This window comes from Globicephala melas, chromosome 10, assembly GCF_963455315.2.
Source record: "Globicephala melas chromosome 10, mGloMel1.2, whole genome shotgun sequence".
In the NCBI taxonomy this organism is placed as follows: domain Eukaryota; kingdom Metazoa; phylum Chordata; class Mammalia; order Artiodactyla; family Delphinidae; genus Globicephala; species Globicephala melas.
In genome coordinates this window covers 60,142,656-60,418,332 of record NC_083323.1, presented here as the reverse complement: position 1 = coordinate 60,418,332, position 275,677 = coordinate 60,142,656, and the positions used below count along the sequence as shown (strand labels likewise).

The following is a 275,677-nucleotide window of genomic DNA, read 5'->3' as shown; positions in this document are numbered from 1 at the left end:
CTATTTCTTAAACCTCATCTTGTACGACGCTCCCCCCTCCCTCACCAAACTCCAGCTACCAGCTTTTAAATTCCTCCACCTGCCAACATGTTCCTGCCCTGGAGCATTTGATCTGGTAGTGCACCCTCTACCTTCTGCTAAAGCTCTTCACAGGTCTGGCTCTTTGTAATTCAGATCTCAGTTTACATGTCACTTCCTCAGAGGACTTCCCTGACCATGCAATCTAAAGTTGCACAAAATCACTTTTATTAAGTCACCTTAATTACCTGCAGAGTGCTTATCATTTCTAATATTTTATTTATTCACTGCTTATTGTCTCACTGAACTGTAACATCCTTTGGAGCAGTTTTATTCTCCGTTGTACCCAAAACGCCAACAACAGTGCCTGACACATGGTAAGCGCTCAATGAAATTTTTCATTGAATTAACTACTATCTATGATAAAAATATAGCATTAGCTAGAGGAAGCGTGGATGGCACTCGGCTGTGAAATCCTAAGGGCCTGAGTTTGACTTAATTTAGTCAGTAAAATGAAGGCTTAAAAGAGGTAAAAGCCCGTGGCAAGTAAGCGTTCAATATTTGTTACTTATTCCTTCTAAACATGCCCAATTAAAACCATCCTTAAGCAGAATACTGGGTTTGTTTTGCTTTAACAAAAAGCAATTTACAAAGAAACTCAAAATCTTCCCTTTCAGGAAACCAATTGTGGCACGCCCATTCTGAGTTCCAGCCAGCTGCCATTCGGTGCCAGAGAGGTGGAACCTGCAAGCGCGGCCTCGCCCCTTCCGCACCGGCCGGAAGTCTGCGGATCAGGAGACCCCGCCCCGGGCTCAGACCCTGCCCCTCGTCCGCGCGTAGCCCTACGTAAAGCGGGGTTTCGCGACAGCCCAGGCCCCACCCCTTTGGCCACATGTCGCGCAGGTCTTCCCGTCGGACGCCGCGCCACCTCCTCGCGCTGCTTTACGAACCCAGAGCAGCGCCGCCCCGCCTCCTGTGTCCCTCCTCGCCTCCCCGCCCCCTCCCAGTTTTGCGTCTCCTAGCCCGACGCGCTCGCTATAATCACGTGACTGCCCCATCCGGGTCTTTTGCGTTCTCTCTCCCTCTCCCAACATGGCGGCCTCAGGTGAGTGAGCGGCCGAGCGCGGCCAAGGACCGGCGTCCAAAGCGACTCACCGACCCTGATCCATTGGTTCTCTGGAGTCGGGGGATGGGCGGCACCGCTTCCCTTCGGATTTTGGGGCTGCGGCAGGCTGGCGGCTAGGCCATGTGAGGTTATCGCCTCGGGATGTTTGGGGGGAGGGGAAGGACACCTTCCCCTCCCCCTCACACCCTTTTCACCCCGTATGCGCGAGGTTGGACTTGGGAGCAATGGTGGACTCTGGCTTGACTTGGAGTGAGGAGGAGGCGCAGAAAGAGCCGCGGGAGACGTGAGGCCTTCGCATAGACGTGAAGCACTGTGTCCGCGTGAAGGCGTGGTGGAGGGAAAGAGGCGGTTGGCGCGCGGACGGGTGCACACTAGACCAGGTCTCAGAGGCGCGAGGCCTTTGCGGACGGGAGTGGGGGCAGGGAATAAAGGGGGGGCAGTTAGAACGCGAGCGCGAGTCGGTGGAGGGGCGGGGGAAGGCGGCGGTGCGCGTGCGCGGTAGAAGAGACGAGGGTAGTGGAGACGGGCGCTCCTTAAAAGCACGCGCGAGAGCCCAGATGGGAAGGTTTACGCACCTGTGTTGCTTTCTTTTTAGGTCCTTCCACTTTCTGACCTTCCCCTGTTAGAGTGTGACCCGGCCCTTATATTTTTACAAGGGTAAATGTGTTAGGTTTGGAGGTTGAAGTTACTGGAGTTAGATGGGGATGGGGAACCCGGTGTGGGGCGCCCACGTGTTGGAGGAGAGAAACAGGGTGGAGACCTACATTTCTTCTAGGCTGTTTTATTCAGTCAACATTTTTACTGAGTGTGAGCTATATACGTGCCAGGCACGATTCTAGGTATTGGAGATATAATGGTGAGCAAGATCTGATCCCTTGACAACTTCCATTTTGATTTTGGTCGAGTTTTGATAGCCCCAGTGGTCGAGTTGGGCTTTTTTTTTTTTGGAAGATATTTGCACAACTGCTTGGGGGTGCTTTTAGAATATTAGTGGTTAGAGTTGATTTCTTTGACTTTGGGAGAGGGAATATCACTGACATGCAAGTCTACTTGCATTTCTGATGGACTTAGTGAGCTGTGCCAACATTTCGTAGCAGTAATTTTAGTTTGGCAGATATGGTCTCTTTTCCCTGGCATGACCCTGCATTCTACAGAACATTTATTGAACAACTGTTATCTCCGGACACTCATTTCTCACCACGGATTTCTCTCCACTGTTACATAGAGATGTATGTCTTTGAGGAAATTGAGGTGCATTTGAACATAATACCTTTTATTAGTGTAGCGCTTGACGTGGACCTAGCAATTTTGTATGTTGTATAATTTGATGTTCTGTGAGATAACATAGGCAGATATTGGTGTCTCCCATCTGAGGAAGATGAAATGATTCGTTCAGGTCACACTGCGTGCTGATGGCAGAGTAAGGTCGATATCTTTGAAACTTCTCACTCTTCTCTATTATCAACTTGCAACTAACAAGGTTGGCGTCCATGTCATCCTAAGTTTGGGATGCTGCCCAAGAGCTTCATCTGAACTACTTATTTGGCCTGAATCTGCCATCCTGATGGCTTAGTGTCATAATCTAGAGAAAAGCCTGTATTCCCTTTCTCAAAACTTGTGTGGAATTTTTAGAGGTGGAAGACACCATTAACAATCTGTCCTTCATTTTACAGAATTGAGTGAAATCCAGACTGATTAAACTGGATGTACTTAGTGAGGTCTCTTCCTGTTCTTCCACTTTACCTGCCTGGAAGCCCTCATCTCATTTCATTGGGTTCCATGAATCTTTAGCTTGTGTAGTATGTGTAAGTTACACTTATGCTAGTATCGAGGTGCAAGGTTGCATCTGACAGTCTGCCCTTGAGAAACTATCAAATTTCTTTCCCCACTTTGAATCCTTTCCCATTGCATTGACTTGGTTGAGTGACCAGTATTCCCACATGACTGTATTAATGAGTCCGTAAAATTAGTGTATTTTCAGTATACTTCTTGAGGGTGCCTGGTGTCTTGTTGAAAAAACAGATCTTACATTTTCTTAGTGAAAATACATGATAAAACTTCATAGGCCTCTTTTACTGTTAAGTGAGACCCAAAAATTCTTTGCAGTAATACCAGTATCTAGTGTGACCCATTATTGAACTTCAAGAACAGGAGGTGTCCCAGAGCTGACTATTGAATCTACTCTCCTTACCTATGGGGGATCAAATGTATTTGATATGGGTTAACAGTTTTTGAGACTAGACTGCTTTGAGATTGTAAATAGCGTATCTATGCCCACACAAGGCCTTTCATTTGCATAACACTTTCCAGAATTATATGTATCATCTTGATTATTTTTTATGGGGTGAGGATAGTGTCCAATGGTTGTTTTCATACAATTCTGACCCTTATGGTGAAAAATAGTTTCAGTGGTTGCTATTATATGCTGTTCACATATTACCTATTTTCATATCCCTTCCTGTATCATGTTTGTTATTCTGGGAGTAAGATACCCAGATTCAGAAGGCCAAGGTTAAAACTCCTTATGAAAATTCAAGTACAAATACAGAGAGAAGTACCAAGGTAAAACATATTTCTAAGTAATGTCACTTTTTTAAAAATGTATATATTTTTATACAGCTTTGAGGTATGTCACATACCATGTATAGCTTGAGATAGGATACCCTACTACATTGTATTTGTCTCAAAACATCCTAGAATTTGTTTTCCTGATCATGGGGGAAAGAGTTAACTTAAGGATTTGGGTTTGTTTGTTTGTTTTTTAACTGCTTGTTTGTAATTAAGTATATGTATGTACATTTGTAAGTGCACACACCAAAGTCAGTTTCTTAGGTTTGTAATGGATATTGCTGTGGTCCTAATGGTAGGAAAATGCCCAAAGCAAGAAGTTATTCTTGAATTTTTATAGCTCCTCTCTTACAGAAAAGCTGCAAGTACTTTGTGTAGTGATCTATCTGCATGATGTTGTATTGGACACTTATTTTATATATTTTATGTGAGTGATCAAATTGAGTAGTGTGGAGAGGTAAGGAAAAGACAGTGTGGCATTTTCCTCAGATTGTGTCAAGATGAAGAAGTTGGACAGAGAAGAGAGGTCCCATAACAACTGAACATAGGAGTCAAGGTGGTGGAGCTTATTGGTCCTGACTTAGACTTTATTCTCTACTCTGCTAAACAGTAGCATAGTAAAGGTTGAAGCCTCTCAACATCATGATACTGTACTGCATTGTATGAAATATCTTTTTGTGCTGGGCTCTAATCAGATTAGTTCAGTTCTAGGCACTCTGGTATTTGAGTAGATTGCATTTGTACAGTATTGTTTCTTTAAGGAAATATTTGTTGATCGTTAACTAGCTTTTAATTCTGGAGACTGGCAGGATTCACTTCCCAGAAAGAAACGCCTTTCCCATTAGCAGTCATTTCTCTTCTCCCCTCACCAGCCATTAATCTTACTGGGTTTTTGTATTTACTTATCCTGAACGTTTCATATAAATGGAATCATATAGTGGGTGGACTTTTGTTCCTAGCTTCTTTCTCTTAGCATGTTTCAGGGTTCATCCATCCATATTGTAGGATGTATGGATACTCGTTCCTTTTTATTGACAATTCCGTTGTGTGGACATCTACAATTTATTTATCTATTCATCAGTTGGTGGGCATTTGGATTGTTTCCAGTTTTTTGCCTATTATGAATAATGCTGTGATTTTGTACGGGCTTTTATGACACTTTCTGACTTACTTAGTCTTTTTTTTTTTTTAGTAAGTTTACTTATTTATTTGTTTTTGTCTGCATTGGGTCTTCGTTGCTGCACGTGGGCTTTCTCTAGTTGCGGTGAGCGGGGTCTGCTCTTCTTTGTGGTGCACGGGCTTCTCAATGCAGTGGCTTCTCTTGTTGCGGAGCACAGGCTCTAGGTGCGCAGGCTTCAGTAGTTTTGGCTCGTGAGCTCTAAAGTGCAGGCTCAGTAGTTGTGGCGCACGGGCTTAGCTGCCCCGCGGCAGCTAAGGATCTTCCGGGACCAGGGATCGAACCCATGTCCCCTGCGTTGATTGGCAGGCGGATTCTTAACCACTGTGCCACCAGGGAAGCCCTCCTAGTCTGTAGTTGCTAACACATTCAGAAGACTTGATAACCCTGTAAAGTAAGTGGGACTTAGTCTGGCAAGATCTAAAATTAAGAAACTGAATTTTTGACAACTTTTCTGAATGTTAAGAGCTATGTGAATTCTCCTTCCTAAATAAGAGATACTAGTTTAAGAAAGATGGAGAAGTAGGGCTGCATTGTACAACAAATAAGCTTTATTGATTAAAGTACTTTAAGGTGTCTTCTGTTTTGTTTAAGGAAAACAGCACTTCCACAGATTTTATCACTCCAGTGTCTGTCAGTTCGTGCTTTTATTACTAATACAATGGAGTTAACAGGACAACATTCTGAGAAAAATAAAGGAAGCATTTTTACTTGCTACAGCCTGATAGTCCTGAAGACTTGGTTGAATGTGGTCACTTTTCTGCTGATGTGCTTTATATAGGGCTAACGTTTCCTTTTGTTTGTCTACTTATTTATTGATATGAAATTACCACTTAGAGCAGTGGTGCTCAATCATGGGCGGTTTTGTCTCACCCATCCCAGAGGACATTTGGCAATGTCTGGAGACATTTTTGTCACAGTGGGGTGGAGGGGTTGCTACTGACATCTAAGTCGAGACTGGAGATGCTGTTAAATATCATACAATGGACGGGACACCCCATCGCCCCCCAACACAGAATTACCCAACCTCAAATGTCAGTGATACAGAAATTGAGAAACAAAGAGTTAAGTTGATCAGTTGTAGTATTTATTTTTATATGTCATAACAAAGCTTGTTTTTTTAATTAAGAAGACGGTAATTGTAAGATCTTTTCTTTAACCTAGATGAGTATATAAAGACCTTCACAAGAACCTAGTACTTAGTGAATAAATTACAATTGTAATGAGACAAGCAGGCAGTTAGAGGATTTAAGAAAATTTCTGGGACATATGGTTTTTTTTCCTCTTAGTCCATGTGGATTTGGTCCTAAATAATTGGAGTGTGTTTTGTTTACCAGGTGGTTGGTTTAACTTTAACCAATTCACATAAGATTTAAAGAAAACTAAGAGTTGGACCAGTTCAATCATTGTATCAAGGGATTGATACCCCTAGAGCATTAAATGATGCTTTACTTATAAAGAAGAGAACATTGTTGAAATCCTAAACATGGAATGGACCTAGATATTGAAGGAGCAAAGCACAAGGAGGATTTAGATAACATTGTTTCTCGGTTACTGAAATAAAATACAGTGGAACAAACATTTAGGTTTATTCATTTTACTTTTTAAAGACTTGTTCCTTTAAATCTGCTTATATTGTGATTGAGTCAATGCTGCTGCTAGATTTAAAGAAACGGAAGTTAGGGATCTTGTGGAAGAATTTTAGCCTGTCTTTAATTGAAGACTGTCCATCATCCCACAGTGATTCTCAGCCAGAAGTTTTTGGAGGGGCCAGTCACAGAATCAGGGGAGAGGGAGATGTATGATTTGAAAAGACATTCTAAAACAGTGCTTTAATATTTTTCTTTGTCATGATATTTATTATTTTGAAATTTCAAATAACATTAAAGGAGAGTGTGAGACTTGTTTGTCAAGAGTCAAGGGGTAAAAGTTGAGAAACTTTGATTTAGAAAATTGATGTAAGCCAGAATCAGACCAAAGGGCAGGTTAATTCCAGACTGTGCTGTTTTGGTATTAGATTCATATATAAAACAAAGGGAAAAGGGATCCCTCAGTCAAACTCTTACTATTCTTATGTTGGACTTGACCTCATTGTATGACTAACCACCAATTCTATTTTTATTTTCTCAGTGACCAGACAGATCATGATACTACCTTAAGCCCCATGAAGGTAAAGATCTCTAGCTAGCATCATACTAGTCCCAGACACTTATTTTTAAATTGGACAACTAAAATAAGCCTATACATTATAAGCGTTCTACCACAGAGGTATGCTTTATGTCTTATTCAAATTAAAATTTCCCCTAGGCCTTTGCATATGAGCTAGGAGCAATATCAGTGCTATAGGACTTAAACTTTGCATAGCTGCTTTCTTTCAAAGCATATAATAGATCAAAAATATAACCTGGTGATCATAAATTATAGTTTTGGAGCAGGGTTAGTGTTAAGTCACTTGAGAGAGACATGGAAACTTCACGTTCAAGACCATCTTTCCTCTGTATAATTACAGCCAAGTTTGTCTGGTTTGCACATTGAGACCATAATCTCAGTGTGCAAAATGAGGTCAAGTCCAACATAAGAATAATAAGAGTTTGATTGAGGTATACCTTTTCCCTTTGTTTTATATATGAATTTAATTCATATTGTGTCCAGAATGTTCATAACATTCGTAGCAAGCAGGTCTTTAGTTCCTGAAAATGGTATTTTAAAGGAAAGGCAGGTACCAGGTGAGAGAACAATCTTCATTCAGTTAAGCAAATGGTGCATCGAGTTACAGATTCTTCATCCTCTTGGATGGAAAATTTGTTGAAAATTGGAACATGGAGGAGGAACTCATCATTATAAAAGCCATGAAAATGATCTTTGTTAACAGCAGAGCTGCTTGTTTTTTGTCTTAATTATGTCACAGCTGTTCTCAGGGGCCAGTTTTAGAACTTCAGTTAGTCCTTTCAACTCTTCTGCGTTAGCTGCTGGTGGGTGCCATCTCAGAAGTTCTGAGGGCTGGAGAGTTAAAGAGCCAAGGTCAGGCCACTAAGTGGAGCCATTTAGAGATTCCTAAAGATTTCATAACCATGGGAAACATTTAAATTGTTGGTTCTTAGGGATTTCCTATGTTTTCCCTTTAGTATAATATCTTCATATGTGGTATTAAGGTAGGGAAGGAGATTTTTTTTTTTTTTCCCCTAGAGGGCAGAGAAATCAAGCTGTGTATATGAGTCTTACAATTTGAACACTTTCAAATGACAGTGAGTACATTTGCCCTGGTTGTGATAACCTGCCATAGAACTAATAACAAGCTTCTTAGGGGCTGGGGCTCCCATGGGAAGAGCCCTAGACTTGGTATCCAAAACCTTAGGTTTAATTCTAGCTCTGCCATCTAATATCACTGTAACTTTAGGATGGTCATTTAACCTCTCTGAGACTTGGTTTCCTTCTCTGTAAATTGATAGTAATGATTCCTTCCTCATGTGATTATTTTACGAGTATCAAACAATTCTCCAAAGTGTCATACAGAATATATTATTAGGGATAGGGATTTTGTTTTATTTCTTTGTGTCCCAGGAGCAATAAATGTAGTAACCTACAAAAATCTCAAATGCTACACAAGTGAATATAGTAGGAAATAAAAGGTTGCTGCCCCCACCTCAGTTTTACTCCCAGAGTAAGTTTGAAAACCCTTCTAGACCCCTTTGCATCCGTATGCATAATGTATATTTAAACAACAGGGACTTACATAGGGGCTTCCCTGGTGGCGCAGTGGTTAAGAATCCACCTGCCAATGCAGGGGACACGGGTTCGAGCCCTGGTCCAGGAAGATCCCACACGCCACAGAGCAACTAAGTCCATGCACCACAACTACTGAGCCTGTGCTCTAGAGCCTGTGCGCCCCAACTCCTGAACCCTCATGCCACAACTACTGAAGCCTGCACACCTAGGGCCTGTGCTCCACAACAAGAGAAGCCACTGCAATGAGAAGCCCGCGCACTGCAACAAAGAGTAGCCCCTGCTCGCTGCAACTAGAGAAAGCCTGCGCGCAGCAACGAAGACCCAATGCAGCCAAAAATAAATAAATAAAATAAATAAAAAAATTTTTTAAAAGAAAGAGGGAGTTACATAATATGTATTCTGTAACTTTTTATTTTTCACATCTCGGACTTTCTGTGCCAGTACATTGTGCTTTCTCCTTTATATCTGCATGGAATTCTTTCACAGAAATGTACCACAATCTGAACCTTTGATGGGCATTTATTGTTGCTTTCTTTATAAATACATTTAACAATAGTGCATTGTACAACTCTGTAAATACCCAAGTATTGATGAATAATCTTTCTCTGGCCCTTTTAAAATAGCAAAAAAGAAGAATAAGAAGGGGAAGACTATCTCCCTAACAGACTTCCTGGCTGAGGATGGAGGGACTGGTGGAGGAAGCACCTATGTCCCCAAACCAGTCAGCTGGGCTGATGAAACAGATGACCTAGAAGGAGATGGTAACTTTTCTTTTGTTTTCCGTCGTGTTTGGAATTTTCATTACCTTCTAGACAAAATCTGTTCCACAATAATTGTTCTCACATGTAATTTGGAAGGAATTTAACTAATTTTGTAGAACCTATGTTTATGTATTTTGTAGAATCTTAGGTTTAGGCTCTAAGAGTTTGTGATAGGGGCTAAAGTGGTGATTCAAGAGAGCTTAGTGCTAATTCTGGCTATTGTAGTAACAGGGCTTTCTCAGCGTACTATCCTTTTAAGCCTTATTTTCTTCATTTGTAAAGTAAGGACTAGATTATTTTATTTTAGGTCTGAAATTCTGTGATGTCCTCATAAAGTAATATGCAGTATTAACCTATACGGTCTTTATACTCAAGAGTCAAGGAATAATTTGTTCTAAGAGCTATTAGTATGAAGTCAGGGCGTCCCTGGGTAAACAGAACTGGTCTGAGGAAAAGGAATAGGACTAGGAATTATGGTGGGAAAATGCAGAAGAGTCATTGGGGTATCATTTGAATTTGTGCCTTCAAGGAATAGCCAGGAACAAGTAGGAGCTATAAGATCATTGGGTATGACGTAAATCTGATCACCCATCATTTTTCTCTAAAAGCTTTAATTGCAAACAGAAGAATACTTTTTCTTTTGTGACCTGTTTTTGTAACAAGAAATTTCATCTAGATCATGTTTTCCATAAGTGTTGATACCTGAAGTACAAATTCATGGGCAGTGCAGTAGGGACAGTATCTCCTAGCTCCACTAAGATTACCATCCTACTACACTACCATCTGTGTGACCTTGGGCAAGTTACAAAACCTTCCTGAAATCTTAGTTTCCTTTTCTGTAAAATGGGAAACGAACTCACATGATTATTACAAAGGTGAGTTGGGATATAATGAATACGAAGTACCTGGCACACGGTAACATTCCATAAATAGTGATTGATATTCTCTCATTTCTCTGCTGCATAAGGAATAAGTTATGATTCTGTTAACAAAAGCCTGGGCCTTGAAAGGCCTTGAAATACTTAGAAACAAAGAGGCAGTAAATAGTACTGAGTCTTTGCATTGCTATCTGATTCTGACATTTCAGAAGCATTTTGTCTGTAAAGGGTCCTTATTGCTGAACCCCCCTACCCTTTTTATCTGTTTATTTCCTGATATAGCTTATTTAATACTTGGCGCTTAGCATATGTCCTCTTATTCTACAGCGGCAGTAAGGGAAGTTTCTTCTAATTTCTTATGTCTACTTTTCTATCCTAGTTTCAACCACTTGGCATAGTAATGATGATGACGTGTATAGGGCACCTCCAATTGACCGTTCCATCCTGCCCACTGCTCCACGGGCTGCTCGGGAACCCAATATCGACCGGAGCCGTCTTCCCAAATCACCACCCTACACTGCTTTTCTAGGGAACCTGCCCTATGATGTGACAGAAGACTCCATTAAGGAATTCTTTAGAGGATTAAATGTAAGTGTAAAGGTTTTAGGCAATTAACTAGATATGGAGGGTACTGTATGGGTAGTGAATGTCTCTGAATTTCTGTGTTGAGAAAGGATCTGAGGTTATGTCTATACTTGGAAGAAACAGGTATGTAATTTAGTGTTGTTTAGGCCCTTTGGCTGAGAATGTTCTCATCCAAAACCAGTTGGACAGTCTTATCAGCAAATTTAATACCTTATTGATATAGAGAGAATCTCTCAAAAATATATATCCCTTCTCTATGAAATTTAAAGGTGACATACCCAGTTAAACATTGGAAAGTGGAAGAAAGTTTCTCTGAACTCAGCTGTTCTGTTCTTGACATTCAGGCTTATATCAAAATTACATTTTAATTTTTTATATGAATACGTTTAACTGAGCAGATGTGTAGTTTTTATTAACAGAGTCTGTTCACATATAATGGGATTCACAGACTTGCTTAAAAAGCTTAAGGCAGGATGTTTGAAAACACCTAGAAGTTTCCAGAAAGACGAAAAAGTGAGTGTGAGGTGCTAAGAATCCTTTTTCTAAACTTTGATGGAAAAATACTTAGGATTTCAAAAATGGAAGAATGAGTAATAATTTCCAATTCTATTCGGTTTTTCTCCAGAGTCTTTGCTGAAGAGAAGACATTAAAAACTAGGTTTCTTCTAAGAATCTGCTCCCTCTTTCACTTTTTTATTTTGGCTGCGTTGGGTCTTCATTGCGGCATGTGGGCTTCTCTAGTTGTGGGCTCCAGAGTGCTTGGGCTGTCTAGTTTGCGGCTCGCAGGCCTAGTTGCCCCGCGGTACCTGGGATCTTAGTTTCCCAACCAGGAATCAAACCCACGTCCCCTAAATTGGAAGATGGATTCTTAACCACTGGACCACCAGGGAAGTCCCTCCCTCGTTCGCTTTTTTTTTTTATTATTATGAATACAGCACGTTCTTATTAGTTATGTTTTATACATATTAGTGTATATATGTCAACCCTCCTTCGCTTTTGCTATGTTGGTTGACTTCTTTACTAGATCCTGTTCTCTGCAATGGGCCATCAACTTCTGTAGCTGGCTTTTCTTGTGTGATTATTTTTGATAACAACTTACAAATTTTACTCTCTGTTTAATTATGTAGTACATCTAGAAGCATGGCCTGTTTTGGATTCCTCTCTAGTAGCCTCTTTCTTCCGTAGAGTGTTGAATAATCTCTGGCCTGTTCAGGCTTTTCACCTTTATGCTCTAGAATTGGTCTGTAGCTACTTCCTTTTATTTTATTCCCTTTTTATTTTGTTCCTTTTCCTGCTCTCCTCATAAGTTGAGTTAAACTAGAATTTAAAAGCGACTGTGACAAAATCTATATCTCAGGAGCCCAGAATAAAGTATCAAATCAGTGATGCAAAAGATAGCTTGAATATATGCAAAATATTGGAGAAATGAAGAAATAAGTAAAAAGAGTAAGAAAACAGACATAAAAAGTGAAAAGTACAATTCAGTGGTTTACCATCTCAGAATTCGGCAGAAGGGGTAAGTATCGTGAGGGTTTACAATCCAGTGTTTGATTCAGCCAGGCTATTAATAATGAAGACAGTAAGTAATGTTTCTCAGGTAAGTCAGCTTGCCAAAAAATATACTGCCCAGAAAATTTTTTGGCAAAAACTGAGTCAAATTTCTGAGAGACAAAAATTGGAAATAAACTAATTGTGGAACACAGGCAGTTCCTCTTAATTGAAAAACAACTAAAAACTAGAAATGTAGAATGAAGCAGAAGTCAGGGGTACAAGGAATACACTGAACTCCTTAGTTTTTTAAAGGTTATATTCATATTGTTCAAATTGAAAAGGTTTAACAGGGTATACGATGAAGTCTCTCTTGTATCCCTCTGTACCGGTTTTCATCCTGGAGACAGCCAGGTTCTTGGGTATTCTTCCGAGAAATCCACTGCATACACAATGGTAAAAAAAAAAAAAGAAGATGATGATAAATGAACAAGAGCATTGAATTAGGAAATATTTTTTGTTTCTTTCCTCCTTAGATCAGTGCAGTGCGTTTACCACGTGAACCCAGCAATCCTGAGAGGTTGAAAGGTTTTGGTTATGCTGAGTTTGAGGACCTGGATTCCTTGTTCACTGCCCTGAGCCTCAATGAAGAGGTAAATAAACTAAGGGTGGGAGGTGAGGGCTGGGAGCTAACAACTCTTGTGTTTATCAAACTGATAGTTTTTAGGCCAGGTCAATAGCTGTTTCGAAGGGTCCCATAGTACCTACGAAGAAAAGCCTGGATTATTTATCAATATACCGGTTAACATTCAACATCTAGCACGTCACACCTCCCTTCTGCAAGTTCAGCAGGGCCTAGTAATTCAGGAATGTGTTTAGGTGGGAAATTGTGAAGAAATCCACCACGAAGTCCTTAATAAAATCTCACGTTAGTTTACGCACAGCTTTGCCTCAGCTCTGTGGCTTTGCTTCTTCAAAATAATATGACCGGATCAAGGCAAATAGAAAAATCATGTTATTTTAGTATTTAAAGACGTTACCTCATTTTCAGGGAAGTAATTTTTTATTTTTAAGAGGGCTCTCCTGGGAATCTGTTACAGGAGAATGACAGTAAACATTCAGTCCTGCTTTGTAACATTGCCCATAGATATTTTTTAATCCAGACACTAGAGGTTCTGTGGGGAGAGGAGATTTAGCTGTTAATACATGAGGGGGGATGGAGATTAAATCTAATTGAAATACAGTTATTTAAGTGATTGGTGCCAGGTAGGGATTCCTAGGCTAGCCAGAGCAGGATATTGAAACATTTAGTTACTTGTTAGTGATGGAAGTTTCTAATCCAAGAACTGCTTTTTTATCTCTAGTGAGTGACTTTAGAAATCAAACTGATTATATATCGAAAGAAAAAAAGGCTGGTTTTTTTCTCTTTTAATTCCAGAAACATCTCATTGTTCGTTGAGAAGGTAATTTCCAATGCCATTTGTGCCGTAATTCTATGGTCCATGTCTGCCATTGGACGTGATTGAAAGCAACTCCTCTTAAAATATTTTTCCTATCTCATAACTTGAGTACCACCATGATAATCTGAAGCAGATGTCAAATAGGAATAAAATTCATGTATTTAGTTAAATATATGAAAAGAAAAAGTTGTTTGAAAGTTTTTCTTCTCAGGTCATTTTAGGTTTTGGTAACATTACTAACTTTTACCTCTCAGTCTGAATAAGAAAAAGAATACCATACAATTGTTATTATCTGAAGTTTGCTGAATTGACTGTTAAATAGTGTTGTCATGGTCCAGACTTGGGAGTTAGTTTGTATTTAGAGATATCATCATAGTGGTATTCAATATAATTCCAGGTGTTCTTAACTAAATTTCATTGTTATCCTTCTTCAACTGTAGATTCTACTATGAAATGAGAAAAATATCATCAGTAGAAATAATTGGGTTCAAAGTATATAAATAGTGATGTGGGAAAGGGAAATCAGAGGGTATCCTGGAGGAACTGATTTATCGTAAGGTAATACTGAGTGAAAGAACTTGAGATGATAAACAGACCATGCTTTATGCAACTTTGCTGGTGCATAGTAGGGACTCTACAAATGTTTGAATGCATAATTGCCCTGGACCCAAATAATACCTTTTATTTAGCTAGTTGTCTAGAAATGTTTTTAATTTATTACATGTGACAAATTGCCTGTGATAGTTAAAAAGTTAAATCTATTCTGTGAGGTTTGACTTTATAAAAATAGTAAGACAATTGACCTGACATTCATTTAAGCCCAACTTAAATGTTAATTCTAAGGGGTTATTTTATATTCAAGTCTTTATAAAGGATTCTTTAGCCAACAAATTGTAGTGTTGGCTAGATTACAGTGTTCTTCCTTTATCTTCCTTCCCCCAGTGCTTCTGCTATGCCCAGACGTTCAAGGTCACTCATGGGATTTGTGCATAATGGGGCAAAAGGTTGGTTAATATGGTCCTATGCTCTCAGTCTCTAGGTAACAGGAGAATTCGAGTGGACGTTGCTGATCAAGCACAGGATAAAGGTAGGAAAGATGATTGAATGTTTTGTTTTGTCACGGTCCTGGGAAGACAAAGCAGAGGTGCCCTTCCCCAGAAACTTGTAGTAGAGGCAGATAGTGGGGGCCACCTTAACCTTGAGCAGTAGTTCTTGACTGAGGATGGTTTTGCTTCACAGGGCATATTTGTCAATTTTGGGAGACATTTGGGTTGTCACAACTGTGGGGAGGGCTCCTAACGTCTAATAGCATCCAGGGACTATCCTATAATGCGTGTGACAGCCGCCCCAACAAAGAATTGTCCAGCCCAAAATGTTGGTAGTGTTGAGACTGAGAAACCCTGATTGACCTAGATGAACGTTAAATATATACTAAATAGATTACGTACTTAGCAGCACACTGGACACAAGAGGAGCCTGATTCATGTATATTTCAGGGGGTTCCTGGCCTATCTTTAAAAAATTTTAAGATGCCTATCCAGAAGATGAGACAGGTAAGCATTAAACCAGTAGGAATAAATGTGAGGAAGGGAGTCACTTGGTTGAGTTGGAGAGTACACTTACGGGGCCTGGGGCGACTTCGTGATGACGCTGTGGGGTAAGCAGGAAGTGCAGTATGTGGGGGCAGGAGGGGGCCTCTGTGCATATGAGAAAGAGCTGGCAGAAGTTTTTGTGAGCTAACCTGAGCTTTTTCATTTTATATATCTGTAGACAGGGATGATCGTTCTTTTGGCCGCGATAGAAATCGGGATTCTGACAAAACAGATACAGACTGGAGGGCCCGTCCTGCTACAGACAGCTTTGATGACTACCCACCTAGAAGAGGTGATGATAGCTTTGGAGACAGTAAGTTCATTTTTATCTAGTTAGTTTCTTGTGTATTCTGGGGGGTTGTTTTGTAATAGGACAAATGTGTTAATGTAGATGATCACCATAGCAGATAAAGAGGAGGGTAGCAGTAGATGCAGAAAAAAAATTTAAGATGCCTTTTAAAATAGCAGAAAATTCATTACCTTCAAAAATACTAAATGTCTACCACGTGCCAGATACTTTTGTAAGCTCAGGATACAGCAGTGAACAAAACAGACAAAAATACTGTCTTTGTTGGACATTATTTAAACCAAGCGAGAGAAACAATATGCAAATAAAATGTAATTTAGAGAAGGGGAGTAGAGAATGTCATGGGGTAGGAGCTGGGATAAACTTTTACACACACCACCTAAATCCAATAAAAGCTTTTGTAAAACGTTTGTGGAGAAAATGCTACAACTTTATTGAAATACATGAAGAAAGACTCAACACTGTCATTTCTTTTTTTAATGGAAAGGACCTTCTTTTGAGTAAAGAAATGACTAAGTGGGCTTCCCTGGTGGCGCAGTGGTTGAGAGTTTGCCTGCCGATGCAGGGGACGAGGGTTCGTGCCCCGGTCCGGGAAGATCCCACGTACCGCGGAGCGGCTGGGCCCATAAGCCATGGCCGCTGAGCCTGCGCTTCCGGATCCTGTGCTCCGCAACGGGAGAGGCCACAACAGTGAGAGGCCGGCGTAACGCAAAAAAAAAAAAAAAGAAATGACTAAGTAGTGGTTTGTCTATATAATAGAATATTTGATAGCATAACATACATGTGATGACAAGGATAAAATTCAAGACCTGTTTTGTTTGGCCGCGCCAAGCCTCTTGTGGAGTCTTAGTGTCGTCCCCCTGTCCGTCTGCATCCCCCCTGCCCTGGTCCGGGGATCAAACCCTTGCCCCTGCACTGGAAGCGCGGAGTCTTAACCTCTGGACCACCAGGGAAGTCCCTTAATTTTTAAAATTTAAACTACCTGCGGATGAATGTTCACGTAGACAAAGTGATGTCCTTTGCAAAATGAAACCATTGTTTTAAAAGGAAGCTGTCATAAAACTAAGATACTTCTTAGGGCTACTCACAATTAAACTCAAAATGTCTTTTAAGTTTTTTTGTTTTGTTTTTTAATTGGTTCATGTTTAGACATTGAGGGTTTTTTTTTTCCATATAAAAATCTGGGTTTCTGACATGTCACCTGAAGCTAAATAGCATGCAACGATTTTAATATTATAAACAACAATCCAAAGAACCTTCTTATATGTATATCTGTATAAAGTGTCCAGTTACTTGCTCAGGTTAAATTCCTAGAAGTTAAATTGCTGGCCCAGAGGGTATACATGTTTTTTAAATCTTTTAGTATATAGTTCCGAAACAACTTTCAAGGCCTTTGAACTATTTTTAACTCAGCAGAGTAGGAATTGACTTATTGTGCTAAACTTTGCCACTACAAGATGTATCATTTATTTTAACCTTTCCATTTGGGCAGTAGAAAACAATGTCCCGTTTTAGTTTCTGTTACTTAAGCAGTAACAGGTAATTAACCAGTTGTCATATGTTACATATATTTTTCTTATTTTGTTTGCCTCTCAGATTTGTGGTATGTGTATTGTTTTTCTGTGCTAAACTTTTTGTTTGCCGGGCCACGTGGCTTGCGGCATCTTACTTCCCCTATCAGGGATGGAACCCAGGCCCCCTGCAGTGGAAGCACGAAGTCCTAACCACTGGACCACCAGGAAATTCCCTCCATGCTAAACTTTTTAAGTAGTCTTTGGTTCTTTGGTATCAGGCATGAAAGATTCCAACTATATTTTCTTCTGGTGCTTTGTGCTTACATTTTTAGTATTCACATCTTTAATCCTGGAAGTTCATTATGGGATATAAAGTAGTCCCCGCGCCCCCTCATCTGTGGGGATACATTCCAAGAACCCTCCTGGATGCCTGAAACCTCAGATATTACTGAACCCTATGTTTTATGCTATGTTTTTTCCTATACATAACAGTATACTGTAATAAAAGTTACATGAATCTGATCTCTCTCTCTCAAAATATCTTACTGTCCTATACTGTACAGCGTGGGTATGCTGGACAAAGGGATGATTCACATCCCGGGCAGGTTGGAGGGAAACGGCACGAGATTTCATCATGCTACTCAGAACAGCACGCAATTTAAAACTTAACGAATTGTGTATTTCTGGAATTTTTCATTTAAAATTTTTGGACTGGTTGACCACAGGTAACTGAAATGTCAAAAAGTGAAACCACACATAAGGCAGTACTACTGTATAGAGATTTTTCTCTCCCCTAACTCCCTCCTAAATTGTTAGCCCAGCAACATTTATTGAATTAGTGGAGAACTTTTTAAAATAAATACCAAGGAAACTTTAATTCAATACAAATTCTTCTACCTTGGATATAATGCGATTTTTTTTTTTTTAAATAAAAACAGACACAGCAGTGAATATGAAGTCATGAAAACAAACTGACCTAATGGGCTATGTTTGTTCTTATCAGTATGTGTCAAAGAAAAAGGAATGATGATACCTGTCTCTTTGCTCTCTAGAGTATCGAGATCGTTACGATTCAGACCGATATCGTGATGGGTATCGGGACAGTTACCGTGATGGCCCACGCCGGGACATGGATCGATACGGGGGCCGAGATCGCTATGATGACCGAGGCAGCAGAGACTATGATAGAGGTCGTTGTAAAACACAATTAAGTTAAATTGCTTTCTTTTAAGAACTCCTTTCTTGCCTTCTCCCTTCCAGTGTGATGATCACAATTTGGGATATGTTTACAGGCTACGATTCCAGGATAGGCAGTGGCAGAAGAGCATTTGGTAGTGGGTACCGTAGGGATGATGACTACAGAGGAGGCGGGGACCGCTATGAAGACAGATACGAAAGACGAGATGACCGGTCATGGAGCTCCAGAGACGATTACTCTCGGGATGATTATAGGCGAGATGATAGAGGTAATCATTTGCTTTTGCTTACTTAATGGGGCATTACCGCTAGAGGAACTGGTTGGGAATTTTTCAGTTATGTTTCAGATCCCTTAAGTGGGCACAGATAGAACCTACACATAGTAAAGGTTGCATTGGAACATAATGGAAAGAGCATCAGATAAAAATGGACATAATGGAAATAAAGTCTAGTTCTAACCTGTTTTAGCATATAGATTTTTTCAGTTAAAATTTAATTGGGGCTTCCCTGGTGGCTCAGTGGTTGAGAGTCTGCCTGCCGATGCAGGGGACACGGGTTCGTGCCCCGATCTGGGAGGATCCCACATGCCACGGAGCGGCTAGGCCCGTGAGCCATGGCCGTTGAGCCTGTGCGTCCAGAGCCTGTGCTCTGCAACGGGAGAGGCCACAGCAGTGAGAGGCCCGCGTACCAAAAAAAAAAAAAAAAAATTTATATTGTATAAACAAAGGAAAAAACATTTGCCAGACATTCTTATAGTATGATCTCACTTAAAATAGGCTGTTTTAGCCCCATTTTTCAAGTGAAGGAATGAGACTCAAACATGGTCTCATAGCCAGTAATTGGTTGGCACTGTGGGTTAAAAACCAGGTGTTGCTTATTTCAATGCCATTGATACCAAGTAGTTGATACTCATTAATTAATGGTGAGATGTCAGTGTACCTATTCTAAAATTATGCCCCTGATATTGTATCATTTATATAAAACATACAGTGTGTTACAACTCTGACCTCTCAAAAATTATTATAAATGGCCACCATTTGTTGTTCTGACTTGAGTGATGTCATCTTATGTATGTATGTATGTATGTATGTATGTATTTATTGGTTGCAACGGGTGTTCGTTGCTGTGCACGGGCTTTCTCTAGTTGCGTCGAGCGGGGGTTACTCTTCCTTGCGGTGCGTGGGTGTCTCATTGCAGTGGCTTTTTTTTTTTTTTTTTTTTTTTTTGGCTGTGTTGGGTCTTGGTGGCTGCACACGGGATTTCTCCAGTTGTGGCAAGCGGGGGCTATTCTTCATTGCGGTGCGCGGGCATCTCATTGTGGCTTCTCTTGTTGCGGAGCACGGGCTCTAAGAGCACAGGCTTCAGTAGTTGCGGTGCACAGGCTCAGTAGTTGTGGCACACGGGCTTAGTTGCTCTGTGGCATGTGGGATCTTCCTGGACCAGGGCTCAAACCCGTGTCCTCTTCATTGGCAGGTGGATTCTTAACCACTGTGCCACCAGGGAAGTCCCTAAAATTTATTCTTAAAAGCATTGATGATATCTGTTTCCTCTATTTCCATGCAAGAAACCTGGAAATAATAGCTAACATTTATTGAGCGTTTATGCTGCACCAACAATGAGCTGAGTGCTCATACAGGTATTATTTAAGTATTCTATGTGGTAGATGTACAGTTATCGTCTTCCCTTTACTTGTGAGAAAAGTCGAGGCTCAGATGTAGTCTTCATTGACTACTGACCTTTGCCTCTCATGCCATTTCTTGCCTTCCCCAATGTCTGTACACCTGATTTCCAGCCCCCCTTCCCCCCGATGATCAAACCCCCAACTCCTTCTAAGATCTGCCCCCCTTGTCCTCAGGGTCACTGCCACTACCTCTGTTCAGACTTCATTGCTGTGCCCACGTTACTAACATTTCCCTGCCTCACTCCATTTTCACGTTGGCCCAAGTAGTCTTTCTGAAACGATATCTAATTAGGTTATTCTCCTCCTTCTAAAACTGTATCTTGTCTCTTCATGGCCTGAAAGATACCCCTTTGTACCTCTGACGTACAAGGGCCTTCACTGCTGTACCTCTTCAGTGTTGTCTCCATCCCTTCCACAAAAATTGCCCAACCATCATATTCCAGACGTTAGCATGGTATCTGAAATATAGGTGTTCTAGTTATTTGTTGAGTAGGTAAACGAAATTACCAAAGGAAGAAGGAGACATTGTGTACCATAGTGGGAGGAGCAGTGGAATTGCTTCAATAACGTGGATTTCATTCTTTGGTCCACCAGGTGTTAGCTGTGTGACTTCAATGAGTGCCTCTTTCTGACCCCAGTTGTACCCTATTCACATAGGTAATGGGCTCTTCGCAGGGTTATACAGATGAAAAATGTATCTCGGAAGTTATATAAACTACCAACTTAAAACCCTTGTAGAAAATTTAAATCTTGTTAAACAATACCCTCTTTGTTTGCAGTTGCATAGATATGTAGTAAAAGACCAAAGACGCATAAGAATGATAGATACCAAATTCAGCATACTAGTTATGAGAAGACAGCGCAGCACTAAGCATGTTATCGGGAGGCTTCAGTGGTTTTTGTGGTGTCAGGTGGTTGATGTACACAGGCTTTCTTTATATCTTTTATGTATTTTGTGTCTGAAATACTTAGAATAAACACTGATTTTGAGAAATACAATATCCTTGAAGCACTCAGGTTTATCTTGAAATATTCTGACAACTTGGATCCAGGAAGAAGTCAGACTCCCTTACAGTTTATATTCTAATGTTCGGTGTTGCATGCTTTGCCCTATGAATCACCATCAAATTTATATTCTACCCAGAGATAAGAATATAAGAACTAGAGCCTCCGCATCATACTGTTACAAGTTTGTCTTAACCTACTGAAGCAATCCATCTTCCAGACCACATTTTTTAACAAGATACTTTTCATCCAATATCTTATAGTCAAAAAATTTCCCCCAGATAATAGTAATCATGATAAATGCTTAATTTACCGTTGAAATTTTTACTATTTTTAGTCTTTCCCTCAGTCTGGTACTGCATCATGGATGTGGTAGTGGAAAGATTAATTGGACTTGGCTCTTTGGGCCACCCATTTTTAAATGATCTCCCTTTTTACCTTTGCTGGATTGGCTAGGCCACTCACTAATCTGAATCCCAAAAAGCATTTCGTTAAGAGGTATGTCTGGAAATCTGGCTTTCAGCCATCGGCTTCTGATGATTTTCAAAAACTATTACTTAGACTTTCATTTAACTTAGGTCCCCCCCAAAGACCCAAACTGAACCTAAAGCCTCGGAGTACTCCTAAGGAAGATGATTCCTCTGCTAGCACATCCCAGTCCAGTCGAGCAGCCTCTATCTTTGGAGGGGCAAAGCCTGTTGACACAGCTGCTAGAGAACGAGAAGTAGAAGAGCGGCTACAGAAGGAACAGGAGAAACTGCAGCGTCAGCTGGATGAGCCAAAACTAGAACGACGGCCTCGGGAGAGGTGAGGTGGTCTTGTATTACGGATTTCACATCCATGAATCCAGTGATTCTTTTTTTTTTTAATCCTGAGTCTTTATTTTAACATTTATTTATTTTATTTATTTGACTGTGCCGGGTCTTAGTTGCAGCACACAAACTCTTATTCGTGGCATATGGGATCGAATTCCCTGACCAGGGATGGAACCTGGGCCCCCTGCATTGGGAGTGCAGAGTCTTAGCCACTGGACCACCAGGGGAGTCCCCAATCCAGTGATTCTTAATGGGGGGCTTACATCCCCACGGGGCACTTGGAAAATTCATGTGGGTGTTACTGGTTGTCACTTACTAGCATTAGTGTGTGGGGGGTGGGGCTGCTAGGTGGTCTGCAGCGTGTGGGAAAGTTTCTTTACCCGATGAAGAGTTGTTGTTTATCCCTCATGATTTTCGAAAGGCCTCCTGGGCCCTGGTGGTACTTTAATACAAGAGTCTGCAAATTGTGGCCTGTACCTGTTTTTATAAATAAAGTTTATTTGGCCCTTTAAGAAAAAATTTGCCAAACCCTGCTTTATTGTGTAGAGTAAAACTCCACCATAGTGAGGTGAATGGATTTACCTCTTTTCAAGTTATTAGGGATGGAGTAGACAAAATGTTTTCACTGATACTAAGTGTAGGCTGTAAATTATTTTCCAGTTATTTTTATTTGTGTGTATGTTGGTTATATTATCTGTTATTTCAGGATAGTGTAAAGGAGTGTTTATTATTAAAAAGATGGCATGACATCCAATAGGGTAGACACCTCCTATAATACGCTGAAAAGCTAGGCCCGGTTTTGAGCAATTTGCGGAATTGTGTTACCACTAAGGGAGGGCAGAGTCGTAGATTATGTAGGTTATGTAAAAGCAGAAATCCTCTTTGGATTTCTTTCGGTTAGCAGCAGCATATATGGATCTTTCTGTAAAAGTGAAGTGGCGTAAAGGAAACTTTGGAAAAGCAGGGGATACCTGTATTTAGAACCAAAGAATGCTAATGTCTGCTGCTTTCAAACGGTTTGCGCAAAAGAGACAGGTGCATGCACCCACACGTAAATAAAGCCAGCACGATAAAATATTAATAAGCGATAGTTCCTGAGGTGTCGGCATGGGTCCAAGGTGGCCTTCACTGAGCTGGACATGATGTATTTTGTCAAATCTCTTTTATACAGACACCCAAGCTGGCGAAGTGAAGAAACTCAGGAACGATCGAGGACAGGAAGTGAGTCATCACAAACGGGGACCTCATCCACATCTGGCAGAAGTAAGTCAGACCAGGGTGGGTATCTTATTATTGCCCTTTTCCATAACCTATCCATAACCAAATTATGCAGAGATTTTGGAGTATTAGCATAGATTGATCTGACTTTCACATCTGCTTTGAAAAGTCTGAGAAATGTGTACCAGAAGAGACTTTTGTTATGGGTGTATGTGCACTTGTGCATTGAGCCTCTATGTGGAAGTTGATCAGTGGTCCCTCGAGTTTACAATTTCATTGTAGGTCCCCTTCACACACACATGTGTATCCTTCTTCAAGTGCCAACGTTCTAACATGGAGAATACAGAAAGATGATAATCCTAAAATAAAGAATTCTCATTCCTAGGAGAGGTCAGATAGCTATCCTTGGAGTGTCATTATTTTTCCTATTTCTCTTGCATCAGTAAAACATTTTCGCCAGAGGACATTTGGAAACCAGTTTGGGGATAATTGTATCTATTGGGAATCAAATTCAGCAGGTCTGTATTTAAGAATAATGATGGAGGGGCTTCCCTGGCGGCGCAGTGGTTGAGAGTCCGCCTGCCGATGCAGGAGACACGGGTTTGTGCCCCGGTCTGGGAAGATCCCACATGCCGCGGAGCAGCTAGGCCCGTGAGCCATGGCCGCTGAGCCTGCGCATCCAGAGCCTGTGCTCCGCAGCGGGAGAGGCCACAGCGGTGAGAGGCCCGCGTACAGCAAAAAAAAAAAAAAAGAAAATAACGATGAAAAGCAGTAAACTCGGATGTGGACCGTTTGCCACTCTGTTGAGGTCTTAATAGATTGTTGTCCAATAAGCCCTTTTCTCCTGATGCTTTGACCTTCCCATTCTGACTTCACAGATGCACGAAGGAGAGAGAGTGAGAAGTCTCTAGAAAATGAAACACCCAATAAAGAGGAAGACTGTCAGTCTCCAACTTCTAAGCCTCCCAAACCTGAACAGCCTCTAAAGGTAATGCCAGCCCCTCCACCAAAGGAGAATGCTTGGGTGAAGCGAAGTTCTAACCCTCCTGCTCGATCTCAGAGCTCAGACACAGAGCAGCAGTCCCCTACAAGGTGAGTCAGCTTGGAAACATAGCAGTTGGTTGGCTATAGACTCTTCAGTGCTGTGCTATCATGGTGGAAGGTGCCCTGTGGGGTACTGGCCTTATGGCATCTGATAAGTTCTGCCATCTTTGCTGTCATAGTTCAAATTCTGTGGTGTGCCGGTGGTTCAGTTTTCTGGAGTTTTGATAGCTGGTTAACATCACTTTGGTGACTCAATCTGCACTCACTATAAATCGGAACCCGCCAATGCCACGTTCTGGCAGTACAGCCTTGGGGGTCACATCACTTCCCTAAGTTTTAGGATGCTCATTTGTAAAGTAGAGGGATAAGATTAACCTAGCATGACTATAATAATTCTAAAGGACATGACATTTGGTCAAGTTCACATAATTGCTTTCATTGTTGCTTTCCCGTATTTTAATGTTTCACAGCATTAAGTATGTATTTTTGGTTCTCTGTAAAACTTCACTTGAAGTAGAAGTTTCTCATCTGTTCCTTCCCTAAGATAGCTGATGGATGTGATTACATGTTTTCCTTCTAGTGGTGGAGGGAAAGTAGTTCCAGCTCAACCATCTGAGGAAGGACCAGTAAGGAAAGGTAAGGCCAAGAGGGGAATAGGTTATTCGCCCAGATAGAGGCCTAGATAAAAAAGTCCCCATAGAGGAGTCACAAAATACTGAATATCATTGTATTTTGCACCCATTTTTTTGTGTTAAAGGTTCTTTGATTGTCTGCCTTTTCTTTCCAGTAGAGGGCAGGAGCAGCCTCTTTGGAGAAAACATAGAGCCCTGCCCTTTCCCGGTAGAACATTTCTTTGAAAGGGAAAAAAAAAGAATCGGAAGGAAATTGACATGCTCAGTCCAGATTAGAAATGTTGCCATCTGCAAGGCCAAGGTCACTACACAGCATCATAGTCCTTATTTCCACTTTGCTTTTTATGATGGCATAACCCCACGGTGGAATTTTTTAGTGGATCTTGTTTGCGGTGTGTGTGTGTGTCTGTGTCTGATAATAGAAGGGAAGAAGGGCTTAGGAAGGAAATCTGGATTGGGGGTAGTTTTCATTTCCCTCAGTACATATGGGCACACTTCTCTTCAGCTTAAGGGAAACCTGGGAGAGGAAGAGTGTCTATTTTACTGACTTCCATTTATTTTTGTGTCTCCACTCAAGCAGATGAAAATAAAGTAGATGGGGTGAGTGCCCCAAAAGGCCAAAGTGGAAATTCCAGCCGTGGTCCAGGAGATGGAGGGAACAAAGACCTCTGGAAGGAGTCAGATAGGTACGTGTGTTCCCTCCTCATTTGTAATCTTTGATATGATGCTAGATACCTGTGTCTTTGTATGAGAAAGTTCTTGGTTCTCCAAGCCTTGCCAGATCTCCCACTGTGAACCCATTGAAGTCAACCAATATAGTCAGTTACAATTCTGAGAATCTAGATTACAAAATGTCTAGATAGCCAGAACTGTTGATTGGAGGTGCCTATTCAGTACGTCAGAACTGCTTGTGAGTATCGGGAGAGTCCTCTCCTAAAGTTGTTCATGTCTCTGCAGGAAAGATGGCAAAAAGGATCAAGACTCCAGATCTGCACCTGAGCCAAAGAAAGCTGAAGATCCAGCCTCTGTGAGTGTCAAAGACTTGCCCTCAACTTCTTGTAGCTTACTTTTGCCATTGAAATCCTGTACATTTGGGGCTGCAAACAGAGTGGTTGGAAATAGGCATTGCTGCTTGTTCTTATCGATTGTGTCTATTACAGAAGTTCAGTTCTGCAAGCAAGTATGCTGCTCTTGCCGTTGATGGTGAAGATGAAAATGAGGGAGAAGATTACACCGAATAGACCTCTGCATTCTGTGCTTTCTCCTAGTCTCTCACCACCCGGGAACATTCGAGAGCAAATCAAACCTCTATCCAGACAAGATAAAATAAAACTCACCATCTCCTGGATACCTTTCTTAACTTTTTTTTTTTTAAAAAAAGAAAATGAAATTCTTTTGCATGCTGCTGCAGCCTTTAAAATATTGAACTAACTGGAGACTCACCAGTGTAGCCAGAGAGAGGCGTACAGCTTTTAATGCTGTAAGTTTAAAGTTGTGGTGCATTTTTATGACACGTGCAGTTGCCTGTGTGATTAGTGCCTAGGGGCCTCCGTTTAGCAAGATGGCAGTGATAGTGATGCAGTGTCTGGAATCTAGTTGGGCAGTAGGCAGGTATAAGGAAGAGTGTGAGGTTTCTACCTTTAATTCTTATCCCGTTGTGGCATACATGAATTAGCAAACAGTATCTGAATAAACTCTCCATTCTTGGCAAGGTAGGTTTAGTCTCTGATGTTTTAGTCTCCAGGAGGCTGCCAGCCCCACCTCTTATTTAATTCTGAGTTACTGGGGCCAGCCTAAGGGGGAGTTCCTTCATTTGTGCCCCCCAGGGGGGTAGGTGGGAGTGAGTCTACAGGCCACTGAAGAATAGGACTGTTTGGTGACCAAAGTAAATGGGGAAATCGTGATTTGAAAAGAAGCTTGGGGATTTGATGAATTATTTTGCACCAGTAACAGGGAAAATGGTATGACCTCCAGTAAACACATAATCGTTTACCTCCTGGAGCAGGAAGCACTTAGGGGTTGTGGGAATTCCCAGGTCTTTTATGTGTCCTGGTTTCACCCTTTCTTAAACCCTGTCCCTTCTGAAAGTTCAAATATATCCACATTCTGTTGAAATCTTGGAGCTTTAAAAATTTAGACTCTTGTCATCATCTTATGTTCATCTTTCCTGTTAACCTTCCTACAGGCAGCTTCTGCTTAAGTCACATACTTGACCTCCTAAGCATTCTCTAGAGCCCCTGGGAGCTGTCCAATGAGGAATCATCACTGCTTTTTCTCAAGCAAATCTTGCCTCCTTCATGTTTTGACACTCCTTCCCTCCAGCCATTCGTGCTCCTGCTGCTTTGACCCCTTTTACACCTCAGAAAAGAATTACCAGTCTTAGGTGGTGAGCGAGGGTGGTTAAATTGGGAGCCTTTCTTACAACCTTGATTGGGGTTTGAGGGGCTTTTTAAAAAACAAAAGTTTCCTTCTCTCCAAGTGAAATCCCACACCAATGTTTGGATTTATAATGTGGCCTAGACCAATGTGTGTTTTTTTTGGTTCTGTTTTTTTAGCATCCCCTTGAGAGAATAAATGATAATGGAGAAGAACAATTTCACAAGGTCCTGGCTTCTCTTGCAACACACTAGCTTTACTTGCCTGCTTTTATGTGCACCTTGGTACTGTCAGCTCAACAGATGGTGTCCTTACAGGCAATATTGGTACCTGCAGAGGAAAGACACCTTGGTCTCTTCTCGCATCAGTCCTAGGTTAGACCCTTTACAGCCGTGCAGGGGTGCTGGTTTATGAGTGCTGCAGCAGTGAGCATAATGAATCATTTACCCAGTGGACATAAAAGACATACCAAGTGAAGTAACTTTAAATAATTGGCTTGGAGTGGGTAGTAGCTAGGAAGTGGCTTTTAGAGATACCCAAGGTTGAGAGGGTATTTTTTTTTTAACCATTTGCTATAGATGATGAAAAAGTAGGGTTTGCCCTCTTCATGTCTGCTTCCAAATAGATGTGTCCAAAAAAGCTGTTTTTTCCCCCATTCCTCTACCCTGCCACCCTGTTAAAACAGGGATTTATGACCCGCTCCTCAATACATGTAAAATTTGTACAAAAATATCTTCTATGAAAATGATTTGTAATCTGTAGACTTAATACCTGGGAGATGTCTTGAGATGTAAAATCCCATCCTTTAGGTTGTGGGGTTTGTTGTTTTCTCCAAATAAATCTGATCTTTAAAGTTCACTTGAATGCTTAAGTGTCTTGGCGTGCATGCCTCATGCTGTGTTTTTTATTCCATTCCCTATTGATAGTCTGCTCTACACACACACACACACACACACACACACACACTATTCCACTCCCTATTGATACTCTGCTCTACAGACACACACACACACCCCTTTCTGAAGTTCCCTCTCAGTATTGGATACCATTTTATGCAGGTGGAGGGTGGGAGTACAAGAGGAATCTGTTGATTGAGGCCCCAGAACTGGGAATTTGCGGAGCACAGGCTCTGGACGCGCAAGCTTACCGGCCATGGCTCATGGGCTCAGCTGCTCCGCGGCATGTGGGATCTTCCCGGACCAGGGCACAAACCCGTGTCCCCTGCATCGGCAGGCGGACTCTCAACCACTGCGCCACCAGGGAAGCCCTCCCCTCTGTTTTTACCTGGTGTTTACCTTTAATATTTGAGAGTATCTGTGTTCCATTTCCTGTACTGTTTATTTTAGTCATAAGATTAATAGGGAACTCTAGGGATAAATCCTCATGTCCTTGAGGGGGTGTCTCCATAAACCTCCACCCTTCAGTCTGGAGAGGTGATGTGTCTGCTGTCCTAGGCTATACCACACAGGCAGAGTGGAGTTACGGTTGACAGCGTGGTGTGGGTTACAACTGAGGCCACTTTTAATGCACAGGCAGCGGGAATTTTCCAAACAGCTAGGGACAGACTGTTCATTGTTGCAAGGCAGGAAAGAGATTAGAACAGTGGCAGAGAATCCTTAAGGTCACAAGGGGGTGGGAGCACAGAAAGCCATGGAAACCTCAGTCGACAGTTTTGGGGACTTGGAGCCAAGAGGAAGGGTGGGGCGGGAGGTGTAAGGAGATGGAAGCACAGTGACACAGGTGGCTTTCCTGGGCCAACTGCAGCAGCAGCTGCTCTTGTAGTTTATTGCTGGTGCGTTGACTTCTGAAGTCGAGCAATAAGTGGCTTGGTGTGCTGTGATCCCTGTGGGTAGGGAGGAAAAGCTCCGGCCCAGGCTACCTGTACCTACAGCCTACAAGGCAGCGTTTGCATACTGCAGCTCCACCGCAGGCAGCAGCCTCAGTCACATCCTCCAAAGCCTTCATTTCAAGCCACTCCCCTCACTGTGTAATACTGAGGTCTTGGTAAATGATGATGGAAAAAAGGGTGAAGCTAGGAAAGGCTGACCGGAAAGAGGTTCATGTTGGTTGTGCACAGAAAAGGCAGGGAGGAAAACTCCCTGTACTATGGCCCAACAGGGTACTCAAGTTCAAGGGAAAGGTAGGCACCGGTATGGCCCCCATCCTCAGTCATAAGAATGTGTGGACTCTTTCAGAAGCCCAGCCGTGGAAACGGGTCCCAGGATGGGTCAGCCCTGTCAACCTACGTAAATCTTGAGCCATCAGAGGCTGCAGGTTTGGCATCAACTTCAGTCTGGTCAGGTCCCTCGTGTATTCCAATCCACACGGCCTAGTTTCTTCTAAACAGAGTCAAACACTAGGCTCTGGATCCCAAGGCAGGGTCCCAGTTAGTGCTGAGGGCGTCACCTCGAGCGCTAAGTGAGCTCACAGCATCTGGTTTCTCAGGAAGTGGGAGAGCTACATACACATCTGCTCCTGGGAAGCATTATTTCTCAAATAAAACCTTGTTTCTCAGCAACAATTTGTAGCCCCCAGGGCCACAAGTGTGGAGGGAAGACGTGCCTTCCCTCACCCCCCAGCCTCAGCAGAAAGAAAGAGTTTGGAAGAGGCGAGCTGTGCAGCTCCCCGCCCAGCTGCAGCAACCTCCCAGCTGGACAATATATCCTCTGTCCTCAGCTAGGAGATCTTGCCTCTGGAGACAGCTCTTCCCCTTCCCCCACTCTTCCTGGTTCCCAGAGCCCAAACCCTCCCCTGAAGTTCCCCTGACCTCTTCCAGCCAGACCAGCCTACTCCCTCAATGCTCTCCTATAGTCCCCCACCCCCAGGATCTGAGCACACTCAGTCACAGGCATGGGATCACCCCAGACCAGGGAAGGGGGGGTTCAGCCTTCCGTGCCAGGATGGGCTGCCCCCTGCATAGTTAAGGTAAGAAACCCTGCATGAAGGGTCAGAGGGTGTTGCTCAACTTGTTTCACCTTCACTAACATGATCCTGCTTTTCTCCTCCCTTTCCCCTTCCTTTCTAAAGTCCCCTCTGCTCTGAGCTGGTAGTCAGGATGCCTGGCTGGCCCTATGTGCCACGTGCCACCCATTATAATTTCACCCCCTCCAAGCCACCTTCTATATTTTCTCACTCTCAACCTTCCTCATCAGCTTTCCCCCTTCAGCCCCCTTCCGCCGTCCCCACATTGAGAGCAGGAATCAAGTCTGGGCTGGAAGTTCTGCTACCCATCTTACGACCCTCCCCCAATTCCTTGGAACCTCAGAAGTGCCTCTTAGCGAGAATTCCCTGGCGGTCCAGTGGTTAGGAGTCGGGGCTTTCACTGCTGAGGGGCCGGGTTTTGAAAAAAAAAATTTCCTCTTAGGGGCAGCAATACCAGCATGAGTGTGAGGCTCTGGCCCTCCCATCATTCTGGGATCCAGTCAAGTACGTTTTCTCTGGGTCCCAGTCTCTCCTTTGGTACCTCTAAAACCTACCCTTTGGCGTGCATCCCAGGGCCCAGCCAAAGACCCTAATGAACTCTGGAAAGAGCAAGATTTTAAAAGAGGTAGACTTAGGCTCCAAAGAACGGAGTGAATTTTCCTATCTTGGCTATCTCGATTACATAATCAAATCTTACCAAAATACACAGAACGACCTTCAGCCCTGCCCCTTCGCCAGTAGCCTCTGATCCCCGTGGTTCTCCTCTCTCCTCTGGCCTTCTCCAGACTCTGGCCTCTCACCTTCTCCCAGTGCCTCCCTACCTCTTCCCTCCCCCGCTCCGTTGGCCCCCAGCCCTTCCTCCAGATCCCAGTGACTCCTGCCGCTCTAATCTCTGCCTATTGGACACCAACTCAGTCAAGAGCAGTAAGATCAAGGCTCCCCGGTCCCAGCCACACCTACCCCTCCCAAATGCCAGTCTCTGGGGGACCTGCATTGTCACCATCCGCAGCTTCCCAGCCTCTTCCCTGCCGCCAGATTAGCATCAGGTGCCCCACTCCCTCGTAATCAGAACCAGACTTCTCAGCCTTTGCCAAAGGCTAGATGAGCACAGAAAAGACCCAGCTGAGAGAGGAGACAGGGAGGGATAGAAGGCCTTAGCGCGGGCGATACTGGCTGCCTTGAGCAGGTATTGGGCATTGAGGTCTGGGCACCGGCTCCTCAGAATCCGCCTGCCCCCCTCCCCCACCAGTTTTCATCATGGAAAATCCAGTGGGGAGGGTGAGGGAGAAAGTGTCAGGAAGTGCTCACTGCTAAAGAACACTGGGGAACCTGGGAATGGGAATAGATTGATTGAGCTTCTAGAAAGACATCCTTTCCCTCTACCTTCCCCTCCAGGGTGGCACAACTCAAACCAGCCCCACAGCCCATTAACTCAGCTCCAGGAAGTTCCTATCCAGTACCAGATCCAGACACTGCAAAAGAAGTGAATGAGATTAGACCACAGAATAAATTTCCATGTCCACTGGAAAGACTGGAACTTGAGTTAAATGAGAGGAAGACTTTAATAGAATTATCCTAGGGAACAGGAATGACAGTCCAGGTCCAAAGCAGGGCGATGTTTGGGCCGACTGGAGCAGCTTAGGCGTGGGGTTGGGAGGTTGAACTTGACCTGAAGGTCCTCAGCTGTGAGTCCTTTGGGGCAGACTAGGTGGCATTCGAGAAGTCTCCGGTGGCAGAGGACCAGAGGAGTGCGTCCAGCGACTTGGGACATAAGTGATACCAGATGCCTTCGTTTGAAGCCCCGGTGGGTAGGTGGCGCTAGCCCCACTAGGCTAGGCCGCAGGTGGCCCCTGATTTCGGGGTCAGGCCCACTCCCAAACGCATTCCCGTGGAGGGGCCGAACTGAGAGAGGCCGAGGCAGTCCTCTGCACCCTTGTTTCTAGTGCCTTCTGGACCTGTGTCCACCTTTTCTTCTGCGTCTGTTTGGCTCGTAAGTTTTTTTGCCTGTGTCCCTCTGGGTCAGTCTCTTCCGGACTCTTTGAGATTTTCCTGTCCCTGTGTTCTCCGCGTCCACCTCTCCCAAAATCTCTCCCCGCATTTCTGTCTCTTCCGATCTCCAAGGGTCTCTGCCAGTCCCCGCATGCCTCCTTCCCAGCTCCTGGGCGCGTGGGTTCGCCAGAGAAGGTGGGGAGGAGAAAAGGAAGAAGGAGAAGGACGAGGGGCGGGGAGCGGGCGGCACGTGGGGATTGGAGCCCGGGAAGGAGGGAGAGAGGGAGGGAGAGGAGCCCGCGGGAGGGAGGAGAGGGCGGCGCAGGGAGCGGCAGGGGCGAGCGCAGCGCGCCCGCCCCGTCTCCTCCGCCTCCTCCGAGTCCGCTCGGCGCGGGCCCGGACGAGATGGGCTGGCCCGGGGGCTCCCCCTGCTGCTGCCCCGCCCCGCCGCGCCCCCGCCCCGCCGGGCGCCCCCCGCAGGTGAGTGGCCGCGCTGCGCCGGGCGGGAGGGCGGCGGCCTGTGCGTCACGGCCCGGCGGGCAGTGCCGGGGGCGGTCGCCAGGGGGCGCGGGGCCACCGGGTGGGGCGAGGGGGCGCGGGGAGCGGGGCGGGCGCGCTGGGCCGGGGGTCGGGAGCCGCGGGGCCGGGGACGGCACCGGGCGGGGCCCGGAGGCCGGAAAGGTGACCAGGGGGCGGGGCCGGCCCGCGGTCACTCCCCGGCCCGGCCGTCTCGCCTTCGCCCGTCCCGGGCGCACACGCCGCCGCTCCGTCCCGCCACGCACGCGCTCGCGCCGCCCCTGCAGGCCCGGGACCTGGGCGGTAACTGGCCGGGGAGAGTGCGAGTCAGGGTTTTGCTATTTTACTTCACATCTGGGGAAACCGAGGCAGATTCGGCTTCCACCGTCAATTCTCCAGGTCACCCTGGGCACACTCGCACACTCCGCCTTCCCTCCTTGTCTCCTTCCCTGGGCCTCACCCCTCCTCGCGGCTGGGCTCCCAGCCGCTCATCCAACCACAGCTATTTCCAGGAAGGGGGAGTGTTGGGTGGAGGGGGTTCTCCAAACAAACCCAGGGCTTGGGAAGTAAGAGGAGGCCAGGCTGGGGGACAGACTGACGGGCTCTGGAAAGTTCCAGGCAGGAGGAGGGTGAGGGTCCCAGGGGTCTGGCCTGGCCTTCCCAGGCCTGCCCCAGCGAGCTGCTTTTCCTCTCAGCACTGCCTGAAGGCTCAGCGCTCTCCCATCCCATCTCACTTCAGAGGTGCTCCACAGGGTGGGGAGGGACTCAAAGCCATGCTTCCCTGGCCACCCAACATGGGGGCTAGTGAGCCACCCACGAGGACAGGAGTGAGGGTCAGAGAAGGTCTGGGGACCTGTTGCCAGGTGAGGGGACTTTCAGCCTCGGGAGGCAGCAGGAGTAGAGAGAAGCCTGCTGGAGGGGTCCTGGCCAGGGTAACTGTAATAGGAGGGGAGAAGGGCCATCCCACCACTACCACAGCACCTCTCCTGATCCCAGCAGGGCTGGGGACTGCACCAGGCCAGGCCCGGTTGCCCACACTGGCCAGGGGCCTGGAATGTCCTGGGACCCAGCCAGGGCTGGTGGGGTGGGAGTGTGTTGCAGAGCCAGTGCCCCTCTCCAGTTACAGGCTAGGCCTCCCTCTGGCTAAGGTACCCTGGGGGCAGACTTCCTGACCTGGAAGGAGAATTAGAGCTTCAAGGGAGAAGCCTCAGGGTAAACCCAGTCCAGGCAGCCCAAGGAAGTGTCCTGATTGGGCTCATCCCGGCAGCAGCGGCAGGGTTAGACCAACCCAGATGGGCTCGAGGGAGGGAGAGGGAAGGTTAAGGAGGACCTGGTGCGAGAAGCCAGAGCTGGGGGAGCTTCCAGAGCCCTGGGACATTCAGTAATACGCTGCAAATGGGGGCGGGACACGCACGTTTGCACATTCTTTCAAGCCACTGGACTGTTCCACTGGACTGCTCTGGGGAGCTGCTGTCCAAGGCTTGGGGCTGAGGACCCCCAGGCTATTAACCCCTTATACTTTCGGAAGATTACTTCCCCCATCCTTTCCAAGGCCCCAATCCACCTCCTTCCCTTAACTTCCGGGACAGGAAGCTGGCCGCATTCCCAGGAGGGAGGCAGGAGGCCCGCGGAGGGGCGTGGAGTATGTGTTGGGAGGGGGGCCTCCTGTCCGGTTCTCGGGCCCTGGGACAGCTGCTGAGGAAGGAGAGCGGAGCTGGGAGAGCCATGAAGGTAGTGTTCAGGCTCGGGGGGGGGGGGCGGGGGGGGCCCAGACCTAGAGCTTGGGGTGGCAAGGCTCAAAAGAACTAGAGACCTGAGAGAAACAAGCCAGAGAATAGGTGAGTAGGGTACTGTGTCAGGAGCAGAGCAGCTGGGGAGCTCTCAGGAGAAGGGCCCCAAATGCCTCGGGCTGGGGCAGGAGAATGGCTCGCTCCTGTGCGCAGAGCGGACTCTGGCTGGAATTTGACCTTCCAGTGTAGATGGTGGGGGCAGGGGGCCAGTGCACGTTCTCCTTTTCCTATTTCTTCACAACTGGTAAAACTGAGGCAGGAAGCTGGCCCTCAGTCCCATTCTCCCTAACCCTCAGGATGCACTTCAGTCCTGAGCTGGCTGGGGTGGCAATTCCCAGCTCCCACTCCCCCCACCAGAGTCCCCAGAGAGCCTGAGAGTTCAGGCCGGGAGGCTGGCCTGGCTGGGACGCGGTGTTCCCCGCTGGCCCTTGAGCCCTGCCCTGAGACCTAAATTCCCACCCCGCCCCTGCCCCGCCCCACTGGGGGCTGGATCTCAGGATCCCACAGATCCCTGGATAGGGCAGATCCCTGGGCATGGGGCAGCTCCAGAGCAGGGTGGGCTGGGGGCAAAAGATCCTGGGCTGACACTCCCAGCAGGATAGATCCTGGGAATCTGATCTCCTGGCCTCCCCCACTTCCTACCCCCCCACCCGCCCCCACTTCCTGGAGCAGCGACCTGCCCCCTTCCCGCCTGCACTCCCCTCCACTTCCAGGGCTGGGCTTCTCCTCACACCAGCCAGACAGCCTACTCTCCACCCAGGGGAAGTGGCTGCCTCCGCCAGGCCGCTTCCAGGAAGCCCCGGGCCAGGCCCCAGCATTGTTTGGGCCCCACGGCCGGCACCCCAGGCAGCCGGACACCATGAAGTCCAGCGGCCCAGTGGAGAGGCTGCTCAGAGCCCTGGGGAGGAGGGACAGCAGCCGGGCCACCAACAGGGTAGGAGGGCCCATTGGCTGGACAGAGGAGGGGCAGGGGTGGAGGTGTGGGCAGTGGGGGAGGGGGCCAGGACTCAGGCCAGACCCCCTTCCCAGTTTCGGCTTCCTCAGCCTTCTCCCCTTGTCCCGCATCCCCTCGCGTCCCCTCGTTACGCTATCGCTCTGGAGTGGCCAGGTCTGGCTGTGGCGTGAGCAGCAGACGTTAGGGTTAGAGCAAAACCTGGTGTCGCTTTCAGCTCCCCTGACACATTCCCTGCCCTAGCCCAGGCCAGCCCTGCACCCAGGAAGGTATACATCATCGTAGGACCTTCCTGGGTACTATTCTGGAACCCCAGAGAGGACGTCCCTAAGCTGAGAAGTTTGAGGGAGATGGGATGGGGGTGGCGAAGGAAGGAAGGGAGGGAGGGAGGCAGCCAGGTCTCAGGAGTGCTTTAGACAAGCGGGGGCAGTTGATTGGCTTTCCACTGCTATCACCTGTGTGTGCCATTAATGCCAAAATGCACCCAGGTTTCCTAGTGGGTCTGGCAGAGTTGGTCCAGCCCAGAAGAGTTCAAGTTGGGTTTAATCCAGAAGCTTCAGGGACAGCCAAGAGACCAGAGGTGCTGCCTGCATCCCCAGGCTGAGGGGCCTGGAGGCCCCTTCACTGCCTTTCCCCACATTTTCTCAGCCTCACCCCAAAAGAAGCATCTCAGGGCAACATGAGACAATACAATGGGGGAGGGAGGCAGGAACTTGAACACCAGAGAAGGAGAAAAATAGGTAGAAGAGAGAAGAGGCAAGGAAGCAAATGGTCCCCAGAGGATGGGAGGGATGGGACAAGGTAGGCCTGGGCCATAGGGGGCATCCCAGCCTCCCCGCTCACTGCACTCTGGGTGGAGAGGGGCCCAGGAGCATCTGCTCCACCCTCTCCCCCTCCAACGCTGGAATCCCACTTGAACCTCCTCAAGTGACAGGGCACTTACTACATCCCGGGCACTTACTACATCCCGGAGCAGTAAGGCAGCGAAATATTTCCAAGTCATGCCTCCATCTGCCTCTCCCTCTGAGCATTACCGCCCCCTCCTTACACAACTGCTGCCTGCCGCCTGGGTGCACAATGAGTAAACATGTTGTTCTGACACTAGGGGGAGGAGGGCGTGTCAGCCGCCTGGAGGACTGGGACATCGGGACCAGGGGAGCAGGCCTGGCTGAGGCCCTCCTGCCGGGTCAGTCTGGGTGCTGTGTGACTGACACCGTACATTCATGCCTGAGCCCCTCCCTGCTCACTCTACCGAAGCCTCCAGCTGGGGAGGGCAAGATGGGAGGAGAAACAGGTTGTCTTCATAGCAGAGTCAAGGAGCACCATCCCCCCACACCAGGACGGAAGCTCTAGGGCTTGGGTGGCAGTGACCGCAAGGGTATCACACACCAGGGCCACGTGAGGGGCCTAAGTGATCCCTTGGGGAGGAGCTGACCCAGCTAGGGTGACGCAAGGGGCCAGGTTCTATGCACTGTCTAGGACAAGCCCTACAACTGCCCGGAAACAGCTGTGGCCAAGTGCATTCTACGAGTTTGGGGGCTTTATTGGGATGGAAGAGAGAAACTGTGCAGTGCTCGGGCCCCGGCCTGGTCCTGGAGATGGGCCCATGGGAACTGACACCTCTGTCTGTCTGTCCCTCCACCTAGCCTAGGAAAGCTGAGCCACATAGCTTCCGGGAGAAGGTTTTCCGGAAGAAACCACCGGTCTGTGCAGTGTGTAAGGTGACCATCGATGGGACAGGCGTCTCATGCCGAGGTGAGGCGCCCTGCCCTATGCTGTGACTCTGCGAGCATCACCCAGCACCACTGGGTTGCACAACCCCAGCAGGCAGACCGCAGAACAGAACCCGTACTGCGCGTGCTGCCCCTGGGCTGGGCCACGTGGGAGCCAAGAGGAACTGCGTCCCCTCCAAACAGCCCTTGCTCCCCCAGCACCCCAGGAGACCCAGTACTCTAAATCACCTTCCCACGTCACCTGAGACTGGAGGCTTTCCTCCCTTGCTTCCTCTTCACTCGCACCCACCCTAGAACGTTACCCCTGGCTCCCTCCCTCCCTGGCCTGGGCAGTAGGGCACCACTGACATGCGCTTCCCTTGAACTCTGCCCCTGCTCCCCCACTCCAGCCAGCTCAGTACAGCCGGAGTCCTGGAAGTCCCAAGGTCTAGTTCCAGGGCCTGGGGAGATGGGAGAGGGCCACCCCTTCCACTGCCCCAGTGGGCCCCTGCTAACCCCTCTCCTCCCCTCCATCCCCTCTAGTCTGCAAGGTTGCGACACACAGAAAATGTGAAGCAAAGGTGGGTACCTGCTGTGGGGAGGGGGACTGGGGTCCCTTCCTCCTCTGAAACAGGCTTCTCCGACCACACTGGCATCAACCCTCCACCCTTCTCATCATTGGGGAACCCCTGCTGGGTGGGAGAGGGTACTGTACTGGGCCCTTTAAGAACCATCCTACTCCACCCCCTGGAGGGCTGGCCCAGGCAGCGCAGACAGCGACAGCACAGCGTTTGTCTTGGTGCGGTGCCCAGGCTGCAGCTGGCGAGTGGATGGGGGGTGGGGAAGAGGAGGAGAGCGAGGAGGAGGAAGGGTGGGGTGGGTGGGTGTCAGAGCAGGATTTCGAAGACTGGCAGCCGGATGGGCTGTGCCTTCCTTCTGGGGAGGGGTCCTCAGGATGCCTGAGTGGGTCTTGTCCTGGGCCCTGGAAAGGCTGGGCAGAAGGTGCAAGGTTTAGATAGCACCCACTGTCCACTGGGAACCTGAGACAGCTGCATCTCTGGGGAGGTGCCCTGGTCCTCCTCCTGCAGTGTGAGGGGTCCTAGGGCCTTGGAGCTGGCTTTGGGGAGCTGTGTGCCCAGGGGCGGGGTCTCCCAGTGAAAGAGGCCAGTGTCCATCCCTAGCCATGGCCTGCCTGCATGGCTCTATATATAACTCCTGCCCTGCAGCTGGATGAATGGGGGTCTGTGTGGGCAGGGGGCTGGAAGCCAAGAGTAACAAGTGGGGGGCCCAGGGGTGGGGGACCGAGAGGCCAGAGGGGAGGCTCCCTTAAATAGAAGAACCTCAGTTGCAGCCTGCGCCCATCTGCTGACAGCCCCTCCAACTTCTCGCTGAAGCTGAGGGGTGGCCCCATCCTTAAGCCTGGGAAAGCCCATTTCACCAGCAGCTCAGCTCCTCACTCCCGTCTCCTTCCAGGTGACTTCGTCCTGTCAGGCCTTGCCTCCCACGGAGCTGGTAAGTATGCTCTGGGATGGGGTGACCGAGGCAAGGAACCTGGCTGCGGCGGTGTCCAGAGGTCTGGTGGCCACAGAGAGGGCCCCCAGGAGGTTACCTTGAATGGACTAATGTGGATAGTGGTCAATCCTGAGGCAGTGGGAAAAAATTTGAGCCCTCTGCTATCGTCCTCTTGGGCCTGCTGGGGGCTAGGACTCCGCCCCCCCCAGTACATTCCTCACAGGGACGCCGGCTGGTCCTCGCCCCTTCCCTAACCACTCCCTTTTCCTCGCCCATCTCCCTCTAGCGGAGAAACACGGCCCCTGTGAGGCGCATAGAGCACCTGGTAAGGTGATGCTGGAGGAGGGGGGCGGAAGCAGGTAGCTCTGGGACTAAGGACCTAGGTTTCTTCTGAGGCAAAAGTTCATGGAACTCTGGAGTGGGGAGCCTAGAGTGAGGGGCACAAAAGACGTGTGCAAAGTCTCATCTCATCCACCAGGGATCCACCAAGTCTCTGAACTACTCAAAGCAACGCAGCACTCTGCCCAGGTAAGTGAGGGCGCGGGGTGTGGTCCCATAGGAGCCCCTTCCGCTGGCCTCACACCTCAGCCCAGGGCAGGGCCCCCCAACAAAGCTCTCCAGGCCAGCGCCGCCCCCCAGCTGGTCCCACCCACTCTCAGGACCCAGGAGACCTCACCTGTAGTCAGCCAAACACCCTTCCTCCACACCAGCCTCCGGTGCCCGCCCCACCCCCACTCTCCGCCCTGTTCCTAACACAGGCTTCGCCTCCTCCCCAGGAGCTTCAGCCTGGATCCTCTCATGGAGCGCCGCTGGGACTTGGACCTCACCTACGTGACGGAGCGGATCCTGGCCGCCGCCTTCCCCGCGCGGCCCGACGAACAGCGACACCGGGGACACCTGCGCGAGCTGGCTCACGTGCTGCAATCCAAGCACCGCGACAAGTACCTGGTGAGGGGCGGGACCTGCCTCAGTCAGCCAACGAGAGGGCTGGGAGGTCCAGGCCCCTCCCTGACGTCACGCCGCGGAGGCGGAGCCCCGAGTGGGCGGGGCCCGGGCGCAAACCTGGACCGCCGACTGGGCTGTACGAGCTAGGGTGGGCCTTAGCGACCCCCTCATTTTGGAGAAAGACCCTTCCTAGGGTCACAGCGGGTGATACCACCTCCAAGCATGATCGCGCCTCGCTGCCTGGGGTCACTTCGCCTAATGCCCCCACTTTACTTGCAGCTCTTCAACCTTTCAGAGAAAAGACATGACCTGACCCGCCTAAACCCCAAGGTAGGAGAGGATTAAAGCCATCACCCCCTGCCTCCTCGGTATTAATAGTAGCAATTGCTATCTACTTCACTCTGAAGCACTTTCCCATATGACACGTCACTTGGGACACCCCAAAGCATGGTGCATCAGGTATCAACCCATTGTCCAGGTGAGGGAAGTGTTGAAGCTGCCATGGACACAGCCAACAGGCCCCTGACCTTGTCTCCAGGCCCCTACAGCCTGTCCCTCTTCCACCCCCACCCACCTCTTCTTTGGTGGCCACCAGCCCCAGTCCCACTCCTGCACCCCTCAGGTCCAGGACTTTGGCTGGCCTGAGCTGCACGCGCCCCCGCTGGACAAGCTGTGCTCCATCTGCAAAGCCATGGAGACGTGGCTCAGTGCTGACCCGCAGCATGTGGTCGTACTGTACTGCAAGGTGAGCTGGGAGCGCAAGTTCGCAGGGCTGGGGTGCCCTCAGCCAGGAGCCCCAGCAAGCCCTGCATCCCTGTCTCTTTGTCCTTAGGGGAGCAAGGGCAAGCTCGGGGTCATCGTCTCTGCCTACATGCACTACAGCAAGATCTCTGCAGGGTAAGGCTCCCCAGCCCCGAGCGCCCCCTTCCCCAGTGACCCTTCCTCCAGCTGGCCCTTGACGAGCCCATCTCCTCTGAAGCCCACCTCAGTGTTCAGAAGAGCCATTTACTATAAACTTGACCTTTCCACCTCCTTCTTCTCACTTGTACTTCACCACAGTTTTCCTAGGGCTGCTGTAACACAGTGCCACAAACTAAGTGGCTTAAAACAACAGAAACCTGTTGTCTCAGTTCTGGGGGCTACAAGTCTAAAATCTGAGGTGTCAGCAGGGCCACACTCCCACTGAGACTCTGGATAGAGACCTTCCTGGCCTCTTCCGAGCTCCTGGTGCTGCCAACAGTCCTTGGTGTTCCCTGGCTTGCAGATGCACCACTCCGATCTCTGCCTTTGTTGTCACATGGCCTTCTTCCTGTGTGTCTGTGTGTCTGTGTCTCTTCTTCTCTTCTTCTAAGGACACCAATCATATTGGATTAAGGGCTCATCCTACTCCAGTATAACATCATAACTAATTACATCTGCAACGACCCTATTTCCAAATAAGGTCACATTCTGAGGTACATATCTTTTGTGGGGACACGATTCAACCCATAACATGGTCTTATTGTCCCATTTTACAGAGGAAGAAACTAAAACTCAGGGAACAATTGCCCGAGGTCCAACAACTAGTAAAGTGACTGGGGTTTCTAGTTCTCTTCACCACCACTCTGGGCCTCCTCTAGACTTGGGGGAAATCGCACCTCTCTTCCCTCCCCTGGGGCTTAGGGATGGGAGACCAGGTTGGAGACCAGCCCCTAAGACCCCACACTGGTCCCACTCTCCCCAGGGCGGACCAGGCGCTGGCTACCCTTACCATGCGGAAGTTCTGTGAGGACAAGGTGGCCTCGGAGCTGCAGCCCTCCCAGCGCCGGTGAGCAGCCTAGGTGGGGACGGGCCAGAGGAGCAGTTCCCTCCGTGGCTACGAAGGCCGAGGTTCTCTCATTCATGCCGCACACCTTCATGGAGCGCCTCCTGTGTGCTTGGGATTGTGCCAAATGCTGAGAACGCAGAACAAGCACAGGGTCCCTGCTCTCACGGGGCTTATTTACATGCTAGTGGGGTAGACGGCAATAAACCTGTGAATAAGGAGACAAGGTCGTTTTGGATGATGACAGGTGCTATCTATACAAAAAGTAAAGCTGAGTCTCGTGGTGAACCGAGACTCACAGGACAGTCAGGGCCCACCGCTATATAACGTGAGGCAGAGATCTGGGGGAAGAGCATTCTAGACAGAGGGAACAGCAAGAACAAAACCTCGGAGACAGCAAGAAGGATGGAGGTTAGATGCAAGGACGAAATCTCTGTTGAGCTGGAAGATGGGAGGGAAGCGCCGAGGAGAAGGTGGCTGGGGCGGCGTTCGTAGTTGAGATGACACCAGGGGATCTCCAGAGGAAGGGGCTTACGTCCTCCTTGACATCCCCCCACCAGGTATATCAGCTACTTCAGTGGTCTGCTGTCCGGCTCCATCAGAATGAACAGCAGCCCTCTCTTCCTGCACTATGTGCTCGTGCCCATGCTGCCAGCCTTTGAACCTGGCACGGGTGAGTCTGCTTGGAATGTACTCCAGGGAGCGGGCTGTCCCCCACCCCCTCCACTCAGCACCCCTCACGTGCCTTCTCCTTCTTGCCGCTCCAGGTTTCCAGCCCTTCCTCAAGATCTACCAGTCCATGCAGCTTGTCTACACGTCTGGAATCTAGTGAGTGCTCTGTTCCCGGGCCCCTGCTTCCCTGCTCCCTGGGTCCCTGTTTCTCCAGCCTCCCCAGATAGCTGGGCCTCCAGCCACTGCACCCACAAACTAATAGCATCACAGAATCCGTTTTGTAGGTGGGGAGGCTGATGCTTACAGGGCTCTCACTAAGGCAGTGTTCAGTCTCCAGTCTCCCAACTGCCTCCTGACTCTTCACAGCCACCCGTGTACCCGAGTGCCCCTGATTCACCTTTGCCCTCTCTCTTCCCCAGTCATGTCGCAGGCCCTGGTCCCCAGCAGCTTTGCATCAGCCTGGAGCCGGCTCTCCTCCTCAAAGGCGATGTCATGGTGAGGGGGCCTTAGCGACAGGGAGAGTCCTGGGGGTGGGGTGAGGGGCGGTGGTATGAGCCGCCAGCTGCACAGTCTCTGGTGAGCCATCAATTTGAGGCCGATGGGAGGGCAAAGAGGGCATCCTCCTGATGGGGAGGTCACCCTGGGGTTCAGGCAAGGCAGAGCCGTGGCCAGATAGTCCCCAGGGTGGAAGCACTGAGGAGACGTGAGTGGACACGAGGGCCTGAACGCCGGTCTCCCTCCCCTCACCCAGGTGACGTGCTATCACAGGGGTAGCCGGGGGACTGACCGGACCCTCGTGTTCCGAGTCCAGTTCCACACGTGTACCATCCATGGACCACGGCTCACCTTCCCCAAGGACCAGCTGGACGAGGCCTGGGCCGGTGAGTTGGAGACAAGTGGCTTGGGGGCTGGAGCCCAGGTGAGGGCGGGCGGGCGGGCGCCTGGTTCCTCACTGCCCACTGCCCGCAGACGAGAGGTTCCCCTTCCAAGCCTCGGTGGAGTTCGTCTTCTCCTCCAGCCCAGAGAAGATCAAAGGTGAGAGCCAGGCCTGGCCCCGGCTGGGGGCGGAGGGGAGTCGTCCCTCCCTGCACCTCACCCCCGGGTGCCCTTCCGTAGGCAGCACCCCACGGAACGAGCCCTCGGTCTCTGTTGACTACAACACGGCAGAGCCTGCCGTGCGCTGGGACTCTTACGAGAACTTCAACCTGCACCACGAGGACAGTGTGGATGGTGTGTGGGGCGCGGGGCGGCAGGAGGTGGAGTTTTGGGGGGCACACTCTTCCCTCCCCAGGCAGACACCCCTCCCAGGAGACACCCCCTGAGCTGGAGTCTCCTGCGCTGTCCACTGTTAACACTCTCTCTCTCTCTCTCTCTCTCTCTCTCACCCCCTTTTGCCTGCTTGCCCTCCCTCCCGGACCTCTCCCCACCCAGACTCCGTCACCCATACCCGGGGGCCCCTGGATGGCAGTCCTTACGCCCAGGTGCAGCGGGCCCCCCGCCAGACCCCGCCGGCGCCCTCTCCGGAGCCGCCCCCGCCCCCGCTGCTCTCTGTCAGCAGCGATTCTGGCCATTCGTCCACGCTGACCGCCGAGCCCGCCGCCGAGTCCCCTGGCCGGCCACCCCCGACAGCTGCCGAGCGGCGGGAGCTGGAGCGCCTCCTGGGGGGCTGTGGCGTGGCCGCCGGGGGCCGGGGAGCTGGGCGTGAGACGGCCATCCTCGATGATGAAGAGCAGCCCCCGGCGGGCGGAGGCCCCCGCCTTGGAATGTATTCGGGACACAGGCCTGGCCTCAGCCGCCACTGCTCCTGCCGCCAGGGCTACCGGGAACCCTGCGGGGTCCCCAATGGGGGCTACTACCGGCCAGAGGGGACCCTGGAGAGGAGGCGGCTGGCCTACGGGGCCTACGAGGGGCCCCCACAGGGCTATGCTGAGGCCTCCGTGGAGAAGAGGCGCCTCTGCCGATCGCTGTCCGAGGGGCCGTACCCCTACCCGCCTGAGCTGGGGAAACCGGCCAACGGGGACTTTGGCTACCGCGCCCCAGGCTACCGGGAGGTGGTGATCCTGGAGGACCCTGGGCTGCCTGCCCTGTGCTCATGCCCCGCCTGTGAGGAGAAGCTAGCGCTGCCCACGGCAGCCCTCTATGGGCTGCGCCTGGAGAGGGAGGCTGGAGAGGGGTGGGCGGATGAGGCTGGCAAGGCCCTCCTGCACCCGGTGCGGCCTGGGCACCCGCTGCCCCTGCTGGTGCCTTCCTGTGGGCACCACCATGCCCCAGTGCCCGGCTACAGCTGCCTGAAGCCGCCCAAGGCAGGCGAGGAAGGGCATGAGGGCTGCTCCTACGCCATGTGCCCCGAAGGCAGGTATGGGCATCCAGGGTACCCTGCCCTGGTGACATACGGCTATGGAGGAGCGGTTCCCAGTTACTGCCCAGCGTATGGCCGGGCGCCTCACAGCTGCGGGTCTCCAGGCGAGGGCAGAAGGTATCCCAGCTCTGGTGCCCACTCCCCCCGGGCTGGCTCCATTTCCCCCGGTAGCCCACCCTACCCCCAATCCAGGAACCTCAGCTACGAGATCCCTGCAGAGGAGGGAGGGGACAGGTATCCGCCGCCGGGGCACCTGGCCCCAGCAGGACCCTTGGCATCTGCAGGTGAGGGCACTGGGATGGGGAGTGCCCAGGGCAGAGGAGGGCTCTGGAAGATGGTGGGGGAAGGCACAGAGTGAGAAAGAGCTAAGCCAGACAGAAGGGGCTCTTCCTGGCTCACAGCCCCTCCTCTCACCTTCCCTGCAGAGTCGCCGGAGCCGGTGTCCTGGAGGGAGAGCCCCAGCGGGCACAGCACCCTGCCTCGGTCTCCCCGAGATGCCCAGTGCAGTGCCTCTTCTGAGCTGTCCGGTCCCTCCACGCCCCTGCACACCAGCAGCCCAGTCCAGGGCAAGGAGAGGTACCCAGAGGGGCTGGGCAGCTCAGGCGCCTCTTGGTCCGGGCAGACCCTGAAGCCTGGGGTGGGGGCAGCTCTCACGGGGTTCTGGGGCTCTACTAACCACCTGCCCTCCCACCCCGCAGCGCCCGACGGCAGGACACTAGGTCCCCCACCTTGGCGCCCACTCAGAGACTGAGTCCCGGAGAGGCCTTGCCACCTGCTTCCCAGGGAGGGGCTGAAAGAGCTCCAGAGCTGCCAGCAAGAAGTGGGCCTGAGCCTCCGGCCCCCGGTCCCTTCTCCCCAGCCTCCCCGCCCAGCTCACCCAACGACTGGCCTCAGGAGAGGAGCCCGGGGGGCCGTTCGGACAGCACCAGTCCAAGGGGCCCTGTACCCACCACCCTGCCCGGCCTCCGCCACGCCCCCTGGCAGGGCCTTCGAGACTCCCCGGACAGCCCAGACGGGTCCCCCCTCACCCCTGTGCCTACTCAGATGCCCTGGCTTGTGGCGAGCCCAGAGCTGCCACGGAGCTCACCCGTACCTGCCTTCCCTCTGGCTGCATCTTATGACATCAGTGGCCCTACCCAGCCCCCACTTCCCGAGAAGCGCCACCTGCTGGGGCCTGGGCAACAGCCGGGACCCTGGGGCCCAGAGCAGGCATCGCCACCAGCCAGAGGCACGAGTCACCATGTCACCTTTGCACCTCTGCTCCCGGATAATGCCCCCCAACCCCCAGGTATAAAGGCCTTCAGGTGGCTGGGGCCACCTCGGGAGAACGCTTTTTCCCAGGGAGGGGCATGGCATGGGGACTGGGGAGCCCTGAGGCCAAGCGCAGTCCCTCCCTGTCCTAGAGCCCCCTATGCAAGAGAGCCAGAGCAACGTCAAGTTTGTCCAGGATACGTCCAAGTTCTGGTATAAGCCACACCTGTCCCGTGACCAAGGTGAGAAGCCAGCCTGCGCCCACCCCCCGTCCAGGGCTCTGGCTCAGCTTTGGAGCCCATCCTTCCAGTCGGTGCCTCTTCCCCGTCTCAGCGGGCCTCCTCTGGGCCGAGCCTTTCTCTAGCTGGTGATTCTGGGCTTCGGGCTCAAGGAGGTCTAACACTGTCAGCGCTCTGTGCGCTGACTCCCCAGCGGCGTCCCGGGTGCTGCCGCCGCAGCTGTTAGGGCCAGAGGCCTGGGGAACTTGGGCAGCGGAGCGGAGGGGCTCCTTGGGGCTCAGTCGGCCGCTGAGAAGACTTCTCCCAACCTCCTGCAGCCATTGCCCTGCTGAAGGACAAGGACCCTGGGGCCTTCTTGATCAGGGACAGTCATTCATTCCAAGGAGCCTATGGGCTGGCTCTCAAGGTGGCTACGCCCCCACCCAGCGCCCAGCCCTGGAAAGGTACAGAATGGTCAACCGTGAGGGAAACGGGGAGTGGGGTGTGGGGAGGTACCAGAGGCCAGACAAGGCAGGGTGGGCCATGTCGCTTCTTAGTGGGGAGAGGGAGCAGGTGTCCTCTCCTGCTCGGGAAAGAATTCCAGCAGGCGAGAAGCAGAACCTGGAATCTGACGAAGCCTTCCTCTCCCCTCCCCTCCCCTCCGCTCAGGGGACCCCTTGGAACAGCTGGTCCGCCATTTTCTCATTGAGACTGGGCCCAAAGGGGTGAAGATCAAGGGGTGCCCCAGCGAGCCCTACTTTGGTGAGAAGCAGGGGCTGGGAAGGCTGCACTGGGCTGGTCCAGGGAGGCCAAGAGGCGTCAGGAGGGAGGAGGTAGACCGCGGGTATCTCCGGGTGCCTCGAGACCCCACTCGCCTCTCCCCTGCAGGCAGCCTGTCGGCCCTGGTCTCCCAGCACTCCATCTCCCCGCTGTCCCTGCCCTGCTGCCTGCGCATTCCCAGCAAAGGTGGGTGTCCGGTCATCTGTCCTCCCACCTCTCCCCACCCACTGCAGGCAAAGGCAGAATCCCTAGGCCCTGGCTTCCCGCCTGCCTGCCTGCCTTCCCTCGGGGACGGCAGAGGTTGCTCTCCATCTCCCAGCACTGCCACTCCCCACTGGCCCCCGTTTCCCGCAGATCCTCTGGAGGAGGCCCCAGAGGCCCCAGCGCCCGCCAACATGAGCACAGCGGCAGACCTCCTGCGCCAGGGCGCCGGTACGGGCCTCTCCCTCCTTTCCTCCCCCTGGGCACCAAGGGGGCCATTGCTGATACATGGGGCACTGAAAGGCCTTGAGGTGGGTGGGTGGGCCCTGGCGGATGCGTCTAACCCCTGAGGGCAGGGGGAGCCCTGCATCTGTAGGCACAGTGGGAGAGGGAGTCCTTGGTCTAGGCTCTGTGGGGAGGGGGCTTGTTAGGACGCAGATTCTCAGGCCTCTTTCCAGCACCTCTGACTGTGGATCTGGGGGAGGCACAGAATCTGCCTTTTTAACAGGTTACCTGTGTGACATGCATCCCGAGCGCACTGGCTGGGGAAAGTGCGAGAGCCGGTGGGGTGGGGGGATCGAGGGGAGATAGACCTGGGGGCAGGCAGAGCCGCTGCTCCCTCCAACCCCCCGCCCCCCCAGCCTGCAGTGTGCTCTACCTGACCTCAGTGGAGACGGAGTCGCTGACAGGCCCCCAAGCAGTGGCGCGGGCCAGCTCCGCAGCTCTGAGCTGCAGCCCCCGCCCCACGCCAGCCATTGTCCACTTCAAGGTCTCAGCCCAGGGCATCACGCTGACGGACAACCAGAGGAAGTGAGTGTGCGTGCCAAGCCCCCCCGGGGGGTGTGCAGGCCCTGGGGCCCCGATTTCCGGGTGACTTTCCCCACCCTCCTCCTCACAGGCTCTTCTTTCGCCGCCATTATCCAGTGAACAGCATCACCTTCGCCAGCACTGACCCTCAGGACCGGAGGTGACCCTCTCCCTCCCAGCCCTTTCGCCCCACAGTCCCCAGCTCAGCTCTTCCGTTGGTAGCTATTCCCCGGGTGCATCCCTTCACAGTTCTTCTCCTTCTGCAGATGGACCAACCCGGACGGGACCACCTCCAAGTAAGCCTCCCTGGGAGTGCAGTCGCCCCTCCCTGGCATGGCATGGCATGGCACTGGCGTGGCACTGGCGTGGCATCGAGGCACCTCCTTCCCCCCCAACCCTAGCGTGGCAGTCCCTGTGGAAGGGATGCTAAGCCCTCCCCATCCTGCCTTTGTACCCCCAGGATCTTTGGTTTCGTGGCCAAGAAGCCGGGAAGCCCCTGGGAGAATGTGTGTCACCTCTTTGCAGAGCTTGACCCAGATCAGCCTGCAGGCGCCATTGTCACCTTCATCACCAAAGTTCTACTGGGCCAGAGAAAATGAAGGAAGGCCACAAGCTCCGAGCCCACATCGACACTGCGCCCCTCTCAGCACCCCACAGCCCTCACTTCCCCTGGCCTGGACCCAGGAGACCCGGGATCCAGCCCCTCCCCTAGGAATGGGGAGCGGACACCGGCCTGGGACACTGCTCTCCTTCCCCGCCCCCAGCCTGCTAAGCAAAGTGGACGGGCCCATGAGATGACCTTGCATGTGAGCAGATGGCAGAGATGGGTGTGTGAAGGGTGAGAAGGCATCAGCAGTGGAGCCTGGAGGAGATGGGGATGGCCCTGCCTGCGCGAGAACATCAGCGCTGGCGGAGACAGGCCCTGCTAGCTCCACCCAGCTGCAGGTCCCAGCATGGCAGGGAGAGGGGAGAGTGTGGGGAGCAAGGCACTCCCTCCTCTGCCTCCCCTCTGAGCAGAGAGATCAGAGTGGGATCACATGAAAAGGGGGCTAAAAAAGAGTCTATTTTTGTGTAATAATAAAGAGTTTCTATAACGTTTAGTCGGAGTTGGAGTCATGCCTTGTTTCCAGGAAGGTCAAAGCCTCAGGTCTCCCAGGGGCACAACTGTGCTTCTTGGGGCATCCCAGGCCCAAGCCAGGCCTGTGGGACACACACGATCCCCCTCCCTGGCCCCATACTGGTCCACACATGCCTGGTGAGCAAGTGCCCTGGGCCGTCCCCTGTACTGGAAAGGATTCCCCTGTCCCGGCCGTACTGATAAATATGGAAACTCCATCTTTATTGGCTGTATAAACATCTCTGGTCTGTACATACATTTCATACATCATAGTGCAGGGCCTGAAGGGAGGGCCGAAGGGGAGGCCCCAGCAGCACAACACCTCACCCCTTTTCTCAAAGCCCTGCCCACTCTGCCCAAACCAAGGCCTCTCCCTCCCAGAAGTCACTGAGGAGGGGACAGGGGTCAAGCAGCTAGGAGACCGGAGGGCTTGGTGCGGAGGACACGTTAAGCGCTAGAATCAAACACTGAAGCGAAACAGGCAACTGGCACAGGCAGCAAGCAGGGGCGGGGGCAAGGCAGGGCAGGGGAGCGTGGGCCCCGTGCCCTCGGGCTCTCGCTAGGGCTCTGGGGTCCCGCCCCCACCACGTGGGAGAGACAGGCTCTGGAGTCTCCGCCTGCCTCCCCAGGAACGAGAGAGGGGTGCCAGAGGTGAGCCAAGGAGGGCAAGGGGGAGACAGGAGCAAAGGCCCCAGTCCCCCGATTTGACAGCCCCTCTCTCACCCCATCAAACACGTCATGGACACCATCTACGTGTGTACAGCTGGGGGAAGCCAGAGACTCGCATTCTCGGGGGGACTGTGGTGCCTGAGCAGGCAGTGAGGGAGGAAGCTGGCTCGCAGGGGAAAGAACGGAGACCCTCGAGTAGTCTTCTCGGGACACCAGTCAGTGGAAGGAGACAGAGGGCCCAAGAGAGCGCCCCCCCAGCCCAGCCCGGGGGGGGGGGATGACAGCGGCAAGTGCTTCACACGACGACGAGGAAAGGAAACAGGAAAGGAGATGAGAAGAGGAACCCTGTGGTAAACAGAGGACGGGGTGTCCTGCTCCACCCTTGCCAAGCCTCACGCCCAACAGCAGCTGAGACGGGCGCTCACTCCTCTCCCCTCACACGGGCCAGGGTGGGAGGGGCACGCGGGAGCCCACGGCCAAAGCCAGTGGGCCCCACCCATGAAGCAACACCATCCTTTGGGCTGGTTCCTGTCCAGCCAGGAACTCTCGCCCAGGGACTAACAACAGGGGCAGCACCAGGTCAGAAACATGGGCACAGAGGAGCCTGGCAGGGGCCTGATCCGGTAGGGCAGAGGGACAACACACCCCCTGGGGCCTGCTGGGTAAGCAAATCCTCGGGGCGTCAGGAACGGGGTACCTGGCTCTGCAAAGGGCGAGGAGAGGGAGAAGGGGCAGGTCCAGGGGAGAAGGCCTAGCCACTCAAGGGGTGCAGATCCACTTTGACTTTCTCCCCACAGCTCAGCATCCCAATTGTGGGGAAGAAGCCCCCAGAAGGTACGACAGCATCTTTCTTCCCAATAATCTTGCCATTCCGAGTGAAGAAAACCTGGGGGTGGAAGAGAAAAGTGGGATAGGCAGGCTCTAGCCTCTCCTCTGAGGATGCTGGAGCTACGCAGGCCTGAGCCGCGTCACTCCCAGCTCGCACCACCGTTGGCGAGAGACAGAGGGCGATGCAGGAGGTGACCACGAGAGGGCGTCCCGAGGCCGGAAACCGGCCTCCCAGCCAGTCTCCCCACTCAGCAGCCAGCCAGGGCTTCCCCTCTCCCCTCCCTGGGCTCCGCTTTTTGTACTAACACCAGACCTCACGGAGGCCCAAGACCCCTAGTCCAACCCCAGACCCACCCCACTCACCACCACCTTCTTGCCCTCGTGCTCCTGTTCTATCTCTTCCCCATCATCTTCCTCTTCCTCTTCCTCCTCTTCCTCTTCCCCTTCCTGGTGCAGGTACATGACGTTCCGGACATTCCGGACAGCTCGGGCGGTCGGGGACAGGATCACTGTGTCACAGCTGTCATCACTGTCACCTGGGGGCCAGGAAACCTGAGCTCCTGTGGTACTGCCCCCACCCTCTGCCCGACCAGCCTGGTTGGCCATGGTCACCCCACTCACCCTCACTGTCCAAGATGTAGTCCCGGGGGAACATGATTCCACAGCCCATGATGTCCCCTTTGTAACAGCGTGGCCCAAAGGGGTCCCCCACACCACTGCCATGGAAGATCTTCCCGTCATCTGTCGGAGGAGGGGAGAGGACACACACCTGAGGGAGGGGCCGACACCCTACAGCCCCTAGAGCGGCCCCTGCTTAAAGCTGAAGTGTCCCTCCCTCCCTCGCTGGCCCTGAGGAAGGGAGGAGAGAGAATGAGGGCACCAGATTAAAGAGAGACGCACAGTTGTCCCCTCAAGGGGCTAAGGGAGAAACTCCCTTGGGAGCTGGTCAGAGAGCGGGGGCCCTCGGGAGGGGAGGGAGAGGCGGGACCAGGAACTCACAGCCCCTCCTTTCTAAAGGAAGCCCTAAAGGAAATCAAGCCGATCCAAAAAAAAAGAAAATGCAGAATCTGCAGGAAGGGTGCAGAGGGAGCCAACTCAGAGGCCTGGAATGTCCAGTTTGGGCCCAGATCCCCCACCCCTGTTCTGCTCCCCTGGCTTTTTGGGCTGGGAGGAAAAACACAGATGAAGACAAAGCGCTAGCAGCTTGGGAGGGGGAGAGCAGAGAGCGGCAGGGGAAAGTCTCTCGGGCCAGATGCTGAAGGCGAGGCCCCTAGTGTGGGGTCAGGGAAATGGATGTCCCTGTGCCCCTATACCCCACCCCACCCCCAGCTTCCCCAGGGCAGCCCCTCACGCACCTGCATGGTAAGCCACAGACCCTCTGCTCCAGCCAGGGTGCCTGTTCTTGGGATAATCCTACACCAAGACAAGAAAAGAAAGCTGTGGTACCTCGCACAGGAAAGAGGATGCGAGAGTGGCTTACGAACCACTTCTGAAACAAGCTACGACCCAGGTGGCTGCTCCCACCCCGGCAACCTCACCCCTTCAGGCACTGGAGGTCGCAGGGGAAGGTGGGAAGGTGCTTGGCTTTCCCAGCCAGGGCTGCAGGCTGCCCCCCACCCCACATCCAGGCCTTGGTGCGTGTGGTGCGCTCACGACCCTCTCTCAGCTCCGAGGTGACTTGGGGTCTGTGCCCTCACACGGCAGGCACATACGGCCTGTTCTGTCTCGGGTTAGACCTCCCTCTGCAGCCCAGCCCCTTGATCTCCCCAAGAGCTCCGGGCCCCGGTCCAACAGCCCCAGAGCTGAGCAGCTCCACAGGCCAAAAGCCAGCACTGGCGCCCACCTTCCGGGCCAGCCCCAAGGCGATGTAGCATTTCTCTCCAGGGTCCACGATCTCCACTTCGAAGTAGTGGCTACGGGTGCTCAGCGGGTGCCGGGCCTGGGCCAGCCCCACATCCACGATGCTCTTGCCCTTGCCCAAGTACTCCAGTAGCTGTGGGGGAAGAACCAGGGGTGGGGGGCAGGCTAGCACCCCACCCCTGGAAACCTGGTTCCAGGGCCATCTGGGGACCAGTTTTCCTGGGTCTCACAGAAAGCCCTGGCCGAAAGGGAAGGGATCCTGGAGGCACAAAGTGGGCCTCAGGGTTCCAGGCAGGCATGGGAGAACAGGGATGGGGGCAGGGGCGTGGAGGTGGCAGCACGAGCAAGAGGGCTGAGCCCCTGCTAAAGGCTGCGCCCACCTGCCTACCGAGCCAAAAACCCTCTCCTTGCTGTGGGGACCCGGCGAGAGCAGCACAGCGATCCAGATGGCCGAGTGCCAGGACCACACAGGGGTCTGTACACTCTGCCATCACTTCCCTCAATCACCCTTCCAGGAAAGGGCCACCCAGGGGCTCTGAACACAGAGAAGAGGAGAAGCAAAGGCTAGGCTGAGAGGAAGCCTCATGGCTTTCTCAGGGTGCCTCGGGCGGATAGGGAGGATGCAGAGGTTAGGGGCCAACTCCAGACGTCCGGGGGAGGGGAGACGAGCCCAGAAGCCAGTTCTGCCTGGGATGGGACTGATATAATTTCTCAAGGTCTTTGTTTTACTTGGCTTTGAACAGAGCTGTTTGTAGCGGGGTCGAGGGGAGCCAGGGAACCGAGGACAACCAGCTCTTCTCCTTCATTTAATGCGAGGGAGGGGAGCAGGCAGAGAGAAGCTAGAAAGGCAGGCGTTCCTGCCCCCAGCTCCTCACGGCTCTTTCAAGCTGGAGCAGGGGTGTGGAGGGGAGTTGACTGATGGGCTCTTGGGGCTCTTCGGCCCCACAGTGATCCTGCCTGGGCATGATGGGGCGGCAACCCCCGATCTGGGAGGATTTATTTATCAGTTGTCATGGTGATAGTAGGGCTGTGACTCAACCCCATCCCCTCTTTCCCCCACCCTCAGCATCACCTGGGATTCCTTAATCCCTTTTTAATTAACCAAACTGCCCCTCAAGACTTTCTTCTACCCTCCCACCCCTCCGGCCCTGAAGAAAATTCACTCCCTGAGGATCTCCTCCACTTATCCCTGGCAAGCCTCGGGACGCTGGCCTCTCACCCCACAAAGAACTCCTGCCTGAACAGGAAAGGCATCACACTCGCCTGCACCAGTGCCGAAGCCTCCATGTGTCTTCAGCAGAGGCAGGCGCTGCATCCTCAGCAACCCCTTCAGGGAGGCAAGAGAGGGACTCGGCCCCCTTCTCAGCCCTGGATCCCCGAAGCCCTGTCACCTCAAGCCCATTCTCCCCTCCTCCCCAGAGAACTGGAGGCGGGGGACAGGGGGCACCAGGAGAAAGGCCAGAGGTGTACAGGAGGCCACCTAAACTTTCTTCTCTCCTTCCTGCAGCCAGGACCATGCATGTTTCGGGCTACACTGGCTCTGTGATATTCATTCTCCTAGCCCAAGTCTCCATTATCTCACACTGCTTTCTTCCATCAGAAAGGGGTCCCCTGCAGGTGGTCTTCTGATTTACTGGGTATTATGAAGGCCCACACTGTTTACATTCTATTTCTGGTCCTCTGTATGTTCTCGGCGTGGCCTGGGTTCCTCCTCTGCATCTCTCCCCACACGGCCCGGAGGGATGTGGTATGATGCACATTAACTAACATAGACTCCACCCAATCCGAGCAGCCCCCAGCCCAACCTCTCCACCCTGCATTGCAGAACTGGGTGGGGGATCCCACAGCTGCCCTTGACCCACTCCATCCAACTGGCCTCTGCATAGGAAACACAGTGTTCTCCACTTCCAGAGCCAAGAGACAGCAGACCCAGATCCTGATCCTTGGGAAAAACCCGCCCAACCATTCCCTCTGCCTCAGCCCAGAGGAGGGCAGGCTGCCGGTTTGTCTGTGGATAGGGTGGGGATGGTTCCTTAAGCTAAAAGGCCAGGAGGATGAAACACACTAACGTGGGACTCTAAAGCCCACTCCCCAGCCCGCAGAGCAGCTCAGACAGGCTGCTGAATGCCTGGAAGACTAGGGCCATGCACAAGCCACCTCTTCAAGAGAGGAACCACCCACCCCTTAGGGTGTAAGCCCCTGGATTCATCTGTTCCTCTCGCATCCACTCTCCTGCCCCTGGGCAAAGTCCTCCCAAGCCCTGGGAGCCTTCTCAGAGCACTCAGAGGAGCAGGTAGGGGAGAGTCTGGCCTCCCTGATAGATCCTTGCTTGAGTGCACTCCTCCCCTCCTTAGACTAGGGCTGGTAGAAACCTAGAGATGAGAGGTTTAGCACCTAGAGTCTGAGTTGCTAGAATCTTGATGCTGGTCCCTCAATCTGTGCCTCAGGTGCCTCTTAGTTTCTACATTTTTTTGGCCATGGCACAGGGCTTGCGGGATCTGAGTTCCCGACCGGGGATCGAACCCGTGCCCCCTGCAGTGGAAGCATGGAGTCCTAACCACTGGACCACCAGGAAATTCCCAAGATACTTCTTAGTTTGAAAGAGAATCAAACAGACCTGGGTTCAAATCCTAGCTCCTATTACTTACTAGTCACTAAACTCAAGCAAGTGACTCTCACTTCTTTAAGCCTCAGATACTTCATCAGTAAAATAGGGGTACCACTACCCGCATCTCCAAATATGGGTACGATGAAGTGAAGTGAGTGTCAAGGGCTTAGCCTGGAGCCTGACCCCCGGTAGGTGATAAATGCACACGTCAGCCTTTCCCTGACTCAGGAAATGGGGGTGATACTGGAATATCCCAAAGTTCCCATGCTCCCTAAACATTAACAGTCTACAACAGACTGGAACTGCCAGTCACAGAGAAGGAAAGGTTCTCTCACCTCAGCCCTTACCCCCAACTAGAATGCGCCCTTGGGCTCCCAGGACACTCCTCATATGACTCCATCCCAAGGGGCCAACTGTCTTCCTCCCAGTATTTCTCCTCAAACAATACCCCCAATCAACAGGCATGCTCCTTTACATCTTTGGTGGGGGTGGGGAACTCTTTCCTTAAGGCTCCCAAGACCCCCTCCCCACCCCACCTCCCTCCACACACAACGGAAGCCTTGAGAGGCCAAACAGGTCAACTCCACAGAGCGGAGCTGCAGACCAGAGTGCAGAGAGCCTCCTGCACCCCGCCCCCTCCCTCATACCAGTAGCCCTTCTCAGCCTCCTCTCCTGCTGCGACCCGCCCTCCTCCTCTTGCTAGCAGAGACCCTAATCCCTCTTGACAGCAGCAAGGGAGGACTCAGTGCCCGGAGGGCCTAGAAGCAACTGAAACACGAACCAAGAACATGCTCCCCACCGGCCAGCTCAGGCCCCAACACGGTCTCCTCCTGGGTTGGGCCCGGGGGGGACCCCTGAGAGGGTGGGGCCTCATTCACCCCACTTTGTGTACCAAGGCTGTTGCCCCGTCACTAAGGAGTTGTTAGAGGAGCTATGAACAGAAATGAGAAACAAAGACAGAATGAGTCTAATCCCCCAGCCCTACCTACTGCCCCCCCCCTTGACACATTACCTCACTGTGCAAGGCCTGGGGACAGGAATGAGGGGGAGCACCCCACGCCTGAGCAAACGCAACAGCAATTCTTCAGCATCCCGGAGCTCAGGGAAGGGGGCGCTCTTTAAGAGGGGAAAGTGAGGCCACAGGAAGCAGGGAACGACTTCCCTCTGGAAAGAGCCGGTCTGTCTATATATAGATCCTCAGATCAAACAAACACAACTAAATATTAACAACTCTCGAATCTAGATAGTGGGGATACAGTGGGTGTTCACTGTGCTATTTTTTCAACTTTCCTGTATGTTTGAAACTTTTCATAATGAATTGCTGGAGGAACAAAAAGGGTCAGGAGTTGAATTCACTCTTCTGTATGGGAAGAACCAGTGAGAAGGGAGAAAAGAGGATAATTGAGACTACAAAACTGGGAGAAAGGGCTATAGGAGTAAAAGAATTCCAAGGTAGCCAAGTAAACTCACCTGGGAGGCCCCTGGCTAAGCCACTAGACAGGAGAAATCCCCAGGGACATGGGAGTTTAAGCCCAGGAACTCTGAATTCACCTTATGAGAAGCGAGTAGGAGAGATTGGCTACAGAAGAGTGGGCCTGGGCAGAAGGCAGAAGCATATATCAGGCAGTGGAAAAAGCTGGGGTAGGGGTCAAGGAATGAATATCTGGGCTTAGTTCTGCTGCTAATTCGCTGTTTGACATTTGATCAAGTCTCTTCACTTTTCTCTGGGACTGCTTTCTCAGCAGTACAAGAGGATATATGGGAATGTCGGGCAGTCACGACAACTGGGGCGCAGGGGGTGGGGGTGGGGTCGGAGCTACCAGCATCCTGGGTCTGGGAACCAGGGATGCTAAATGGCTTGCACATCAAGGAACTGTCTCACCTAAGATGCCCACAGTCTCTGCACTGAGAAACCTGGACAGGATGGCATCAAAGCCTCCTCCAGACCTTTATGGTTCTATGGCGTGTCCTCCTGGGAACATCACCTGGGGCAGGAGACAGGCTGCAACAACAGCAGAGGTCTGAGGTCTCAGGGAAGGGCTCCCCACAGAGGGGGACATAAAAACAGGAAGGGCAGAGAGGAGAAGCAGCTGTGCTGGACATCTTTAGAAATAGGAGGCACAGGCACAGCCTAATGACCTCTCCCAGGCTCCTCCAGGCTGACACCACTCTGACTGCTGGATCGGAAATACAGTGGATGGTCAGAGGGACAAAAAGGATGAGGCAAGAAGGTCAGGAGGCAAGAGTGGATGGGGGGCCGAGGGGCTGGCAGAAACTGGGTAAGTCACCCTCATTTGAAAGATGAGGTAGTTGGCAAGACTAGAAGAGAAGCCTGCGTCCCTCAGGAGGCTCATGCCCACGGCTGGCCCAGAGAAGCAAGTGCGCAGGGAGCAGTGTGCCTACCCTGGCAGCTGTCCCCAGCTGGGGTGCGGGTTTGACAGAAGAGCTACACTGAACAGCTTAAGTCAAGAAAGAAAAAAATCCTTAAATGTGTGGCCTGAGGGCACTGGGGGAAGGGCAGGGAGGAAGGAAGGCTATTTATAAATGTCTACAGGATTCCGCATCAATTAGAAAAGACTGCCTGGGAGGAGCAGGGAGCAGAGTCGGGACAAGTCCAGGCAGGGAAAGGGTGCCAGGAAAAAACTCTTGAGGAGAGGTCAAGGATGAGCTGGAGCATCGCCCTGGCTCAGCCCCAAGCTCAACTCTGCAGATGCCAAAATGATGGTGGAAGGGGAAAGGAAAGGAGGGATGAAGGTCAGGGAGTGGGCATCTGAGGCCTCCTGGACCCTAGTGCCAGAAGGGGGTGCAGAGTGCCCGAAGCTGCAGGAGGCCACACTTTCTGCCATTTTCCTTGTGTTTGACTCACCTTGAACTCCAGAGTGGAGAGCCTTACTCATAATCCACCCACCCCCCCCACCCCACCCCCACCCCCGCTGCTTCTGTTTTGCTATCAAAGGCTGAGTTGAAAACAGCCTGGGTTGGGGTGAGAATGCCAGAGGGTGGAGGAAAAGGTTGAGCCAGGAAGGAGGGAAGGAGCGAGAGGGCCGCAGAGGGACAATTCGAAGTGGAAGGCCCGAGCAGCCCACTAGAGGTCAGGGCCAGACCCCTAAGTCAGCATCCATTCACTCCCAAACCAGCAAGAGGCACAGAGGGTAGATATGAAGAATTTCCCTCTCTCAAGGTCCATACACTTCCCAAGAAAGTTTAAAATCTAGGCAGGGGACTAAAGCAGGTATGGTGAGGTGTATAAAAAGGCCAGCTTTGGAGGATCAAGGACTCTCACTGAATCATTATCTGCCTCTATTCTCATCCTCTATAAAATGTAGGAAGGCAGAAGAGATTGTCATTGATGCTTACTCGAAAAAGAACTCAAAGAACCTTCCCCAGCATGAGTGGGATTTGTGACCACACCTGCTCCACAATGCAGAGAATGGAAAACTGTGCTAGCTGGGCTGGGATCAAGCCAAAAGGGTGTTCCAGGCATCCGGCCTCCAAGTCAGCCCAGCCTCTCAAAGGCAGGCGTGCAGGGCAGCAGCGTGCATGGGGTGGGGGGTGGGGGGCCTGAAGGAACCAAAGAAGGCAAAGGAAAGCTACTGGCTACTGCTCGTTCCTAGGGTTAAGCAACTAGGCTGAGCTCTCAAACAAAGGGAAGGCAGGAAAGAGGACCACCGCTAAGGAGAACACAGATCTGGACTCAAGAATCATGTCAGGACGCCAGGCTCTCCTGACAAAATTCCCACTTTCCAAAACGCTACAAAAGACCCTGTCTTGGGACTTCCCTGGTGGCGCAGTGGTTGAGAATCCGCCTGCCAATGCAGGGGACATGGGTTCGAGCCCTGGCCCGGGAAGATACCACATGCCACGGAGCAACTAAGCCCGTGCGCTGCAACTACTGAGCCTACACTCTAGAGCTCACGAGCCACAACTACTGAGCCCGTGTGCCGCAACTACTGAAGCCCTCGCACCTAGAGCCCGTGCTCCGCAACAAGAGAGGCCACCGCAATAAGAAGCCTGTGCACCGCAATGAAGAGTAGCCCCCGCTCGCCGCAACTAGAGAAAGCCCGCACGCCACAACGAAGACCCAATACAGGCAAAAATAAATAAATAAATAAAGTAATTTTTAAAAAGACCATGTCTTCACTCCCTATTCTAAGCAATCCTGACATACTTCTGTGGACCCCGGGATTCTGCCCAGCCCTACCCTTCCCCTTACTTACAGTTCCGCAGACTCTGACGTCGTGCAGCCGGCCCCACTCGTCCTCGTAACTGTCCACCATCATGACACTGTCGTCCTCGCGGCCCAGCTCAGCGTTCAGGTGCAACCGCACCTCCTCACCCAGGGAGTGCATGCCCACTGCTGGGAACAGCCCATCGGGGGACATGGGCATGATGGTGGAGCCCACCTGCAGCGGAGGGAGGGGAAGGAAGGGAGGGAGCTGCCGCCTGGCTCACCTTTCCACAGCTCATCTAATTCTCACAAGGGGACTTCTGAGATGATGCAACCAGTCATCATCACACACGCTGACAGGGAGCAAAACAGAGGTACAGAGAAGCATAAAAAGCTGCTGAGTACTCCTAGCTGAGCAAGGTACCCACGGAGCTAAAAGGCAAACACAAGTCTCTTGTCAACCCCCCCCCCGCCCCCCGCAAACACTTTAGGTACGCGTGAGTGTGGACTGGAGCAGGAAAGTGCTGAGCATAGGTGCTTAAGGAAGGAAGACCACTAGGCTGGCCAGCGGAGGCCTGAGAAGGCAATTTCTCAGGGTGGGAGACGGGGCTGGGGAGAAGAAGAAAGAGAGCTGGGGTCTCTCCTATTTGCTCTTACCCCATCCCTTCACCATCACTAGTCTCTCTCTGAAGAGGGAAGGAAAGGAGAAGTGAAATAAGGAACACGAAACACAGAAAGGACATATCCCCAAAAGCATTCAAGTCAAAAATCCCAAGAGGACCTCCAGCTTATGCAGCCAGGTCATAATCTCCCCATCTTTTTTTCTGCTCAAAACCTTCCCCCATATCACCAGTTCTGTCCCCCACAGTTTCTGCCCCTCCTCCGCTGCACAAACCTGCCCCTCTGCGTCCATCACCTGGGGAATGTCCCAGCTTCCCCTGGGTGTGGGGAGCATCTTCTCCTACATGCAGGAGACCCCAGGAGAATCTGAGGCTGAACTGAAGAAAATGGGAAATAAGCCCGTGGGGCCCTGAGCAAGCCCCAACTAGCAGACTCTTCCTTATTACTCACACAAATCCCTGGACAGCTTCAAGCCGTTTAAATCCCACTCAGGATGTCCCACTTACCCGCTTCCCATTTTTGGTGAAGAAGATCTGGGCAGTCTGCACATCAAAGGACACTGGCTCAATGCCACAGCCAATCCGGTCCCCGGAGTTGCACTTTGACCCAAACTGGCGGCCCTTGGCCCGGCCATTGTACAGCCTGTGGACAGAGCAGCACAGACACAGGACCCGAACCCGGCTTCCCAACCTCTCCCCAGTGCTCCTGCTTCCATCACTCCGCAACGGCATCGACCTATGTTCTCGGGGGAGCTCCACCCTCCCCTTTAAGTCTGCAAACCTCCAAGGGTAGCCAGCAGGCCACCTTCCTGTCCCTATCAGAAAGGTCTATGAAAATACCCCAAGACCAGTGAAGGAATAGCCAAAGCCACCCTGAGGTAGTCCATTATATCCAAGATTCCCAAATCCGTAGGAAAGGGGTCGGGTTCCACAAAAGGCAACTCACTTGCCATCATCAGCATGGTAGGCTACAGAGTCAGGCAACCAGCCAGGCTGGTGATCCAAGCTGTAGTACTGAGGGACCAGTCCCACAGCAATGGTACCCCGGACCCCGCTGTCCACAATAGACACCTGGAGGGAGGAGAGCAGGGCACAGTTAGCAAGGAGGGGAGTTAGACATCAAAGGGGGCTGAGGCTCAAAGAGCAAAAGACAGGGGAATCAGAGAAAAAGTCAGGGCACTCAGAGGGAGAACTGGGGAAAGTGGGCGCCCACGTTACCACAATTACTTAGAAAACAATTTCCAAGCTATGGAAAAAGATGGGAGATGGAGTAGATGCTGGGCCTGGGTTAGGGGGTGGGAAAGGACATGGGTCAAAGTCTACCTAGGTGAAGTGCAGGAGAGCAGAAGGGACAGGGTGAAAGGACTTTAGGGTGTCTCTCAGATTAGGCACCATGCTATCCTGGGCCCTTTTCCCAGCCAACAGGATAATCCTGATGGAAAATGTAAAGGACCAGTCAAGAACCCAGTAAAAGAGCGCCTTGGAGCTTAACCATCTCACCCCCTGCTCTGCCCACCCCCTGCCTTGATCACCTCAAAATAATTGCTGTCCTTTGTCAGGGGTCGAGAAGCCACGTAGCAGCCAACTTCACCAGAGTTTCCATGGTAACTGAAGGAGGAATGAAGGGGAAGTTCCATTAGCAGCCTAGTCCAGGGGTTGGGGGGAGGGCCTCAGCATCCCCAACCCCCACCCTGTGAGGGCCAGCACAGAAGAGAATCCATCAGGCCATACTTCAGGACGTCTGCACAAACACCATAACAAGATACTTGAGGTCACCCACCCCACCCGCCACCTCCCGCCAGGGCCCAGCCCACACCAGACCAATGCAAGCCTGGCTTCTTCACTGCCGGTGGGGAAGAGAAGGCGGAGCCTCCCTCAGTTGCCTATTAGGGGTCTCACAACCCTGTCTAACCTCAGTCCCTCATGCTGCAGCTTCGGCCCTTTTCCTCTGGCTCTGTCCTCGGTGGAGCTGGAGAACGGCTGGTCTCTATCCTCGGGACCAAAGCCCTTTGCAGATTGGAAGACAGTTACTCAGTCCCCACTCCTCAGCTTTCTTGTCTCCAGGCTAGATAGCACTACTTCCTCCCCCGTTTCCAGTGACAACTTTGTGACAGAATTAGACTCGGATGGAGTCAGGGGAAGGTTCAAGCCAGAAAATAGAGCGAAAACAAACACAAACACACAAACCAAAGGGTTGGAAGGCAGTAAGCAGGATGCACTACAGGACTGTCCTTCACAAAACAGGAAATCCACTGCCTTTGAAATGGCCATTCTTCACCGATCCCAACTACAGAGATGCAGGCAGGAGAGCCCGGCATCGCACAGACTCACTGGAGTCCTTTCAACAAGGCAGCTGGGCAATTCCGGAGACCCCAGCAGCCTCCATCTCTGACATGACTGCTTCCAATGCAGACCAGGACAGAGGGACCCACAGACACAGGCAGAGGGGGGTGCGGGGTGAAGAAGCATATACCACTCCATTCGGAAAGGCCTCCAGGGTTTACAGCATACCCCTCGCTGTGCAATGCAGACAGTCCTCTGCCTTTGCAAAAGCCCCTTGTCGTCTCTAAGATCTGGCACAGAAAGGAAAATGTGGAAGCACTCCCCGAAACTCACCTCAAAGTGTCTCCATCTACAAGAATGTGCTTGAACCTCTCCTGATATCGGAAAGCCCGGACCTCTCGAATCTCCCGGATCCGCCGGCGCCAATTCAGAAACCGGTAGTGCAGGTTGAGGTCATCCATCTTGTTCATGAGAACAAACCTGCCAGGGGGAGAAGGAGATTGAGGAGGAAGAAGCAAGGCGCTGAGCAAAGTACCTCAGCCTGTTCCACCCAGAATGCGGAGAGGACACTGGACTTGAAGCCAGTTGCCCAGATTGACCTCAACAGTCCCCACCCTCATCCTTTCATTCAGCAAACATTTACTGAGCTCCCACTATGTGCTCCTACTGTCCTAGGTGCTAGGGATACAGCTGTGAACAAGATGGATGGGATGTCTGTTCTCATAGCACTTCCATTCTATTGGGGGAGGCATGACAGCAATAAACAGACACGACAATGTTAGACAGTGGAGGAAAAAGCAGAGTGCTCTGATAAAGAATAATGGGGTGAACTCTATGAGATGAAAAGGTGACAGGCACGTAACAAGCCCAAGAAAGAGCATCCCAGGCAGAAGGGACAGCCAGGACACAGGTCCCGAGGGGCAAGGCAGTTGGCATGGTAGGAAAATAGAAAGGCCAGGTGGCTAGTGTGTAGGGAATGGGAGGGAGGGAGAATGTACCAGAAGAGGATGGAAGGAAGGTAGGGGCCAGATCAACGCCCTACAGACCATGTTAAGGAGTGTGAATTTTATTTCAAGTGTGATGGGAAAGCTCTGGAGGGTTTTATGCAAGAAAATTATATGATTTTAAGGTTTATCAGATCGTAAAGCTCATTCAGGCGGTTGGTTGGGAGACTAAACTAATCCCATAAGAGGCAAGAACAGAAGTGGCAAACAATTAATTAGGAGGCTGCTGCAGCTGTTCCAATGAGAGATGGCATCCTCAAAGATGGTAGCAGTGAAGATGGAGTGGAGTAGGATGACCCAGGTATTTAAACCACTAACAGTGCTAACATATGAATGAATGAATGAATGAATGGACGAATTTTTCCCAAAGCGACAAAAAGGGGAGGTACTTTCTCTTCCCATCCCCCAAACCCTTGGACAAGGGTTCCATCCAGGCCTGACTGTGCCTTGCACACAGCAGGGGCTTAGGAAGCCTCGGCTAGGCTGAATTCAATCCCAATGCGCATATTACACGCGTCTGCAGTAGCTACAAGCCACCGCGTGACCAAAAGGGTAGGCAGCTGTGGGGCAGCCCTAGAATTGGCCTCCTTGGCACTCGGCCAGGGGGCTCGACCCCAGGTCGATGTTGGCGCCCAACCTAGGGCCATCTGCTTGCCTAGAACCCCACAGCCTTGGCGCCGCCGATACGCGGCCGCACCGGGCCCCGCCTCCACCCCGGGCACAGCCCGATCACTCAGACGAGACCCGGGGGAAAGGGGCCCTAGCCCGTCAGTGTGACTACGCCCAGCCTCCCCAGGCCCTGCACTGGGCCAAGGAGGGTCCCCAGGGAGGAAGACCAGTGACCAGAGCGCAAGACCCCGCCCCTGACTCCGAAGCCTCCTCCCAGGACCCCAGCCTCCCGCCTCAGGCTCCGTGGAGACCGACCCGAGGCCTCGGGGACCCCGCCCCCGATCCCCGCCTACCGGGGCCGCCGCGTCCTCCTCATCCATAGGCCTCTGAGCTCCGCTCACTAGCTCTTCGGCCGCCGCCACCACACACATCCGGGTCCCCGCCCTTCCAACGGTCCCCGAGACCCGCCCCTTTCCACCCACCCCGGCCAATCTGCAGCGGCTGAGGACAACAGGCACCTGCAGAAGCCAATCGAAGGACGCAGGCCGGGTCGGGCGCGGCCCGGTGAACCCGGTACCTAGTGCCGGGTAAGGGGCTACTAAATACGGGTGTGGAGAGGGTGGGAGGCGGCGACGTGGCAGCGTGGACGCCACACTGGGCGCCCTGGGCGCTGACTGGCCGGTCAAGGGGCGGCTCCCTCCGGGCGGGGTGGGCGGGGAAGGTCGCTGCGCACCCACAAATACTGCGACTGTTGCCTCAGCGCTCGTTCAGTGTTAGTCGTGAGGCTAAGAGCTTTGAAGGAATGTCCTTTTAATCCGTTCAACAACCTTATGAAATGAGTCTTATTAAATCCTTTTTGTAGATGCAGAGCCTGAGGCTGGCCTCCACAGTTCGTGCGCCTGTTAACATATACTTTGTATTCTCCCGAGCTCCATTTCATGTTACCTTTCCTTCATTCTAGGCAGGGCATTCCCTTCCTGGAGGAGAGAACTTCGGATGCAAAAAGCAGTGGCATGAAACGGCACGCTGTTCAGGAACAGAGGGGTTGGTGTAACTTAAGGAAAGTTAGGCTGGGGCCATAATGTGAAGGGAAGAAAGATACTGACATTTATTGAGCACCTACTAAAGGGTGATTATTGCCGTTCTGGGGAGAACTTCCCCGGTTCCTCCCATCACCGAATTTCTCTATTCCAGATAGGAAGGTTTTCCCTCCTCTGTATTCTTTTTTTTTTTTTAATAAATTTATTTATTTAGTTTTGGCCGCATTGGGTCTTTGTTGCTGTGCGTGGGCTTTCTCTAGTTGTGGCGAGCGGGGGCTACTCTTTTGTTGCGGTGCACTGGCTTCTCACTGCGGTGGCTTTTCTTTGTTGCGGAGCACGGGCTCTAGGCATGCAGGCTTCGGTAGTTGTGGCACGTGGGCTCAGTAGTTGTGGCTTGCAGGCTCTAGAGCGCAGGTTCAGTAGTTGTGGCTCACGGGCTTAGTTGCTCCGCGGCACGTGGGATCTTCCTGGACCAGGGCTCGAACCCGTGTCCCCTAGCATTGACAGGCGGATTCTTAACCACTGCGCCACCAGGGAAGTCCTCCTCTGTATTCTTATACCATGTCGTTTGCACCTCATTTGTAGCACTTATTACAGTCTTACTTTTATTATTAAAGTAACTTCTGTTTGTAGATCTGTCTCTGCTGGACTGTGAGCTCCTTCAGACCCCTGAGAGCTATCCTATTCTTATCATAAATAGGTGCTGTACAAATGTTGAATGAAATGGAAGCCATCCTCTCCTATACTATAAACAGTGGCCACTTGGCATAATGGAGATAAGGTGTCAGAAATAGGTGTAGACCAGACATTAGGAAATCTGGATTAGAACCCCAGATCTGTGACTGACATTTACTTGTCATGTTTCCTTAGGCTCCTTAATCTGGGACAGTTATTCAGTCTTTCCTGAAGAGTAGATGCCAGTTACCTTGTTTAATATCCCTCAGTTTCATTTTAGCTGATATTTACTCATTATTAGATTGAGGTTATGCATTACCAGCTTTATCCAGATCTGTGATTAATTTTGAGTTAATTTTTTTCTTTTTTTTTTTTGCATATGGACGTCCAGTTTCTCCAGCAGCATTTGTTAAAAAGAATATCCTTTCTCTACTGAATTCCTTTGCACCTTTGTCAAACATCTATTGAACAAGTTAAAAAGAAAAACAAAGTGTTTAAAGAAAAGGAAAAAAATTAATTTACTGTATTTTTGTGGGTCTATTTCTAGGCTCTTTACTCTGTTCCACTGATCTGTTTTTCTATCTTTATGTTTTGATTACTATACCTTTATAATGAGCCTTGAAATCAGGTAGTATAAGTCCTTCAATTTTGTACTTTTTAAAAGTTGGTTTGAGTTATTCCAGATCCCTTGCTTTTCTATATGAGACAATCAGCTTGCCAATTTCTACAAAAAAGGCTTCTGGGATTTTAATTGGGATTACGTTGAATCTGTTGATCAATTTTGGGAGAACTGATGTTTTAACAATATGGAGTCTTCCAATCTATGAGGATTGCACTGAAGTCTCTTACTCTAATCCAGTACCACAGGGTTCATTCTAGCCTTCCTCCCTACTTCTCTCTGACAGTGAGAAACCCAATATCCATTACTTATTTGCTCAACCCCAGTACATATTAAGCAGTTGCAAAAATTTTAATCCATGAGAAACAAATTTATCAACTAGAGTACAGTGTTTATGTAGAGTGTAGAGTATGCCATTACATTTATCTTTAGCCTTACAGTTTCCAGTCATAACACTGTTTTCCAAATTACTTAAGTCAGCATGTTTTTTTTTTCTCATCCCCTCAGTGTGTTTTTGTCATACATATATAATACATTTAGATTCACCTGTTACAGTCTGCATTCTATCCTGAAATACCCTCCCATCCCGATTGGTTTTTTAGGTGTTTATTAAGTGTGTGTTGGATGGACAGATATTAATTCTAAGCTCCTTGGGAGCACAATTCCTCCCTATTTATGTCCATATAATGTAGTTACATCCACATAAATAAATGCTCTATCAATCACTGAATATATTTTTATTCATGTAATTACCAAAAAAAGCAAAACTCAGACTCCCAGTTATTATTTCTTCTCCACTAATGATTCCCAACTCCCAACCATCTGGCTGACTCCAGCCCAGTCTAGAAAACTGCTCTGCTCCCTTCCCAGTTCTCCTTTCTCTGATATCATTGGGACACTGGGAATCTAGACAGAACAAATCATGCACACACATTCACACGCATGCCTCTTTCCCCTCATCTCTGTTACACAAAGAGGTGCTTTCCTATCTGAGATGCCCTCCTCCCTCTTCTCCTAAACTCTTTTTTTTTTTTTGGCCTTGCCATGAGGCATGTGGGATCCTAGTTCCCCGACCAGGGATTGAACCCGGGGCCCTCAGCAACGATAGCACCAGGTCCTAACCACAGGACTGCCAGGGAAGTCCCCTAAACTCTACTTTAAAGCCCTATTCTCAGGACTTCCCTGGTGGCCCAGTGGTTAAGAATCTACCTGTCAATGCGGGGACACGGGTTCCATCCCTGGTCTGGGAAGATCCCACGTGCCCTGGTCCTGGAAGGTCCCACATGCTGCAGAGCAACTAAGCCCGTGTGCCACAACTACTGAGCCCATGCGCCACAACTAGTGAAGCCCGCATGCCTAGAGCCCAGGCTCCGCAACAAGAGAAGCCACCGCAGTGAGAAGCCCTTGCACCACAACGAAGAGTAGCCCCCGCGTGCCGCTACTAGAGAAAGCCCGCACTAAGCAACAAAGACCCAACGCAGCCAAAAATATAAATAAATAAATAAATAAATAAAAATAAATTAAAAAAAATAAAGCCCTATTCTCCGGGAAACCCTCTTTGGTTTATCCTGGGGCCAGGTTTCCCTTTCTTATTGAACTCTGACCACACTCCGGCCTCTCAGTCTCTTTGGCCTTTACTTGGAGAACAAGGGGGAGAAATAGGAAAAGAGAGAGGAGGGGTTAAAGGAGTTGGAGAGCCACAAGACCCCCTGGGGTGGGTGGCCTGGGCTAGCTCAGAAGTAGAGGAGCCTCCAGAAGAGTTACAGTGCGCCCGCTTCACCCCTCAAGGCCCTCCCCCAGGACTGCCTTTGCTCCCACCCAAAACAACAACTTTTACCTGTATCAATTCCGAACTCCTTATATGAACTGAGAGCTGGGGGGTCCAGAGGTGAAGAAGATGTGGGGCTCCTGTTCTCAAAACACTCAGAATCTGAGACTTCCCTGGTGGCGCAGTGGTTAAGAATCCGCCTGCCAGTGCAAGGGACATGGGTTCGATCCCTGGTCCGGGAAGATTCCACATGCCGTGGAACAGCTAAGCCTGTGCGCCACAACTACTGAGCCTGAGCTCTAGAGCCCATGCGCCTAGGGCCGGTGCTCCGCAACAAGAGAAGCCACCACAATGAGAAGCCCTTACATCGCAACAAAGAGTAGCCCCCGCTCGCTGCAACTAGAGAGAAAGCCCGTGCACAGCAACGAAGACCCAACGCAGCCATAAATAAATTAATTAATTAATTAAAAAAAACCCCAACACTCATAATCTAACTGGAAAAATAAGACACAAGAAAAGATAAGCAAAAATTTAAGATAGCAACACAACAATGTGGATGAATTAAAAGAAAGGCAGACAGCTGGCTGAGCAGGTGGGGATGAGGTGGGAGAATTTGGTTGTGGTGAGAGGAATGGTGGGGAGAATTTCATCCTTATGAGCTAAAAATTTGGAGTTCAGGGGAAGAAATTACCTCTGGGCACCACACCTTCCCTTCCCCTAATCTCAGTTCAGACTCAGAGATGAGAAACTGCCAGGAGGTTTTGGGGAAGGTGATCCCACCAGATGGCTGAACCACAGTGTGCTTCCCGGGCCAACCGTCCACAGGGTCATGATTGGCATATGAGAGCATGGGTCCTTGCGGGGAGGGGGGCATGGAGTACCGCCAAAGGTCTTTGAGGAGGAGAGAGTCACAGGAGCAAGACCAACTGGGAGGCTGTGTGTGGGACAGATGGCAGAAACCAGAGGCTGGAGACCAGCGGAGGTTATCGCAACAGTTCCCATGAGACCCACACCAGACTTAGGCCATGTCATGATGTGGTCATTAAGCCTCCTCTCTGGTGCTTTCTGTCTGTGGACTGTGCCACTACTTGTCTTTCCTCAGACTCAAAGCTCAAAAGGATCCAGGCAGGCCCCCTCCTTTACCCCTGCTTGTCAAAAGGAAGTCAGCACCTGGGGGTGCTGTGGATTTGGAGGGATGGGCTGGGTGTGAGAGATGCCGAGCATAAGGGAGCAGCACGACAGAGTGTAACCTGCAAGAGGAGAAGGAAGTCCTGTCAAAGTTTATTTATAAAAAGCCTAAAGGGCTTCCCTGGTGGCGCAGTGGTTGAGAGTCCGTCTGCTGATGCAGGGGACGCGGGTTCGTGAAGATCCGAACCGGGGAGATCCCACATGCCGCGGAGCGGCTGGGCCCGTGAGCCATGGCCGCTGAGCCTGCGCGTCCGGAGCCTGTGCTCCGCAACGGGAGAGGCCACAGCAGTGAGAGGCCCGCGTACTGCAAAAAAACAACAACAAAAATAAATAAATAAAAAATAAATAAAAATAAAAAGCCTAAGTAACAGCCCCAGCTGTTTAGCCTTTTCACAGCCCTGACAGAAGCTTTCCTCAAACTCTTCTCTCCACAGAGGCCAGACAGAGTCCCAGAGTGTGTGCACCTCGGCCCACACTCCATCCTGAGCACGCACCATGCGCTTCCTACCTCTGCTCTGGGTGCTGAGGTGAAGGGCATCCCAAAGGGAGGGAAAGCAGAGTTCAAGAGTCTCAGTCTGCGAGAAAGAGCCTGGTTAGACCCCAGCACTGACAGCACAGCTCGCCGCTCTGGACATCCATACTGGAGGCGTGGGGTCGAGGCAAGAGCAGTGCTGGGGTGGCGGGTGGGACTGGGCTGTGCCGTGGCTGTACTTAGACTGCGTGGAGGGACCAAGCTGGGCAGGGGGTAGCAGTAAACAGGGGAAATCTGTAAGGGTGACGGTGGTGATGTGGGAGGGGGAAGGGGGAATTCGGGAAGGCAGCGGTAGATGTGAGAGGCTAGCAGAGTATTGGGCTTCTCTGCAATATAACCTACCAAAGAATACAAACTTCTTTAAAAAGCCACACTGGGATCCTGCAGGGAGTATGGCCAACTCTTCCCCATCTCAACTTTCCACAGACCTTTCCATCTTATTCAGAAGCAGCAAGATGGAGCTGAGGAGAAAAGCCCTAGCTAGAACCATGTGCAGGGCAAAATAAATCGTGATAAGGACGGAGGGACAGGATGGAGCTCGCTACCCTGGGGTCAGAGCTTGGAGGAGGAGGTCCCAGAGCCTCCAGAGAGAGGAGAGCTGCTCCTCCCACTGCCCCAGCAGCCACCCCCCACCCCCCCACCCCCGCCTGCCCAATCTGCGTCAAAGTCTCAGGGCTACTGGAAGACGCTGCTCCCCAAATGCTGGTTCTAGGGTCCCAGGGTAGCCCTAGGGGGCGGGCTGGGAGTAAAGTTCTTTTTATTTTGTATTTACCTAAAAGTTCAGGAAGGCCTTGCTTACATTCTTGCTTGGAGGACCAGAATTTAAACTTAGTCACTGCCCAAAGCCGTTGTTTTAGGAAAGAATGAGATGGCCGGTGTTGCGTAACCCAGAGCTGGGTGGGTGTGGGTTGCAGAAGGAAACGGTCCTTCTTCCTCCCTCTAGGAAGGAAGGCTCAGCTAGGAGTCTCAGATGGGCGGGGCACTGCCTGGAGAAGGGCGGCCAGGGGTGGGGAGGTGGGGTAGACAGACCAGCGTGTGAAACTCGGGGAGCAGGCAGACTGAAACACTCAGACCAGTCACCATTCAATCCCCCTGGGTAGAGCACAGCCTGAATAATCCAGAAAACCCAAAGGGTGGTACTGGGTGGGTGTGGAGTGGAGGACAGATTCTGGGAAAGGAGAGGAATGGAGGGGTGGGCTGACCTGGATGAAGGACAGCGTGGGTTGGGGATCTGCTCTCTGGCCACTGTCCCTAAGAGCACCCAGAGTATGGGTTCCTCTAATCCTCCCCCCCGCCTCTCCCCACCGCCTCTCCCCCCCGCCTCTCCCCCCCCCCCCCCCCCCCCCCCGCCCCGCCACTATAATTTCAGCTGGCCAGTCCCCCGTCCCTACCTCCCAGGTGTTCAGCTAGTTCTGCGGGCACGCTCCGCCCCCTGCAATCCCTCCAGACTCCCATGGCCCCAACACAATGCTAGGATTTCTGACAGTTCATTCAAGGTGTGCTTCCGCCTCCCCCCACCTCACCCCTTGCTTCCCCCAACCCCTTCTATCATCTTACCCAAGTCTGGCCCCCAGTACCCGCCTTCCCCTGTCATATCTCAGGGAGACCTTCTCTTGCTCCTGCCTCAGCTTTGCTCTTCCTCTCCTCGCCCCTGGTTTACTCTCTTCCATCAGCGGTCAGTTCTCCCAAGACCCCACTCTCCGTCGTTTCCGCCTTTTCTCTCTTTTCGCCCGCATTCCTCTCATGACCCCCACACCATCCCTTCTGCGTCCACTTAAGTCCGCCATCTTCTCACTCCCCATCGGAGTCCCTCCGTCTCCTTCATCCGCCACACATGTACCCGAACTGGATTTCAGGTTTCCCCTTCACCCCTACTGCCGCTTCTACCCCTCCTGCTTCCACCCCTTCCCACCCTCCAGGGCCTCCAGCCAGCTGTCCAGCTCCCAAAATCCGGGCGAGATTCCCGGGAACAAAGCAAGAAAAATCAGAGTAATTTGGGAAGTAAACAGAAACCGGGAAGGGAGGAGGTAGAGAAGAGTGGGGAGGACCCAGGTGGAGGGGGGGGGGCCTCTCCAGTCCCACCCAGTTTAGGGAATGCCCCTGCCTTCTCCACCGCACCCCCCCTTCACCTGGCTCTTAAAGGGCCCGGCCCCTGCCGGCGGCTACTTAAGGCAGAGGGGCGGCGACGGGCAGCAGCTGCGCTACGACTGCTCTGGGAGGAGTGGACGGGGCAAAAATCTTGACCATGACCCCCCACAGGCTGTTGCCGCCACTGCTGCTAACTCTGCTGCTCGCTGCCCGCCCAGGAGGCGCCTTGGCAAGGTGCCCAGGCTGCGGGCAGGGGGTGCAGGCGGGTTGTCCAGGGGGCTGCGTGGAGGAGGAGGATGGGGGGCCGCCGGCGGAGGGCTGTGCGGAAGCTGGGGGCTGTCTCAGGAGGGAGGGGCAGCAGTGTGGGGTCTACACTCCAAACTGCGCCCCAGGACTGCAGTGCCAGCCGCCGGAGAAAGACGAGGCGCCTTTGCGGGCGCTGCTGCTGGGCCGGGGCCGCTGCGGCCGGGCGCGCGCGCCCTCGGGTGAGTCCGCGCCCCGCCCCTGCCCCGCCCACGTGAGGCCCGCAACTCTGCCGGCAGGGTCCGGGAGGGATGCGCACGGGCAGCCCTGCTATGAGGGTCCTGAGATTGACGCTTCCTCCTCCCCAAACCTGGTGGGAGGTACATTTTAGGGGCTGAAGGGGCCAGTGCGGGGAGCTTCTAGGAGTCTGGGGTACGGCTGGGGGCCCTAGGGATGAAGCAGGGAGATGTCTGAGCCCGCAACCCTTTTTTGCCTCGTCAAAAAGGGGTTTCCCTTGAGGGGAAAGGGAGGAATGGAAGGGTTTAGGGACGTGCTGTATGCCACAGAGGCCCAGCTCCTTCAGCTCTAGACCCCCAAGCTGGAGAAAGGACCCAGGCATTGTTACCAGCTTCCACTTGGAGAAAGAGGGAAGAGAACTCCAGACTCCCAAATCCTACACACACTGAGAAATATCTCCTCTTAATATCAGGGTGTCCAAAGCACCCGAACATGGGGTGGAGAATAGAAGATGGCTCAGATCCAGAGCAGTTTCACACTAGACTAGGGTCCGATGGTTGGCGCTGGCCCTCCCCACTCCCCACCCGGAGCGGGGGGGGGGGGGGGGGGGGGGGGAGGGATAGAGGTGGGAAAAGAAGGAGTCTGCCAAATCAGGGTTATGATTTAAAGCTTCTCAGAACCCTCCAGCCACCCCACCCCACCCCACCCTAATCCAGAGAGGAGAATAGAAGGCTGAGTCATTGGGTGGGTGGGACAGAAGTGAGTCAGAACCTGAAAGATGGGGGGCAGCAGGGAGATGGGAAGAGGAGGAAATACAAACGGCCCCCACCCCAGGGGCATCTGAGCTCCCAGTTTTTTCCACAGGGAAGGATGGGAAATCAACTTGGAGTTTCTTTCAGTCCTAAATGCCTGAGTCCAGGCTGCTAGGGGTCTTCCTGGAAAGAGGTGGTCTGATTGGGTCAGAGGAGGCAGCTGGCAGCATGGTCGCGGTAGGATGCTGAATAGGGGGAATGAGGGGCAAGGTCTGAGGAGTGTGGAGGAAGAGGGATCGGACTCAGGATTGCAGAGGAAATGGTTCTTGGCTTTTGAGTAGCAGGCAGATGGGAGCAACTTCAGGGCTCATCATATCTCATTTTACAGCTGGGGCAAATTCCAAACAGTGCCCGCTCCCCTCCCTGTCTTTTCTTTGCCCTGACACCCTGACTTTCCCTTCCCATCCTGAGCCTTCCCCAAACCCCCCAGTACAACGTGTGAAACTTTCTCCAGAGCCAGGAGCTGCCTGCAGGTTGGAAGCCGCTCATTCCTGCACCTTTGCAGCCTGCCCGCCTTCTACCTCCTGGTTAAGGGCTGAATCACACATGCTCCTGGGACCACTGGGGTTGAGCTGGGCTGAGTCTCAGGGGACCAGAAGGGAGAGGCCCCCACTGCAGTGCCCCCAAAGTAACCATGTCTCAGCCCTGGGAGGGGTGGGCTGAGTCACAGCAGGGTCACAGCGGGGACACACATTCCACTTGGGTCCCTGCTGACCCCCTCTCACCGCCATTGCTCTTCTGCCCCATCTCCCTGGCTTGGTGCACCCCCTGCTGGCCTCTGGTGGAACAGCCCGGTCTTTTCACCCAAAGCCTCAGGCTCCTCAATCAATGAACGTATTGATTTTTGCTTTCCAAAGTGCTTCTCCTTTATAAGCCTTAAAGCCTTAGTCTGCAGGGGACTTCCCTGGTGGTCCAGTGGGTAAGACTCCATGCTCCCAATGCGGGGGGCCTGGCTTCGATCCCTGGTCTGGGAACTAGATCCCGCATTCATGCCACAACTGAGAGTTCGCACGCTGCAACTGAGAGTCCGCATGCCACAACTAAGAAGCCCACATGATGCAACTAAAGATCCCGCATGAAGAAACTAAGACCTGGTGCAGCCAAAATAAATAAATAAATAATTTAAAAAAATACTAGTCTGGGGATATTATCATGAAAGGTAATATTACCATCTGTCAGAGAAAGAAACTGAGGCCAGGAGAAGGTAACAGTGGAGCCAAACTGTAAACCCCCTCACTACTCTGAAAGCCCCGCTCGTTTCCGCTCGGCTCTGGCCTTTGACATCTGGTTGATTTCCGGCCTCGTCTTCCCCATTCCCCATTGTGGCTGTAGGGGAGAATCCTAAGGAGAGTAAGCCCCAAGCAGGGACAACTCGCCAGCAGGACATGAACCGCAGAGACCAACAGAGGAATCCGGGGACCTCTACCACTCCCGCCCGGCCCAATCCTGGGGGCGTCCAAGACACTGAGATGGTGCGTTTGGGGCTGCAGGGAACGGGAGGGGTGGAGAGTCCTGGAGATTCCCATCTGAGACTGCTCCCTTGGGCTTGGCCGAGTCTTCCATCCCAATCCTGGGAGCCTGGCTGGTGGGGCCAGCAGGCTCTGCAGCAGAGCTATCCCTTCCTCCAGGGCCCCTGCCGCAGACATCTGGACTCAGTGCTGCAGCAACTCCAGACCGAGATCTACCGCGGGGCTCACACCCTCTACGTGCCTAATTGTGACCATCGGGGCTTCTACCGGAAGCGGCAGGTGAGGCCATTCCTCTCCTCCCTTGGTCTATCAGTACAAGGGTCCTACTAGCAATTGGGTAGGGGGGCTTACACAGTTGCATAAATAAGACACTTGCCCTGCCCTTAGGGCTCTCCCAACTTTAGGGCCCACACAAACATAGAGAATAACCAACCACAGCTATGGGAGAGGAGTTAGACTATCTAAACAATGCCTAACTCAGAGGTTAGACTATCTAAGCAATGCCTAACTCAGAGGTTCACAAGCGTGAGGAGCAATCAGAGTCACCCAGGTGTGAACACAGGTGGCTGAGCCCCGCCCACAGAGCCTGAAAATTTGCATTTCCAATGCGACCTCTAGTGATGCTGATGCTGTTGGTTTGGAAACCACACTTTGAGAACCACTGTTCTGGCCTAGAAGAACAGGCACAGTTTGGTGGGTGGAGAAGAGAAGCCATGCAAGGGAACCCAGCGGGCTTCGCTGTCCCGAGAACACTCAGATGTTTCCACAGACTCAGACTCAGGAGTTGACAGCCTGTCCCCCAACCCATGGGGCCCCTCCCATCTCTCCTGGGCCACACCTCTGATTCTTGTGCCTCTCTCCCCAGTGCCGCTCCTCCCAGGGGCAGCGCCGAGGTCCCTGCTGGTGTGTGGATCGCATGGGCCAGCCCCTGCCCGGGTCCCCAGACGGCGATGGAAGCTCCCCCTGCCCCACCGGGAGCAGTGGCTAAGGCTGGGTGGGAGGCTGCATGGCCACTGGCAGGAGCGTGGGGCTATCATCTTGGGTTATTTGTTGAGTGCTGAGTAACTCAGGGGCCCAGAGCCCCGCACTCCACCTGCAGGCCCTGCCCCATTGTCAGCCTCACACATGGAAAGATTGTTGGTGTTGGCTGGGGGTGTTAATAAAGCTGTGTTGGGGGTCTCTGGCCTACGTCTCTGTGTTCACCTCTCACACTGTGGAGTCCCTGGCCCTTCTCTCTACCCCTGTCCAGCCTCTTAGAGCAGCTCTCTTCTCCTGTGGACTACCATCTGTCCTTCCTGCCACACTGGGAATGACAGAGACAGCCACTGGTAGACGTTTCATGGCCTCAAACCTCACCCAACTGCCCACCAGGGAGTGGAAGGCAGCAGGTGGGGGCAGGGAGACACTGAGGCCGTGGCCTTGGTCTGAGGTTGTGACCTTGTTTCTAACACTGATCTTTGGACACAAAGGGAGAGGAAAGATTAATAGTTAATCCCCACCAGGAACCCAACAAAGAGGAACTCTCAAGGCACTTACCCTTCTGTTACTTCTTCAGGAAATTATTATTTATTGCACTCTTGCCATGGGCTACGCCCTGGACCATTTTATGGACTGCCTCGTTTTATGCTTACCTCATTTTATGCTTACGATAACCTTATGAGGTAGGGACTTTTACCCCTGTTTTTCAGAGGAGGAAACTGTAGCTTAAACTATTAGGGTCATCTGCCTGCAATTCCACAGCCAGTACATGACTGAGGGAGGATTTAAATCTGGTTCTTCCATATGTGACAATGCCTGGCATTCCTCAGGTGCTGATTAAGTGATTGTTTTGCCTCCTTTCTGCCTACCTGCTAACCCAAGCAGGTGTAGGGAAGAGGTGGTGTTCAGGGCCCCCAGCCCCTAGCCTTCCCTGGACGGGCCACGGTACCGCAGTCGTCACAGGTACCAACCTCACAGAATACTAATCACATGCACAGAAATCTTTGTTGACAAGGTTCTTTCACGTACCTTATCATGGTCTATGGGAGCTGAGTGCCTCATACCTGAAGATGTTTCTGACTCCTTCCCAACCTTCAGCCTACTGAGAAAGAGATTGGGAAGCAGCCTACCAGGTGATAAGCCTCAGAGGGGCAAAGTCCCCCTCCCCATGACATGTATGGGTGCAGAGCTCCCATTCCTGTGGGAGGGAGCTGGGCATCTGGGTGGTGGTTGGGCTATTTGTTCAGGGGTTGTGTCCATCCCTGTGACAGCCGGTAGAGCAGAGCCTCTAGCTGAGATGGTACTGCCTTCCGGAAGGGGATCATGGATCGGATAACCTATAACCCCTCCTCCTGAAAGGACTTTAGTCTTTGGAGCTGTCAGAGGAGCTGAGTGAGATAAGAGCTCTGCCAGGCAAGCCTGAAGGAAGGAAGGGAACACTTACCAGCTGCCGCTGCCCAGTCAAGACACACATCATGGAGCCAAGGGCGGCCCAACTGCGGAGGAGAGAAGGGCTAGGAGGAGAGAAGGAAGACCGGCCCTCCAGAGAAGGGAAGCCCCACTTTGGGAATGCAGAATGCCCAGGTGGGGTTGCAGGTGGGGTGCACTGTCGAGAGGGGGTTCCTGCTGTCTACCTTCAATCCTTCCTGCTGTCCTGGGAGGCCAGTGAAGGCAGATCCCAGCCTCTGCTCCCTAACTAGCCAGCTGGGGAAGGGAGGAGAAAAGAGCTATTCAGTACCTTGCCTTATCTTTCTGACTCTTTTACCCCCGATGGTGATTAGAGTAGCTTCCCGTTCCCTGGGTACCCTGTTTCCAGGAATGTCATCAGGCTCCCCGCTTGCCAGTGACCTCCTCACCCCCTGCAAAAATAACTTCCCCTTCTGATTGCTCCCCCCGCCACCATGATACTAGGTATTGACTAGTTGGGGGTGGGGAGGCTGCTGAGCGCACAGAAAGCAATTCCTGGTCAGAGGATGCCTCTGGGTCTGCACTAGGCAGCAGAACCCTCACTCCTCCCCTTTGACCCCTTATCCTAGGAAACAATGAGACACATAGCGGCCCAGATTTGCTACAATGGACCCGACATATGCAGGTGAGGGAGGTCACAGGTCAAAACGGACAGGTCCTGGAGTAGAGGGAGGGAGAGGGGAGGACTGGCTTAATGATAAAGACAGTTTGTTCTCGGGTTCAAACCCCTCAGGTCAGAGCTACGAGTTAAGATGGAGGGGTTTGAAACACAGGTCATCGGGACAGGTGCCAAAGGTCAGCCAGTGAACAGTCTTCTGTTAGTGGGGCTAGAGGTCAGGAGAGGGAAGGCTGGGGTCAGGGAGAAGAGAGTAGGATCAGAGATGACAAGGTGGTTGAGGTTCAGACCCAGAGTCTGAAAGTATCTTTCCTGGATCCTCACTGCTGCCCTGGGAAACCAGAAGGAGTTAAACTGGGGGTGGAAACGTCTGGGCAGGAGCCATGCTTGTTCATCTTTCCATCCCTAGCACTTAGCAATGTGCCTGGCATGGAGGGAGGCTCAGTCAATGCTTGGTGAGTGGGAGGATGGCTGACTGGATGGAGGGACCGCGGGCCCTGCCCTGCTTTGTCCTGTAGGCTGTGAAGACGCAGTTGCTGGAGCAAGCACAAGGTCAGCTGACGGAGCTGCTGGATCAGGCCATGTGCGAGGCTATTCAAGCCTACCCGCCACAAGACAGACCAGTGCCCTCCATCCCTCCAGATTCCTTGTGCAAGTAAGAGTCTGAGCAGCCAGGGGACTGGGGAGGGGCTGCACAGCCCCCTCTGTCGTAAGGATTATGAGCCACAGATGCTATCCCATGTGCCCTTTGCCAGCACTGATGTAACTCCAACTTCAGTCTTCCCTCTTCTCCCCTTATCGCCTCTGCCTTCCTGACCTCCACTGCTGGGCTTTGGTCTGCCCTGGCCCTCCCTGACCTTCCACCCGGTCCTGCCCGCTGGCCCTAACACTGACCTTCCCCTACTACTGCCCTCGGCTCCCAAATATTGATGTCCCGCAAGGCCCTACCCTCTGCCTACTGCCTTCTTCCTTTGGGTCCTGGCCCAGAACAACTGTCTCAATTCAGGACCCGGGAGCCATCCCTGGGGAAACGGAAAGTTTTCATCAACCGCAAGTCCCTGCTTGAGTAAGTCGGGGGTGAGGACGGGATGAGAAGAAAAGAAAGAGCTTTGTCTGGGGAACCAGGGCGCCTCATTTGTCATCCTCAGGCTCTAGGTGGTTTGGGGGAGGACTTGGAGATGTTTTCTAAGGTTCTGTTTCTCTATTTGCCTTGGGTGTGATTGTGGAAGAAAGGCCACCAGGATGAGAATTGTCTGGGCTGGAAAGAGCTTTGGACAGAAGTCCTAGCCATATTGCAGCCCATAGCTGCAAGTTCCCAATCGCTAGGTCCCATCCCCACTTGTGTACAGTGCCTGAGCTAGTCTGCATGACCTTGAGGACTCTCCCACTGACATTCGGGCCCCTGTCCTTCCAGCGAGCTGATGGAGGTGAAGCATTTCCGCACCATCTACCACATGTTTGTCGCCGGCCTGTGTGTCTTCATCATCAGCACCCTGGCCATCGACTTCATTGATGAGGGCAGGTAGGCACCCCTCCCACTCGGGATAGGCCCACAGATAAGATCAGACCACCCGGGTTCCCAGTGTTCCACTTGCCACCGGCCTGAGAGAGCACAGGCCCGTTGGATTATTAGACACACATCAGCATTGCTTTCCAACCACCTTCCCACCCAAAAAGTCCTCTTAGCACAGCCTTGGATAGCCTTTGGTCTGTTTTTCCAGAGTTAGCCCTCTGGGAACACTACTCCCCCACTCAAATTCTTCTCAATTGGACCCTTGTCCTGAGGCAGACATGCACGTATGTGCACACACAAGCATGGTTCCCACCCCACCGCTCTCACACAGTCCTTTCCAAGGCAGTGGTGTTCGGTTCAAGTAACCTCCAGTGAGCCCCTCCTAAGTACCAGCCCTGGGGGGGCAGAGAGATGAGGGGCCGACCCCAGCCCTCTCTGTGAGGCGTTCCCAATCTTGTGGGGAAGACAAGATCTTGTGCACACAAGTGCCTTGGTGGGTTGCTTCCCCCCAAAAGCACCTCCCCACTCTGGGGATGAGCCTCAGGGAGCTGTAGACCCCTGGGGGTCTGGACTTGCATGACCCCACCTCACCCTACATATGGCTTAGGAAGCAGTAAAGGGAAGAGGACCAAGCATCTGCAGGTTCAGCAAAAGCACTTCCTTTTGGCAAACTTGTTGTTCATCCTTATAATTAAGGATCAAATCTCAGGAAAGGTTTCAAATATATGTAAGATGGCTCCTTCTCCATCACCCCCCTCCATCCCAGACCGCTCCCCAGGGGTAACATTTTTAATGGTTTTGAGAGCTTCCCTCCAGAGCATTTCAATGCATCCACTTCCAGATGTATATAAGAACCAAGGGAATGTATTTTATGGAGGTTTACATTAACAAGATACTTACTGTACCTATTGTTTCCTTTTCACTCCCTAATGACCCATATTAGAGATCTTTCCATGTTGGTCCATTGATTTTAATGACCAGAGAGTCTGGAAGTGCCAGCTTTTGTTCATTTAGTTCTTTACTAATGGACGTTTGGGTCGCTTCTAATTTTCTAATTTTTCACCATTACAAACCATACACTCTTTTTTGGCTGCACAGCGAGGCTTGCAGATCTTAGTTCCCCGACCCTAGGGATTGAACCCGGGCCACGGCAGTGAAAGCACCGAGTCCTAACCAATGGACCACCAGGGAATTCCCTAAACAGTATACTCTTTTTTAAAAATTAATTAATTTATTTAGCTAATAATAAATTATTAATAAATTTATAATAAATTATAATAATTATTATAATTAATTAATTTTAAAATTTTTAATTAATTAGGCTGCATTTTATCTTAGTTGTGGCACATGGGCTCTCTAGTTGCCCTGCAGCACGTGGGATCTTAGTTCCCTGACCAGGGATCAAACCCACATCCCCTGCATTGGTAGGTGGATTCGTAACCACTGGACCACCAGGGAAGTCCCAAACCGTATACTCTTTTTTTTTTTTTTTTGCGGTACGCGGGCCTCTCACTGTTGTGGCCTCTCCCGTTGCGGAGCACAGGCTCCGGACGCGCAGGCTCAGCGGCCATGGCTCACGGGCCCAGCCGCTCTGCGGCATGTGGGATCTTCCCGGACCGGGGCAAGAACCCGTGTCCCCTGCATCGGCAGGCGGACTCTCAACCACTGCGCCACCAGGGAAGCCCCTTTTTTTTTTTTTAAATAAATTTATTTATTTACTTATTTTTGGCTGCATTGGGTCTTCGTTGCTGTGCACGGGCTTTCTCTCGTTGAGGCAAGGGGAGACTACTCTTCGTTGCGATACGTGTGCTTCTCATTGCGGTGGCTTCTCTTGTTGTGGCTTGCAGGCTCTAGAGCGCAGGCTCAGTCGTTGTGGCGCACGGGCGCACGCGGCATGTGGGATCCTCCCAGACCAGGGATCGAACCCATGTCCTCTGCACTAGCAGGCAGATTCTTAGCACTGTGCCACCAGGGAAGTCCCCAAGCCGTATACTCTTAACCTAAGCAAACAAAACACTCAACAACCTGCTTTCTATTAATTCAAGTCTACAGCTCCAGACACTCCAAAAGTACAAAACTAACAAAAATCAAAGTTAAACTCTAGGCACCTCATACCCTAACACCAGTGGCATGGGATGTACTGAACCCTTCTGCAATGCCACAGAGGGCTCTATAGGTTATTTGGAAGCAAAGCCATCCCATGATTGAGTCTCTTCGGGCAATGCCCTGTTGCTAGAAGTCCTGGGCGACAGAGGTGCCATCTTGAACAATTTCAGAGATGGGGAGCTCACAACCTTGGCAAGATGCCTCAGTTTATCTTCCAAGAGCTCTGACTGCAGAGGAAGCGGACAGGATGGGCCTCACACCTGTCTACTTTGTCTCTCCTTCCCCACTCCCAGGCTGATGCTGGAGTTTGACCTACTGATCTTCAGCTTCGGACAGCTGCCCTTGGCGCTGGTAACGTGGGTCCCCATGTTCCTGTCCACTCTGCTGCTGCCCTACCAGGCTCTGCGGCTGTGGGCGAGGCCCCAGTCCAGAGCGGCCTGGATGCTGGGGGTGGGCCTGGGCTGCATGCTGCTGGCCGGCCACACAGCAGTGCTCAGCATCCTTCCAATCCATGTAGCAGTGGAGTATCAGCTCCCGCCAGCCTCCAGCTGTATCCTAGTCTTTGAGCAGGTAGGTGATGGGCGGGACCAGTGGTGGGCGAGGCCCCTGGGAAGGAGGGCATTGGATACTGTATTGGTGGGGGCGGAGCTAGTTACCAGGGGCGGAGTCCTTTGCGAGGGATCTGAGCCAACCAGGAAATGTAAACGAACGAACGGACACTGCTATGCAAATATAATCGATTGGGTTGGCCAGCTGGAGTCTCTGCCCTTTCCGGTACCCCTTTACCCTCGATTCATCCCAGCAGCCGTCTGTGTTAGGCTATAAGACAGTGCAACAAAAAGATAAAGTATGGGCTTTGACCGTACAAAGTTTACAATCTGCCTGCCCCTCTCCCGTAAAAGAGACACAGAGAGGTTAAGTGATCTGCTCAAAGTCCCACAGCACCTTAACCTCTTTTCCATTCCATCTCAGGTCAGGCTCCTGATGAAAAGCTACTCCTTCCTGAGAGAGACTGTGCCTGGGACACTTCGGGCCAGAGGAGGTGAGGCCTTCAGCAGGTGCTGCTGTGAACTCAGTCCTCTTGGCTGGCTGCATGAAGCCAGCAGCTGCAGGATCCTCATAAAAGCTCCAACCTCCTAAGGCCATCTTGCCCACGGTTCACAGCTCCGGCCCCCAGGTGGGCTCTGTGGGCCTTAGTCATTCTCTTAGGTCCCACCTCTGATACCCCTCCCCTGCTGCCCGGGACTCCCGGCTCATTCTTATTAAGACCCAGGGTGTGAGCGCCTTCCATTAGGTAGTCAGAACAGAAGGAGAGAGAAGTGGGTGGTGCAACTTGTGGGTGCCACAGGAAGCTCTGGCCACAGCAGGTCCTGTGCCAGAAAATGGGGGTGCCTGGAATGGAAGCAAAAGGAGGGCGTTAAAGAGCAGGTTCAGCTCCTGCCCAGTTTCACCTCCCCCACTCCATCTCCAGATCCAATATCCAGCTCCTCACCCCCCCCACCTCTGTCCTGTCCAGCTCTATTCACCAGTCCCACTGCCCTTCCCCAGCATCCCACCCAGCTGTGTCCTCTCTCCCTTCCCTCTTCACTGACGGACCCCTCTTACTCCTCCCCAGGTGAGGGGATCCGGGCCCCCAGTTTCTCCAGCTACCTCTATTTCCTCTTCTGCCCCACACTCATCTACAGGGAGACTTACCCCAGGTAAGACCCTGCACCCCCTCCCCCAAATGCCCAGGCCCGTCAGGGATCTAGCCCTTCTACTCTCCTCTCCCTGAGGTCTTTTGCCTCATCCCAGACACTGGCCACTTTCTCAGGCAGCACCCCATAATAAAAATGGGAAGTAAGGAGCAGGTATATTACTCCTTCTCCTTGCCCCAGCTCATGGTGACACAAGGGTGACTAACTGTCCTGGTTCGCCCAGGACTGCCCCAGTTTTAGCACTGAAATTCTTACATCCTGGGAAACCTCTCAGTCTGGGGCAAACTCCAGATGGTTGGTCACCTTAGTAGACACCCAAGCTAAAAATCCACTTGTCGTCTCTGTTATAGAAGGTCCAAAGTGTTCTAGACCCCCACCTCTCCAGGTAATCCTCCCAGGCCTGAGCAATTGAGGGGGCTGCGGAGAGAGGGCCCAGGTGCTGGGCCCCGGCCCAGGCAGGAACAAGATAAAAGGATGAGAAACATATTATCCCCATTGCTGCTGCAGGACACCCAACGTCAGGTGGAATTATGTGGCCAAGAACTTTGCCCAGGTCAGAAGACGGGGTCAAAGGATGGACTACCTATGACTCATGGTGGCTGAGGGGACATTTCTGGGAGTGAAGTAAGGGAGGCCTGGGGAAGAGGTCAGAGGGTGGCGCTAAGGAAAGAGGATGCAGTTGCTGGGCCACAGTCTGATTTCAGAAGGAGGGGCAGCGACCAGTGATTCCTTTCAAAGTTATGCGTCCTCCACCCCCCTCCCCAGGCCCTGGGCTGCGTGCTCTACGCCTGTTTCATCCTGGGCCGCCTCTGTGTTCCTGTCTTTGCCAACATGAGCAGGGAGCCCTTCAGCACCCGTGCCCTGGTGCTCTCCATCATGCACGCCACCTTGCCAGGTATGCCCACCAGAGGCAGGGCTGCAGAAGGCTGCACCCTGGGGAAGACTTAGCAGGGAGCCCCTCCCTCCGCTCGCTCACTCTTAGTTTCAACACCTCTTCCCTCTGACTCTCCCTTATCTGCCCCCTCCTGTGGTTGCTCATCGTCAGGGTCTCACTTCAGATTCCCACCTACTCCCTACCTTTCAACCACTCTATGAACTCCCAACAGGCAGAGGTTTGGACATTCATCTCTGTATCCCCAACATCTGGCATGGGCTTCATGAGCAAATGGAATGAATGAATGAGTGCATGAATTAGTGAATGATTAACAAATGATTGGTGGGAGTTGGGGCCCTGGTTGCTGGGCGAGGGCTTCCTGGGGGAACCCCTGGAGCTTCGTGGGGGATCGGGGGGCCAGGCTGACTTGCAGCCCCTTGTCTCTACTTACCAGGCATTTTCATGCTGCTGCTCATCTTCTTTGCATTCCTTCACTGCTGGCTCAACGCCTTCGCAGAGATGCTACGATTTGGAGACAGAATGTTCTATCGGGTGGGGCCTGGACCTGGGCTACTTGGGAGCTGGATGCAGGGAGGGCTAGGGAAAGATGTGGGGAGGATGGTGGCTATGTTGGCTGTCACCTAGTTACCGAACCAGGTTCATTTGACCAATTCGCAGTAAGCCAAACACTGAGACGCCAAGATTTACAGCGGACAGAGGGTTTATTCACAAGGCAGCCAAGTGAGGAGAAGGGAGAACAACCTCAGATTCGCCTCCCCAAAGGCCAGGGGCTTGAGATATTTATGGGATAAAGAAGCAAGATGATCTTAGGTGTGGGGAAAAGTGATTGGAGGTAGGGAAAAGGTGAGGTAATCGGTGTTCCGCACAGGTGTATCTGAGTTACATGCTTCTTCATGGGATGCATGTTAAAAAATGGAGGCAGGGCTTCCCTGGTGGCGCAGTGGTTGGGGGTCCGCCTGCCGATGTAGGGGACACGGGTTCATGCCCCGGTCCGGGAAGATCTCACATGCCGTGGAGCGGCTGGGTCTGTGAGCCATGGCCGCTGAGCCTGCGCGTCCGGAGCCTGTGCTCTGCAACGGGAGAGGCCACAGCAGTGAGAGGCCCGTGTACCGCAAAAGAAAAAAAAAAAAGAAGAAAAAAAAAATGGAGGCAATTAGCATGATCTGAGGGTGGAGTTTTTGGCCCTCTGATGTCAAAAGGTCATTCATCCGACACCTGTGCAAGCCCAATTTTAGGGTCAGTGGTCCCAACCAGTCTTAGCCCGCTTGAACTAGACAAGAGCCAACTCCAAGTTCCTGGAAAACTTATGCCCCCTGTTACTATAGTGACCCATACATCAGAGGTGTTATCTATACGGGGCAGTTAAGGGGTCAAAAAAAAAAAATTTAAGGCTTAGTCAGTGAAGGCAGGTTACAAGCAGAAGGGTTTTTTAACAAGCTGTTCCCTTACCTGCTGTTCTGTAAGACGAGCTCAAGAATTTCCATTAGTCACCAGTTTCTCTTAACCCTGTGGGGCACAATTTCAACATCAGCTGTGCTGTCAATCTTCCACAGTGAGAAATGTGCTCCTCTGGGTATGGTTGTATTGTCACCCCTCTACCCTCTGAGCAGCCAGGGCTAACTGCTCTTATGGGGACGCTAATTTGGAATCTTCTTCTCCTGAAAGGGAGAGTAGGAGGCAGGGCAAGGACCCCAGATGCTGAAGAGGGAGTTGGGAGGTTGCTTGCTGTCTCTCTCCTGCTGGGAGCCAGCCCTTGTGGAGAACACTGGGACAGGGGGCAGGAAGCAGGGGAGAGAAGCTGGGGCCTGGGCAGAGACAGGGCCCTGATGCTCACCTCCTCTCCCCCCCTGAACACCCCCCCAGGACTGGTGGAACTCGACCTCCTTCTCCAACTACTACCGCACTTGGAACGTGGTGGTCCATGACTGGCTGTACAGCTATGTATATCAGGATGGGCTGTGGGTATGGTCTCTGCACACCCCGTCAGCTCCCAAAGTTAATGGAACCTCTCTGGGATATCCTCTCCTTCCCTTTCTCTGCACCATTCATCTTTTCCAGACCTAAGGGCCCCTTTGACTTTCACCTGCCCCCATTCTACCCAACCCAATGGGCAGAAATTCCTTCTTATGATCTAACTTCCTTCCTTCCTTGTCCTCAACTACACCTCCTCCACAGGGCATTTCTCCCCTCCTTAGCCTTCTAAGGAACATGCATATAGCAATTTTCAGTTACCAAGAATTTTCACATACTACATAATCTGCCCTGTAACCCTGAGAAGTGTTATTATAGCCCCTTTTGAAAGTTGCATCTAAGGCCCGATGGACTAATAAAATGCTCTTAAATAGGACATGTCAGCCCTTCTGATCGCAAATCCCATATTCTTTCCACTGTACTACACGACCTCTGGCTTCCTTAAGGAGGGGGCTCTTTGTGGAGGGGGCTTAGGGAGACTCACTCCACCCTCCTACCCCCGGCTCCTGCCAGCTCCTTGGTGGCCGGGCCCGAGGGGCAGCCATGCTGGGCGTGTTCCTGGTCTCTGCAGTGGTCCACGAGTACATCTTCTGCTTCGTCCTGGGATTCTTCTACCCTGTCATGCTGTTGCTCTTCCTTTTCATTGGAGGTGAGCTTGGCCTCTTTATGCCCCTGGAGAGGGAGACAGCCAGAGGGAAGGGACCTGGAGTCCCGCTCCTGGAGATTCCAGACTGATGGGAGAGGCCACGTACCCAAGACAGAAGGGGGAAATGTGTGTGCCTTCTGGGGGAAGGCATCAGAGTTGTGTGTGAGAGTTGGTGGAGGGGCGGCAGGACGGACGGACTTGGGAGCAGGGAGGGAGGCAGCAAAGGGATATCCTGGGGGATGTGGGAAAAGACCTCTGGCTGGAGAGGAGCATCTGAGCAGGGCACACATACAGGGAGACAAAGGGGAGAAAACTGGTGGGAGGTTGGGAGGTTTAGTAAGAGATCCAGGATACTGAAGTGTAGACTGAGGAATCCTCGTTTTACATGAGCCACTTGAGACCTCCGTGAGCTTTTGGAGCTGGGTTCAAGATCTTCCTCAATGGTGCCTTCCTGTTCCAACTCTTCCCCGTGCCCTGAGATAGGAAGGCAGCCAGGAAGATTAGATACAGGTATCTGGAGCTGAGGTGACAACATTTCCTCCTGCATCAGGGCCACTGAACTTCATGATGCATGACCGGCACACGGGCCCAGCGTGGAACGTGCTCATGTGGACCATGCTGTTTCTGGGCCAGGGCATCCAGGTCAGCCTGTATTGCCAGGAGTGGTATGCACGGCGCCACTGCCCCCTGCCCCAGGTAAGGGACCATGACCCTCGCTCAGCTCCCCACCCAGGAGGACCTGCCTCCACTTCCCAAGAGCCAGCCCCCTCTTGTTGCCCAGTTCCACAGCCACGGTCAGGGGCCAGGGCCCGGTTTGGGGGTGAAGGATGGGCTCCCATGTTTTAGATGCACAGGTTGGGCACTGGGAGGGACTTTATTCACAACTCACCTTTCTCTGGCACAGACAACCTTCTGGGGGCTGGTGACACCTCGATCTTGGTCCTGCCATACATAGAAGTCAGGGCACACTCACTGCCCAGATGACACCGCCAAGTTCTCTGCCTGCAAAGCCTGGGACCCGGGCTCCTCTCTGAATTCCCGGACCTAGCTCTGAGTCAAGGGGGCCTGCCATGCCTGACCCCACCAGAGAACTCCAAGGACTGAGATCTGTGGACCTGTGGACAGGTGAGCACAGACTCAGAATGGTGGTAGCTCTTGAGCCCCCAGCCCCGTGGGTTGGGCAAAAGGCCCCCTCTCACTCCATGGCTGTTCAGACTGGGGGAGACATGAAGGGCCTTACAGATTTGGTGAAGGTGGGGTGACTTAAAGCAACTCGGGCCGTCAAGGTCTGAGAGGTGTTTGTTTCTTTCTTTGTGCTCTTTACAATACAATAATAAACTCTTTGTATCGCTTTTTATTCATTCGTTTATTCATTCATTCATCATTTGTTGAAGACCCACTTAAAAAAAATTCTTAATTGAAGTATTGTTGATTTACAGTGTTGTGTTAATTTCTGCTGTACAGCAAAGTGATTTCGTTATACATATATATGCATTCTTATTTATATTCTTTTCCATTATGGTTTATCCCAGGACAGTGAATATAGTTCCCTGTGCTATACAGTAGCACCTTGTTGTTTATCCATTCTATATGTAATAGTTTGCATCTACTAAACCCAAACTCCCAGTCCATCCCTCCCCCACCCCCACTCCCCCTTGGCAACCACAAGTCTCTTCTCTATGTGAAGACCCACTTTTGACAGGCAAGACTGAAGACAGGCAAAGTCTGCAGAGGCAAGACTTTGTGATGGGAGGGGCTGAGGCTCTTAGGTGACATTCTCCCTTACCTATTCTATGCCACCCCATCTCCCCAAAACTCAGCCTCATCCCCTCTTCCACCTCTACTCCTTCAGATCACATTTCCCCAACCCTTGAATCCTCTGCTTCTGGCAACCTCCGGCACATCCCGAGAGGGCACATGGCTGGGCCTCCTTTCCTTCAGAGGACCCAGGAGAGGAACCTCCTGTACAGACCTTAGCCAAATCTTTTAACTTCGTGAGCCTCAGCTTCCACAGCTATAAAATGGACATTTAGGCAGTTCCCTGGTGGTCTAGCCGTTAGGGTTCAGCGCTTTCACTGCTGTGCTCCAGGTTCAGTCCCTAGTAGGGGAACTGAGATGACGCAAGCCACGCGTTGCGGCCAAAAAAACACAAAAGGACACTTAGGTGCTTTGTGACCACCTAGAGGGGTGGGATAGGGAGGGTGGGAGGGAGACGCAAGAGGGAGGAGATATGGGAATATATGTATATGTATAACTGATTCACTTTGTTATAAAGCAGAAACTAACACACCATTGTAAAGCAATTATACTCCAATAAAGATGTAAAAAAAAAAAGGACATTTAAGTTAGAAGTGTCTTGACTATATGGGGACATACTGTTCCCTCATGCCCCTTTCCAGTCTACTTCTCAGCCAAAGGCAGCTACTTCCTGATTTCTACCCTCATATATTAGTTCTGCTTCTTTTACAACTTCACATGAATAGAGCTCTACAGTAGGTACTCCTGTAGGGAGGTAGTATTGCTTTGCTGAATATAGCTCTTAAGATTATTCCATGTTTTGAATGTATCAATTATTTGTACTTTCTTCCTGCTCAGCAGTATTCTATTTATGAATATATCACAATTGGTTTATCCATTTACCTCTTGATGGACATTTGAATTGGGGTTGCTATGAATAAGGCTGCTCTGAAGATTCATATAGAAATCATTTTGTGGGTAAATCTTTTCATTTCTTTTGGGTAAATGCCAAGAAGCAGAATAGCTGGATCATAGAGGTGATACACGCTTGACTTTATAAAAAGGTGCAAAACTTTTTCCCAGTGTGGTTATAGCGTTTTACATTGCCACCAGCAGTGTATGAGAACTCTAGCTGGGCACCGGACTTCTCACCAATGTTTGATTTTGCTAGTCCATTTTTATTTTGGCCATTCTAGTGGAGTGTAATTATATAATTTACATTTCTCTGATAATCAATGGCATTGAACACTCTTCCATGTGTTTATTGACCGCTCGTGTAACTTCCTTTATGAACAATCTATTTAAGTCTTTTGCCCATTTAATTCTTTAATTTTTTAAATTTTATTTTATTTATTTATTTTTGGCTGCATTGGGTCTTCATTGCTGTGCGTGGGCTTTCTCTCGTTGTGGCGAGTGGGGGTACTCTTCGTTGCGGTGCACGGGCTTCTCATTGCAGTGGCTTCTCTTGTTGTGGAGCACGGCCTCTAGGCAGGCGGGCTTCAGTAGTTGTGGCTCTCGGGCTCTAGAGCACAGGCTCAGTAATTGTGGCACACGGGCTTAGCTGCTCCAAGGCATGTGGGATATTCCCGGACCAGGGCTCGAACCCATGTCCCTGCATTGGCAGGCGGATTCTTAACCACTGCACCACCAGGGAAGCCCAATTACCATAGACATTTATTTTATTTTTTGGCGGTGTTAGGTCTTCGTTGCTGCGTGTGGGCTTTCTCTAGTTGCGGCGAGTGGAGGCTTCTCTTTGCTGTGGTGCACAGGCTTCTCACTGCGGTGGCTTCTCTTGTTGTGGAGCACAGGCTCTAGGCACGCGGGCTTCAGTAATTGTGGCACGTGGGCTCAGTAGCTGTGGCTCGCGGGCTCTAGAGCTCAGGCTAAGTAGTTGTGGCACACAGGCTTAGTTGCTCCGCAGCATGTGGGATCTTCCCGGACCAGGGCTCGAACCCGTGTCCCCTGCATTGGCAGGTGGATTCTTAACCGCTGCGCCACCAGGGAAGCCCTGCCATAAACATTTAACAGTATAATATTTTGCCAGGTTTGTTGCTCACTGCTTTTTCTTTCTCCTTTTCATCTTCCTCTATCTTGACTTCTCTGTTCTCTAACCAAAATTTTCTTCAGTAGTTTCCTCAGGTGAGATATGGGATTGATATACTCTCTGAATCCTTTATATCTCCATATATCTTTCTTTTGTGCTAACAAGTGAATGCTTCCTCAGCTGGGTATGAGATTCCGGAATAGCCATCCTTTTCTCTCAGTATTCCTACTGTTAACTTCCAGTGTTGCAGATGAAAAGTCCTGTGTCAATCTGATTCTTTTTGCTTTGTAAATAACTTGCTTTTTCTGTCTAGACACTTGAAAATATCTTTCTTTAATCTTGGAATTCAGGAGTTCCACGCTTAGATGTATGTCTTCTCTTTTTGTATCTTCCTATGCCCTTTCAGTCTGCAAGCTCAGAACTTTCTTCAGGTCGGCAAAATATTCTACTTTTAAAGTACTGTCTCTCCTCCATTTATGCCTTTTCTTTCTTTTGGAACTAAAATATTTGAATGTTAGGATTACTGGTCTCTTCTCCAAATCTCATATTTTCCTCATTATTTCCATCTCTTCGTATTATTTGCTCTGTGCTTTGAAATATTTTTCCACTTCTTCTTCCAAGCCACTACTTTGAGTCCCGCCAGTGACCAGACTTCTTTCTTTCAGTAAATAGGCTGATTTTTTTTGTTGTTAAAAATAATGTTTTTTTGGTTCCAGGAAGTATTTTTGGGGTACACTACTAGAATCTCTTTAGCTGCTCCTGATATGTTCTTAAGTTGTCACGTACCTCTTCAGTGGTTCCTGTGCTGTCCCCGAGGCAGGAACACCAGCTATAATGACCTCATTCCTGCAGGGCCAAGGCCCTCTGAGTCATGTTCTTCCAGTATCCCTACAGTCCTGACCTCTGCTCAGGGGCTCTCCAGAGCTGGTCTCCAGGCTCCTGTGTGGTGAAAATGAGGAAGCTCCTCACCTGTCTCCACACCAGGCCTTCCCCATACTAATGCCAAGTCCAAGCCTTCATTTGTATACCCTGTTGCCACTGGTCCCAGCAGCAATATGGCTAAAAAGAAGCACATGTTTGGAGATGGAAGTAAAAAAATCCCCTTAGAACAGTGGTTCTCAAATTTGAGGATGCATTAGAATCATCTCCAGGGCTTGTGAATATGGACGGTTGAACCCCACCCCAGGAGTTTCTGATTCATGAGGTCTGGGGTACGGCCTGAGAATTTGCTTTACTAACCAGTTCCCAGAGAATGCTGTTACTGCTGATCCAAGAACCACGCTTTGGGGCTTCCCTGGTGGCGCAGTGGTTGAGAGTCCATCTGCCGATGCAGGGGACACGGGTTCGTGCCCCGGTCTGGGAAAATCCCACATGCCGCGGAGCGGCTGGGCCCGTGAACCATGGCCGCTGGGCCTGCGTGTCCGGAGCCTGTGCTCCGCAACGGGAGAGGCCACAACAGTGAGAGGCCCGCGTGCAGCAAAAAATAAAAAAAAAAAAAAAAGAACCACGCTTTGAGAACCACTGTGCTAGAATACATCAAACCAAGCCCTCCTCCTTCATCTTCTTCAAAATTTTACCTTTTTTCTCTGGTAAGGAAATTAATCCAATAGCAGGGAGATATCATCTCCTTATTTTATATTGGGTTCTTCAATTTGTCCATGATATGGAGGCTTGTACACATCCAGACCCCCTCCTCCACCAAAGCTCTCACGGGCCCTTCAAGACCCTGACTCCCAGTCTGAGAAGGGTGCCCAGGTAAGGATGCCTTGAAGCTGGGCTGAAGTGGAATAGAAGTGTCAGGGGAAAGGAGTCCTGAGCCTGTGCAAAGGAGGACCCCTTTCCCCTGGCGGCACCCTTGTTTTACCCTTGTACCCAGAGGGCAGCATCGGAGCTGCCCGGCACTCCCTCCACAACCCACTGGGGTCAGTGGGGACTCGGGGTGGAAGCGCCTGGAGTGGGGATGAACGTGGGAGGCAATGAGGGCTCTCTGGCCACCCTCCTGCCCAGTGGGGCTCTGCTCCCGGGCTAGGAACCCCGTCTTCCTGTCTGGGGTCTCCTCACCCTGCCCCACCTGTGTCCCCAAACTCTGTGCCCACTCCCTTGCTTCAATCACACTCTCTTTACCCCTTTGATTCTGTCCTGTGTTTTCTCCAAATTTCCCTGCCTGTCCAGGACCCCCCGTATAACACCCACTCCACTCTTCTGTGGTCCCCTAATTTGTGCTGGCCCAGTGGTCTATGAGCTCCATCACACCTTCACATCAAAGGCCAGTCTCTCTCACCATCTCAAACACTTAGTCCTTTTGATGAGTTCTGGGCACCACCCTGTCCTTTTCCCTATCAAATTTCTCCCATTGGCATCCGGATACACTCCTCTACTACAATCATCTCTTCACCCCACATTCTCATCGAGCTGTCTCACTTCTCAGCTTTCTGTCATAGCCAAACTTCTGGAAAGAGTTGTCTGAGCTCACTCTTGCTGGCCTCTCACACCCATGGGTCTCCATATTTTAGTACGAGTTGCTTACTCCAGTTCCCGTCCCTTACTGCCATTTCCTCTGCACCATACGTATCTGCTCTAATACATGACAAACCTATATGTATTCTTGAAAAATACGGTGTTGTATTGCACCTTTTTAATTTATATAAAGTAATTCCAAAAATGCCATAATTCTTATGTAAAGTAATTTTAATTTATATAAAGTAATTCCCAAAATGCCATAATTCTTATATAAAGTAATTTTAATTTATATAAAGTAATTCCCAAAATGCCATAATTCTTATCCCATTTCATCCATCATTTTAAAAGATGTACAGGGGTGTTACAGGTAAAGTTAATTTCTGGTGATAGTTCATTCCATCATATGCATGCACCACATTTTATATATGTCTTGTTTTTTTTATATAGTCATCTTTCATTTATTTATTTATTTTTATATTTATTTTTGGCTGTGTTGGGTCCTCGTTTCTGTGCGAGGGCTTTCTCTAGTTGCGGCAAGCGGGAGCCACTCTTCATCGCGGTGTGCGGTCCTCTTCACTATCGCGGCCTCTCTTGTTGCGGAGCACAGGCTCCAGACGAGCAGGCTCAGTAGTTGTGGCTCACGAGCCCAGCTGCTCCGCGGCATGTGGGATCTTCCCAGACCAGGGCTCGAACCCGTGTCCCCTGCATTAGCAGGCAGACTCTCAACCACTGCGCCACCAGGGAAGCCCCTATGTATGTCTTTTGGGACATTTAGTAGTGGATATTTAGCATGGGCTTGAGGAAACAGGGGTTCTCTGTGGGATTTCCTAGGAACTTGTTCTTAAGACCTATTTAATTTCACTAAGAACAGCCAGGTGTTCTCCAGAATAGCTAGACTTAGAGCCATTTACATGCTCACCATCAGTACATGAGGTTTCCTCCATTTTAAGAACAGGAGGTATCTAACTTAACTTTGCATATAAATAGCCAGTTGTTCCACCACCATTTGTTGAAAAAACTGTACTTTCTCCACTGAATTGCCTTTGCAACTTGGTTGAAAACCAATTCATCATATATGTATAGATCTATTTATGGACTCTCATTTCTTTTCCATTGATCTATAATTATGCTAATACCACACTGTCTGTTTTTTTTTAAAGGAAGTGGGAAGGAGAAAGGATTATTTATTTATTTATTTATTTATTTTTGGCTGCATTGGGTCTTCGTTGTCGTGTGCGGACTTTCTCTGGTTGCGGTGCGCTGGCTTCTCATTGCGGTGGCTTCTCTTGTTGCGGAGCACAGGCTCTAGATGCGGGGGCTTCAGTAGTTGTGGCACACGCGCTCAGTAGTTGTGGCGCATGGGCTTAGTTGCTCCGAGGCATGTGGGATCTTCCCGGACCAGGGATCGAACCCGTGTCCCTGCATTGGCAGGCGGATTCTTAACCACTGCGCCATAAGGGAAGTCCCACTCTGTCTTGGTTACTGCTTGTTATTAAGTCTTGAAATCAGGTAGTATAAGTCCTATTTTTTCTTTTTCAAAGTTGGTTTTGGCTATTCTAGATCACTTGCGTTTCCACATGAATTTTAGAATCAACTGTTAATTTCTACAAAAATCATACTGGGATTTTGATTGAGATTACATTGACTTTCTAGATCAGTTTGGGGAGAACTGACATCTCAGCAATACTGTGTCTTTCAATCCATAAACACGGTATACCTCTCCATTTAAGTCTCGTTTAATTTCTCTTAGCAATGTTTCTAGTTTTCAGTGTATAGAATTTGCACATCGTTCATCAGAGTTGGCCCTAAACATTTCATTTTTTGATGATATTGTAAATGATATTGTCTTTTAATTTCAACTTCCAATAGTTTGTTGCTAGTATATAGAAATACAATTGTTTTCTGCATTTTATATCTTGTGTCTTATAACCTTGCTAAACTAGTTCTAGTAACATTTTTGTAGCTTCATCAGAATGTTCTAAACAGATGATTGTATCACCTGCAAATAAAGACTATTTTACTTTTTCCTTTGCAATCATTATGTCTTTTATTTATTTTTCTTGCCTTATTGCCTGGGTAGAACCTCTAGTACAACTTTAAATAGAATGGGTGAGTGTGGACATCTTTGCCTTGTTCCTGATTTAGAGGGAAAGATGTGTATAGATACATATATACATATATATGAGCTATTTTATCAGCTTTATTCAAATATAATTCACATACCATTCAATGTATCCACATTAAAAGGGTACAAGTTAATAGTTTTAGTACATTCACAGATCTGTGCTACCATCTCCAGAATCCATTAATTTTAGTACATTTTCACCACTGTCTCAAAAAATCCTGTACCCATTCCCCCAATCCCTCCAGCTTTGGGCAGCTGTTTCTAAAGTGACTGCACCAGGTTACAACCCCACCAGAAGTGTATGAGGTTCCAATTTCTCCATACCCTCACCAACACTTGCTATTTCTCTTTTTAATCATAGCCATCTTATTGGGTATGAAGTGGTATCTTGTTGTGGTTTTTATTTGCATTTCCCTGATAATAATGATGTTGAGCATTTTGTCAGTTGCTTATTGGCCATTTATATATCTTCTCTGGAGAAATGTCTATTCAGATCCCTTGCCCATTTTTTAACTGGGTTATTTGTCTTTTATTGCTGAGTTGTAAGAGTTCTTCATCTACTCTAGATATAAGTCCCTTATCAGAGCTGTGACAAAGCGAGAGAGAGGCATGGACATATATACACTACCAAACGTAAGGTAGATAGCTAGTGGGAAGCAGCCACCTAGCACAGGGAGATCAGCTCGGTGCTTTGTGACCGCCTGGAGGGGTGGGATAGGGAGGGTGGGAGGGAGGGAGATGCAAGAGGGAAGAGATATGGGAACATATGTATATATATATAACTGATTCATTTTGTTGTAAAGCAGAAACTAACACACCATTGTAAAGCAATTATACTCCAATAAAGATATTTTTTTTAAAAAGTCCCTTATCAGATATATGATTTGCAAATATCTTCTTCCATTCTTTGGTTTTCTTTTCACCTTGATGCACAAACTTTGAAGCACAAAAGTTTTAAATTTTGATGAGATTCAATTTAGCTATTCTTTTCTTTGGTTGTGTGTGCTTTGGTGTCATTTGTAAGAAGTATTTGCCTGACCCAACCTCACAAAGATTTACTCCTCTATTTTGTTCCAAGAGTTTTATAGTTTTAGTTCTTACATTTAGTTCCATGATCTATTATGAGTTAATTTTTGTGTATAATGTGACAAAGGGTTTCGACTTTGCATGAGGCTATCCAGTTGTCCCAGCATCGTTTGTTGAAAAGACTATTCTTTCCTCTAATGAATTGTCTTGGCATCCTTGTTGAAAAGCAATTAAGTGGAAATGTGAGCGTTTACTTCTGGATTCTCAGTCTATTCCGTTGACCTGCATGTGTATCCTGTAAACCACATTGTCTTGATTACTATAGCTTTGTAGTAGTCAAAGCTTCCATTGTAATCAAAGTTCCATTCAGGACACGGTACTGTCTCATTGATGTGTGACAGTATGTGGCAGAAGGGAATAGCACCACAACACCTCCAGTTGACAGTAAAAACATTTAAACCTCTGAGCCAACTTTAAAATGTATGCGATTATAAGTAAAAACTAAAAATACCATGCTACAAACTAAGGAAATGTGCAAGCTCATTATACTGGCACCAGATAATTTGCTAAAAATGAACTTCAGGAATTTTTCAAAACTAGGCCATCAGACTACTGGATTCCTCTAACATGTGGAAACTGGATCTCAAGAACCAAAAAAGTATCAGTCTAGAAAAGAAAGAACAGAATTATTGCATTTGGGGTATAAAATTAAAGAGATGCTGGCTTGTACAAACAAAAGATATTCCTCATTAGAATAAAATACATCTTCTGCTTAAGAGACAGACACTTTTGTGGCCTTGTCAAGAACCTGAGCTTTGCCCAGCCTCAGCTGCCTTATTTGTAAAATACGGCTTTAAAAAATCTACCTAAAGGCCAAGGTTGTACAGATGAGTACCTGTTCTAGCCTTTTAATTGCAAGACCAAAAATTCTATGAAACTTGGAATGCTAATGCTAAACCAGGGTCTGCAAGAGCATTGCCATCTTCATACAATACCCAATCTGCAAGCATCCCAACTCTGTACCTCACCCCCCACCTACCATCCTAGTTTATCAACCCATTCTCTCTGCTGCCCCTGTGCTAGCTCTCAGAGGAGCCGCATTTCCCCCTTTAGAACTCTGGCTTTTTGTTTCCCTTAGCACAGTTATGATGGGTTAGGAGATCCAAAAGGATGTTAGTTTAAATTTTTTAATTACATGAATAGGGACTTCCCTGGTGGCACAGTGGTTAAGAATCCACCTGCCAATGCAAGGGACACGGGTTCGAGCCCTGGTCCGGGAAGATCCCACATGCCGCGGAGCAACTACGCCTGTGCACCACAACTACTGAGCCTGCACTCTAGAGCCCGCCAGCCACAACTACTGAGCTGACGTGCCACAACTACTGAAGCCCGCACTCTTAGAGCCTGTGCTCCACAACGAGAGAAGTCACCGCAATGAGAAGCCTGTGCACTGCAACGAAGAGTAGCTCCCCTCGCTGCAACTAGAGAAAAGCCCGCGCGCAGCACCAAAGACCCGACCCAGCCAAAAATAAATAAATAAATAAAGTACATGAATATATCCAGTACCTATGAACATACCTGGTGCCTAGATTGTGGTTTCTAAACACCATTCTCCACTAAAAGGAATCAGGGCTCCTTGCTGATTGCAAGAGTGGGCAAAGAAGGGACAAGATTTTTGCTGTGCCAGGAAAAAAGGTAGTGTTTTAAAAAAAACTCATGTTAAAAGGACATGGGAGCCAGATTAAAGCAGCTCTCTATGGTCAAAACTGGGACAATCTGAGCATTAAAAATAAGTAAGGTTAGAAATGGATTATAAGTTACTTAATAAAACAAGGGTCTGGGACTTCCCCGGTGGTCCAGTGGTTAAGACTCCGCGCTCCCAGTGCAGGGGGTCTGGGTTGGATCCCTGGTTGGGGAACTAAGATCCCACATACCGCAACTAAGCCCGTGCGCCGCAACTAGAGAAGCCCGCGCACTCCAATGAAGACCCCCCGCAGCCAGAAAAGAAGGGTCCATATTGAAAAATATATATGACTAAATGAATAAGGGGAAAGGAGGGCTCTTCTTTATAGTCAAATGCCAAATTATAAAAGTGGAGGGAATGTTGGAGTTAGAAAACCACCATTTGGCAATCGTTATGATAAAAGTTGGTTTGGCAAGCATCGTGAATGGATACTAAGTCTAGATGGGGAAAATATGAAGAGGAACAGGGTATCTGCAAAATCTCAAACTGTCTCCTTACAGATTATTAGCTGCAAAGGGCACAATAATAACCATGCCTTGGAGAAACCAGACACCACCTTGACCACTTTTGACTTTGATCAAAGTTACATCACCAGTAAGGAACAGATGGCCATTGTGGCCGTTGTGATGTGCTTCTCTGAAAAGGATACACGTGACAAGTCATATTGCAGCTTAGAATGCTAACCTGAATCCAGTCGTGAGGAAGCCTCAGGAAAAAACAAACTGATGACCATTCTATAATATAACTGGCTTGTATTCTTTTAAAATGTCAATGTTAATGATAAAGAAAGGCTGAGGAACTATTTTAGAGTAAATAAGACAAGAAGACATGACAACTAAATGCAATACATGATCCTGGACTGGGATCTTGTACTGGAAGGGGAAAATGCCATAAAGAGCATTGTTGGGACAATCAACAACTCTGGAATATAGACTTTATCTATCTACCTATCAATTTATTTATTTATTTAGGCTGCGTCGGGTCTTAGTTGCGGCATGAGGGCTCTTTGTTGTGGCACGGGCTTCTCTCTAGTTGTGGCATGTGGATTTTCTCTCTCTAGTTGTGGCGTGCAGGCTCCAGAGGGTGTGGGCTCTGTAGTTTGCGGCATGCAGGCCCTCTCGTTGAGGCGTGGGAGCTCAGTAGCTGTGACGCACGGGCTGCCCCGCGGATCTTAGTTCCCCGACCAGGGATCGAACCCGCGTTCCCTGCATTGGAAGGCGGATTCATTACCACTGGACCACCAAGGAAGTCCCTGGAATATGGACTTTAGATGAAAGTATGGTGTCACTGTTAAATTTCCTGAATTTGATCATCATATCATGGTTAAAATAATATTCTTGTCCTTGGGAAATATGCACTAGAGTATTAAGAAATAAAGAGGCATATTGTTTATATCTGACTCTCAAATAGTTCTGAAAAAAATAAGTTATAGTACATACATAATGATAAAGAAAATTTGTCAAAATGTGAAAATTGATAAATTCAGGTAAAGAGTATATAGAAGTTCTTGCAACTTTTCTGTAAGTTTCAAATTATTTCAAAATAAAAAGATTTTTAAAAGGTATATAAAGAGGAGAAATAGCCAACTTAGGACCTAGGGCGCATAAGAACAGTTCCAGGTGTCCAAATTCTGACTTTACTGTTGTTTGCACCCTTTCATCCACTCTCCTAAAAAGACTCTTACCCCAACCTTGCCATACCCAAGGTGCCCCACCCGGCTTTTAGCTTCCCAGCTCTTGGCCTACCACCCTGTGAAGTCACCATTTTCCTTCCCCTGTCATGGGGAGGCTAGCCTCTTGAATACTTTGACCCCTTTAAACAAAAGAAAAAACCCACTCAAACATTGTAATTCACCCAGGTGTTCCCAACGAACTTGCTTCCTGTTTGATGGTAATACGATTTCTCCAGGCCAAGGGCAAGATGGGTGACCGAACCTGTGAATGCCTTCATTCTTCCCGCAAGCAACAGATCCACAGCATACGGTTAATAAAATGGCCCTGATACCCACACACTATGAACTATGTACACCTGTCAACAGAAGCAGACTAGACCCATGGTTAAGAGCCAGAGGAAGATGGTCTGAATTTGGCTTTGACTCACCACTTAAAAGTTGTGTGACTGGGCTTCCCTGGTGGCGCAGTGGTTGAGAGTCCGCCTGCCGATACGGGGGACATGGGTTCGTGCCCTGGTCCGGGAAGATCCCACATGCCGCGGAGCGGCTGGGCCCGTGAGCCATGGCCGCTGAGCCTGCGCGTCCGGAGCCTGTGCTCCGCAACGGGAGAGGCCACAACAGTGAGAGGCCCGCGCACCGAGAAAAGAAAAGAAAAAAAAGTTGTGTGACTGAGAGCAAGTCAACTAGTACCTGGAGCTCATTAACCATTCACTTAACATTACCCACCTTGTAAGTACAAGACTCCACTTTGGGAAGCAATGATACAAAATCTCTGCTCCCAGAGCTTACATTCTAGCTGAGTGAGACCGGGGCAAGCAGGTGCAGGGGAAGTAAGTAAGTAAGTAAATAAATAAATTATAGTGTATGCCAGATGCTTATACATGCCATGGAGAAAAACAAGGCAGATGTAACAACAGAGGGTGAAAATGTAATTTTAGATCAACAATTCAAGGAAGGCTTCAATAAGTCAGTGACATCTGAACAAAAATCTAAAGGCAATGAGGGAGCGAATCATGTAGATGGGTGAACACTCAGGCCAAAGGGGCAGCAGGTGCAAAGGGCCTGGAGCAGGGACAGGCCTCAGTTGAGGGATGATTGCTTTAGTCTTAGGTGGGCTCTTGGAAGGCAAGACAAGGAATTACGCACAGCAGGAGCTCAGTATATGTTGATGGGAGAGAAAAAGGAAGAGAGAGACTACCATACTATAACCAGAGATTTTGAGATTGAATTTTGGGAATGGAGGAAAAGAAGAATCCGTTTCATAAAGCTGGAGAAAAATAGGTGATTCACTGATTTTACGTCCTGTCTTTCTAGCCTTCTCTTTTTTTAAAAAAAATTTATTTAGTTTTGGCTGCGTTGGGTTTTCATTGCTGCGTGCAGGCTTTGTCTAGTTGCGGCGAGTGGGGGCTACTCTTCGTTGTGGTGCACGGGCTTCTCATTGTGGTGGTTTCTCTTGTTGTGGAGCACGGGATCTAGGTGTGTGGGATTCAGTAGTTGTGGCGCGTGGGCTCAGTAGTTGTGACGCATGGGCTTAGCTGCTCCATGGCATGTGGGATCTTCCCCAACCAGGGATCAAACCCGTGTTTCCTGCATTGGCAGGCGGATTCTTAACCACTGTGCCACCAGGGAAGTCCTCTAGCCTTCTCTCTTTTTTTTTTTTTTTTCCGTTATGCGGGCCTCTCACTGTTGTGGCCTCTCCCATTGCGGAGCACAGGCTCCGGACGCGCAGGCTCAGCGGCCATGGCTCACGGGCCCAGCCGCTCCGCGGCATGTGGGACCCTCCTGGACCAGGGCACGAACCCATGTCCCCTGCATAGGCAGGCGGACTCTCAACCACTGCGCCACCAGGGAAGCCCCTCTAGCCTTCTCTTAAACATACTTCAGAGATGGAGATGATTCAAGGAATTTGAAGATTTCATTTTTGTTTTGCTTTCTGGCTTTGCTTTGAGCTGAAAAATAAGGACTTTTTTAGTTTGCTTTTACTATGTTTAAGACATTTTTCAGATAAATAGAACTCTTTAAGATTAGGGCTTGGAGCTCAAATTATTAGTACTCTTAAAACAAATTTATTATTTGGAAGAAATTAGATACCATTTATTGCAAGAATAACAAGTTTACAGGGAAATTATTAGTAATTTATGAATAGAAAATCTTTTTTCCCCCAAATGGTCAAGAGAATTGGGTTTGAGATTTGGATGTTCTTTTGCTATGGTTTGTATGGTCTGTATTTGCTTCTTCAAATAACTTTGGATGACTCTTACATGACCACGTTATTGTTTTCATAAATGGTATTTTTAGGAACTGGAAATAACAGAAAGTTCTGGTAGACTTGCCACTTGTCCTAAATAACTTGTGTAGCTAAATGCCTCTTTCCCAAAAAGTGACTGAAAAGCAACATCAGACCAGGATTTTAAGTGTTAAATGGATGTTTTTACGTAAGACACAGTAGCAATAACAGAAGGCATAACAGTGGTTGGTTCCGTTGCTGGGCTTTTTTTTTTCAACTTGGTTTCTGTTGTTTAAATTACAGAAGGAACATTCTTACTTTTTTGGTGTGTGTGAAGATTTTTCAAGAGTGATAAGTGGACAAGGTTCTCGTCTCAAGATACAACAAGTGCCCATTTTGTTTTCAGTGTCATTAAAGTATAATTAACTTTTTAAAATTAATTAATTAATTAATTTGGCTGCATCAGGTCTCAGTTGCGGCAGGCGGGTTCCGTAGTTGCGGCTCACCAGCTCTGTAGTTGTGGCAATGTGGGCTCCTTAGTTGTGGCATGTGAACACTTAGTTGCAGCACATATGTGGGATCTAGTTCCCAGGCCTGGGACCAAACCCGGGCCCCCTGCTTTGGGAGCACGGAGTCTTATCCACTGCACCACCAGGGAAGTCCCAAAGTACAATTAATTTTAGAATAACTCCACTTTTGATCTTTTCTCTCCCACTCAAGATTTTTGGGAAAATTTTTTCCTATTTTTAACCTCTCTTATACCTTTACTTTTTTACAAATTTGCATTCTCCACTATTTTGTTGAAAGATAACAAACTTCACAATATACCAAAATAATACAGCTGAAAATTTAACTTTATTATTTTCCTATTTAAAAGTAATAGAGGAGGGCTTCCCTGGTGGCGCAGTGGTTAAGAGTCCGCCTACCAATGCAGAGGACACGGGTTCGAGCCGTGGTCCGGGAAGATCCCACATGCCGTGGAGCAACTAAGCCCGTGCACCACAATTACTGAGCCTGCGATCTAGAGCCCACAAGCCACAACTACTGAGCCCGTATGCCACAACTAGTGAAGCCCGCACGCCTAGAGCCCGTGCTCCGCAACAAGAGAAGCCACCGCAATGAGAAGCCCACGCACCGTAACAAAGAGGGGCCCCCGCTCCCTGCAACTAGAGAAAGCCCGCGCGCAGCAACAAAGACCCAACGCAGCCAAAAATAAATAAATTTATAAAATAAAAAGCAATAGATACTCCTTATAGCATAAAAGGGGCGCACAAAAGGTATAAAGAAGTTAATTTTCAAATTACCTGTAATCCCATCCCAGAGAAAACTATTAACATTTTGGCATATTACATCTCATCAGTCTTTTCCTATGTATTTTTGAATGCAGCTCAGATATTACCATATATAAAGTCTTATATCCAGCTTTTTCACATAACATTATATTAAAATTATTTTTCTCTTATCTATAAAAATCCTCTTTGTAAACATAATTTTAATGGCAGAGTAATATTCCATCATATGGATATACTATCATTTATTTAAACATTCTCTTAATATCAAATACTTAAAGGAGAGTTAGTGGGTCAAAGCACATAAAAATTAAGACAGCTTTGTTTCCTGGAGAGGTTGTTCTTGAGAACACGGGGAGGGGATACAGGGAGATGGTAAGGGTTGGGGGAGGGGTCCAGGCCAGCAGAGAAGGAGCGGCTCAGAGGTCCTGGCCCAGCCGTTCCAGTTCATTCAGCAGGAAGTCCATATCCGCCCGCGTCAGCGCAGGGTTGGCCACGACCATGCGGAAGAAGTTGCCCCGGGTACCATGGGGCTGGTAGCCAATCATCATGGAGCCCTTCCTCACCATGCGCTCCTTGAGGATTGGGGCCACCTGTGGGAGGAGTGGAGCAACCTTCCAGCTGCAGCCTGGGGTCAGGTGAGGGGCTGGGCTCCCCAACTTGCACCTCCCTCCACCCAGACACCTTCCAGAGACAGCAACTCACGGCTCGGATCCTGACGTGGCCCCAGTTTACCCTTGCCACCACATCCAGCCCACTGGACCTTCTCTACCTCCTGCATTCGTTCACGTCTCACCATTCTCCACGTTACCACGTGGGCCATTTTCTGCTAAATCCTAACTTTTTACTGAATCTCAACACTGCTTTTTCAGTCTAACTTCAAGCCTTCATCATCCTCGACACCTTCTTCTCCCCTCTCTGAATTCCTATAACATTTTTGATGTTTCGTATCATCTGCAGCACCTAGTACCGATCTATCCTTAGCGACCAGGACATACCTCCTGGCCTGACAGGGTTGCTCTGTCCCCAGCATTAGTGAGCAAAACTCCAAGATCTTTCTGCCTCACGTCTCTGTCCTGAGCCTGAGCTCCCAGCAGAATGCCCCACACCATGGATCTATGTACTTCACACTGGTGACTTTTCTTGTAATGCCCCTCTCCGTCTTCTTCTTACTTTCCAGAAGCATACCTTATCCCCCATTCCCAGCCTCACAGAAATGAGGACAAGTGGGTGTCGTTTTCCAGTTCACGGTCCCCACCTCAGGAGCAAGAGACTAGCCAAGGGAACTGCCATGCCACTTACAGCCAGCAGGGGCCGGAAACACACCAGCTGCATCGGTTCCCTAATGGGTTAACCAGAGCTGGGAGGAGACTGCCTACCGTAGCCAGCCTTTCACCGTAATCCGGACTCCCCTTCTTCTCCCGCAGACTGGGGGGCACGAACCAGAAACACACGTTGACAAATTCAGGCTGGGAGGAATGAGGAAGAGGAAGGTGTGAGCTGAGGAAGGGGGACCGTTCCCCTCTCACTGCCCCTCTTCCCCAACCAGGGTTCTGCTGGGGAAGAGGGGCAGTGAGAGGGGAATGGCGGGGGGACGGGGGATGAAAAAGAGCACAAGGTCGGTCGTACCTCCATGACCAACTCAAAAGTTTCCCGCTTCTTCAATTCCTCCACCAGGTACCTGTGAACACAGAGTGAGACATCATGGGTTGAGGAGGAAAGGCAGAGATACAGAAACAAAAGCAACCCAGAGAGTGAGTCAAGAGACACTAAGAGCAGGAAAGGGGTGCAGGGCTGGAGCCGAGAGAGGGGAAACGGGACTGCCCCCACTCCTACCGGGCAAGGGCAAAGGCCTGATCCACACGCCGCTCCAGCCCCTGCCCGCCCTGTGCCTTCCACATGAGCCACAGCTTCAGACAGTCCACGCGGCGGCCACACTGCACCACCTTGTCTCCAGTGTCCAGAGCCACATCGTAGAACTTGTCCTGCTGGAACAGGTAGCTGGCCTGGGACCCGTGGCAGCGCTTGAGCAGGTTCTGTGGAGGGTGAGGAGACAGTCAGACCCACTCTCCCCGCCGAGGTTTCCTCCAGAGCTGCACTGGGCCATTTCTTAGCTCAGTCCACATGCTTCTTTCCCTGGAACCAGGCGGCACTGATGGGACGGCTGCCAGCTGACTGAAACCCTCTCTCTGGGTTTTCTTCCAACACTCAGAGTTCTTCCCAAATGACGCAGGATCCCTCCGATTACGACTTAAGCTGGGAACTTTTTCCTTTGCACGAAGACAGGGGAGTGAGGGAGCCCACTACAGGGGATTAGGGTGGTCACAGATATTCAGCTTCAGATGGCATGGCAAGGAGAACGTGGTAAGGCCAGGAGCTCCTCTCAGGTGGGATAGAAAAGAAGACAGAGGTCCAGGGTGGGAGGTGGCGCCAGGGCGGGGGAGGGGCAGACCCACCGAGGTGTCCCGGAGAAGAAGAGCTGAGCACTGCAGGCCTGCGGAGAGGAGCTTGTGGGGATTCCAGGCCACGGAGTCAGCCCTGGGGTGGGCACAGCAAAGCAGGGTCAGCTGGCTCCCCCTCAAGCTGCCCAACCAGAGCCCCAACCTTTCCAGATCTCCAGTAAGAGGGGCCGGTCTCACCCCGGCCCAGCAGAAGAATTTCCAGGTCTGACGTCTGACCTCCCAGCCCCAATCAACCATCTCTCCAACCTCCCTCCTACCAGCCTCCTTCCCCTACCCCCATCTGAGCTCCCTGGTCCAAGACTACTCTCTGGATCAAGGATTTGAAGGTGAGATTCAGGGCGTAGGGGGCTGTATGCACCTCTGGATCCCATTCAGGAGATGTCTATGTGTCTGTGACAGCAAGACACTCCCTCCCCAGGCGGCCTGTGGAGCAAAAGGAACAATGTGGGCTTTGGCCTTGGCCTCAGTTCAGCCCACCCCATCCTCAGGCCTGAGTACCACTCACATCCACGTGCAGCCACAGTCCATGACGCTGGCACACGTCTGCAACTGCCTCCAGAGGGTCAAAGGCCCCCAGCACGGTAGTGCCAGAGGTGACACTGACCAGGAATGGCACAGCACCCTGTGGCAAAAATGCAGAGGGAGAAAGAGGCTGTGAAGTCATCTCAAGAGCTACCCAGAGCCTGGTGCTGAGATCCAGCTCTGTAAATTCTTCACACGCCTGACCTGGGCCCTTGCAACCTTACAACGTGTTACTGTCCCCTTTAATTGGCAAGTGAGGACACTGAGATTCAGAGGAGTTAAGAAACCTGCCCCCAAGCTGAAACCCAGAGATGGAGTTCAAACCTAGGTCTGTCTGATGGTCTATTTCCAAAGTTCATACTCTTTCAACAAAGTTGAATGTCTTACTGGAAGATCAAAATGCTATTTTAAATATCCTAATAGTACAAACGTTTATGAGGAACTTGAATTAGTATTCAAAAAACTACAACAAAGAAAAGCGCAGGCCCAGATGGCTTCACTGATGAGTTGTACAAAACATTAAAAAAAGAACTGATACCAGCTAGGGCTTCCCTGGTGGCGCAGTGGTTAAGAGTCCGCCTGCCAATGCAGGGGACATGGGTTCGAGCCCTGGTCTGGGAAGATCCCACATGCCGCGGAGCAACTAAGCCCGTGTGCCGCAACTACTGAGCTTGCGCTCTAGAGCCCGCGAGCCACAACTACTGAAACCCGCATGCCTAGAGCCCGTGCTCCGCAAGAAGAGAAGCCACCGCAATGAGAAGCCCGCACTGCAGCGAAGAGCAGACCCCGCTCGCCGCAACTAGAGAAAGCCCGCGTGCAGCAACAAAGACCCAACGCAGCCAAAAATAAACAAATTTAAAATTAATGAATTAAAAAAAAAAAGAATTGATACCAGCTCTTCATCAGCTTCCAAAAAAAAGAAGAGGAGGGAACACTTCTGAATTCATCCTATGAAGTGATTATACCCTGATACCAAAACCAGACAAAATATCACAAGAAACCTACAGAATATATCTCTTCTAAATATAGACATAAAAATCTACAAAACACTAGCAAAATAAAATCAGCAACATATAAAAATAATGATACACCATGACAAAGGGGGATTTGTCCCAAGAGTGCAAGCTTGGTTTAACATCCCAAAATCAATTAATGTAATACATCCTATCAATAGAATAAACGAAAAAAACCCACATCTCAATGTGGTTTATTGATCATCTCAGTAGACACAGAAAAACATTTGACAAAATCCAAAACTCCTTCATGATATAAACACTCAAAAAACTAGGATTTGAAGGGAACTTCCTTAACCTGATAAAGGGCAACTACAAAAACACCCACAGCTAACATCATACTCAATGGCAAAAGACTGAAAGCCTTCCCCCTAAGATCAGGAACAAGACATGGATGTTCACGCTCCTCATTTCTATTCAACATTGTGCTGAGGTTCTAGCAGGGCAATTAGGTAAAAAAAAATAAGAGCCATCCAGATTGGAAAGGAAAAGAGCAAAATTATCTGTATTTACAGATAACATTATATTATACCGAGTAAATCCTAAGGAATCCACTAAAAAAAACTATTAGAATTAATAAATGAGTTCAGCAAGTTCGCAGGGTACAAGATCAATATTCAAAAATCAGTTGTATTTCTACACATTAGCAGTGAACAATCCAAAAATGGAATTAAGAAAACAATTTCATTTATAAGAACATCAAAAAACAATAAAATACTTAGGAATAAATTCAACAAAAGAAGTGCGAAACATATACTCCGAAAACTACAAAGCACTGTTGAAAGAAATCAAAGAAGACCTAAATAAATGGAGGCATTCCATGTTCATGGATCTACAGATTGAACACATCCCTATCAAAATCCCAGTTGGCTTCTCTGCAGAAATTGACAAGCTGATCCTAAAATTCAAATGGAAATTTAAGGGACCCAGAAAGCCGAAACCATCCTGAAAAAGAACAAAAGTTGGAGGACTCACACATCTGATTTCAAAATTTACTACAAAGCTATATAAAGACAATGTGGTCTATAGGACAGACATGCAGATCAATGGAATAGACCGAGAGTCCAGAAATAAATCCTCATGCTTACACTCAATGGATTTTCACAAGGATGCCAAGACAATTCACTGGGGAAAGAACAGTCTTCTCAAAAACCGATGCTGCGACCATTTGCATGTGGAGATATATACATATTTTTTAAATTTATACTTAAATACATAGTTGAGGTATTTTCATGTTAACATATATATTCCCATCTTATTCTTTTAAATGGCTGCATACTACTCCAACAATAACAACAATTGCAGCTAATATTTGTATACTGCTTCACTGTTCTAAGTGCTTTACACATAATTTAAGCCTTACAACAACCCTATAAGTTCTATATTATGCTCATTTTACAAAGGAAGAAACTGACACAGATACATCATAATTTATCTATTGATGGATATTTAAATTTCTTTTTTAATTTTACACTTCGCTCCAGTGCACACAATGCTAAGCACTTGTGATGATGATTTATAAACTAATCCTAGCAGCAGGACACAGAGTCAGTGGATAGATACATTTAAAATGGTATAGGACTTCTCTGGTGGTCCAGTGGCTAAGACTCCGTGCTCCCAATGCAGGGGGCTCGGGTTCGATCTCTGGTCAGGGAACTAGATCCCACATGCCACAACTAAGAGTTCACATGGGACTTCCCTGGTGGCGCAGTGGTTAAGAATCTGCCCGCCAATGCGGGGGACGTGGGTTCGAGCCCTGGTCCGGGAAGATTCCACATGCCATGGAGCAACTAAGCCCATGCGCCACAACTACTGAGCCTGCGCTCTAGAGCCCGCGAGGGGGAACCCCATGCCACAACTAGTGAAGACTGCGCGCCTAGAGCCTGTGCTCCACAACAAGAGAAGCCACCACAATGAGAAGCCCGCACACCTCAAAGAAAAGTAGCCCCCTCTCGAAGCAACTAGAGAAAAGCCCGCACGCAGCAATGAAGACCCAATGCAGCCAAAAATAAATAAATAAATTTATTAAAAAAAAAAAAAAAGAGTTCACATGCCGCAACTAAAAGATCCTGCATGCCACAACTAAGCCCCGCAGCAGCCAAATAAATAAATATTTGTAAATAAATAAATAAGTAAATAAAAATGGTATAGATAGTGCTGAAACGCCCTCCAAGACGGCTGCAGCAGCTCCCATGTCCCCTAGTGCGGAGGGGCGTGCAGGGGCCTCCACATCTCCCATTGCTCCAAGTCTGCATTGCTCACCACTGGCCCGCACATCTTCCTGAACTTCCTGCACAGACCCTGCCAGCTCACAGAAACCTTCTGGGCTACACCTCAGGTCCCCAACATCCTCCCTGCGGTGCCCCTTGGGACTCCACTCAGTGACTCAGTCCTACCCCTGCCCTGTGATCCGATACTGCCCATGGGTCTCAGCAGGACTACAGTGTCCTTGCTCCCCAGGCATCCCTTCAGCCCACCAGGGAAACGGGCACAGAGATCAAGGGGAGGGATGAGGGGAGCCTTGAGTAGGCACAGGCCAAGGAACCCTCCAAGAAGGGAACAGAAGGGTCCTGTTCCACTGCCTCAGCACCCCTCACTCACTCACCTCGGCCTCAGCCAGACCGATCTGCCTCTCCAGATCCTCAGGGATCATTTTCCCTCTGGAAAAGAAAACTTAGTGGGTAGGGGAGTAATAGGTTCTCTAGGCTGGGCAGCAGAACTCGAGAGCAGGGTAATGTGCAGTTAGCCATGCAGAGGCCACAGTGTTGATTTTTCCCTAAGAGGGGTAAACAGATCTCAGGGGACAGGGCGGAGACTCTAGCAGGCACTGGTAGACAGCAGAGGCAATTCGGTGGGAACAGCGCAGGGAGAGAAGTCCGCCGGGGTGTGCGCCAGAGGCCAGAGCCCCTGGCAATGAGAAGGCACACGGCGCCAGGCTGGGTCTGAGACATGCAGACAGAAGGACCTTCACCTCTCATCTGCCTTGACCATTCGGACGCTGTCAGTGCCAAGTCCCAGAAAAGCAGCTCCTTTCTTGACAGAGTAATGACACTGTGGAGGAAGGCAGAGGGCAGGGAGGGTGGGGAGGAGAGAGACTGGTCAAACAGATGAGACCCTGTAGGCCAGGGCTTCTGAAATACTCATGGGCCTACAAATCACCAGTGTGTCTGGTTAAAATGCAGATTCATCTTCAGTAGGTCTGGGCTGGGGCCCGAGATTCTGCATTTCTAACAAGCTCCCAGGTGATACTGATACTGCTGGCCCATGGCCCATACTCTTAGCAGAAAGGGTGTGGATTGTGTACACTGCACTGGATGCCCCTCTGCTACCCCCACACAGAAGGCAAGGTGAACGGGGAGTGTTTACACAGCCCCCTTGGTTGGAAGGAAGCACATCCGCCTGGGGGCAGGCTGGTCTCGGAAGAGATGGGTCTGAGCAGGCAGAGGATCTCACAGGTCTCGGACTCAGCTGGCTGGAGATTAGAATCGGGGAGCCCAGGGTAGGCCTGTGCCTCTTCCCACCTCCTCTGATGTGAAAAGGGCCAGGGGCGGCAGTGCCCAGAGGCCCCTCTGTTTGCAATCCGGGTAGCGCTGATAGCGGGCCAGGTTCACAGCATACATGTTGGAGATGGAGCCACCTGTCACAGGGAAGGGGTGGTGGCAAGAGGGAGGGGCAGTGGGTCAAAACTGGAGCTTGGCTCTCTTGACCTCTCCACCCAGAAGAACTGATCAAAGAAGCACAAGTGATTGGCTACCAGGCCACGAGTTCTGAGGGCTCGACAAATGGCACGCTGGTAACCCAGACAGCGGGATCTGCAGATCCCGACTCCCCCTCCTTATCCGGGGCTGATCCCAGGATCCACCACCCCACCCCACCCCACCCCACCCCACCCCACCCCCCCGCCAGGACAGCAGGCACTGATGCCATGTATTATTTGGCAAACATGAGGATACGGGGGACTGGGCAGCTTCTCTCTGGTTTGGCCGGAGCCCAGCTGGAGAAGAAACAAAGAAGAATCACCCCTCCCTGCCAGCTTACAGCAAGAGAACAGTGGGGAAGGAGGAACCCTTGAAAAGGCCAAAGAAAGGCCCCCCTCCTGTTTACATACCAGGGCAGAAGACGCCGTCCCCAGAGCTCCAGCCCACCAGGGCCCGGAGTTTCTTCAACACCTCTTCTTCCATGAGGACAAACACGGGGGCGATCTCATATGTGTACCTGCCAGGAGAGGGAATGATGAGAATGGGAAAGAGACAGGGAGAGACTCTGCGAGGAGTTGGAGAGAGGAGGTGGACAGAGTGAGTGAGAGAGGGTCCAAAGAGAGGACTGAGTTGGTGAAAAAGAACAAGGGAGGAAAAGATGAGAAAAAACTGGAGGCGGGAGGCATGAGAAAGCTTGAGAAAGGAAGCCCAAAGGGTACGAGGGGAAAGACTCTGCCAGCAGAGATTCCCAGAAAAGACAGGGGGGCAAGCACCATTCTCTTCTCCTACCCACCGAGTATATCTCCCACAAACCCAAATCCTTTTGGGGAGGTGCAAGGGGGCCCGGGGATGGCTCACTGGCTGGTGTTGAGGCTCTCAGTGACAATGCGTCCAGCCAGGGCATGAGGGTCCAACCCTGAGAAGAGCTGGTTGAAGAAACGAGGGTGACCTGGAGAAGGGGGACGAGGGCTCAGTGTGGAGCTGGGTACAAATTCTAGACGCGCCTCCCCGCAGGACCCAGGACCTACAGGTCTTCACACTGTAGCGGATCACAGCCCGGCAGCGCTCCAGGATCTGCTCCTGTGACTCCCCCTCATTCCGCAGCTCCAGATCCAGAAGCTGCTTCAGCTCCTCTGGCTCCCTCCACTCGCAGACCTAGGAGGAGAAGCGGGAGATTCTGGGGGCGCTGAGGCACCCCGTTGACTGGCTGCCCAAACCACATCTCAGCAGACAGAAGACACCACCAAGCTGCACTTACAGCAAATTAGGAATATTTTCCAAGCAACACATGAACAAGGGTAAATAAACACAGTCTGGCCCAGTATGTAATCCCTGAGGCACACGGTGAGAGTGATGAATTCTGGGGAGAAGCCTGCACAGAGGAGGAAAGTTCTCAGCCAGGTTTGATGGGCAGGAGGAGGGGGGAGAAAAGACCCACCTTCTCGGAGGCACTGGTCCCTTTCCGAATGACCTCATCCACCACAATCCCAAACACGTCCCGGAGCAAGGCTTCTGCAGCCACGGCGTCCCCATCAAGGGAGAGGAGTGGTTGAGAGTCAGCCATCAGGAGGAAATCTGTGAGCAGAGCAGGAGTTATTCCCTACTCAGTCTGGGGACCCCACCTGGACCCAACCAGCAAGAACTTCAACTCCGTAATGGGCCTAAGGCCTAGCCCCAGGCTTCACTGTACAGATAAGGCAAGTGAGAGCGCCCAGGGAGAGAGCCAGCAGAAACAGGTGGGAAAGAAGTGCTGAGCAGGTAGAAACCAGTGGCCACTGCTCACCAAAGGCACAGGTGAGAAGCTTACCTTTCTGCTCAGGCCTTCGTCCAGGTGAGCTGGAAGCAGGGGACACAACTGGCTTTTTAGAGTGTTAGGACTAGGGCAGCAGAGGGAGCAAGGTATAGGCAGCAGTCACATGGCCATGACATCATTCTCATGACCCATGCCCTGAAGATTTGGGATAGCGCCAGCAGGTTGAGATAAGTTTCCTGAATAACCATTAGCTGACACGAAGAAGCGGGGAGATGAGATGTAAGGCAAAAACACATGCCACCTTCACTTAGACTGGAGAAGAACAGAGTAATGGTTTAGGCAGGCCTGAGAGGCCGATCTCTTTGCATCCCAACCCCCAGAGTCTTCTCAGAACTGTCCTGATTTCTAAAGCCCTCTTCTCTGAAGAGCAGGAAGAAAAGGAGGCCACACTGAGGAGGCAGACCGTTAAGTATAATCCTGTGCCTTGCAGGTTGAGAGTGCTCAAGAAACAGGGAGTGGCTGTTTGTTTTTGTTTTTGTTTTGTTTTTTTGCAGTACGAGGACCTCTCACTGTTGTGGCCTCTCCCGCTGCAGAGCACAGGCTCCGGACGCGCAGGCTCAGCGGCCATGGCTCACGGGCCCAGCCTCTCCGCGGCATGTGGGATCTTCCCGGACCGGGGCACGAACCCGTGTCCCCTGCATCGGCAGGCGGACTCTCAACCACTGCGCCACCAGGGAAGCCCGGGACTGGCTGTTTGAAGTGAGCACCAACTGTGTTCACACCAGGGTGCTGGGGTTGGTGGGTGGGGAGGGGGGATACTGATGCACGTGCAACAGTTACAGCCCAGGGCGCTGGCGAGATGCTGATCCCAAGCGCTATTCAGGAGAAGAGATGGATGAAGGCTGAAGCCTGAGAAGGATTTGCAGTGGGACTGGGGCTGCAACTTGAAAGCAGGCAGGAGAAACAGGACTGGAGAAAGGGAGGAAGAGAGGCATTCAGGGACAGGGGGGAATGCCATGAGCTTACATCAGGAATGAGTATGGCTGATTCTCAGGTCAGCGAAGGTGCCTGGCCGGCTGGAGAGAAGGTCTGCAAGGACGACACGGGAGCAGAGGCAGGGTGGGCAGAGCTGCACGAGAGATTATGGACAGCCTTGAGTGCCAGCCAGGCCAAGAATCTAGATTTTATCCTGCAGAAAATGGAAAGCCACTGAAAGATTCTGTGGCAAGGATTAATGTGATGAAAACAATGCTCTCAGAAGACCAGTGTATAGCAGATGGATGCAGAAGAATGAACAGGCCATTGCTGTAAATCAGGAAAGAGGTGAGCCACACGTGAATAAGGGTGGTGTCGCTGGGGAAGGACAGGTAGGGGAATATGCAGGCTTAACCACTTGCTGGATTATACTCAATTCAACACTTACGGAATCTACATTGGAGGGGAAGGAAGGGTCAAGGACGACCCTGGGGTTTCAAGCCTGGGTGACTGGAAAAATAATGGTGCCCATAAAAGAAATAGGGATGCAGAAAGTGGAGGCTGGATGGAAAGTAGATTGTTATTTCTTGGAAATACTCATCTAAGTGGAGATGTCCAGGGCTACAAATACGCATATGGGAGGAAGTCAGGTCCAGAGCTCTGCTGAGATGCAGGAATGAGAAGCAGACTCGAGAGGTGGGGCACAGCTGAAGCCTTGTGATGGGCTCCATTCCCCAGGGGAGAGAATGCTCACAGAGATGGCCAGGGAGAGAGGGGCAAACACCAAGGCCTGGGGAACCCGCCAAATGAGGGGGTAAGAGGATCCAGGAAACATGGAACAGAAGGAATCTTCCTCTGGTATAATCCACTGTCAGCAGCCACTGGACCCCAAGCTAGTTGAAAACACAGGTCCAAGGGACCCCAGTGGTCCTATCCTTAAACTTCTCCTCAGTAGATTGGGTTTTGGGAAACTAGGGGAACTGACTCAGCCTTGAGAATAAGACTCAATCCTTCATCAGTGCTCACTCTGGCTCCCCTGACAGGTGGCAGCAGTGGGGCGTTTTAGGTGGAAAGGCTAGAAGGAGAGACGCTAATAAAAATAGGCACCATGGAAGTACTTACCACATGTCTCATTCTGTACTTAACATGCATTATTCTCATCTTCACAACGACTGAAGTTAAGTTTATGACCCACATTTAAAGATGAGGAAACAGATTTCAGAGACACTACGTATGTAACGTGTCCAGGTCATGCAGCCAGCATGTGGTTGAGCTGGGTCTGGACAAGGGTGTGTGGGGCTCTGAAGACCCCGCCCCTAATCGCCAGGCTCCACCGCCTCGTGCGGGGCTCCCTCAGCCACTGAGCTTGCTTTGGCACAAAGGCTTCTGGGCCAGGAGTGAGTACACCTCAGGGCCTCAGTTTCTGTAAAATAAGGGATTTAAAGAGAGAACCTCCAAGGTATCTGTGGGTGTTCATCAGCTCAGGCTGTTGGATACGGCAAGCAGGCCAGGGGAGTGGAAAACAGGCTGCAAGGAGGGAACGACTGGTGAAGAAAGAGAGACCCCAGGCTGGAGGAAGGCTTTTCCCAAAGTTCTGAAAAGAGGTCTGCAGGGAAGACATGGCTCTTTCCACCCGGCCCCTTCTGTATCCATCCCACCAAAGTCACCACCCAGAAACGAAAGGTGGGGACTTCCCTGGTGGCGCAATGGTTATGAATCTGCCTGCCAATGCAGGGAACACGGGTTCGAGCCCTGGTCTGGGGCTCCACATGCCATGGAGCAACTAAGCCCGCGAGCCACAACTACTGAGCCTGCGTGCCACAACTACTGAAGCCCGCGTGCCTAGAGCCCGTGCTCTGCAACAAGAGAAGCCACTGCAATGAGAAGCCCGCGCACCACAACAAAGAGTAGCCCCGCTACCGCAACTAGACAAAGCCTGCGCATAGCAGCGAAGACCCAGTGCAGCCAAAAATAAATAAACTTAATAAATTAAAAAAAAAAAAAGGGCTTCCCTGGTGGCACAGTGGTTGAGAGTCCGCCTGCCGATGCAGGGGACATGGGTTCGTGCCCCGGTCCGGGAAGGTCCCACATGCCACGGCGCGGCTGGGCCCGTGAGCCATGGCCGCTGAGCGTGCGCATCTGGAGCCTGTGCTCCACAACGGGAGAGGCCACAACAGTGAGAGGCCCGCGTACCGCAAAGAAAAAAAAAAGAAAGAAAGGTGGAGGCAAGGGCTCTGAACACCCCCAGTTTCCTCCGGGGTAAACAAGGAGGTGAGGCATCCCTACCCTCACGCCCCACACAGAATCCTGTCCTGGGGACCTGAGAGAGTTTTCCTTTTACAAAGCAAGAAGGACGTTAACCCCCAAGATAGAATAATAAAGCAAAGAAACATAAATAAACTTAGGAATAGCACTTTCGTCCCTGGCTGAGAAGATGCTGGAAGGACCAAGTAGGGTTTGTTTAAAAATTGACAAGTTTTGTATGGACAGCAAGGGGGGAAAGTGGCGGGGGTGGATGGTGGGATGAACTGGGAGATTGGGATTGACATATATACACTAATATGTATAAAATAGATAACTAATAAGAACCTGCTATATAAAAAAATACATAAAATAAAATTCAAAAATTCAAAAAAAAATTGACAAGTTTTTCTTACTTCATGGGATCTTTAGTTCATAAACTCCTCCAGCCATCAACTCCCTTGTATCTTTCTTTCCTTCACTTACACAACCTAGATTGTACGGTCTGTTGTTTCAACCACTCTTTGTCCAAAATCCTCAACTCCCTGGCCCTAATGTCCTTCCACCAAATCCACCTGGCAAAACCCCAATCCAACTGGCCAGTCCTTCTCTTACCAAATCCACCAGGACTGCTGAATTCTGCTAGTGAAAACCACCTAACCATTCAAATTGGTTTTGCTATAAATTCATGGTCTCTGTGCTCATTCCAATAAAACACACCAGATTAAATGCATATGTTTACCAATACTCCTTCCTGAAACTCCACTAAATTATATCAGTGGAATTTTAAATTCAGAAGAATAAAGCAGGGCTTCCCTGGTGCCTCAGTGGTTGAGAGTCCGCCTGCCGATGCAGGGGACACGGGTTCGTGCCCTGGTCCGGGAAGATCCCACATGCCGCGGAGCGGCTGGGCCCGAGAGCCACGGCCACTGAGCCTGCCCATCCGGAGCCTGTGCTCCGCAACGGGAGAGGCCACAACAGTGAGAGGCCCGCGTACCGCAAAAAAAAAAAAAAGAAGAATAAAGCAAATGGGAGACAAGAGGTGAGAGATGTGAATAACTGTAGAAGATAGAAAGCAGATGAGAAGTGGTAACTGGTTCAGCAAATGCAAAAAGTTAAAGCCACTCTGTCTGCAGAGGGTTATGCCAACAGGATATAAGCTGCTTCTTAGGGCAGAAGCCCAGAAAGGCTCAAGAATTTACAACAGTAGCTACCTGGGAAGCCAGGAGGAAGAAGCACAGCTAAAAACGTGGAAATTAGATGAAAATTTATACAAGGAACATTTAGGCCCTCACTCTTCTCCCCCTGCCCATTCAGCGAGGCAACTCCCCTCTCCTCCACCTAATTCCAAAGAAGCAGGAAGTCTGTTTTCTAGAGAAACTGAAATGGAGCAGCTGGGACTTAGGGATGCCAAGCACAGCAGAAGTTGAGGAGGAGGCACTGTACTGAATACAAGAGGATTAGCAGGAGGTATCCAGTCAAGTCCTTTCTCCCGATCAGTGTTCAGAACCAGTGGCCTGGGGTAAACCTTCCAGGGTCAGGAGACTGGAGGATTCCTCTCTGAAGAAACTGACCTCAATAGCCCTAGAGAAAAGACCTGACACTTATTTCAGTCCTCGCCCAATCACCTAGTCAGTGATGCCCACAAGTCAATAAATACATCCTTTCTATGCACTTGGGCCTTCCAGTATGCCTTAGTGCCTCACTCTTAAATGTGAGCAGACAGACAGCCAGGGACTACCCGACACCTGAGGAAAGCCCCTAGTGTGAACCACAGAGGTAAAAACAGACACACTGAAAAAAGGTATTTGGTAAAAGAGGAGAAATGCAAGGAGCAGAAGAAAGCTTCAAAAATTCAGGAAGATACTGCACTCATAACAAAAAAAAAGGGGGGGGGGTTTGCTCTCAAAAAGGAACACTCAGAGAACAATGAGAAGCTCTAGGGTTTTAAAAATACGACAACTGAAATGGCAGTCAAGAAAATCACACAGAAAGATAAAAATATAAAGAGATGGGCAACAAAACATAAAAGAACTATAGAAGATCAATCCAAAAGGCCCAAGAGTCAACTAATAGAAGTTTCAGAAACAGAAGGGGAAAAAGGTGGCAAGAAATTAAAAAAAAAAAAAAGCTTTTTATAGAACAGGATAGATCAAATGGATCCACTGAATGACCAACAGGAAGACAGATGATAATATTGTTTCAGAACAATGGAGGATCCAAAGACTTCCAGAGACAAAACCCAAACCAGGTCACAGACAAAGGACAGAGAATCAGACCACATCATATTTCGCCCAACACAGGAGAGAGGTGAAGGGAATTCCCAGGACTGTGATGAAGGTAGTAACCATCTCCAGAGGCAAAAAGCAGCAATGACTCTCTCAACTGGACACACAACACTGCCTGGCAACATTACTATTCTTCTATTGTCAGCTCTATCTCCAACTCTCTGGAACAATTATTTCAAAAATTTCCCACACCTCTCAAATTATTGACCTATCAACCTTCTCCCTGTTTCCCTCTCATTTCAAATTTCTTATAGAAAATAAAAACCATCCAAACTCACTCAACTTTTTGTCACCTGCACTCTGGATCCCTCTCTGCCTTACTTCAGTATTTATTCATTATCTGGTATATATGTGCCAAGCACTTTGGTGACCACTAGAGGTCACAATGGAGAGCAAAAGACCACAGCCCTGCCCTCCTGAGGTTCACAGTCTAAAGCACAGGTCACAAACTGGAAGACGGAGGGCCAACTGCTACCCATAGACATGGTTTTGTTTGGCTTGCATAGTACATTTTAAAACTTTAAAAAACAATTGTCAATGCCGAAACTTCCAGCTTCTTGTGAAAAAAATCAGAAGATCTAGCAACACTGGGCCTGAATTTTAAGGAGCAACAATGCTGTAGTTGGAGTTCCCCCTTTATTATTATTATAGTTGTGCATTCATTGGGTTTTCTTTTCAATTTTTAGATTTTTGAATAAGCAACATATTCAGGTAGTTCAAAACCAAAATACATGAAAATATTAATAGTGAAAAGTCTAATTTCCACCCCATTCCATATGCCCCATTCCAGGTAACTATTTTTATTAGTGTCTCAGATAATCTTTCAGAGTTTTTAATGCAAATACTAACAAATGTATATATATATTATTTTCTCCTTTTTCACATAAAAGCATATAATCCCTGTTGTGCACCTTGCATTTTTTCAGTTAACAGTATATGAGTGATCATATAGAACGTATAGAACTTTCTCATTCTTATTTTTTAATATAACAGCTTTATTGAGATAATTTACATACTCTAAAGCATATCCTTTTAAATTGTACAATTCAGTCCCACCTGGGGTACCAAAAAAATTTTTAAATAAAAAATAAATAAATTGTACAATTCAGTGGTTGTTCATGTAGTAACAAAATTGTGCCACCATCATCACTAATTCCAGAACATTCTCATCCTCACAGAAAGGAACTCCTCATTCTCCCCTCCCCCCACCACTGACAACCACTCATCTTTTTTCTGCCTCTAAAGATCTGCCTATTCTGGACACTTTCACATAAATGGAAACAAACAGTATGTTATCTTCTGTGACTGGCTTCTTTTACTTAGCATAATGTTTTCAAGGTTCATCCATGTTGTAGCATGTATCAGAACTGCGTTCCCTTTTATGATCAGATAATATTCCATTGTATGGATATACCACATTTCAAGTATCCATCAATTGATGGACATTTAGGTTGCTTCCACAATTAAGCTATTGTGAATAATGCTGCTATGAACATTAATATACAATTTTTTGTGTGGACATGTTTTCAATTCTCTTGGGTACATACCTGGTAGTGGAATTGCTAGCTCATAAAGTAACTTTACGTTTGACTTTTTGTTGTTGTTGCGCCAGGCCTTAGTTGCAGCTCACAGACTCCTTAGTTGCAGCAGGAGGCCTCCTTAGTTGTGGCATGCGAACTCTTAGTTGCGGCATGTATGTGGGATCTAGTTCCCTGACCAGGGATCGAACCCAGGCCCCCTGCATTGGGAGCGAGGAGTCTTAACCACTGCACCACCAGGGAAGTCCCACATTTAACTCTTTGAGGAACTGCCGAACTGCTTTCCAAAGTGACTACACTATTTTACATTCCCATGAGGGTTCCCATTTCTCCACATCCTTGACAGACTTGTTATTGTCTGTCTTTCTGATTACAGCCATCTGCATTTGTAACTTTGATAAGGATTGCCAACATCCATAGAGGTGACACCAATGTATGAAAGCGTCTGTGTTCTCAGCCTCAGTAACAGAGCATGCTGTCAAACTTCTGAATCTTTTTAATTCGAGGAGTAAAAAATATCTTAGTATAGCTTTATTTTGGTTGAACTCCAGTATTAGTCAGTTTTGCTGTGGTAACTAATGACTTCAAAACCCCACCGTCTTGGGACTTCCCTGGTGGTCCAGTGGTTAAGACTCCGTGCTTACACTGCAGGGGGCGAGGGTTCGATCTCTGGTTGGGGAACTAAGATCCTGCAAGCCGTGCACGGTTGCGGGGCAGGGGGGACCACTGCCTTACAACAGAGATTTATTTCTCTTTCAAGGTTTATATTGGTGGTAGGGTTGGCTATAGCTCTGATTCATATGCCTTTATTCCAAGACCCAGGCTGAAGGAACAGCCCCTACTTGGGACACAATGTTCTCACAGAAGAGAAAACCATGCACCAGCTCCTAAAACTTCTGCTCAGACCTAGCATACGGCATATCTGGTCAGATCCAGTTGACCAAAGCAAGCCCTGGGGCAGTGGGGTGAGGATGTATATTCCTCCCACAAGGGGGCACTGTGAAGTGCATGACAATGGATGATGATTGGATGACAATCCTCAGAAGAGGACTGGCCACAGGCCCTTAGAATTTTGCATTCTGTTTCACCTCAGTCCACACTAGTCCACCTCACTCATCTGCTTTACCTGCCTGGCCCTGTAGACATCTGAGTTGGACCCATTGGTCTAAGGGGTTCCTCTCCTTCTCCTTCAGGGATAGCCTCTTGATGACCCCCGCCCCCCATTTCTCCAACTCTTCTTCCCACTACCTCTTTCTCACAGCATTTTATTTTTTATTTTATTATTTTTTTTGCGGTATGCGGGCCTCTCACTGTTGTGGCCTCTCCCGTTGCGGAGCACAGGCTCCGGACGGGCAGGCTCAGCGGCCATGGCTCACGGGCCCAGCCGCTCCGCGGCATGTGGGATCCCCCTGGATTGGTGCACGAACCCGCGTCCCCTGCATCGGCAGGTGGACTCTCAACCACTGCGCCACCAGGGAAGCCCTCTCACAGCATTTTAAATTGTCTAAACCTCTCACAACACATTCCCACTCCAGCCACCTCCTCTTCTCAGCCAACCTTCTTAAAAGAGTTGTCTCCACCCCATCTTCATTTCCTCTCCTCTCACACTTTCCTGAGCCCACCACCATGTAGCTTACACCTTCAATGCCACCAAGAACATCCCTGCCTCCAAATCCAATGGACACATATCATCTTTATCCTACTTGACCCCTCTGGAGCCAACAGACATAGTTTGCCATCCCATCTTGAAACATTTTCTTTCACTGGCTTCCATATGACTACCCCTGACCATTTCTTAGTTCCCTTTGCCTTTTCACCTTCCTCTGACCCTCCCTCAGGGTTCTATCCCATGGCCTCTTTCATCTGTGTTCTGCACCTCTCCCTGGACAATCTACTCTGTTTCCAGGGCTACATGCTGGTGACTCCTCCATCCCAGACATCTCTCCCCAGCCAAGATCCATGATGCCACCTGCCTAATTTGGAAGTCTCACAGGACTTCACACTCAACAGGTCCAAAAGTGGACTCATTATGAGCCTTTTTCTTGAGGCTCTTTTTCTTGAGTTCCCTGGTTAAGTGAATGGTACCATCTTCTGAAACCTAGATTCTAACTGAGCTCCTGCCTCCTCATCCTTGGCTGATTTTTTTCCTTTTTATTTAGTCTTCAAATGTTATATCTTTATTTCTCATTCAAAACATCAGCAGGAAAAAAAAAAAAAAAACCATCAGCAGAGGGGCTTCCCTGGTGGCACAGTGGTTGAGAGTCCACCTGCCGATGCAGGGGACGCGGGTTCGTGCCCCGGTCCGGGAAGATCCCACATGCCGTGGAGAGTCTGGGCCCGTGAGCCATGGCCGCTGAGCCTGCACGTCCGGAGCCTGTGCTCCACAATGGGAGAGGCCACAACAGTGAGAGGCCCGCGTACAGCAAAAAAAAAAAAAAAAAAAAAAAATCATCAGAACATTAAAACCTGGATAAAGCTTTTTCTTCTGTGTTATGCTGTAAAATTCTTTTCCTTAAAAGCACTTTAAAGGGAAGTGGTAACTTTACAGTGGAGAAATCTGGTGGACACCACCTTACCCAAGTGATCAAGGCTAACATCACCAGTAATGGGATGGATGGACATCGTGGGCCTTCTGACGTTAGGTATGGAAAAATGGCAAAAACGCACAACCTGAATTTAAACATGAGGAAACAGATGTTTCTAAATTGAGGATCATTCTACAAAACAATGTAGCCTGTAATCTTCAAAACTGTCAATATCATGAAAATCAAAGAAAGACTGAGGAACTGTTCCAGATTGAAGGAAACTAGAGACATTACAACCAAAAGGAATATGTGATCTTAAATAGGCTCCTGGATAAGGAAGAAAAAAACCTGCTGTGAAGAAAGTTACTGGAAGAACTGGTGGAATCTGACAATGAAAGGCCTCATAACTATTAGAATTCTTCTATCAGTGCTCCATTTCCTGAACTTGATCATTGCATCGTAGTTATGTAAAAGAATGTTCTTAGGAAACGTGCTAAATCATTTAGCAGCAAAGAAGCACTGTATATGCACTTTCAGTTCAGAAAACAATACTGTGTGTATGTACCTACAAGCATTTTAAATTTATTTATTTTATTTATCTTATTTTTGGCTGCATTGGGTCTTTGCTGCTGTGCGCGGGCTTTCTCTACTTGCGGCGAGCGGGGGCTACTCTTCATTGCAGTGTGCGGGCTTCTCATTGCTGTGGCTTCTCTTGTTGCGGAGCATGGGCTCTAGGCACGCATGCTCAGTAGTTGTGGCATGCGGACTCTAGAGCACAGGCTCAGTAGTTGTGGCGCATGGACTTATTGCTCCGCGGCACGTGAGATCTTCCCAGACCAGGGCTCGAACCCGTGTCCCCTGCATTGGCAGGTGGATTCTTAACCCTTACAAGCATTAAAAGAAAGAAACAAAAAACAGCTTTATTGAGATACGATTCACAAACCACAAAACTCACCCTTTTAAAGTGTACAATTCAGTGGTTTTTAGTATATTCACAAAGTTGTGCATCGATCACACTGTCCAGAACATTTTCATCATCCCAAAAAGAAACGCCATAACTGTTAGCAGTCACTCCCCATGCACTTTTTTTAAAAACTGGAAAAGATGGGAAAAGTCTTCAAAATACTAACTGCGGTTATTTCTCAGTATCGGGATTATAGATGATTTTCATTTTCTTATTTACACACTTCTATATTTTTATAATTTTATATGATAATTCCATTGACTTATGTAATTAAAATAAATATTATTTTTAAGCAACGTAAAAGATTAAGGAGGAATGAAGGGGCAACAAGAATTCCAAACTATACAAATTGCCAGGCTCATAAAAAGAAACGAAATTGAGCTACCTGTAATGAGGTGGATAGACCTAGAGTCTGTCATACAGAGCGAAGTAAGTCAGAAAGAGGAAGACAAATACCGTATGCTAACACATATATATGGAATTTTTAAAAAAATGTCATGAAAAACCTAGGGGTAAGGCAGGAATAAAGACACAGACCTACTAGAGAATGGACTTGAGGATATGGGGAGGGGGAAGGGTAAGCTGTGACAAAGAGAGAGAGGCATGGACATATATACACTACCAAACGTAAAATAGATAGCTAGTGGGAAGCAGCCACATAGCACAGGGAGATCAGCTCGGTGCTTTGTGACCGCCTGGAGGGGTGGGATAGGGAGGGTGGGAGAGAGGGAGACGCAAGAGGGAAGAGATATGGGAACACATGTATATGTATAACTGATTCACTTTGTTATAAAGCAGAAACTAACACACCATTGTAAAGCAATTATACTCCAATAAAGATGTAAAAAAAAAAAACAAAAACAAAAACAAATTGCCAGGCTCAAGGAATGACCCCATTACACCACGTGGTTTCCCAACTCTCCTCAATCAACTCTCATCTAAAAGGTCTACCAGGTGACAAAGGTAGCCACATACTGCTCATTTCTACTATGCAGCCTAACTGGCTCTCAGAGAGAGGAACGAGTTCAGGTAGTTCAACAAACACTGACTATCTAATGCCTGGCACTGCCCCAGGTGTTGTGTCTGCCCTGTTTGCTCCAGCTAACAGGCCAGGAGGGAAGCCAGCACATAAAATAAAAGCTTGCTCCTCACTAAAGAAAGGGAGGGCTGGTTAACTCTGCTCAATTGGCCCAGGGCAACCTTCAAAGAGAAAACATTCCGGCTGTCCTTAAGGCAATAGAGATCTGGTACAGGAAAAGACTAATCGGTAATCATTACAATACTACCTGAAAAAGAGATGGGGTGGGCCTGAGGGGACAGTGTACCAGAGAAGGTGGGGAAGGTCGCCCAGGAGGAGGCCTGCCTGAGGGCAAAGGGATTAGGGCAGTTGCTTCTTAAAGCACTTTCAGCCAGGCTTATTGTGAGAAAGTGAAAACACTGACCTAGCTGTCTACCTATTAACAAACCCCACCGACTCAACACCCACGTTAACAGTGGCTCCAATTCTTATGTGTACAGTGTTTTCCCCTCTTCTAGACTGTAAACTCCTGGGAAGAGAGGTCTAAGTCTTATCTTTCCTTAAGTAAAGCACCAAATATGAAATAGGCATTCAGAAAAATGTTAGTTTTCATCTTTCCCACTCTCCTCTCCCTTCCCCCAAAGTCTTCCACAAACTTGAATAAACTATTTCCAGGTACTGAAAAATGATGCTGCACTACACTTACATTGATATGCATAAACCAAAAATCAGTATTAAAGATAACTTAGAAGATTTGCAAAGGGTTTTTTTTTTCTTCGTAAAGCCTTCTCACTTATGATCTCATTTGAGCCTCACAGTAGTGCTAGAAATTTGCCTGAAAAAGTGTTTATTCACCCTCATTTTCGAGTCAAGGGCTCTTGAGACAAAAGAAAAGTGAGATTAATTTGTCCAAAATTACAAAGGTGACATGGGAGGAAGCCTAGATCACTGATTTTCTGGCATCTAGGCTAGTACCTCTCCCATTACATTATTGGTCCCTTTTAAGTCTGGCACTACTCACCACACACACACACAAACAAACTGCAGGGACTTCCCTGGTGGTGCGGTGGTTAAGAATCCGCCTGCCAATGCAGGGAACACGGGTTCGAGCCCTGGTCTGGGAAGATCCCACATGCCGCGGTGCAACTAAGCCCGTGTGCCACAACTACTGAGCCTGCGCTCTACAGCCCACAAGCCACAACTACTGAGCCCACGTGCTGCAACTACTGAAGCCCGCACTCCTAGAGCCCGTGCTCCACAACAAGAGAAGCCATTGCAATGAGAAGCCGGCATACCACAACAAAGAACAGCCCCCACTGACCACAACTAGAGAAAACCCGCGCACAGCAACAAAGACCCAACGCAGCCAAAAATTAATTAATTTAAAAATAAATAAAGAAAATAAAAATTAAAGAAAATAAACTGCAGCTGAGATAAAGACATAAAACTGAAAACATACAACCATAAAAATACCAGAAGGAAGTACAGGGAAATATTTCTATAATCTTGAGGTAGCATATCACAAAAACCCAAAAGCCACAGGCAGATCTGACTACATAAAACTTTTAAAATTCTGTGTAAAGAAAGACACCATTAAAGTGGTTAGGGACTTCCCTGGTGCTCCAGTGGCTAAGACTCTGCACTCCCAATGCAGCGGGCTGGGGTTCAATCCCTGGTCAGGGAACTAGATCTCGCATGCCACAACTAAAGATCCCGCACGTGGCAACGAAGATCCCACGTGCCACAACTATGACCCAATGCAGCTACATAAATAAATATTTTTTAAATAAATAAAGTGGTTAAAGATGATTTATGGCTTTATTTCCCCTCCCCCACCATTATTTTACCTACTCATTGCTTTCCAAAAACGGTTTTTGCTTTCCTCGCAATTTTTCCTTTCCATGCAGATTTAAAAGTCAGCTTAAGTTCCATGCAAAGTCCTGTTTTAATAAGAATTTAACCTAAAGTAAAAACTGTGTCTCTGCAATATTAAGTCTTCCTATTCACGGACATGGTAAAACTCTCCATCTAATCAAGCCTTTTGGGAATTCTCTGGCAGTCCAGTGGTTAGGACTCAGTGCTTTCACTGCCTTGGCCCAGGTTCGATCCCCGGTCGGGGAACTAAGATCCCGCAAGCCGCGTGGTGCAGCCAAAAATAATAATCAGCCCTTTTTTTCTTCCACTAAAATAATCTGATTTTCTTAATGCATAATTTGCAATTTCCTATTAAATTTACGTCTATAATGTAACATTTTTATTGTGAATGAGAACCTTCTATGACATTTTTATGGTTGATTATTGTTCTCATATCTTATTTATATAATTTTTGTTTGTTAATCGTATATCTGGCGATGCTGCTGAACTCACTGGTTTTAGTATCTTGTCAACTGATACTCTTTGTGGATGGATATATCATGTGAAAATAATGAGTATAAAAATATGAAAATAATAATGACTTTTGAGTGGCCAGTAGCTTTAATAGAATATTAGTTTTGATTGTAAACATTCTTGTCTTGCTCCTATTTTCATAGGAATGTTTCAAATATTTTCCCATAAAGCATAACTTTCACTCTAAGAAAAGTTCAAAGATAAATGAAAAACTAAGAGAAAATATTTTAAAAGCATATAACAAATGAAAAGTTAATATAACATAGAGATTACTACCAATCAATACGAAATAGACAAATGATCTTTTTTTCCTTAACAGGCAAAAGATGTGAACAGGCAGTTTACGAAAACAATTAAAATGGTCAAAAAGCAACAAGAGGGGCTTCCCTGGTGGCGCAGTGGTTGAGAGTCCGCCTGCCGATGCAGGGGACACGGGTTCATGCCCTGGTCCGGGAAGATCCCACATGCCGGCGGAGCGGCTGGGCCCGTGAGCCATGGCCGCTGAGCCTGCGGGTCCGGAGCCTGTGCTCCACAACGGGAGAGGCCACAACAGTGAGAGGCCCGCGTATCGCAAAAAAAAAAAAAAAAAGCAACAAGAGATGCTCAACTTCACTATTAACGACATGCAACTTAAAATAATGAAATTATTATTTTTCACCTATCAAGTTGGCAACTGTACAAAAATTCATAGCATCCAGTATTGCCAAGGTTGTAGGAAATGGGGACATTCACACATGGCTCTGAGTGTGTAAATTGTTACAAACTTCTGAAATTCAATTTCACAGAATTTATTAAAATTTAAAATGCACATATCCTACCTACGAATCTATCTAGAAAAACAAAAAGAAACTATACGTATACAAAAAAGCTATAAGTAACCTAAATGTTCATCAGGATGGGTCTAGACAAATTAAAATAGTTGGAATACTATGCAACAATTTTTAAAATGTGAAATGACTTAGAAAATGTCTAAAATACACTTGTGTGGTCCATTGTAGGTGCTCAAAAATATGTTTTGGATGAAATAACAAATTTATGAACATAGAAAAAAGCTTGGATGTATATACACCAAACTTGTAAAAGTGACTACCTTCAGGAGCATGGAATAGTAAATGGCAAAATATTTTTTGCCTTTTAATTCTTTTTTTTGGGGGGGGGGTACGCGGGCCTCTCACTGCTGTGGCCTCTCCCGTTGCGGAGCACAGGCTCTGGCCGCGCAGGCTCAGCGGCCATGGCTTACGGGCCCAGCCGCTCCGCCGGCATGTGGGATCTTCCCGGACCGGGGCACGAACCCGCGTCCCCTGCTCCGCCGGCATGTGGGATCTTCCCGGACCGGGGCACGAACCCGCGTCCCCTGCATCGGCAGGCGGACTCTCAACCACTGCACCACCAGGGAAGCCCATGCCTTTTAATTCTTTTGTGCCATGTGGACTTATTAAAATAAGCATGAGCTAATTTTTTTAAATTAAAGATTTATTTCTGATGATCTCGCTCCATTTTATCTGTTCTATGATGATCCTAAGAGCACAAGGATTTGCTGTCAATTACTCAAAAAATGGAGCGCTCAGGGAAATTAAATCTGTGTACAAAAGGTAGCTGGCAATTCTTCTTTCATAAATATTTTTTTTTCTTTTGGCATCTCTGTTAATTCTCCTAAACTCACAATCTGACACACCTAAATAGAATCGACATTTCCTTCCATCAAGTGCACTAAATGCATAGCCCATCTTTAGCAGAACCCCTCCCTAAAGTTGGGAATAGAATTTAAAGAAAGGCTCAAGTTTTCCTAATGTAGCCGGTCCCACGGGCACCCTGCATCGCTAAGTCTCCAAAGAGATTACATTCTCCTACTGAGGGGAGTCCTATGGCTTTTTCCAGGCGAGGAGACCAATGTTAGATTGTGGACGGTCTGGAATAAAGGCGGAAGCGATATAGGGAAATCAGAGGCTTCGGGGTGCGCAGACCATGCCAGGGCATCCGTTCTCAGAGTGGAGTCGAGTGTACTCGCCAGGAGCGTGCAAAAAAAGTTAACTCCCCTCCCAGCTGACGCGGCGGCCCTCAGAATCTGCAGATCTGGGCCTGATGGAAAGGTCGGGTAAAGATGACCTCGACCGAATTACATGAAAAAGTCTGGTACGAAGTATTCTGGCTTTATTTGGGGCTCCAGGCTCAGAAGCGACAGGGAGAACATCTGGGAGTAAGGGAGAGTGATGGCGGTTCTTCAAGGAGTCCTAACCAGCTCACCTGGCAAAACCGCTCAACTAACACTCAGCGTACCAACATTTCAGGGCCCTCGTTCCTTCCCTGAATCAAGATGGCCGCCGGGGCGCGCCCCTACAACGGCGCAAGCGCCGTACCTCCGATCCTCCCTCTTCCCGTCCTTCCGCGCGCCGGCACCGCCCACTCGCCAGCTGCACTCCCTCGGTGAGCCCTCAGCCTCACCCCCTTTCTGTCTGCCCCCGCCCGTCCAGGGTCGCGAGCCCGGAAGTGGATAATGCTGCTCAGGGGGGAGAGGACGAGGGGGGAAGGAGAAGTGCTTCCGGGGAAACGGGTCCCGGGTTGGTGTTTGTAAACTTGCCTCGGTTCCGGCGGGGGCAGCGGTGGCCACGGGGTTGGCACGGCGTGCTGCGGCCTGGAGGAGGGGCCGCGCGGCCGGGGAGACAGCAGGAGGCCGCGCCTGGCAGGTAGGAGCACGCCCCAGAGAGCGCAGCGTCGTCTGGGCAGACGGCAGCGCTTCAGCAGTTCGCAGGCCGTGGGGCGCCCCGCGGTAAGGGGGAGGGGAGGGGAGGAGGGGCGCGTGGCGAAGGGAGGGCGCTCCCGGGGAGGGGTAGGGGCCGCGCGCACATCACCGTCCGGCCGCGTCACCGGCTGGGTTGAGGGGGCTTGCTCTGAAGGGACGCGGGCGCGAGCACGCACCTTGCGCGCTCCTCGGCTCTCTCCGGGTGCGTGCGGCGGGCGCAGCGGCTGGCTGGCTGGCTGGCTGGCTGGCTGGCTGGCGCGAGGGAGGGAAGATGGGAGGGAATGCACAGAGCTGGGCTTCGCCTCCCTGCCTTCCACCTCCGCAGCGAGTTTACGTACCTTCGGGCTGACTCGGAGAATGCGCACGTGTGGGCCGGCCCGGGCACGTACTGCCGGTTCGATTTCTGCCTGCTGCCCAAGCGCCCAGCGATAGCCCCTGAGCTTTTCTCTACCACACTTCTGGTCGCCTTAATAGAGTGCGAGCTTCGCGGGCTGGCCCACTGTACACAAAAGCCCCAGACGACCTCCGCCCCCTTCTTCCAGTTCTAAGATGGAAAAGCCAAGCCGTTGGCCTGCTGCAGTTCCTCCACCAGAGGCCCCAGTTACTTTTGCTCCTGTTGGCTGCCCGGAGACCAGTTTCAACTCATGACCTAGAAAGAAAACTCTGCTTGACTGATGTCTTCTTTTGGAGTTGCACAGAGAGCGCCTGGCAAAAAAAGAGTTCACCTCACTGCAGGTTGTATGGCCTGAGGATGTTGCACCTAACAGCCCCATCTCCCTTTCTGGTTTCAGGTTTCTGAAACAGATCGTGAACTTCATCTAGAGAATTCAGCTGGAAAACCAAGACTGGAAGACTCTTTTTCTTCAGATAGTAAGCAGGAACCAGGCAGAGACCAGGGATTCTTGGAACATCTATCTTCCTTTTGGAGGACACTAAGTTCTGTTTGAAGACAAAGGCAGTTCAGTATGGCAGCAGGACTGAAGGGACACGAAGGAGCTGTTACAGTGATTTGGTGACAGTTCTTCAAACAACAGTGTCTTAAGAAAAGGTGGATCGAGAAACTCGTGAACTTTTGGGTTGCATTAAGAGAAATCAGCATGGCTCAGGTAAAAAGCTCTCGAGTCCTCCTCCTTCAAGATCACTGGGAGGCGTGTTTGCAGTTTCACTCTTGAATGCTGCCTTAGTCAACATATTGACCAACCCAGTGAGCGAAGCTCTGTATTAAGCACCAGGGGGAGATCTAGAGGAAGGAAAGGAGACAGGCCACAGCCCCTGCCTTCAGGGAGCTTCCAGTCAAATGAAGGAGGTAGGCTATACTGCATCACAGGCCCTGATGGGACATTTGCAAAGCAACATGTACTCAGTTTACACTTGGTACATTAACTGCTGAGGGGCACGAGGGAGTGAACAGTCTGGTGAATGCTTCATTTGTTTTTTTCAACGGGAATTTAGTGAGCTCCTGTTACATGCAAGGCATTGTGCTGAGAATACAAAGATGAATAAAATTGTCCCTGTCCCCAACAAGCTTCCAGGCTAGTTGGGTTGGGGCGGGGGGAGATGAAGAGACACTCTATTGTTTATCTTTATATTCACAACACCTTGCCTAGTGGCAGGCTAGTAGTAGAGACATAGTGAATCTGTTGATTGAAGGAATGTGCAATAATAGAGGTATGTACACTGAAGGAGAGGAATGATCCTTCTGCTTGGATGAAAAAAGTTGAAGCTGGAAGGATGCATAGGATTTTGCTAGATAAACAAGCAGAACAGGGCATTCAGACAAGGAGAACTGCATGGGCAGAGGCTTAGAGACGTGGAAGGATGTGGTGATGTTAGGAGTACAGCAGGTAGTTTGCTAGTTAAGGAGGAAAGGATTTAAGTGGGGCCTGGTTAGAGGAATGTGGTAGATAGTGATAGATGGGAACGTTAGGGAAAGGGAGTTGTTTCCTGGGGAAACAAGCAGAGTGACTGAAGGGCCTTTTATGCCTTGCTGAGGAATTAGTCTTTATTCTGTAAGGAATGGGAACTCTCTGAAGAATGCTAAGCAGCAGAGTGACGTCACATCAGTGTATTTGGAAGGTAATTGTCATTGCGGGGATACAGGATGGATTGGAGAGACAGGATGATTTGATAGGTTATTGTAGTTATCTGGGTAGAAAAGCTATATGCAGGCAACCCCAGAGCTGCTCCCAGCTTCCTTCCAGGGACCCTCCCCTACCAGTCTCACCAGGATGGCAGCCTGATTACAGTATAATTGGCTTTCTTCCAGCTGCATGCATAGCTTCCTCCTTTCCATGCAGAGTAGGAGCCCTTCAGTTTCTTCTTCCTTTGTTTGCAGCCCACTTCACAGCATCGTGTTCACTCTTGCTTAAGTCATTTTTAAACTGTATGTATAGCAGGGAATGTGAAAAAATATGGATATGCACACATATAAATGGTGGGCCGGGGTGGAGGAGAGAAATTGTATATTCAACTCCAAAATCCTTCCAAGTGTTTTAATTTTTATATCTGTTGTAATTGGCAACATGTAGGGAATTTAAAATCTAAAGGGAGAAATTAATCTAACTTTACTGATAAACATGTTTGTAGGACCCGATAGAATGTACATTTGGCACCAGTGAGGTCTGCCAATCGTAAGTGGGCTCTGTGAAGCTGAGTGTCATCAAGGGAGGAAGAAGGAAGTTCCCCTAGAAATCTCCCGTGTCAGTGGGTCAACAGGAGAGACCCTCATGCCCACACACAAGGCTTAGAAATACTTCAGAGTAATACATAGACACATGCTTTACCCAGCACAGTGCTAATGACAGAAGTGTCAATGACATTGATTATTCACTTGGTCTGTGTCTAAATGCTGACAGATGACAAAGTGAGTAGTTCCTGGTGAGGTGAGTTAGGGAGGACTCTTGAAGGAAGCAGGGTTTTGTGGTGAGGAGGGACGCTCCCTAGAGAGAAGCAGCATGTTAGTAGCTGGGTGTGAAAGGTAGTTCTTTAGAAGTTGGCAGTCTGTTTTTGCCCTGCCCTGCCAGGTGACCTGACACCTCATCTCCTTTCAACTTAGGCAAGTCTCCTGGCTTGTGAAGGCCTAGCAGGTGTGAGTTTGGTTCCCACTGCAGCCAGCAAGAAGATGATGCTGAGCCAGATTGCCAGCAAGCAGGCCGAGAATGGAGAGCGGGCAGGTAGCCCTGATATGCTGAGGTGCTCGAGTCAGGTACAGCACTTGAGTCCATTGCGGCACCTGGGGGTCGGGTGGCCCGAGCTCTCTGCCAGAAGATGCCCAGCTTTGATTCCTTAGTGCTTCTATTTAGGGAAGTGGGAAAGGGGATCCAGCTGGGGAATGAATGAATGTGGGTATTTTAGAGGATACAGAAAAGGGTACAGAAAAGGAAGGTCTTTTCTGTACAACAGCTCCTTAAAACCAGGGTACTTGGCGAGGAAATGAATGCATACTTTCTCTAAACCTTCGGGGCAGTGATTTACTCTCATTTGTAAGTTGTCTCAAAGCAGCTTTTGGCCTCCTGTCTTGTGTTCTGAGATGGACTATAAATTTAGATTTGATTTGTATTCAAAGAGCCACCGAAAAGACAGCGATAAGTCCCGGAGCCGCAAAGACGATGACAGCTTGGCTGAGGCCTCCCATTCAAAAAAGACTGTTAAAAAGGCAGGTAATGGGGAGTTCCCAGCGGTCCGGCGGTTAGGACTGGGCGCTCTCACTGCCGAGGGCGGTCCCTGGTTAGAGACTAAGATCCCGCAAGCCATGCAGCACGGCCAAAAAAAAAGAAAAGAAAAAGGCAGGTAATGGGGTAACTCCCAAACTGGTCCAGCTTGGGAATAGGGCAGTCCTCCTGTTTCTTCCCTCTCTGGCTCAACCCGGAGCTCTCCATAGACGTTTTGCTCCCTCATAGCCAGTGAGTGTGTCACCCCGATTCCATCCAGGGACCACTTTGGTAATTGATCTCTGCCCTCTCTGAAACATCCTTGGTAAGGGAAGGAGGGTCAGGGGAGCATGAAATTCTGTGGCAAAGGGGCAGGCCGACTCCCCCTCAGGTCAATTCAGAGTGTTGGGTTTGACGAGGCAGATAGCTTGCACACCCTACCTCCTTCCTTAGAAGGTCTTTTAACTCTAAGGAATATGGGAGATGACAGCATCAGAGAAGTTACTTTGTCCAGCAGTTGGAAATAGACCCAGAGCAGAATGGGGGCAAGAAGAGGGCAGAGGGATAGCCTCATGACATACCTGACTCTTGCCCCCAGGTGGTGGTAGTGGAACAAAATGGTTCTTTTCAAGTAAAGATTCCCAAAAATTTTGTTTGTGAACACTGCTTTGGAGCCTTTAGGAGCAGTTACCACCTCAAGAGGCACATCCTTATTCATACTGGTAAGTCTCTTGCTCACATTCAAAGGGGGAGAATAGTCCATAGTTTGTATTATATTTGCGTGTAGCTCTTGTGGGGTTTATTTTAAGGAGTAAGTATTAGAAATACTAATAGAGAAAGAAAGTAAGTGAATGAGGCAGAGACATTGTATGTATCTAGTGTCACTGAGACCAGCAGCTTTGGGGACCCTTCCCCATTAGGTGTCTGCATATTACTAAAAGTTAAAGATTTCTGGGAAAATACCTGGAATGAGGTCCCTGCCATGTATACCTCCTGATGTTCGCTTCTCTCTCTCCACCTGGGCCAGGTGAGAAGCCATTTGAGTGTGACATATGTGATATGCGCTTCATCCAGAAGTACCACCTGGAGCGTCACAAGCGTGTACACAGTGGGGAAAAGCCTTACCAGTGTGAACGGTGTCATCAGGTAAGCTCACGTGTCATCCATTCACGCCCACACACAGACTTCCTTCCCTAAGAACCAGGGCTTGCCGCCATTCCCTGCCTGACAAGGGGCCACCTAGCATTCCTGGCCATGTTAGAGTTAGTACCTCAGGGTGATGTATATCTCTCTGGCCTTATGTAGCTGATCATGGGTAGGGGCCATTAGAATAATTGTAATAATAATAATAGCATTTCTTGGATACTTACTCTGTGCTAGGCATTGTGAGAGCATATCTGACATTACTTTGTTTAACCTTCACATTAACTCCGTGAGGAAGCTGTGTTGTCCTGATTTCACCCATGGGGAAATTGAGATTTAGAGAGGTTGAGTTTCCCAAGGACACAGCAGATCCGGGACAAGAGACAAACTGAATCGAACTTCAGAGCAGGTGCACTTTGGAGGAAGAGATAAAATCTCTGCCCTGGGAGGTCAATATCTGATCTGTAGAGAATGTAAGAGCCAGGACCAAAATAAGACAAGAACAAGAGATGAGAAACGATAACAACTAACACTTCCTGGATGCTTTGCTGGGTCTCAGGCTTTGCTCCGTGCTCTTAGGTTGAATCTGCAGAACACTAGAATGAAAGCTCCAGGAGGCAGAGACCTTGTCCCTCTGGTTCTCCACTCTGTCCTCAGCCCCAAGAACTGTACCTGCCTTGAGATAGATACACAATAAATATGTGATAAACGAAGCAGCCACTCTGTGAGTAGGCACCTTTAGCCCATTTTACAGATGAGTGTACAGATTCAGGGCTGTTAGATAACTCGCCCACGGCCACACGGCTACTAAGCTCTAGGCCAGAATTGAGACTTCGGAGCTTGCGTTCTTAACCACTGTGCACTCATGCCGTCTGTGTACGTGCCAAGGGGGTGTAGAATGGGATGTGTGCCTCTCCTGTGTGGGGAAGGCAGCTCTAGCCAATAGTAACTGAGTTTCTCCTCTCAGGCACTTAACCCTCCCTTTCTTCTCAGTGTTTTTCTCGGACAGATCGATTACTCAGACACAAACGGATGTGCCAAGGGTGCCAGTCCAAGACTTCCGACGGGCAGTTTTCTCTATAGGCGCAAGGGGCCCCGGGTGGTGGGAGTGATCAGAAGATTCTACCGAAGAGCGCACCCCTCTGGTCTGATGGTCCCACCACCACCCCGTCTGTACCTGTCCCCCTCCTGGAGGAGTGGACCCAGGAGACCAGAAGAGTGCATCGGGGACAGCAGGCCCCAGAGCTTCAGCTCTGTAAATAATCTGAGACTATGAGTATCTCGGGGAAGTTCCTTCAGCATTCCTGGGTAGGGAAGCTAGTCCCTGGACCCTTGTCTGAGGTCTTAGGTGGGGACTAAAGGTACAGGACCAAGACTGAAGTGTGGCTCCCACAACCTTGGACTCCAGCTGGCAGCTGAAGTGGAAAAGATCGGGGAGAGGGATTTGTTTGTTCTGTTCTTGTTTTTGTTTATCCAAAAACGATTTCAGCAGGTGCACTGTGGAAACAGGTAATACGGAGGTATAGAGTCCTGGTCAAAGTAGGGACTGTGGCTGGTCCAGCCCTCCCCCAAAATTGAGTTTTTAGTTGCAGTTGATCCTCAATGTTCCACAGCCCTGTACCTCATCTCCTGTTTGAAGGAGAATAGGATCAGGGATGGCAGCTGAGCTTACTTTGGTCTCCTTATACACTGTAGGGACAAAAGGAAGAACAGTGACAGGAGCAGACAAGGGCTGGATCCAAGAAGAGTGGACAGGTACCTCTCATTTCCTTCGGGGAAGAGCAAGAGTTGTGGCCATGGCTGTTGTAATGGCCCATGCCACACTGGTACCTAATGGGGTCAGCTCAAGTGCCTTCTGGAGGAAACTTGGGTGAGAGTGGCCCCTTTCCTTTCTCTCTTTGGGCAGTTGGTCTTGGAGATAGTTTTTGGCTACCTCGCTGATATTGACTCCTAAGCCAGACAGATGTTGAGCAGGAAGTCATGGATGTCAAAGTGGGATCTCTCTCCTTGTGCCCTCTTAGGAGCAACCCAAGACTAGCCCCAAGTTGGGTAACAGCTGTTGAAGAAACGAAAGGAATTTGGTGTCCCCTGACATGACTGTTGGGCAGTGTGAGCTCTTCTCCCTGCCCAAGTCCTATCACTGTATTCAGGTAGAGGAGATGGGGGTCTGGCCTTCAGTCCCAAAGAACAAGGTCTTGGCTTCCTTCTTGATGGCCGTCCCTACCCAACCAAGAACTGCAGGGCGTGGGGATGCTGCGGAGAAAAAACTGAGGAGGAAACCTAACGTAGGTTTTACTCTTAACTGTACTCTTTGCTCCTCTCTGCTCCGAGCCCACCACCCTGTCCACCCCCCAAAAAGCGATCGGGAGTGCGGGGTGTGGGTGTGTGGGTGTGTGTGTGGTATGTGAGTGTTTTTGTATGCTTGGAGATGGCATATTATTGAGCCAAATCCTCCTCTAGCCCTCAGCTCAGGGGAGGATGAGCGTAAAGCAGCCTCTCCTGACCACCTCCCCACCCCAGCAAATCTGAAGGGTGCTTGAGGTCCCAAGAGAAGAACTCAACTTGGGGGACTGGAGGGCTTTGTTTTGGAGGGGTTTTTTAAGATTGATTCCACAGACTGGTGGTTAGGATGTTTCTAACCCAAATCAGGGCTTGTGAATATGAATTTTCTAAAGTGAAATAAAAACCCTCTTCCTGCTAAGGAAAGGATCCTTATGGGAGGTTCTGGGGTTTGGTTGACTCCCAGGTTGTGGCCTGCCCTGACCTGTGGGGAGGAGGGGTGAGTAATTATGGAAGAATCATGGAGACTTGACTTGGTGAACCTGACCAAGCTGTCAGTGGGGATCTGAGATGGCAATCTCCAGGAAGTGATTTCATTTCCCAGAAAAATGTAGGCAGTAGCAGCAGCAGACTCCTGGCTGTTACCTATTCTGGAGGAAATGGCGGGGCGGGGGTCTCCATACCTCTGAGGTGTGAGGATTTCAGGGAAAAAGAAAGGAGGCGTGACACCCTTTAGATCTTCCCTGACAGCATCTGAGATCCTGTGGGGGAGACGCTGGGGAATGTGTTTGCTACCTGTGCTCTTCTAGTTCTGTGCTGGCACTCCCATTTAATGTGGTCCAGAAACTAGACCGCGAGTCCTTGGACCTGCCCTTGGTCCCTGCAAGTAGGGCATCTTTCTGCATGTGAGCCAGCCCCCTCCCTGTTAGAGGGCTCTGCTGGGGGCTGGGATTTGTCTAGGATACATTTAGAAAATTCTGTCCTTCCAAACGCGCTTTTGAAAGTGGGAGGCTTTGCTTCCTGTCACCTGCGGCTAATCTGTTTATGGTTGGGGTGAGTTGGGGTATGTGTGGAGAGAATCACACGAGTGATCTGTGCCCCTGAGTGTGCGAATGTGTGTTTAGGTCCGGATGTGCCCTGGCCCTTTGCAGACCTTGGCTTCCTGCCTGGGTGAGTGGGAGAGAGGGAACTTCTAAGCGAATGTGCAAAGAGCCATACCAGAACCACCCCTGCCGAGGACTGGGTGAGGGGAAACACAGGAGCAGGTGGTTAGCTCAGTTGTCCAGGTGCTGTTGTTCTGGGGCCATGGATGTGTGAGGAGAGAGGAGCTGAGAGTCCAAAGGAGCGATTTAGCGCCCAGGGAGCCCAGGAGTCCCACTTACACCCCAGGGAAATCACAGACCAAGACCGCTGCAAAGGCTCCTGGGCCCAATGTTCCACCCCACTGCTGGGTGGGGTCTAGCACTGGAAAGCCGCCTCAGGTGTGTCTGGAGTGAAGGGAGAGGGAGGTAGGGCCGGCTCTCAGAGACCAGGACATGGGATTCAGGGACCTGGGAAAGAGTAGCGCCAGTTCCTAGGTGGGCTCCTGTACCAGGTCCCACCAGCCCTGCCCTTCCCAGCACCCCAAGTCTTTTCCGTCCACCCCCCCCCCAATAGCCTCTTGTCATCACTTAGCTACTGATTGTGCCCCCATGGCTTGACATTGGAGGGTTAAATGAGGTGTGGAGTCCGCCACAACTTTTAACCCTCTCCCCAGATGTTCTTTGCCTCTATGTGGCCCTGGGGCTTTTATCTTAATCCCTCCTACCCTACCTTTCCTCTCCATCCTCTTTTTTTTTTTTTTAATATACTTATTTTGCTATTGGGGGAGGGGAATATCAAATGAACAAGATCACTTTTAAATGGTAGTTTTTATAAAATGTTATAAACTTGTATCTTTTTACCATTAAAGTGCAGTGTATGTTCCTTCGTGATATATTTAGGATATTTAAATAAAAAGAAAATGGGGCTTTTGTACATACTATCTCCTCTTTGGGAAGAATATCCTTGGGAGAAGCTTTTTCACTGGGGCCGAAGTAGTTTTCTTTTTTTCCACCAAGTGTAACCAACCACCCCACGACTTCCAGCACCCTGTAAGCTCCCCTTTGCAGAGAGCAACAAGTAGAATAAATAGAGGATATCAGTTCAGAATAAGGAAAAAAAAAACATGCACAGCAGGACAGAATGAGGCCAGACACCAGCAAAGGCAGCGGTTCTCCAAGCATGGTCTCTAGGCCTCCTACGTCAGCATTACTTGAGGATTCAGTAGCCCACCCCAGCCCACTGCTGCTTCTCCCCAGGCAACCCATATCGTGCAGTCTGCTCTGCACTTTAAGTTTGAGAACCTCTCCTTGCCCTCAGGTGGCAGGAGGAGGAATGCACAAGAGCCTTCCTGAGGCCCAGGCTCTACAGCCTGCTCTCGCCTTGGGGTAAAGCAAACTGACACGTGTGCTCTGAGGTAAGACTCTTTATTGTATACGTGGGGGGTAGCCCCCACTTCTGAGGTAGGGAAGCAAGGTTGCCACAGAAGGTAGTCCCCTCTCGGGTGTCACTCTAAGAATGAAGTATGGGTGACCACTCAGCAGTGGATTAGCCCCCTACCAAGCTGCTGACTGAGAGACCCCATGCCCCAATTCCCTCCACGCCAGAGAAGAGCCCTGCAGTGAGTGTCCCTCCCCACTTCAGAGAGGGGCGCCTTCTGCCTCTTGAAAGCGGGGGTTGACAGTAGTCGTGATGGCGCTCTTGTAGAGAGGATTGTTGTCCTGGGGAAAGAAGTCGGAAGTGATGAGGAAAAGTCCCAGGACTCCGATTTTATCTAGTACTAAGAGGCCAGCCTAGAACTTGGGCAGGAGGACCCCAGGAGCTGATGGGAATTAGCAGAGGAACCAGAGTAAGCCCACAGAGGGGGGTAGGCCAGCAGCGGGGCGGCTAAGTAGAACGAGTCAGGGTGGAGGGTGCGACGGTGAGGCAGAAAGCAAAGCCCACCTAACCAGGGGAAGCAAGGAAAACCCCACCCAGTGGGGTAGCGGGCAGCCTCACCTGCTTCCAGTGGAGCTGCTGCTGCTCCTTTTCAAAACGGCTGTATTCTCGGCGGTCGTAGATTTCCACTGAGAGCCGATAAGCCAGGACCAGTCCCAGTCCCACGACCACGATGCCCCCCACACAGCCCAGCACGATGATTTGGGTGTGGTCTGACCCCTCTATGGGAAAGAAACAAGAGAGGGCCTAGGAATTGATCACCAGTTACCCACAGCGTGTCCAGCCTCATCCAGCCTCCCCAGACCTGCCTGTCATTGAAAACAAAGGGAACCTCCACAGGGTCCAAGGTTATCCCAGTGCTCAGGGCCTTAGCCTTGTCCGTTTGGTCCAGCACCTGCACTTCTGCCTGGATTCATTAGCTCCGCTTCAACCCCCAGCCTGACTTCCCATTGTCTTTACCTCCAGAGTTCTGAGGCCCTACCCATTAAACTTCCAGGGCCCCATCTGGCATGTCCACAGCATCCCTGCCCACTTACTTTCTGGGGGTCTCACTCTCAGCATGACCCTGCCTCCGGCTTCATCCTCTGCCAGGAAGAAGAAGAGCTGGTTGTCGTGGGTCCTCTCTTTGCACCAGCCATCATCCAGGATAGGGGCCAAAGCCAGAGTCACGTTGGCATGGGCACACGCCAGGCTGCAATTCACGGCCAGAGGACCAGTCCCAAAGGCGCCACACTCCGCGCAGTCCCTGTCCAGCGGGTGCCAGTAAGTTACCAGCTGGACAGATGTCACCCAAACCACATGCAGAAAGAGCAGGTGGGTGGGAGGGGCTCAAGGAGCCCTGTGCCCCTGTTCCCAAGGTGCAAGGCCTGAGGGCTCACCTGTGTCTCTCGCATGGCGTCTTGCAGCCTGAGCACTGATCACATAGGGCACCGTAATAGCCATCCAAGCACTGGCAGCGGTTGCAGTTGCAGTATCCATGCCCGTTGCACAGCCCTCCCTCGGGACTGACACAGTTGTCTGTGTCCCCGCTGCATTCGCATGCTCTGCCCGTGCGATTGGCGTGACAGTGACACACTCCACATTGGCAGCGGCCAAAGCCTGAGGCAGAGCCACGCGCAGGGTGACAGTCATACTCCCCACAGGCATTGGACATCACGTGCCGCCACAGGCTGCCTAGAGCTGACCTGTTCCTGTGCATCCAGTTCCCTCACAAGCGTGCCGGGTACCCTCCAACCCCTACACCAGAATCTTTGATTCCTCCCCTTAGTGCAGAGAAGTTCCCACAGCCCGAACACCCTTGGGGAAGCCACTCTGACCCCGTCCTTCTCCCCAAAGTCTCCAGGTACCTCCACAGAGGATTCCCTCATGTCGCTCACAGCTGGCATCATCACATTCGCACAGACGTCCAGAGCTCTGTCCACTGCAGGTGCAGCGTCCACACTGGCACCGTCCCCTCCCACTGCACAGGGGCCCTGTGCCATTGGGGGCTCGGCACCCAGATTCCAGATCCAAGGAGGACAGCTCAGCCTCAGAGCACTCACAGAGTCGACCCAGGTGGCCAGGGACACAGCTGGGAGGGGAAGGCAGGGGAGGGAAAGGGGAGTCATAGATTTTGACCATGCCTTGACCTGCCTTTCCCAGAATCCTCTAAACCCAAGATCTCAAGATAGTTGGAGAGCCGCCAGCGGCTGACAGGAGGCCAGAATATAATGGAGCACCAAGGAGTATAGAGGGGGTCGGGGGGGGTGGTTCTGGTGGAGGGGAGGGTTTGGCATTTCTGAGAAGCTTCAGGAGGTGAAAATCAGGGTGGAGTCTTGGGATGTCTAAGAAAAAGATGTCTAGAGACGCCAGTGGGAGGAGGGAAGGCAAGGGAGGAGGAATACAGGGGAGCCATATAGGTGAAGGGAAGCAGGAGGCCCTCACCTGCACACCCCGCATTGTAGGTGCCCCTTGCCGTCACTGCAGTGAGGAGCCTGGAGCTGGGTGTCACTGCAGTTACAGTCACACAGTGTATGCAACTCCACAGTCAGCTCTTCTGAGAAGCCGCGGGCTCGGAACCTCAGCAGATGGGGCTCTGGGAGGCAGTGGGTAGCTTGGAGAGTAACCAAAAAATTCACCTGAGGACAGGGCAGGCGGAAATCAAACTAAGATCACGTGCACTCCTGTATGTGCACGGGCACACACCAAACACACTGGTCATCCAGAGCCCTACTTCCTAGTAAATGAAGGGATAGGGTCGTGCTAACACCCACCTCCTAGAAACACTCCTGAGCAGGCTGCTCGTTAAAGCGCCTCAGAAAGGATGGGTGGAAGGCCACCCCGTGCTTTTTGCTTTGCTTCCTGGGCCTGTCCTCCGTCTCTCCCTGCCTGCTCAATTTCCCACTCCCACCCCCACGCCCTTCCTTCTCACTGTCTGGTTGATTCGGACGTGGTTGCATTGGCCCCTGTCACCAGCCTCATCCTGTCTCTTCTCAGGACTCCCACACTGAGAATCGTAAGAGATGTGGACCCCAGGAGGGAGTAGAGAGCGTTCATGTTCAAGGGTCACAGTGGATGATAGGCTCTGTGGAAAGGGAGAGAGAGTAACCATGTGAAGGCAGGATTCCAACCCCACCTCATGCCCTCTCCAGCTGTTCCAAATCCTGCCAGAAGCCTGCCCTCAGCCCACCTGGGCACTCCTTCCATTCTGCCCAGTCAGGAGGAGTTTCTGCAGGAAGGACCCGTGATAACCTTGAGTGAGAACACAGAATCCAGAGGCTTCTAACGCAGCATTTCAGTGCAGCTGCAGCGAAGGCCTGCTGGGGGCCGGGCTGGCCAGCACTGTAAACATGCAGTGGCTGTGTTTTTCAAACCCCAGATCAGGACACATAACCGGTGTGCATACAAGGTCTAAAGGGCAGATTCTTTCAATTGAGTTTGTCCTGGGAAATTTGATATTGTCTCAGATTTTCTTGCCATGGGTTTGGAACATGGTCCGTCTTATCAAGAAGGCTACAGTCTAGTTGCAGAGATAAGACCTAAACCCAAGAAACCAATTTTTATGGTTCCTTCTACCTGTAAAATTCTATGGTTCCTGTGAAGAGTATCTCCGAATTATTTATAAGCTTAGTGAAGGCAGTCTCCAGATGTCACATTCTTTATGTACAGACTGACTGGGGGACAAGTGCCAGCCGTTCCATCTGTTATCTCTGTGACCTTGGGCAAGTCACTTAGCCTCCCTGTGTCTGTATCCCCATCGATAAAATTGGAACACTAGTTTCCAAGCAGGGGTTTTAGTGGGATAAATAAGACAGCAAACAGTGTGTGTACTCGGGACAGTGCTTGGCATGAAATAAAAGCTCAATCAATGTTAATTCCCTTCCTTGCCCAGAGCAGGGCTCCATGCTCTGCACAAATCAGGCACTTAAGGTTTATGAATGCAAGACTGACTGAGTGAATGAGCTATTAATGACAGCCACATGCAGACTGTAGGTAGGAGCTGTGGAGTGTTACACAAAAAGTGACCATCCCCTTTTAGTTCCGCCACCCCACCTAAGGGTCCCTTTCCATCTTTCCCCAGTGCCCACCCTCCCCCTCCCCCTGCCCCCACGCTGGCCCCTCACATTATAAGCATCCATGATGAGCTGTACCACATTGCTGGAGTCCTCACTCAGCTCCCCCACTGCGGACTTGGGAATCAGCTTACTCAGCTCCTGCAGCGTGAGGAGTTGAGGGAAATGGTGGGTCACAGCTCTAGGGAAATAAGCTTCTGGGGGTCTGGAAGGAGAATGGGCCTGTGAGGGAAGTGAGAAAGGCTGGGAGTGGGAGGGTTTGGCATTCAGACAACTCTCACCTGGTAGACAGGCAGTGTGGCACCGGTGACAGCAAAGATGGGCTGGATGTTTGCCGCAGAGAGGGCCTGGGCTACCTGACCCACGGAGGGGTAGTCCTGGAGCAGGGAGTCAGGACAAGGTGAGCACCCCAAGTCCCCCTCACAACACGCAAGGTACCCTCAACCCAGGAAATCCAGGGTTCCACCAGCTAGAAGAGCCCTGGAGGCTTGGCAAGGAGGAGGGAAGGGCCAGGGAGTGGAGTGACTTGGGTTTGTCTGAGCAGTGGGGGGACGTGGAGAGGAGGAACTTCTGGGGAAGATGGCAGGGTGGTCATCACCCGTAAGGACAGTGAGGCTGGAGGGTGGGTTCCTGGGAGGAGAGGAGGTGTGGCTCTGCTGGAGCGGGGCAGGTGAGGGTGGCAACTCACAAACTCTGGGCTGCGACTGTAGAGGCCATTGCTGTCCAAGTGGCAGTGCCCGTCGCTGGGCATGAAAATGCCACCTAACTTGCCATCCCCAGCTGTGTGGAATGTGTCATCTGAAGTGAACACCAGTAGCCGGGACACATTTCTCCAGCCAATCTGCTCCTGGAGTGGGGTTGGGGGGTAGGCTGTGCACTTGGGCATGGATGGCCCTTGAGCCACCCCTGCCTGCTCTAGGAGCAAGGATTTGGCCAGCCCTGTTCTGGTCAGTTTGTCCAGCCCCCTGTCTCCAGCTCCCTGCTTCTCCCCAGCCCTTCAAACAGGGTTGCTGCTAGTGGAGGCCGTCTTGTGAATTAGAAAAACACGCCTCGGGACTTCCCTGGCGCTCCAGTGGTTAAGACTTTGCCTTCCAGTGCAGGGGGGTGCAGGTTCCATCCCTGGTTGGGGAGCTAAGATCCCACATGCCTCGTGGCCAAAAAAACCAAAACATAAAGCAGAAGCAATATTGTAACAAATTCAAAAAAGACTTTAAAAACAGTCCACATCAAAAAAAAAAAAAGGAAAACATGCCTCTTCCTCAAGACATTTTACTCCAATCCACCAGCAAATTGTCAAAATAGATATGCAAACTACAGAGACTATAATACAAAGACCACCCCCTAGAATTGTGAACTGCATAACCATTGGTGGCCATCTTGGCCCCAAGCAGCCCTTCAGACTCAGGGCCCTTCCCCGCCCCCTCACCTGGCAGAGGGCAGCCTGCAGAATGGCATCAAAGCCACCTTCAGGCGAGTCCAGGTTGCCGGACACGCTCTGGCGTCCCACCTCCCGTTCGAAGGCCTTAGCATCCCGGGTGAGGGGTAGCACATGGTGAAAGCTAAAGGGCGGCTGGCAGCGCTCCAGTCGGGTGGGGCAGGGGTGGCGAAGCTTGGAGGGCACTGTGCTCACGAAGGGCAGCACCATTTTGTCCACGAAGGAACCAAAGCCTGGGAGGAGGAGTCATGAAGACAGTGGCAGAAGTCACTGGACAGCAACAGGATGCAGGACGTGGGGGGGGGGCACTGCTGAGGACTCAGGAGGGGAGTCCCTGGGAAGTGGGGGGCGGGGGGGACAGTCATAGCGGAGGTGATGGGAGAGGGCCGGGACCCAGGACCCAGCAGGGGCAAAGGGGTGAGAGCACATGTTCAGGGAAGTGGAGGATAGAGATGAGGGCACAGCAGTGGGCAGGCAGGGGGTTGGTTAAAGCTGGGGAAGAATGGACGGGTGTGCGGTGTAGCAGCAGCATAAGATGAAGGAGGGGATCTAGAACAGGAGAGGGATGAGTGCAGAATGCAGAATGTACAGCAGGGATAATGGCATTTAGACCTTGTCCAGGAGACACGGGCCTGAGAAGTGGCACCAGGGCAGTGTCCAGGTGGGTGCGTCTAGGGCACTGTCTGACCCTGGGAGCTGTCTGAACACAGTCTCTCCAAACTGAAGGCCTCAGTTACCCTTCCAGTAAAATGAGGGGTCCTATTGGACAGTCTCTCAAACCCCCTCTAGCTCTGACCTAGAAGATAGATGTCTTTGGGGAGAGATGTCAGGAACCCGTGGCCTGGCCAGGTCCATTAAAAACCGGGAGAGGGCACAGTGAATATTCTGCCCCTTCATTTCTATGCCCCACATGACCGGCTGGCAAAAAAAACTCAGGGCAGCTACTCACCTGAGTCTCCCTGCTCTTCCCTTGAGAGCATACTTTCACTTAAGTAAACCCTTGCCTGACTTTCTTGAAAAAAACAAAAAAACGGGAGAGAGCAGGTGGGGCCCTTGTGTGCCCTAGACATTGGCAGAAGCTAGGGTGGCGGTTGGTTAGAGGCAGAGGGCAGGCAGGTGCGGGGCAGGGCTCCGCTGGGCTCACCAATGCGCACGGAGTGGGTGACTTCCTGCAACCTCACCAGCAGCGCGTGCCCAAGCTGGCGCACGCGCTCCAGGTCGTCCTTCATGGAGTAGCTCAGGTCCATAAGGTAGTACAGGTCCACAGGGTATCCCTCGGCTCGAAGGAAGCGGACCCGGAGCTGCTGGGGCTCTCCTGGGGGTGGAGGTAGTGGGGAGGTCGGTGGGGCGCGGTGGAATCCCAGCCCAGCCCCGGGCCCGGCGGCCCACCACCCCCTAACTCACCTGGCCGCAGCGTGACCCGGACCCGCTGTGGTGCCAGCTGGGTGGCCCCCTCGCCGCGGGTGCCCTGGCTGAGCGGCTCGTCCTGCAGCACCTCCTGCCGGCCGCGGGGCTCCTCCAGCTCCTCCGGGGGGCAGCCCCGGGCCAGCAGCTCCTCTCGAAGGGCACAGCGCCGCACCTCCGCCTCCCCGGACGCCGTGAAGTTCTGCGCCGCAAGGGGAAGCGCGTCGGGACCCTAGTCCCCTGGACCCCTCAGCCCTGCTCCCAGAACCACCCTGGCATCCCGGCCACTTCCAAGCCCTCCCCTGTCAGGCAACTCTCTGGGCGCCCCCGATTCCCTCCCCTCCCTTCCACAGCTACCCTTTTTTTTGTTTGTTTGTTTTTTGCGGTACGCGGGCCTCTCACTGTTGTGGCCTCTCCCGTTGCGGAGCAACAGGCTCCGGACGCACAGGCTCAGCGTCCATGGCTCACGGGCCTAGCCGCTCCGCGGCATGTGGGATCTTCACGGACCGAGGCACGAACCCATGTCCCCTGCATCGGCAGGCGGACTCTCAACCACTGCGCCACCAGGGAAGCCCCCACAGCTACCCTTGAACGCCGTCCTTTCTTCCTTGTCAGACCCCACTTCCTACAGCACCGCTCCTTTTCCTACCCTTATCTGGATGCCCCCTTTCCCCAGACACCCTACCTCTCCACTCCCCCAGTGCCACAGACTTCCTGTTGAGATCTCAGGGACCTCACTGCCATTAAAAAAGGAGGAGCCTGACCTCCTAGTCCAACCTCCCCTGAATGCTCAGGCCAAAATGGGAAGGGGGTCAGACTAAGACCCACAGTCCCTGGGAAGGGGAAGGATAGGGACAGGAGAGAACCCCCCGCTCCCCCTCAATGTGTCTGGTACCCCTGGCACTGGCTGGGAAGCCACAGGGGAAGGAAATGGTTAGAGTGGCTTCTCAGCTGAGCCGGGTGCCAGCCTCTGGTCGGGGGATTGGAGGAGACAGACATATACCCAGCTGTCCCAAGAGTCCCTGCCTGGCACCTCTGGCCTCTGCCTCCCACTGACTCTGAGTCTTCCCCTTCCCGGCCTCCCAGATTCACTATGTGCCTTTCCCCTGGACCCACTCAGTTTTGTAGCTCGGCCTCCTAGTGACTGTGCCCTCATTTCTTATCTCATCTAACTCTCCATCTTCCTGTGAGAGAGACAGTTCTTCCCCACTCTCCAGTTCAGGCGCCCCTCGTGCTCTGCTACACCATGAGCCCTGTCTCTTTAAGGCATAAACAAAAGAACAGCCTGGGGCTTCCTTGGTGGCACAGTGGTTGACAGTCCGCCTGGCCTGCCGATGCAGGGGACACGGGTTTGTGCCCCGGTCCGGGAAGATCCCACATGCCGCGGAGCGACTGGGCCCATGAGCCATGGCCGCTGAGCCTGCGCGTCCGGAGCCTGTGCGAGAGGCCACAACAGTGAGAGGCCCGCGTACCGAAAAAAAAAAAAGAACAGCCTGGGACTTCCCTGGTGGTCAAGACTCCCTGCTTCCAATGGAGGGGGGTGGCACTGGTTTGATCCCTGGTCGGGGAGCTAAGATCCCACATGCATTGCATGGCCAAAAATAAATTAATTAATTAAAGTTTCCCAAAAAATTAAAAAAAAAAAAAAAAAAAACAGTCTTGTTTGACCAGCCAGGGAGACACCCTCTCCCCAGCATCCTTCTTGTCACTTAGGTAGCTCAAGCCTTTCCCCCAAAGCCCACAGGCTTCCAGCTCCTTCCTTGCTACCCTCCCAGTCACAGGCTGCTACATACCTAGGAACATGCCCCCCCCCCAACACAGATCCAGAGACCCAGTCACATACTTTCTGCAGTGGACTGACCCCCAACATGATGATATTTGGAGATGGGGCCTTTGAGAAGGAATTAGGGTTAGATGAGGTCATGAGGGTAGAACCCTCATGATGGGATTAGATCCCTATAAGAAGAGACACCAGAGAGCTTGTCCGCAGCCCATCTGCAAGTCAGAAAGAGAGTTATCACCAGGAACTGAATCAGCTACCACCTTGATCTTGGATTTCACATCCTCCAGAACTGTGAGAAATAAATTTCTGTTGCTTAAGCCCCCTAGTCTGTGGTATTTTGCTATGACAGCCCAAGCTGACAAATACACGTTCTCACATGTACACCCACAAAAGATCCCTCTCCCTAGACACAAGCGTGAGTTCCAGCAGGAACATTTGCTTCCTCCAAATTTATGGTCACAAGTCTTCTCCACATATACACAAATACATAGATACAGACATAAACATACATGCGCAGGAACCTCGAGTGCACGTGTATGCACACACACACACACACACACACACACACACGATCACAGACAGGAGTCCTATGTGCACAAACTCAGTCACACACAGAACTACAGAGTGCACCCAGAAAGTCACACACGTACCCACACAATCACACTCGTGTGTCCAGGCTGTACACACACATACACTTGGTTCAAAGGCCACAGGCCCATCTTTACCAGTTGCTTGCACCACGCACAGCTCGGGTGTGAGAGGATGCACTTTTGACAGGAGGGAGCTGGCTGGCAGGACCCTGGTAGGGACAGCCCAGGATCCCCCCATTCGGTGGTCTCCTGTGGGGATGAGATCTTGACGTCCAGTTCACTTTCACCTCTGCTCAGGGCCAGCAGGAAAACAAGGACCATTGACAAAGCCACCATGGTCTGTAATAGGATATAAAGGGGGACATGTGGGTCCTCAGCGAGGGCCCCCAAGCTCTCAGCCCTCTAAACTTAGCCTGTGGTCGTCCCTCTCAAAACTCTACCCCAACTCTTTATCTGTCCCCATAGTTTCACTTCCCCCTGTGGATTCAGCAGTTTCTTCAAAATGGCAGGAAGGGGCAGATCCCAGGGTAGGGTAGGAGCCTTGGAAAAGACCCAACCCTCCTGCATGCAGACTTCATGAGGCTAGAGTGGGCAAAATAGCCTAACTAAGAGTCTGGAGAGTGGACCTGGAGGCACTAAGGTCTGCACGCAGGTCTGTTTACCAAGATTCCAAGCCATAGTGGAAAGAGAACCAAACAGGAAACAGACCAAGTCTGGTCCTGCCTCAGTCACTCACTGGCTGGTGTCAAGTCAGATTTTCTCTCTGAGCCTTAGTTTCCACAACTGTAAAGTAAGGGAGTTGAAAAAATAATCTGACAGCCCTTCTAGCTTTCATAACCTTGGATTCTAAAGGAAGAGGGTCAGGGGCTCTAAATAAGGGGGAAAAGTCAGGGATTAGGAATGAGAGGAAATGAAGCTGGAGCAGATGAGGGAGTACGTGCAAGAGGCAGGAAAAGTCAGCTGTAATTAACTGACATGGTAGCAAGAGGAATAAAGATTAGACCATAAGAAGAACTGTCTAAAGGTCTGGGATAATGGAGGAAGGAAGGCCAGGTTTGATAAAAATTTCTCTTTCCTGTACATTGCACAAAGGGGATCTAGGTTAAAAATTTGAATAGGCAATTTATTACCATGCTTCAAAAGTCAAAAAGTTAAATCCCAATGGCCGTTTTTATAGAAATGGAAAATCCTAAAATTCTAAAATTCACATGGAATTGCATGAATAGCCAAAACAATCTTGAAAAAGAACAAAGTCGGAGGACTCACACTTCTCACTTTGAAAACATACTACAAAGCCCCAATAATCAAGACAGTGTGGTGTTGGCATAAGGATAGGCAAATAGATCAATGGAATAGAACTGAGAGTTCAGAAATAAATCCATCCCTTATGGTCAGTTGATTTTCAACAAAGATGCCAAACCATTCAATACAGAAAGAATAGTCTTCAACAAATGGTACTGGGAAGACTGGATATCCACATGTAAGAGAATGAAGTTGGACTCCTACCTCACAACATATACAAAAATTAACTGAAAATGGACCAAAGACCTAAGTATAAGTTCTTAAAACTATGAAACTCTTAGAAGAAAATATAGGGATAAATCATCATGATTTTGGACTTGACAATGGATTCTTAGCTATGACATCAAAAGCACAAGCAATGAAGGAAAAAATAGATAAATTGGACTTCATCAAAATTTAAAACTTTTATGCATTAAAGGACGCTATCAAGAGAGTGATAAGACAGGCCACAGGATGGGAGAAAATATTTTCAAATCACATATCTGTTAAGTGTTCAGAATGTATTAAAGAACTCTAACAACAACAAAGAGAAAAACAACCCAGTTTTAAAATGTGCAAAGGACTTCGATGTTTCTTTAAAGAAGATAGACAAGTGACTAACCACAGATAAAAAGATGCTCAAAACGATTAGTCATCAGGGGAATGCAAATCAAAACCACGAGATACCACTTCACACCCACTAGAATGGCTGTAATAAAAAAAAATAGAAAATAAGTGTTGAGGACGTGGAGAAAATGGAGCCTTCATACGTTATTGGTGGGAATGTAAAACGGTACAACTGTGGAAGACAGTTTGTTGATTCTTCAAGAAGTTAAAACACAGAATCACCCTAGCACTTGACAATTCCACCCCTAAGGATATCCCTAAAAGAATTGAAGACGGGTGTTTAAACAAACACAAACTTGTGCAATACTGTTCATCGCAGTACCATTCACAGTAGCTAAAAGGTAGAAACAACCCAAATGCCCATCACCTGATCAATGGATGAATAAAATGTGGTATATCCATACAATGAAATATTATTTGGCCATAAAAAGGAATGAAGGACTGATACATGCTACAGCGTTGATGAACCTTGAAAACATTATGTTAAATGAACAAAGGCAGTCATGAACAACCACATATTGTACAACTCCATTGATATGAAATAGCCCGCCTAGACAACTCCATAGAGACAGAAAGTAGCCTAGTGGTTGCCAGGGGTTGGGGAGGAGGGGCGGATGGGGAGTGACTGCTTAATGGGCAGTTTCCTTTTGGAGTGAAGAAAAAGTTCTGGAACTAGATAGCGGTTACGGTTGCACAACACTGTGAATGTACTTAATGCCCCTGAATTGTAACCTAAAATGGTTAAAATTATAAATTTGATGTGTATTTTCCCACAATTTAAAAAACCAAAAAGTTAAGATGATAGAAATCTCCCACTCCTATCCCCCATCCACCCCAGTTTCCACACTTAACTTCAAATAAATAACCATCATTTATTATTATCTTTTGTTGCCTATAATCTTTCTAGAGACTTTTAGTGTATATACAGACTAACATGAACACATATATACTCTTCAAATGATAGAATCAAACAATAGAATTCAACAAATGCTAGAATACTTTACACCCAGTTTTGCATCTTACTTGGTTGGACTAGTTTTCTTGGAGTTCCTGCAACCCAAGAAAATAAAGAACTCCCTTGTTCATTTTTACAGCTATATAGATTTCCATCGCATGGATATGTCATGTTGTATTTAGTCTCTTGTAATGGGAATTTATGTTGTTTCTAATTGTTCACTATTATAAACAACGCTGCAGTGAAAATTCATGGATTTATCATTTTACGTGTGCATGTTGTAGGATAAACCCCTGGAAGAGGATTTGTAGGGTTAATAAATAGGTATCATTTGTAATGCTGATGAGTAGTGCCAACATAACTGACATGAGCTCCTGAAGGGCTGTGCCCGCTCACGTCCCCATCGACAGTGCATTTGAAAGGCCAGCTAACTCCTTGTCGGGAAGCATCTGCATCCTTCTCAGCCTGGGCCCAGACTTGGTACCAGATGATCTGCACGGGCTGTGGCGAAGGGGTGTGGTGCCAAGTTGCTGACCTCCCCCGTCTTGCTCCCCACCACCTGTGACCTCAGGCGTAGTAGATATATATTTAACAGAGCCTCCACCCTCCTGTGAGAGGCTAGCCCAGGGCTCAGCCTCAGCGTAACCTCAGCCTTGTTGGCTCTGCACGCCTGTGGTCGGCGAGGCTGGGGATGCTGCAGCCCAGTTTTGACTCATCTCTCACAGGTGGGGCTCCGGGCCACACTGTCCCCCAGGATAAGAAAGTCCCAGAGAGTTCAAAGGAGTCACTCATCTCCCCTAAAGGGGGCCCTTGGACTCCCCCCCCAACCCCCTTCTCCCCTCCCCAGGATACGTGACCTGCCACCTGCTTCTCTTAATCTGTCTCTCCCTTTCTCTGTCTCCCCTTCCTAGTCAGAGATCTGATTCCATCTTGCAGCTACTTTTCTCTTCTCCACTTCTTCACAGTTCTTTGTTTTACTTCCTTTCCCACTCTGATCCTAACCGTAGAATGGCAGAATCTTCTATTTCAACCCCCTCTTTTTACAGATGGAAACCTGAATCCCAGAGTGGTGAGTGACTTGCCCAAGGTCCCCCAGCGAACTACAGCAGAGCAGGGACTGACACAGGCCAGGCCTCCCGCTTTGTTTGCTGCTTTCCTCCCCTCCAACCCGGGCACCATCTTCATGGAAAGTTGTGCCTTCTCCCCACCAGCCCCAATGGGCTCTATCTGATCCCCTTTCTCTTTCCTTCTGGCCTTCCTGTATCTTCGCTTCTCTCCCTCTGGGGTTATCCATCCTCCTGGACTTAATTCTGACTCCAATACATACCCCACTGCCCCCTGAGCAGCTGAGAAAGAGAGCATCTCCCCAACCCATCCAGATCTCCCAAGTCAGGAGGAACCCTCTGCTGCCCACTCAGTGTCACAAGGAGGGGACAGAACTGAGCCGCTGAGCCACAGTCTTCCAGGAGTGTGGGATCTGTGGCCAAGGTACCAACCGGGAGGAGGCCCGAGCCGAGCACAAGGCATCAGGCAGCAGGGATGGCAGCTGGGGAGTAATATTGGGAGAAACTTACCTCGTCATAATCCGTAACACATAGCCGGCAAGCAAATGATAGCACTCATGCATCCCCTACCTCCTTTTTCTCTCTCCAGTCCCACTCTTGGGAAACCAACACAAGAGGGATGGGTGGGGGGAGGGAGGGCTTGTGAGACTGGAGGAGGAAACAGGAACAGGAGATCTTGGGAATGCAGAGAGGTCTTCAGAGCCTTTCTCAAGACTCAGCTGAACCCTGGGTGTCTTCAGGTCAGAGCCCTCTTCCCAGGAGGTTAGGACCAGGTGGGGCCTGGGCGGGTAGGAGAGGAGGCAGGAGAGCTGCTGCCCTGGTACTCACAGGTGCGTGCGGAGCAGCCCTTCCTCCCTCCGGTGGTAGCAGCAGCCTTTGTGTACTGATCTGGGAGGCTGCAGAGGAGGAAGTGACACGCCCCAGGGTGGGGGAGACTTGGGGCTGGTGGGGGTGACTGACCTAGGAGAAGGTGGAGCAGATAAGGGTGAAATTGGGCCAAGGGAGTTGATGATACAGGGATCTGGACGAAGGAAGCAAGGAAGCTCATCTGTTGAGCACCCATTAGGTACTGGATGTATCATAACGTTACAATTCATTCTCACAGCAGCAACCTCATGACATAGGTGTTAACCTCCCTCCAGCCCCCTAATTTTACAGATATAGAGGCTTAGAAGTACAAAGTATTTTGCCCGAGGTCACATAGTTAGCAACTAGATGGTCTGGATTTAAATCCAGGTCTGCCTGCCTCCCAGATTGATGTTCTGTTTTCTCATATAGGAACATGACAGGAAGGAAGAAATATGGAGGCAATAAGTACTGTCGGAGGGGGAAATTAGTGACTATTGTTCATTCTGCAAACCTGGTGCCCACTGTCTTACAGTGTGTGCTTAACTACACGGGCTCTGGAGCCAAACTGCCCAAGTTCAAATCCTAGCTCTGTCACTTACTGGTAGTGGGACCCCAGGTAAATTACGTACCCTTCCTGTGGCTGTTTTCTCATCTGTCAAGTGGAACTCATAGCATTATTGTGAGAATTAAGTGAGATTATTCGTATCAGTTGCTTAGAGGAGAACATGGCACTTACTAAGGGCTCGATAAGAGAGAGAATCGGTGGATGAGAAGTAATGGGGGTGGGAGGCTTTGAAAAATTCAAGGACCAGGCAGCTGGGAAGTCGGAGAGACAGGCACAGGGCCAGGCTCGGAGAATGAAGTTGGGGGGCCAAGGAGCCAAATGGTGCCGGGGCCCGGGACGTGGGTGGAGGAGGCAAACTGCGCAAAGCTGAGCACGGGCATGGCAGCTGGAGCCAGGCAAGGACGAGGCTGCAGGGAAAAGAGGCTGAGGCCCACACTTGACCACAGGGAGTTTTGAGAAGGAACTGGATGTGACGTCTGTTCACAGGTCTGTCTCCTCCACCGGCAAGGGACTGACTGAGGCCGCAGGGTCCGTCTCCTAGCAGGTGTTCAGTGAACATCAGATGGGTCGTAGGAGGAGCAACTAGGGAGAAGGGCATCCTCCTCTGGGTGGGCTCCAGCCACTGGCTCAGACCTCTTGCCCTTCCCCCACAACCAGGGTTGCCATGGCAATGACCCCTCCTTCCCCACAGGCCCTGTGGTTTCCTCTAGAGTTTCTTTCACTTTCTTCTTCTGCTTTCCCCCCTCTCCTCTCCTCCACCACTCCCACATCCTCAACCTCTCTCTCCCACATGCACCGGTCGGGTCATCGGTGAAGACAGCCAGGCGCAGGTAGGCAAGGCACTGTCCCAGGGAAGAAGGTGGGTGGGGGTGGGTGTTAATGGGGAGTCATAGAGGGCAGGGGAAGAGTCCAGGGGCGCAGTGGCAGAGGCCAAAGTCAATGGGGCTGAGGTTGGGGTGTTGCAGAGGTTAAGGCATGCAGGGGCAGGGAGAGGTATTAGGACAGAAGGTAACAGTGGGGTCGTGGAGGGCAAGCAGGGTCACAGGGAGAAGGGTGGGGGCAGAAGGAGTGACTCAGTAGGTGATAGTGGGGTCACAGTGTAGGCGGCTTATGGGGCGAGGGGCTGGCATAAAGCAGAAACACTGTAACTTAGATGTACGCCGTGGTTCTTTTCTTCTGGGGCCAGGGACCCTCATGACAACCAATTGAAACTGCATCAACCTCCTCCCCAGAGAAGGGCAGATGTGCATGTATACAGAACTGGGGGTGGGGATAGCCTAAAGACCTCTGAGGCCCAGGACCTTACTAGAGGTTCACAGAGTCCAATCAAAGCTCCAACACCTGGTGATCACGGAGGCCCAGACACTCAGGACAGGGCCCTGTGGACTCCCTTTCCGCCACCTTCCCACCACACCCAACCAGATACATTTCATCCTATTTCTTTAGTTCCCCTAAGAAAGCTGCAAAATCCACCCTCCCCACCCAGTCCCTCTGCAGCTCAGCTCGTTGCTTCCCCCCTAGAGGGAGCCACATCCCATGAGTTTCCATCACTTTATTTGCAAAAATAGAAAACTCAGCAATATGCGACACAGCGGGGTGGAGGGGAGATGTAAACAGGGGAGGGGACAGCACCCTGACCCCCCCAGAGAAAAAGGGGAGCCAGTGGAAATCTTATTTGGCAGCTAAATACAAACTGGGGATTGGAGGAAGAAGGGAGGGGTCACAGGGGCCCTGGGCTCCCCCTCCCAAGACCCCTGGAGGAAGGGGTCAATTCCAGGGTGTAAACAAAAGCTAATAAATAAATAGAGGCTTCCTCGGGGTCAGGGTGGGATCAGCTAAGCAGTGCCCACCCCCCCTCTCCCTGGGCCAAGCTGCTCTGGGGGTCACGGGGGGAAGGCACCAGGGGGAGAGGGATCCCCTGGCCCCTCTGTAGTGTAGGAGGGTTCCTGCCCCATGGCTGAGATGGGGGGCAGGGGGAGCCCAAGGCACATGACAGGACTGGGGGAGGGGCTTGTAACTGAGGGCATAAGGTAAACTCTGGGCCCAAGCAAAGAGGTGCAGAATGGACCTGCCTCTGTCCCTTTCACCCTCTGGCCCCCCACAGAAATGCAGGGCCCGACCTGGCACGAGGACGGGGGCACAGCGGGCAGCGTGCACCCAGCAGGTGCCTTATGCAGCATTAGGCACCAAGGACTGGGGCAAGAGGGTGGGCTCAGCCCTCCCCCTACGCCCCCCTCCCTTTGGTCTCTAGTGTTCCTATTTGCTCCCAGAGGCCTAAGCACCCGGCAGAGGAAGGGGCTGTGGAATGGCAGGGTCTTCCTCCTGCCCTGGGGAGCCTGGGACCCTGGTGTCTGAGGGGCAGTGCTGAGATTTTAGAGTCCAAACTCAGGCTCACCCCTCTGCCCTCTCTCCTGGAGGGAACAGGGCAGGCTCCCAAGACTGGAGAGGGAGCCGGTTAGAGCAGGAAGGGGATGAACACGGAGGCACCCCTGGAAACTTTGGCAAAAACAAGGAGCTCAGTGGAAGGGGTGGGGAGAGGGCAGAGCAGGTCCTCCCTCAGTCACTGGCGGTGTCTGGGAGATGGTCAGTCTGCTGCCTGGAGCCCCCAACCCCTGAGACAGGGGAAGTCAGGGGCCCTGGTCAGGGTGGGGGCTGCGGCCCCCTCTGCCCTGGCCCCCAGGAACCTCATCCTCGCTGGAGGCCTTGGGGTGGGGGCCAGGCTGCGAGGAGTCGTCCTCAAACATTTCGGGGTTCTCCAGCATTTCTCGGATCAGGGGAGGCATCGGGCCCGGAATCTCCATCTTCAGGGTAATAGCCCTTTCTGCTCCTGCAATGGAGGGACAAGGAGGTTCGGGGGGGCTGAGGTACAGCCCCTAAGGCTGACACCTTAACCTTGCTGGACTGCCCTCTAGCTCCCCTCTGGGGGCTCCCAGCACCGGCCTGCCACCTCTGTCACCCTCTCCCTATTCTAGGGTTCCCGGGGACTGCTCCTCTGCCTGGAGCCTCTGCCTGTCTTCTCTGCCAAGCCTGTTGCCCATCTGTCCCATCCTTTCAGGCTGTCTCCTCAAAAATCACGTGGTGCCCAATTCCAGCCCCACTCCCTGGACCCTGGACCCCCGCCCCCATTGTCCATAGCTTGCCAGTTGTTCCTAGGGCTGTTCTTTTTTTTTTTTTTTTTTTTTTTTAGGTCTGTTCTTAATAACATTTATAATTAGAACTAATATTTATCAAACACTATCTTCCAGGCATCCTCCTAAACCAGTGTTGTCCAATAGAACTTTCTGTGATGAAGGAAATACCTCCTCTGTCCAGCGCAGGAGTACCTGGCTGCACAGTGTTACTGAGCACTGGAAATGTGGCTACTGCAACGGAGGAACTGAATTTGTAACTCAGTGCAGTTCTAAGCCCATTGTGTGTTAACTCGTTTCATCCTCACAGAACTTAGGAGGTAGCTGTAAGTCTAGCCCAGTTTACAAGCAGAAAAACAATAAAAGAAAAGCACTTGCCCAAGTGTCCCCACTAGCAAGTGGCTGAGCTAGGATGCGGCTGAGCTAGGATGCTCGTGTAGGCTGCCTGGTTCTCACCCACTCTGTTCTTGTCTCTGCCTGACCCAGGAGACCAGCAGCTCCGGGAAGAGAGAGGGGAGGCTCGCTCCCGACTAACCCTTGGTGCTGATGCCCCGGAGGTCAGTGATCTTCATGAGCATCCTCGGGAACATGTAGGGCTGGCTGGGCCGTCGCCGCCGGGCATAGAGCCTCAGGGCTTCCAGCAGCGGCTCCTGAAGCTTGTCCACTTTCTCAGGCTCCTCCAGGTCCATGCGGTCTGGGGGGACAAGCACAGGGGAGTGAGAGAGGAAGAGATGGGGAAGACAGTGACAAGTGGCCCTGCCCTATGGCCCTCCAGGCCCCAAACTTTGACCATGAGCCCCACCCAGGACATCTCCCCTGTTCCAATCCCTTCCCCGCCTCTGGCAAGAGGTTTTCTCTGGTAAATCACTCCTGCCCAGACCTCTATGTCAGCACTGGTATCGGGGGTCTCCTCAGCTCCCCCTGGCTCTTCCCCTCTTCTTGTCCTTTGTTGCAGGCTGCCGGGGAGTCTGTACTGGAGCTGAGGAGTCTGTGGATGGGACCAAGGTCTCCCGCCAGGTGGGAGATCAATCGGGTGTAGGGTGTGGTGGGAAAGCAGTCCGAGCAAACGCCAGGGGGCGCCCCCGCACCTCCGCAGATGAGGCAGATGGCACTGAGCAGCCCTGTCTCTGTATCATCCATCTCCAGTGGCAGGAGCTGCCCAGCAAAGGCAAAGACGAGGTCTGTGAGGGGCCCGAAGCCAGCATTGTGCATCTGGGTCCGGTTCAGGGTCAGCCCGTCAGAGAAGGTCATGGTGTCCTGCTCGGGGGTGTACCTTGTGCAGATCCGCAGCATCTGGAGGTAGGCAGGGGGCAGGGTTAGTGCTGTCTCTGGGAAGGAGCGCTATGGGGACGGGGAAAAGAGGGAATGAGGTGCAGGTGGAAAGTGAGGAGGTTGGGTCCTGAAGGAGGGCCACCTGAAGCTGGCAGGGGGAGCGAGGCAGAGAGATGGAGGGTCTGAAGTTGGGGGAGGGAAGAGAAGTCAGAAGGAGGCAGGGCACCCAGAAGTCTACGGTCAGATTTCAGGGGCAGAGATTAAGACAAAAAGAGCTTGGGTTTCGAGGAGATCTGGGGAGTCCCAGATTGGAGGGGGGAAGAGAGATAATGAAATCTCTGTGTGGACCAGCTCCTTGGTCTCATATGAGGGTCAGGCTGTGGCAGAAGACAGGCCACGGGTCTTAACTTACTAGGATGTCCAGGCAGGCAGCCTTGAGCAGAGTGATCTGGTCAGCAATGCTGAGCCCCGTAAAGCCGGGCAGCCGTTTGGCAAACTCCACAATCTTGATGATGCACTTGGTGGCTAGCTCGCTGAACTTATCCCACAGCCCCAGATCCAGCTGCACCCGGTGGTCTGCACTGGAGTTCTGCAGGAAGGTCCGGTTAGAACACAAACGAAGGCCTATCCTGGGCGCTGTCTTCTTTCTGCCAATACCCCAGGCTCTCCCTTCTGCATTCGGATGCCCTCCTTGTTTGTCAGCACCGGACCATGGCCTCCAACACAACCCCTACCCGTTCTCCAAAGTCAATGTTCCCCTGCCCTCACTGGGGCCCTGCCCACTCCTCACCGTGGTGTATTTGCCCAGCTGGCAGAGCGAGGGGAAGGTCTCCTGATGGGCTTTGCTGACCTTGGTGATGAGCTCTTCTAACTGGGGGCTCAGCTCATAGCTGTCAAGTGACCCTTCCTCCTTCACCTCTTTCTTCTTCTTGTTCCGATCATTCCGCACAGCTGGGGGGTGGAGGTGCAAGGAGAGGATCAAGACCCTCAGAACCTCCCTCTGGGTATCCCCTCTTACCCTAACTTAATGTGCTCCGGAGCATCCCTTCCCTGGGACCCTGGGCGGGGCCTCAGTTTCCCTGTCTCCTGCACTAGCTCCCATTCCCAGGCTGGCTCTCCCCAGCCCCACCCAGGGCCTGCAGGCCCTGCTCCCTCCCCAGGCCCTTCGGCTCCATCCTGCCCTTCCTGTCACCCTGCAGGAGCTGGGGAGGGAGGGCAGGATATGCAGGCAGCAGGATATCCACTTATAGCCTTGGCAGCACAATGGTGCAGGGGAGGGGGGGCACCCCAGATCCACCTCAGGCTCAGTCCTGGGAGCAGGGGAGGGGACTGGCAAGCCCCCCTAACTTCCCCATGAAACAGGGAATGTGCACCGGTAACCCCCATTCACTCATTCAGAGGAAGGGTTAAGCTCTGAGAAGGGAGAATGGGAAGGGGTGGGGTCTCCTGGGTGAATGGAGCTAATCAAATAGGACTGGCCAGGGAGGAGGCACAGCACTCCAGGGCGGCTGGAGGCTGGACTTGCAGAGGTCAGGAAAGTGGGGGTGGCCAGTGGGAAGAGGGTGGCAACCACAGGCTAGGACAGGAGCACCCCTGCCCAGGCAGGCCTGAGGGCCTACCTTCCTTGGACATGCCGACTTCAAAGCACTTCTGTAGCCGGCAGTACTGGCAACGATTCCGGGTCACCTTGTTGATGATACAGTTTTTGTCGCGGTGACATGTGTACACCATGTTCTTCTGGATGCTGCGGCGGAAGAAGCCCTGGAGTTGGGGGTAAGGGAGGAGGGTCAGTGAAGCAGGATGTTGGGAGTACCAGCCTCTCACAGGCCTTGCAGGCCTGAGCCAATCTATTAACCACCTCTGTGCAAAGCAGCCAGTCCCTCCCACCTCAGAGGGATACCCACCCACACCCAGTGAGTCTCTGATCTCACGCAGGTAACTGGATGCCCAGTGCGCCCGCCTCCAGCACGTACACACCTTGCAGCCTTCACAAGAGCTGACCCCGTAGTGGTAGCCAGAGGACTTGTCATTGCACACGAAGCACGGCTTGTAGACCCGGGGAGGTGGAGGGGGTGAGGGCGAGCTGGGCACCATCTCCTCTGAGCTAGTGCTCTGCGTCTCCACCGCTGTGGGGAAGCAGTGATGTGAGGGTCAGGGAAGAAGGACCCCTCAGATCTCTAGGCATCCTCATCAGATACACACTGCCCCCCCCATTCCCACTTCTTCCTCTGGCTCAGCGGTGACAACACCATCGCCACCACAGTGATTTAAAGTCCCAACAACCCATATACAGCCCCATAGTAAACACGTCCAGAAACCCCTAAACAACCACTACGACCTCCCGGTCTGGCCATCTCCCCCTACAATAATGCCCTACGGGACACTGCTCAATTCTCCAAATTCTAGGTCGAGGCCATCCCAGAAGTTAAATTCTCTGGGCCTCAGTTTCCCCAGCTACAAAGTAGGTGTGTTACGGCCCGTGGCTCTTAACTCTCTAGTCACTCCCTCTCACATCGGGTCCCTGCCGGGTAGTCTCCCTCCTACCCTTCTCCTCCTCACGAGGCCATAGATCTGGGTGTGAGGAGGCCAATTCCAGACCACCTGTGGCTAGCACCTGGCTAAATGGCCAGGAGGTTCAGGAGGCAGAACAGAACCTCGTTTTCTCTCAAGCAGTACAGGGTAGACAATCCTTGAGCTTCTCCCCCTCATATCACCCCCCAAACAATCGCCAGTGTCCTTTTCCCCAGAAACCACGGAGACAGTGGAGGAAATGGGACACAGGTATTGGGAAGGTAGGTTAGGGCACATGCAACAGCCTTATTTTACACCCAAAGAAACTGAGGCCAAGAGAGAGAAGCGACCAGCCCAGTGCCACACTGCCAGTTATGGTGGAGCCAAGGCTCTCAGGTCTTCTAACTAGATCTACGTGACCTGGCCAGGAGTTAGAGAAGTTGGGAAAGGGAGACAGGTATTTGCTCAGATTCTCAGGTCTAGAAGCTGCTGGGGGTGTAGCAAAGCAGAGAAGTCAGGCGACAGTGGGTAAACAGGGCTGATGGGGGAGGGGAGCCATCTCTGGACCCTCTCTGAGCCGTGTCTTCACTCCTAAACTTCCCCTGCAAATACCCAAACACAGCTCGAAAGAGATCTCCGCCCATGCCACGCACAGTGCGGGGGGGAGGACGCCCTCTGTTTGGGAGGCTGCTGAGTAAACCTCTTCTGGGTGTGTGGCTGATCTTCAGAGGCCTGAAAAAAATCTATAAATTATTCAACCTGTAGGACCAGTTGCCCAAACTTGGAGGGCCTAAGTTAATGCAGGAAAACCCTAAGACCCTCCCTAAGGAGCGTCCCTTGCTTGCACCCACCTCATGAACACCTTCTTCCTTCTAACCTGCTGTAGCCCACCTGGTCAGAAGTCCACCCAGGCCACCCGAAGGACAGAAGGAAGGCCCAGACGCAGGGGTTCCAGGCTAGCTCCACCCTCCCCACAGGAGGAAAGCCCTCCCCACCCCCCGGCACACACAGACACTCAATTAGCATAAGAATCCAGCTGGAGTGAGATTCCCCAATGAAAAAGGAGAGAGGAGGGGAGGAAAGGAGGGTGCCTGGAGTCTATTCAGGACTTGGTGGGAAATCCGGGGTCGGGCCCGGGGGAGGCGGTTGGTGCTGAGAGATGGGGGGTGGGCTGGAATGCCTTTCAGGATGGTCCCGGTGTCCTCTGAGGGCACATGTGCTGCCCACAGGCCAGTGCGTGGGGTGGTGCTCACTCGGCGCTGATGCCCTCCCTGCCCGCAGAGCGCTGCCTCATTTCCTCTCTTGCAAAAGGGCCTGGGTGTGGTCAGACTGGCATGGGCCACTGCCAGCCAATTATTATGAGACTGGGGGTGGCAGGGAGACAGGCCCAGGGGCAGCTTTTCTCATATGCGTGGTACTGTCACCCCTTCTCGGAACCCCTCTGGCACACTCCCGTCCCTGAACCCTAAAGCGCAGCCCAGTAGCTCTGGTCAGTCTGGGAGCAAAGGGCACAGGAAGGCTAATCGTTGTCACTCCACTGAGATTCCCTTCTCAGCCCTGGGCAGAGACCCCAGCACCAGGGGGATGCTGCTCCTGGCTAAGCAGGGGCCCCTGCAGGGGAGGAGGGGGGTGGCTCTGGGGTTTTCTCCTTTTAAAGCCCAAATTGCTGAAATTGAGGAAATTCCTGGCCAGGCTGTGCGGAGCTTCAAACAAACTCTTTATAACCGGCTGTAAACACTCCCAGCTGCGAGGCCCAGGGCCGAGAAGCCTGGACTCACAATCTGACACACACCTTCTTGGAGACACTCTCACACGTCAACAACACACTGGGCACAAAAGCAGGCACTTTACCAATGGGCTCCTATACCCCAGCGGGACCCTGGCACAAAAGAACACCCAGGCAGGCGGGCACAGAGGCACACTCACTCCAGCCACACCATGGAGCTGGATGCCCAAGTCATAAGGAGGACACACAACACCCAGCGCTCGCTTCACCGTTGCAAGCGAGAAGCTCTGCCCCCAAACACCCACGGCCTGCCAACGCAGCACCAGGACACCGACGCTGCCAGATACAAACACACCAAAGGACCTCTTTCCTTCCCTGGATTAGACACAGGTCTAAACTACTTTCTCTCTGAAAGTGTGTGGAGCAGGCCCGAGGCCCACCAAGACCCTAGAGGCCAAAATTGTTGGTCCAAACTGAAATGCAAAAACATACTGCCAGCCAAGTCCCACAGGCTTCCCTGGGCCTGAAAAAGATGGGGCTCCTGCCCAGCCCCCGCAAAAACCCTTCCTGGGAGATTCTCTCCATCTCAGCACCCCTCCCAACATACCCCACGTCCCCATTCTATTGGGCCATGAGAGAAGGTTAAGAATTCACAAGGATTTGGTGCAAGGCAATAGTTCACACTTTCCCCGCCCTTTAAATGCTACGCTTTTCATTCTTGCCCCACCCCACCTCACGGTACTGTTTGCCACCTCCCTCTTCCAGTCTCCCAGTTGTTAAATCTGAGCAGCTCTGCCCTGCAACCAAAAGACCAAAAAAAAAAAAAAGCTGATCTCGTAAACAGCGCTGCCGAGTGCCAAGGAGCGAGGCGCGTTGGCGGGGGCTCAGTGACCCCGCGCGCGCACTCCCAGGGCGCCCGCCGCCCGCCCCTTCCCAGCGTGCCCCCCAGCCCCGCGTCCCCGGGCTCCGAGCGCCGTCCCAGGCCCGGGGAAATTCGGGGGTGTTCCAGGCTCCCCTCCCCACCCCCCCCCACCCCCGCCAGGCACTTCAGCCCGGGCTTCAAAGCCGCCTCTCATCTGGACTTCATTTTTACTGCCTCTCAATCCCCGGCTTTTTATTACCGCTCTGGAAAGGGGTTCCAGGGCCCCAGGCCTGGCATCTCCCATTTCACAGAAAAGGGAAGGTGGATATTTGGGGACCCAGGAGTCCCGCTCCCCCCGCCGCTGCCACCTCCAGGCCACTCCTCACCGTAAGCCCAACTTTTATTGAAACTTTTCGTTTCCTACTGAAGTTGTGGGCTCGAGCCATAGGAAAAAGTGCACACAACCCTATACACATTTCCTAAAATTTCTTTTCTCAATGGGGGAGGGGGACGCCAGAACCCAGCCTGGCCCCGCTTGCGTGCACAACCCCTTACACCCCGTACGCAGCACACACAGAGGGTGCACGCTCGAACACAGCACTTTCCAAAACCGCCCCCGCAGCCACGCAGGGCACACGCCCTCCCGGCCTCAAGTCACAAACATCCCCACACGGGGCCATGCGGACCTGCCAACGCTGGCGGAGGGCGACGCTGCTTGGAGAGACCCTTACGCCCACACCCGCACCGCCTAAGCGAGGCGTTGCACACTCCAGGGATGCACACGCTCTGCAAATAATATTTTTACACTCGCGACTTCCCACATGGACTTTACGAACTCCACTCACGGTCCTGGGTGCCATAACCCTCCCGGGCCACGGACCTGCCGGCACAAACTACCAACGCACCTCGGCCTCTCCCTATCCCCGGGAACTCTGGAGGGTCACCAACCACAGGTCCTAGCTATACACCCACCATAAAAAACACACACACACTCCAAACACTACTGCACACACCCAAAGGAGTCGCTGAGGCCCCCACGTTTAAAGGGCCAGTACCTCTTTCCTACACACCCGGCCCTCACATGGAAAGGGTCAGAATCTCCGCTTGCAACCCAAGTCCACCTTTTACACACGGAACGAGAGAGCCGCTGCCTGTCCCGCACCCCGCACCCCACCCCCAGTGTAGGGCTCGGGTACCTACATTGCAGACTGGCGGGTTGCGGCCAGGCAAAAGACTCGAGTCCGGCGAAACAGGAGCTGCCGGTGGCTCTGCGCAGCAAGCCGGCCCCGGGTCCGGCTGCCCCGTACAGCCGTCGCGGACCCGGGGCAAACGTTTCCATGCAGTCGTACATCGCGACCCGGCTTGGAGGGAAGCTGGGTGCTAGAAACACCGAGGACCCGCAGCCGATTCCCCCTCCTCCCCCGGCGGCGCCCCGCTCCTGGAGGGGGGGAGGGGGAGGGCTAGCATAGGGCGCCGGGCTGCATAGGGGGTAAGGGGTGGGCGGGGAAGAAGGGGATCCCCAGCAGGGGAAAGGGACTGGGCGGGGCGCAGAGCCAGGGCTGCCGCTCCAGCCGCTGTCCGCCTCACTCTGGGCGCCTCGGCGGCTAGCACTGGGGAGACGTTTTGTAAAAGCGAAGCCCGGCGGGGTGGGGGGTGGGGCTTGGAGCGCTAAGGGGGCCGGGCACCAAGATGAGCAGAGCTGGGAGTGGAAGACACGCACTCGCACCGTGGCGCGCTTGCTTGCTTAGACACACATCCGAGCATGCATTTATCTTGGCAGGCACCACGCATCTGCAAATAGGCAATAGTGCACATGCATGTCTGCACGCGCATAAAATTAGAGGTGTACACACGTTTTTGCAAACACACCTGGCTCGGGAGAACGCTTGCAAGGATTCTCTCTCCACTGCTCGGAGGCTTTGCAAGCTTTTGCACTTAGGCGCGTGCCAAGGTCGGGGATGGGGGAAAGAGTGGAGAAACCGAGCACACGCATTTCCTTTCGAGTTTCCCCTCCCCCCAGCGCTCCTTTTTTTACACAAGTCAGTACAGGCAGGGGTGTCAAGGAGGACTGGGGAGAGGAAACATGTAAGTTCCCTGCGCGCGGCACTTCTCCAGAGCCCAGGGACCTGCACTACCTCCACCCGCTCATTCCCAGGCCTGGCTCCTCCCTCTCCCTCCGCGCGCGCGCTGCAGGGCCGAACATTACATTCCTGCGGCTCGGCGCGCGCGGCCTGCTCCTTCCTTCCCGTCCTCCCACCCCCGGTCGGAGGGCCGGAGCGCGCTCCCGCCGTGAACTCTCCGGGAACCCCCCTCGGGGCGGGTGGCCGGGCGCGCTCACCTCCTCCTGACCCGGCCCCGCCCCACCCCGCCCAGGCCGTAGCCCGCGCCGCCGCGGAGCCCCCCCCGCCCCTCCTGCGCAGCCGGAGTCTACCCTTCTTAGGCCGAGGAGTGCTCCCTCCGCCGCGGCCCGGGCCGCCTCCCTCCGAGTCCCCCAAGCCCCATCCTGCGGCTGACACTCCCGGAGCTCATCCAATGCCCCTTCCTCGAACCTGACTTCAGCACAAGACTCCCACCCCAAACTGCTCCCGCCGTGCCAGCTGCGCCTCGGACGACACTGCCTTCCTGAGTGCCAGCTCCCCTCCCCCAGAGTCGCTACCGTGCCAGTCGCCCCCAAGTGCCAAGTGCCTCTTCGGCAATAACTGCGCGTCTGGTCGGTAACCGTTCTCAGAGTCATTAAATACCCCCACCAGTGGCAAACTGCCCCTTCTTCCCTTCAGCGCCACACTTAGTGCCCTTCGGATCTCCGAGGGCCGCCCCACTCCTCCCTCGCGGGCCCCTTCCGGGCACTGAGTGCCCTCGACCGGCGGAGAAGGGGGTGGGGGGGGGCGGGAGTTGGGCCACGTCAAGAGTTTGCCCTCGCCGAGCCGGGCCGAGTCGGGGACCCTGGCCCCGGGACAGCGCCAGCGGCGGCGACTCCCGGAAACCGCCCCCTTCCCCGCGCCCCGCCCGCCGCCCGGCCGCCCGGCCGCCCGGCGGGCCGGCCCAGCCGGCTCTGTCAGCGCCGCTCACAAGGGGAGTGCCGGGGGAGCGGGAGAGGCGCCCGGCCCGGCCCCTTCCCCCTCCCGGCGGCGGTGGCTGGGCCAGGGCGGGGCGCGCTTTTCTAAGAATCTGTTGTACCGGGTGGGGGGCGCACTGGGGTGCCGCAGGAGTGGGGCGCCAGTTTGGAAGAATAAAGAGCAGGAAGGGGTGCCAGAGTAGGCGAGGGAAGGGAAGGCAGGCGCGGAGGAGGGGCCGGGGTGGCTGCCGGGGACTGAAAGGGGCAGGGCTGGGAAGGAGGGCCTGGTTGGCGGATGGGGGGCCGCGGGGTGGCAGGGCCGACTCGGGGGACTCGTAGCAGGGATGAAGAGGGAATGCATTGCTCTTTCCAGTCCAGCCTGAGCTCCCTGTTCTTGCCCCCAACCCCAAATACCCCATTTCTGACTCCAGCCATCCCCCACAAAAAGAAAAAAGGGGTGACAGACTTCTGAATCAGAACATGGCCAGTGGCAAAAAAAAGTCAATTAAGTGCAAAGTGGGGAGTACCCCCAAAACAAGGGGAGAAGACAGCCCTGATTAGTCAACTGTAGGCTGTCAGTCCCCCCCACCCTTCCCCCTCCGAAATCTGAAAGGTCCCAATTAAGTCAGGCCTGCCTGGTTGGTAATTAGAACCAGAAGTGGCCAGGCCACAGGGAGGGGGGTTGGGAGTGGGGCACAGGAGGAGTGGGGGGAGGGCTCCAGGAAGTCATGAGTTCTCAATAGCCCCCTTTTCTCTCCACCAGATGCACCCCACTCCTCATCACCCCATCTGTGTGTGCTTCCCAGGCATTGCAGGGAGAGGGGGCCTTAGAAGGGACCAGGCATTGGGGTGTCAGGCCCACCCTAACCTCCAACCCCGACCCCCCATTCTAGACAGTCTTAGCCTTGAGGAGAAGGTAAGAGGATGGAGGAATCTAGTGCCCCCTCTTTTCCCCAAAGTCCCCCCAGCCCTTATTGCAGCAATTAGACCCATTAGCCTTCTAGCATTTCATGGGAACCAGATGTTCTCCACCAGCCTGGTGGGAGTATGAGGGGGGGCTGCTGCCTGACTCACCCCCTTCCCTGTGATCCCCACCACCAAGGCGCACCCCTCCCAGCTAGAGCCCCACAAAGTCATGGCCCCAGAGGCAAGGAGAAATGTACCCCTCCCCCACTAATGAAGCCCTTCGCACTGAATCTGGTGTGGTCACCCCTCAGAGCCTCTACCACCCTGGCAAGGATGAATTTGGCCAACAAGAGGCTGTGCGGGGAGGAACAGCTAACCCCTTCATCCCTCCTTTCCTCCCCTCCTGCCACCTTCTGGAAGGGGCTTGAGGATAACTGGCTCTGAATTCCTCAAGCTAAATTCTCCTTTTCTTCCAGAACCTTCCCTCAAAAAACTGAAGTTGGGGCATTTCAAAGCAAAGGAGGCCCCACCCCAAGGGTAAGTCCTAACTTAGGAGTCCCACCTGAAGGGCAATAGGAGGGGTCTCTGGAGGAGGGGGCAGCAGTGGAGCGAAGGAATAGGGAGGTGTGAATGAGGGACGGGCCCCAAAGCAGGAGTGCTGGGCAGGATGGGGGCTGGGACCGGGGAGGGGGCCAGGAGAGGGGGGTGCAGCCTGGGCCCCAGCGGCGGCGGCTTGCCCAGCTCCCCCCGCCAGAGAGGTTTCCTGTTGCAATCAAAGCCCCGTTTGTGTCGGCCTGGAGCTGGAGCCCGAGCCTGAGCAGGAGAGACCAGGGAGGGGAGGGGAAGGAGGCAGTCGGCTGGGTTTTTTTCCTGGAGGAGGCCTTGCTGCCGCCTGCTCACCACCGGTACCGCCTACTTAACAAGGCCCTTTGCCTCTCCCGGAGTCTGGGTTCTCTCTGTGTCTGCGCCTTTCAGCCTGTGTTATTTCCCTCTCATCTCGTTTAGGTCTCTGAGTCTCTCTTTTTCAGTTTCTTTTAAGTAGAACTCTTTTTCTTCCTGTGCCAGCCTGCTCTCAGTTTCTCCATGTGACTTAGTATGGTGCAGCCTGGGCTCCTTTGCCCAGAGACACTGTCACCAAGTTCAGAGGACAAGCAGAGCTAGGTCCTCAGGACACCAGCTATCTCCTCAAGATGGGGAGGAGGGCAAGGCTTCCCTTCCCTCCCATCACACTCTGTTCCCTGCAGTCTCGATAAAACAAACATACAACTCACCAGTGTTCATAAACATGGAGATACACGAGGACACAGATAGCAGGGTTTTATGCATGTGTGTGAGCAAGCACACCCAAACCTGTGTGCGTGTGTGTACATACACACACAGAGACACACACACACCCCTCCGCTTTCCCACGCACACGGGCCTGTGCTGCCCCGGTGGCCATAGGTGCTCCCCTTCCCACTACCCTCCTCCACCATGAGGTTCTGAGACGCCTGCCTTAACCACTCAGGCCCCTAGAGCACCCCAACAGATGGAGCAAGGCTGCCCTTCTCAACATGGATGTCTCCAAGGTGCTAGGGACCCAGCAGTAGGATTCAGGAGCCAGCCCCAGGGAGAAGTTCCAGACTCCTTCAGGGACCACCCCCACTCCCTCCCACAGATCAGGGGAGAGAGGCTGAAGAGAGAGACCCAGACTCCAGGTGAGTGTGGCTTTGGCATCAGACTTAGGCCTCCAATCCCCCTCCATTAGATGTCCCAGCCAAAAAGGGACAGCAGGGCAGAGAAGTGAGAGAATACGCTTTCCCCCTTCAGCCACTGTCCCACTGCGGGAGGCCTCCCAGACTCCAGGATCCCCTCCTCTCCCCACTGGTCCCTCTCATTCACCACTAGGTGCTGCGTGCCCCACTCCCATGCAAGCTGTCTGGACCCAGGCCTTCCCCTCCTCCCCACTCCACTGCCCCCTCTCTGCCCAGGCCTGTCCCCCTGCTGCCAGCCATACCCTCCCCAGCTACCTGCCCTGGTTCTGGCTCCTCCCTGGGATTTCTTCTTTCAGCCCCTCCTCCTGCAGGGCGACCTTTGGGGATGCAGCCTAGTCTGACCGCTTCCCCTACCTTGACCTCACTTTGAACCCTGACCTTGGTCTCAGTGTGTCCAGGGCACAGGGGCACATGGAGAACTTCACTGGGGACTGGCTGCCAGCTCTCGGCATTCTCCCCGCCACCACTCTCTCTACTCTGCCTCCTCACTCACGCTCCCTTAGCTGCCTCAGGAACTCTGGAAAATCAAGTCCCAAGATATTGAGTTGTACTGCCCTCTGCAAGAAGTACATTCATGTGGGGAGGGTGGTTCCCTCCCACCCCGCAGACCCTGGGACAGATTCTTGGGGTGCAAATGAGGTAGGGGAAGCCCAGCTGAGGTTTCCAGAAAGGGGGGCTTTGTGCTCTCTCGTTCACCTGCGTGCCACCCAAATAACCCCTGTTGGACTACAGACAGGCCACCGGCCGGCCTCACCAAACCCCAGACACACCGTCAGCAGCCCTATGAAATACTGCCTCACTCTTCACACTGACTCTTTGTTGCAACCCTGGAATTCTGTATGTGAGCAGCGTCTCAGGGCCATGCTGTGCACACACAACTGCATATGGCCTCTCACACACGCACACACCTTCTCTAGATGAGCAAGCTCTTTCCAGCAGAGCTGCCAGCCAGGCCTAGTCACCCCTTCACACACACACACACACACACACACACACACACACACACACACACACACACACACACACACACACACACACACACACCCCCCTCTGAGTGCTCCTAAAGGCAGGCCCCTTCTCTCCACCTCTCTCTCTCTCTCTCTCTCTCTCTCTCTCTCTCTCTCAGCTTATCTCTCTGGAACTGCCCCTCTCTCTATCACCTCCCCTTCTATCCAGGTGGAGGCTTCTCTGTACCAGCTCCCACACTGAGGCCAGCATCCCAGCCTTCCAGCTCATGGGCACCCACGCCTGTAATGGCCTAGCGAGGAGGAACAGCTACCAAGTGGAAGGAGAGGGGATCCAGAGGGATGAAGGGAGGCCTAAGGCTTCTGCTGTCAGCACTCAAAGGCTTCACCCAAAGAGGGCAGGCCTGAGGGACAAGTAGGGATCTGCACAGCATGTGGGTACCGTGCCAGACCTAGAGAGAGGGGAGGAGTCCACAACCCACATGGCTGGAGGAGAGGATGCTTCTGGAACACCCCCTGCACCTCCCCGGATTACTTATGGTACAAGAGCTACCTTCTTTGCGGCTGTTTCCACCCTCCCCAGAACCAAGAGGGAAGTTTCCTGACCCTACACATCTTTGGGCACCTGGCACTAGGCTCCATTCCCCTTTTTGCAGGCTCCCCCTAATTCAGAACAATTTTACCTCTTGATCACAGAGTTGGGTATTGGCCTCCCAGACTCCTCCACTTCACAGCCTGGCTCCCCACACCCCGCACTGCAGGCAGGCAGCAGCCTCAGACTTCACCAGACCCACCCTTGGCTGCCCATACAAAGGGGTTCTCCCTGCTAGTTGAGTCATTCAGGAGGCAACTGCAGAGCCCCAAATTTTAGGCGTTCTACTTTCCCATTCTAGTTGCACAGGAGAACTCTCATTTGCAAGCACGTCCATTGGCTCCACATCCAAACCCCCTCGAGGCTACCCCTGTCACCTCCTCCATTAGATCAAACCCCCAGCCCTGCCTGTCTTCCTAACTGGGACACCAATTTTCTCTATCATCCACCCACGAAATGCCCTCCTGTTTCCACTTGCCCTCATCCCCCAAGATCCCTGAGACTCACACAGAGAGGCCATCTCCTTGGGGAGGTCAGGCTGGCCCAAGCCCCGGAAGCTAGGACTCAGCATCTCGAAAGGTGGAGACCCCCTGAGTGCCCCTGGGAAGGCGAAGGGGAAGCCAGCCCCTGGGTAGCCAGAGCCAGGCCCCAGGGCACCAGGCGTAAAGAGTCGCTCCTTATTGGTGGCCATGGCGGCTGCAGTGTGGGAGGCTGAATCCCCTGGGGTCTGCAGTGGGCGGGGGACTTCTTCAGCCACAGCCCCCGCCCATGCCCACTGCCCTGGCCTGGGAGGCTCCGTGCCCGCCCTGCTTGGCCTGCTCACTGGGTCTCCAAGACTCCTAAGGAGAAAGAAAGGAAAAGGAGGGATGAGAGAATGATCGCTCTGATGTTCCAAGCCCCATGGCCCTCTCCCAGCTGGAGTCTTTTCCCTCCTTGCTGCCCTCTGCCACACAGTAGGGGAGGCAGGGCAGGTGCTGATGCAGGCTCAGAGAAACTCTCCTGGAAGGGTAACTTGACTTTCCAAGGTGAATCACGGTCTTCAAACTCCTGGCAGAGAGGACTCCTAGGCTAAGAAGTGACCATTACACACCACCATGGGCTGGACACTAGATTTAACCCTCACCATCAACCCTGTGAAGTAGGAATTAAGATTCCCATTTCACAGATGAGGAAACTGAGGTTTAGGGACTAGTTTAAGGTCACATGGCTGTAAAGAGTAGAGCCAAGATTCAAACTCTCTACCATCCTGGAGAAAGCAAACATATCTGTTTTAACATTTGTGTTAAAAAATGTTACACCTCTCTGGAACACAGACTCTGGAGCCAGACTACCTGAATTGATCCCCACCACTTGCCAGCTGCAGGACCTTGGATGTATTAGTGTTACTTAATCTCTCTGGGCCTCAGTTCCCTCCTTTGTCAATTGGGAATCATAATAAGCCTCACTTCATAAGGTTATTAGGAGGCTTAAATAATTTACCATATGTAAAGTGTCTAGAATAATATAGGGCACATACTAAATGCTATATAAATGTCTCCGGTTCTTTCTCTTTGTACCTTCTCTTCCTCCATACCTCTCTTTTAATTTGCATTTCCTTTCTTTCCACCTTCCTCAATACTCCCTCTCCCGGTTTCCCCTCGCAATTCTGTCTCTGTCTCCAATTATCCCTCCCTCCCTAACCTCTCCTCAAATCCACAGAGGTTAATGGAAGCCCCGCTGTGTCCCAGGTATGATGCTAAGAAGCTCCTCTCCCTGTCCTTAGTTTACTTTGCTTCTCCATCTCTTCTCTCTCTTTCCTGAGCCCTCTGCTTATAGGAAGCCCTCCCTACATCCTCCCCTCCCTCAAATGTAACCTGACCTCAGAGGTTTTTAACCTGAGCCCAAGGGAGGGGGAGGGGAAGGAGGGAAAGAGGAAGTGGGAATCCCAGGGCCAGGCAGGTGGTTCCTCTCCTGATGCTCTGACTAAGGGAAAGGTAGGCTTTCCCAGGAGCCTCAGAACTACCCACCTGTCTAGGGAGTTAGGGGCTGGGGAAGGAGAGTCACCCCAGCCTGGAGGCCTCCTCTACCAGCCGGAACCATAATGGACTAGATGAAGAAGGACAGAGAAGGGCCGAGAGAGAGTGAATCACAGAGTCCTTGGGGTGGGCAGGCCCAGAAGTAGGTGACGGGTATTTTGCATCTCTTTCCATCAGTCTTTGCTTCTAAGATCAATATCACTCCGTCTTTGTGCCTCTGCTTTTTTTCTTCCTTCCTTTTCTATCTCTCATCTGCCTTGGCCTTCAAGCTCCTGAGGGTAAACTGGATGGAGGTTACAGGAACTCAGACCCCAAGCCGCCACCCTTCACTCAGTCCCTCACTAGCCACCACCCAGGTCCCCAGCACCCTGACTCTTCAGCCCGGTGTCTCCCCAAGCCCTAAAAGTCTGAGCTATGAGCCCCCAGGATCCACGTCCTTTACCTTCCCCTATTCCCTGAAGTCCTTGTCCCAGGTTAAGTCCAGGTAGAGCCAGGCGTCCGGGCCCCTGAGGCCCCTGGGCCATAGCTCAACAGGCTGGGCCACATTCCAGGTGGATTAACCCCTCCAATGCTAAGGATGAGAAGCTACTAGAGGTCCCCCCCCACCCCATCTTCCCCAGAATGGCTTAGACTGAGAACCCGGCTCTGGGCTCCAGCACTCACTATCTTTGCTTCTCACCTGCGGGTGGGAAACAGAGACCTGGGGGTGGGGCAGGAGGACTTCGAGGGTCCCAGAGAGGGATGCTCGGGCTCCTGGTCCTTACGGAGGAATGAAGCTGTGAGGGAGCCAAGCTCTCCCTGGCCTTCCTCTTATTTTGCCTCAGAGAAGGAACTTGAGAGTTGAGTGAACAGAGGAAGGGGACAGAGACGCATCCCACTTCTGAGCCTTGGTTTTCTGCCTTGGCTAGGAAGGGAAGGGGAGGGTCCTAAGTCCTGGGTAGAGGAAGGGACCAAGGAATTGAAGACAGTGGTACACAGTGTAAAAGGAAATCCTAAACTAGGGACCCAGAGGTCTTGGTACTTTGGGGGACCTGAGGAAGGGAGAATGTACTTCTTTCCTCCCAAGATGCCACCTCAGACTGAGGGGGGCTGACCAGGGGAAAGGGGCCCTTGAGAAGTTGCTTCTCTTCGAGCTGAGGTGGAGTTGAGGGGAGGGCATGGATGAAGGGGGCTGCTGGATGGAGGCGGTGGGGGTGGGGGGGCGTCTCTCTGCCGTCCTGCCCGCTCCAGAGCCTGGAACAAAGCTGCCCTTGTCGGCTGCACTCCACCCGCTGCCCCCCTCCCCTCTGTATAAACACGACCACCTTTTTCCATGACCCCATCCCCAGCCTGGGCAGAGAACCCGGGCATCCTCTGCTCTAGCCTGGGCCCCCAGCCTGCTCCCCGGGAGGCAACAGTGGGCTGGGTTTCCCTGGCCTCGTGCCACCCTTGGGGGAGTCCAGACCGTTGAGTCTCCACCTCCCATTACCAGGTGCCTTCCCTCTACCTCACTGGCCCCAGGGAGGGGCAGTACCCAGGAGGCAGGCAGGCAAGGCCGGTGGAATGTGTGTGGGCATCAGAGGGCATGGGTAGGGTGGGGCAGAGGGGGGAACTGGAGGTGCCAGTTGGGTGGCTTTCTGAGCCAGGGGGTGGGGGTGTGCCGGGACGGAGGTGTGTGCCCTGTGCTGCCTATTAGGCTCTAAGCCACGGCGTGTGTGTACATGTGTGTGTGAGTGTGTGTTTCCCTATTTGGGATACCCAAGCTCCAGGCACCCTTCACACACTGCCTCCTGCCCCCTTCCCTGTCCTCTATTTTCTCGCCTCCAGGATATGGGACACTGCCTGTGGTCCTCAACCCCCAGTCAGCATCTGAGGAGTGATGGTAAGGGGTAAGGGCAGGAGCCTCAGACCTGAGGACTCGGACGGTAGCTGCCCTGGATGTGGGCCCTGAAGGGGCACAGTCATCTCAGGTTCTTGCCCTACGGGCCCCTCCTCGGGCTCCCTTGCCCACCACCCCACCTCACCCCCTGACCAACCCTGCATACTCTTACTCTCTGGCCACCTGCAGAGATTCCCTCCTACAAACTGGGTCAGGTTGAGGGAACTGGGCTGTAAAGTGCTAGAGACAGTGAGGCAGCGTCAGTGAGGCTCCAGGACTGGAACTCCCAGGTCCCTGCCCCAGTCTCCCTGTTCTTCCTTTGTACCATTCGGGCTCCCCTCAAGAATACTCCAGAGGAGCCCCCGACCTTGGCTGGAGGGAGCCCGGACTCACACCCAAGGTTGCGGATATGAGAGGGAATCCTGCACTGCGGTTCAAGGCAACTTCACAGACCCCTATCCTATCCATTTGTCTCTCCAAACTGCTGGACCCAGACGGCCAGAATCACTTGCCTCTGGACCTTTTCCTCGCCCTTCTGTTGTCCAAGCTGTGGCATTCCACTAGGGAAGGATCAGCGCGGACCAGAAATCCTCCCCTCGGATTCCCCAGGGAAAGCCTCAGGGGAGGCGGATGGTGGACCTTCCCCGCAGGAGGGGACCCTATCTGCCCTCACACTCCAGGCACAAACATAGGATAGAAGGCCCCTGGCTGAAGACTCTTCCCTCAAAGCTCTCCCCGACTACTCACCGCAGTGAAGGGTGGATAAAGCCCAGCCCAGCCCAGCCTGTCTAAAATCTTCCCCATTCCCTTCCCACATCAGGGCTGACCCCCAAGTCGGGGCAGGAAGTCCCCCTCCACCCCTGCGGATAGCCGGACCAGCGCGGGGAGGAACTGAGCCGGCGTGGCTCCCGGCGCCCCCGCCCCCGGCCCACCTCGCCGGAGGACCCGGGCGTCCGCGGCGGCCGAGCCTGCTTCCCCGCCTGACTCACCTGGAGGGGGAGGGAGGGGGAAGGGAGGCCGCCGAGCCCCGAGGTCCCGGCGTCGGGCGGTCGCGGGGATAGAGCGTCGCAGTGGCAGGGGCTCTCGGTGATGGGGGGCTCTGGGGGGGCACAGACTCTAGGCTGGGACGGTCCCGGGGCCTCTCGGAGCCCGCCCGCCCACGTGACCGCCCCAAAATATCCGACACATTTTCTCCCAAACCGCACACTGACTCTGCAGGCGGGGACACGGAAAATATTTTCTTTCTTTTTCTCCCTCCCCACCCCCCCACATCCCTCCCAGCCTGGCTCCCTCCTCCCCCTCCCGCCCTCGCTCCTCCCTCCCCTGCCGCCTGCCCCTGCCCGGCTCCCTCCTCGGTGCCCTGGGGCTGGGGGGCGGAGGGGCGGCGGGGTGGGTGGGAGGGGGGCTGGGCGGGGCGGGCCAGGACGCCTGGGTCTCTGTCTCGCCCATTTGCTGGGCTTCCTTGGCTCCGTCCCCGGGAGGCCGGGCAAGGCTGGCAGAAGAGGTCAGTGTCCTGGGCCCATGATGCTACCCTTTCTCTCTGGCACTTTTCCCCTTCCTGCCATTTGGGGGGACTGGTTGAGTCCTCTGGCCGGGCTGTGGTTCACGGAGGCCAGTTTCCGTACCTCTGCAGGGTAGGCAGTGGGGGGCTGTATCCACGTCCCCCCAAGGGGTGGAGTGACCGCGCAGGGATATGCCAGAGCGGATGCCACTGTCTTTACCCTTCGCTTAGCCTTCACCTGCAGGTCAAAGTAGGCTCCACTTCCGCTTGTCTACCCCAGCCTGTCCTTTGGTCCCAAGAGCAAACTGGTTGAACTAGTGGAGATTGTGCGGATGCTAAGTCCTGGGCTTCAAGACCTCTTCCCTGTCACCCTGCCTTGAGTAAGCTTGGGCTAGGGCTTCTGGGTCCCTGGCTGCCTACATTTAGGCTGGGGTGGAGGGCAAGGGGAACTGTAGCTGGGAGTGGAAGGAGCCTGGGGCTGGGTGTGAGGGGGAAAGCCCAAGTCGGGGGGTGTGTCTGCCTTACCTAGAGCCTGCCTGCCTGCCTGCCTGCCTGCTGGATGCACCACAGATGTTGTTGACTCCAGCCGCGCGTGCGTGTGCGTGTGCGTGTGCGTGTGTGTGTGTACAGGCACGCGCAACCAGTGTCAGTGTCAGGGTCTGATGGGGACATTTCTCTGACTTCAATGTGACCACCACAGACTCTCAGTCCTAGAGTAGGAACCCCGGGGCGTCAGCGTCCATTCTACTGAGGGCAGAGCAAGAGAAGAGTCCAAGCTCTATACATGGAGCTCCAACATTCCTACAGGAGCTAGGGTGGGAGAGAGAAAGTGGAGAAGGGCAGCAGTAGCAGTGGGGGCTGGACTCGGCTGGAGAGATGCGCCCAAGGGACCTTCCCCAGCAACAGTTCTGGGGTGGCCAGCACTGGGGACACTGAGTCTTGGTCACGTCACGTTTCCCATACCGGAATCACTTTGCTCTGTCCTCACTGCCACCCTAGGGACCAGGTAGCCACCCTCCGGGGAAAGGGAAAGGCCACTTCTGGTAGCCAGAGTCAGGCGAAGGGGAGAGGAAAGAGGGGCCTGCTGTGGCTCTCTCAGGAGAACAGGAGCCGTTGATGGGGTGCAGACAAGGCCCTCCCTTTCACACTAGGGGTGGGAAGAGCCGGGAACAGGTACTCCAGGGTCCCGTCCCCAGGTGGCCTGGCTGCTGTTGACTTTGCTTGGTTACCCTGGGAGCAGCTCTCAGCAGTGTGAGAGGGGCGGGTGTCGGAGAGTTGGACCGAGGCGTCCAGGCTGGGGTGGGATGGCACTCAGCCTTTGTGGCAGGGATCCCCGTCAGGAGCCTGCGAAGTTAACCCCTCCTGCCCTGGTGGTGGTGGTAGCTGGCGGAAGGAGGGCGGGCCCAGCTGCGGTTCGTGAGTGTGGCCCTAATTCCCCTTCCCTCTCCCAGCACATCTGCACTTGGTTTACAGTGAATGAGTCTCCTGTCCTCATGAACCGGGTGAGAGCACCACTCCCTCCCTGGCCCCTGGCCGGGCATCCTGACACAGAACCAGACACCACCCACCCCTGGAACGCTCTCCCTGCTGGGTAGCCCTTTCTCAACTCTTCCCCTTCTCCTTCTTAGAGGGGCTCAGGGTCTGGTCCCCCAGAGCTAGAGCTCTGAGACTATGCAGCCGGGGTAGCAAACGGGGCCAGGGAAGCTAACGGGGGACAAAACTCTTGGGTAGCCTGGAAAGAGAGAGCGGGTCTGGAATTCCATCTGTCTCTGCCTTCCTCTTTGTCTTGGTTTGTCTGTCTGTCTGCCTCTGTCTTTGTCTCTGGTGGGTGTTTGTCCATCTGTCTTGGTAACTGTGGCTCCGCCCTTCTGGCAGCCTGTACGGTCCCCAGCCAACGACAGCAGCCAGGGGGCGATGCCCAGGAAGACCCGCCCTGTGCCGGCCCCTCCCCTCGGGATTGCCTCGCCTCCGCCCCCGCCTCTCCCCAGGACCCAATGACTGGGGTCTGTGGGCTGCAGCGGTTTGGAAGTCAAACCAAACAGGCAGACTGGGGAGCAGAGAAGAGGGGCATTGTGAGGGGTTCAGATTCTTCTCTCCATCTTGCATTGCCGCCTGTGCTCTGTCCAGGGATTCTCGGAGGAAGCTGGAGAAGGGGGTCTCCCACTCTGGAAACTGGTAGAGAGAGCTCCCCTCATTTCTCTTTCTCTTGGGTCATCCCCAGTTCTAGGCTTTGCTCTGTTTGTGGTTGCTTCACTTGGTCACCCTGGCAACTTGGAGAAAATGATATCTTGGGGGCCCTAGGACCAGGCTTCCTTTGCTCCCTTCATCACGAAGACCAAAAGGAGAGATTGTGAGGAGAGGAAAAGGATCCACGCATCTGTCCCAGCTGCCCTGATTTACCGTATTGCCCGCCCCTAGTTTTCACCCTTGCCGGCTCCCCATCAGCATCAGGACACTGAACAGGCAACTTCCCCATGCCCAGGCTGGTCCTGGGAGGATGTCCTAGGCCACGCTCAGAGGTGGCTGGCAGATGTCTTTGGGAGGTGGGGGGAGCTATGTTACAACCCCCAAGGACATCATTACGGCACAGAAGTACCATCAGGGCTTGGAGACCAGAGGCACCCAGGGAGAGTGTGAGGAAAACACGTACAACATGTGTCTTCTTTCCCTTCCTCCCCTCCTCTCCCACCTCCTCCCCCTAGGCCTGCTCCGTGCCGAGGCTGGTGCCAGCCTTGCCCTGGGTGCTTGCTCAGTTCCACCCCTTGTATCAGGCCTATGTTGCTGCTTGCCAGTTTGTTGGTTCTCCTGGTGAATGAGTTTGTGTGTGGAAGATACTTACCAGCCTCAGAGCTGCCCAGATCCCCACATAGAATAAGGCCTTGATTTTGAAACACAGCATTTTAGGACTGGCCTAAACAACTCTAGGAATTTCTTCCCTGAACATGCACCATTCATTAATTCAACAAATCTTCATTAAGCATCCGCTATATGCCAAGCACTGTGCTAGGCCCTGGGTATGGTCTCTGCCCTTGCGGGCTCATAGTCTGGTAGAGGAGTCAGACGTGAAACAAATCACCCACAAAAGTGCAAGTGACAACCAGCGTGGAGAGGTATAAGGTGCTGTGAGAATGGATAGTAGAAGAGTCTTTTCCCCCAGCCAAGGAGATTAGAAAAGAGTTTTGCGGGGGGGTGGGGGGCAGTAGAGAGAAGGGAGGGCAGCAGAAGAGTATGTGCAAAGGCCCTGGAATCAGGGTCCTGGCTCCCAGCCACCCTGCTCCCCCAGAAAGAAGAAGGTCCCTCCTCACCTGGATTTTGGTATGCTACAAGGGAGGGATGGTAAGCACCTCCTAATGGCCAAAGCAGGACCCTGGGACACCTGGTGATCCTGCCCTGGAATGATTCCACCCATTCCTTCATCTCTTCCTCCAGAAAGGGAAACAGAGGCACAGATAGGGAGGAGGAATCCACAGGCATAGGCCCGAGATTACATAGAGAAAACAAGGCCGCACATTGTTGGCAAATCCCTCAGGTTGAGGGATTCCTGAGTTTGCCTGGCTGGAGCCTCACCAGATAGAAAACCCTTCTACTCTGATCTGTTTGACCGTGCACCCTCCCCTTCTGGGATCCAGCCCTGACCTGTTCCACTCCCTGGAATGAGGAGCATGTCTGCTTCCACAGTTGCCCGGAGTTTGTGAGCTGACTGCTCCAGGTGGCGGCCAGGCCCGGTGTGGGTGGGTGCAGCAGTCCGTTTTGTACAGAACCTCCATCCCGGGTTATGGGGTTATCTCTCCTCTGTCCACTGGGGGGCTTCCAGCCCCTCCTGCCCAGACACCGAGGTTCCAAGCTTCTTCCTTTCTGAAGAAAAGGGATGGAGGGTCCTTTGCAGGAGGGAGCAGGCTTCTTGTGGCCATGCCTCCTCCGGAGCTGGCAAAGGGTCATGGGACCAATGGGGTTAAGTTCCAGCCCTGCTCTGACCCATTTTCCTCCCTGTGCCTACATGCCCTGGGGCCAGGCTGTTGGGTGGGGCAGGCCTGGCACCCCTGCACCCACACCTGGGACTTCTCCTGGATGGAAACTCCCAGAACCCTGGTGTCCTACCTCCTCTGCCAGCTCCCACCAACAGCCTGGGTTCTGTTCACTTACAGTGGGATCTCCCTGTCTGCCAGCTCTCCTCCAGACTACATCTCCACCTTAGCCCTGAGGGGCCCTGAGGATGTGGGCCCACTTTCTGGGACCATATTTGATGTCTGGCTGCCCTTTCTAGTGAACCCCTTCGAAGAAAAGATGTGGGGCTGGGGGGAGGGTGTTGGGAAGCTATCCTTCGTTGACCATCTCTTTGTGCCAGGCGTTGTGCTAGGGCATGTACGTTACTCATTTAATCCACAAAGCAGTCCAGAGAAGTAGCAGTTATTATCAACCCCATCACAGGGGAGGGAGCTGAGAACCAGAGAGGTTAAGCAGCTTGCCCAATAGCATCACACAGCTAGCACATAGCAGAGCTAAGATGGGAACCTAGGTCTTGGTGGTCCTGAGGTCTCTTCACCACGACAGGCTTCCTCCTCTTCTGCAGCTGCCCACCTCTCCATGAGATGAGAGACTTGGAAAAAATCAGTTCAGTTCAATCCAATTCAGAAAACAGTTATTGAGCAACTGCTGTATGCCAGGCCCAGACAGGTGCCGGACCAGTGACAGGGAAGGTTGCTGACTCGAGGTCTAGTGGGAAAGATAGGTGTATGAACTCGGCAGTATCTAACTTCAGCATAATGATTTGAATGAGGCGGCATGGAGTGGAGAAAGAAACAGTACTTCTATTTCCTCTTTCTGAAAGAGTAAAGAAATATATTATGAACAGTGTACAGAATAAATTGGAATAAAGCGAATACCTACTCAGCTGGCATCCAGGTCAAGAAATAGAGTACTTCCTGCTCCAGAAGTTCCCATGTGACTCTCCCACCATCCCCTCCCTCCCTTAAAAAGTAACCACCATCCTGACTTTTGTGATAATTATTTCCTTCTTTTTCTTTATAGGATTAGCACCTATGTATGCATCCCTAATCAATATTACTTAATTTTGCCTGTTTTTGAGGTTTATATAAACGGAATGACACTGTATTACCCTTTTGTGTCGTACTTATTTTGCTCAACTTCTTGTTTGTGAGAGAGATCCAAACTGTTGCACATAACTGTCTTTTTTATTGTTACAGAGCATTCAGTTGCTTGAATATACCACAGTTAATTGTTTTATTCTACTGTTGGTGAAAGTTTGAGTTGTTTCCAGTCTGGGCTATCATAATGCCACTAAGAACATTCTTGTGTGTGTTTCCCAGTACATACATGCAAGAGTTTTTCTAGGCCGTAAAACTAAGAGTCAAAATGTATGTACAGGAAATCTCAATTTTTACCAGATAATGCCAAACTGTTTTCCAAAATGGTTGTATCAGTTACACAGGAAGCAGAACGTTCTAACCAGGGGCAGGTGTAGGATCAAGAAGACCCATACACCCTTCTTACCTAAAACTCTCAGTGGTCTTCTCTTTTCCTTGGAATAAGATCCAAGTCACTGCCGTGGCTCCCAGGGCCTCTACCTGGCTCTCTGCCTGTGCCATCTGACTCTCCCCTTTGCTCTTTGTACTTGCTGTCCCCCGTCTCTGGAATGTTCTTCCACTAGCTATCTCCATGGCTCTCTCCCTCACTTTCTTCAGGTCCTTGCTAAAATGTCACTTCTCACTGGCGCTTTCCCCGACCACTGAATCTTCTATTGCAACCTCCAGCCCTCCTTATACCCTTCTCAGCTTTAGTTTTCTTCGTAGTCCAGCCACCTGGGTTCCATTCAGCCTCAAGCAGCTCTCCCCTGGTCGGCCAGCACTTTTTTTTTTCTTTTTTTGCCACGTGGCATGCAGGTTGGAAACTCAGAGTCTTAACCACTGGACCACCAGGGAAGTTCCTGCCAGTGCTTTTATCTCCTCCCAAACCCTTAAGGGCCATCACAGCTGACTGTTTGGGGGCTGTCTAGCTGCCCCTCCTGAAGGGTCCACCTCTCTGAGTCATCACATCACCCTGGTTTTTTGTTGTTGTTGTTTTGTTTTTGCAGTACACGGGCCTCTCACTGTTGTGGCCTCTCCCGTTGCGGAGCACAGGCTCCGGACGCGCAGGCTCAGTGGCCATGGCTCACGGGCCCAGCCGCTCCGCGGCACGTGGGATCTTCCCGGACCGGGGTGCGAACCTGTGTCCCCTGCATCAGCAGGCGGACTCTCAACCACTGCGCCACCAGGGAAGCCCCCACCCTGTTGTTTTTCATAGCCGTTCCCTTGCTCTGAAGTAAGCTAATGTATTTGTTTGTTTACCTTTGTTTGTTTACCTGTTTGGTTTTTGTCTCCACCCTGCCCCACCCCTCACTTTAAAGTAAGCTGTCTTGCTCTGTCCCATGGCCAGTGCCTGCTGCATGACAGGCCCTCAAATAATAATTGTCCAGGCTGGTTGTCAGGCTCCCAGAGACAGCCAGCCCCTCCCCCAACCCTCACACCTGGGATTTGCCCTGTCTGGAAACTCCCAGAACCTAGGCTTCCTCCCTCCCCTGCCAGCTCCCACCAACATCCCTGGCTCAGTCTCAGAGTCTCAGAGCATCTGCTGGTGCTGTTGCTGCTTCCCGACGTCTCCTCTAGGGACCATATGGGAGCCTGAAGCGGCCGTTCTGGCCTTCAGGGCTGGAGAGTGATGGGCAGGTGTCAGGTGCCTGGAGCTCAAGAAATACTTTTTTTTTTTTTAAATTTATTTATTTATTTTTGGCTGCATTGGGTCTTCGTTGCGGTGCGCGGGCTTCTCATTGCGGTGGCTTCTCTTGTTGCAGAGCATGGGCTCTATGCGCGCGGGCTTCCGTAGTTGTGGTATGCGGGCTCTAGAGTACAGGCTCAGTAGTTGTGGCGCACAGGCTCAGTAGTTGTGGCTCGCGGGCTCTAGAGCGCAGGCTCAGTAGTTGTGGCACATGGGCTTGGTTGCTCCGCGGCATGTGGGATCCTCCCGGACCAGGGCTCGAACCCGTGTCCCCTGCATTGGCAGGCGGATTCTTAACCACTGTGCCACCAGGGAAGTTCCCAAGAAATACTTTCTGATTGAATAAAGGGGAAGACTTCAGAGATGATGGGACCTCGCCAGGTGGAGAAAAGAGAAAGGGCACTGGGAGCAGAAGGAAGAGTGGAAACAAAGGACTGGAGGCATGAAAGTGCACATGCTATTTGGAGGACGTGCTCTGGTCTGGTGCCCTTGGTGGGTTCTCAGTGGAGGGGAGGGGAGCAGGCAGGCCAGGAAGCGGAGGGCTAGCTGGGGAAGTCTGAGCTGCTGCAGGCTCAGAGAGGCTCAGCAGTGGCTTAAGTTTAATCCTGCCCACACCCCTGCTCCCCACTGTCCCCCCTCTGACCCCACCCCTGCCCTCCCCTTCACCCAACCCCCCAGCCTGGCCGCTCCTGCAGCTGAATGGACTTCTCTCTGGGCCTACGTTTGGGGCCTCGGAACAAGAAGGCCAGCCACCAACATCCCCCTCCACCCTCCGGGCACGGCCCACCAGCTGCCTCCCCTTGTCTGTCCTGCCCCCCCTCTCCCTGTGCCTGCCCCTGCCCTGGCTGTCCCCCTGCCACCTGCTCCTGCACTACCTATCCCTATTACGCAGCTCCCTGCCCCTCCTGTCCCGGCCTCCCTGGCCCACCCTGTACCTGCCCCTGCCCTCCCTGCCCTGCCTGTCCGCCCTTGACTTGTCCCCTCAGTTCCTGCAGCCCCTGCTCTGCTCCGCATTTGACCTGCTGCCACCCCTCTCCCTGCCCCATGTACCCTTGCTCCAGGGGTCAAGCCGCCTGTTCCAGCTCCTGCTTGGGCTGCAGTGACAGCTGTGGCCGTGGCCGGGGGGCTGCCCGGGGACCTCCAGGCTCCGCCGGCCGCTGCAGCTGCTGCTTCAGGGGACACCGCACCTCTCGACACTGTCTGATAGTCTAGCTGGGCTGTTGCCCCTTGAGAGATTGCCAGTCTTCCAGGACACTTCTGCAGCTGCTTCCTCAGGGAGGAGGCAGAAGCTCTGGAGGACGGAGAAGGATCAGCTGGACCCCTCACCCAGGCAGGGAGAGGAGGCTGGCTGCTGAGATCCGCCGGCCTCCTCCTTAGTCCCGGGACGTCTGCTTTGAAGCTAGTTTCTGGGCGTGCTCTCACTGGTTCCAGAACCTCCTCTTCCGCAACTTCTGGAATGGAAAGTGTTCTTCTCAGAGCCTCTCCCACGGCCCCTGAAGGTGAGCAAGTTGGCCATTTTCCCCTCTGGTCACCCTCCCCTGGAGACCCGTCCTGGCTCATCTTCTCTGCAGTTTGCGTGGATGAGATGGATTCTTCCTCTAGAGGCGACAGGGGATCCTTTGTCCAGGGACCACTTTTCTTGCCCTGTGGACCTCCACCCATATCCCTAAATGACCCAAGAATCTCTGAATCCCTTACCTCTCATCATGAGCCTGGTAAGGAAGGTCAATGGCTCTTGGACCAGAAGAAGAGACTGAGCAGAGAATTCTTGGTTCCTCCCTCCCCTTGGATATCATGACATCCTTCATGGTCCTTTGCTTCTAGGAACCTGGCGCTCTCTACCTGGATGTCTTATCTCTCAAATCTCTGAGTGCTCGCCCAGCCACATGACCTCAATCTTCCAGCAATAATCCCACCTGTTACATCCATGCTCATCTGGCAGGGGGATGATGGAAGCTGGGAACCCTTGACTCAGGTTCCCAGTGATCCCGTCCACACATAGCTAGTCATAAGTCCCCTGTCCCTGCGGGTGGGGCTGGGGCTGGGGGTTTGGAGAAGCCACCAAGAGGAAGCTGGAAGTGATAGACCTTGGCATCTGCGTGGGACTGGATCTTAAGCTGAAAGCCCCTAAGCACCCCTCCACATTCCCCAAGTTCTCTGACGCTGGTCTGTTTCAATCTTCTCTTTCTCAACCTCCTTCTCTGGAACCCTTTGTTCTTTCCTTTCTATCTCTGTTTATCCTTCTGCTCATCTTTCCTTCTAGCTTTCTACACCACTCTCTCCATTTCTGTTTCCTTGTTTCTATCACCTGGACTTTCTGCCTTCACCTAACTTGTATCTCTACATCTGTTTCCCCCACTCGTCCCTCCCTTTCCCCATCCAATTTAAAATCTTGTTTTTTTAAAATCTTCCTTTTTTTTTTTTTAAATAATTTTTTTTTTGGCTGCGTTGGGTCTTCGTTGTGGGCTTTCTCTAGTTGTGGAGAGCGGGGGCTACTCTTCGTTGCAGTGCGTGGGCTCTAGGCACAGGGGCTTCAGTAGTTGTGGCTCGGGCTCTAGAGCTCAGGCTCAATAGTTGAGCTCAGGCTTTAGAGCGCAGGCTCAGTAGTTTCAGCACATGGGTTTAGTTGCTACACCGCATGTGGGATCTCCCTGGACTAGGGATCAAACCCACGTCCCCTGCATTGGGACCACTGCGGTACCAGGGAAGTTCCTCTTCCTTGGTCTTTTGATTCACCTCCTGCCTCTCTCCTTTGTCCTATTCTGCTTCTGGGTGCAGGTCATTCTCGATCTCTTCCATTTCTATTTCCCTTTCTGTCTTTGTTCCTGTCTTCTGGGTCCAGCTGTTTTTCAATTCCTACCTCTCTTTCTGCCTGCCCAAAATCTGGTTTTCTCTCTCTCTCTCTCTGGGTCCTGCAGCTGCCTGCACACCAGGCCTATGTCATGCCCATCTCATTGCTGCCCAAGGGCCAGGACACCAAGTCCTCCATTGTCCAGCTGTCCCCCAAACACCCCATGCCCTGGAATGAGTGAGGGCTGGACAGAGCTACCAGAATAGACCCTTCTTCCCCTGCCCACTGTCCAGGCCATCCATCCCTACTCAGCTCTAAGCCCAAAACTTTTAAAAAATGAAGTTTTTCTCCCAACTTCATATTCTGAAAATTGGCAACCAGAAAGAAAAAGAATTATGCATTTATGCTGCCTGTCCTGTGTAACTTATATTTCAGGGTGGCCAAATAGCTCTAAGTGGTGGAGAAAACTTCTTACTTACAGAAGAACTCCAGCTAATGTAGAAGGAATATGGAATTAGAAAAATCACCATTTTGCAACCCCTTAATGAAATAATTGATCAAAGCAAGAATCGTCAATGGATGAAACCAAGGATGGTGGTTGATGGAGAACTTTACAATGGAGGAATAAGGCTGTCACTACCTGACCCCACTGATGAATCTTAGCATCGCTAAAAATGGCACAACCACATGCCGTGTACCTCCTGATGTGATGCAATCTGAAGCACTCAGCACCACCTGTGAAGGACTCTTGCCAAACAAAGAAACAAACAAAAAAACTGAACATGATTCTAATCAAACCTCTAGAGCTAACCTCCATTTAATGAGAAACATGGGGGGTGGAGGAACATATTAAATGACGAAACAAGGAAGTGAGAAAACATATCCAGAACGTGGGACATTCTAAAGGAGATCTGACTGGATTTCTTCAACTAGTCAATGGCTGGTGGTGGTGGTGGGGAGACCTTGTTTGGTTCCTGATTGGGACCACCCAATTGTAAAGAGACATTTTTAGACTGCTGGAAACATTTAATTATGAACTGAGTACTTACAATGCCAAGGAATCTGTGTTGATTTTGTTAAATGTGAAAATGGCTTTGAGGTTATGTAGGAAAAGGTCCGTATTTCAGATGCACACTGAGTATGGAGTGAAGTGATGTATTTAATTTTAAGTATTTTGGCAAACGAAAAAAGAAAGAAAGGAGGAGAAGAAACAAAGGTACAAAAATCAATATTGTTGAATTAAGTATATAGGGTTTCATAGAACTATGCTCTCTACCTTTATGTATGTTTGAACATTTTCATAACAGAGGTTTTAAATGATGCTCCTCTGGTAAGCATGGTTCCTAGTAATTCCCAGAGCATCCTCCCCACCTGCCCTGAAAGCCAGACTTCCCCTGTGACTCCCCACACAGAGACCCCAGCCCTCCTTGCCCTCTACTAGAAGTGTGTCCTAGAGATGGAATTGCACTCCCAGGCTGTCCTTTATCCCCTTCAGTCCCCTGCTGCTCAGCTGGCACATTTCCCAGCTGTGCTTCACAGCTTCGAGGGGCCAGGGGAACCTTAAAGAGTTAACATATTTTGAATAGGTCCTACAATAAAAGTAATCCAAAATAATGTAATCTTCCTTAAAGTCTCTCTTTGTCAGGTGCTTCTAAGCAAAATGCAATTCAATAATGGAGAGCACTGGCCTCCATCCTGGAAAACAGAAGACAAAGCACGTAAGGCCATCCTGTCCCACTCCCTGCCTTCATTCAGGATGACCTCCTCCCTCAAAGAAAAGACCACCAGGAACTGAGAGACTGGGTGTCAGGAGTTCAAGGGGTTTCAGTCCAGGATCAGAATAGAAGGCCATTTCGATCCCTTATGCCCTCACTCACTGAATGACCTTGGGAAATGATGATTTTTGAGTCTTCGTGTTTCTAGACAAATGCATGGGAACCAATACCTTTTCTACTCTCTAGAAGTTTGCCAGTTAGGGATAAAGGCAACTTGGAACTTGTAGGATATAAATCTCAGCTGTTTACTTTATCATAAGAAAGTATTTCTCAAGTTATAATTCCAGATCCTCCCACCCTCTACCCTCCAAACTTTAGTATAAAGAAAAACCAACAGGGCCTGCCCTGGTGGCGCAGTGGTTGAGAATCTGCCTGCCAATGCAGGGGACACGGGTTCGAGCCCTGGTCTGGGAGGATCCCACGTGCCGTGGAGCAACTAGGCCCATGAGCCACAACTGCTGAGCCTGCGCGTCTGGAACTTGTGCTGTGCAACAAGAGAGGCCGCGACAGTGAGAGGCCTGCGCACCGTGATGAAGGGTGGCCCCCGCTTGCTGCAACTACAGAAAGTCCACGCACAGAAACGAAGACCCAACACAGCCAAAAATAAATAAATAAATAAAATTTTTTAAAAAAGAAAACCAACATTTGCTAATCACCTGTGCAGGTGGGTGAACCCATTTAATCTTCTTAGAAATCATGAGTGTGGAACTGGAAAGATCTGGGTCCCAGTTCTGACTCTACCTCTTACCATGTGACTCTAGTCATGTTACTTAACCTTTCCAATTCTGAAGGATAATCATAGTAACTACCTAAAGGGTTGTTGTGACAGTTAAACAATTCATCTACAGCAGTTGGCCCAGGACTTAAGACAGAACTTAGGTACATAGTAACTGTTTGATAAGTGTTACCAGCCAATAAAAACCAGCATTTTTTAGAGTAGTTTACACGTATTAACTTATTCCTTCATTTATTCATCAAATATTTATTGAATGTTTTTATGTACCATTAACCATTTTAAGTACTGGGAATACAAGTGAACAAAACAGATGAAAATCTGTAGGGAGAAGAAATAGTAAATAAGCAAAATATATAGTGTGCCAGATGGTGTTAAGTGCTATGGAGAAAATGCAGCAAAGGAGACTAGAGAGTTGGTAAGGAAGCAGGTAGATTACTGTGGCAGAGGTGGTGGTGTTTTTTCAAACAGGTTGGCCAAGCAAGGCCTCTCTGATAAGGTGACACTTGAAGACAGAACTGCAGGGGCTGAGGGAGGGAACCATGTGGATATCTGGGAGAAGAACCAGAACTTTACAGGGCACAGTGTGCAAAGGCCCTGGTGGTAGACAGTATAGATGGAGGAGGCGTAGGAAGGAGAATGGTAGGAGATAAGGTCAGAGATGTAGCAGTGGAACAGGGGACAGAGGGTTTTGTAGGCCATTGTAGTGATTTTGGATTTTATGCTTTGTGAGATGGGAAGCCATTGGAGGGTTTTGAGGAGATAATACTAGGCTGGAAAGAGTTTAAATAATCTTTCCAAAGTAACACAGCTGGTAAGTGGCAGAGGGTGGGCATCCGGCTCCAAGGCTGAAATTCTTAACCCTTAACTGCCACTGAACTTCAGCCTTTTTTCTTTGGGCGCTGCCCTCCTATGACTGCCGACCAAGAAACTGGGACACTGAGAAGTCATATGGCTTGCTCGAGGCCACAGGGCTGGGATTTGAGCCTTGGCCGTCTGCAAACCAAAGTCCAAGTCCTTTACACCACACTGCCTCCCTCAGGTGTCTGGGCCATACTGACTTCTGGCCTGGAGGTCACTACTCTGGGAGAGGAGGGAAGCGAGGAGCCTGTCTCGGCTTGGGGCGGCGATGTTCCTCAAGAAGCTCGAGCGCCAGTTCTGCGGTACTGCTGGCATTTTCCCAGACACAGCTGCGCTCCCTAACCCAGGGCACGGACGAAGAGACAGAAACTGTCTTTACTTCCACGGGGCCCCGTAGGTATCCAGGAGTCGAAGGAGCGGGTGTCACGGGAGGGCAGCGGACAGGGCCAAACCCGGAGCAGCGACCACCACCGCCTCCTGTTGAGCCCCAGCAGGCGTCCGGAGCTCAGCGCCCCGGTTGGGGCAAGAGGGCGGAGTAGGGGCGGGGTTTGAGCGCCGCGCCCCCGTCACGTGACGGGACCCATCATGGCTGCGGCCAGAGGGCTCCCAGGCTCCCGGAAGCAGGCTGTGAGGGGCGGGCGCGCTGGGGGAACCCGAGCCGGAGGTAGAGCGGGCAGAGCGGGCAGAGCGGGCAGGGCGGGCAGGGCGGCCGGGCGGCCTGGAGCCGGGCGTGTCCGGAGCGTCCCCGCAGACCGGGGCAGCAGGTGAAATGGTGTCTGGGCGAGGCGCGAGCGGATGTGGCGGCGCTGGGCAGGGACTAGGGGGCGCATTGTGTGTGTGGGGGGGGGTGCCCTGACCTGGAGGAGGGAGAATCTGAGATGCACGCGCGTGACCCAGAAGCAACTCGAGAGGCCCGCGCGGGCGGTGGGGATGCCCGGGACAGATGACGAGACATTGAGGGCAAAAACGGGCTCCCCAAAGAGGATGGGAGGTAACAGAAGGAAGTATTGTATGCATAAGCTACTGTGGGAGAGGGCAGCAGCCCCTTAACTGCAGGGCTGGGATTAGTGAAGGAACTCCCTCTCTGCTATACCAGGCAAGGATGAGGCGAATGCTCAATCTTCTCCCCTCTCCCACCCCTTCCCTGCCGCACAGTGTCCTTGGAGACCGCTCTGGTGGGCCACTCCTGCCACCCACCCAGCTGGTCCTTCTGGTCTGAGCTCCGGGGGAGTGGAGTTGAGGGGTGGGGAAGTGCAGGTGGCAGTGGGGGTTGGGTGGAGCTGCCTTCTGCTTAGACACGCAGCTCCTTGACGGCGCTATCCGGGCAATGGATGTGACTCTGAAGCCCCGTTCTCTCCCTAGGTCTTCCGGGGGCCGGCCATGCTGGTGACTGCCTACCTTGCCTTTGTGGTCCTCCTGGCCTCCTGCCTGGGGTTGGAGCTGTCAAGATGCCGGGCTAAGCCCTCTGGAAGAGCCTGCAGCAATCCCTCCTTCCTTCGGTTTCAACTGGACTTCTATCAGGTCTACTTCCTGGCCCTGGCGGCTGACTGGCTCCAGGCCCCCTACCTCTATAAACTCTATCAACATTACCACTTCCTGGAGGGACAAATCGCCATCCTCTATGTCTGCGGCCTTGCCTCCACAGTCCTCTTTGGACTGGTGGCCTCCTCCCTTGTGGATTGGCTGGGTCGCAAGAAGTCTTGTGTCCTCTTCTCCCTCACTTACTCTCTCTGCTGCCTAACCAAACTCTCTCAGGACTACTTTGTGCTGCTGGTGGGCCGAGCACTTGGTGGGCTGTCCACAGCCCTGCTCTTCTCGGCCTTTGAGGCCTGGTACATCCACGAGCATGTGGAACGGCATGACTTCCCCGCAGAGTGGATCCCGGCTACCTTTGCCCGAGCTGCCTTCTGGAATCACGTGCTGGCTGTAGTGGCAGGTGTGGCAGCTGAGGCCGTGGCCTGCTGGATGGGCCTGGGGCCTGTGGCACCCTTTGTGGCTGCCATCCCTCTCTTGGCTCTGGCTGGGGCCTTGGCCCTCCGTAACTGGGGAGAGAACTATGGTCGGCAGCGTGCCTTCCCCAGGACCTGTGCTGGGGGTCTGCGCTGTCTCCTGTCGGACCGTCGTGTGCTGCTGCTAGGCACCATTCAGGCCCTGTTTGAGAGTGTCATCTTCATCTTTGTCTTCCTCTGGACGCCTGTGCTGGACCCACATGGGGCCCCGCTGGGCATCATCTTCTCCAGCTTCATGGCAGCCAGCCTGCTCGGCTCTTCTCTGTACCGCATCGCTACCTCCAAGAGGTACCACCTTCAGCCCATGCACCTAGTCTCCCTCGCTGTCCTCATCGTCGTCTTCTCCCTCTTCATGTTGACCTTCTCTACCAGCCCAGGCCAGGAAAGTCCAGTGGAGTCCTTTATAGCCTTCCTCCTTATCGAGTTAGCCTGTGGGCTGTACTTTCCCAGCATGGGCTTCCTGCGGAGAAAAGTGATCCCTGAGACAGAGCAAGCTGGTGTCCTCAACTGGTTCCGGGTGCCCCTGCACTTACTGGCCTGCTTGGGGCTTCTGGTCCTCCATGACAGCGATCGCAAAACGGGCACTCGGAACATGTTCAGCATCTGCTCCGCCGTTATGGTGATGGCTTTGCTGGCGGTGGTGGGGCTCTTCACCGTGGTCAGGCATGATGCTGAGCTGCGGGTGCCCTCACCCACCGGGGAGCCCTATGCCCCTGAGCTCTAATCCTGTTCCAGGACGAGGGAGCTGGGATGGACCCTTGAATCTCACCTCTCCAGGGCTGTACAGATCTCTCTGTGACTTTGCGACTGTCTGGCCCCTCATCCTGTCCCGGGGCCCCTCCTGCCAGTGCTTTGGGTTGGGAAGCACATGGGGGTGATGGCCCAGAAAGAAGATGCCAAAAGTTGCCTCTGTGTCACTCTCTTCCCCCTTTCTACTTAAAAATAAACACTTTTAATTGATCATCGATTTGATTTACTCATCCTCACCTGTACCCACCTCAGTAGTTCTGATGAGACGGCAGCTGGAGGTTGTGAGGTGAGAGGTGGGGTTACCAGCAGAAGGTTTGTAGTTCTAGCCTCTCTAAGACTGCCTCCAGGGCTGCCCTGGTGGCGCAGTGGTTGAGAGTCCGCCTGCTGATGCAGGGGACGCGGGTTCGTGCCCCGGTCTGGGAAGATCCCACATGCCACGGAGCGGCTAGGCCCGTGAGCCATGGCCGCTGAGCCTGCGCATCTGGAGCCTGTGCTCCGCAACGGGAGAGGCCACAACAGTGAGAGGCCCGCGTACCGCAAAAAAAAAAAAAGAAAAAAGAGCCTAAGACTGCCTCCAGCTTAAACTGAGAGCTGTGGAATTGCCTCTCAACAGAAATGGGTGGGAAATGCCTGAGGCCCCTAGATCCTCTGTATCTTGTTACTCTGGGGTCAGGCACCCTCCCCGGTTGCCAAGCAAACACCTTGCTCCACATCCAGGGTGAGGTAGTCTCTGGAGCCTATGGGGTGGATGCCCATGCCACTGAGCAAAGATTCCAGGGGCTTGAGCTGCGTCTGTGACCACCCCTTGGGGCAAATCCGGAGCCTTCCTTCAGGAGCAAGCTTGCAGCTCAGCACATGTGTGCTGTCTGCCTTCTGCCTCTGCGGCTGTAGAGGCACCATTTGTCCAGCATCACCGGGGTCCACCAGCTCCTGTATCCTTGCATGAAACCCAAGTGAAGGGCTGCCAGGGAGAGAGAGCAGTGAATGGATGAGGGACTGGGATCTTGTCTGTACCTGACTCTTCCCCACCCAGAGTGAGTGAGGGTGAGGGAGCCATCAGGGCAGGAAACAGTACCAGTGGGAACACCAGTTCTGTGAGCCCCTCCCTGCCTCACCTCCGATTGTATCTGCCTTTCCTCCTCCCACCCAAACCTGGGCTTCTCAGGGGTAGCAGAGCCAGCAGTTAAGAAGGGTGGGGATGGAGGGAGGGTAGGCCCAAGGGTGTGTCCTGGAATGTGCTTGAGGTGGGCATGAGGGACCTACCTGTCTGGAAAAGAGGTTGATGACCTTTCCGTGGGTCCTAGACTACTTCCCAGACAGGAAGACGCAAGACTTTCCAAGAGCTGCAGGTCCAAACCTGTGTGGCGAGATAGTATCACCTGGTGTAGGAGGAATGTGGGGTGGATGTGCTCCTGCAGGGTGAGGCCAAGGGGGAGGGAAGAGTGGTGGTCTCAGGTCCCTAGTCAGACAAGGGAAAAAACACATTCCCCCACCCAGCCTGCAGGGAATAGAAGTTGAGGTTAAGTATGAAAAAACAGATATCTTTTCCTTCCCCCATCTTGAGGCTAAAACAGAGTCTGCTGCAGTAACTCCACTTCCCCTTTCTGCCCTGTGGAGCTGGACCTCGATGTACTTTAGTTATTTGTAGACTTTCCGTCTCTCTCTACCACAGTATGATCTCCTTGAAGACAGGAGGAAATTGTGTCCTATTTGCCCTTGCCTCCCCCATATATATACACACAAGTGGGGGCTTGGCCCGTGGCTGTGCTCAGTAAATGTCTGGAGAGGAGACAGGCTAGCTCACACGTGGCTTTTCAAGAGCTGCCCATTTGGGAAATCTATTAGACTAGAATCCAGAGCCTAGTTAATGATTTGTTGTTTTGGATGACAGTAATTGTTTACTGATGGAAGCATGAGGAGGCCCCATATTCCTAAGTGACAGGGAAATGGGGGGGTAGAGGAGACAGACTAATGAGTTTCCCTTAGCTTTGTCCCTGCTGAGCTTTCTTCAAAGGAGCTGGTAGCAGATAGAGTGGGGAGGGTTCTTCTTGTCAAGACTCATCGGGTGTGAAGAGCTCACAGGCATCTTAGAGATTGTCCAGTCAGCCTTAAACATATTTTTATTGAGCACCTACTATATGCCATGCACTGTATTACCAGGTGCTGGTGAAATTTTTTACCCAAGAGGAAAACCCACTTAAAGGGCATGTAGCAAGTGGATGGCAAAGCCAAGGCCAAACCTTGCCTCCTGCTGTCTGCGCAGTACCCCTTCTATATGGCATGTACTGACTCTGTCCCCTGGGTCTTCACCTACCTGCCTTTCCCCCTCTAGCCCTCTTCCCTCCTCCTGAGCCCTGTCCCTGGAGAAGGGCAAGAGTGTGGGAGCACTTAGCCGTGGCCACCTGGCCCACCTTTGGATATTTACCCATATGGGGCAAATGAGGGATTGCTTCACCAGGCGCATGCTGCCTGCAGAACGCTGCTTGTGATGCCTTGCTGAGAGGCAGCAGAGGGAACTGGTGAAGAGCATGGAGTCAGAGCCTGACTGCCTGGGTTCAACCTTGTGCCTCAGTTTCCTCATCTATAAAATGGGGATGATGGTGTAGTTTCTACTCCTAGGGCTCATGTGAGGATTAAATTAAGCACTTAGAGCAGCAGTTGGCCCCCAGTGTAAGTACTACATAAGTGTTTGCGTTCGTATTTTATTGTTTAACTTTTTCAATCCAGCTGAGCCTAGCCAGATTTGGGTGTGAGAATGAGTGGATGGGACTGTAATGGGGTATAGAACTTTCCAACCCATCCCAGTGGTTGGGTGATTCCCAGCAGTGTTTATCCTTGGTCCTGGCCCAGAGAGCAGGATCAAGCTATCTGAGAAGCCTTCTACTTTGGGGTATGTGAGCAGCTGAGGAGGGTGTCAGTGTGTTCCACTTGAACTCATTTCCTCTTCCTCAAGTGGGAAGGTCAGCTTGGTGTCAGACTTGATACACACCACCATCTTTCACTAAGAGAGGCTCCTGATTTTCTGACTTTCCATCCAGCTGGATATATAATTATTTTATTTGGAGCATTTAAGTGATCCTGAGGAGAACGGAAACAGCCCAAGGAACCAGGAGCCAATGGACAAGAAGGCAGGAGGACTGGGTCATGAGGACAGTACTGCGTTCTGAGGCTGGAGAATGACCTCTTCCTGGAAATTCAGTCCCTGCTCAGGGAGGGGAATGGCTACCCCCAGTGAATAGCCATGACCCTTTGGCTGGGTCTAGGTTCCACTCCCCAACACACTTTCCCTAACCCCAGTCCTGTGGTTCTCCTTGTTGCTTTTATTATTTTTTGCCACCACTTCCCCACAGAACCACAGAATAGAATTATTAGACAAACAAAAGTTTGTCATGCTTGGGATCAGACCTAATGTTATAAAAATATGTCACATTTGCTTTGGGCTTCCCTGGTGGCGCAGTGGTTGAGAGTCCACCTGCCGATGCAGGGGACACGGGTTCGTGCCCTGGTCCAGGAAGATCCCACATGCCGCAAAGCGGCTAGGCCCATAAGCCATGGCCGCTGAGCCAGCATGTCCGGAGCCTGTGCTCTGCAACGAGAGAGGCCACGACAGTGAGAGGCCCACATAACGCAAAAAAAAAAAAAAAAAATGTCACATTTGCTTTAATAATTTTTTTTTTTTTTTGCGATACGCAGGCCTCTCACTGTTGCGGCCTCTCCCGTTGTGGAGCACAGGCTCCAGATGCGCAGGCTCAGCGGCCATGGCTCACGGGCCCAGCCGCTCCGCAGCATGTGGGATCTTCCCGGACCGGGGCACGAACCTGTGTCCCCTGCATCGGCAGGCGGACTCTCAACCACTGCGCCACCAGGGAAGCCCAATAATTATTTTTAACAATAAAGTAATATGGGTTCATTGTAAAAGAGTCAAATGCAAATACAGAAATATATATTTAATATAAATATGTGAATGTAAATACATGTGTATATAATGTTAAAATACATATATTTATATTGATGTATAAATATATTACAAATATAAATACATATAGAAATATAAAATGTAAAAAATGATAGGCTCCCTTAAGCCTGCTCGTCATACCACTGTTAAATGTTTATAGTCTAGTGCATAGAATGCTTTTTAATAAAAATGAATCATAGCTTTCATGTTGCAACTTGTTTGTTTTTTACATAAAAATATATCTTGTTTTTTACATAAAAGTATATCTTGGTTTTCTCTTTTTAAAACGATTGAAATCCATAGGAAGACTATAACAAGCATTCATGTATCTCTGGCATCTTCATATATCATTATATATAAAACACGCCTTTTAACGGCTGCGAAGCCTCATTGGGCCTTTGGAAAGCATTTCATATCTGTTCTAGTTGAGGCTGGCAGAATCCCTGGCAGGGAGCGAGGCTAGATGTTACTACCCCATTTCACAGATTAATAATAAATTCAGCTGGGACTAGAACCTGGCTCCTCTGTCCAAACTCAAGTTGAAAGCTCTTTTCACTGTCCCGTACTGTCTCTTTGTAAACATCAGGGATTCAAGTGAGGGATTGAATTATGTGACTCAAATTCACATTGGTCAGCACTTTTTTTTTTCAGTTTTATCGTAGTTCTTTTTTTTTTTTTTATGTGGACCATTTAATTAATTAATTTTGGCTGCACCGGGTCTTAGTTGTGGCATATCTTTGCTGCCGCATGCGGGATCTTTAGTTGCCTCATGCAGACTCTTAGTCGCAGCATGCATGCGGGATCTAGTTCCCCCATCAGGGATCGAACCTGGGCACCCTGCATTGGGAGTGAGGAGTCTTACCCACTGGTCCACCAGGGAAGTCCCTTGTCAGCACTTTTTGATCTCTATAGAACTTCCTTTTTGTTAGAAGTAGAAGACGCATAAAAAAAGGATGTTTTAGGGCTTCCCTGGTGGCGCAGTGGTTGAGAATCTGCCTGCTAATGCACGGGACACGGGTTCGAGCCCTGGTCTGGGAGGATCCCACATGCCGCGGAGCAACTAGGCCTGTGAGCCACAACTACTAAGCCTGCGCATCTGGAGCCTGTGCTCTGCAACAAGAGAGGCTGCGATAGTGAGAGGCCCGCGCACCGCGATGAAGAGTGGCCCTCGCTTGCCACAACTAGAGAAACCTCTCGCACAGAAACGAAGATCCAACACAGCAAAAATAATTAAATTAATAAACTCCTACCCCCAACATCTTCTTTAAAAAAAAAAGGATGTTTTCTGCCCTTCAGGAGAATCAAATAGATATACATAGGGAAAAAGTCCTAGAACACTGTCAAAGCACTGACTGCTAAGGAGTAAGCAAGACGAAATGAGTACTGAGAGAACTGATGTATCATACACATTCAGCCCCTGCAGCAATATTACCATTACAGCGCTGAGATTCTTCGTCATTGCTTTTTTTTGTTGTTTGTTTTTAAATAGTCTTCCCTGCTAGATCCTCAGCTCCTAAAAGAGGTTGATGATGATGAAGAAAACCAATAATAGAGAAGGATGAGTTAATAGAGTTCATCAGGGAAAAGCTAACTGGAAGACCCAAAGTTGTGAACTGAATTCTTTGGAGGAAGGGAAGAGAAGCAGAGCCAAGTGAACGTGTATGTTTGGGGAAGTAGTTAGTACTTACCGAATATAAGCGATTAAAAACTGCGAAGTATCCCAGTGAATGAGTTTCCCGTCGTAACTCACAGCTTCCACCCCACCCCTCTACCCTCCATCCCCCATCAAGAAGATCCTCTGTCTTCCTCAAACAATCCAACTGATGCAAGGAGCAAGGCTGGAAGGCAGAGAGAGCTGGAAGTCGCCACAGTACTCATGTCAGTGGCCCCGGAAAACTATATTTTTAAAGAATTCTATGAAAGGCTATACCCTTTTTTCCTAGTAACCCAAACCGCGAGTTTCCAAGTAAGTTCTTTTTGTTATCTAACCTATTTCCCTTGTCTGCAAATTTAAACTCTTTCCGAGCTCTGAAGATAAAGGGGAGGAGAAGGAGGCAGGGGACTGGCCTTCACAATAGCAGCTAAGCTACATGTAGCTGAAGAAGTCGGCCCCGACTAGAAAATGTGGAAAAACCCGCATTCCCGAAAGGCTTTCGCCCTCATAGCGGCTAAACCCCGCCGGCCGGCGTCACGTGAGGACGCAGCGCGGCGAGTAAACTACAACTCCCAGCGCGCCTCGCGGCCCGCCGACGTTACGTAGCTCTCGCTGATTGGTCGCTGGGCATATTTGAAAGGAGGGGCTGGCGCGGAAAACGAAGGATACATTTTGGATCCTTGCGGAGTACTCAGTCTAGTGGGTAAGTCCTGCCTCTGGGAAGAAGAACTATCTCTGGGACGGAAGGCCTGGAGGTACTCGTGAACGTATGTATGCGCCGAGGTGAATGGGGCCCCAGCGCTGACTTGAGGGAAGAGGCCGGGCGTCTCTACGAGGTAGGGTCGGGAGACCTCGGGACGTCCTGGTGGTGCTGAAGAGCTCGGTGGAGGCCTCCGGTGTGGGGCGTTGGTTGGTGGGACGGGTAGTGAGGCTGGGGATAGGCTGGGAGGAAGGAATAGCAGAAGCGTCGGTTTATAACGGGAGCCCGGCGTCTTGGCATGTATGTTTTTCCGATAGGATTTCTGATGGGATTTTTTGCCCCCACCCCCACCCCCCGCCTTCCGCGGCCTTCAAGCCCTTCTCCCGCCCTTCATTTAGCTCCTTTACAAATCTTCTCCGCCTTCCCTAATCCGTTTTCTTTCCCCTAGTCCCGCGGCACCATGAGGAGCTTCAAAGGAGTCAACTTTGGGACTCTGCTAAGAAGTCCAAAGGAGGCTGAAGAGCTGCTGCCTGACTTGAAGGTGGGAGTGCTGTCTGGCTGTGGATACACCTGGCTTACCAAGCTGAGCTGTTTTGTTTTTTGACTTATTTGAAGAGACAGATTAGTAGGAGATCCACTCTTGAGCCATCTCATTTCTAGTTCCTTTCCCTATCTTTTTTTTTCTCCTTTGGTAGCCTCATTCACATCTTCTTCTCCTCCTAGGAGTTCCTGTCCAAGCTTCCACCTGATTCTCCCAGCTGCCGATCTGATGCCGAGAGGAGGCAAGCTTGTGATGCCATCCTGAGGGCTTGCAACCAGCAGCTGACTGTCAAGCTGGCTTGCCCTAGGCACCTGGGGAGCCTGCTGGAGCTGGCAGAGGTGGCTTGCGATGGCTACTTGATGTCTACACCCCAGCGCCCACCCCTCTACCTGGAACGAATTCTCTTCATCTTTCTGCGGAACACTGCTGCACAGGGAATCCCAGAGGCCACACTCCGAGTCGCTCAGCCCCTCCATACCTGCTTGGTGCAGTGTTCTCGACAAGCTGCTCCCCAGGACTATGAGGCTGTGGCTCGGGGCAGCTTTTCTCTGCTTTGGAAGGGGGCAGAAGCCCTGGTGGAGCGGCAGGCTGCATTGTCAGCTCGGCTAAAGGCCTTGAGCTTTCTAGTACTCTTGGAGGATGAAAGTACCCCTTGTGAGGTTCCCCACTTTGCTTCTCCCACAGCCTGTCGAGTGGTAGCTGCCAATCAGCTATTTGAAGGCAGTGGGCATGGTCTGAATGAAGCAGATGCTGATTTCCTAGGTGACCTGCTCTCCAGGCATGTGATCAGAGCTTTGGTGGGAGAGGGAGGGGGCTCTCCTGGTCCTCTTTCCCCGCAGAGGGCCCTCTGTCTCTTGGAGCTCACCCTGGAACACTGCCGTCGCCTCTGCTGGGGCCACCACCACGCCAGAGCCACGAGGGCAGTGGAGAAGGCCTACGATTACCTGAGGAGCACCAGTCTGGCCCCCAGCCTCCAGCTTTGCCAGCTGGCAGTTGAACTTCAGCAGGTTGGCGAGGGAGGACCCCAGGCGGTGGCCAAGCTTCTGCTCAAGGCATCAGCTGTCCTGAAGAACAGCATGGAGGCGCCGTCACCCGCACTGCGGGCATTGTGTGACAGCTGCCAGTTCTTCCTCTCAGTCCTGGAGCGAGGCACCAAGGGGCACTATGGACCTGATGCCATTCTGGGCCTCTTTGCTTTTCTTGGAAGCTACTGTTGCCTCATCCGGCAGCTGCAGGATGGCGTGAGTTAAGGACCTAGAGGTAGGGTGGGAATGTGGTTCTGTGGACTCCATCGGGCTAGGGTCTTGGGTAAGATCTGGAAGCCCTGGCTCCCGCCTTGGTGAGCTGCTCTCTGGACCATGCCTGCCAGCCAGCAAGCAGCCTCGTATACGCTGAGAGGGCAGTGGCCCATCCTGATGTCCTTCTTCCTACTCCCCGGCTGTCTCAGCTCTCCAGGGCTCTGGGCCAGTCTTCAGCTTGGAGCTCCCTGTCCCTCAAACCAAGCTCCCCCTTCCTTCCTTAGGTCTGTGGGGACTCCGCCAAGCAACTTCAGGCTTTGGTTCAGATGCACTTTCAGGGACTTCACCTCTACACTACGGTGGTTTATGACTTTGCCCAAGGCTGTCAGGTACCATCTGGAATCAGAAAACCTGGACCGGTCCTAGGGTCTGGAGTTGCTTGACTGCCCTCAGTAGAGCTTTGGGGTTGCTTTGGCTTTCGGCACAAGGTGGGGTGGACGTCACCTTAGACCTATTATGTTTCCTCTCACCTTTTTTGTCCCTTCAGGAAGGTGATTTGGCTGACCTGGCCCAGCTAGTGGAAAGTTGCAAATCTACTGTTGTCTGGATGATGGAGGCCTTACAGGGCCTGTCAGGCCGAGAGCTGACTGACTACCTGGGGATGACTGGTTAGTGTCCTAGGGCCCAGATACAGGGTTCTTGGGAGGGTCATCGCTTGTTAGGCAGGCAAGTAGCAGTAGCTGGATAGTTCTGTGGGACCTCCCTATGGCTTAGGGAGGCAGTGAGAAAGATATTTATAAGGATCTCTGTATTTAACAGCAGGAGAGAAGTGATGAGGCTCATTTATCATAGCAGATGTGAATTTTTTTCTCATTGGCTTTGAAATCTGACTTGGTATTTGTTTCATGAAAATGTAGAACATTTATAACTTAATTTTTTTAAAACCAGGTAGAACATTCACATGATTCAAAATACAAATTGCACAAAAGGGCGTACAGCGAAAAGTCCCTCTACTGCGCTTAATCCTAGTCACCCAAGTCCCACTCTGCAGAGGCAGCTAATATGGTCAATTTCTTATGTATCCCTCTAGAGATATACTGTGTATATTTACTATATGTATATATACTATGTATATGTATATATTAACCAACAGGCATGAATATTTCTCCCCACTCTTTTTATTGAAATATACATACAGGAAAATACAAAGATCATAAGCAGACAGCTTGATGGATTTTTACAAAGTGAGCTTGGTTTGTAACCAACATCTAGGTCAAGTAACAGAGCATGACAGAGACACCTGAAAAAACCCCTCTTTGTGCCCCCTTCTGGTCCCCACACCCCAACAGTAACCACTAACTATCCTAACAGCATCAATTAGTTTTACCTGTTTTGTATTTCATAATAAATTTCCCCCTCAGTTTTACAAAAAGCATAGCCCTTTAGTTTGAATTATATAAACCTAATGAGTTCAGTCACTAGAAGGTTTTGGAGCGTTTTTCATATTCATATTATCAGGTTGAACCTGGCCACAGGTCATCAGGAGTCACAAAAATTAATAGTATGAAAATTCTTCCCACAGAGTATTGATATTGAAGACCTTCTTTATTTTCTCCCAGCCATCTATATCGATAGCCAAGAAGCTGCCTAAACTAGAACTTAGGAAAATTGTATTCATTCAGTGAATATTTATTGAGTACCTACTATGTGCTAAGCACTGTTCTGAGTACTTAGATATGTCAGTAAATAAAACAAAGATCTCTGCTCTCATGAAGCCACATTCTGGTTGGGGGAGAAAGACCATAAACAGTAGAATAATTGAAGTACAACATGTTAGAAAGTGATCAGAAATATGGAGGGAAAGGAAAAGTAGAGCAGGATAAGAAAGGGAATTAGGAGGTCAGGGCAGGTGAGGGGGGGCAAATTACCATTTAAACAGGTGGTCAGGGCCTTCCCTGGTGGTCCAGTCGTTGGAACTCCACGCTTCCAGTACAGGGGGTGCGGGTTCAAATCCCCGGTTGGGGAACTAAGATGCCATGTGGCCAAAAAAAAAAAAATGGTGGTCCGAGTAGGCCTCTTGGAGAGGGTGACATAAGCACAGCCTGGAGGGTGTGAGGGAACTGACCATGTGGAAAACTGGGAAAGGACGTCCCCTGGCAGAGGAAACAGCCAGTGTCAAGGCCCTACAGCAGGAGAGGGGCTGGCGTGTTCAAGGAGTAGCAGGGAGGCTACTGTGGCTTCAGTGGAATGAGGGAAGGAGAGGGAAGTAAAGGATAGGCCAGAGCGTTTCCCCCAAAATGCTGACCTTTGGAGCAAGATGAAGACAGAGATTGGCATGTGAGGAGAGACAGGCCCTGTGTGGGGATGAGGACTTGGCTCTTGTAAAACAAGTGCAGAGAGGCTGGCTGGTGTGGGGTTACCTTCCTGGAATGGAGGGCATGGGCTGACTTGGAGCATGAAGGGGAGAGCTGTCCCGTTCTCATTCCCTAGCGATGGGGGTTCCTGGCTGATCTGGGGACTGCTGAGCTGACCACAGGTTTAGCATCTCTCTGCTGCCCCTCCAACAGCAGAGGGCAGTGGAACCATTCCTGCGGTCAGCTGTCCTCTCTCTCCCCTGCAGCCTCTTACACCAGTAACCTGGCCTACAACTTCTATAGTCACAAGCTTTATGCCGAGGCCTGTGCCATCTCCGAGCCCCTCTGTCAGCACCTGGGCTTGGCAAAGCCAGACACCTATCGTGAGGTGCCTCCTGAGAAGGTATGAGGGCAGGAGGGAGGTTATATTGAAGGGAGGAGGGGGCTCCAGTAGCATGAAAGGGCCTGGCCAGGACCCTGCCTTGGAGTAGAGAGTTAGGAGCTGCATGTTGGCAGCAGTGCCTGGGGCAGTGTTTCCCGGACCTCACCTGTACTGTTATTTAATTTTTTTGATTCATTCACTTTTTTTTTTTTAATCTCACCACGCCTTCATATTTACTTTTTTTTTTTTTTTTGATTCACTTTTTATATTTAGCCTTGTCCTGGGCCAGTGGTTTTCAACCTGACTAGACATTAGAATCACCTGAGTGAACTAAAAAAAAAAAAAATTCTAAAGCCTGTCCTAAGCTAATTGCTTCAGAATCTCTGACACTGGAGCCCAGGCATCTGGATATTTTTCTTAAAGTTCCTCTACGTGGTCCTTTGGGCAACCAGAGTGAGAACCACTGTCATAAAGCAGGAATACCCATGAAATGATGGGTTGGCAAGACGGGTCAGAGAGGGCCTTGGGTTTCGTTTGATGAGCCTCTCGATTTAAGTGGAGGCCTGGTATCGGATTGGTATCTTGGGCTTCTCGGCATCACTGTGGCGAATAAACAGAAGGAAAGGACAACACCAGGCACCCAGGCGGCTCTAGCAGCCCAGGCAGGAAAGGGTGGGCGTCTGAACTGAAACAGCTTCCCAAGGGATGGAAAGAAGTGGGTGAGTGCAAGAAGTCAAGGATTAACCTGGAAAGTGACCGGTGTGAGGGAGGGAGAAGGAAGAGGCCAAGATGGTCTCGCCTTTCCAGCTCAGGAGAAGGTGGTGATTTGCTGAGAAGGGTCAGGAGGGGCTTCCCTGGTGGCACAGTGGTTGAGAGTCTGCCTGCTAATGCAGGGGACACGGGTTCGAGCCCCGGTCTGGGAAGATCCCACGTGCCGCGGAGCAACTGGGCCCGTGAGCCATGGCTGCTGAGCCTGCGCGTCCGGAGCCTGTGCTCCGCAACAAGAGAGGCCGCGATAGTGAGAGGCCCGCGCACCGCGATGAAGAGTGGCCCCCGCTTGCCACAACTAGAGAAAGCCCTCGCACAAGAAACGAAGACCCAACACAGCATAAATAAATAAATTAATAAACTCCTAACCCCCAACATCTTCTAACAAAAAAAAAAAAAAGAAGGAGCAGGTTTGCAGGGGTGTGGGTGACGGATACATGGGTGGGATGGGTCGAAGCCTCAGGTTGAGAGCACCCAGATATTTAGTTCTTAGGTGTCTGTGGGGCGGGCTTGGGGGCAGGAGGACCCTGAGCACACACATCCTCCCCCATGGTACAGACTCCTTGCTTCCTCTCTCCAGTGTGGTCTGTTTTCTTCCTCTGGTCAGTTGCACAGATGCTTCCGGCTGCACGTAGAGAGTTTGAAGAAACTGGGTAAACAGGCCCAGGGCTGCAAGATGGTGACTTTGTGGCTGACAGCCCTGCAGCCCTGTGGCCCCAAACACATGACTGAGCCAGTCACCTTCTGGGTCCGGGTCAAGATGGATGCAGCCAGAGCCGGAGACAAGGAGCTACAGCTGAAGTGAGTTGGTGGGGAGGGGGACAACCATTTTTATCCCCTGGAGAGGGCTGCTTTGGCACTCATGGTCACATTCATCCTCATGTCTGAAAAAGGCACTGTTTCCTCCATTCATCATTATGGATTGAGTGCCGACTGTGTGCCAGCCACTGTGCTGGGTAGTTGGGGGGACAGCGGTGACAGGCAATTGCTCTTGCTTTCACCACTGGAAACTGAGCTCTCAGCAAGCTGAGGCGGGGACTCCTTGGCCTGGGGCAGAGGCGCCGTGCTTCATGGGCTCCCCGGTGCTGAGCCTGCCCTCTCTCAGGACGCTGCGAGACAGCCTGAGCGGCTGGGACCCAGAGACCCTGGCCGTCCTGCTCAGGGAGGAGCTGCGGACCTACAAGGCGGTGCGGGCCAACACGGGGCAGGAACGTTTCAATGTCATCTGCGACCTGCTGGAGCTGAGCCCCGAGGAAACTCCGGCCGGGGCCTGGGCCCGAGCCACCCACCTGGTGGAACTGGCTCAGGTGCTCTGCTATCACGACTTTGCCCAGCAGACCGACTGGTGAGGAGGAAGGCCTGGGAAGGCCACTCTTGCTTCTTGCCCTAGCTCCTCTTACCCTTCCTGGAGCCCGTTTCCCTCTCCACGTCCCTGAGCACTCCCTTGAGTTTGTGGTCATGGGAACTCAATTCAAAGGATGAGGCCAGCTGTGCTGCAGAAGGCCCTTCCCAGGACAGCGTGGCAGGCACTCACAGTAGCCTGGCTTAAGTGCGTCTTCTCCCTATAGCTCTGCCTTGGATGCCATCCGGGAAGCCCTGCAGCTTCTGGAGTCTGTGAGGCCCGAGGCCCAGGCCGAGGATCGGCTTCTGGATGATAAAGCACAGGCCCTGCTGTGGCTCTACATCTGTACCCTGGAGGCCAAAATGCAGGAGGTGAGATGGCTGCTGTGGGGTTGAGCAGAACTGGATACAGGGTTTATTTTCCCTGGGCCCCAGTAAGCTCGTGACAACTGTGTTTTCACCCTGGTCGCCCCATCCAGGGTATTGAGCGGGATCGGAGGGCCCAGGCCCCTCGTAACCTGGAGGAGTTTGAAGTCAATGACCTGAACTATGAAGATAAACTCCAGGAAGATCGTTTCCTATACAGTAACATTGCCTTCAACCTGGCTGCAGATGCTGGTGAGGACCGTGAACGTAGTGTGGTGGGATGGGGCCTCCTCTGTGGCTTCCTGTGGGTGCCCCAGGTGTGAGGGAGGCTGCCCTGTGGAGTGGAAGGTGGGCACAAGGGCAGAGGCCATTATGGGGAAGAGGACCACCTTTCCCCAGATGCCCACACTGAGAGAATGGCTGGTCCCTTTCTTCTGACTTACAGCTCAGTCCACATGCCTGGACCAAGCCCTGGCCCTGTGGAAGGAGGTGCTTACAAAGGGGCAGGCCCCCGCTGTGCGGTGTCTGCAGCAGACAGCAGCCTCCCTACAGATCCTAGCGGCCCTCTACCAGCTGGTGGCAAAGGTAACGGGGCAGGGCGTTGACACGGGCCAGAAACCCAGCTCCTTCACCTTCTTTGGCCTGTGTCCTTGCTGAGAAGTCATGTCATCCAGTGTGGGCTGTGTCACCAGTCTCCCTGAGTTAAATCCAGGCTCCAGCGTTTACTAGTACATGGCCTTAAACAAGTTGCTTAACCTTCCAAGCCCATTTCCTTATTTCTAAAATGAGGGTAATAATACTACTAACTCATAGCCTTGTTAGCATTCAGTGAGATAATGCGTGAAAGATGGTGTGTGTAAACGGAATACTCAAACGTTAGCCATGATTATTGATAATTATCAGATAATTTGAGACCTGTATACTCAGAAAAAATACATAAATGCCTACAGATACAATTTTACATTTTTACATGCAATGTCAGGTTTCAAGGACTCCCTGAAGCTCTTCCCTGGACCCCATATTAGGAACCTCTGAAAAAGGACGTTGCACATAGAGGATCTTTGTTACTGTGGGCATTAGGTCATATTCCTAGCAGGAGGAGCCTGGGAAGCTGCCTGAGCCCTAGATTTGAGTCTCGGCTCTACCACATACGTGTTATGTGAACTTAGACAAGCAGCTTAACATATGTTAACCTATTAGTTTCCTCGTCTGTAAGATTAGGGTTAGAGTTGCTATGAAAATAAAGTGAGCTGGCACAGTGCCTGGCACACAGCAAACGCTCAGGAAATCCTGGCTATTGAAGACACCTGGCGTGTGGGCTTTAAAACAAGTGAGGGGGTAGGAGGGTTTGCAGACGCCCTCGCTGCTCTCCTCTCCGGCTCCCTGAGGATGGCCAGTGGTTGCTCGGTCTGGGTGGCCACATTCCAGCCAGGCCCTCAGGTCAGACCAAGGTCCCAAAGGGCTGGAGGGGAGGGGCTAGAAATGAAGGCTGAGCGCGAGCTGGGTAAATATGCTGCTCCTGGCCCCCCAGCCCCTGCGAGCTCTGGAGGTCTTCCTGCTCATACGGATCGCCTCCCAGAGACTGGAGGACCACGCGAAGGCAGCCGGCTCCTCCTGCCACGCCACCCAGCTCCTCCTGACACTCGGCTGTCCCAGCTACGCCCAGGTGAGTGCCCAGCCGCGCTAGCCTGGGGCTGCAGGGGGACCTGGCTTCGGTGACCCAGCTCTCCTCTGAGAAGGTAGACTACTGAAGGAGTGGCTTCTCTGCCTTCCGTACCACATTTGGCTGAAGGATGGTAAAGTGTGGAGTGGTTGGGACGCAGCTGGGGGAGAGGAGGCATCTTTCTCCGTCTCACTGCCAAACCAACTGTTCATTCAGTCTTACCTAGTCGGCACTGGCAATACGCTGCTAATCCGGGGTTTCCCAGCCATTTCTGTTGTCCCAGTTGATGCTTTTTGTTCACTTAGGGCTGTTAACAATGTATCCTAACTGGTCTCCTGGCCTCCAGTTCCTCCCTTTTCCACTCCGGCTACTAGTGGCATCATGTTAGGCACAGATCTGATCTTATCTCTTTTCCTGCTTAAAGGATTACATTGGCTTCTCCGCTACCTGAGGGATACTGTCCAGATCCTTTACTCTGGATTGCACACCTTCTATATTCTGGTTCACTCTTTGTCTCGCCGCTCCACACCATGAACTTTATGCTAATCTGTACCACTTACTTTATATTCCTCATACGTACCCCGCTGTCTTTGGTTGTGGTAGACCCTTCACCCTAAATGCACCCTCGCCCCAACTTTATTTTCCTTCAGCAAACCCATACTTTCTTTTCAAGGTCTAGCTCAGTTGTCTCCTTCATAAAGCATTTTATATGTCCCCTTCTTCAAGGGTAAAATCAACCACTTTCCCTGGGTCCTGGGTGCCCACGCCCACCCCTGCCCCCCCCCCCCCCGCCCCTGCATTGCAAGCTGTTGGATGGAAGGGCCCGCTTACAGCTTATCCAGCTTTGTCTCTCTAGCTTAGTGGTTAACAGAAAGGTACTAAATGAGCATTTTAGTGAGTGAGAATAATTCCTACGTAGACTACAATATTTGAAATAATTTAATATTTAATTGGACAAGGTCAACATTTTGCTTGCAAATGCTTTAATCTGCTTTAATTTGGAGAGTCCGGCTGCCTCTCCTCACCAGCATGCTCACGCACCCCCGATTGCTTCCTCAGTTGTACCTGGAAGAGGCAGAATCAAGTCTGAAGCTTCTGGATCGCACCACAGATACATGCCTGCTCCTTTCCCTGACCTGTGACCTCCTGCGAAGTCAGCTCTACTGTGCTTGCCAGAAGGTGCTTCTCTCTTGATCCCCGAAGGTCTTGGGTATGGGAAGGATTTTAGGATTCTCCAGATAACCTGTCTGGCTCCTGAGGCTTCCCTGGAGCTGGGGAGAATGTTCATGGCCCCGAGGAGCAGAAATATCTCGCCTTGCCCTCTCCCGTGGATCGTCCACGTGTGCTTCTCTAGGAGCCATTCCATCCTTTTCATCCTTTTCCAGCTCCCTCTGGGGCCAGGGGGAAAGTCTGTCCCGTGACTAGAAACTGGGATGACACTGGCGCCCTCGACTGGAGATCCAGTGGGATCCAAAAGGCTGGGCTTCCTCACACACTAGCTGTGTGACTTGGCTGAGTCTCCTGCCCTTTCAGGCTCTAGTTTGCTCTCCAGCTTTTATCATCTGAAAAGCAGGGGTTTGGGCTACGTGATCCATAGGGGCACCTTGAGCTCTGAATTGCTGACCCTGCCTCACTCACTGCTCTCCTCCGCCCCTGCCCCCTCCCCCCAGGTGGCTGAGGGTGCCTCTCTGCTGCTGTCTGTGCTTCGGGACCCTGCCCTCCAGAGGCCATCCAAGGCCTGGTACCTGCTGCGCGTCCAGGCCTTGCAGCTTGTGGCAGTCTACCTGAGCCTCTCATCAGGCAGCCTCTCGGCCTCCCTGTGGGAGCAGCTCTGTGCTCAAGGTGAAAGAAGAGGGTGGATGGCCCTCCTTGTGTGGTTTGTCCGCTGTCAGCTCTTCTCTGCCCTCGTCCCCTCTGCTGTCCCGCTGCGTGGATGAACCTAACTAGAAGCTGCCCAGAGCAGGCCTGGGATAGCAGATGAGTTTCAGTTTGCTTGCTGACTCTAATTGACTGCTCAGTGACTGCCCTGAACACGACACTGACAAGGGTTCTGAGACTCCATGTGGCCTCGGGGGAGAGAGTTCTGTGATTGATTAGCTCTGTCTGCCTTGAGTGTGGGGGGAGAGGGTGAGAGCATGCTTCGCATTTGCTTTCTTACTGTTTGAAGGTGGTGGAAGTTCTGGCCACATCATCTCCCTTCTTGTCACTCCCACCTTCCCCCCACGCTTGCGCAGGCTGGCAGACACCTGAGATAGCGCTCATCGACGCCCACAAGCTCCTCCGAAGCATCATCCTCCTGCTCATGGGCAGCGATGTGCTCTCGGCTCAGAAGACAGCTGTGGAGACACCATTTCTGGACTATGGTAAGTCCGAGGAGGAGAGCTAAGGTGGAAGGAACAGGCTAGATGGCGGGGCTGGCAGTTATGTCTGCAGAGGATCCAGGCTACGGGTCCTGGTTCCACATGATGATGGTCTCGTCTCTCTCCTTTGCTACAGGTGAAAATCTGGTACAAAAATGGCAGGTTCTTACTGAGGTGCTAAGCTGCTCGGAGAAGCTGGTCTCCCGCCTGGTCCACCTGGGTAGTGTGAGCGAAGCCAAAGCCTTTTGCTTGGAGGCCCTGAAACTTACAACAAAGCTGCAGATACCGCGCCAGTGAGTAGAGGGCCCAAGAGGATGCCGATTCCCAAACCTGAGTGCCTACGACCTTGACCGTGGGTTCCCAAACTGTTCCACAGATTAACATGTTATATTTGGACGGGTTGGTGGAAGAATGCAGCATTCCATGGCGAACAAGTGGGAAATGCTGAGTTAATCAAGATTAGATGTTTTCATTTCCTGTAGGACTTACCATGTCCTCCAGTATGCTAACACACATTATCAATCTCCAGACGGGAGATCTAGTATACAGTGTTTCCCTAAATCTCTTCGCCTGGAGGATCCTTTTGGTGAGGAGTTCCGTCTGGGAAATCCTGTCCTCAGGCACGAGGGTGAGTTGGTTTGAGAGATGAGTGTAGAGGGTTTTTGTCAGGGAGTGCCTGAAGTCAGCCTTAGGAATTAAAGGCCTTCTGGACACTGGAAAAGACTGTGATGGCTCTGCCTGGGAAAGGGGCAGAAAGACTCTCTAGGAGGGCTCCCTTGGTGGTGCAGTGGTTAAGAATCTGCCTGCCACTACAAGGGACATGGGTTCGAGCCCTGGTCCAGGAAGATCCCACATGCCGCGGGGCAACTAAGCCCGTGCGTCACAACCACTGAGCCTGTGCTCTAGAGCCCGCGAGCCACAGCTACTGAGCCCACATACCACAACTACTGAAGCCTGCGTGCCTAGAGCCCGTGCTCCGCAACAAGAGAAGCCATGACAATGAGAAGCCCGTGCACCGCAATGAAGAGTAGCCCCCGCTCACTGCAACTAGAGAAAGCCGGCGCATGGCAACAAAGACCCAACACAGCCAAAAATACAAACAAACAAATAAATAAATAAATTTATTTTTTAAAAAAAGACTCTCCAGGAAAACAAAGGATTCCACTAATGGGTCGTCATCTTCTCTCCCAACCAGGTGTGCCCTGTTCCTGGTGCTGAAGGGGGAGCTGGAGCTGGCGCGCAATGACATCAACCTCTGTCAGTCGGACCTGCAGCAGGTTCTGTTCTTGCTCGAGTCTTGCACAGGTGAGCAGCCCGGCCCCTATGCCCGTGGGCGGTGGTGAGAGTGATGCACGCACCGCAACACAGCTTTACATGTCAAGGTTAGGTTCTCTTCTAAATCAGACTGACTTCTGTCCCAGGGCAAAGCTCCCTTCACTTCAGTCAGACCATTGGTGTCCCTCCTTCAGATGGGCTGTCCAGGGCTACCTTACCTGCTTCTAGTTTTCAGTGCATATATATATATATATATATATATATATATATATACACACACACACATACATACACACACACACACACACACACACACACACACGTATAGATACATATGTATATATATTTTTGTTGTTGTTGTTGTTTTTCTGGGGTTTTTTTTGTTTGTTTTTTTTGCCTGTGCCATGCAGCTTGCGGGATCTTAGTTCCTGGAGCAGGGATTGAACCCGGGCCCCTGCAGTGAAAGCACTGAGTCCTAACCACTGGACTGCCAGGGAATTCCCAGCACTAATATATTTTAATTTAAATAAAATTGAATATTCAGTGCCTTAGGTACTCGCCACACTTCCTGTGTTCAGTAGCCGCACATGTGGCTACTGTATGGGGCAGCACAAATGTAGCATCCTCAGAAGGACTTAAGCTAATAATAAAATATTGTATCTATGGTGCTTTTTTTTTTTCCTTATCAACCACTTTTACCTGTAGTATTTCACTGGACCCACACAAAATCCTGGAAAGTTGAGTTGGGAACATAGAGTTTTTTCATTTGTAAACTCAGAAAATTGAGAAATTCAATGTTTGAGGCCAGGATCATGGGGCTAGTCAGGGGCCAGAGACAGGATTAAGACTTGGGCCTCGGGGTGCCGGCCTTCTGGCCTGAGCCATGCAGCCTTCTGAGCTGCAGATACGGGAGCTCTGTGGGCTGTGCTGATGCATTGTTAGAAGGGCAGAAAATGTTAGGATTTTATTGAAAAAATAGCAAGGATGCTAATATTTAGTATGTTAGTACAGTAACGTATATGAACAGTTAGTAGGTCGTTGGCCGCTGAGGTAGCTCAGGACACACTGGTATCATTTCTCCCAGTTTTGTAATTCTTTTTCCACTCTTCCCTCAGAGTTTGTCGGACTAGCGCAACACCCAGACTCTGTGAAGAAGGTCCACTTGCAGAAGGGGAAGCAGCGGGCCTGGGTGCCCCATCCTCCAGAGCTTCCAGAGGAAGAGCTTGTTCTAAGAGGCCCTGACCTGGAGCTGGTGGCCACCGTGGCCAAGGAGCCTGGCCCTGTAGCACCTTCTACTAACTCCTCCCCAATCCTGAAAACAAAGCCCCAGCCCAGCCCTGGCTTCCTGACCCATTTGCCCACTTGTGACTGCTCACTCTGTGCCAGCCCTGTCCTCTCAGCAGTCTGTCTGCGCTGGGTGTTGATCACAGCGGGCGCGAGGCTGGCCATGGGCCATCAGGCCCAGGGCCTGGATCTGCTGCAGGTTGTGCTGAAGTGTTGCCCCGCAGCCAGTGAGCGCCTCACCCAAGCTCTACAAGCTTCCCTGAATCACAAAGCACCCCCCTCTCCTGTCCTGGGCCTCTTCGATGAGATCTCGGCTCAGGCATACGCACAGCTGGCACTGGAGGGGCTGAGCCAGCCGTCAAACAAGAGCCTGGGGAAGATCCTGGAGTTGGGGCTAAAGTTTGTGGTGGCTCGGATACCCCACCTGGAGCCCTGGCGAGCCCACCTGCTCTTGGTTCAGGCCCTTGCAAAGCTGGCTAGCCTCAGCTGCTGCACTCCTCGACTTTTTGCGAGCTCCTGGGGCTGGCAGCCACCATCAGTAAAGACCCCTGCAGGCTCAGAACACTCTAAGCCTTGGAGCCAAAAACATTGTGGACGAAGACGCCAGCAAGAGGTCTCTGCTACCCTGCCGCTCTCAAATACCTCTCTGAAAGGTCTGGAAGGTGGAGGACCACCCTGTACACCTAAGCCCCCAGGCCGGGTCAGGCAGGGTGGCCCTCGTGTCCCCTTCACTGTGTTTGAGGAAGTCCTCCTTACAAAGAGCAAGCCTGAGGTTCCCAAGGCCCCCAGGGTACAACAGAGGTCCCAGACACGCCTCAAGGTGAGATGGGACTGTGGCTAGGTGGTACTGGTGTTGAGTGGGGGTGATCCTGCAGAAGAGTTCTGCAGAGCAGGTGTCTCTGGAATAGCTTCCTAGGGCTGGCGGGGGTTGGGGTGGGGAACCTTAAGCTCTCCTGTTACTGCAGGACCCCTACATCTTCCACAGCAAGACCTAGTTCAAGTCCATCTTTGTTTCAGACAGAAGGGACTTTTCTTCACTCTATACGGTTCCTTTCCCTTTTCATCCTCCTTATCTTCTCTTCCTTCCTCCTCTCCCTCCTTCCACAACCCAGGGTTACTGCCCCTGGCTGAGTGTGGCCTAATACCTGGGAGGTTGATTCTTAAATCTTCCCCAAGGGCCTCTATGATGGCGCTTCCACAGCGCCACCTGCTGGCGGACAATGTCTTGTCATTTGGCCCTTCTCCCTTTCCCACCATCCTAGGTGAACTTCAGTGATGACAGTGACCTGGAAGACGCTGTCTCAGTTGGGGCACGGCTTGCAGAGGGACCCAAGGGACGGGGCACTGCTTCCCGGGGCTGCGGCCGGGGCCGGGGCCGGGGCCGGGCCAGGAAGGGCCCGAGCGTGAAGACAAACTCGGTGGCCGCCCAAGGCAGTGCCCCTGGGCACCCTGGCCTCAGTGGTAGAAGCCGGAGGGTCAAGAAGCTGGCATCAGGACATTGTGAGGAGCTGGGCCCCGAGATGATGAGGACCATCCTTGAGGAGGAACTGACTGACAAGCAGATGGAAATGAGCTTTGAGATCCTCAGGGGCCCTGATGGGGAAGACTCAGCCTCAGGTATGATGGCAAGGGTGGAAAATAGAGGTCCATGATTTTTTGGGGTTGCCCTGGGGCCAAAACTTGAGAAAGAACTGGTGCCAAAGATGGAACAGGAAGAAAGTTCTTTTGCTGGCCCTGGGGCCAGACCCTAGAAGGGAGAGCAAAGGGGATGGCAGGAAGAGGGGACTCTACAGGAAAGTCGTGTTGTCTGCCCAGGTGGGAAGACCCCAGCTCCAGGGCTCGATTCATCCATAGGAGAATGTGAGGTGTTGAGACGGGATGCCAGCAAAGAAGAGCTGCCCGTCCGGGGCCCAGACAAGGAGAGAGACAAGGATCTTGGTCCTCCGCTCCGACTCCCCTCGGCCCCCGTAGCCGTCAGTAAGTATGCTGACCACAAAGGTGTGATCACTTGATCCCAGTGCCTTTCCATTACTGTCCTTGGTTCTGGTTTTGGACCATCTGGATCTGGCAGCCTTTGAACCTGGGTTTGAATCCTAGCACTCTTTGTCTACTAGCTGAACTCTAGTCACTCCACCTCTCTGAGCTTCAATTTACTTAACCGTAAGGTGGAATTTGGGGAGGATGGAGAGAGTTGATGCATGTAAACTGCGTAGCTCCCCACTTGGCACACTGCCCTTCATAAGTGGTAGCTGCTGTTTTCCACGTGGGAGAGGAGACAGACACTCATTCTTGGAAAGTTCCTATCAGTTAGGAAGTCGGGGATTCATCGGTGTCTTGACCTTCCTCTAGGTCTCTCTATCCTGGATTCCATCTGTGACTCACTAAGCATTGCTTTCCGTGGGGTCAGTCACTGCCCTCCTAGTGGGCTCTACGCTCACCTCTGCCGCCTCCTGGCCTTGTGCCTGGGCCACCGGGATCCCTACGCCACTGCCTGCCTTGTCACCGAGTCTGTCTCCATCACCTGTCGCCACCAGCTGCTCATCCACCTCCACAGGCAGCTCAGGTGAGTGCCCACCATCCCTAAGGCTTGTGCTGGGACAGACTGGGGGGAGTGGTCCAGACTTTGAAGGAGGCAGAACTCACCCCCTCTTGTGTTGCCTGCAGCAAGGCCCAGAAGCGCCGAGGATCGCTTGAAATAGCAGAGCAGCTGCAGGGGCTGAACCTCCAGGAGAGGCCTGGAGACATACCCCTGGCCCGCATCCAGCGCCTCTTTTCCTTCAGAGCATCGGGATCTGGCCACTTCCCCCAGCCTGAGAAGGAGAGTTTCCAGGAGCGCCTGGCTCTGATCCCCAGTGGTATGGCGGCAGGCATCAGTGCCTCTGCTGTTCTTTTATTCATCTTCTTAGGGAAGAGTTGGGTGAAGGAGTTTAAGGCATTAGTTAGTTCACACACACGTTTATGATCCTTACGGAAGGATCATAAATTTTCCATTGATTAGACATTTTGTAACTCTCACCAAACAGACATACCTTAAATCTAGAAGTCTTTCTTTTTTCTAATTAATTAATTAATTAATTAATTAATTTTTGGCTGTGTTGGGTCTTCGTTTCTGTGCGAGGGCTTTCTCCAGTTGCGGCGAGCGGGGGCCACTCTCCATCGCGGTGCGCGGGCCTCTCACTGTCGCGGCCTCTCCCGTTGTGGAGCACAGGCTCCAGACGCGCAGGCTCAGTAGTTGTGGCTCACGGGCCTAGTTGCTCCACGGCATGTGGGATCTTCCCAGACCAAGGCTCGAACCCGTGTCCCCTGCATTGGCAGGCAGATTCCTAACCACTGCGCCACGGGGAAGCCCCTCTTTTTTTTTTTTTTTGAATCTCAATTTGAGTTACCAGCAAATTCAGTGTTTTTCTTTCTTTAGGGGTAAGTTGGTTCAAGTGTCATGGGTCTTCCTATGCTAACACGAAACATGTTCACGGATGATTTGAGTGCCTCACTGTATGTGGGGAGTGGTGGGGGGTAGTGGTTGTTAGTTTCTGTAGGGACACAAATAAATACAAAACATGGTCTCTGACTACAGGAGCTGTTAGGGTAAGGGAGAGCACCTTTGAACTCCAGTGGCCAGGGAAATCTTCTAGGAGTTGTCTTGAGTGATGGACAGGGATTGCATGCAGAAGACAGGGAAGGGAATTCTTTGTAACAGCTGAAATAACTCTGGGCACGTCCTGTGTGTCAGGGGTGACCGTGTGTGTGTTGGCCCTGGCCACCCTCCAGCCTGGAACCATGGGTGACACCCTCCTGCTGACCCGGCTGGAAAAAGACAATCCCCCAGTCACTGTGCAGATCCCCACTGCCCAGAACAAGGTAGGTTTTCTGGGCTGGGGAGCAAAGTTGGGCTGGGGCAGGCTTCTGGTCAAGCTGTGGCTGGGGGATGGAGAGATGGTGGTCACGTGGACAAGCAGAACTCTTATAACCCCATCTCCCTCAGCTTTCTGTGAGTTCAGCCCTGAAAGAGTTTGATGCCATCCAGAAGGAACAGAAAGAGAACAGCAGCTGTACTGACAAGCGGGAATGGTGGACGGGGCGGCTGGAACTGGACCGCAGGATGGAGGTGTGTGTCCCCAGCGTGGGGTGGGATCGGCCTGTCCTAGGAATATCTTCTCTCTCAGGGGTCCCAGGTTCTTGCTGAGCCACCTCAAGTCCTTTCTGGAAGTGTAGGCCTAAATAAAAAGTTATGTCACTTGGGAAGCACTTTAAACAAGAGTCTGAGACTGGAAGGGGTTATGGCAATGGAATGTTTAAAGATAAGTACAAAAAAAGAAGTTAAGCCCAAGTATCAGCCTCCCGACCACAGCTTTCATTTCACTTCCTGGCTTTAGCTTTTGCCCACCTGTTCGTATTTGTCAAAACGTAGTGATTTATTACAAATCATCTTTTTTTTAAAGATATATATATATATATATATTTTTTTTTTTTGGCTGTGTTGGGTCTTCATTGCTGCACGCGGGCTTTCTCTAGTTGCTGCAAGCGGGGGCTACTCTTTGTTGTGCTGCGCGGGCTTCTCGTTGCGGTGGCTTCTCTTGTTGCGGAGCACGGGCTCTAGGCGCAGGCTTCAGTAGTTGTGGCTCGCGGGCTCTGGAGCGCAGGCCCAGTAGTTTTGGCGCACGGGCTTAGTTCCTCCACGGCATGTGGGATCTTCCCAGACCAGGGCTCGAACCCGTGTCCCCTGCATTGTCAGGCAGATTCTTAACTGTTGCACCACCAGGGAAGTCCCCCTACAAATCGTCTTATCTATACTCCCCCAGAGTCTCAACAAATGAAAAAATGTTTCTCGCTTCTTGCCTTTTATGACTGGCAGTAGGATAAGTAAGGCACATCCACTTATTGGAAGACCCATTTCCTCGTCTCCAACATGTCGGTGCCTGTGGGGAAAGAAACTCAGCTTCCTTTCTGACTGACAGCTCTGTTCTGCATTCAGGTTCTCACCACTTCCCTAGAGAAGTATGTGCTGGGCTGCTGGCGGAGGCTGTTGCTGCCATCCAGTGAGGACCCCGGCCCTGCCCAGGAGGCCTCCCGTCTACAAGAATTGCTGCAGGAATGTGGCTGGAAGTATCCTGACCCCACTCTGCTGAAAGTGAGTTGAGCAATCAGGGAAGGGGAAGAAGGTAGCCTTAACTTTCCCACCTGCCACTGAGGGTGGAGATGGGAGCTATGGTACTCAATGACCACTGTTCCCCTGCAGATCATGCTCAGCGGTGCCAGTACCCTCACCCCACAGGACGTTCAGGCCCTGGCTTATGGGCTGTGCCCAGCCCTGCCAGAACGAGCCCAAGAGCTCCTGAGTGAGGCAGTAGAGCGTCTACAGGGTCAGACGGTACCAAGCAGTAGGCATCTTGTCTTGGTGCTGGACAAGGTAAGGAGCCAGGGGCCGGAGGGGCAGCGCCTGGTGGGCAGTGGGTAGCTACTCGCCGCCATGCCCTTTCTGACTCCTGTGTACCCCTGGCTCAGGACAGTAACCTCTGAGTGCTCTTTGCCCAGGACCTACAGAAGCTCCCGTGGGAGAGCATGCCCAGCCTCCGGGCCCTGCCTGTCACTCGGCTGCCCTCCTTCCGATTCCTACTCAGCTACTCCATCATCAAAGAGGTGCAGGGTTCAGGGAGTGGGGACTGGGGGTGATTGGGGACTGGGCAAGAAAAGGTAGAGAAACCTGGGAAGAGAAGAAGGAGGTCTTAGGAATGGATCAGCTGTGGAAAGGGGCTTGGGGTTTGTGGGAGCTTGGGCCCTTGGGCCAGACCAGGATTCTGATCACCACTGTCTCCCCATCAGTCCGGGGCCTCGTCGGTGCTGAGCCAAGGTGTGGATCCTCGCAGTACCTTCTACGTCCTGAATCCCCACAATAACCTGTCAAGCACAGAGGAGCAATTCCGAGCTCATTTTAGCAGGTCAGCGGGAGAAGAGTAAGAAGCAGGGTGGGGAGGGGTAGCACAACACAGGGGCAAATGTCCTTTTCTCCAGAATCAAATGTTGCAGCCCACGTTCTCCCTACTGTTCCTTCTGCCCTCTTTGCCCCATAACCCTTCTTACTCCTACCTTTTCCCTGTAGTGAAGCTGGCTGGAAAGGGGTGGTCGGGGAGGTGCCGAGCCCAGAACAGGTGCAGGCGGCCCTGGCGGAGCGTGACTTGTACATGTGAGTGCTCAGGGCAGGGAGGTGGGGGGAGGGACAGTCCCACAGGGTGGGTATCACCACGGTTTGCTCTGGGGCTTTGGAGCCCCTGACTGGCTCAGGACACCTCTGGAGACACAGCAGAGGCCTGGCCCTGCTAGGTCAGGCTCATCTCGCCTCCTTCTGCCTCAGCTATGCAGGGCATGGGGCTGGTGCCCGCTTCCTGGATGGGCAGGCTGTCCTGCGGCTGAGCTGCCGGGCGGTGGCCCTGCTGTTCGGCTGCAGCAGTGCAGCCCTGGCTGTGCACGGAAACCTGGAGGGGGCTGGCATCGTGCTCAAGTATATCATGGCTGGCTGGTGAGTCTCGAGGGGCAAAGTCCATCCTAGGTCCCCATCCCAAGTGCTTTCCCAGGTCTGAACCCTAAATCCTTCCTCTTTTGTGCCCCACCTCCTTCCTCCCACCCTACTTCCCTGGCATACCTGGGCCCTTAACCCTTTGCCATCCTCTATCCTCCTCCTGGAACTCCCTCTCAACTCACTCACCACCACCACCACCACCACCAGTCGTGTTTTCCTAGGTGTTCTGTTTTAGACCCTTACTTTGTATTTCTTCCTTCTCTTTTCCCAGCCCCCTGTTTCTAGGTAACCTCTGGGATGTGACTGACCGTGACATTGACCGCTACACAGAGGCTTTGCTGCAGGGCTGGCTTGGAGCAGGCCCAGGAGCCCCACTTCTGTACTATGTCAGCCAGGCCCGCCAGGCTCCCCGACTCAAGTATCTTATTGGGGCTGCACCTGTAGCCTATGGCTTGCCTGTCTCCCTGCAGTGACCCCCTTGGAGCTCTCCTGTTGCTGATAGAAGCCATGTGACTGTTCTACCTCCAAACTTAGATTTGGCCCTTACGATAAATATTTTAAATGATTTTCCCCAGTGTTTTATATGCAACATTTCCTTTTGATTTAATTTTTAATATAATAAAGATACATCACTTAAACCCTGTTTTGTGTAGTTCCTCTGAGAACATTTGAAGATAAGACTATTGCTGGCTTCCTACTGTGTAGTACTATAAATAGATAAGAATAGGTTGCAGGAGTTCAAGTCTGAGAGTCTTGGGAAGAAAGGCAAAACCAACAGACAAAGCTGGGCCTGTCTTGGCCTCAGCAGACAAAGCTGAAGGAGAGAGGGGCATCAAAATGCTATTAAGTGGGGACAAAGGCCCAAGGAAAGGTAGAGACAGATCCATTGAGAGTGTCTTGGCCAGGTACCCTCATGTCTATCCTGTCTTCCTGCCCTCAGGTATCCTGGGAGTGACACAAGTTTAATGCCTCAGTTGCTTTGCCCCCCTCCTAAGCGGATGTTATAGGCTGCTGTCCTTTCCCCACAAACAGCTGTTACACTTGTTAGTGCCATGCACTTTAGCAGCAGATTCTGGGGGGTTCTGATGCTGATGTACGGTTTATCTCTCCAACTAGATTAAGTTCAGAAGTACGTATCTTTTTTTTTTTTTTTTTTTTTTTTGCGGTACGCGGGCCTCTCACTGCTGTGGCCCCTCCCGTTGCGGAGCACAGGCTCCGGACGCGCAGGCTCAGCGGCCATGGCTCACGGGCCCAGCCGCTCCGCGGCACGTGGGATCTTCCTGGACCGGGGCACGAACCCGTGTCCCCTACATCGGCAGGCGGACCCTCAACCACAGCGCCACCAGGGAAGCCCCCAGAAGTACGTATCTTAACACTCTTATGTATCCCTCACTTCTAGCACATGGTAATTTAGCACACTGCACTGATTAATAAACCCACTGCTGTACTTTTTAGTTGATAACGGGCCTCCTTTGTGTTCTCTCCACCGCCAGACTCCCGCTTCATCTGCCCAAAGCATTCCTTTCACAGTGCTACTCCCCCCGACTCGGAGAACTTCACAGGCTTCCTCCTTGCCTGTTGTCACTAGATTTATACCACCTACGTGGAGTAGCATACATTGCTTTACAACGCTGTGGTTATGGTTAGGTTCCTTGAGCGTAGGAATCCTGTTTGCTACAACTTGACTACGCTAGGCTTGGGACGTTGTGAGAAAATAAAGTGCCTCTACCCTTTCTCTTCCAATGGGAGTCACAGAGACTAACCAGCCTTTCCTTCCCTTCCGGGACGGAGGACCATAGAGACGTCTGGCGCAGCGAGGCCTCCCGACGCAGCCATCGAGATGCACAGAGGATGGCTAGAGCGTTGCTCGCCCGGCCGGCTTCAGCTTCATAAGTCGTCCTTCCCAGCATGGCGCAGTCGGTTAATATCACCGAGCTGACTCTGCCGCAGCTAGAAATGCTCAAGAACCAGCTGGACCAGGTGGGGATGGGCCCCAGAGACACCGCTTTGCCGCGTCACATCCCTCCCCACCACGGGTACTCCCTCGCCCCACTCCATTCCTCCCCAGCTGGGGAGGCTTCCCTTCCCAGGCGAAACCGCCACGCGGTGCCAGGACCCGCCCCTTCTCCGGCTGTGCCCCCTTCTCCCGCCAGCCCTCACACTGACCCTTATTCTCATCCTCTGTAGGAAGTGGAGTTCTTGTCCACGTCCATTGCCCAGCTCAAGGTGGTACAGACCAAGTATGTGGAAGCCAAGGACTGTCTGAACGTGCTGAACAAAAGCAACGAGGGTACGGGGTAGGCGTGTGAAGGCAACCTGGGGGATGTTGCGAGCCGGCTTCTCTCTTCCCGCCTCCTAATTCAGTTTTCCTTACCTGAGACGAGAGAGCAGTCCATCATGTATTGTATACTGCTACGGGAGCCCTTTGCATGTTGCTTACCTAGAATTGAAATGTCCAGGACATTCTTCTGCTCCTGTTGTCCCTATTTCCGTCCTTTTTGTACAGTCTCTAGGTGCTGTGCCGTGTTGAAACTCCCTTTAATGTCTAAACGTTGGAGCTGCCAACCTCCCCCATTTGTTTGTCTTAATTGCTTTCACAGGGAAAGAATTACTGGTCCCACTGACGAGTTCTGTATCCTTTCTGCAGGAACTGCTACCCTGCCCTCGCCTTTTCTCCTCACACCTAACCTGCCAAGAAGGACGGGAGATTTTAATTACTCCAGAGTGCTCGGATGGTTCTGAGAGTACTATTATACACGCTTCCTAGCTCTGCTCTCTAACCCGGAGCCAACATCCAGCTAATGCTTTGTGAGCACCCAGGTGTATGTAGAATTGAGGTGTGATTATTTCCCTTTGCTGTTTGAGGATATAACCTAATAGGGAAGTAAAACTGGTGGTTTACAGTTCTACTAATAACTTAGAAAACATAAGCAATTAGAAGAGAGGATACAGAAACAAGGGTGTTGGTTCTGTTTATTAATCCTCAATTTTAGTTCAACTGTGGCTCTTATTCCTAAACTGTTGTTACTAAGAAACCTGGATTGTGTCTACCTGTTGAATGTTTTACTTGAGTGAGCAAGTTATGACAATAGGCACCTGTAAACTGTACCAGAGAACTGACAGGCTGAAAGGGAAACACAGGAATAGCAGTGTAGTAGGGATTGCTTAAATAATGAACATTAAATTCATCAGGAATTAGCTAATTCATGTTTGGGAGTGTTAAAGGGAAAGTGAGGCTGCCTTTTCACTCAACTACTCAACAGCAACAGGAAAAAAATCACTCTAGTCTTTCTGGAAGGGCTAATGGGAAGAACTGTAAGAACTGCTTGGAAGGTGGCAGATGGGATGAGGGCAGGATCAGCATATGTGATTTTCTCCATAAGGAACCAACTTCCCTGTCTCTCTGCATTTGGAGTTTGTAGGCCTCCAGATTATTTGGTCCTTGGGCCATATAGCTTTTTATTTTTAAATTTTTGTGGCTGCACCCCGAGGCTTGCCGGATCTTAGTTCCCCAACCAGGAATCAAACCTGGGCCCCGGCAGTGAAAGTGCCAAGTCCTAACCACTGGACCGCCAGGGAATTCCTGCCTTCTAGCTTTTTAGAAAGAAGGGCCTTAGGAGGTCAAGCACACTAGCTGACAGGGAATCATGACTCATGCTGGGCTAGTTTTCCCTTAATCCTTGCTTCTCAGATGTATGTCCCTGGGAAGCTGCATGATGTGGAACACGTGCTCATCGATGTGGGAACTGGCTACTATGTAGAGAAGGTGAGTGGAAGGAAGCATATGGATGCCTCTCTGAAGGGGAGTTCTAGAGTGCAGAATGGGGTCTCCTCTTAACCCCTCATTCACCTCTGACCTTGCAGACGGCTGAGGATGCTAGGGACTTCTTCAAGAGGAAGATAGACTTTCTCACCAAGCAAATGGAGAAAATCCAGCCAGCTCTGCAGGAGAAGCATGCCATGAAACAGGGTAAGCTTGGCCTTGGGCACCTCTTTGAACCCTTTCTACAGCCATAATAAACAGGGATTGCACTGTGATCCATGGGGATGTCCCCTTTGCTGGATTAAAACCATGGTTTTCTCTTTGGTGTCTTGATGTGTTATTCTTTAGATTCTGTGCAATATATACCCACTATTTATAGATTCCTGGATTCCGTGCTTGAGAAATTTACAGAAAGGGAATCATGTCTTTGTTTTTGTGTTTGAGTTCCTATTTAGTGTGGATGGGATGAGGGAGAAGATGCATGTAAATGAACACCCGGCGAAGAAATACAGCCCTAACTAGCTATGCTAGCAATTACAGCCCTGGCTGCACATTAAGAATCACCCAGAGAGTTTAAAAAGAGAACCTGGGCCCACTCCAAACCAACTGCAGTTGACCCTTGAACAGTGTGCGGGTTAGGGGTGCCAACCCTTGGTGAAGTAGAAGGAAATCGGCATATAACTTTACAGTCTGCCGTCCATATCCTCCGTTCCGCATTGCACATTCAACCAGTCGTGGATCATGTAGTACTGTAGAATTTACCATTGAAAAAAAAAAAACCCCGAATAAGTGGACCTGCACAGTTCAAACCCCTGTTGTTCAAGGATCAACCGTAAGTCAATGGGGGGGCGGGGGTGGCAGGGATTCCAGGGAACAATGTTTTTTTAAAAGCTCCCCAGGTGATTCTGTTATACAGTCAGGATTGAGAACCACTGTTCTAAAGGCAGACCTCTTTTCCACGTTATTTTCTGGTTATATCTGACTCATTTGAATACTGTATTTTGTTCGTTTTTATATCCCAGTGGTTTTCATATTTACTGACACATTTTAGACTCTAAATTTGTGTTGTGTGTGCCCTCCACAGTGGATCACTGTGTTAAAAGTTTTATTAACTGTAGTTGGTTGTCTCCCTGTCACTTTTCCTTAACTCTGGGTTCTCCCCTTTAGTTCCTGACCAGGGTCTGACTCTTCTTTTTTCCCACAGCTGTCATGGAGATGATGAGCCAGAAAATTCAGCAGCTCACAGCCCTGGGAGCACCTCAGGCTACCGCCAAGGCCTGAGAGCTTGTTTCAGAAATCGGACATAGGGCGCCTGCTTCAGGGGCCTGGGACTTTGTGGGCGTGGTTTCCTGCAATGCGGGAAGAGGAGGGTCTTGTGTTTAATGCTAATAAATGCGCCAGCTGGGCAGAGTGTTGGTCTTTTCTTGCATTAGGCAAGGGACTGGTGATGAGATGGGAGGGCGGTGGTGAGAGGGTTTGCCCCTCCCGGAGCCTGATAAGCAGGGGTGATACAGTGCTCATCTTGGAGGCTCCACTCGGGGCCCTTCGAGGAGCGGGGGTCGAAATTCTGTGCCGGGCGGCGCGCCCTCCCTTTGCGGCCGGTTGTCGTGGAAACGGCCGGCAAGAGGAAGTGGGGGCTGCCCGGGCGCTTTCTCTTCCGGGTCGGCCTCCTGCCTCCCCACAGGGGAAGCTGCATGGGTCACCGCTTCCTGCGCGGTTCTCTACCTCTGCTGCTGCTGCTGCTGCCGCCACCCCGCCGAAGCCCGCATCTCAAGCGCAGCCTGGAGTCCGTCCCACTCTCCAAACGACCTCGCAGCCACCTCATGGCCCCGCCCCGAATCGGGACGCACAACGGCACTTTCCACTGCGATGAGGCGCTGGCGTGCGCGTTGCTGCGCCTCCTGCCCGAGTACCGGGTACGGGCAGCGCAAACTGACCGGGGGGCTGCCGGCGAGTCTCCGGGGCAAATCGCGTCCCCCTAACGGGGTCCCGCCCGAGAAACCCTCCTCCCCTCCCCGGCTCCCTGGAAGCCCAACATTAATCCCCTACCCGTGCGACCCCGGCAGCCTCTTCACCTCCTGTGTCCCCTGCAGGATGCAGAGATTGTGCGGACCCGGGACCCCGAGAAACTGGCTTCTTGTGACATCGTGGTAGACGTGGGTGGCGAGTACGACCCTCAGAGACACCGATATGACCATCACCAGAGGTGGGTTCCCACTACCATTTCTTTAAGTTTCCTTGACTCTTCTCAGTGCTCCAGTCTACTGCCGTGGTCCGCGTCAGCGAAGGGAACCGCCTCATCCTGGAAAGCAAACTCTTGAGCCCCATGGGACTACCGTCTTCCGTGCTTCCAGCTCTCCACCTGCTCTGCACCCATCTAGCTGGCCTTGGGCCTCCCTTGGCCCGGGTCAGTCCCTGGGCCCCTTCCAACTCACCTCCTTCTTTGGCTCAGTCAGGCTTTTCTCCCACCAGCCCCATCGTCACCCCAGTGAATACCCCAGCTGGGATTAATCCAGTCATGTGCCCTTGCTGCCCCACCTCAGACTGCTGGGCCCACACGATTGTGGTGGGTGGTGATAGTTGAGGTGTGTGTTGTCTTCCTTTGTCGTTGACACTCTTCCACTGGGAAATCAATCTTAATCCGAGGGTAGCCCATTATCCACAGTACCATTCCAGTCCTTCTCCCCTCTCCTCAAGCCTCTGCCTCATCAAACTACCTTAGTGAGTGATCCTGTCTCTTCCCTTTAAAGAAAGTCGAGCTTTTCCTGCATGGACAGCCTCAGTTTCTCACTCCTGAACAGCTCCCTTCTCCCAACTCAGGAGACATTGTTTCCTTCTGCTTGCCCCCTTTCCAGTGTATCATTTTATGCTCTGGGGCTTCACATGGCAGGGTTTCTAGTTCTTGCCTACAGCAAGAAACTCTGCTTAAGCATCTCCCATCTTGAAAACAAAGAAGGGAAAAAAAACCCAAACGCTACCTCATATACACCACGCTGTATAAAGTGGTTATTTCCGAGGTTTTATATTGTTTTAAGTCTGTTTCTCTCCCTCTCTCTCTCTCCTTCCCTCGCTATTTCTCTCCCTTTTTTTCCAAATACACGTATTACTTTCATAAATGATGTCGGGAGGGAATGCTCCCGGTATTTACAGCCTAATCTCTCACCCTCACTTCTCAGCCACTCTTCAGAAGAAGAGCTGACCCTGGCTGCACATTCCATTCATCCATCCTTTCATTTATTCATTCATTCAGCCAGTTCTCTCCCAGTCTCTCTACTGGAAATGCTTGTGGAAAGGGCACCAGTGACCTCAACACCAAGCTAAGGTTGCTGGTTGAGGGTCTCACCTTAACCTCTTTGTGGCACTTGACATTATTTAGGTTTTTTTTTTTTTTGGCTGCACTGGGTCTTCGTTGCTGCACGCGGGCTTTCTCTAGTTGCAATGAGCAGGGGCTACTCTTCGTTGCGGTGCATGGGCTTCTCATTGCGGTGGCTTCTCTTGTTGAGGAGCACGGGCTCTAGGTGTGCAGGCTTCATTAGTTGTGGCTCGTGGGCTCTAGAGTGCAGGCTTAGTAGTTGTGGCGCATGGGCTTAGTTGCTCTGTGGCATGTGGGATCTTCCCGGACCAGGGTTCGAACCCGTGTCTCCTGCATTGGCAGGCGGACTCTTAACCACTGCACCACCAGGGAAGCCCCATGGGTGTTCATTTTATGTTTTATATTCCAGAAATGTTAAATATATTCTTTTATGTGTCAAACACTGCATAATTTTTTTAAAAAGTATATAAAATAGGCATTTCTTTCAGAAATGACCTGAATGCTCTCTTCCTGAACCCTTTCCTCCCTCTTGCCTTTTCCTTGTTTATAACTCGCTAGAGCATTCCCTTGGTTGTTTGTGCGTGTGTGTCCACCTTAGGTGGATGAACTTGAAGGCAGGGACAGGTCTTAGTTTTTTCATCTCTAATGTCTACAACACAAAGCCTGACATGTGGTAAGCATTTAGTTAACCATTGTCGAATGAATGCATGAATGGAGACTCCAAACTCATGTCCATGTTGACCCCTGAGGACAAGCCAAAGCCTTCCCAGCTGGGCTTTCTCCCGACTCCCATAGCGTTCCCCAGCCGCCTCACCCCACTGTGCCTGCACGTGCACACGACACTGGGGGTGAACCGGGGCAGCTCTGCCTCAGCCCCACCTCCCTGTGCTCCTCAGGTCTTTCACGGAGACCATGAGCTCCCTGTCCCCTGGGAAGCCGTGGCAGACCAAGCTGAGCAGTGCGGGACTCATCTATCTGCACTTCGGGCACAAGCTGCTGGCCCAGTTGCTGGTTACTAGCGAAGAGGACAGCGTGGTGGGCACCCTCTATGACAAGGTGGGGACTCGAGGACAGAGATGCCCCCCACATGCGTCTCCACCAGGCGGGCCGGAGTGGCACTCAGGATTGGGCTTGGGTCGGGGTTCCTGACCTGTGCTGGCCCACTGCTCTCTCCCTCAGCCAGGCCCACCTTCTCACAGGGGAATGGTTAATCTCTTCCTGCCTCCATCCTGGGGTGCTTGTGAGAAGTGGATGAGGTAATGTATGGGGAAGGGCTTTCTTTGCATGACCTGACATACGTACGTTCTTCAACAAATTGGTCATAGAGGAGGCTGCTTATGTTTGGAAGCATATGGCTGAGGTTCTGGCTGCCCTGAAGGTGGAGGGCAGCATATCTCGGGCACCACTGTATTCACTGGAGGCACACTGAGTTGGGAAACTGGGAAGGGATTGATTATGAAAACCTCTTCAGGTTCCACCAGCGCCCCCTGCAGGCAGCTCAGCAGGTGCCTGTGGTTGGCTAGCGTCCCTGGTGTGCATGTTGGATCGATGATTCTGAGGACTCCTACTTGACCCCACTAATGTGGAGTTCACAGCAAGTCAAACTGCAGGTGCAGTCAACTCTGTTTTTTGCAGATAGGCTGTTGAGTTCAGTTCTCTGATCCAAAACTGAAGAAATATGAACGATAAATTGGAGCTTCTGGAATACTAAGGTTTTAGATTGCCTGGGTCAATTTTCCCTTCTACTGCTAAGGGTTTTCTAAGCAATTGAACTAAATTATGCCCAAGGTTTTTTTATTTTATTTATTTTTATTGAGGATAGTTGACGTACAATATTGTATGTTTCGGGTATAACTACATAGTGATTCACAATTTTTGAAGATTGTATTCCATTTATAGTTATTATAAAATATTGGCTGTATTCCCTGTGCCATACAGTATAGTATGTCCTTATAGCTTTTTTTTTTTTTTTTTTTTTTTGCGGTACACAGGCCCCTCACTATCGTGGCCTCTCTGGTTGCGGAGCACAGGCTCTAGACGCGCAGGCTCAGCAGCCATGGCTCACGGGCCCAGACGCTCCGCGGCATGTGGGATCTTCCCAGACCGGGGCATGAACCCGTGTCCCCTGCATCGGCAGGCGGACTCTCAACCACTGCGCCACCAAGGAAGCCCCATCCTACCATTTCTTTAGCCTCAGGAGATGCAGCAGCTGCTGATGCCACGTGGCACATCATGGGCTTCCCTGGGACCACATCCCAGCCCTGATGTCTAGTCCAGTACTCATCTTCTTTGGCTGCGTTGGGTCTTTGTTGCTGCGCACAGGCTTTCTCTAGTTGCAGCAAGCAGGGGCTACTCTTCGTTGCAGTGCACGGGCTTCTCATTGCGGTAGCTTCTGTTGTTGTGGAGCACAGGCTCTAGGCACGCGGGCTTCAGTAGTTGTGGCACATGGGCTCAGTAGTTGTGGCTCGCAGGCTCTAGAGCGCAGGCGCAGTAGTTGTGGATCGTGGGCTTAGTTGCTCTACGGCATGTGGGATCCTCCCAGACCAGGGCTTGAACCTTGTCCCCTGCACTGGCAGGCAGATTCTTAACCACTGTACCACCAGGGGAGCCCTCCTCCTGTACCTCTTAACTGGATCAGTGAATAGCCTGCTCAGCTCACCTGGCGCTTTACACCCCCAGGCCATGAGGATCCACTCCCACAGAACCCCTCGTGGAACTCTAGACTTTTCCTTGTTCAGAAGGCAGCAGCCCCCTCCCCACACAGGCTGGCCTTGGCTCAGGCTTTGAGCGGTAGTAGAGCACTGGATTAGAAATCAGGTGATCTGAATTCCAGCCCCAGCACTGTATGCGCTCTGACCTTTAGCCAGCTGCTGAACTCCCCAATTCCCCCCTTCCTCATCCAGTTAATGTTGGGAGATCCTTGCAGGGCTGTAGTGAAGATTAATGACAGTGTATGCACAAACTTTGAGGCCTATGAAGCTTTATGCAAATGGTAGGCGCCCTCCAGAGCGTTTCTCCTGTGCTGCCTTAGATGTACGAGAACTTCGTGGAGGAGGTGGATGCGGTGGACAACGGGATCTCTCAGTGGGAGGAGGGAGAGCCTCGGTACGCGGTGACCACTACGCTGAGCGCCCGGGTTGCTCGGCTTAATCCCACCTGGAACCAGCCCAACCAAGACACTGAGGTGAGGACGACCGTGGGGAAGAGACCGTGAGGCACGTGAGAACCTCGGGAAAATGAGAGAGGCTGTCCCGTCAGGCCCTAGCAGAGTTAGCAGTTTGGGCCAGCACTGTGGTTCTAATTCCCATGTGATTCCCAGGCCGGATTCAAGCGTGCAATGGACCTGGTTCGAGAGGAGTTTCTGCAGAGACTAGACTTCTACCAGCACAGCTGGCTGCCAGCCCGGGCCCTGGTGGAAGAGGCCCTGGCCCAGCGGTTCCAGGTACTGGCCTGGGAGGAGGCACTGTGGCTCAGGTTAGTGATTCCTGGTGGGCTGCTGGCCAACAGGGGCTCCCACTCCTACCCTAAACCTTCTATCCCTGCTCCACTTCCTTTTCAGGTGGACCCAAGTGGGGAGATAATAGAACTGGTGAAGGGTGGATGCCCCTGGAAGGAGCACCTCTACCACCTGGAATCGGGGCTGTCCCCCCCGGGGACCATCGCCTTTGTTATCTACACGGACCAGGCTGGACAGTGGCGGGTACAGTGTGTGCCTAAGGAGCTGCATTCATTCCAGAGCAGGTGAGGCCCTAGGGGACCGCCCTGCAGCCCTTCAGGCCTGTTTCAACCCTATCAGAGGAGGAGGCCACTAACCTAGGCTTCTGCTCCCCCTCTCCCAGTTCCTCAAGGCCTCCATTTGCTCCCACCAACTCCCTCTTTCTGCTTACTCATAGGCTGCCCCTGCCAGAGCCATGGCGGGGTCTTCGGGATGCGGCCCTGGACCAGGTCAGTGGCATTCCTGGCTGTGTCTTTGTCCACACCAGTGGCTTCATTGGTGGGCACCGTACCCGAGAGGGTGCCCTGAGCATGGCCCGTGCCACCTTGGCCCAGCGCCCAGCACCTATGCCTCCCACAAATTCCCTAGTCCAATAAAATCTCTTCTGTCTCATACTGACGAAGTATTTCTCCATTACTGCCCTGTATCATTCTGGGAACTTGCTGAAACTTGGGAAAAGTACAACATCTGTTATGTGCCAGAGCCTGTGCTAGGTATTTTCTCAGCTTTGCTTTCCAGATCGTTTGGAAACTCTCCAGTTTCTAAGGGTAAATAACTTGACCAAATTCACAAGAAATGACTAAAAAGTGAAAGAGCCAAGATCTTAACCCAAAGTCCACGGCTGCTTCTTCTTCAGTATACCCCAATTTTGGGTAAAGATAAGAGTCTCATAATCGAATGGAAAACAAAAAAAGGACACTTTTTATTATTGAATGCGGGAGTGAGGGGAGTGGGGCCGACCAAGGGGTGGCCCTGGGAGAGGGTCCCAAGGGGCAGAGGTTGGGGACGTCTCAGTAAAGAGGGGCAGATCATGAATAGAGCCTCCGCCCCCAGCTGGGGGCTCTTGAGTTCGGCCAAGCACTGGGCTAAAACGTGGAAACTGGGCATTGACAAAGTACAGAGGGATGTGGGCGATCCGGCCCGTGGACCAGCACTGCAGAGAGAGGGGAAAGCAAAGTCTGACCAGTCTGAGCCCAAAGAAGGCCATACAGCAGAGCCACACAGCAGCTGCAGCCCTTGCTCCTCAGCCCACTCCTGCAACCACAGCGGCTGGCCTACTCACCACGCTGAGCAGAGCTCCTTTGTTGAAGGAAGGATGGAAAGTGATGAGCTGGGCCTGGGCTCCTGGCTCCCCCTGGACAGCGCCACTAGGGGCAGAAGGAAAGGTGAGCAGGCTGCTGGAGGCAGAAGGCAGGTGTAGAGGGTATGGGTTTGGTATGGGAGGCCGGGGGGGGGGACCACACCTGCCCAGCACCTACCAAGGAAGTAGCTCAAACACAGGGCTGTTTCGAGTGCGAAAAAGGAGGATGACTGGTTTACCATTCTGGACCCGTGGATTTCCTGTAAGAAGTGGATACAGGGATAGGAAGGAACTCTGGAGGCAGAATCCCAGGGTTGGGGCAGGGGCAGAGAAGAACTGCAGCCAGGGCCTGGAAACAGTCAGTTAATGGGAAGATGGTGCGGCCGGAGCAAAGGCCTCCCTCCCCTCCTCTTACCTTTCATGAGCACAGCCAGCCGCTCCCCACTTGGGTCCCAGACCATGGAGTGAGCCTCTCCCCCAAGCCTATGGGTCAGAACAGCAGGTTGGGAGGGCTCAGCGTGGTCCCTCCCAGCTTTGTCTCACTGCCCCTCCCTCGCCCACCCAGCTCACCTTTCCTCTCCATCTGGTGTCTGTACTGTCGTCTCAGACAGATCTGCCACAATCGTAGCTGACTTCGCGCCTCCAACGCACCCCTTTCGCTCACCTGCGGATCAGGGCAGAGGCTCTTAAGGACAAGAAAGGGGCCTCCCACTGGCCCCTGCCTCCTCTCCATCACAGGCATCAACACCTCTCAAGGCTCCCAAGCTTATTCCTTTTTTTTTTCCCCAAGTTTCTTCCCTTTATCCTTCAGAGCAGCATATTCCAGATGGTTCCTGTCTCCCTCCGACTACCCCAGATGTTGTGCATCCAGAAGTGTTTCCCTGGACTCACCACAACGTTCTGGGAACGACAAGGAGTAAATCAATGGTTCCCCCAACACAGTGAATAGCAGGCGGTTTCCATCAGGACTCCAGCAGCCAGTCTGGGGTCAGGGAGCAAAAGGCAGGGAAAGAGTGGTCTATGGGAATACAGGAGGGAAGCACACGAGGAAGAGAAGTAGAGGAGGTGGGGGGACACGCCTGGGGGAGCAGGGCCCACCTCCGCCCCCGCTCCTGAGACGCACAGTCCCTCCTACCTGACATCGCCCTGATAGGGTAGGCCACCGCTCACAAGTCCACATCTGGGCCTCCCAGACTCTGTGCCAAAGAGAGGCAGGTCACAGCTTAGGAACTCTAGGTGTCACAGCCTGGACTTCCCTTCCTGTCAGTCCCACATTCAGGTGAATGGGAACGCGGACAGAAGGTTGTGGCACTCGCAGTTCCAGGAGCCTAGTGCCTTTCTCTAGGTCGTTCCTGCCCCCCTCCCCGCCCTCCCCCTACTCACCGAAAGAGAGCTGAAGGAGTGGTAGCCAGGACTTTGCTGCCATCCGGGGACCAGAGCAGGTTGGTAACCCCACCTCCCCGAAACCAGGGAAGGGGAACACAGGTCTCTGTTGAGACATCCCATACCTAGGAGAAAGGGGAAAAGAGTGAGACAGGGGAGACTCAAGCATCCCTACCATCCCACGGGGGGCCGCCCTTCCTTAAGGTACAAAGAACCAGAGGGGAGGACGTGGGAAAGGGACAGTTAAAACAGGAGGAAATAGGGTTATGTCTATACTGACAGCAGGCAGAAATCTACATCTGAGGAGTCAGGCTGGTGCAGCGCCTTTCCCTGGATATGTTTAAGATTGAATGGACAGCTGTTCCTCTCCTTCCCCCAGGGTATTTCCCACCACCAGGCAAAGAAAGCTCTCTCCTCAAGTCTGGGGTGGCTGAAATGACCAGAAGAGGCGTGGGGACCAACTCACCAGGATGGCAGCGTCCACAGGTGAAGCTGAGAGTAGCCGACCCCCACTGGGGGCCCAGGCCAAGCTGGTGACAGGCGTGTGCCCAGGGTGAGAGAGCACTTGGGCACAGCCGGAAGAGGGTCTGCCGAGGGGAAACGGGGTGTGGAGTTAGAAGACAACAGGAAGAAAGCCCATGATTCTATTCCCCTGCCTCCTCCTGCTAAAACTTCCCAATCCCAATGGCCCCTCTGAGTTCAAATCCAGGTTGGGGAAAATGAATAAGGATCATGGAAGTTAAAGAAAAAGAAGGAAGGAAGGGCAGTCACTATCAGGAGGTCCAGAAAGGAAAACAGGTGAAAGGGACAAAAAAGCCTGAACGAGACAAAAACTTTTGACCAGTAAAGCTAGAAGGTACTGGGCTGGGGAGATGCATGTTCTGCTCTAGATGAGAGCCCTCTCCCCACAGGACCATCCTTCCTGGAGCATGGGATAATCCATGCCATCACTTCAAGGTTCCAATCTCTTCTCTTCCTACAGTTATCCACCACTCTCCAGGATTCAGCCTGTGCTCCTAACTCTGTCTTTCTGCCTTTCCTTGTCAGAATCAGCTTCCCTCCCCGGCGCTCCCACATCATTTTCTCCTCATCAAAGACGGCGCACGTGGCAAACCCCCCCCCCCCCACTAAACTGGGAACTAGTTGAGGGGCCCCGGCTGTGTCCGTCAGCTCTGTATCTCCAGAGCCACATTCTTGGCCTGACAGGTACAGGCAACTAGCCAAATTAATGCCACCTTGTCCTTTCTCCTCCCAACTATACCCCCCTTAAGCTCTAATGAGATCTTAGGTCACCAGTCTACAACTAACTCTCTTAACTTTACAATACATCAGTTTACAGAGATCCATCTCATTCTTTTCAGTGGCCCCACTGCATTCCACTGAATAGATGAACTACAATTTACTCAGTCAGGCCACCACAAATGGATATTTCAGCTGTTACAAACGGTACTGCAAAAAATATTCCCTATATCTTTATGTACTCGTCATTATTTGTGTAGAATAGAGTATTAAAGTGGAATTGCAGGTAAAAAAAGGCTTGAACCTTTCAAAAGATAAATATGCCAACAAATATATTCTGAAAAGTTTGTACCACAATATACTCTACCTGTAGTTTTCCTAGTCTTGCTAGTATTGGATATTATCAAACATTTCAACTTTAATAATACTAGCATACTGGGAACTCCCTGGTGGTCCAGTGGTCAGGACTCCACGCTCTCGCTGCTGAGGGCCAGGGTTCAATCCCCAGTCAGGGAACTAAGACCCCACAAGCCTGACGGTGCAGCCAAAAAAATAATAATTATCATACCATAATTCTGAATGGGCCAAAAAGCATTCTATACATTCTTCTAGTCCTTTTATTTATTTATTTTTACATTTAGTTCTTTTGTCTGCTTGGAATTTATTTGTATATAAAATGTAAAGCAAGGACAAACTGTATTGTTTTCTAAATAGATAGCCAATTATGCCAAAACCACTAAAACAAAAAACAAAAACTACTCTATTGCAGTGCAAATCCAAGTTCATCACATATTAAATTTCCATAAATTCTTGGATCTGTTCCTGAATGTTGTTCTGTTACACTGATCTGTTTGATCTTATGCCAATAACTTTCTGTTACTATAACTTCATAAAATATTTCAATACCTGGTAGGGCAAATCTCCTCTCAATATGCTTCCTTTTCAAACTTTTCTTGGCAATCCTTCCACATTTATTCTTTCATAAAAACTCTATTATTTTGTCCAGTTCACAAAAACCAGCAGAATTCTGATGGGAAATACACTTAATCTGACATCTTCATGATTAAATTTTCCTACCCAGGAATATAACACATCCCTCCATTAATTAAGCTCTTGTTTAATATTCTTCAACCACTTTCTTCAGATGTCTAACAGATTAAATAAATTTAACAATTTATTCCTAGTAATCTATAGTAATTGTTGTACCTGTTGTAAATAGAACATATTTTCCATTGTAATTTCTCAACTGATTATTGTTGGTACCAAGGGAAGCTATTACATTTTCAGTTTCTTGGATCCAGTTACCTTACTACTTAAATTTCTTATTAGATTAAATAGGTTTTTTTGGTTGAATCTCTTGTCTTATCTAGGTTTAAAATCATATCATCAAATAAAAATAATTTTCTCTTCTTTCACAAGACTTTACCATGTTTCCTTTTCTTGTCTTAACTGCCCTCAAAAGAACCTCCACAAATAATGTTGGTTAATAATGGTGGTAATGACATCTCTGTCTTTATCTTGACATTACTGGAAATACCTTTAGTATTTCCTATTTCACTGTTCAATATGGTAGCCACTGATTTTGCATATATACTCTTTATGTTTAGGTTGTCTCTTTGTATTCCTGTTTATGTATTCAGCTGAATGTCTGCTTATTGAGAAGGGCATTTATTTATAGAAACACTTTCCTCCTTTAATTTGCAAATGTAACAATCATTTTAATAGACTTCCTAATGGTGAATAGTTTTTAATTTCTGGAATATTCTACTTGGTTACGATTTTTTTTAAATATGCTTTTGGACTCTATTTGCTAATATTTTATTAAGCATTTTAAAATCTATGCTCAGGGGAGTTCCCTGACAGTCCAGTGGTTAGGACTTCATGCTTTCACTGCCAAGGGCGCAGGTTCAGTCCCTGGTCAGTATATCAAATACATAACTAAAGATCTACTGTATAGCACAGGGAACTCTACTCAATACTCTGTAATGGCCTATATGGAAAAGAATCTAAAAAAAGAGTGGATATATGTATATGTATAACTGATTCACTTTGCTGTACAGCAGAAACTAACACAACATTGTAAACTGACTATACTGCAATAAAAATTTAAAACAAAAAAAACCCCTGGTCGGGGAACTAAGATCCCGCAAGCCACGAGGCATGGTGAGGAAGTAAAGTAAGGAAGGAGGGAAGGAGGGAAGTAAGTAAATAAATAAATAAAATCTATGCTCAAATATTTTCTTTCTTATACCACCTATTGTCAGGTTAGGTTACATTAGGTTTATGGAAATAAATCAGGATGGGGACTTCCCTCATGGTCCAGTGGTTAAGAATACACCTTCCAAAAAAAAAAAAAAAAAAAAAAAATACACCTTCCAACTCAGGGGACGTGGGTTCGAGCCCTGGTCAGGGAACTAAGATCTCACATGCCGTGGGGCAACCAAGCCCGTGTGCTCTAGAGCCTGTGTGCCACAACTAGAGAGCCCATGCACCGCAATGAAAGATCCCGCATGCCACAACAAAGATTCCGAGTGCCACAACTAAAGACCCGCACAGCCAAATAAATAAATAATATATATATATATTTTAAAAAAGATTTGTATAAAAAGAAATAAATCAGGATTGATCCTGGGACAGAAAGAGGACATTAATGAGAAAACTGGTGAAATTAGAACAAAGTTTGGAGTTTAGTTAATAACAATGTACAAATGTCAGTTTCTTAGTTTTGACAAATCTAACATGGTTATATCAGACGTTAACGATGATGTGAAAGGTATACCAAAACTCTACTATCTTTGCAGCTTTTCTAAAAATCTAAAATTATGCACAAAATTTATTAAAAGGAAAATAAATCAGGAGGCTTTCCAAATTTTTTATGATCTGGATTAGTTCAGATAACATGGAGATTATCTTTTCTTTGACAATTAGATAGAACTCTCATAAAACCATCTCAGCCTGGCATCTTTTTTTAGGGGTAGAGCTCATCCGTTTTAATTGCTTCTACAGTCCACTTTGATAACATATATTTTGCTAGACAAACATTTCCTTTAGGTTTTCAAATCTGTTAGTCTAAACTTATATATAATATGCTCAATAATTCTATTTTCTTCCATATTTGCGGTTATCTCTCCTTTCCCATTTTGAAAATAGTGTACTTTGATTTTCTATTTTACCTTATTAAGGCTGGCCAAAAGGTTTTCTTCTTTATTCATAATTTAAAGAACCAGTTTCTGGTTTTATATTTAGTTAGTCCTCATGGGGATTTTTTCCAATTTCATCGGTTTCAGCTTTTATCCATATTAATTCCCTTCCCCCTTTCCTTTAAACCTACATCTGGCAGTCCTCTGAAAGAGACAGTCTTTCCAATCCATGATCCATAGGTACAAACTCCCCACAATCCCAGAAGCCCCCAGTTCTGTCCCTTTCTCTAGATTAGATCTTCTCAGCACCTCCACCTTGGCCTTAGGTCTGCTTCTCCCGTAGCCCTGAGAAGTGCTGTGAGGAAAAAGAACTTCTCCTTCCAGACCTCCTCACCACCCCAGCATGGCCACGACCCTCAGGCCAAGGTAAGAGAGAGACAGCTGGGACTCACCGGGTAGACAAGGACGTGGGGTCCAGGGTCCAGATGAGAATGCAGCTCTGGCAGGCCACAGCCAAGACGGAGGCACTGAGGGGCTTCCAGGCCAGGGCCGCCACATTTCGCTGCAGCCGGTGCTTCAGGGAGGGGACTATAGTGCTGGGGTGAAAGGGGAGGGGATGGGGTCAAAGCAGGGACACTAAGGCGCAGCGACCTGAGTTGTGGTTGAGGAGGGAAATCCCGAGAGAAAGCTGATCATCCAGGGCCTGTGGGTATTGTGGGACAGAGGACAGGATAAAGACTGGATCTGGAAAGAGGACGCATCCAGTTGTGGGGCCTCCCTGACCCCAGTTCTGGAAGGAGCCATGGACCAGGCCCAGGAACTGCAGGACTCCCGGGGCACCAAGGCTGGAGAAGGAAGTGGGGACTGACCAATGGAGACTGAAGACTCCGAGTCCACCCAGCGTGCCCCACACATACCTGTTGGCATTATACACACGGATGGAGTCATCTAGCAGGGCCACCGCAAACTTGTTGGTGTGTGGGTGCCACGCAAAGACCCTCAAGCAGCAGCTGGACCTGGGGCAGGAGTGAGGGTGAGGAGTCCCGACCTGCACCTCGCCATTCCCGGCCCAGAGCTCGGGTTCCCTTCTGTGTGAGGGCACTATTATTTTTCACTGCTTTTCTTTCTTTTTGGGGGCGGTAGGAGGGAGAATGTGGGGAGCAGTCAGGAAAGGGGTATGAGGAGTCTCTGCCTTGATTTCCCTCTCCCCAGAAGAAGTTCCAAGGTTCAGGACTTGCTTCCCACAAACGCTCCAGAGCTTGTACACTCACCAGTTTGTGACTTGAGCGAATTCAGCAATCAGATCTTCACTCCTGAGCTGTAATAACAAAGCGGATAGAGGTTGCACTGGGAAAAAAGGAGCTTATCCCCTCGATGCTCCCACAGGGGAGCTGGACCATTCATACCTTCTGCAGTCTTCTCATCACACCCTGACCCTAAGACATAGGAAGTGGAGAGGGGGTGGGAGTGGGGGAGCAGCAGCCAGGGAGGGCCGGGGGGAAGCCAAACTTACAGACAGATGGGGAAACAGAGACCCATGGAGGGAGGAGGCCCATCGACAGAGTGCCAGGGCCCAGCTGGATGCCGTCTTCACCCACTCAAACACTGTGGGGTTGAGAAAGCAGCTGTGATTAAACCATTCACAGGGTTCTCACTGGGCACCCTCCTAGGTGAGGGACGAGCAAGGGCAAGCACTCCCCAGATCCTTCCACCCAACAAGTGCTCTGGACACCCACTCTATGGTATGGGGGTAGGTAGAGGGGAAGAGAAGATGGTACCAGCAGAGTCAAATGGGCTGGGAAATACAGGGCTAAAGGGAAGGGCGCTGGGCCAACAGGTATTGGGATGAATTAGGGAGAATATGGATGGGAGGTGGCAACCATAAAACTAGAGAAGGCTAGAGGTAAACACACTTACCCTCCTCCTCTGAGTCTGCAATTTCATGCAGCACACCAAAAAGTCCCACATCACGCCTGAACAGGAGAGGGAGCTGTGAGTCACTCTGATCCCTTCAGTCTGCTCTCTAAGTTCATCTATTCATTCACTCAATAAACATGTATTAAAAATAACACTCACACTTAATGAGTGACAACTATGTGACATGTACTTTATATAGTCCTTTCATTGTACCCATGAGAGGACAATATATAAATTGTCCACCAGTGAGGCAACTAAGGCTCAGAGGTCTTTCAGGGCTTTGTGCACAGATCAAGGAGTCAAGACTTGCCCTAAGGGACTTCCCTGGTGGCACAGTGGTTAAGAATCCATCTGCCAATGCAGGGGACACGGGTTCAAGCCCTGGTCCAGGAAGATCCCACATGCCGTGGAGCAACTAAGCCCGTGCGTCACAACTACTGAGCCTGTGCTCTAGAGCCCGCGAGCCACAACTACTGAGCCCGAGTGCCTAGAGCCCGTGCTCCGCAACAAGAGAAGCCGCCGCAATGAGAAGCCCACGCACTGCAACGAAGAGTTGCCCCCGCTCACTGCAACTAGAGAAAACTCACACGCAGCAACAAAGACCCAACGCAGCCAAAAATAAATTTTATAGATTTAGAAAAAATAGATCGATTGATAAACAATAGATTTATAAAAAATAATAATAAAATAAATTTACGAAACAAATTATTAAAAAAAAAAAGAAGACTTGCCCTAAGATAGTGAATGGAAAGCCACAGAAAGAGTTTAAGCTGAGGAATAAACTGATCACACTGGCATTTTAGAAAGATCAGTCTGGCTGCAGATTAGAGGGCAAAAAGAATGGAGAGAAAGAAATGGGTTAAGAGGCTACTTCAGGAATCTAGAAGAAAGGCCAAAGTGGCCTGAACCACTGGGGATGGAGAAAAGACAGACTTGAGTGCTCAAGGAAGTAGAATGGACAGGATTTGAGGACTAATTAGACATTAGTAAGGGAAAGAGCAGTATCAAGGGAAACACGCAGGTGATAATTATAGCATTTAATGCTGCTTACACTGTGCCAGGGCTGGGCTAGATGCGTCACATGCATCATCTAATTCAGCCTTTATCACAACCCTACAAAATAGGTATTGTTATCATCAGCATTTTTAGATGAGAGAACAGAGAGTGTGAAGAGGTTAATTATCAAAGGTGAACTAAGTAGGAAATAGCAGAGTCAGGATTCAACCTGCCTGCCTGCCCCAGAGCCTACATTCAAACCACTTCCTTCTATATGACTAGGAAGGCTATTCCTTGAGATGAAAAACACAAGGAAGAAGCCAGCTTAGAGAGGAAAATGAAGAGATTGATTTTGAACAAGCTGAGTGTATGAAGCCTGTGGAATATCTCTAACCGAGGGTGTTGGGCAGACAAGTGAACACCCAGGTGTGAAGCATCAATCACAAGTCCAGCCTAGGGACACCAACATTTAAGAGAGAGCAGGAGGCTTCCCTGGTGGCGCAGTGGTTGACGGTCCGCCTGCCGATGCAGGGGACGCGGGTTCGTGCCCCGGTCCGGGAAGATCCCACATGCCGCGGAGCGGCTGGGCCCGTGAGCCATGGCCGCTGAGCCTGCGTGTCCCGAGCCTGTGCTCCGCAACGGGAGAGGCCACAACAGTCCGAGGCCCGCGTACCGCAAAAAAAAAAAAAAAGAGAGCAGGAAGAGCAGCAGCAGCTAGAGAGGCAGAAAGTGAGAAAGCACCCAGGACTGAATGGCTTTTCAGACCATGACTTGATGTTTAGCTGCACTCAAGGAGACATGCAAATTAAACTGTAATGCAATATCAAATATCAAAGCTTGATAGCACATGTGTTAGGAAACAGGCACTCTCATACACTGTGTGTGTTTTGTTGTTGTTTTTTATTTATTTTTTTTTTTTGCGGTACGCAGGCCTCTCACTGTTGCGGCCTCTCCCGCTGCGGAGCACAGGCTCCGGACGCGCAGGCTCAGCGGCCATGGCTCACGGGCCCAGCCGCTCCACGGCATGTGGGACCTTCCCGGACCGGGACACGAACCCATGTCCCCCACATCGGCAGGCGGACTCTCAACCACTGCACCACCAGGGAAGCCCTGTTTTTTAATTTTTATTGGAGTATAGTTGTCTCATACACTGGTGGTAGATCTGTAAATATGTACAACTTAAACAGAGGACTATATGGCAATAGCTCATGAAATTACAAATGAACATACCCTTTGAACCCAGCTACTTCATTTGTAGGAATTCATCCTACATATGATGATGATGATGATAATAATAAGAATAATAGCTAACTCTTGATGGGACTAATATGGGCCAGGCACTGTTCTAAGTGTTTTACTCATTTAATCATTACTACAACCTTGTAAGATAGGCTCCCTTTTACAGATGAAATTGAGGGACAGAGTGATTAAGTAACTTGACCAAGGTCACATAGCTAAAAAGTGGCACAGCCAGGAATTCAATCCAGGCTTCACTCCTACATGTGCAAAATGAATGACCTATGTATGAGATTATTCACTGCAACCTTATACCTAACCTTGCTGAGCTTCCAGTAAAGGCTCAGAAAGTAATAATGACATAAGGAGGGAACAGGTTCACAGAATTAAACCAAAAAGGAAAGCAAGTCACTGGAGTTGAAATGGAACTACTGTTGCACAGCCTTGAGTTCCACAAAAAGGACTGATAATTTGATATGCTGAATGATACACAGCTCTGAGATAGAGAGGGCTGGGAGGCCAAGGCAGAGGGGGTGGTGACCTCATTGCCTCCAGGATCTGCAGACCACTGGCCCAAGAGACCCTTTGCCATGTCTCACCAAATGTTGATGCATCTCTTCCACACTTGTTCCCGGTGGTGGATGAAGGCCGTTCTTGTGCCATGGTCCAACCTCCCAGGGGTCTTCAGGGGATCCTTAGTAAGGTTTAGGACAGGAAGATTGATCCACTAGAGCCAGAAATGAGGTATGACAGTGAGTCAGTCTCTTCCCTAATCTCTACTAACTTCCTGCCATCTCCAACCCTCGGCAGGGCTGAGGGTAAGAGACTCCAGAGACCTGTTTCCCATTTCCACAAATATAACACTTGTGGAGGGGGGCGGAGTCAAGATGGCATACTAGAAGGATGTGGAATTCGTGTCTCCTCACAACTAGGGCACCTACCAGGCACCGCTGGGGAACCACGGACACCTAAGGGGACAGGAGTAACCCCCAGCAACCAGTTGCTTCAACTATAGTTTTATTTTTCCTAATATATTTTTTATCTTTCTAATTTTGTTTTGTTTCTTATTCTTTGATATTGTACTGCTCCTTTTTCTCTTTCTTTCTTTTTTTTTTTTTTACCACGCCACGAAGCTTGCGAGACCCTGGTTCCCAGGCCAGAGGTCGGGCCCGAGCTCCTGTGCTGGGAGCTCCGAGTCCAATCCGCTGGACTAACAAAGAACCTCAGGACCCAGGGAATATTAATCAGAGTGAGGCCTCCCGGAGGTCCTCATCTCAGCACCAAGACCCATCTCTATCCAACTGCCTGCAAACTCCAGTGCTGGACGTCTCAGGCCAAACAACCAGTAAGACAGGAACACAGCACCATCATCAAAAAGAGGAAAAAAAAAAAAAAGAAACGACAAAAAAAATACTTTACAGGGCTTCCCTGGTGGCGTAGTGGTTGAGAATCTGCCTGCTAATGCAGGGGACACGGGTTTGATCCCTGGTCTGGGAGGATCCCACAGGCCACAGAGCAACTAGGCCCGTGAGCCACAACTACTGAGCCTGCACGTCTGGAGCCTGTGCTCCGCAACAAGAGAGGCCGCAATAGTGAGACACCCGCACACCGCGATGAAGAGTGGCCCCCGCTTGCCACAACTAGAGAAAGCCCTCATACAGAAACGAAGACGCAACACAGCAAAAATACAATAAATTAATTAATAAACTCCTACTCCCAACATCTTCTTTAAAAAAAAAAAAAAAAGTTACAGACAAAGGAGCAAGGTAAAAACCTACAAGACCAAATAAATGAAGATGAAATAGGCAACCTACCTGAAAAAGAATTCAGAGTAATGATAGTAAAGATGATCCAAAATCTTGGAAACAGAATGGAAAAAATACAAGAAACATTTAACAAGGATCTAGAAGAACTAAAGAGCAAACAAACAGTGATGAACAACACAATTACTGAAATTAAAAATACTCTAGGGGGGGCTTCCCTGGTGGCGCAGTGGTTGAGAGTCCGCCTGCTGATGCAGGGGACACGGGTTCGTGCCCCGGTCCGGGAAGATCCCACATGCTGTGGAGCAACTAAGCACGTGTGCCATGGCCGCTGAGCCTGCGCGTCCAGAGCCCGTGCTCGGCAACGGGAGAGGCCACAACAGTGAGAGGGCTGCGTACCGCGGAAAAAAAAAAAAAACTCTAGGGGCTGGACTTCCCTGGTGGCGCAGGCTCCAGAATCCACCTGCCAATGCAGGGGACACGGGTTCTAGCCCTGGCCTGGGAAGATCCCACATGCTACGGAGCAACTAAGCCCGTGTGCCACAACTGCTGAGCCTGCGCTCTAGAGCCCACCAGCCACAACTACTGAAGCCCGTGTGCCACAACTACTGAAGCCCGTGCACCTAGAGCCTGTGCTCCACAACAAAAGAAGCCACTGCAATAAGAAGCCCGTGCACTGCAATGAAGAGTAGCGCCCGCTCACTGCAACTAGAGAAAGCCCGCACGCAGCAACAAAGACGCAACGCAGCCAAAAATAAATATATTAATTAATTAAAAAAAAAATACTCTAGGGGCTTCCCTGGTGGCGCAGTGGTTGAGAATCCACCTGCCAATGCAGGGGACATGGGCTCGACCTCTGGTCCGGGAAGATCCCACATGCCGCGGAGCAACTAAGCCCGTGCACCACAACTACTGAGCTTGTGCTCTAGAGCCCATGAGCCACAACTACTGGACCTGCGTGCTGCAAACTACTGAAACCCATGCGCCTAGAGCCCATGCTCCACAATGAGAGAAGCCACCGCAATGAGAAGCCTGTGCACTGCAACGAAGAGTAGCCCCTGCTCGCTGCAACTAGAGAAAGCCTGTGCACAGCAACGAAGACCCAACACAGCCAAAAATAAATAAATAAAATAAATATATTAAAAAAAATACTCCAGAAGGAATCAATAACAGAATAACTGAGGCAGAAGAATGGATAAGTGAGCTGGAAGATAAAATGGTGGAAATAACTGCCAGGGAGCAGAATAAAGAGAAAAATGAATGCAAAGAACTGAGGACGGTCTCAGAGAGCTCTGGGACAACATAAACGCACCAACATTCGAATTATAGGGGTGCCAGAAGAAGAAGAGAAAAAGAAAGAGGCTGAGAAAATATCTGAAGAGATTATACTTGAAAACTTCCCTAACATGGGAAACGAAACAGTCGATTAAGTCTGGGAAGCACAGAAAGTACCATACAGGATAAACCCAAAGAGAAACACAACGAGACAAATATTAATGAAACTTTAAAAAATTAAATACAAGAAAAAATACTAAAAGCAGCAAGGGAAAAGCAACAAATAACATACAAGGGAATCCCCATAAGGTTAACAGCTGATTTTTCAGCAGAAACTCTGCAAGCCAGAAGGGGGTGGCAGGACATATTTAAAGTGATGAAAGGGAAAAACCTACAAACAAGATTACTCAGCAAGGATCTCATTCAGATTCAATGGAGAAATTAAAACCTTTACAGATAAGCAAAAGTTAAGAGAATTCAGCACCACCAAACCAGCACAAATGCTAAAGGAACTTCTCTAGGCAGGAAACACAAGAGAAGGAAAAGACCTACAAAAACAAACCCTAAACAATTAAGAACATGGTAATAGGAACATACATATTGATAATTACCTTAAACGTAAATGGATTAAATGTTCCAACCAAAAGACATAGACTGGCTGAATGGATACAAAAACAAGACCCATACATATGCTGTCTACAAAAGACCCACTTCAGACCTAGGGACACATACAGACTGAAAGTGAAGGGATGGAAAAAGATATTCCATGCAAATAGAAATCAAAAGAAAGCTAGAATAGCAATCCTCATATCAGACAAAATAGACTTTAAAACAAAGACTAGGGGCTTCCCTGGCGGTGCAGTGGTTAAGAACCTGCCTGCCAATGCAGGGGATATGGGTTTGAGCCCTGGTCCGGGAAGATTCCCACATGCCGTGGAGCAACAAGGCCCATGCACCACAACTACTGAGCCTGCGCTCTAGAGCCTGCAAACCACAACTACTGAAGCCTGCACACCGCAACTACTGAAGACCACGTGCCTAGAGCCCATGCTCTGCAACAAGAGAAGCCGCTGCAATGAGAAGCCCGCACACCACAACGAAGAGTAGCCCCCGCTCGCCACAACTAGAGAAAGCCTGCGTGCAGCAACGAAGACCCAATGCAGCCAAAAATAAATTAAAACAAAAAAAACAAACACTATTACAAGAGACAAAGAAGGACACTACATAATGATCAATGGATCAATCCAAGAAGAAGATATAACAATTGTAAATATTTATGCACCCAACATAGGAGCACCTCAATACATAAGGCAAATGCTAACAGCCATAAAAGGGGAAATAGTAACACAATAATAGTAGGGGACTTTAACACCTGACTTTTACCAATGGACAGATCATCCAAAATGAAAATAAATAAGGAAACACAAGCTTTAAATGATACATTAAACAAGATGGACTTAATTGATATTTATAGGACACTGCATCCAAAAACAACAGAATACACTTTCTTCTCAAGTGCTCATGGAACATTCTCCAGGATAGATCATATTCTGGGTCACAAATCAAGCCTTGGTAAATTTAAGAAAACTGAAATCGTATCAAGTATCTTTTCCGACCACAACGTTATGAGACTAGATATCAACTACAGGAAAAATTTAAAAATACAAACACGTGGAGGCTAAATAATATGCTACTAAATAACCGAGACACCACAGAAGAAATCAAAGAGGAAATCAAAAAATACCTAGAAACAAATGACAATGAAAACACAACAACCCAAAACATATGGGATGCAGCAAAAGCAGTTCTAAGAGGGAAGTTTACAGCAATACAACCTTACCTCAAGAAACAAGAAAAATCTCAAATAAAGAACCTAACCTTACACCTAAAGCAATTAGAGGAAGAAGAACCAAAAAAAAACTCAAAGTTAGCAGAAGGAAAGAAATCATAAAGATCAGATCAGAAATAAATGAAAAAGAAATGAAGGAAACAATAGCAAAGATCAAGAAAACTAAAAACTGGTTCTTTGAGAAGCTAAACAAAATTGATAAACCATTAGCCTGACTCATCAAGAAAAAAAGGGAGACGACTCAAATCAACAGAATTAGAATGAAAAAGGAGAAGTAACAACTGATGCTGCAGAAATACAAAGGATCATGAGAGATTACTACAAGCAACTATATACCAATAAAATGGACAACCTGGAAGAAATGGACAAATTCTTAGAAAAGCACAACCTTCTGAGACTGAACCAGGAAGAAACAGAAAATATAAACAGACCAATCACAAGCACTGAAATTGAAACTGCGATTAAAAAACTTCCAACAAACAAAAGCCCAGGACCAGATGGCTTCACAGGCGAATTCTATCAAACATTTAGAGAAGAGATAACACCTATCCTTCTCAAACTCTTCCAACATATAGCAGAGGGAGGAACACTCCCAAACTCATTCTATGAGGCCACCATCACCCTGATACCAAACCAGACAAAGATGTCACAAAATAAGAAAACTACAGGCCAATATCTCTGATGAACACAGATGCAAAAATCCTCAACAAAATACTAGCAAACAGAATCCAACAGCACATTAAAAGGTTCAAACACCATGATCAAGTGGGGTTTATCTCAGGAATGCAAGGATTCTTCAATATACACAAATTAGTCAATGTGATACATCACATTAACAAAATGAAGGATAAAAACCACATGATAGTCTCAATAGATGCAGAAAAAGCTTTTGACAAAATTCAACACCCATTTATGATAAAAACTCTCCAGAAAGTAGGCATAGAGGGAACCTACCTCAACATAATAAAGGCCATATATGACAAACCCACAGCCAACATTGTTCTCAATGGTGAAAAATTGAAACCATTTCTTCTCAGATCAGAAACAAGACAAGGCTGCCCACCTTCACCACCATTATTCAACATAGTTTTGGAAGTTTTAGCCACAGCAATCAGAGAAGAAACAGAAATAAAAGGAATCCAAATCGGAAAAGAAGAAGTAAAACTGTCACTGTTTGCAGATGACATGATACTATATAGAGAGAATCCTAAAGATGCTACCAGAAAACTACTACTAATCAATGAATGTGGTAGAGTAGCAGGATACATAATTAATGCACAGAAATCTCTTGCATTCCTATAAACTGATGACGAAAAATCTGAGAGAGAAATTAAGGAAACACTCCCATTTACCACTGCAACAAAAAGAATAAAATACCTAGGAATAAACCTACCTAAGGAGACAAAAGACCTGTATCCAGAAATCTATAAGACACTGATGAAAGAAATTAAAGATGATACAAACAGATGGAGAGATATACCATGTTCTTGGATTGGAAGAATCAACATTGTGAAAATGACTATACTACCCAAAACAATCTACAGATTCAATGCAATCCCTATCAAATTACCAATGGCATTTTTCACACAACTAGAACAAAAAATTGCACAATTTGTAGGGAAACACAAAAGACCCTGAATAGCCAAAGCAATCTTGAGAAAGAAAAATGGAGCTGGACAAATCAGGCTTCCGGACTTCAGATTATAGTACAAAGCTACAGTAATCAAGACAGTATGATACTGGCACAAAAACAGAAATACAGATCAATGGAACAGGACAGAAAGCCCAGAGACAAACCCATGCACATATGGTCACCTTATCTTTGAGAAAGGAGGCAAGAATATACAGTGGAGAAAAGACAGCCTCTTCAATAAGTGGTGCTGGGAAAACTGGACAGCTACATGTAAAGGAATAAAATTAAAACACTTCCTAACACCATACACAAAAATAAACTCAAAATGGATTAAAGACCTAAATGTAAGGCCAGACACTATAAAACCCTTAGAGGAAAACATAGGCAGAACACTCTATGGCATAAATCACAGCAAGATCCTTTTTGACCCACCTCCTAAAGAAATGGAAATAAAAACAAAAATAAACAAATGGAACCTAATGAAACTTAAAAGCTTTTGCACAGCAAAGGAAACCATAAACAAGACGAAAAGACAACCCTCAGAATGGGAGAAAATATTTGCAAACGAAGCAACTTACAAAGGATTAATCTCCAAAATATACAAGCAGTTCATGCAGCTCAATATCAAAAAAAAACAAACAACCCAATCCAAAAATGGGCAGAAGACCTAAATAGACATTTCTCCAAAGAAGGTATACAGATTGCCAACAAACACATGAAAAGATGCTCAACATCACTAATCATTAGAGAAATGCAAATCAAAACTACAATGAGGTATCACCTCACACCGGTCAGAATGGCCATCATCAAAAAATCTACAACAATAAATGCTGGAGAGGGTATGGAGAAAAGGGAACCCTCTTGCACTGTTGGTGGGAATGTAAATTGATACAGCTAGTATGGAGAACAGTATGGCGGTTCCTTAAAAAACTAAAAATAGAACTACCATATGACCAGCAATCCCACTACTGGGCATACACCCTGAGAAAACCATAATTCAAAAAGAGTCATGTAACACAATGTTCATTGCAGCACTATTTACAATAGCCAGGACCTGGAAGCAACCTAAGTGTCCATCGACAGATGAACGGATAAAGAAGATGTGGGCTTCCCTGGTGGCGCAGTGGTTAAGAATCTACCTGCCAATGCAGGAGACACGGGTTCAAGCCCTGGTCCGGGAAGATCCCACATGTCGCGGAGCAACTAAGTCCGTGAGCCACAACTTCTGAGCCTGCGCTCTAGAGCTTGCGTGCCACAACTACTGAAGCCCGCATGCCACAACTACTGAAGCCCAGGCACCTATAGCCCATGCTCTGCAACAAGAGAAGCTACCACAATGAGAAGCCCATGCACCGCAACGAAGAGTAGCTCCCGCTCGCCACAACTAGAGAAAGCCCGTGCACAGCAACGAAGACCCAATGCAGCCAAAAGTAAAATAATAAATAAATTTTTAAAAATAATAAAGATGTGGCATATATATATATATATAATGGAATATTACTCAGCCATAAAAAGAAACGAAATTGAGTTATTTGTAGTGAGGTGGATGGACCCAGAGTCTGTCATACAGAGTGAAGTAAGTCAGAAAGAGAAAAACAAATACCGTATGCGAACATATATATAATCTAAAAAAAAAAAAAAGATTCTGATGAACCTAGGGGCAGGACAGGAATAAAGACACAGATGTAGAGAATGGACTTGAGGACACAGGGAGGGGGAAGGGTAAGCTGGGACGAAGTGAGAGAGCAACATTAACATATATACACTACCAAATGTAAAACAGATAGCTAGTGGGAAGAAGCTGCATAGCACAGGGTGATCAGCTTGGTGCTTTGCGACCACCTAGAGGGGTGGGATAAGGAGGGTGGGAGGGAGACGCAAGAGGGAGGGGATATGGGGATATATGTATGCATATAGCTGATTCACTTCGTTATACAGCAGAAACTAACACAACGTTGTAAAGCAATTATACTCCAATAAGTATGTTAAAGGAAAAAGAAAAAATATATATATATATAACACTTGTGGGACAGGGAAACAGGTCTTAGCTCCCTTATCTGTAAAACTAGAATAATATTTCATAGGGTTGCTGTGATTAAATCACATTATTAAAACATTTGTGGAGAACACCTGACTCAGAGCCTTTCTTCCAAGCAAACGCTCAATAAATGTAAGTTTCTCTTCCTTTTCCTTCCCAGAAACACCACAGGAAAAAACTCCCCAGGTTGTGCCTTCCCAGTTCTCCCAGATTCTGTACCAACTTTTCAGAAGTCCTCCTGCACCCTCACATCCCCTAGATTCGCCCTCACTCTCCGTTCCCACTAGGCCCGCACCACAGCCCCTCAGCATCCCTTATCCTCCAATCCCAGCTCTTAAATACATCCCAGTCCTTCTATTCTTCTCCAGCCTGAGCCAGGCTATTTCCAATACTCCAGTCTGGGGACCTCGACCCCGCCCCTATCACGTTGCCTCTGCTCCCCCATTCTCTCCGACTCTGCCCCCCACGCCTGTAGGTCTCCTCCCTCCTCGCCCTGACCACCTGGCCCCGGAAGTCGGGAGGCGGACTCTCATAGCTACTGCCCGTCACCAGCTCGTTATTGTGCTCGTATAGGGTGACTTGTCCCCTAGGCGGCGGCGGAGGGAACAACGCCAGGGAGCACATCCTGCCGGTCCCGAAGACGTCCGGACTGAGCAAACTCCCGGATCCCGCTCCGCCGACTCTTAGTTCCCTGGCTAGATTAGGATGCGTACGGGTTGTCGCCTGGGACAAACTGCTATGCAAAGCTCAACGGAAGTGAATGGAAGAGTAACGGAGAAGAAGGACGCATGCGCAGTCCGGGACAGACTTCCGGCGTCCTCGCGCGCCGCCTGGCGGCCAGAGGGGGCCGGTGTAAACACGTCCGTAGGGCAGACCACTATTTAAGGGTCGGAGCGTTTTTTTGTTTCCTGTGAGACTGCTGTTTTTCCCAGTTCCGAATTCCTCAACACGCTCTCCTACTCACTCTCAGCACTCGAAAAGTCCAAAATAAGCCACGTTCAGGGCAGTACCCAATTAAACTCTCCCAGGATTGTGTCAGGGGCAGCTGGCTGGAAAGTTGAGGGAAAGCCTCCGGAAGGCGGAAAGTCAGGCGGGAGGCCTTGGGAGGGAGAGTGCAGTGCCCGCCGGAACCTAGAGCCCACGGGGTTAGGCCTCCTAGAAGGAAAAGTGGGAACAGTTGGGAAATTAACATTTCCTGAGCACTTATTATGGTAAGTGCTTGTATAATCTTTACAACAACTCCATGAGATGGGTACTGTTATATCACCATAAGGAAAGAGGCACAGGGAGATCGGACCTAAAAATACCAAAACCTGTATAAGGCATTCTGACTACAGAATGAAAGTGAGATTGAGAGGAGAGGGGCAAAAACAAGTAAAGAGGATTAAGAGGTACAAACTACAAGGTAGTAAATAAATAAATTACAACGATGTAATGTACAGCACGGGAATATTGCCAATATTTTATAACTTTGTATGGAGTATAATCTATAAAAATATCAAATCATTGTGTTGTACACCTGAAACTAATATAATATCGTAAATCAATTTTTTAAAACAAGTGAGATTGATCTTATTCTAACTCCAAAGGATGGAACTGGAACTGGAATCTAATGCAGAATGGGGGCTCCTCTTCTTACAGCTGTGTGGCTTTGGGAAAATCGTTGAATTCTTTGAGACTCAGCTCCCTCACTTGCAGTGTCCTAACTATTATACATGGCTGTTTCCCATACAAAGTAATGGAAACAAAGCCATTTAATAAACTGTAAAGTGCTAAGCAGATATTGGAGATGAATAGCCCTAACTCTGCCATGAACTAGGTGACCTTGGGCATTGGTTCATTAATTTAACAGATGTTAATGAGCAATTCCAAGGACCAAGCTCTGGGGACCCAGAACTGTATAAGGCATACAATTCCCCATCCCCAAGAGCAGCCAGTCTCATTGGATACTATAGGAGACATTCTGGTTTAACATTCTCGGATTCTATATCTGCCCCTCCTTTCTACATGAAAAGTTCCCCCAAGAGTTATTCCCGGGTCAGAAAACCAGGGGCTCCAAAACGTTAATGGACATAGGAATCATCTGAGGATCTTGTTAAAATGCAAATTCTGGGGTGGAGCTCTGAACTTGTAGTTCCAAAAAGCCCGCAGGTGATACTGCACAGACAACTCGTCCCCCCATTTAATTAGTTCACTGTCACTTGGGAAGTCACAGAAAACTTAAAGAGCAGATTATTAAAACTGGGGATAGTTTGGAGAAATTGGCTGGGAAAGCTCTCCTTGAGACGGGGAAGCAGGACAGGTTTGAAGGAAAAGTGGGAGTCCGTGACCCTGACAGACTGGTGGAGAGCAGTGAGAAGCCACCCACAAATTTTTTGTTTGTATCATCCAACCCCAGATACCCCAAGAACTCACTACAGCCTGGGACTATGACTTCCACCCTCCCTTGAATGAAGCCTGATTTTCACCAACAGACTGTGTTATAATTATCAGTTAGGTGCCTGCCTCTTACCCTGTAATGTGACCTGGAGAGAAGGAACAGTGCTCTGTGTCTTCATACTCCACAACCGCCTCCCCCATACAGCTTATTTAAGGTTTGCTGAATGGTTTTTCACAATTTGCAGATTCTTGGGAGGCTGAAGTCCAGGCCTAGCGCACTCCCCACTAACTTCACCAGGAGGCGCGGCGGCCCTGGCGACACAGTGACTGTGACCCACCGCCCCAGGGGCTCAGAGCGCTCGGCGGGCAGTCTCCACCGGGACCCCTCCCTACGACCTGGGCGGGAAACCGAGGCAGCGTCCTGGCCACTGCCCGAAACTTCTAAAATGGGGCCCCCCACTTTGGGAGGCGGGAGGCATCGCGGGAGCCTGGGTGCCTGGACCTCGGCCCGCCGCCCCTTCCTGGGCGCGCCGAAGCCCGGCGCCCCGGCGCGGGGCCGGTAACCAGGCGCACATGGCCCGCCCGGCCCTGTTTGTCCTGGCAGCGCGCCGCCGCTATTTGAGGCGGTTTTTATCTCCCAGAAACCAGCAAAACCCCAAGCGGAGTCTAAGGAAGATGAAAGGAGCCGAGGGACCGGGGAGGGGAGGACCGCGAGGCTGCGGCGGGCGGGAGCTGGCACCGGACAGGCGGAGGCCGGGAGGCGAGAGGGCCAGGCCCTGGGGGGTCCCGAGGAGCCGGCCCCGCGGGGTGGGCGCCGAGCCCGGGGGTCCACTTCGGGCCGCCCACTCTCGCAGCCCCGCGCCCAGGCGTCTCCCGCCCCTCTCAGCCGCTCTTCCGCCGCGGCCCCCGGCCGGCCGGAGGGTCCCCGGAACTCGGATCCTTCTTCAAAGCGCCTTTGAAGCCCGGAGCCCCGCCCAAGGGCAGGAGATTTCGCACCTGGACGGGGGCGGGGTGGGGAGGGGACCGGCAGCCCGAGCACCGCCTGGGACCCGCCGACCCCTCCCCCGCTCTAGCGCGGAGCGCCTCTCCCGAGCCCGCAAGGGGCACCGGCGGACGGGGGCGCCGCCCGCAGTCGGGCCCAGGCTGAGGGAGCGGCTCGTGCGCCCCTCCGCCCGGCGGGGGAGCCGTAGGGGGCGGAGGCCGCACAAAGCCCTATTGTGGCTGGGGTCTGGCCGCGACAGAGTGGCTTTTGTTCCTCCGCTGAGTCCGTGGCGGGCACGACTGATTGCAGGCCCGGGGCCGGGGGCGGGTTACGTGCCAGGCGGGTCCACCCGCGGTAGCCGCACCTCGCCCGGCCCGGGCCGCGCCGTAGTCCGCACGGCGACCGCAGGGCCGGCGCGCCGCCCGGCTGCTGTCCAGGCTGTGTCCGCTGGTGCCGAGCCCGAGAAAGAGCCGGGTGAAGAAAACCTCTTCGCCTTCCCAACTCCGCAGAGAGCTCTGGGCTGGGCGGTCAAAAACTGACCTCCGCCGCAGGGCCGGGCCGCCGAAGTATTCTACCCCGGGCGTAACGTGCAAACAGGCACGACAGTGCCCGCGGGGACTCCCCAGTTTGCCAACCAGAAATCCTGTGGCTCACTCTTCTCCCCTCCTCTTCCTCTTTTCTCACCAGGACAAAATTTTAAATCGAATTTTTTATTTATTAAATTAAAAAAAAAAAAAAAGACTCCATGAGGGCATGATCCCTTCCCTTCCACAATATTACCCTCTCCCCAAGCTCCGGCGGCTTTAAACCTTTAACTTGGGGCCTTGAGGGAGCAAGAGATAGAAAAGGAGGATCCAAAGTCACAGGAAAGGCATTCAAAGGCACGAAGCGGCTTTAAAAGTCACTGGAGGTGGAGTTGGGAGCATCGGAAGTCCCAGGTTGGGGGCCTGTGGACGCACCCCCAAGTCAGCTTGGGAACCTCTGTCCTCCTAGCTCTATAAATTCTTCTTTCTCATGGCTTCTAGGCACCAGCCTAGCACAGTGCCTTGCACAGAGTAGGCACTCAATAAATACTTGATTTTCTTGATCTGATCCCAGAGAAAGCCTTCCCCACCTATTCTTCTAGAGAGACACCTCCAAACCAGTGTCCTCCTCCCGTTAAGTGGGCTTCCCCAAAGAGCATGTCTAAGATGGCAGCTGCAAGCTCTCTGTTACCATGGCAACAAGGGATTAGCCTGATGGGGTCATGGTGTCAGGGGAGGGGCAGTGGAAGAACCTGCTCTGGGGTCAAGGGAGCTGGGGTACATTCCAGTCCTCCCCTCCATAGGACTTGAGGTTTCACAGCTTCTGGCCAGGGCTGGAAATATTAGGGATCCCCTAATTGTGAGATACCCCATTAACTCTTTTAACAGAGATCTAGCTAATCAACCCTATTAGCAGAGATTCCATTATGAGAAACACCATTAACTGAGACCCTGATGATAGAAATTCTATTAACAAGATCTCACTATCACTTTTTCTAGACAGGGATGCATTTGGCTAAAATTTGCATAGCAGAAATGGACCCGCTTCCCTCCCCAGCTCACTCTACCTGACCTGTCATCATAACTTAGATAAATAGAATTATTATTATTACTATTCATTTCTCTTGGAACATAGGGGTTAAATATACAGGCCTGGGGGCAGCCTCCCTGACCCTGGGGTCACCCCATCTTTGGGATCAGATCCCCACTGGTCTGCCCCCCTCTTGGCACCCTGCTCCCTGCCAGGTCACTTACCCCAATCCCCCAACTCTGGTCCCTAATGAAGAGGCCACCAGGGGGCAATAAATTATTATCATCATCATCATCATTGTGTTTGTAAAAAGGAAGAATGCTCTGGAGCATGGAAGGCAATGGACTACAAAGTCCACTGAGGAGACTGGAGCCTGGAAGCTAAGGGATAGTGGTAAATAAGCTTGGGAAGCAGAAAAGATGCATGTCAAGGAGTTAGTGAGATGGAGAAATAAAGTGTTGGGAGCCCAAATGGAGAGAAAATGAGTTGGTGTGGTAAGAGCAGAGGAGAGAGATACCGAGCAGTGGCGAGGAAAGAGCTTCAGAAGCCCTGAGAGCAGAAATCAGGCAAGAGGTGAGGGCCTAAGATGAGAGTTTGCAGAAGGGGCCCATGGCAAGGGGGAGGAAGTGAGAGGAGGAGGCATGCGAGGAGATACCCAGGCCCAGAATGATGGAGGGAGAGATGGAGCGAGTCCCAAAGGGCAGCATGCATGGGGCAAAGGGAGTGAGGGGCAAGCAGTGGTCCACAGAGCCAGGAGAGACTGGCAAGGCAGCCCAGGGGCTGGAAACCTCCACTCGGCTCAGATCTCCAGCAGGTTGCTCTGCTCTGGGCTGCCTTCAGGGACTTTTTCTGCGGGTGCCGGTGAGGCCGGAGGTCGGGGCGTCTGATTGGCCTCTTCTTCCCCGGCGCTGCGGCCCTCCCCCAGCTCCTTGGGGCCGCTGGGTGGGGGTCCTGGGCCTGGCTCGCCGTGGGTGCGTTGGTGTTTGCTCAGGTGGTCGCTTCGGGTAAAGCGCTTGGAGCAGAGCAGGCAGGTGAACTTCTTCTCCCGGGTGTGAGTGCGCACGTGGCGCTCCAGCTCGTCCGAACGGGTGAACCTCTTGCCGCAGAAGAGCCAGTTGCAGACGAAGGGCCTCTCGCCCGTGTGCCAGCGCAGGTGGGCCTTCAGATGGGAGGCCTTGCCATACACTTTGCCGCAGCCCGGAATGTGGCAGCTGTGGATCGGCTTCTTCCGCAGCCCGGCCGCCGCGGCGCCCAGGCGCTCTAGCTCCTGGCAGTTGGGGCAGTCGCAGGAGGAGCGCCCTGCTCCACTGCCCCCGTAGCCAGCACTGCCCCCTGTGCCTGCACCCCGAGGGGGTTTGGCTCCACCACTCCCCTCCAGCTGCCCGCTGTTGCCCACCGCCTTGGGTTTATAGACATCTTGGGGCAAGACATGCTGGGGCCCTGGCTGCAGGAGGTGGGGAGCTGGGTAGGGGGCAGGATTAAGGGGGGCAAAGTCGGATGGGTAGGTGGACAGCTGGGGGTTCAGTGGAGGCTGAGCAGGGCCTGTGGGTAGTGTCCCTTGCAGCCCATCACCCTGGCCCTGCCCGCCACCTAGCCAGTTGCCCCCAGGGTGCATGTCCCACCAAGGAGTAGGAGCATTGCCAGGGCCTGGTGAGATGCCTGCGTGGATGCCTGCCTTGTACCAGGAGCCATAGGGGTGTGCCATGTCCAGAGAGGTGTAGACACTGGGCAGGCAGTCAGAAGAGCTGTGCCCCTTGGGCACTAGTAGCCCAGGGTCCTGGGTGCCCGTGGGCCCAGGGAATGAGTGGGAAAAGGGAGGGTAGTCATTGGCATAGCCCGAGGTGGGTGCTGGAGGACTGCCTGCAGGTGAGAGGAGCCCATTGGTGCTTGAAAAGGGGGCTGGGTAGGCATCGCCCATGGTTTTGGGGGCCGAAAGGTCACTGCCCAGAGAGTATGGCTTCTTTGTGCCTGCTTTGCCCAGTGTCGCTGAGTCCCGCAGAGGGCTGGAGCCACCAAATTTGCTGCACGCCGCTGTCAGCATGGCCAGGGGACTGCAGCCATAATGAGCTTCCTCCTGTGGAGAGAGGGAAGCAGTGTTTAGGGGCAGAGGAGGACACACGAAGGACTGTGCACCCCAGAGACTTGGACAACAGAAGAAAGGGGTCAAGGAAGAGTTGAAGAGGATGGGGAATCAGAGGTGGTGAGGGGAGGCACTGAGGACTGGGGCCCAGGGCAGAGCTCAGATGGAGTCTGCAAAAAGAGCAAAGGACCGAGACAGCGGCCTAACACCCAACCCAGCAGGCAGGAAGCAGAGCTCCCTGTGGTGCTGGGGGTGTGTGCAAGGGCCTCTGAGGAACGGGAGATGCTTCTTAAATAGCCATGAGAAGAGCTGGGGATAGAGGCAGCACTTGGGTGCGGTGAGAATTAGAGATCCTGACCCCTGGAAATGGGTTGGGAGCAGAGGCCGTGGTCGGGGACTTGGAGAGGAAAGATGAGGCTGAAAAGGCAGCCTGGGAAGAAGGTGAAGTCGTAGGGGACTGTAGCTCCCCGCGTTCCAGATTTTCCCAGCTTGACCCCTTATTCACTTCCTGTCTCTGCTTGGTCTCCTGACTAAGGCAGTGGCCTGGTCTCCCCAAAGCGGCGTCCTCATGTCCTTGGTAAGGAATCTCTTTCTCTTGGCAGGGACCCTGGGGCTGGGGAGCAAGAGGAAGCGAGGGCAGAGACACTGGGACATTGAGAGGGAACAGGGCTGCCGCCAAGCCAGGACTGTGGCTGAGGCAAGAATGTCTTTCAAGCGGGCATTGGGCACCTCCTGCTTTGTGGAGCCAGCTGGTACCCCTTTGGGAGGGCTGGGAGAGCTGAAGTCCTCACGCCCCTGCAGGGCAGGGAACTGGCGTGGCTAAGATACTAGCTCACAGCCACACACTCCCATGCCTCAATGTACCCTAACACACAGAGGCCACAGAGCTCGTCTCTCTTCACCCCTCCAGCGCAGGGAGTGAAGGAAGATGCATGTAGATACGGGGCATGGGAGTCTTTTAGAAACACACACAATGCCCTTCGTGCCCATCGTGCTGCTGCTACCAGGCCAAACCACTCTGAGATCACCATCTCTCAGGAGCTCATGGTACCCCTCCCTGAGTCAGACTTGGGACGCCCTCCTGGGCGATGGATGCCCTCCCGGATCCCAGGCTGGCATAGATAGGCATCCATTACTGAGAATCCCACCAAAAAAAAAGATGCCCTCAAAAGCTGACCCCGTACAGTTCCTTGACTGGGGCCCTCAAAAACTGAAAAAGAACCCGAGAATCCAGAGGTCCCAGACCTGCCTGCTAGCTCCCAGCACGTGGTATGTGCTGTATGTGCCCGATCCTAGAGGTAGATCTGGGGTCTAAAGGTTGCAGTGAGGGGTGTGTGCAGTCGCCAGTCTTGCACTGTTCCGCAAATGCAAACCTGCTGCTCCCCCTGTCTAGTTACCTCTCTCTGAGGTCCTGTTGACCCCATGGACTCCCAGATTTGAGCCACTGAAAGCGTCCTCAAACCTGGCAGAAGCCCTGCATCCTGCCCAGCCAGGATGTCCCTGGAGCCTCTCATCTCCCAAGCAGAGGGTAGGTAAGGAAGGGTAGCTGATGGGGCAGGAGGCAAAGCCTAGCAGAAAGGACAGGTAAAGACGTGGAGTTCAAAGGAGAGAGGCAGAGACCCAGAGACACCTGGAGCAGAGGACCCTGCAGGGTGAAGAGCTGACGGAAAAGCCCGCAGGGGGGAAAATGAAAACAGAGGGGCAGCTGGCCCTCAGGGGCAGAAATGGGCAGGGACCCAAAAGAGAAGAAAGCAAAAAAAACGACAAAAGGGATGGAGAGAGAAGAAAGCAAAATAAACAAAGACAGAGAGGTGATGGAAAGAGACTGGGCAAGGAAGGCACAGGAAAACAGAGGAAAAGAAAGGAGGGAGAAAAAAGAAAAGGGGGAGGGGGAGGAGGAAGGCAGATTTCCTACCTAAGAGAAAATCCCCAGGGCGCTGGGCCCCAGAAAACCCCCAGACCAGGCCACTCCTCCCTCCTTCTCCCCCTGACCACCCCCTCCCCCTCTGCCTGCCCGGCCGGCTCCGTTGGTTTCCCTGCGGTCGGTTTATTTTTAAAAACGCCGACGCCGTCCCCCCCGCCCGGCCCTCACACTGTGGCCACAGGGGCCTCAGCCAAGCCCAGGGACCCCACCCAGCTGTGGGGAGGGAAGGAGGGGTGAAAGAAGGCCAGCAGCCCCAGGCCAACGGGAGACCCCAGCACTGGGGAGCGGAGGCCCCCAGGGCCCCCGAGGGCAGGGAAGGGGGAGCAAGGCGCCAGCCCACTCAGACGGTTCTGGAGTTCCTGGAGGCCAAGAGCTGGGCACCTGGCTAAGTTTCACCACAGCCTCGGTTTCCTTCTCTTGCTGCGTGGGCTCTTCTGAGAACTGGGGAGAGGGTCCTGGTTCAAGATTCTAAATACTCGTCCACGACCTCACACCGGGGGCCCAGGAGCCCACCTTCCAGTTGATTTTCCTCTCACTTCCACCCACCATCCATTGAAAACAATGACAACCACAAGAAAACAGGCTTCAGGTACTGAAGGGAGAGTCTGTGGAGAAGGAACGAGACAAGGAGCTGTCCCAGCTCTCTCACTCACACAGGGAGGAGAGCCCCCTCTTTCCGCTGACCTCCCACGGGAATGTTCACTGGACATCTGAGCGTTGACTGGCCGTAGGTTCTGGGCACCCAAGGTCGCAGTTTCCACTTCTCCACTCTCCACCTCCTCCCAAGTTGCTTAGTTTTCCCACCTTCCAAGTGTCCATCCCCAGGTAGCCCCCACCCCCATTTCTCCCTCCACCCTGTTCCTCTGCATCTTGCTCAGCCCAGGTGAGCCTTCCATCAAGCTCTCCTCTCTGAAACCCCAAGTTCTTCCCACTGCCAAAGAGGGCTTCCGGATGGGGGCGGGAGAAGAAGGTTGAGGGCCCAGGCGCCCCCCAGAATAGGTGAAAGAGACAGAGACTAGAAACCTTGGTGTTGGGGGCATCTCCAGCTCACGGGGAGTGAGGGACATGAAAGCCCAGTTTCCATGACACACTCCTCTTGCCAAGTGCTACCCCAATCCCGTGTCTTTTCAACAGGCCTTTGGCCCAGCCGCTCCTGCAGGCACCAGTGCCACGCTGGCAACTCTGACATGAAGCCCACGCCCACTGACACTGCCCCTGCCTTGGGTGAACCCAGGATTTCCATGCACCTTAGTCCTCCAGCTTCCTCAAGACCAACCCCAGTGTTTCAATGATATGGTTCAACTGAGAGTGTCCTGGGGGTGAGCGATCTGCCTCCTTGCAGCAGGGGGTAGAGCACAGCACCTGAGGCCCCCTGACTGGGTTATGGTGTCCACCCCATTGCCTTGCATGCCATTCCCTCAGACTCAGTCACAAACTCGCTATCCACCAGACTTACACACACCATTCCCCACTTGGACTAACAGACGCTCAGGTGCCCCAGCTTATACACACACACCCCTGTGCTCCCACAAAGCCAGCCAGGCGTGCGGGTGTGCGGCTTTACATCCTGACACTTACATGCAGGCCAGTGAACACAGGTGTTAAAAGGCTCCCAGTCTATCTCACACACACCTCTCCTGCAGGCTGCATGAGTCGGCTTCCTGTCTGGCCCATCACCCCTTGGACCTGAGCTAGTGCACCGGGAGCAGAGATGGGGCCTTCAGAGGGGCCCAGGAATACAGAAGGTCAAGGCTACTGCTGGGAGTTGATCTTTGGGGAGGCCTCTGTGGTCCCAAATTCCTGCGGAGGGACCCAGAAAGCAGAGGTGGTGACAGAGACACAGAGTCAGAGACCCAGAAGCTAGGAGAACTCAGGACATTCAAACAGGCTCTGAGTGACCCTGAGTCCCCCTTTCCAACTATGTGCCATGAGTCTCCCAGAAGCCCCGGCAGAGTCAGACATTTCTCAAGCCCCCAACCCCTGACCCCCATGGTACCCTAGTTCCCTCCATCCCCAGTGCCAGAGGCAAGGGATGCTGGGGTCCCGGCCTGGAGGGGAAGTGGCTCAGTCCACCCTGGAGCCTCCCACTCCCAAAATAGAGCTGAGTTTGTCTTTGGCTGAAAGCTAAATATTTGTGAGCCGGGCAGGCGGCCTCAGACCCTGGCCCTCCTCCTTGGTTGCCTCTCAGGCCTGGGCCCAGTTCCTCTGGTCAGCCCCCCACATGCAGGGACTGCCTTCTCCCTTCTCTCATTGCCCACCTCCTCTCCTACGAGCCCAGAAGCCCAGCCCCCTCCCCACCTACAAACCAGACAGGACACTGCCTAGGATGACTCCCGAGAGCCAGGACCCCCAAGGAACCATGTACTCACTGCTACTCTGTGCTCACTCAGCCAGTCCTCTGGCCTTCTTTCTCTCCCCCTGTCTGCTACCAGCTTCTCTCTCTCCCAGTCCTCTCTCCTCAGCCCCCAACTCCTTTCTCCATCCCTTTTCCACTCCTCAGAGTTGGTGTGCTTGGCTGACCTTAGGGGTCCATGCCTTCTTCTAAGCTAATCCCCTCTCATCCTCCTGTGACTGTTCTCTGACCCCTGGCCCTGCTCTCTCCTCCCTTCTCCTGCCCCCTGCTCCTCACTCCTCTGACCCCTGGAAGTGACAAGCACCACGGCAACTGTCTGTGTGAGTTGGGAGGTGGGAAGTGGACAGGAATTAGGACCATTAAGATCATGGCTGGTGTCCTGGGGGTCGGAGGGGGCAGTTACCTCAAGCAGGGAGGACGCCATCCTGAGGCTGGGGAACGGGTCCCAGGGAGCCAGGCAGATGGAGAGAGCTGAGCCGGAGACAGAGGGAGAGGGAGAGGGAGGGAGAATGGGAGAATGGGAGAGAAGAGATCTAAAGTTAGAAGGGACTGGGGGTAGGGGCTGGGGGGGGCTGCTCTCTGTCTGTAGGGATCCACCCTCTAATTACAGCTTTCCCAGCGGAGAAGGCTCCGGATCCAATGAGCAGGGCGAGAGAGGGAGGCAGAGGGTCCACATTTCCTGCTCCAGTTGCTGAGCTCCCCAAAGAAGGGATCTGGGCGGGAGAGGAGAAACGGGGCTCCCAGAGAAGGGCTGGAAGCAGGAGCGGGTAGGGACAGGGCAAGTTGTCAGGGTGTGCTGGGGGGCGCTGAGGGCAAAGCGGAGGGACGGCGGGCCCAGGTGTCCCACACCCTGCCCCCAGCGATCCCATCAGCATCTGTGGGAACCCCTCCCAGACGCAGCTCCCCAGTGTCCTGTACCTGGGGGATCTGGGGCTGGGTGTCCTGGGTCTCTCCTCCCTGGAGGTCTGGCACTGGGAGTGCTGGCAAGGGGTCGCCTGAGGGTCCTGGGAGGGCTTCGCTCCTCTCCTAGGCCAGCTCCACTCCTGTTGCCACTCAGGCTCTGATCCTAGAATCCTACTTTGACTCCAGAGTCCTGGCTGCTGGTCGGCGGGTGGCGGGGCTGCTCCTGCTGCTTCTGCTGCCGCCGCTGCTGCTGCCGCCGCTGCTGCCGCTGAGGGAAGGAACAGGAGGGAAAAGGAACAAACCCCAAACCACTAATTAGAGATCCAGGGGGGGGGATGGGGGATTGGGGACGACACTCACACAGAGAGACTGGAGCACACTGACATACACGCTCATGGACAAACACAGGATGATACGTGTGCACGTCCACACGCACAGTGCTATGCACCCGGGCACAGCCACCACCATCGTGAATGAACAGAGACAAACTCACACAAATGATCACAGTGACATGGCTGGAGGCACACAAGCCACACACACACCCGGGCTGACCACAGAGATGCTTGCTTCCCCAGTCACCCACCTCGAGAGCAGGAGTGCAGTGTGTGCGTGTGTTGTGAAAGCCAGGAGAGGGAGTGCGCTCTGAGGTGGAGGCTTCCGCTGCCCAGGATTTTAGGGTCACCGAGGTAGGTTCCAGAGCGAGGCCTGGAGGTGGGGGAGAGCTTGGCACAGGTTTGGGGCTCGCCAATCTTCCTCCCAATGCCTGACTTTCACTCTTGGGAAGTGGCACCTAGGCCTGCCTCACTTTGTGGGGCAGAAGCTAGGTCTTCTGGTTCTGAGAAAATTTAAGGCAGGCAGGAGTGAGGGTAAGGGCAGGAGGTCATTGGGTCAACTCATCCAAGCCTGAGCCTAGCCTCTTTGGATTAGCCCCCCCAAAGGGAGGCCCTAGCCTCCATTGTTCCTTGCCAGTTACCATCCCTAGGCCCTTCTTGGCCACACATCAAATCTCCATCCTTTGATGCAGTGATCAAAGTGATCACTCATGATCTTCTCATGAGTGATCATGCTTTCCAGGAGGGAGTGCCTGGTTCCCTTTCTCATTGTCATGCATCAGTTCCCTCTGCAGCAGGAAGAATTGAAGTTAGAGCTTAGGCAGGACTTCCCAACTTTGACTTCTCATCAAAATGGGGAAGAAAAGAAAGTCAACCAGTTGGAAGAGGGAAATTCAAAAAGTCTATTAACTGAAACCTGGGCCCTAAGGTAAGTTTATGGGAGAGAGAGGACTGGGCAGCCAAGTGGTAGAGCCAGCATCTCTCCCACGGAGGCGCCCAGCCAGCTGGGGTTGTTTTGCAAGTTCTTCCCCAACACACCCCTCTCCCGCTCTCGGCCCTGCCCATCAGAGGAATGGAGCCTGGTCCTTACCCCGCAACCCCTTCCCTCACTCCCCAACCAGTCCCCTCACTTTCTCTTCCTGGGTGCCTACTTCCGGGCTCCTTTTACTCTCCCAGCTCAGCTCCTCAAGGCAAAGGTGGGGAGCGGGCAGGAGCAGCTGGACGTCCAGGGAGGGTTAACTGCAGTTTAACCAGCGGGCACGATCAAAGTTCAGGGGAGGAGGGGGCGGGGGTGGGGGTGGGGGGAGCAGTTCGGGATTCCAGCCCCATGATTTAATTTCCCCCAAGGAAGCCTGGGGGCCCAACTTTTGAGGAGAGGGTTAGGGAACCAGGGTGACTGGCAGACACCAGTCTCCCAGGAAAAGAAGCAAAAGAAGAAACACAGAAAGACTGAGAGGCATACAGCGCAAATGAAACAATCCAAGAAAATCAGAAGAGAAGCGAGGGATATAACAGGGAGAGAAGAGAGGAAAACAGAAGACCAGTATGTGCCTTAAAAAAAGACAGAGAGCAGAAAAAATGAAAAAAAAGGAAAAGAAATAGGCCCAGAGGAACAAAGATGAGGAGACAATGGCTTCAGAAGGACAGGACAGCGGAGGCAGAGGGTCAAAACGGCCAGGCAGGTGGGGGGCAGGGATGGAGTATAAATAGTGCATAATTGTGTCCGATGATTACACGGGCCACCCCACCCGTCTGCCCAAGAGGAAGTGCCCGTGGTGGGGTGTCCCATGACCTCGAAGTCTCCCCCTGGTGGGGGGTGCTTCTGAGCCTGAGGTGTCAGATGGATTTCTGGGCGCCCACGCGAGCGGGCTCAGAAGTTGGGGAGGAAAAGGGGAAGCTTTGGAGGAATTACTGCACCACCAGCAGAAAGCCAGACGCTTTCAGATCAGGCAAGCAACTGAGGCAGAGGAGCAAAGTCTAGACTCCAGAGAAGAGATGGCAGGTGAGAGAGGGGTTGGGAAGGAAAGGAAGAAACTAAAGGGGAAAAGGAGGCAGGATGAAAGGAGGTGGGGGGTTGAGGAGAGGAGATGGGGGCAGGGATGGTCAGCCTTCTCCACTTCCTTTCAGGATCATGATCCCTAATCCTACCTGGGAAGGAGCAGGGGTGCTAGGGAAGGACAAGGAAGGAGCAGGGTCCCCAGCAAGATGTGAGCCAGGGCCCCCGATGTGCCAACCCAAGTAGGAGAGTCCCTGGACACAGCGCCCCCTCCCAAGAGTCTGTGCCAAAGCCAGGCAGAGGGGCTGCCTGAAGCCCCCAGCTGCCTCCCTCAGGACCCTGGGTTCTGACTTCTTCCACACCCTTGTTTAAGATAGTCCTGCAGCCCAGCTGAGGCCCTGCTATTCCTGGGCCCAGACCCCCGCCCCCTTCCCAGTGCCCCCAGAGGCTGGGGTCAACAACTGGGAGCGCTGACCAAGGACCTGCCTCCACCCTCGCAGGCCTCCCTCAGCCCAGCCTCCCAGGGGGTGGGGCAGCCAGGCAGAGGCGCCATGTGGCAGGGGCGGGTAGAGGCTGCGGCTCTGGTCCTTCCAGTATAAACCCCCTAGGCATCTGGTTTCTATCCACCACCCCCCACCACCCTGGGGGCCCCTCAGCCTCCGCCCATGGCCACCCAGACACTGAGCTCCAGAGATGGACGCCCCTGAAGGAAGGGGTGGGATGGTGCCTTTCTGATCTTTCAACCCCAGGACTGGGCTGAACCACAGGGACCGCTCCCTTCCCTCCCTCCCTCGCCTAGAAGAATCAGGGTGGGATTTCTAGGTTAGAGGGGGTTGAATCTGGAACCTGCCTCAGTTCTCTTTAGCTGTTTTTGGAAAGGTCAGTGAGGGTGGAGAGAGAATGAACACTGGGGAGAGACGTCTACCTCCCTCCTCCTCAGGGAAGCGACCTCCTTCCACCCCACTGCCCTCCGCCCACCATCCTAGGCTGGGCTTCCTCTGAGAGCCCCAATCCAGAGGGACTCCTAACTCTTCCTTTGTTGTTATGAGTTTGGCTACCCTAGAGAGAGTCACCAGCAAACAGCGAACAAAGCCCGGAGATACAGATCAACACGTTCTCTAATACGTACCTAATGAGTGACACACTTTCAGATACACTCTTGCACACATGCTGAATTATGAACATACATACACCCTGCAGGCATCCACCCTGACACACACGGATATAAATACATACGTTATACAGATGATGCTTACGCCAAGACACTGACCCTAACCTCCAATCACAAAAATGCACTCACACCAGCATACATACATGCAGATGGACTCACAGTTAGCTACAATACCCCGCAGGGACTCACACAGACTCACGTCAATACATACGTTTACAGATATGGCAAACATCACAGACATACACACAGGTCTAACATCACAAGCTTACAGCTCTAGAAATCCCGGAGGTCTCCTAGAGGGGATTTAGGAACGCCTTCCTACAAGAATCTGGGCATAAGGGTGATGTGACGGGCACTGCTAGTCCTACAAATTGTTGCCTGCAATTCCTACTAGTGTAGTGTACCTTTGGGGACTCGCTGATCCTTTATTCTCCATATCCACCAGAGTTCAGAGACCCAGATGGTCCTAGCAAACTCTCTGGCCCTGGGGAACCCTGGCATCCCCACCCCCACCCAGACCCCCCCTGCTCTGCGGCCCCGCTGACTCATCTCTCCCTCTGTGGAGCTCCCCAACCACAGGGGCCTGGAAGAGAAGCTTGGAAAGTTGCGCTCATGTCCCGGGCCCCTGGTCTGGCCACTACCCCCCCATGCACCCAGGCCCAACCCTTGTCTCCAGTGGAGACACTAGTGACAGAGAACACAGAGGGGACAGGAAAGAAGAAGGCACCCAGAGTCAGGGAAACAGAAAGACAAAGGGAGAGACACAGGGGGAAACAGAGATGGTGGGACTACAGATAAGAGACCTTGAGGGACAGCTGCTAATCTGAGAGGGTCCTCCAAAAGTAACAGGGCTGGTGACCAGGGAAACTTGCTCCTTGGGTGGGGGGAAGATCCACTCATGACCTTGGGATTCGGACACTGCTCGGTGCCTTGACATTCTGAGACTAGGCTCAGGGAGCTTGGGGAAGATAATTCCGTTCTGGATGGCAAAGCTGAGGACACAGGGAAGAAGGGAAGCTTTTAGGAGGCCAGCAACCTCTGTATAGGACAGCTTGAAAAAGGAGCTCCCCACCCTAATGTTCACATAAGCACATTTAGGTATGTGTGATACCTCAGCTCCCTCCCTCTCTGCTGCGTCTCCCCTTCGCTTCTTCCAGTGCCTGGGCTAAAAGGCAGGACTCCTGGTGCTGGCCCTGGTTCCCCTCTGCTCTGAGCCTCAGTCTCCTTAGTTGACATTTGAGCCCTGAGATAATATAGCAGTTCCAGGGGAGGCAGATCAAGAATCAGAAAGAGTGCTCTGGGAGGGGGAGGAAGAAGCAGGGATGGCCAGGGACAAAGAGGGAAATGGATGGAAGGGTAACACTGAGAGGCCTGATGCTGGAACAGAGGAACCTGCACTGGGTAGGCATTTCAAAAGGATCAGCATGGAATTAAGACTCTGGTCATCTCGGTCATCTCTAGCAAGTGCCTCTTTGTAAGAATGATACCCTGGAATCTGATGCATGAAATATATTACTGTCTTTAAACAAAGAGAACTTGGGGTGTCAGGGTCCTCATCACATTTTCTATCCTTAGCAATGGGGCTAAACAACCCAAGGCAACGGTCCTTCAAAATCTTAGACACACTCCGCCCCAATCCCCTGATTTCTCTGACCTGCTTAGATTCTTCTTAGAAGAACAGTTTTTTAAGACGTAGACTAGGGCTTCCCTAGTGGCGCAGTGGTTGAGAGTCCACCTGCCGATGCAGGGGACACGGGTTCGTGCCCCAGTCCGGGAGGATCCCAAGTGCCGCGGAGCGGCTGGGCCCGTGAGCCATGGCCGCTGAGCCTGCGCGTCTGGAGCCCGTGCTCTGCGACGGGAGAGGCCATAGCAGTGAGAGGCCCGCGTACCGCAAAAAAAAAAAAAGATATAGACTAGACCCGAAGAACATTCTTTCATTCAACAAATGCTCAGCAAGCACCTACTTTGTGCCACGCATGCAGGGCTAGGCTCAGGCTTGCAACCACGAACAATACAGACCCGGTCCTTTGCCTCACAAACCAGCAACCAACGTAGAGTGGAAAGTATCTTAAGAGAGTAAGTACTAGATGTTACTGGAGACAAAAAAATGAATCTAAGCCAGTGTTGGGAGAATCAAGGAAGGCTTCCTGGAAGCAGGGATGACTAGGTAAAGAAACTGAAGGATCAATAGGAGTCAGCCAGGTGAAGAGAGGAAGAGTGTTACATGCAGGGGGAAGAGTGTATGCAAAGGCCCAGAGGTCTGAGGGATTAATGACATTTTAAGGTGCTGAGAGTTGAGTGTGACTAGAGCACAGACAGTAGGGGCTGATGGAGAAGGTCTGATCAGCAGAGAAGGGATCTGAACTAGATGCTCAGGGCAACATATGGGAATATTTGTATTTCAGAAAGATGACCCTGGCTGCATAGAAGAGAATGGACTAGGGACTCAGAGCCCGGCAGTTCTGGGCAAATCAGCTGTTTACTATGGTGTAAGGTTGGGCAAGCTGTTTAACCTTTGATGCCTTGGATTCTTCTTCTTTAGAATGGGGAAACGTAATATAGCAACCTCCCAGGGTTGTTATAAGGATTAGGAATAATACATGTGGAACTCTTACCACAGGGTTTGGCACTTAGTAGTTGTTCCATAAATGGTGCCTAATAGTATTGTCAGAGTTTGAAGGAGGGCAAAATCAGAGGCAAGACCAGCTTACAGTGGCAGCCCAGGCAAGAGGTGAGAAGGTGTGGCCTGCAGCAGCAAAGGGGGTGAGTAAAAGTCAATGGAAAGGTGATATATAGGAGGTGGTATAGACAAGATTTGGTGATTGATTGGATGTGAGAAGTGAGGAAGACCAAGCAGTCAAGGATGACTTCTCTTGATAAGTGTGTTGGTGTGGGCACGAGCACACAGGACGTGCGGGCACGTGAGAGGTATCTATTCAGTTCTGAAAATGGCCCCTTGACAGCCAGCTGCTGGGTCGGGTCAATAGAGTGAAGTACCATGCTGCATCCGAGGACCTGGCCTCCAGCCTCCCAGGAGAACCCCCAACACACACACTCTGCCTTAACCCCTCTTTAACTATTTCCTTTTCCCTTCTTCACCCATCCCTCCCTCCCTCCCCTCCCCTCCCACCCACCCCCACCCCCCTTCTCCTCTCCTACGAAGAACCTCTCTGTAAGTTCAAAGTCTGCACAGGCCATGCTTCTCCATCCTTCTTTTTTCCTCTGCCCGGGTTAATGAGAGTCTTGGGGGCTCAGCCACCGCCATTCCTCCCCACACACCCTCAGTCGGACGCCCCCCCGCTGGATCCCAAAGCAATCACTGCTTGACTTTCTAGGCGGGGAGATTTGAGGCCGGGCGAGCGGTAAGGCTAAGGCAAGACTGGCACTCTCAGACCTAGCTCTAGCTGTTGCGCGGATGGGTGCCCCGGGACCAGCAGATCGCGAGGTCTGGGACCTCCCCAGCCGCCTCACGCAGTCTGGGCTGGGCTCGGGGCGGCCGGAGACGTCGCCTCCCAGCCGTGCCTCAGTGTCCCCGCGCGCGGCCGGGAGGCGGAGGGGCGGGCCGGCCGGGGGCAGGGGGCGGGGCGCGGGCGGGGCCGGCCGGGCCGGGCGCCCGGGCAGGAGGCAGCTGCATATCTGCGGTCCCGACCACAATTGCTGGGAGTCGCGTCCCGGAGACTGGCGGCGCTGACTCTGCCCGCTGCGGCCGCCGCGCCGATTAGAGCCCGAGAGAGAGCGCCAACCGGGGGGAGGGGGGAGGAGGCGGCGGCGGGGAGCTGTGTGCCCCTTTCCTCTCAGCCGCAGCCAGTGCCCCCCAGCGGCCCCGCCCAGTCCTTTCTCCACCGCCTGAACCTAGGGCGGGAGTCCTGCCTCCCCAGCCCAGGCGTCCTCCTCTGGACCCTGCAGGGCCCGAGGTCCCCAAGGCGCTAACATCCCGTTGACCCCAGGCTGCCAGCCTCTCGTGCTCTTTCTCTTCCTCATCCACCCAAAGAGGAGTCTGAATCTCAGGACTCCCCCATTCCTCAACCCCCCGCTCCCCACAAGCACTCTCTAGGCAAAAGTAGTTCCAAGCAAAGAAGGGGTCAGACACTCGAGAGGACAGGCATTCAGGGACCAGAGCACCTCCTGCTGGCTGGCCCGAAGCCCCACGCCCCTCCCCCTCCAGCTGTGACCTCCAGCTGTGGTGGTTGGGAAGAGCTGGCCTCTTTGATCTAGGAGCGTGGCCACCCCCTCCAGGCGCCCCATTAACCTCCATTATCCCAATTAGGCAGCCCTCCCAGTCCTGGATCCAAGCTTCAAAGCCCCCTCAGTGAGGAGAAGGGGCTGAATCCTATGCCCCCTCCTCCCCCACCCCATCAAGCCACACCACTTTCAGACAAGACCCAGGTGTCCTGGTCCCCAGCTTGGGTACGTGCTGGCAGGGCCAGAAAAGGGATCTCCAGGGACCACCCAGATCCCAATCCTTAAACTTCACTAGAAAGAGACAAGAAAGGGAACCCTCTCGCTGGCTTTCAGTTTTCCTGCATTAAAGGATTTAGGTAGCAGCATCCAGGTTCCTGGCTGACCTGAGCTTCCCATCAGTTTATCCTGCTTTATCCAATGGAGAGGGGAGCCAAGAGCCACCCCCTCCTCCCTTAATCCTATCTCAACACTCTCCCCCTCCCTCCTGGAACAATTTCCGCTGGGGGAGCCTGAGCAGGGCCCAGCACAGTGGCCGCTTCCTGGAACATTTTCCTGTATCCGAAACCGCGGCTCCCTCCCCAGGGACCCGTTGATCAAGGCCAGATGGGACCAGGGATGGGGGAGGAGGGGAGGGAGCCAGGCTCTCACCATCACCCCCTCCCAACACACATGCACACCACAGGGAGCCCCTGCCCCAACACACAAAGGCACACACCACATGCCACAGTCACACCCCCATGGGTATTCATGGCGACACTGACAACCACGAGGGCCAGGTCTAGAAGGAGACATACATTGAAGTCAGATAAGTACATTCAGCACACACGTGGGTGATCACACTCTCTCTCTCCTCAGTCCCTTATTCCTTTAAAGTCTCCTTGGGCCTTGGGCCTTCCCTGCCAGCTAAAAGACCTTAGGAATCCAAGAATACGGGTAGGAAAGCAGGCAGGCCTTACTTAACAGAGGTGAGGGGACAGACCGAGACATCTAGGGCTGCCTGTGCCCTGCCAGGCAGCACCCACAACCCCATTCCATTTCTGGATGGTTCTCAGGCCTGATCCCTCTTTCCAGGGTCTTGAGAGCTGGGGTAGAGGAAGACTGCAATGCTCCCCCTCAGTGCTACCCTCAGAGCACTTTCTAGTTACTTCCAAATTCCTGCAGAAGAAGCATATGGTGTCCAGCGGACTCAGTCATGGCAGTCAGGAGACAAAGAGAAGGCAAGAGCCTGGGGATCTGGGGATCTGTGGCTCATTGGTGACAGCCCACCCTCCACCCCCCACCTCTGCTCCCCCTTGATCCCTTCTGTCTCAGCCAGTTTGAAAAGAAGAGCATGGGAATTGTACCCCCAGCTCGGCTCTTTTATTTTTTCTTATTAAAGTATAGTTGATGTACAATATTATGTAAGTTACAGGTGTACAATATAGTGCTTCACAATTTTTAAAGGTTACATTCCATTTATAGTCATTATAAAATATTGGTTATATTCCCAATATATCCTTGTAGCTTATTTTATACATAATAGTTTGTACCTCTTAATCCCTTACTCCTATATTGCCCCTCCCCCTTTCCCTCTCCCCACCGGTAACCACTAGTGAGTATGTTCCTTTTTTGTTATATTCAATTCAGCCTATTCTTTAGCCTTATCCTCTTCTGTCCACTGCCTTTCCAGTTCAGGGGCCTAATTCTTACATCCTGCGTGTTTGTCTTTTGCCGGGAAAGGTACAGATTGGGGCATGGATACAAAATGGGACAGAGCATTGAAAAAGCTGAGGATGGAGAGACATAGTCTGCTGTTTTCTGGAACATCTCACTGGTTTAAGGGAAATAGCTGAAGTTTTAAAGTTCTGAAAACTCTAGGATATAAGGTCACCGTGGAGGGATGAGGAAATGTGATAATCATAGGAAGAACCAAAGCTAACCAGCCTGGCCAAAAGTCATTATGTTCTTTCCACAGTCGTGTGGCCTAGTTAGAAGGCATATCCTCCTCTTTCGCAAGCTCACCTGAGGAGGGGATGCCTCAAGCCATCTTTATTCACTTGTTTAATGGTTTACCTCTCTACTATCTAGAAGTCCTCTTTTGGTATAACTACCATCTTCCATCTACCTTTTTAGCTTGCAACTTCTTTTTCTAGCTCCAGTATAAAAGCCTACTAATCAATTTAGTAATCAATAGGATTTACCGAGTGGACCCTTAGGTGAAATATTATACAGAAACTGCTACATAGGACTCTCAGTGCTTGCCCTTTAGGATCTTAACAACCTGGGTAGGGCAAAAATAAATAAATAAAATTAAAAAAACCCAAGGACCATATTTGAAAGCATAGATGACCCACTTTACCTCTCATTGCGTCCGTTTCCTCATCTGAAAATAAACGAATTTGGCTACATCTAATTGAGAACCACTGACTTCAGTGAGTGATAAGGTTCCTTTCTGATTCATCTCAGGAATGCTAGAATAGGTCTTTAATAACAGAAGTCATGAATAAAGAGCATGTTAATATGTTAAACAAGAAAAGTCACATCATCAATTTAATAGATGCTAAGAAGACATTTGACAAAATTCAAAATGGCAATTCTTGGGACTTCCCTGGTGGCGCAGTGGTTAAGAATCCGCCTGCCAATTCAGGGGACACGGGTTCGAGCCCTGGTCCGAGAAGATCCCACATGCCGCGGAGCAACTAAGCCCGTGTGCCACAACTACTGAGCCTGTGCTCTAGACCCTGCGAGCCACAACTACTGAGTCCGCGTACCACAACTACTGAAGCCTGTGCAAGAGAAGTCATTGCAGTGAGAAGCCTGAGGACCACAATGAATAGCCCCTGCTCGCCACAACTAAATAAAGCCCGCACAGCACAAAGACCCAATGCAGCCATAAATAAATAAATATTAAAAAAACAAAAAAACCCGGCTACTCTTAATTTTTTATTTTATTTATTTATTTTGCCATGTGGCATGTGGGATCCTAGTTCCCAGACCAGGGGTCCAAACTGCACCCCCTGGAGTGGAAGCATGGAGTCTTAACCACTGGACCGCCAGGAAAGTCCCAAAATGGCTATTCTTGGGTTTTTTTTTTTAATATTTATTTATTTATTTATTGGTTGTGTTGGGTGTTAGTTGTGGCAGGCGGGCTCCTTAGCTGCAGCTCATAGCCTCCTTAGTTGCGGCTCATGGACTCCTTAGTTGTGGCATGTGAACTCTTAGTTGTGGCATGCATGTTGGATCTAGTTCCCTGACCAGGGATCAAACCCGGGGCCCTTGCATTGGGAGCACGGAGTCTTGTCCGCTGTGCCACCAGGGAAGGCTCCAAAATGGCTATTCGTTTTTTTTTAATTTATTTATTTTTGGCTGCGTTGGGTCTTCGTTGCTGCATGCGGGCTTTCTCTAGTTGTGGCAAGAGGGGGCTACTCTTCATTGTGGCACATGGGCTCAGTAGTTGTGGCTCACGGGCTCTAGAGTGCAGGCTCAGTAGTCGTGGCGCACAGGCTTAGTTGCTCCGTGGCATGTGGGATCTTTCCGGACCAGGGCTCAAACCTGTGTCCCCTGCATTGGCAGGCGGATTCTTAACCACTGCGCCACGGGAAGTCTCCCAAAATGACTATTCTTAAAAAAAAGTTTTTTAAAAGGATAAAAATAAAGATTCTCCAATAAAACTTTTTTAAAAAAGCAAAATGGTTATTCTTAATAAAAACCACTTTAAAAAAACAGTATTCAGCAAATGGTGGGGATTATTAGTATCTTGGTTCCTTCTAGCTCTGAAGTTCTAGGGATTTGAGATCCTTTCTTGGAACTGAAATCAGGTTTCTTGGAGTGCGGAGGGAGGGTTCTGACTTGCAAAGAGAAAACTAAAGATGCAGAGAGATAGGCAGGTAGGTATTAGGCACCCAGCAAGGCTGTGACAGGGACTTCCCTGGCAGTCCAGTGGTTAAGACTCCATTCTTCCACTGCAGGGTACACGGGTTTGATCCCTGGTTGGGGAATTAAGATCCTGCATGCTGAGCGTTGAGGCACACACGCACACACACACACACACACACACACACACACAAAAGGCTGTGACAAAGTAGAGATGGTCTCCCAAGGGTCCTGACAACAGGCCAGTCAGGGATGCATTTCAGGTAAAGACAACAAGCCAATCATTGATTGTTATCTCTTATTATCTCCCAGGTTCCACAGGGTCCCAGTGAAGACAAACATGTATAAAATACAATAACCCTCGCCCTCAAGTAGTTCATAGGCTTAAATTAGGAAGATTCTCTTTTCCAAAGGAGAGTCCACGGTGTGCTACCTTGGTACCCAGCAGTACCCAGTAGTTCTTAGTACACAGGGCAGCAAATCAGGGACACTAAAATAAACAGAAAATTTGATAAAATTTGTTATTTCATATTAAAAAATAAAAGCATTGGGCTTCCCTGGTGGCACAGTGGTTGACAGTCCACCTGCCGATGCAGGGGACGCGTGTTCGTGCCCCGGGCCCGGGAAGATCCCACATGCCGCGGAGCGACTGGGCCCGTGAGCCATGGCCGCTGAGCCTGTGCATCCGGAGCCTGTGCTCCGCAACGGGAGAGGCCACAACAGTGAGAGGCCCGCGTACAGCAAAAAAAATTAAGAAATAAAAAAAATAAAAGCATTAAAGTAGTCATCATAAGAGAAGTCTGTTTTGTGTCACATCGTTGCTTGCACTTATCACTTTCAGTATTGTTTCTATCTTGAAGCCCTTATGCTAGGGATGAGCATCACAATCTTTTCGGAGCTTAGGATCTTTAAGGGTCTTAACTCCATCCAGCTCAGTTCCGTGTGTTCTGCAAATGGGAAGGGATTCCAGAGAAAGAAAAACCCCTGGAGAGAAGGGCAGTGTGCAAACAACTTCTATTTTCAGACAAGACCTTCCCTAGAGCCTCAGCTCTGAAAGAAGGGTGAGCAAGGCTGCTCAGTACCACCAGGTGGCAGGAGTGAGCTACCCAAGGACTCCACCTATATCACCCACTCTCCAGGGCTTGTTCCTGGGCCAGAGTGTTGGCACCTTTTGCAGGCGACAATGCAATGGCAGACTTGCCAGTGCCGAGGTAAGGGCTGGGGTGGGAAGAATCCTCAGAGGGTTATGGTACTGATTCTGTGCCTTCCCCCAGCCTTGACTCAGAGAAGGCATGACCCCTGTCAAAGGTAAAACTGTCCAGACTCGTAGGCCAGAATTCAACAAGCAAGGGTCTATTTTCTGTCCCACCCACCAGCCTACCAGCCTTTTACGGACATTTCCTGAGCATCTACTGTGTGCCAGGTACGTGTTAGAAGGGTCCATAATAGAATTTAACACGAAGTGTGCAATCTAGTGGAAGAAACCTGGTAAACAGCCATGCTCTTATGACATAGAGGCAGTTTGGAGTAGTAAAGTGCACTGTCTTGGAAGTCAGACAGACTAAGGTGCGAACTCAAGCTCCACCACTTGCCAGTTGTGCAAACTCTGTGAGCCTCAGTCTCCTTGTCTGTAAAATGGGGGTAAATTACTCTCATAGAAGACCAAAAAGATGTTAGGTAAAAATTCACTCCCAGATGACTTCCCTGATGACGCAGTGGTTAAGAATCAACCTACCAATGCAGCAGACATGGGTTTGATCCCTGATCCAGGAAGATCCCACATGACGTGGAGCAACTAAGCCCATGCGCTGCAACTACTGAGCCCACGTGCCGCAACTACTGAAGCCCATGCTCCTAGAGCCTGTGCTCCACAACAAGAGAAGCCCCCACTCGCAGCAACTAGAGAAAGCCTGTGCACAGCAACGAAGACCCAACACAGCCAAAAATAAAATAGATAATTTTTTTAAAAAAGAAGTGGATTTATTTAGAGAGATACACATTCCATGGGGAGAATGAGGTCTGTCTCAAAAGGCGAGAATGGTCTTGGGAGGAACACACTCCACAGAGAGAGCGTGGGCCATCTCAGTAGGTGATAAGCCTGGAAATATGGCCTGGTTAGTTTTTATGGACTGGGTAATTTCACAGGCTAATGAGTGGGAGGATTATTCCAACTATTTGGGGGAAGGGGCGTAGATTTCCAGGAACTGGGCCATGGCCCACCTTTGGCCTTTTATGGTTGGCCTCAGAACTGTCATGGCATTGTTGGGTGTGTCATTTAGCATGCTAATGTATTCCAATGAGCATATAATGAGGCTCAAGGTCTACTGGAAGTTGAATCTTCCGCCATCCTGGACCCAGTTTTTTGTCATGTCCTATGGCTATGTCATTCTTTTAAAGGTTGTGCCCTGCCCCCTTCCCTCCTGCTTCACTATGAACAAAGACTCTGACTAACTTATTGACTCTTTGCACCTAGATTGAAAAAAAAATTCTATGTTCCAGACTCTCATTTCCTCATCCAAAATCCTTCAAAAGTTCTCCATAATCTAGAAGATAAAGTCCAAGGCTCTCTGTGTCTAGAACTTATGTCCAGCAATACTTAGCTGTTTTGCCTTTACTCTCTCTCTGGAATATCCTTATAAATCTGTGGTTTTCAACTCTAGCTTCATATTGGAATGACTTTATGAGCTTTAAAAGTGTATAGATGCAGAGAAAGACAAATACTGTATGTTTTCACTTATACATGGAATCTAAAAAACAAAACAAGAAAATATAATAGAACAGAAACAGACTCACAGACACAGAGAACAAACTAGTGGTTACCAGAGGTGAAGGAGACTAAGACGTACAAACTCTCAGTTATGAAATAAATAAGTCATAGGATTTTAATGCACAGCCCAGAGAATATAGTATGTATAGATGTCTGAGCCTCAATCAACCCCAAAAGTACTTGGTTTAGTTGGACTGGAGTGGGGCCATGTATGAGTGTTTTTTAAAAGATCTGCAGGTAGGGACTTCCCTGGTGGCACAGTGGTTAAGAATCTCCCTGCCAATGTAGGGGACACGGGTTCGAGCCCTGGTCCGGGAAGATCCCACTTGCCGCGGAGCAACTGAGCCCGTACACCACAACTACTGAGCCCGCATGCCACAACTACTGAAGCCCGTGAGCCTAGAGCCTGTGCTCCTCAACAAGAGAAGCCACCGCAACGAGAAGCCCGCGCACCAAAACAAAGAGTGTCTCCTGCTCACCACAACTAGAGAAGGCCTGCATGCAACAACGAAAACCCAATGTGGCCACAAATCAAATAAACAAATAAATAAGTTTTATAAAAAGAATAGAACTTCGTTAAAAAAAAAAAAAGATGCACAGGTAGGTTAGGAATCATGATCTCCTGCTCAGTTCAGGCATTTCCAGGCTGGATTAGGGTCTCCTTATGTGTTTACTCTATCACTGTGCAATTTCTGTTGTCTGATTATCTGAACATTTCATCTCAGCCTAGTGGGACTGATTGAGCCTTTTATATTTTACTCTTCTGCTTCAAATCTTTTAATGGCTTCCATTACCCCCAAGATAAAATCCAGACTTCTTAATGAATTCTACAATTCCTCCCACTCCTGGCTTACCTTTAATGCATTCATCCATTCAACCTTTATCAAGTGTCTATTATGAGCCAGGCGCTCTAGTAGACAGTGGAGACAAGGAGGCAAATAAGAGCAGCACGGTCTTCTCTCTTGTGGAGCTTATAATCTGGGGGGAAGGCAAAAGTTGAATGAGTAATTACAGGGTTATACAGAACTTATGGCTGTTTCAGGAGTTGGGGAAGGAAGGCGTCCCAGAGGAGTTGAGTTAAACTGAGTCCAGAAAGGTGATTGGCAGTTAGGTGGGGGTGGAGGGAGACAGGAGTGCTCCAGGCAGATGGAGCAGCATAAGTAAGGACAATGGCTTGGGGAAGATCATGGCATGTTGGAAGAACTGAAAACATACATGGATGAGAAGGAGGAAATGGTGGCCAAACTTGAAGACCAGATGACTCAGAGCCTTATAGGCCAAGTTAAGGTTGGGGGACTTTATCCCAAGGGATAAAGGTGCCGTAAAGCTTTGGAAATGTTTAAGCAGGGGAGTGTAATAAAATCACATGAAATTTAAAAAAAAATATTTATTTATTCTGGTTGCGCCGGGTCTTAGCTGCGGTACTCAGGATCTCCGTTGCAGCATGCGGGATTTTAGTTGCTGGCATGCGGACTTCTTAGCTGTGGCATGCATGTGGGATCTAGTTCCCCGACCAGGGATTGAACCCAGGCCCTCTGCATTGGGAGCGTGGAGTCTTACCCACTGGACCACCAGGGAAGTCCCTGAAATTTTTAAAGAAGGCTCTAGTGGGTATACAGTGGACCAAAGACTGGAGTTAGGTGTTCCCAAATCTCATCAGCCTCTCCTTTGCAGATAATATTTTGGAGTCTTTTACTGATGGTTAAATTCATCTCCTGTGACTAGTTTGTGTTAACTAAATGATGGAAATGTGACTGTATTTACAAACTCCTGGGGATGGCAGTAGAATTCCTCACTGTTGTTGGATCATTCAGTAAACACTAAGTTACGGGTTATTTTGTGCCCGGCACAGGTCTAAGTGCCGGGGATACAAAGGTACAAAAAGAAAGATTTGATCTGTTAAAAAATAAGTTCTGACAGAGTTTTTCAAATATCAAATAGAAGAGAAAGCTTATTTTAAAAGTCTCTTAGGTATTTTCAACGGTTTCTAAATTATCTGTAGGAAGCTCTGACTTACTTGTATAGAGTTTGATATATGTATCCACCATTAAATCCAAATCGTG

At 51.2% G+C, this 275,677-nt stretch overlaps 16 protein-coding genes and 1 long non-coding RNA gene across 66 annotated transcripts; 10 read left to right on the top strand and 7 right to left on the bottom strand.

The window, feature by feature from the left end:
* Nucleotides 1–951: 951 nt before the first annotated feature.
* On the top strand, nt 952–28,032 carry EIF4B (eukaryotic translation initiation factor 4B). 5 transcript variants are annotated; one of them, XM_060305841.2, is made up of 15 exons: nt 952–1,123; nt 9,239–9,376; nt 10,634–10,842; nt 12,864–12,980; nt 14,820–14,874; nt 15,558–15,692; nt 18,253–18,390; nt 18,493–18,666; nt 21,662–21,890; nt 23,070–23,176; nt 23,995–24,208; nt 24,741–24,796; nt 25,370–25,478; nt 25,750–25,819; nt 25,956–28,032. In XM_060305841.2, exons 1-15 carry the CDS (start codon nt 1,111–1,113, stop codon nt 26,031–26,033), a joined length of 1,842 nt encoding a protein of 613 aa, XP_060161824.1. In that variant the 5' UTR covers nt 952–1,110; the 3' UTR covers nt 26,034–28,032. The 5 variants fall into 5 exon arrangements, with proteins under 5 accessions (XP_060161824.1, XP_030722767.1, XP_030722765.1 ...); XM_030866907.3 differs by having other exon boundaries at nt 957–1,123; nt 23,070–23,161; nt 25,373–25,478; nt 25,953–28,032; XM_030866905.3 differs by having other exon boundaries at nt 957–1,123; nt 25,373–25,478; nt 25,953–28,032.
* Nucleotides 28,033–29,892: 1,860 nt separating this feature from the next.
* On the top strand, nt 29,893–48,698 carry TNS2 (tensin 2). Of its 19 annotated transcripts, none has more exons than XM_070046504.1 (30): nt 35,084–35,319; nt 36,443–36,523; nt 36,984–37,092; nt 37,593–37,630; nt 38,523–38,561; nt 38,848–38,886; nt 39,040–39,089; nt 39,320–39,509; nt 39,786–39,836; nt 40,129–40,251; nt 40,339–40,403; nt 41,230–41,313; nt 41,871–41,983; nt 42,078–42,138; nt 42,402–42,477; nt 42,734–42,863; nt 42,952–43,017; nt 43,099–43,212; nt 43,414–44,625; nt 44,767–44,917; nt 45,040–45,629; nt 45,745–45,834; nt 46,149–46,274; nt 46,480–46,572; nt 46,699–46,776; nt 46,945–47,022; nt 47,561–47,601; nt 47,690–47,758; nt 47,865–47,894; nt 48,059–48,168. In XM_070046504.1, the coding sequence occupies exons 1-28, from the start codon at nt 35,245–35,247 to the stop codon at nt 47,741–47,743; spliced, it is 4,017 nt and encodes a 1,338-aa protein (XP_069902605.1). In that variant the 5' UTR covers nt 35,084–35,244; the 3' UTR covers nt 47,744–47,758; nt 47,865–47,894; nt 48,059–48,168. The 19 variants fall into 19 exon arrangements, 18 of the variants coding, with proteins under 18 accessions (XP_030722758.1, XP_060162888.1, XP_030722757.1 ...); XM_070046503.1 differs by having other exon boundaries at nt 47,561–47,607; XR_009565624.2 differs by having other exon boundaries at nt 35,085–35,319; nt 47,433–47,607; nt 48,059–48,098.
* Nucleotides 48,699–48,910: 212 nt separating this feature from the next.
* SPRYD3 (SPRY domain containing 3) lies at nt 48,911–63,852 on the bottom strand. 2 transcript variants are annotated; one of them, XM_030866908.2, is made up of 11 exons: nt 63,718–63,852; nt 62,085–62,231; nt 61,001–61,076; nt 60,415–60,539; nt 59,976–60,111; nt 58,898–59,083; nt 52,056–52,205; nt 51,568–51,625; nt 50,834–50,953; nt 50,576–50,748; nt 48,911–50,270 (listed from the first exon to the last, which is right to left on the bottom strand). In XM_030866908.2, the coding sequence occupies exons 1-11, from the start codon at nt 63,738–63,740 to the stop codon at nt 50,136–50,138; spliced, it is 1,329 nt and encodes a 442-aa protein (XP_030722768.1). In that variant the 5' UTR covers nt 63,741–63,852; the 3' UTR covers nt 48,911–50,135. The 2 variants fall into 2 exon arrangements, with proteins under 2 accessions (XP_030722768.1, XP_069902606.1); XM_070046505.1 differs by having other exon boundaries at nt 50,582–50,748.
* A 7,384-nt stretch (nt 63,853–71,236) lies between these two features.
* IGFBP6 (insulin like growth factor binding protein 6) lies at nt 71,237–75,218 on the top strand. Its single transcript, XM_030866893.3, has 4 exons — nt 71,237–71,759; nt 73,899–74,038; nt 74,195–74,314; nt 74,901–75,218. The coding sequence occupies exons 1-4, from the start codon at nt 71,432–71,434 to the stop codon at nt 75,021–75,023; spliced, it is 711 nt and encodes a 236-aa protein (XP_030722753.1). The 5' UTR covers nt 71,237–71,431; the 3' UTR covers nt 75,024–75,218.
* Nucleotides 75,219–76,488: 1,270 nt separating this feature from the next.
* Nucleotides 76,489–87,281, top strand: SOAT2 (sterol O-acyltransferase 2). Its single transcript, XM_030866895.2, has 15 exons — nt 76,489–76,597; nt 77,050–77,105; nt 77,615–77,751; nt 78,103–78,162; nt 78,511–78,618; nt 81,009–81,285; nt 81,688–81,757; nt 82,331–82,415; nt 82,920–82,965; nt 83,178–83,307; nt 83,741–83,838; nt 85,171–85,269; nt 85,792–85,927; nt 86,475–86,620; nt 86,829–87,281. The coding sequence occupies exons 1-15, from the start codon at nt 76,489–76,491 to the stop codon at nt 86,877–86,879; spliced, it is 1,608 nt and encodes a 535-aa protein (XP_030722755.1). The 3' UTR covers nt 86,880–87,281.
* A 14,514-nt stretch (nt 87,282–101,795) lies between these two features.
* On the bottom strand, nt 101,796–128,608 carry CSAD (cysteine sulfinic acid decarboxylase). Of its 2 annotated transcripts, none has more exons than XM_060306526.1 (15): nt 128,550–128,608; nt 111,382–111,518; nt 110,972–111,098; nt 110,802–110,892; nt 110,354–110,460; nt 109,767–109,882; nt 109,217–109,296; nt 108,851–108,905; nt 105,216–105,332; nt 105,069–105,133; nt 104,705–104,786; nt 104,085–104,284; nt 103,878–103,929; nt 103,628–103,717; nt 101,796–102,841 (listed from the first exon to the last, which is right to left on the bottom strand). In XM_060306526.1, the coding sequence occupies exons 2-15, from the start codon at nt 111,505–111,507 to the stop codon at nt 102,668–102,670; spliced, it is 1,482 nt and encodes a 493-aa protein (XP_060162509.1). In that variant the 5' UTR covers nt 111,508–111,518; nt 128,550–128,608; the 3' UTR covers nt 101,796–102,667. The 2 variants fall into 2 exon arrangements, with proteins under 2 accessions (XP_060162509.1, XP_030722741.1); XM_030866881.3 differs by lacking the exon at nt 128,550–128,608 and adding an exon at nt 128,212–128,356.
* Nucleotides 128,099–174,586, top strand: ZNF740 (zinc finger protein 740). Of its 16 annotated transcripts, XR_011377773.1 has the most exons (12): nt 128,101–128,317; nt 129,165–129,479; nt 131,429–131,578; nt 131,939–132,028; nt 132,622–132,745; nt 133,051–133,169; nt 134,862–134,921; nt 156,183–156,253; nt 156,652–156,713; nt 156,843–156,995; nt 166,505–166,565; nt 173,161–174,278. XR_011377773.1 is itself a non-coding variant. In XM_060306532.2 (8 exons), exons 2-7 carry the CDS (start codon nt 129,471–129,473, stop codon nt 166,523–166,525), a joined length of 513 nt encoding a protein of 170 aa, XP_060162515.1. In that variant the 5' UTR covers nt 128,100–128,317; nt 129,165–129,470; the 3' UTR covers nt 166,526–166,565; nt 173,161–174,244. The 16 variants fall into 16 exon arrangements, 5 of the variants coding, with proteins under 5 accessions (XP_060162515.1, XP_060162513.1, XP_060162516.1 ...); XR_011377771.1 differs by lacking the exon at nt 134,862–134,921 and having other exon boundaries at nt 128,099–128,317; nt 173,161–174,276; XR_009565560.2 differs by lacking the exons at nt 156,183–156,253; nt 156,652–156,713; nt 156,843–156,995 and adding an exon at nt 174,494–174,586 and having other exon boundaries at nt 173,161–173,215.
* On the bottom strand, nt 138,167–147,671 carry ITGB7 (integrin subunit beta 7). Its single transcript, XM_030866876.2, has 14 exons — nt 147,363–147,671; nt 144,855–145,056; nt 144,595–144,765; nt 143,442–143,683; nt 142,704–142,862; nt 142,297–142,392; nt 142,067–142,156; nt 140,875–141,027; nt 140,388–140,581; nt 139,811–140,034; nt 139,343–139,562; nt 139,001–139,209; nt 138,525–138,685; nt 138,167–138,247 (listed from the first exon to the last, which is right to left on the bottom strand). The coding sequence occupies exons 1-14, from the start codon at nt 147,561–147,563 to the stop codon at nt 138,167–138,169; spliced, it is 2,403 nt and encodes an 800-aa protein (XP_030722736.1). The 5' UTR covers nt 147,564–147,671.
* On the bottom strand, nt 154,146–174,385 carry RARG (retinoic acid receptor gamma). 2 transcript variants are annotated; one of them, XM_030866884.3, is made up of 9 exons: nt 174,202–174,385; nt 169,847–170,178; nt 158,946–159,094; nt 158,588–158,729; nt 157,759–157,919; nt 157,381–157,557; nt 156,785–156,989; nt 156,232–156,390; nt 154,146–155,395 (listed from the first exon to the last, which is right to left on the bottom strand). In XM_030866884.3, exons 2-9 carry the CDS (start codon nt 170,028–170,030, stop codon nt 155,196–155,198), a joined length of 1,377 nt encoding a protein of 458 aa, XP_030722744.1. In that variant the 5' UTR covers nt 170,031–170,178; nt 174,202–174,385; the 3' UTR covers nt 154,146–155,195. The 2 variants fall into 2 exon arrangements, with proteins under 2 accessions (XP_030722744.1, XP_030722745.1); XM_030866885.3 differs by lacking the exons at nt 169,847–170,178; nt 174,202–174,385 and adding an exon at nt 163,268–164,385.
* A 52-nt stretch (nt 174,587–174,638) lies between the features above and the next one.
* On the top strand, nt 174,639–182,702 carry LOC132597931 (sperm mitochondrial-associated cysteine-rich protein). 3 transcript variants are annotated; one of them, XM_060306011.1, is made up of 3 exons: nt 174,639–175,093; nt 181,833–181,976; nt 182,163–182,702. In XM_060306011.1, exon 3 carries the CDS (start codon nt 182,184–182,186, stop codon nt 182,694–182,696), a length of 513 nt encoding a protein of 170 aa, XP_060161994.1. In that variant the 5' UTR covers nt 174,639–175,093; nt 181,833–181,976; nt 182,163–182,183; the 3' UTR covers nt 182,697–182,702. The 3 variants fall into 3 exon arrangements, with proteins under 3 accessions (XP_060161994.1, XP_060161993.1, XP_060161995.1); XM_060306010.1 differs by lacking the exon at nt 181,833–181,976; XM_060306012.1 differs by lacking the exon at nt 174,639–175,093 and having other exon boundaries at nt 181,456–181,976.
* A 5,223-nt stretch (nt 182,703–187,925) lies between these two features.
* Nucleotides 187,926–190,614, top strand: MFSD5 (major facilitator superfamily domain containing 5). Of its 4 annotated transcripts, none has more exons than XM_070046436.1 (2): nt 187,926–188,037; nt 189,007–190,614. In XM_070046436.1, the coding sequence occupies exon 2, from the start codon at nt 189,025–189,027 to the stop codon at nt 190,375–190,377; it is 1,353 nt and encodes a 450-aa protein (XP_069902537.1). In that variant the 5' UTR covers nt 187,926–188,037; nt 189,007–189,024; the 3' UTR covers nt 190,378–190,614. The 4 variants fall into 4 exon arrangements, with proteins under 4 accessions (XP_069902537.1, XP_069902538.1, XP_069902539.1 ...); XM_070046437.1 differs by lacking the exon at nt 187,926–188,037 and adding an exon at nt 188,208–188,308; XM_070046438.1 differs by lacking the exon at nt 187,926–188,037 and adding an exon at nt 188,291–188,408.
* Nucleotides 188,386–196,490, bottom strand: LOC132597932 (uncharacterized). Its single transcript, XR_009565447.1, has 3 exons — nt 196,047–196,490; nt 191,667–191,760; nt 188,386–191,364 (listed from the first exon to the last, which is right to left on the bottom strand). It is a non-coding gene; the product is annotated as an uncharacterized lncRNA (long non-coding RNA).
* A 6,126-nt stretch (nt 196,491–202,616) lies between these two features.
* Nucleotides 202,617–217,433, top strand: ESPL1 (extra spindle pole bodies like 1, separase). Its single transcript, XM_070046552.1, has 25 exons — nt 202,617–202,796; nt 203,101–203,340; nt 203,564–203,708; nt 203,816–203,954; nt 204,148–204,287; nt 205,234–205,368; nt 206,425–206,544; nt 207,036–207,207; nt 207,600–207,728; nt 207,862–208,018; nt 208,921–209,030; nt 210,116–211,104; nt 211,547–211,901; nt 212,100–212,261; nt 212,634–212,847; nt 212,949–213,139; nt 214,015–214,142; nt 214,267–214,389; nt 215,257–215,412; nt 215,521–215,691; nt 215,817–215,921; nt 216,105–216,220; nt 216,382–216,465; nt 216,634–216,798; nt 217,070–217,433. The coding sequence occupies exons 1-25, from the start codon at nt 202,672–202,674 to the stop codon at nt 217,269–217,271; spliced, it is 4,773 nt and encodes a 1,590-aa protein (XP_069902653.1). The 5' UTR covers nt 202,617–202,671; the 3' UTR covers nt 217,272–217,433.
* Nucleotides 217,434–218,606: 1,173 nt separating this feature from the next.
* PFDN5 (prefoldin subunit 5) lies at nt 218,607–221,969 on the top strand. The gene is made up of 6 exons (XM_030866870.3): nt 218,607–218,778; nt 218,986–219,088; nt 219,399–219,430; nt 220,490–220,564; nt 220,663–220,768; nt 221,766–221,969. Exons 1-6 carry the CDS (start codon nt 218,707–218,709, stop codon nt 221,840–221,842), a joined length of 465 nt encoding a protein of 154 aa, XP_030722730.1. The 5' UTR covers nt 218,607–218,706; the 3' UTR covers nt 221,843–221,969.
* A 238-nt stretch (nt 221,970–222,207) lies between these two features.
* On the top strand, nt 222,208–227,984 carry MYG1 (MYG1 exonuclease). 2 transcript variants are annotated; one of them, XM_030866869.2, is made up of 7 exons: nt 222,208–222,477; nt 222,655–222,767; nt 224,771–224,930; nt 226,906–227,058; nt 227,194–227,316; nt 227,434–227,615; nt 227,768–227,984. In XM_030866869.2, exons 1-7 carry the CDS (start codon nt 222,256–222,258, stop codon nt 227,964–227,966), a joined length of 1,152 nt encoding a protein of 383 aa, XP_030722729.1. In that variant the 5' UTR covers nt 222,208–222,255; the 3' UTR covers nt 227,967–227,984. The 2 variants fall into 2 exon arrangements, with proteins under 2 accessions (XP_030722729.1, XP_060163048.1); XM_060307065.2 differs by lacking the exon at nt 227,768–227,984 and having other exon boundaries at nt 227,194–227,348; nt 227,434–227,588.
* A 286-nt stretch (nt 227,985–228,270) lies between these two features.
* On the bottom strand, nt 228,271–249,871 carry AAAS (aladin WD repeat nucleoporin). 4 transcript variants are annotated; one of them, XM_030866865.3, is made up of 17 exons: nt 249,652–249,871; nt 248,104–248,294; nt 239,181–239,308; nt 236,350–236,405; nt 235,946–236,037; nt 235,704–235,750; nt 235,350–235,448; nt 234,885–235,028; nt 230,520–230,640; nt 230,054–230,178; nt 229,806–229,866; nt 229,562–229,652; nt 229,241–229,334; nt 229,086–229,153; nt 228,849–228,930; nt 228,653–228,737; nt 228,271–228,523 (listed from the first exon to the last, which is right to left on the bottom strand). In XM_030866865.3, the coding sequence occupies exons 1-17, from the start codon at nt 249,695–249,697 to the stop codon at nt 228,296–228,298; spliced, it is 1,758 nt and encodes a 585-aa protein (XP_030722725.2). In that variant the 5' UTR covers nt 249,698–249,871; the 3' UTR covers nt 228,271–228,295. The 4 variants fall into 4 exon arrangements, with proteins under 4 accessions (XP_030722725.2, XP_030722726.1, XP_060163047.1 ...); XM_030866866.3 differs by lacking the exons at nt 248,104–248,294; nt 249,652–249,871 and adding an exon at nt 247,641–247,880; XM_060307064.2 differs by lacking the exons at nt 248,104–248,294; nt 249,652–249,871 and adding an exon at nt 247,232–247,557.
* Nucleotides 249,872–252,853: 2,982 nt separating this feature from the next.
* Nucleotides 252,854–258,835, bottom strand: SP7 (Sp7 transcription factor). Its single transcript, XM_030866944.2, has 2 exons — nt 258,815–258,835; nt 252,854–254,128 (listed from the first exon to the last, which is right to left on the bottom strand). Exons 1-2 carry the CDS (start codon nt 258,833–258,835, stop codon nt 252,854–252,856), a joined length of 1,296 nt encoding a protein of 431 aa, XP_030722804.1.
* Nucleotides 258,836–275,677: the final 16,842 nt, after the last annotated feature.

Coding starts and splice junctions, on each gene's coding strand:
- SOAT2 (XM_030866895.2), top strand. CDS start 76,489: ATGGAGCCAAGGGCGGCCCAACTGCGGAGGAGAGAAGGGCTAGGAGGA. Junction 77,752..78,102: donor CCTCCAGATTCCTTGTGCAA/GTAAGAGTCTGA, acceptor GTCTCAATTCAG/GACCCGGGAGCCATCCCTGG. Junction 85,270..85,791: donor TATATCAGGATGGGCTGTGG/GTATGGTCTCTG, acceptor GGCTCCTGCCAG/CTCCTTGGTGGCCGGGCCCG.
- AAAS (XM_030866865.3), bottom strand. CDS start 249,697: ATGAAGACACAGAGCACTGTTCCTTCTCTCCAGGTCACATTACAGG. Junction 229,154..229,240: donor ACACCAGATGGAGAGGAAAG/GTGAGCTGGGTG, acceptor TCTGACCCATAG/GCTTGGGGGAGAGGCTCACT. Junction 228,524..228,652: donor AAGGAGCTCTGCTCAGCGTG/GTGAGTAGGCCA, acceptor CTCTCTCTGCAG/TGCTGGTCCACGGGCCGGAT.
- TNS2 (XM_060306893.2), top strand. CDS start 35,245: ATGAAGTCCAGCGGCCCAGTGGAGAGGCTGCTCAGAGCCCTGGGGAGG. Junction 37,631..38,522: donor ACAGAAAATGTGAAGCAAAG/GTGGGTACCTGC, acceptor GTCTCCTTCCAG/GTGACTTCGTCCTGTCAGGC. Junction 42,139..42,401: donor GTCTACACGTCTGGAATCTA/GTGAGTGCTCTG, acceptor TCTCTTCCCCAG/TCATGTCGCAGGCCCTGGTC.
- MYG1 (XM_030866869.2), top strand. CDS start 222,256: ATGGGTCACCGCTTCCTGCGCGGTTCTCTACCTCTGCTGCTGCTGCTG. Junction 222,478..222,654: donor GCCTCCTGCCCGAGTACCGG/GTACGGGCAGCG, acceptor TGTCCCCTGCAG/GATGCAGAGATTGTGCGGAC. Junction 227,317..227,433: donor CCCTGGCCCAGCGGTTCCAG/GTACTGGCCTGG, acceptor CTTCCTTTTCAG/GTGGACCCAAGTGGGGAGAT.
- RARG (XM_030866884.3), bottom strand. CDS start 170,030: ATGGCCACCAATAAGGAGCGACTCTTTACGCCTGGTGCCCTGGGGCCT. Junction 156,990..157,380: donor CTGCCTGCCTGGACATCCTA/GTAAGTTAAGAC, acceptor GCCTACCTCCAG/ATGCTGCGGATCTGCACAAG. Junction 156,391..156,784: donor CATCTGCCTCATCTGCGGAG/GTGCGGGGGCGC, acceptor TTGTCCCCCCAG/ACCGCATGGACCTGGAGGAG.
- SP7 (XM_030866944.2), bottom strand. CDS start 258,835: ATGGCGTCCTCCCTGCTTGAG. Junction 254,129..258,814: donor TGGCGTCCTCCCTGCTTGAG/GTAACTGCCCCC, acceptor CTCTCTCCACAG/GAGGAAGCTCATTATGGCTG.
- ESPL1 (XM_070046552.1), top strand. CDS start 202,672: ATGGTGACTTTGTGGCTGACAGCCCTGCAGCCCTGTGGCCCCAAACAC. Junction 209,031..210,115: donor CTTGCTCGAGTCTTGCACAG/GTGAGCAGCCCG, acceptor CTCTTCCCTCAG/AGTTTGTCGGACTAGCGCAA. Junction 215,692..215,816: donor TTGTCTTGGTGCTGGACAAG/GTAAGGAGCCAG, acceptor CTCTTTGCCCAG/GACCTACAGAAGCTCCCGTG.
- IGFBP6 (XM_030866893.3), top strand. CDS start 71,432: ATGACCCCCCACAGGCTGTTGCCGCCACTGCTGCTAACTCTGCTGCTC. Junction 71,760..73,898: donor CCGGGCGCGCGCGCCCTCGG/GTGAGTCCGCGC, acceptor TTGTGGCTGTAG/GGGAGAATCCTAAGGAGAGT. Junction 74,039..74,194: donor GCGTCCAAGACACTGAGATG/GTGCGTTTGGGG, acceptor CCCTTCCTCCAG/GGCCCCTGCCGCAGACATCT.
- ITGB7 (XM_030866876.2), bottom strand. CDS start 147,563: ATGGTGGCTTTGTCAATGGTCCTTGTTTTCCTGCTGGCCCTGAGCAGA. Junction 143,684..144,594: donor CACCCACTCCGTGCGCATTG/GTGAGCCCAGCG, acceptor TCCTCCTCCCAG/GCTTTGGTTCCTTCGTGGAC. Junction 142,863..143,441: donor TGCAGGCTGCCCTCTGCCAG/GTGAGGGGGCGG, acceptor ACCCCACTCCAG/GAGCAGATTGGCTGGAGAAA.
- CSAD (XM_060306526.1), bottom strand. CDS start 111,507: ATGGCTGACTCTCAACCACTCCTCTCCCTTGATGGGGACGCCGTGGCT. Junction 110,893..110,971: donor CCGCTACAGTGTGAAGACCT/GTAGGTCCTGGG, acceptor CCCCTTCTCCAG/GTCACCCTCGTTTCTTCAAC. Junction 105,333..108,850: donor TCGGTCTGGCTGAGGCCGAG/GTGAGTGAGTGA, acceptor TTTTTGCCACAG/GGTGCTGTGCCATTCCTGGT.
- MFSD5 (XM_070046436.1), top strand. CDS start 189,025: ATGCTGGTGACTGCCTACCTTGCCTTTGTGGTCCTCCTGGCCTCCTGC.
- SPRYD3 (XM_030866908.2), bottom strand. CDS start 63,740: ATGAGGAGGACGCGGCGGCCCCG. Junction 51,626..52,055: donor CCTTGGGGCTGGCCCGGAAG/GTGGGCGCCAGT, acceptor GTCTTGGTGTAG/GATTATCCCAAGAACAGGCA. Junction 50,954..51,567: donor GTCTGTGGCTTACCATGCAG/GTGCGTGAGGGG, acceptor CTCCTCCGACAG/ATGACGGGAAGATCTTCCAT.
- PFDN5 (XM_030866870.3), top strand. CDS start 218,707: ATGGCGCAGTCGGTTAATATCACCGAGCTGACTCTGCCGCAGCTAGAA. Junction 218,779..218,985: donor TCAAGAACCAGCTGGACCAG/GTGGGGATGGGC, acceptor CATCCTCTGTAG/GAAGTGGAGTTCTTGTCCAC. Junction 220,769..221,765: donor GAAGCATGCCATGAAACAGG/GTAAGCTTGGCC, acceptor TTTTTCCCACAG/CTGTCATGGAGATGATGAGC.
- LOC132597931 (XM_060306010.1), top strand. CDS start 182,184: ATGGACTTCTCTCTGGGCCTACGTTTGGGGCCTCGGAACAAGAAGGCC.
- ZNF740 (XM_030866887.3), top strand. Junction 132,746..133,050: donor GCACATCCTTATTCATACTG/GTAAGTCTCTTG, acceptor CACCTGGGCCAG/GTGAGAAGCCATTTGAGTGT. Junction 133,170..134,159: donor AGTGTGAACGGTGTCATCAG/GTAAGCTCACGT, acceptor CTTTCTTCTCAG/TGTTTTTCTCGGACAGATCG.
- EIF4B (XM_030866903.3), top strand. Junction 12,981..14,819: donor CCCTGAGCCTCAATGAAGAG/GTAAATAAACTA, acceptor CTATGCTCTCAG/TCTCTAGGTAACAGGAGAAT. Junction 25,820..25,952: donor AAGCTGAAGATCCAGCCTCT/GTGAGTGTCAAA, acceptor TGTCTATTACAG/AAGTTCAGTTCTGCAAGCAA.